The sequence below is a fragment of the Pelobates fuscus genome, chromosome 9 (assembly GCF_036172605.1).
Source record: "Pelobates fuscus isolate aPelFus1 chromosome 9, aPelFus1.pri, whole genome shotgun sequence".
Lineage (NCBI taxonomy): Eukaryota > Metazoa > Chordata > Amphibia > Anura > Pelobatidae > Pelobates > Pelobates fuscus.
In genome coordinates, this window is record NC_086325.1 from 73,121,414 (window position 1) to 73,409,771 (window position 288,358).

Below are 288,358 nucleotides of genomic sequence, written 5' to 3' on the forward strand. Positions count from 1 at the left end.
GCGGTGCCAACAGCCTATGAAAGCGGAAATAAATCGATTAAATTGCTCATCTAGGTCGGGGAGGCACTATGGATAGAAGGGCCCCGAGAAAACAAACTAAAAAGGCGGCTGAACCGGGAGTTACCTTGTCCGACATGTTCGCGGCCTCTCGCACGGCGCGATCGAGCGCTCAAGATGGCGGACGGGATGGCCGAGGTACTCCCCACTCTCCCTCAAGCCCAGCGAACAGCGGAGCCACGGGCTCTCCGGTCTCAGATGCCAGCCAGATCCTGGCTAAATTGGCAGAGGTCCGCACCTACCTGGCCACAGAGATCGCCCGCAACACCGCAGAAGTGAAGGCGGAAATCCAGGCCCTGGGGGTAAGGACGGCGGCGTTGGAGCAGCGGGTGGAGTCCACGGTCGTGGCCCACAATGAAGCAGCCGCCCAAATCAACCACCTTACCACTCAACTAACAACAGCGGAGTTGGCGATTGACGATCTGGGAAACAGGTCGAGGCGAAATAATGTTCGCCTCCGGGGCTTACCTGAACAGGAGGGGGAGGGGTCCCTGAGCGAAGCGGTCCTCTGGATTTTTAAACCTTTGCTCCCCGACATCCCCGACCACTTGTGGCATATAGAAAGGGCACACAGGGCACTCCGGGCGAGAAGGGCGGACGACCGACGGCCCAGGGATGTTATAATAAAATTCCTTTCCTTCCAAACAAAGGAGGCCCTGATGAGACGGGGCAGAGAGCGCCCGATCACCCACAACGGGGTCGAACTCGCTCTATATCAAGACTTGACCCCACTAACTTTGCAGAGAAGGCGAGAATGGCGCCCCATCACGGAGCTCCTGCAACATCATTCCATCAAATATGCATGGGGGCACCCTTTTCGGCTGATGGCCTTCAAAGAGGGCCGCACAAGGCTTCTTTTCCCGGACGGCGATCCGGTGCAATTCTTGAACGCGCTGGGGATTCAACCGCCCGCTGATTTTGCTGTATCGGTGGCCCAGGTGGAGGTCCTCCCTGCTCTCCCCCGCGAATGGTATGCTGCGGACGAATGAGGATGGCGATCCCCAGTTGCAGCCCCAGGTCGGGAGGCTGCTGTTCCGGTGGGTAAGGCCTCACGGGGGGGGTTAACGTTGTTTGGGAGGGGGATGCCGGTGCCTCGCTCCCGGGGTTTTTTCTGTTTTTTTTTCTGCCATTTTTGAGGCCCTGGCCATGGGGATCCGCTGTGAGGCCTCCATGAGATAGCGGGTTCCCCCCTCGTGGGTGGGCTCCCTCTTGTTTGGGGTGGGCTAGGGCTGCTCACTGTCCTTTGCCACGGAGTCACCCCTGTGCGGCTTCTCGGCGGCCCCCCTTCCCCGCAGAAGCACCTGGTTATGGGGTCTGGCGACAGGCGCTGCATATAGGCCGGTCGGGACCCATTATCCTCCAACATCATTTGTCTATCATTGTTACCGGTTCTCTTAGGTTTAGCGGGTCCCTTGAGACCGGGACTGGGGTAATGTGTGATATGCTTTTGTTATTTCAGGGGTTCGGGTCTGTGAGGGGCGGCGGGCGGCGGGCTCGATTATTCCATTACGCCCGGCATCTTTCTGCGGCGTGTATGTATAGTTATGTACCGGGGTGTTGTATTTTTTCCTTTTGTCCTTTTTTTTGTATTTTGTATTTTATTATTTCAATTTTCTGTGCCCCCTACCCGCAGCCCTACCTTGCGTTTTGGGGTCTTATGACGGGCGCCGTGTACCGGCCCCTTGCCCCCCAACCCCCATTTTTTCCACGAACCATCAGGCCCTTTGGGAGAGGGAGTTATTATGCATTTTTATGTACATGTATGCTCAGGTGGGGGCTCGGGTCCGGTGTGGGGCGGCGGGCGGCGGGCGGCGGTCTCTGTAACATACCCTTCACATGTATACAGTGGGTTTATATGTGCGAGACTGTGGGGTTTGATATTTCCTGCTTCTTGTCAGGCGGGGGGTAGTTGGCCTATGGGGATTGGGACCGGGAGCGGCAGGGGGTATAGTGTACGATGTGGGACACACTGTAGGCGCTTGTACTACATGGGGGATGTGTTCCCCCCACCGTTAGGCTCCTGTATAGTTGGCCGTGGGCGTGAGTTATGTACGCTCCACCAACCCCTGGCGGGCCGCATTCCGAATGGTCAGGTTCACACATAGATGGACACGATAGGTAGCTATCAGACTCCGTGGGGCTCCGAGTTAGCTTCATGCTTACAGTCCCCGTACTAAACGCCTTGAGACGCATATACCATTGCCCATGAATACACAGTGTGTATAGAGGTCCTCGTTCCCTGTATTGAGGCGAGCGAGGGGGATGTTTACTTCAGGGTGTGGTATACTGATATTACTGGGCGCCCTGCTTCCCACCAGCCCTTCTCTTGCACTCATTGATCATATGTGACCCCCCCAACCCTGGTTAATTCTGAGTTACGACCCTTATATGCAGTTTGCATTCAGTCTCCCGCCATTGGCCTCACGCAGTTGCCCGCCAGCGTGTTATGGGGGGGACAGGTTGCGAATTGCTCGTTGTTTCCACTGACGCCCGCTCCGACGCCTTCCTAAGGGGGTCCGCAGGCCAGGGCCCGAGCTATATGCAGCCCAATTGCTTCCCCTACCTTTGTACACTCTAGATGTTTATTTTTTATCTCTTTTATCTCCAATAAGGTTCAGTTTGGCACCCTTGGGGTGCTTCCAGTGGTTGGTCTATGTTCATGCCTCTCTGGAGCCCTTTCAGTGCTCTGGGGAAGCTTCGACATATACCCCAGTTAGTCCTGGCAATAGGTAAGACCAGGCGTTTATTTTCCTTCTCTTTTTTTTCACAATCTTTTCTTTCAATTTCTCTACTCTGCTCCCCTGTCTCTCCGTTCCCCCTCACCTTCCCATCTTCTCCCGCCTTATCCCCCTTGGGAGGGGAGGGCCTTGTGTCCACCTTGAGTAAGAGTCATAACTCTGGTTTGCTGAGGTTGGGCAGGGGCTTTAGGCCTGCGCAAGCGACGATGCCGTATTTGCGCCGCTCCCCGGGTGCTCAAGTTATCAGGACAAGCTTCACCTTTCACCCACTGCCATGCCGTTAAAAATATTATCCCTGAATGTTAAGGGCCTAAACGCCCCAAGCAAAAGACACCTTATGTTTAGGGAACTTAAACGCTTGAGTCCAGACATAGCGTTCCTACAGGAGACGCATATCTCCACGCATGCGAAGTTCACTTTGAAGGACCACACATTCAGAGTCGTACGTGAGGCTAGGGCTTTAAACAAAAGGAACGGCGTCGCTATACTCGTACACCATAGATGCCCTTTTCGGATTGGGAATGTGATAACAGACCCGGCGGGGCGCTATGTATTGATGTCGGGGAGTTTGTATTCCCATACGATCCACTTCCTTAATATTTACGCCCCTAATGTCCCGTCCGCTGAGTTCTGGGACCACATGACCCAAACAGTGAATGCTTTGCCACATGGCATGATTGTTGTAGGTGGGGATCTCAATGCTGCCCCATGCCCAGCCGTGGATCGGAGCCACGGTGGCGGGTTGCCGAGATCTCATGGACGGGGGAGCCAGGACAGGCTACTCCGCATGTTTATCCAGCATACAGGTCTCTTGGACATCTGGAGGGCTCACCATCCAGAGGACCGAGACTATACGTTTTACTCTGCACCCCATGGAACTTATTCCAGAATCGACATGTTTCTGGTAAACTCACAATCCGCGTCGAGGACCTCGACTTCCACGATCGGTTCTATAACTTGGTCGGATCACGCGGAAGTCACGTTGACTTTAGACAACTTGTGTACAGCGTCCCCGTGGTCCTGGAAATTGAATACCTCCCTGCTACAAGATCCGGTCGTGGTGGAGTCAGTCCGTCGGGAATTATCCGACTATTTCCTTCGAAACACGGCGCCCGATCTTAGCCCGGCCACAGTATGGGCCGCTCACAAGGCAGTTATACGTGGCATATTTATCCGTGAAGCCACCCTAAAAAAGAAACGCAAAACACGATTACTGTCGTCCCTCCTGGAGGCCCTAGGGAAAGCGGAAGAGAAACACAAGGCTGCTCCGTCCCCCACCACATTGGTGAACGTACAAACGCAACGCGCGTCGGTACGCGAGGCGCTCCTGGATGACACAGCTAGGGCCGTGGTGTGGTCCAAACGGACGTACTACGAAAAGTCCAACAAAATGGATACGCTGTTGGCTAGATCTCTCCGCCCGAGACAAGGCCACTCTCACATCACGAGAATTAAGAATGCCGAGGGCAACTATTGCACGGATCCCACCGAAATAGCGAAAGTTTTTACTGATTACTACACTAAATTATACAATCATTCCGGGAGGGGGGACAGCGATCACCTACAGTGTGAGATAGACAAAACGAGGGATTTTTTGGCTCCATTGTCTCTGCCGAAATTGAGCGGAGGGGACGCAGCCATCTTGGGAGCACATATCACGGCTGACGAAATAGACGCTGCGATCTCGACATTGAAAGGTAATAAGGCCCCGGGCCCGGACGGTTTCGAGGGTGGGTATTACAAGATCTTCCGCGAAGAACTCGCTCCACATCTGGAAGCGTTATTTAACGATCTTATGGAGGGGGGTACACCTGACAGGGACATGTCGCTGGCCGACGTGATTCTCTTGCCAAAACCGGGCAGGGACGATACGGTCCCTGAAAATTTTCGCCCGATATCGCTAATAAATCACGACTCCAAGATTTTTGCTAAAATTTTGGCGGCCCGCCTGAACCCCTTCTTATCGAGATTGATACACCCTGACCAGGTGGGTTTTATACCCGGCAGACAACTCTACGAGAATACCCGGCGCAATATTGACCTGATTTGGAGGCAGGCGACTAGGGGGATACCAACAATGATCCTGTCGCTTGACGCAGAAAAGGCTTTCGATAGGGTTAAGTGGCCCTATCTGTTCGAAGTTCTCCGACACTTTGGCCTACCTATTGCTTACACCACCGCTATCAGGGCAATGTATACGGATGTACGGGCGCGGGTTCGAATAGCGGGATCACGGGCTTTACCCTTTACCCTGGGCAACGGGACTAGACAGGGCTGCCCTTTGTCACCTCTGCTTTTCGCCTTGTCGCTTGAACCCCTGTTACAGAAAATACGCTGTACCCAGGAGATTCAGGGGATAACAGTGGGAGACCGGAGATATGTTGTGTCAGCATTCGCGGATGATATACTGCTGACTCTGACGGACCCGTTCAGGTCCATGGAGGCCCTGGCAACGGTACTGGAATCTTATGGCGACTTAGCTGGCTATAAGGTGAACCTTCCTAAATCGAGCGCGCTCCCTGTTTGTATGCGAGACTCTGACATCATTTGCGTTGGGTCCGCGCACAATATTCGCATTGCGAGACACCAAATAAAGTATTTGGGGGTCCTACTGACGGCGGACCCCACCCAGCTCTTCCAACAAAACTACTCCCCCTTGATTCGCACTCTGATTACGGATATGGAAAAATGGCAGGATAAACCGATCTCGTGGATCGGAAGGATCCACTCAGTCAAAATGAATGTGCTTCCCAGAATTTTATTCTTATTTCAAGCTCTCCCGGTTCGACTGACTAGGTCGGATCTGGGAACACTCCAGCAGGCGGTAGGGAAATTCATATGGCAGAATAAGAGACAAAGGGTCTCCCGCAATATCTTGTACAGGGCGAAATCGAGGGGGGGCCTGGGTTTACCCAATTTTTACTTCTATTATTTGGCAGCCCAGCTATCACAAATAGCGCATTGGCACTCTCCCCCGGACGAAAGGAGATGGGTGGATTTAGAGTCGTCCCTTATGGGACCTGACATCCCCCAGTTCGCCATGTGGGTCCCCCGGGACCACAGGCCGGCTGCACGTGTCGAATGTCCAGCCATAGCAAACTCGATCAAAATATGGGACGTAGCGTCAATCAAATATGGGCTATCCTCCAAACTGTCTCCGTTAACTCCTTATTTGAGGAACAAAACGTTCACACCGGGATTAGACGTAAAGGATTTCAAGGGCATAGAAAGCACGGGTGTCCAACGCTTATGCCACTTGTATGAAGGCGGCTCAATCCTTCAATTTGAAGAATTAAAAACTAGGGCTGCTCTACGCCCTTCGGATTTCTTTAGATATCTCCAGCTCAGAGATTACGCACAAGCCCCGGGGATTAGAACCAGCGCGACACAGCCGCTCACTTTTTTCGAAAATATGTGCCTTAATGAACAATTTCCAAGGGGCCTCATAACGGCTTTATATGCACACATCTCTAACTCCACCTCCGAATGGGGAGAGCTCACCTACACAGCTCAATGGGAAGCCGATCTAGGTGAGGAGCTGGAAGGGGTCGAATGGCAGGAGATATGGGAGGCTGCCGCGACCTCTTCCATATGTGTATCCATGCAGGAACAAGCGTATAAGACCATGTTCAGGTGGTACACCACCCCGGTGAAACTTTTTAGGATGCATAGAACGACTACTGACTTGTGCTGGAGAGGGTGCGGACATAAAGGGACTTATTTGCATATGTGGTGGGAATGTCCTGAGGCCCAAAAATACTGGAGACTAGTGTCGGACTTACTGAAGGATATCTTTGGTAGGGAGATTGGGCTGGACCCGTGGGTGTTCCTTCTGGCCAGAGCTCTAGAGGACTGGACCAGAACCGAACAGAAGCTGGTGCACAAGGTGAATCTCGCAGCAAGGAGGGCCCTAGCACAGGTATGGCTTCAACCTTCCACACCCCCGCTTTGCATAGTGATACAAAAAATTAAAGACACTTTCCTTATGGACAAACTCACAGCAAAGGTCAGAGGCACGACCTCAAAATTCGATAAGGTATGGGCGCCGTGGATAGATAGTGGCGTTGGAGACTAAAGACGCAGGGTTCGCACGCTCCCTACCTGGTACTCTCTGAAGATGAGCCCCTCCTTGACTTGTCCCCTTGCAAAGGTTAGCCGGGGTTTTTAATGAGAGGCATCAAGAATGAGGCTGGCCGGTTGGGGACTGCGCTAATCTTCACTAGATACTATCTCGAGAAGCCTCCTGTCAGTAGGTTGTCTTATAGGGCACTGAGGGGTGACACAAGTGAAATTCCCCCCCTCCCTCATCCCCCCCCATGACTCCTTTTTCTCTACCCTTATTCCAGTTCTTTTTCTTTCCTCTGAACCCCTCTTTCTTGCCTATATTTCTTATCTAACCCTTTTTCTCTCTTGGCTACTAATATTTTGAATGGCTCCATATTCCTGTCCGTTTTTACGTTGGCCATGCCTGCGCCCTGATGGGTGAGGGGCGCTAACGCCTGGAGGCCTCGATTGAACGTATGCTCTCACAATACTGGGTGCCCCCACCATGGGATTATGACTAGGTTCTTATTACACAAGTAAGCTATGTGAATATGTAGCCCTAGTTACGGACACAATGTATTTCAAGTGCTATGGCCGTTCTTTATTGTTTGGCTTCGATTTTATTATCTTACAAAATCGGTTGGACACCAAGCATCATTATGGACATTTCATGGACAGCACGCTTTAGATATCAGCAAAGGGGCCACGGCGATTGAACTCCTCATCTGCACGGTTCGAGACACATGTATTTGTTCATGACTCTGTCCATGTTGTTATACGTATGCCACGGTATTTTATGTCATTGGTGTTTAACCTTGTTATAAATAAAGAATTAAAAAAAAACAAAAAAAAAAAACAAAACAAAACAAAACTTCCCGGCCTTCAATCAGACAGTGGCCATGTTACTTCCTGGTTGTTAAGCTCAGTGGAGCTAAACTCAAGAGGTAGATAGTCAGGGCACCTGCCTCGCAAAGATTTCAGATTGAACTCTAATAATCTCTTGAGAAGTCTATGATTGGACAGCTTCAGAAAGTATATACAGTGGGACCTCGGTTTACAAACGCCTTGGTTAACAATTTCCGGTTTACAAATGAAAATCTATTGAAAATAATGCCTTGGTTTACAAAAAAGTTTCGCAATACAAAGCAAGTTTCCCCAGGATGCTTTGCGCCTGGGAGGTTTATAGCGCCGCCCCCATGCATGCTGGAGTCTGTGGGTAGCACGTGGCGTCAAGTGTGGAGTTGTTGAAGCGGCTTTTGCATCGAGTTTTGGAGCCATTCTGGAAATTGTTTGCAGTTGTTTTGGGACTTTTTGGTACATTTCTCAAGTGGTGGAAGGGTAGGGAGCTGAGCTTTGTCGTTTGCATGCCTTTTACTGTGTGTTCTGCATTGTGGGTTGGTTTCCATGCCAGCTCATTTTGACTTTTTGTTCTGACCTCCAGAATGCATTAATTGGTTTTCAATGCATTACTATGGGAAAACACTTTTCGGTTTTCAAATTTTTCTCAATAAGAAACGTCTCGGAGAACGCATTAAATTTGTATACCGAGGTACCACTGTATTAGGGAACAACATCAGGATGGTTTGTAGTAGCTGCACATCTGCAACTATTGCAATTCAGTACTTCCTATACTCCCAAAGCAAACATGCTAAACAAAGTACATGCATATTTTTTGGGGGGCATATATATTATTTATTATTATTATTTATATTGTCCCTTTATGCAGTCTCATACTCTTATAATAAAATCAAGGATTTTTTTTCCTTATTATTTTCTTTTCTTTTACATTCTGTTCACACTCATGTTCTCTCTCCTCATATCTTGTTTTCTTTGTAAGAGCAAAAGCAGAAAGCAATGACACTTGAACTAACACTATGCATTATATTTGTGTATTTCACATGATCTCAAACCATACATTTTGAAAAGAAAATGTAAACAAGAAAGGAAAGGGCTGTTGTTTTATATGTAAATATAGAGTTGATACCAGTTTAAATTATAGGTAAGCATATAACAACTATTGTACCAGTGTTCTCTTTACATTTGTTCTGCTACATGATACATATCTTTTTCCCTTTAGTCCTTACAATGCCTCATATTTTGCCAAAATGCACTATATATAGTCCCATTGCCTCCGTTGTCCTCAGGTATTCTCATGAGAGTGACACAGCAAGAGACAAACACACCGGGGGCCTAATACACATGCACAGCGAGAGCTGTGCCCACTCAAGCTTCCCCATAGGAAAACATTGCATTCAGTACTCAGGCAGTGCAGTGGAAGTGAGTGACTTTTGTGGCTGTCAGTATGATAACCACTAGAGGTGGATTTAACCTTACTATGTTAACAATGCCGTTTCTAAAAACCTGTAATGTTTTACATTGCAAGGTTAAAAGGACGGGCCACTGCTCCCAGACTACTTAATGGAGATGAAGTGGTCTGAGTGACTATGGTGTCCCTTTTTCTTAGTTTTGGACTCTTTGCTTAAAGGGACAGTATAGTCATAATAATCTCAATCTAAATGAGTTTGTTATGATGCCTTATAGTGCTAGTAGTCCACATGAAGAAGTCTTACCTTCAGGAATTAAACTGGTTTTTTTTTTTTAATGGTTTAACCCTGAAGTTGCCTGCAGCGCTGGTCTCGGCTCTCCCCCTTGTGGCATCCAACCTCTGATAATTCACTTACAATTAGCCCAGAGTGCCACCGGGCAGGGATGCCGGTGATTGGCACTCTCAGACAATCAGCGGCACCCCTGCCTGGCGGGACTCCGCACTTCCTGTATGTGAAATTTTAGAAGCTGGATGCCACCAGGGGAGGAGCTGAGACCGGCGCTGGTTTTAAACTTCGGGGTTAAACCATTCAAACATGGTTCAACCCATGAAGGTAAGAGTGCACCTGGGGGCCAACTTAACATAACAACCTCATTTACATAACGTTTTTTTTTAGTGCCTGGAGTGTTCCTTTAACTATCTGTGTTCATTGAGCTTAAACAGCAACTGGAAGGAATACCTATGACACTCATTTGTATATACAGAATGTCCTAAAAATGTAATTTTTATCATACAAGACAGTTTTCTATACCATATAGAATGGGAAGAAACATTTAAACTTTTCCAAGGTTGTTTTGTGGTTTAGTGAGGTGAAAAAAGTGTTTCCAGATGTTAAAATGCATTTAACCAGAGTGTTTTTTCACTTCGGTCTGCTCACTAAACGGCACGTTTGAGTGAACTGGCAGCGGACTTGAAAATGCCAGGCCAAAGTAGTGAAGTCAGAAGAAAAGGTCACCCATCTTGGCAGAGTAAGAGATTAAACGTCACTGTTTTCACACCGATTTTGCAAACTAGTTATCTAGTTGACACAAAGCAGGATTTAGCGAGTAGATTCCACTCTGTAGCTTTATAGTTAAACATCTGCTTTCACCTGAGCCACCCACTTTGCTGAAGAGCCCGAGGGGTTTGAACTGTCATGAATATAGTCATAACACAACTTTTCAGGAACTCTAAACTTATAGCCCCTCTGAGAGATCTTTGCAGAATGCCAGATAACTTTGTTTAAATACATTCTGTTCTATTATTCCTACATAGCCCCACGTGTGAATGAGGAAAGGACACTGTCAATCGAGTGGGCAGCTATAAACAAAAATTAAAACCGTTTAAGTTTATGTTTTGTCCATGTGGATCAGCACTTTTAGTTTTCTGTCATGTTCAGCAAAGAAAAGTAATTAATCTGTCAATTATTTCTTTGCTTAGTAGTTTTACAGGCATACAAATGTACATTTAAGAAGTGATTCTGTTCCTATGGCAACAAAGACAATAAACCTTTTGCTGCCCTTTGCCTACGTCTCATGACTACAGGTTAGACTTTATTCCCCCCTCTCTTGCCCCCCCTACAAAAATATTGAATATGATAAAACTGAAATGGCTCGACTTTTTTATGTTAAGTTTGGGCCTTAAACATAAGTTATATAAACTGAAGAGGGTGATTTTTTTTTCTAATAGTTATATTTAGCAGTGTGGACTGAAGATTAGAAATGCTGTTTTCTCCTGTGTTTTATTTTAAGGGATATAATTTATGTTTTTAGGCTTTTTACACTGTTTAAAGTGGTGTATTGTATTGCACATATCCTAATTTCATTGTATACTTTATTATACATTATGGCTGTTCCAGCGTTACAGGAATTTTTGTATCTGTGCTGTAAGTGCTGTGCTTTGTCTAGTCAGCGGAAAATTTCTACAAAACCAAAGCAAGCAAATTAATGCTGACAGTTTCAAATGTGGAAATTACTTTTTACGCAAAGGAAATTAATTCCCATAACGTCAACCCAGATGAGGGTTAAACCTAACTTTTTAAACCAAAATCACTTTTTTTTTTCTTTGCACTCATCTTGTGGGACAACTTTTTTTTGTTCCCACAAGATGAGTGCAAATTAGCTGCATTGGTTTTCCTGAACATTCAAAATGTCACCATGGTCTTCCCATGCCCCATAAATCAGCACATGCCCATTTTCAGTGACATCGGTTGGTGGATAGCTGCACAAAACCATACTAGACTCCCTGGCACCATGCATATAACATGATAATAATGTAAAAAAAAAAAAATATGAAGGCTTGCTACCAAGATTTATAGCTCAATTTACTAGAGCCCTTTGGGTTTTTTCATTGTGCCAAGACATTTAATAACAGTTGTAATTATTCTATGACATAAGTGAAGTGTTCATGAAAACCATAGAAACTGTTCAGCGCATAACAGAGACCCGGTGGATTTTCTTTCCCCAGAAAATAAAAAGGGGGATCCCCAAAAACACTGACAGGCCAAACAAGTGCCCCCCTCCTTTTCTCCACTCCATAGGGTTCAACCCTCCTTTCCCCATTAGTGTGGAACAAGTGGAAACATATTTTGGGGTTTACTCTTCTCATTCCCCTTCAGCTATTCAAAATAAATATTGCAAATCTACTATGGGTAACCCTTCAATTCATACAGAGTCATAACAACATGGACTTTTTTTTTTCTGAATAGATATTGCTCATGTCTGCTGCACTATTACAATCTGATTTACCCTGGGTTCCCTTTAAAAAAAAAATGTCAGTTTCTCTCCTGTGTTCTCTCTGTGTCTTGTAGTAACAGTTATCCTTAAAGGGACACTTTAGGGTCAGGAATACAAACATGCATTACTGATCCTATAGTGTTAAAACTATAGCCGGCCCTCTATTGCCTCCCTTAACCCCTTAAGGACAGACGACTGATATATTCCGTCATGATTCCCTTTTATTCCAGAAGTTGTGTCATTAAGGGGTTAATATGGTAAAAACGCACATTTATTCCAACACGGCGCAGGTCCGCCGGCAATTGCCCCACCCTCAATCCATCTCCTTAGCTGACATAATCAGAATTGATAATCTCAGCCAGTTCAATGCTTTTCTATAGGAGATATGGAGACGCTGAATGTGCAGCACTGACCCAGGAAGCACGTTTAGTTGCCGTCTCACTAGGGAGCCATGTATTTCTCTGAAAATCAATGTTTACAGCACGGAGCCTGCAGGGAAATACTATACTCACCAGAACAACTACATTAAGCTGTAGTTGTTCTGGTGACTATAGTGTCCCTTTAACGAATCTATACAAATATATTTCTCATTTGTGGTACTGTCATAGTCTAGCAATGTGTTTGTGCTTTGAATAAAATCTGGTTAGAGTAATGTGGAATATTGTGATTTATTTGGAGTTTGTCGAGTAAGGGTGTTTTTTGTTTTTCTTCCCCTCTCTACTTTTAGCGTGTAAAAAAGTATATAACATTTTCCATCTGGTGAAAAAAAATAGGCAAACAAATGTAATTCTTTTATATTTCTTCGTCATTTAATTGTAATGTTCCAACATGTTTCTCATCAACATCTCAATTCCAAAAGAAATATCCAAAGCAATAATTATACTACAAAATAGTTTTTATTCTACACATCAAAAGCAGAGACCAGAATTTTAATTCCAAATGCAGAACGTTCTTATTTACCTTAATTTTTTTATTTACTTATTTAAGTTTTTATTTAAAACACTGGCAGTTTGGTCACTTCTCAAAATCCAGGAAAATTACTGACCAGTCAGCATACAAATGGATAAAAGCAGGTCTGGATAATATGTTTGCTATTTACAATGTTGCCTCCAGTTCAATTAGACATACAGTATCATTTTAAAAAAAAGGACAACAAATGATATATTTGGCAGCAGAAAATTAATTTATGTATATAGATAACCAAATCATACAGCAGTATTTTAGGAAGCTTGAAAATAACACAGTTGAACCCAGGCTTTCAATTAAAGGTTACAGCAACACCAATTTCTGAACTTCACAGTAAATTATTGTATACCCCCCCCCCCCCCCCGCCCCCGCCCGTGCCAAAAAAAAACACTTCAAATATGGAATCCACCTTAGAGTACAAGTGGTTTGTGTTTACACACAACATTACAAAATCCTTATATATAATACTGTTATTACTTTTTCATTGATAAAAAAAAAATGAGTTGATGAATTTTACTTTGCTCTTTGAACAGTTTTTTTATTCCAAATTGCATCTCTGCAATACCTCAGAGTGAACTTGGCGCTCATGAAGAGAAGTAAAATTTGGTAAAACAAAAACAAAAAGTAACAACATTTAAAAAAAAAAAGGACAAAACTAGTATGGTTATGAGTTAAACAGCATCTTTGAAAATGTAAAGAGTCCTATGGGTAAATGGCACTCACAGCACAAGTCAATGATGGCTTTATATGGCAAAGTTCTACATGTGATGCAGTTACCATGGAAACAGATCAAATGTTCCTGTTGACATTTAAAACATTGCCTACATGTGCCCACTGTCACTAACTGGCACAGTGTGGTGACATTTTTCATGAAACCATCTACGCTGGTTTAAAAACCAGAAGGGCTGACCTGATTTTTATTTAGGATTATACCAATTTTAATCTAAGGGCACTGTCAGCATGATTTTTTAGATTAGTGTATACCGTGGGACTTCGTCACTAGCATACAGAAATAGAAGTCAATGTATAACTTGCCTCACGTGGAAATTAAAAAACAAATACATAAAAAATTTTTTTTTTTAAAAAGCATAGCAAAGCCTGACAAAATAGGCATTACACAAGGGATGGGTGGTTTATTCAAACAATAGCAAGCATAAATGCAAATTTCTAACTTAATCTGCGTGAATGCTCAGCAGACAAAAAAAAGATACACAGCAGGGTTGCCTTTAGTATTTGTGTATACAATTTTTCTTTGTGACAAGTGACAATACTCTGAATGTCCAACTCCAAAACAATGTGTCTAAATGTGCTTATATTAAAAATATATGGATAGAGAAATTTACCATTGATGAGCAAGTTAAATATCCTTTGTCTTAGAGAAGGTGACTCAGATATTCATGAGCAATATTTTTAGTCATATCTTGCCAAGTATACATGTTGAGCAAAGTTCAGAAGAACTTTTTACAAACCATCTTAAACCAATAAAATATGGTTTCTCTTGTGCAGTGTAATCATGAGCTTTCGTGATGTATTACCATAAACGGATTAATTCAGTTTACGGACACATGCAAAAATGATTCTGTATCAATCTGGAGATTGGGTGATTTTTGCCTCTGGGGAGGAATTTTCTGCTACGTCTAGCCATGTGTTATGCAAAATCTCTTTTGGGTTACATATGGTTTTATTATGCATGCTGTAAAGTTGCTATGACAAAGTGTTAGTGGCCCATTATTGTGAGTTCAGTTTCTCTTCTAACACAGGGGGTCATTTTCTGAGCAGAAAATGAAGAGGTATACAGCAAGGACAAGTTTAACTTTTTGGCTAGCTGTTCCACTCAGTAGTACGGACACCTTCAGTTCTAGCTTGATGTTATTGACCTGCTCATACTTAAAACAAAAACACCCAACGTCCCCTCTCCCCCCCACCCCAATAAGCAAGTTGTATATGAGTTTAATGTCTCCTCCCGTCCCCATCTCCCCCATAATAAGCAAATTGTTTATGAGTTAAAAAAAGTACACATATTTTATGGTTATATTTGAGAACCGGACAAAATATCTTAGTTGCAAATTCTTTATTATACCTAAAAAAAAAAAAAAAAAAAAATAACTTTATAGAATGTCAAGATGGAGACTCCAGTATTTACTGCTGAATGCGGCGTCTCTAATCGCAGCACACGCACTGTAGGGTCCTGATATGTTAGTATATATTTATGATTTTCCCCAACATTTTGAACCTGAACATGATTGAATCTGCAAGTAAGTTATAGCCTTAGAAATGGAAAATGTTCATCCATGCATTATGTAAATATCCAAAATTGGACATTCTTGGAGTTTTAGCTTACAAATAGAAAAAAATGCCCTAATATTATCTATTTATTTTTGGTGTGGCAATATTGCATTTAAAGTAATGTATACAATTTAAAGTATTTTTAATTAAGGCCCAATGCTCCCATCACAAAACCTTTCTATTTAGAAGTAAAATGATGGCCCCATATAGCCATATTTTGGTTCCCTACTGCGTGGTTTTAAATTATATTGAAGCAGAGACTAGTGGTTGGAATGTAGACTGCACTTTATTTTCTATTTTTTTAATAGTGTGCTGTGCATTAAGTAATGCATTGGGCCAGGTTCTATTATAAGTGTACATATTGCAGATTACTCCTATCAAATAAGGTAAAACTACATGCAACCACTGCTGGCTTTTTGTTTGTTTGTTTTAGGTAAGGTTTTAGTGAATTAAGCTTAGAAATATTTTAAGTGCAAGTCACAAAAAACTATTTCATTTTTGCAAGTGGAAAACACGTGGAAAACAATTGGGTTACATAGATTCATTGTTGTACAAATTATATTGCATTCAGCAATGCTGAATCCCGCCATCACACAATAAATGAAATTAAAAATATAAAAATTAAAGCAGTGCTACTATTTTAACATATATGACAGTTGAAGTTTAATAGGGATCTTTACTAAAGTGGGAATTCAAACAAAGTAAAATGTACAGCCGAAGCAACCAAGCTTGAAGCATAGCTGAGTCCAGAGTTGCATTTTTATTTTATTTTTTGCTTCCAGTTTTCACTATTATGACCTTAAACCTGGAATTCACTTTGGAAATAGCCCCACAAATTAATAATTTAAGGCCAAAATAACCAAACTGGAAGAATAGCGGACTTTGAACAATTTTCCAGGTCGGCTATTTTGGTCTTAAATTTGAAATCCACTTGGAATTCTCAACTATCCTCATTTAGCGAATAACCTTTTTTTGTGTGTATATCTATGTATGAAATACTAAATATACCAGAAATGTCAAAGTCTACAAGGACACAAACTGGATATCTGACGGACAACGTCCACTTTATAAATCACACATATTAAGGAGCTAGCATATATAACACAATTTATTGACAAAAATTAGTTTGGAAGGCACTTAATCTAATATGCAGCTCCATTTGTCTAGGACAGAAAGAAACTAAACAACACATATCAACGCCTTAAACAACATATACAATTAAGATAGACATTGGGATCATGTGGTTCTAAAGCTCACATTGAAGTAGTGCCCATAAAGAACCACTTTTATAGCTATGTAAGGAAATAATGCATGAGTTTGGAGAGGATGGGTATATAGTGCTGGAGATATGAATGTTCTAATATGAATAGGTCTTAAAAAAAAACCAGAAGTATAAAGGTAATATCTAATCCTGTACATAAGTGACAGTAAGGAATATATGAATTGAAATGCAAGTACATACCAGAATCCTCAAACAGTCACAGCACATTACTGGCAAATGTAAGATTTAGCATTAAGGCATTGGGGGGTGGGGGAAATAGGGTTATCAAGGTGCATTAAAAAAAAGCAGAGATCGTATATGTATATTTCAATTATATAATCCAGGTTCTGTATACGTGCAACTTTGATTTCACATTCATTTCCCAATGAAAACCTGTGCAGCGACATATGGAACTTATAAATCAGGGGTTCCCAAAAGGTAGATCCCCAGATGTTGTGGAACTACATCTCCCATGATGCTTTGCAATTCCTTTATAATGAGAAAGTCGTGGAAGCTGTAGTTTTAAACCATCTGGGCACTCCTGCTTTAAAAAATTCCATATTGATGTATTTTTATTTTTTATTTTTTGGGAGGGGGGGGAATACATTTAGGCAACCCCAATTATCACGGCTAAAGGTCACTAGGTATGTTGGCGTAAGGGACAAAATAGGGACTCGTTGCACAATCAACCCCATAGAGGGGTATTGATCATCTGCAGCATTGTCAGATATTGCAAGATAAAGCTAAAATGGCGAATTTCCTTCTTTATTACCCAAATATGTGTGTTTGGTTTCCATCTAGCAGCATAGATTATTCGTATATTGTGGCAAGGCACGCATGTATCATCTACTTTAACTCCTGCAGGAGCAATTATTATACTTTGGAGTTGTGGTATCGGATTCCTAAATACCTTATACCAACAGGGACTTATTACACACCAGGCATCTTCTACAGGCCCACTTTTATTAAATGAGAGGCTTATTCCATTGCGGAATTGGGCACTTTAAGACCAGATTTTTGAAAAGGCATAACCTGCCTTTGATCCTTTAGGGGTTAATATAAATTTACTGGGATTAGTTTTTAGAGCTTTTCTGTTATTTAGAAAAACATTTATTAAAACTTGAGGTTTAAGATCAGCAGATGATTTTATCTCTTCTTTAACAAGAGCATTAAAAAAAGGTTCTCGATCCCAAACATTTTGCGACGCAATATGAGCAACTCCCTTCTTTTCCCTTTCATTGTTTTACATATTTGATATATAATAGGGCATTTCAGAAGATGTGTGCCATAGATAGATGTTTAACAAGAACTCCACCTACACACAAAAAGGTACTCAGAACAGATAAATTCAATGTTTGTCGAAGTCGGGCTGCCCTTATAGATTGAGAAAAACAAAACAAAACACACAGTCTTGAAAGGTTTACGGTGTTACAAACTCTAGATACATTTGTTACACAAGTGGAATAATGAGTGTTCACAGCCTGGCATAAGTCCTCATTTTACCCATAAAGCTCAGCTGTGTTGAGTTCTCATTAACCTTATGACTGATACCAGCAGAGAAGAGTGTATGGGTGGCTCCTCTATTGTAAGGCAACATTATCAGCTATTGATTGTCATTGCTGTCATATAAAAATGAGCAGTTCTAACTGCTGAAACATTATTTTAATTTGTGCACCCCTTAAGCTGGTGCTCTTTACAATGATAAACAAGACTAGCACTTTCACCACCTAAAGGGCAAGTGGCCAACTGGTCCTTATCGTAGCGAAAGTCTTAAAAACAGGCTGAATAATTAATTGATCAATCAAACAATGTTAACACATTCCGAAGCAAGACATAATTCCTTGATGGACAGGATCTGGATTAATCGGTTATGTTGCTATAATCACAAAAACATTTAATGCTTTTTCACTTAGTAGCAGGATATTGATAAATTCCGTCAATGTGAACTTCTTTACCGTTAGATCACATCTTGTGTTTCACAGTCTTGCTGACCGGACAGGAATTATAATTTATCCCCGATCATACAATGTTCATCAAACAGCACTGGAACGCATTGGGATTTATTCAGTAAACCAGTAATTTTGTAGAATTCAGATCAGCTAGAAAAAGGGTTGGGTTAAGAGAATTTTTTTACTATATGCAATTCTCTGAATATCCTGCTTTACACTTCTTCATTTCATTAAACTGGATTATAAAGTGGTAGCGATTAATATCAGGGGCAAAAGGAGACTGCAATACCAGGGCTGTCACAATAGAACAATTGCTGAAAAAATATTTATTTCATATAAAAGGGACATTAGCAACATGAAGAAAACCATTTAATACTTATTTATGATGTGCTCCCAGACCAGACAGATCAGGTGTATGACAGATGTTAGGACTCCTGCTCCCAAAAAAAGCCATGGGTTTAGTGGACAGGATATATAAATTTGTTGGACTAGATGTTTTTAGTAAGCTTTCTGTCCCTTTAACAGGAGCCAAATAGGGAAAAATCAATCATTCAGTGAACGGATGCATCCTTCTGCAACACAGACATATGCAAGTTAGACAGACACTATAGCTATCTATATTTAGGTAACACACGTCTCAGGTAAAAGTGACCATATGGGGCATTCTGATAGAATCTGCTGCAGGGATTAATATAAACAAGAGGTAGACAAAATTCATTAGTTACTAACATACATGCAGAAAATAGGACATATCCCTTTTCAACAAGCTTTATAAAGTGGCCTAGCATCTGAATAAAATAAATCACCCACCCCCCAAAAAAACAAATACTATATATTCAGCTCTAGTATTTTACTGTAAATATATTAGTTACAAAATCTACCTTAAAGTGGCTTTGTTATCTGAAATTAATATTAGATAAACACATTTAAATTGAGCTTCTAAATAGAGTAATACTTTCATCACATTATTATAAATGTAGTTGCCACCATTTGATATGAACATTTCTGTCATCTTGGAATTACATAACAGAAATTATATTTAATGGATGTATACAAATAACACTGAGAGCATGTGTGTTTTCTAAGAATTAGCAGATGAGCTCCCAGAATTCCTCTGTACAGACACTTCTATGGTGTGCATGGTGATACCTCAAACAAAGTCCGGGTTAATTAAAATCCTTCAAGTTAGTTAGAATATTCACTATTTGAACGATTGCCAGGTTTAAACATCATCCAAACTTTGTAACTTAAAATGTAATAATCATTGATGGAAAAACTATTTCAGATGGCTTCCCCATTTAAATGTATTAGTTGAGGCATTTGCTAACTGATATACCTACCTGCAACTGCACTAGAAAACCTACCCTGAGTTATAATATGAGTGTCATATATACCCCAAAATATCAATCACTCCAAGTATGCAGTGTTTTTTTTGTATTCATTTTAAGTAGTTCGTTTTCAGTAAACTCTATGTTGCTTTATAACTACTGTAGTAGGGAGGGTGTGTTTTAAAAGGTGAGTGGGGTTATTAGGGATAAGTTACTTCAACGCTACTACTGCAGAGAGTTACAATTGTGTGTGGGTTTAAATAGGCGGACTTGTCATTGGTTTTTTGAATACAACAGATATTGCTCTCGTCATAAAAGATTGTTATAGTTTAGGTGGCAACACAACTTAATTTTCCTAAGCATTACCACCAAAAACAAAGAACTCATCTGTCTCTATTAATTAACTCTGATTCCCACTAACAGGGTATGCTTTAGAACAATCCCTTAATCACTGGGGTCCAGTTCTCATCATGTATATGTAGAGTGATACATTTACTTCCCAAGACTTTTATATTCCAGTTCTTTTATGTTTACTTGACATAACTAATTAGAAAATATATTTTGCTTATGCAAATACACGTAGATAGTTAAAGGGTATTTCCTTTTGTTGTTGAAGGACTTACGTGGTCAATAGATGACCCCATTTATAATATTGTTTGCGGATAAAGACAGCCTGAGTATTTACAGCCTTTAAGGCAGGTTACATCCCAATGCCCAACATTCCACGGCTGCCAATACATCACTGCTGCCACCAATGTTTAGGGGATATTTAACAAACATAGCAGTGGGATATAACTTCATAGTTTCTCAAGATCCTTTTAAGCTCCTACATGTTAACTTACCATGAAATGGATGCAGTGCATGGCTACTGAAATATATATATTTTGCAGCCCACTCTAGAACTGCAAATGCGTTCCTCCTAAACTATGTCTATTGGCTTTCTGTTTTTAGCCATGGGTGCAAATAAAAAATATTTAAATACTTTTTTACTCTTTCTTGCTCTGATGATAAAAATTACAAAATTAATGAACATAAGTCTGTGTCTTTACACACACACACAGAATTCACATTACATTCATTACAACTATTTGGCTCCGTTAAAATATATGGTTTGAACTGGAGTCCTTCTGTCTAATTGCCAAACAGATGTGATCTGCAAAAGTATAGCACAAAGAAAAAGCCCAACTCATTTTAGAACCACTATCTTCTTCAAACCATGTGTTGCTGACTCCAGCTGTATGTTATGCCCTTGTGAATCCAGCTAAACACTGGCATCCGTTACAGGGTTTCCAGGCAAGAGCTCTCCGTTCACTACGCTATCCTGGGTTTTTTCCTTGTCTGCCTCCAATTGCTGCGCCTTCCTCAGATCTCGCTCGTGGATCAAAGGAACAAACAAAAGAATGATAGCTCCAACAAGAGGAGGTACACCAGCCAGGTAAAATGCCAAATCATAACTTCCATTGTAATCTCGAAGGAGTCCTGTGTAAAAAGAAAGCATGTTTTTGAGAATGAAAAGCCCATGGTTTTAAAAATAGTCCCTACACAACAATAACCAAAATCATAGCAAATATATATAGAGAACTAGGATATTTTATTAGGCCCAAAACCCAACAGATAAAACAAAATATATGCAAATAGTGCTTATGGAAAAAATAAAATAAAAATCAAAACACTTTTAATACTTCCCCTTTAAAAACACTTTTATGCATTAAAGGAATACTATAGGGTCAGGAAAACAAACATGTATTCCATGATCCTATAGGGCTAAAACCAATTAGGTGGCTTGCCCCCCTCCCCTCCTCCTAACTCCCTTAAACGGTAGGAACAATTATTGTATTTCCAGCGCCGCGTGAAATCAGTATTAAATGATTTCGGACAATCCAATGCTTTCCCATTGGGAAAATATTGGATTGGATGAAATCGGAAAGGAGGCGGGGCCAAACGCGAGCTTGGCCAATCAGCAACTTTTCATAGAGTTGCATTGAATCAATGCATCTCTATGAGAATAGTTCAGCGTCTCCATGCAGAGCAAGTTAAGGAGTGGCCACTGGAGGTGTCCCTAGAAGGCATTGTACCCACTGTTTTTCTCTGAAAAGGCAGTGTTTACATGAAAATGACAGCATGGAAAGATTATACTCACCAGAACAAATACATTAAGCTGTAGTTGTTCTGGTGAGTATAGTGTCCCTTTATTAGAATCATATAGGGATGCTGCTTTGACAATTTGGTTATCATTCAACAATTGCAAACCATCTGCACGATATGTTCTTTGATTTTATTTTTACATGGGTACATTGTGGAAATTAAATGTTTCCTGTAAAGAAATTGCAAGACAAATAAGTATTGTTTTAAAATACATTTATTTTAATTCCTCACACAAACTTTGAACAATAGCACTTCACCTTTTCTGTTATTAGTTAAAAAAAAATTAAAAATTAAAATGAAAAGTACAAAGAATTAAGAGAAGTTTATTACTTAGAAAAAGTGAAAAAAAATAGCCACTAGAGGGACTAGAGTCGAAATGACCGCCCGTAGAGGGAAGAACCTCAGGAACATCCTTGTTCCAAGCCATTTTCACTCTCCCCCTATACGTACCTGGCTACACAACACTACGGTGGGATCATATCAATGTGGCCACTGTGTGGCTTGTAAATGTATTAAACGCGACTCCAAGATCATCCTCGATAGCACTGGAAAAAGATCTTTTAAGATCAAATCTTTTTTCAACTGCAACACCGCTGGTCTAGTATACCTCCTCACATGTACCTGTCATTTGCAATACGTGGGAAAAACTTTTAGACCCTTCAAGGAGGGTATCAAAGAGCATGTCAGATCACCTAAACTGCTCGTTGATACCCCCATAGGTCGTCATTTAAAAGAGGCTCATGCTGGTAATCCACAGGGGCTTCGGTTCTGTGGACTAGAATTGGTCCGAAAGGATAGACGCAGGGGCAACTATGACCGTTTTTTGAGACAACGGGAAAGTTTCTGGATTTTCCAACTTAAAACACTACACCCAAAAGGTCTCAATGAAGGTTTTTCCTTCGCCCCCTTTATCTAAATAACACCAATTCAATCCTGTCAGGTCATTCTTTTTGTAAATATTTTGTAAATGTTGTGTAAATACTTTGTATGTACATTTACAAGATGTATGGTCGGCACCTTTTTCACCTATTTAGGGTTATGTTTACTAACCTTTAATAATACTTGTCAACACACCATGTTACCCTAACAAATCCTCTGTTTTCCCTTAATGTTTGAAGCTAATTACTTCTTCTATTTTAACCTACAATGAACATTTATTTATCCTTTTATAAGTGTTCATTTACGCCTCTTTGTATACACATCTAGAACCTTTAGTTTGTTCCCAAATCATGGCACTTGTATGCCTATCATAGAAAAATCGTCCTATATAACAACTGGATCAATGTACTCTGGTTTATATACTGGAATTTTTCCAGCCCTCTTTTAAGTACTATTCCCGTTTATTCGCACATCCGGTTATTTTGAAAATACTGATGGACTACTAATATTCTTGGACGACCCTGATATCTCTATGGACTCACAACGAGTCTCATTATCGTTATCTCTGGGGACTTTTCGGACTATAACATTTAATCCCTTGCAGTCTTCTATGGTGCCCGGGTCATCTGATAGATCCACATCGGCACTTTGTTCCCGATTAGGGTTAACTGCAAATATGGACCCTGCATTAGGGGAGGGATTACTCCACCCCCTCCTGTCCACACGGATTCACCGATTGGACAGTGAGGATTACGTCACACTAGGGGGAAGTTCTAAAATCCATTTAAAAAGAGGCGCCATCCACTCTGCAAACGGCTCTTGACAAAGGCGATTTGTATCGCCGAAACGCGCGTTGAGCAGCTCACATAGAGCGGATTATTCTATTTTAAATTTTCTTGTTTGGACAATTCTGGGGTTTTGACATTCCTACGATCCTGGGCACTGCTAAAGACTGTTTATGTATATATGTATAAGATATGTACAAGATGCTAGGGACTCCTACCCCCAAATCACATTTAGCTGTTTAGGCATCTTGTTACATATTGCTACATATTTTATTACTATGCTTTTCTTTGTGATTTAGTATGGGTTTCCATATACCTTTTGCCTCAAGAATCAATATGTGCTTTATGCATGGGATATAAGCTTATGGCAATTAAGGGAATTTCTCCATTTCTTCTAAATTTGAAGTGCACTGTAATCTGCAGCCTCTAAGCTACCTCTAGGCTAATACCCTTTACACTTTTACCTGTTCTTTACCTAATAAGTGATATTCATCCAAGGTATATTTGAAGGCATACTAGGTACTATTGTGTTTGTATCTTGCATTTCTGGATGCATATACTGTATCCTCTATTATTTGATACAAAATAAAACCTGATGTTTTAGCAACTGTTGCTGCATACTTTGTACCCCCGGTCTTTTTGATACAACTACACTAGTGGAATATCTGGCACACCTTTGAAGCCACATTAATATCTCCACAGTTTATTTGTTCTTTATAGTAAAGCCTGGCGTAGCTATGACTCTACCCCACTAGGTCCTTATTTTTAATCTACACTTGTATATATATATTTTTTCTTTTCCTCAAGAGGGATCATTAAAGAGTTTTTTGTTTTTTGGCTACCTGCATGCAAGACTCCCCCTAGTGCAGTGATGGCGAACCTATGGCACGCGTGCCACAGGTGGCACGCCGGGCCCTTTCTGTGGGCACGCGGCCATAGGTTCGCCAATAATGCAGAGTAGGAGCCTGCCTGCCCGAAACGGCAGGCGCCTACTCTGCTTCCGGGTCGGGAGGCAGGGGAGGGATCTTTGCAGCAGCTCCCCTGTCCTCCCGCGAGCAAGCTGTGTGGAGCGTTGCCGCGCGTTACCATGGCAACGCTCCACACAGCATCGCGCGGGAGGACAGGGGAGCTGCTGCAAAGATCCCTCTCATTGCCTCCCGACCCGGAAGACTGCTTGCCACCACCGGACCACCAGGGATGGCTGTGTCCCCCCCCTTCCTTTATTAGAGGTAAGAAGGAGGAAGGGGGGGGGACTAATTTAATATACTTTTTTATTTTTTTTATTTTATTACTTAAATACCCCCCCATACAGCACCCCTACCCCCCACAGAGTACCCCTACCCCCCCCCACACACAGTACCCCTACCCCCCACAAACAGTACCCCTACCCCCCCATACAGCACCCCTACCCCCCCAGAGTACCCCTACCCCCCACACACACACAGTACCCCTACCCCCCACACAGTACCCCTACCCCCCATACAGCACCCCTACCCCCATACAGCACCCCTACCACCCCATACAGTACCCCTACCCCCCCACACACACAGTACCCCTACCCCCCACACAGTACCCCTACCCCCCCAAAGTACCCCTACCCCCCACACACACAGTACCCCTACCTCCTCCCCCCACACAGTACCCCTCCCCCCCACACAGTACCCCTCCCCCCCACACAGCACCCCTGCCCCCCACACAGCACCCCTCCACAGCACCCCTATCCCCCAGCATCCCTCCCCTCCCCCACACCCAGCATCCCACCCCTCCCCACACACAGCTTCCCTCCCCTCCCCTACACCCAGCATCGCTCCCCACCCCTACCTCCCATACACAGCACCCCTACCCCCCCACACACAGCAGCCCTACCCCGCACATAGCACCCCCACAACACACACAGCACCCCTACTCCCCACAGCACAGCACCCCTACCCCTGCACAGCAGCTGTACCCCCCACACAGCACAGCACCCCTGTCTCACTCATACACACAGTACCCCTCACACACACACACCACCCCTCTCACACACACACACACACACCACCCCTCACACACACCACCCCTCATACACACCCCTCACACACACACACATCACCCCTCATACATACACACACACACACACACACACACAGCACCCCTCACAGCACCCCTCACACACACACACACAGCACCCCTCACACACACACACACAGCACCCCTCACACACACACACACACAGCACCCCTCACACACACACACAGCACACACAGAAACCCTCAGACACACACAGCACCCCACACACAGCGCACACACACAGCACCCCTCAATGCCCCTTAAACTACACCCCTCAATGCAGTATGTGTGTGTATTCAGCAGTCTGTGTGTGTGTGCGTGTATTCCGCAGTCTGTGTGTGTGCGTGTATTCAGCAGTGTTTGTGTGTGTGCGTGTATTCAGCAGTCTGTGTGTGTGTGTATTCAGCAGTCTGTGTGTGTGTGTATTCAGCAGTCTGTGTGTGTGTGTATTCAGCAGTCTGTGTGTGTGTGTGTGTATTCAGCAGTCTGTGTGTGTGTGTGTGTATTCAGCAGTCTGTGTGTGTGTGTGTGTATTCAGCAGTCTGTGTGTGTGTGTATTCAGCAGTCTGTGTGTGTGTGTGTGTATTCAGCAGTCTGTGTGTGTGTGTGTGTGTATTCAGCAGTCTGTGTGTGTGTGTGTATTCAGCAGTCTGTGTGTGTGTGTGTGTATTCAGCAGTCTGTGTGTGTGTGTGTATTCAGCAGTCTGTGTGTGTGTGTGTGTATTCAGCAGTCTGTGTGTGTGTGTGTGTATTCAGCAGTCTGTGTGTGTGTGTGTGTATTCAGCAGTCTGTGTGTGTGTATTCAGCAGTCTGTGTGTGTGTGTGTGTGTATTCAGCAGTGTGTGTGTGTATTCAGCAGTCTGTGTGTGTGTGTATTCAGCAGTCTGTGTGTGTGTGTGTGTATTCAGCAGTCTGTGTGTGTGTGTATTCAGCAGTGTGTGTGTGTGTGTATTCAGCAGTCTGTGTGTGTGTGTATTCAGCAGTCTGTGTGTGTGTGTATTCAGCAGTCTGTGTGTGTGTGTATTCAGCAGTCTGTGTGTGTGTGTGTGTGTATTCAGCAGTCTGTGTGTGTGTACTCAGCGGACTGTATGTGTGTGTATTCAGCGGACTGTGTGTATGTATTCAGCAGTCTGTGTGTGTGTACTCAGCAGTCTGTGTGTGTGTACTCAGCAGTCTGTCTGTATGTGTATTCAGCAGACTGTCTGTATGTGTATTCAGCAGACTGTGTGTGTGTGTATTCAGCAGTCTCTGTATTCAGCAGTCTTGTGTGTGTATATTCAGCAGACTGTGCATTTGTTGGAGATACTAATAAATATAAGCTTAATTTGATCTATTTATATCATTATTTAAAATTTGTATTATTGAACTCTCTGCTGTTGTGTTCTTTTAAAACAAAAGTTGTTAATTAGTTCGGACAACAGTACGAGTTGTTTTTTCTAAACTTAAACCTCAGTATTGAGGTTTAATTGCCGTGTTGGCACTTTAAGGAAAAAAAAGTTGGCATGTATTGCGGTTTGGGCACTCGGGCTCAAAAAGGTTCGCCATCACTGCCCTAGTGGGTACCTGCAGTACAAGCCTTTTGTATAATATAAGGATATAAGGTCTATTTGGAGGGCAATTCGTTTTCGAGTTGCCAACCAGTAGCCCTATTTTTCTCTATATCGCCAGGGGTTATGCCCCATTGTATCCTATAACCACCACAACACTGGCGGATGGATTTAATCCATTTCCTTCCAGGGTTGCTCTTTAACTACCTCTATGCATAAGGACATCCAGCGTCACCTAAAACCTCATAGGAAAGCATTATACTATTTTTTTCCTATGGGGAAGTCAAAAAGCAAGTGCGGAAATTGCTGCCCATGCGCATTAGGTTCCCTCCTGCCGGCTGATGTTGGCAGAGGAGGGGCACAGGGAAATCAGCGCTGGAATCAGGCATGTGACAGAAGGGATTTTTTACTCCTTTTGCATAACTGGGTCTGGCTGCAAAGGAGGGGGGCACTATAGGGAGCTATAGTAAAGAGGAGCTTGAAATATTAAAGGATCACTATAGGGTCAGGAACACAAACATGTATTCCTGACCCTATAGTGCTAAAACCACCATCTAGCCCCCTTGGGCCCCTCATGCCTCCATAAATGTAGCAAAATCTGATTGTATTCAAGCCTGAAGCTGTAACTATGCATGCTGTTTGCCTCAGAAAAACAAGCAGTCTGCTGACATCATCAGAAGTGGTAGTCTGATCCAATCACAATGCTTCCGCATAGGATTGGCTGAGACTGACAAAGAGGCAGATCAGGGGCAGAGCCAGCAAGATTCAAACACAGCCCTGTCAATCAGCATCTCCTCATAGAGAGGAATTGAATCAATGACTCTCTATGAGGAAAGTTCAGTGTCTGCATGCAGAGGGAGGAGATACTGAATGTTTGGATGTATTTTAGGCAGCCATGACCCAGGACGGATCTCTAACAGCCATCTGAGGAGTGGCCAGTGAAGTTATCACTAGGCTGTAATGTAAACACTGCATTTTCTCTGAAAAGACAGTGTTTACAGCAAAAAGCCTGAAGGTAATGATTCTATTCACCAGAACAAATTCAATAAGCTGTAGTTGTTCTGGTGACTATAGTGTCCCTTTAATTAATTGCAAACCTATGACATAAGTGAATAATACAATTTTCAAGTCCAGCTCCCTCATGGCGTTCCTTACCTGCAATAGGAGGTCCAGCGGTCATTGGAATGGCCATGAGACCAAGGACATAACCAATCGCTTGAGAGGCCTGCATGGGTCCGACCAGCTCAAATGCAATGGGGCTCATCATGCTTATAAGAAAGCCGTCAGACAAGCCCAGGAAAAGGCACACCACAATGACGCTAGTAAACACTTTGCACAAAGGCAGCATCATGCTCAGGATTCCCAAGAGCAGGAAGGAGGCAACCTGAAATATACAATTGCAGCAGGACTAAGTAAACCATGCAATATAGACATTGTGATGTCATTTTATTTGATCGAAATCTCTGTACATATTAAAAAAAAAATATATTTATAGAAATTACCACTGTGCAACTGTTTGTATATGATAACCATTTTTTTTTACATTTTTTTTTAAGAACAGTGGTTTGGGTTTTGTGGATCATTTTTGAAGGTGTACTTTACATGTACTTTATTACAAATATACAAAAATAAATCCTGTGCTCAATCTCCCACTTACTTCTGGGACGGCAACTCTTTTCTTCGTTGTTTTCTTCGATGTACTTTATTACACCTTATGTTTTCCCCTGAGAATACGGCAATGTGAAACATTTTCTTGAGAGTTTTTTTTTTTGGTCTCATAAGAATAAACGTATATTAAAAGCAAATACATTTTATGGTTTGCAAAATATGAAATTATCTTTTAAAAAGGAAAAAGAAAGCTATGATTCTACCTCTAAAAACACAATATAGTTATAGTTCAAATATATAAAAGGTAATTGGCTGGCATTATTCACAAGACCAAGGGCAGCCAACCTTTAATGTTCCAGATGTTGTGGACAACATCTCTCATAAAGCTCTTATGGTCATAATGCTGGTAGAGCATCAGGGGAGATGTAGTTCTGAATGCTGCCTTCCCCTGGACTAGACATTAGTATTGCTTTAAAATCTCTGGCTGCGGAACGACTTTGCAAATGCCATGCCATACAAATTGAGGTCAGCAGGTAACGAGCCGCACTGGCCAAACACAACACAAAGTATTGAGCTGCCTGGCAGGAGAGGGTGTCAACGGCTGGAATTATTACCAGTGAAAAAGTGTGATATTAAACACTAATCCTGGTGGCTCTATACTTTAGTGCAGATGTTTCCCTCATGCACCTCACACCAAAAGAATTTTATAAAAAATCTACAAGCATTCCAAATAAAAGAAAAATATATATATATATTGTAAGGTGTATTTCCACTTCTAGAACATTAGAGTAGTAATAGACCATTTAAATCACCTCTCAACAGAGTTCATCTTGAACTTAAAGCAACACTCCAGGCACCATAACAACTTTATCTACATGAGCCAGGAGTACACCAGACGCACCCTTACCTCAAGTGATTAAACCAGCCTAGCAGGCATACCAGTCCAGAATATAGGGATTACCCAGTTGTGTGAAGGTGTTTTTTTTTTCTTCTTTTTCTAAAAGAAAAGTCGGACTAGGCGGAGTGCCAACCCAGCTCTGAAGGACATTGGAGCTGGAAACGGGCAAGTGACTAACCTTTTAGGAGTCAGGGGTGGGGCACGAGGGCTCCATAGTGTTCGGAATGAAGATTTGTATTCTTAACACTGAATCCCTTTAACATCTCACTAAGACTAAATCACTTGGCTTTAAACAATAACGATAACCCTTGTTGGTTTGAGTGATGCATGTCCCATAATTAACATTATGCATAATCCTAAACTCCCACCTCTCTCCAACCATGTGTCATACTGTACTTAAATACTCCATTTACATTAACTCTACCTTGTATCCATCTCTAAACCTCTTACAATTATGCCCAATTTACCCACAAACACCTCAAACTTCTTTTCTCTTCCATTATATTTTCAGCATAAGAAAGCCAATAAATGAATTAAAGGAACACTCCACTCACCATATCAACTTTATCTAAATAAGTTGGTATAGTGCCTGGAGGCCCTCAAGCGCACTCTTACCATAAAGTACCTTTACTCTTACCATAAAGTACCTTTTTTTTTTATTCAACAAGGAGATATTGATTGGCTTAAATCATCAGCTGACTGATCTAACCAATCAGCGGCACCTCCCTGCCTCAGATTCAGAGCTGTATGCCACTTGGGGGACCTGGAAACTGGCACAGGCGGCAACCTTATGGTGACCAGAGTGTCCCTTTAAGAGACATTCAGGGATTTTGCTTTTCATATTTACAGCTGGCCTTTGAGAACATTATGAAGACAATTATGTTTTAAATATTTTTATTGTTTCATAACATATGCGTGTATTTCGAATTGAGTCATAGTAAGGCAAGTGGATGCCCTCGCAGGGGCTTATGCAGTAACTTCCAATAAGGCAATTAGTAGCCTACGCAGAGGCTTAATTATCAGTAGAAGAGGAGAAATGCATAATACCGCCTGCGCAGAGGCGAATTCGGTGAATACATGGAATCGCATTTAAACAAACTTTGCAGGGTTAAACTTACACGCATTGCGGCGTGAGTTGCCAGGTGTAGGTTGGCACTATGACAAGTGTCATACGCATTTTCTAGCGATTAAGCAATAATTGTCTGTCTTAGAACTGCAAGTAAACAGATATAGTGCAAATACATGTCAACAGTAAACAAGAACGTGGTAGTTAAGATTCAGCACCCATACATATTTTAATGTAAGGATAGGTCTGAGGTACCCTCTCATTGCAGTACGTGGGTCTGTTTGTGTAGGTTTGTTATGTTAACCGGTTTATGTAATCTCATCGTAGTGGCTGGTGTGCGCATTGCTTTGCGCGTGTGTTGGTATGTGTAAGTGCTTTGCGTGATCCGGTTCGTAATGTTAATGTGTTTGTTCTGTTTCGGAAATGTCTATTGTGTTCGCCTCAGTGATACGTGAATATCTTGCAAAGATTTGAAGCAGAGAGGCTTAAAACTGTTAATGAAAAAGTGAAGACAGCAATAGAGGATATACAAAGCTGTAAAGATGATCCCTCTTTTGCTGCACAAGAACAGAAATTACAACAAAATCTGAACAAGTATCAAAACAATGTTAAAAGTCGTAAACACGGAAAATACGTGAGGGACAATGATGACTACAGGAAAGGCAATGTGTATAGACGTTTCAAAAAAACAATGAGGATGGACTCAGATCATTATGAGACGTCTGAATATGAAACGTCAGACACAGACAGTGAACAAACACCCACCACCAGTAATAATCGGAACCAACAGGGTAGCAAAGGAATACTAAAAAAGGGAGTGACTTTTTTAGGACAGTCCCCTCGAGAAGGGGAAACACAGAACTACAGACAAACCAGGAACAGAGGCAGGGCACGCAGGAGATACTGAATAAAGATATGCGAGTAGTTAATTTGTCAGATACCATACTTACTGACACGCAAATAGGTGTCTTGATGAAAGGATTATCCTTTGTTCCGATCCCTCCATTTAACCATTTTGAATGGATTAAAGATGTCAACCTGTTTGGCAGAAGACTGGCACTACATAAATTCTTTAAAATAAAAGATGAAAAAAAGGCCAAAGAATTGGGTTTCAACCTAAGAGAATACCAATGCCTACAGGAATTAGTTACCCTTTTAGAGGAGAACGATAATACGACAATAACTACTCCATATACAAACCTGCGACCTAAGAGCAAATTCACCCCCAACCTAAGAGAGTTTAAAAACATCGACATGTTTGTGGAATCTACCACCAACATGATAAAAATGATTAATACGGATATGCTTACTATGAAACCTAAGGGTAATTTGTCCAAAGCAGAATGGAAAGCACTCTGCAGCCTAAAGGAAAATGATGGGATCATCATCAAACCGGCGGACAAAGGTGGCAACATCGTGATAATGAACAGAGTACACTATATACAAACGATCTATGTATGGAAACGGTACATAGATGATATCTTAGTGATATGGACAGGCACCAGGGAAGTCTTCGAGGAGTTTGTAACATCCCTGAACGTGAATAATCTAAATTTGAAATTCACCATGGAATTTGGCAATCAAGCACTTAATTTCCTAGACTGCACCCTCACTATAACGAAAACCCTTGAGATTAAGACTACCCTCTTCCGTAAGCCCACGTCAACAAACAACATGTTGAGGTGGGAGAGTTACCACCCAGTCCCCCTCAAAAGGGGTATCCCAGTAGGGCAATATTTGAGGCTCAGAAGGAATTGCTCATCGACTGAGGATTTCAAGACAAAAGCAAAAGAACTAAGACAAAGGTTTAGAGAAAGAGGATACCCAATCAGATGCCTGAAACAAGCATACCAAAGGGCACTTGATAGTGACCGGGAGACCCGGTTACAAAACAGCAAACCAGACACGGACAAACAAATCAGATGTATAGCCAACTATGACGCAGGCTGGGAGGAAGCGAAAAGTATTCTAAATCGATTCTGGCCATTACTGACACAAGACCCTCACCTGAAGGATACCATTTCCTCTAGAGTATCGGTCACAGCCAGAAGAGGGAAGAATATAAAAGATATACTAGTACCCAGTCACCTATCTATGTCTAAGATTACATCAAAAAACTGGATTACGGTACAAGGTACATACCAGTGTGGGAGATGTGTAGCATGCATTTTTATTGCCAAAGGATCTAAGACAATTACAGACTCGGCAGATACCACTACATTCCCCATAAAGCAGTTTTTTAACTGCAATACATCTGGTATAGTATATCTATTAACGTGTAAGTGTGGTTTAAAGTATGTTGGAAAAACCATACGTCCTTTTAAAAAACGAATTATGGAACATGTCCATTCAGTTACATCACACAGAGACACACCAGTCGCAAGACACATTAGGTCCCAACATAGTGATACACCCCGCTGCATTAAATTTGCGGGCATTGAGAAGATCCAGATGGGCAAGAGAGGTGGAGACCTAGACCAGACCCTCAAAAGAAGGGAATGTTACTGGATCCACAAACTAGACACCCTATCGCCTAAAGGACTCAATGAAGGGTTTACATTCACCCCCTTCATTGGTTAAGGAATTCCATAATTGTAAATATGTAAATATGTATATATAAGAGACAGTCTACCTGGGACGCAATTTTCTAAACCTACACCAGAAATGTATTAAGGATATAAACATCTACATAGACTAACACTTAATGTGACACTTCGTCATGACACTGACTCTATGGTTTACCTACAAACGTTACATGCACTGTATAGCTTATAAAGACCAGACATAATAGAGGCAGTGTTTTACTCCATTTATTTGATAATGAAGGATTAAATGGGAGCATATAAGTAATAGTATATAGACTTAATGTTGGCTCCCAAAAAAATCCTTCCCTTTCTTCTTCTCCCCTTTTTGATTTTCTTCGGGGGTTAGGTTGTATCTCTTTGAATGGCTATAAACAATATCCTATTTTTTCAGGCTATAAGACGTACCAGTCTTTGCAAATAGTTTAACATAGGGCTGATACGACACCCTTTTCTCTCTAAAAAAGTACATTGTGGTACCCCAAGGTCTCGGCAAGGGATGTTGGACATAACCCGTCCTCTGACCATTATCGTTAACAAGCTCCAGTAATCATCATAGCGCATATCATCGGGATACGAGTATGCTCCATACACATACTCACTTGCAAAAACACGCCCCCGAAATGACGTGGAGGGGCGTTTCTAAGCGGCAGTATCCGCCCATTCTGGATTTTGGCGCGCGAGGCATGAACGAGAGGTATTCAGGGATTGGTTACCAATCCTAGGTAACATGATATAAAAGAAGAGCCAGTGCCAGTGTCACATTCACCTTTGAGAAAGGCGCTTGCATAGCGCCGAAACGTGCGTTAGGTTATGCTTTTAATTTAATTTATCACCAAACACTTTGTGTGTTCACTAGGTGGGGGGAGATCTTTGAGATATATAGGAGGTTCATATAGGAGCTTTGTTTTCTCTACAAATTGGAGTTTTTCTAAGTTTGAGCAGTCAGTACAGAATGTTACTCTTTATTTAGCTATTTCTGCAACAGTGTGTAACAGTATGAGAAGCAGTTAACCTGGTATTCAGCGTCAGGGACGGTTGCTTTAGAGACTAGGCTACAGAATTCTTTAAACAAGGTGTTCATATTGATAGATAGTACGACTTATAGACCCTGTATACCTGTCTCACAGCATCTACTGGCCAATTACAGTGTACTGCCGCATACCTACACTGCTCTGCCAATAGCATATTTAATAAGAGTATTTTCTGTTCTAAGCTTGTTTTAGATAGGATCTAAAGGGTCTGCCCGTACAGAACTGACATTTTTGTCAGGATCCAGTTGTCTTCACGACGGCAACACCAAATCCTATCACTCTAAGCGACTCACTAACAGTCTCATTAATAGGGGAATCGTAATAGACACTGGATTTAAGGCTTTATCTACAGACTTCTCGTAATTGTCTTATACTGATTGACATTACGTTTTAGACGGTCTCGATTAGCAAGTCCTTAGTGTTTAATTTCTTTTCCCTCTAAATAGAATGGTCTGGATACTACCTTGCTAAAGCCCATTACTTACAGATAGGTTTTCAGTACCTCTGGGACACAGTTGACAATTGGGTTTCAACGCTCAAGTGCCTCATTGTATGTATCCCTTTACCTATCGTATATACTTAGCAACGGCTCTATTCATAAGGGACACTGTCTATCTCCATTCTATATAGGATCTCTATACTATGATTATTTTACATCAGTTACCTCTTATGCAGATCATAGTTATACTCTAGGGATCCGAGGATGTTATTACGAACTATTTTATTATCCACTCCTATCTCATATTGATACAGGTTCATCTCCCCCTTTATTTATTAGATGTGCTAGTTAGTTATAAGTTTCCTTTATTTTTTGAGGGGAATTTATACCCTACAATAAAGGTGTTTTTTATTTTTCTGTCCATCAAGGGTAGACTCACAGAATCTTTATGGGTGTTCATGTGCTGATTTGGGCCTTGATCACCACCAGTCTACTTAGTTAATTAGTAGCCTACGCAGAGGCTTAATTATCAGTAGAAGAGGAGAAATGCATAATACCGCCTGCGCAGAGGCGAATTCGGTGAATACATGGAATCGCATTTAAACAAACTTTGCAGGGTTAAACTTACACGCATTGCGGCGTGAGTTGCCAGGTGTAGGTTGGCACTATGACAAGTGTCATACGCATTTTCTAGCGATTAAGCAATAATTGTCTGTCTTAGAACTGCAAGTAAACAGATATAGTGCAAATACATGTCAACAGTAAACAAGAACGTGGTAGTTAAGATTCAGCACCCATACATATTTTAATGTAAGGATAGGTCTGAGGTACCCTCTCATTGCAGTACGTGGGTCTGTTTGTGTAGGTTTGTTATGTTAACCGGTTTATGTAATCTCATCGTAGTGGCTGGTGTGCGCATTGCTTTGCGCGTGTGTTGGTATGTGTAAGTGCTTTGCGTGATCCGGTTCGTAATGTTAATGTGTTTGTTCTGTTTCGGAAATGTCTATTGTGTTCGCCTCAGTGATACGTGAATCTGGCCGCTGTGTAGGACGCCAAGGCTTGAGGTTGCTTACGCGTGAGCGTGTATTGCTGTTAGAAGTCGTGTATGCATATGATTGCCTGTGCAGGGGGCTATATGGTGTAGCTGTTGTGTTCGCAGTTCGTTATTTCGAATCCTATTCTCCGAACTGTTGTACGCGAGTAATAAATTCCTAATTATTTACACTGTTAATGTAGTGGTTGCTTAGCGGGTCAGTGCCTGCGCAGAGGTCTAGTCATGGTCTCTTGATCGAGTTTATAAGTTATGGCCTGCGCAGGGGTCCTATATTCCAATGAAGACAATTATGAACCAAATGGTGTACACAAGAAAAAAAGATGGACCCTCCTCCCCAAACAAAGTAATATTTTAAATTTAACATGCTTCTTAACAGAACAGCTTCCTTTACATTGGCTTTTCAACGCAGAGAAGGTCATTTCAATAATGGCATCATTAATAGTCAGAATCAGCTAATTATTCCTGTACCTCAAACTATTATAGATTTGTGGCGTAACATGTTGACATTACTGATGTTGCGTATTTCAAAGCCGCTAAGATCATATTGCAAGTGTATATATTCCACGTCCTGCTCGCAACACTTTTGCTTGAAGTCATGTAGACTAATGATTTATGGACGTTCATTAAAAGTTCAGAAAATGAACAGTTATTTTGGAGGAATCAAAAGACCAATAAAACACTGTACTGTCTATGCCCACATGTGATGATTTAATGCTCTTGCTATATAGGGTCTGGACAGAGAACCCACTACACGTCAGCAGTATAAAATTTCCTGTAACCTATACAAGCCTCTTATAAAAAACCTCAGCTACGGCTGGCCAAGAAACTTGCTAAATCTAGCACTTCATTTCCAAAATCCTGCAGGGACATTCTATATGTTGTAACCCTGGATGAAGAAATTAATGTTACCCTATAAATTACAATGAAGCAGCTGCGCCACATAAAAAGTGAAATATTCACAATATGCCTTGGATAACAGAAACTCACCCCCCCAAAAAACACAAAATAAAAAACTAAAGTTAAATTAAAAAAGAAAAATAATAAAAGTCAGAGGATATTTATCAAAATCGTTAGGGCTAAAAGAACAAACCTTTGTTTTTACTGATAAATCGCTCTAATGTGAACACAAACAATTTAGCATTTTCCGTTGCTAGATTTAATCTCTCTCTGACCGGGAGGATAGCAATACATGAATTAAGACAGGCGAGGGTTAAAAGGAGGAAAACCAGTCTGCAATGCCATATTATAAATGTAATACCATTTTTCCACATCAATATTGGTTTAAAAAATGTCTCTAAATATTTTCTCAAGTCTCACGTATATCACAAATTTTAACGTTTTCCTGCCAAGTAACTTTACATAACGAGATTTCAAGACTGTTCTTAACCTCTCTACTCCCTAGCAAAAAGCACGGAACCCAAGATTTGTGGTGTCTGAAAAGGTAATGGGTATAATTTATTCTAAACAGTGTACACCGAGCTAACTTATACAAAAAAACAATTACAAAATCATTTCTTAAATATATTTTATTTTTTTGTTCAGGTAAAAAAAAAAAAAAAAAAAAATATATATATATATATATAGCACAGAGGTAACGTCACTGCCTTAGACACAAGGCCACCTGACTAGTAGGTGTCCGTGGGCAAGACACCTAATGATATGTATCAGCCCACCTCAATAATATGAGAGCAATAGGAGCCCAAGAGAGTCATGCCAGCTCGGACGTTGCCTGAATTAACAAAGTTCATGTCAGATGCATGGGAACCAGGGAAATCTAATAAGTGGGCTACTGAAACAAGCCATTCCTGGAAACGAAGTGAGAACCTAGACTTGGCTTCACTACTACTACAACAACAGCAGACTCAATGAGAGTAGTTAAGTGAAATGTATGTGGGAACTATGGATGAATAAGAGACCTTCATATACATTAACACCAAAACACCCAGGTTACAAAATGTTAGAACGTTGTCAAAAGGAAGCTCGTGTCACAACTGGAATTCGATGGACTACACAAAACATAATACATGAACCATGAAGAGGAAGAAATTCTTATACCCACACCTATACTTACAGAGGGTTGCCAAACTGAATTTCTGCCCATAGATAGGATAACAGCAGATATAAGAAAAGATGATCATTATTACAAAAGATCACTGGAAAACTGCCACCAGACACTGTGCAAGCAGGTACTATTCACAATCCTGACCAACAAGCTCATATATGCCACACCATTAGTGGTCCTCCAACTGCTTGACTACAAATCCAGGTTGTCATGGAATCTACTCCTTTTCTGCCTCTGCTTTCTTTTGCTGTCTCAGGCATTCCCTTATCAATTTATCTGTAGGTGCCATCTTCATGACATACTTGTGGATGCTCTGTGTTTTATCCAGTACTGTGGCCTTGACATTCATCAGGCCCCGACCTCCTTCCATCTGGTGAACAGTCCCTGGGGGCTGGATTTTGGGTTGAATCCACCATTCATAGTGAATAGTTTCTGGGTCTTGACATCCATGGCGACTAGCTTTTCTTTTGGCCAGGTTTTTAAGCTGATTACCTCACAACTGGTAGGGCATATGTGTTAATGGTTTGGATCTTTTTCATGCCATTGAGTTGGGACTTCAGGACATGTGGGGGTACTTGGGGGTACTTGGATGTTACTATCCTCATTGCCTGTTCCTCATGATTGCCATGTGTTTGTAGTAAACCAGGGTGCGTGTAGCTGTTCTCTATGCATCCTATTTGACCTTCTGATATTCGAACTATTATATTCCCTCTTTTTGCTATCATCCGCGCACATTTATCTAGTCATTCCGATGTCCTTGCTGTAGATACTAGTTAGGTGGATCAGTGAGTCAATTTCCTGCTCACTCTTGGCATACGGCTTGTGGTCGTCCATGTAGAGGAGGTGGCTTGTGATAGTTCCACTCTTTAACCTGCATTTGTACCCTCTTCTTATTATGATCTGGTTAAGGGGGTTGAGGTCTATGAAGAACTGCATTGGGGATAGTGCATCACCTTGGTAAATGCTACATTTGATGGTCACTTGTGTTCTTGTCTTGGAATTGGCTTCTAGAATTGTTTTCTACTTGCCCATTGAGTTCTTGATGAAGGCTCTTAAGGTATTGCAGAGTTTCTATCGAGCCAAGTATTCCAGTATCCATGTGTGTGGCAATGTGTCACAGACTTTCTTGTAGTCAATCCAGGCTGTGCACAGATTGGTTACATAGTTACATAGTTACAATGCTGAAAAGAGACTTGTGTCCATCAAGTTCAGCCTTCCTCACATTTGTTTTTTGCTGTTGATCTAAAAGAAGGCAAAAAACCCAGTTTGAAGCACTTCCAATTTTGCAACAAGCTAGGAAAAAAAATTCCTTCTTGACCCCAGAATGGCAGTCAGATTTATCCTTGGATCAAGCCGCTATTACCCTACATTGAAAGATTATATCCTTGAATATTCTGTTTTTGCAAGTATGCATCTAGTAGCTGCTTGAACATCTGTATGGACTCTGATAAAACCACTTCTTCAGGCAGAGAATACCACATCCTTATTGTTCTTACAGTAAAAAAAAAAAAAAAAAAGTGGTTGGTGTTTTCATAATGATGAGCAGCAACGTTCAAGCCTCACTCCACATCACGGTGTAAAATGTGGATCCACAGCTACAGCTTCTAATTCTATGAGTAAGGAAAAATCAACCAGCAGTCGTATTTCCCTTGGCATTCTTACTATGGGTCTCAGGATCAGGCCAATGCTTGTCCACGCTAAATAATATACATTGGTTTTGCTACTACGATTCGCTCCGGCACCTCGTAGGGGGGTGAGTAGGGACATCAAAGCAATTTCCCACAATACTCAGAGCAACAGCCTCTGTAAACACACCTACAAGAGAGACTATCTAGGGTTTTTGTTCTATCCATGCAACATTGCATCCATAGTGTTTTGCACAGATACAGACCCAGGGTAACATTGCTTTACATGACATACACATGCCATGCTCTTCTTTAAATCTCTGCATGTCAACTAGCTTTTCATTTACTATATTTCCATATTTACATTTCTGTGTTAATGCGTTACTTGTTCCTGTCCCTATAAGTCATATGATCTGCACATTATTACAATTTATATAGTTTTAATATATTCCACAGAGCTTTACACATTTACATTTTCCTTTAAGATTACCCTTCCCTCTATCATCGTACTATTAATCTCTCAGCATACAGCTATATATATATAAAAATATCAATCTGTTCCCAGTGTCTTCAGGCCAGCATTAGGTCAAATTACAATTTTATAGTCATCAATTTATGCAATTCCGTCTTTTGGAAGCCAGGGGGATATCTTAGGAAGCCAGCGAATGGCCATGTTTCCTATTAGATACTCTTGGGGATCTTCAGTGGTCTTGCAGGATGGGTTGGGTGAGATCCACTGCACTCAGACAGGGGGTAAATCAAGAGACTGTAAGAGGGGGAGTTGAAGCCGTTTTCCAATTCATATTTCACTATAAGGGGCGAGCGGCGAGCGAGCCCCTATGTTTTATGTGCTAAAGCGGTCATCTAGTGGTTCTTCTTTTCTTGAAACAGTTCTGTGGTTTGTTCACTGAATTATACATGATGTTGCAGATTGTTTAGTTTCCCTGTATGCCCTTCTGTGGCGAATTCTACAGGGTACTCTATTTAGAGGAGCTACCACACATTCTGCGCTGAGTTTATTATGCCGTATGCATAATTTGTACAGCCATAGGGGTGCTTTGATCTAAGCTTTACCTGTGGTTATGTATATGCCCTGTTCATGGGCAATATTGGTTTTCCTCCTGTTGATTTAATAGGCCTCCTTTTACTGGATTCCCGGCTTTGGCTGTGCATTATTTGGTTACCTTGGGCCTTTTAAGTCATTTTAGTACTTGTTTTACTGGACACTTTGGCATTTTACCAGAGGAATATTATCGGATGCATTGTTAAAGTTTTATAGATTTGTTATATTGTGCAGTTAACAAAGTGTTGATCTTTGTAGAGGACCTAGCTACACATCCGACCCACTGTGGTTGAGGATTTCTAGCTGTTGAGGTTGGTTAAGTATGCTGGGTATCATATGAGGAGCTTTCCTATAGGTGTAGGTATGGGTTTGTTACTCTTCGTAAACCAGAATAAAATGATCAATAATCTTACCTATTACAGGGGTATCTACGCACAGATTGCTATTCAGTTACAAATTCAACCGATATTTCATTCCGCACTACAGTTAGTTTTGGGCATTGTCCTTATTCGTACCTGGCCAGGGAACTGGTCACCAGCTTTAGTGCTTCTTTTATCTCAAAGATCATGCACTCATTCAGCTCAGTAACTACACTAATGCTTCATTCGTCCTACCATTCCCTCCTACTCACGTAGCTAGACACAGGTTCGTCAGGAGTGGAGGGGTGATGGGGCATTAGTTTGACCATTCTTACACAGTGGTTAGGTACAATCAGTATGCCACACCTACATGCATTCCGATTTTCGCATTTTCTCCCATTTTGCTCTGATGCGTTGGTATTATATTTAGGTTTGCGATTGTTTTGACCTATTTCCTTTTTACTCTATTATTCCTATAAAGTAGTCCCTTTCAAGCATCTCTTCCAAATACAGGGATTTCACTTTTCTCAAGTTGTCCTTACGCACATGTAGTTCAGGTTTATTCAGTTGTGTCCAAACCCCCTAAGCTCTATCTCCTGCACTAATCCAGCCAGTAACAGAGTTGGCATAGTCTTTAGTTACATACTCCCTATATCTCTCTCCTTATAACTACAGTTATTCTAAGTAGCTAAGGCCAAGTTAACTCCCACTCAGTAACTATCACACATGCCATTATTCATACCAATACTAAATGTACACTTAGTAAACATTTCACCTATCCTTCAGATTAGAGGCACTCCTGTTCTTTCACACTTTACATCTTAGCAACTACTTGACTAGCTAAGTATAGCATTTCTGGGGAAACTGTATATTTAGTTTTGTCCTTTCTTTAACAGGCTCACCCGCATGTCGATTTCAAAATACCACAAGCAACTTTCCTCGTTTCTATGTATGTCATACTCAGCTATTGTCCCCGACCACAAATGTAAAGGCAGTTAAACCTGTAGTTGTGGGAGGGGTTTAAGCGGCCTATACGTATCTCTACCTGCATGGAAAGAGAGACGTCCTCGTAGGAGAGCGTTGATCATTCCCACCTCTCCAGTAACAAACCATTCATTATATACTAGACTTTTCGCTAGGTGAACCCTCTTTTTTACAGGCTCACCCGCGCGTCTGTTCCGGCACACCACAACCGACTTTCCTCATATCTATGCATGTCCACAACAACATAGACATACACTATAAACTGCAATGCCGTGTATGTAATTGCTGGTGCCCCTAAATTCAATGACTGCAGTGCCATTTTCAGGTAGCTGCTGGCATTAATTCAGTCTATATCCCAATAATGTGTCAGGAGAGTGGCTGAGGCTGAGACAGAGACCATCCAATCCTCCTCTCCTTGCAAGTCATAATCAGGAGAGGGGCTGAATTAAGTAGTGCAGACACATAGCAGTTGCCAACCAGGAACGTAACTGTCTAATTCTTCACCATTTTCATTATGTATCACATCTATGTTTGCGAATGTAAACCTTAAAACCTACCCATAAAAAAACATGCAAAATGTATTTTCAGATGTCCATTAAAATGACTTGCATCTTAAATCTAGCTCTACAGACTGTAAATATGTCTTCTCTCCCACTATATCCTTTTGCAGTGCATTCTCCTTGGCACTGCAGTGCTAGTGCGGCTCATATTATTATTATTATTATATTATTTATATAGCGCCAACAAATTCCGTAGCGCTGTACAATGGGTGGACTAACAGACACATAATTGAGATCAGACCACTGGACGTACAGGAACAGAGGGGGTTGAGGGCCCTGCTCGATGAGCTTACATGCTAGAGGGAGAGCAGTATCTTCCTCTCTCCGTGACACCAAGAATGGTGGAATGAAGTGGGGACTGGAGATTTGTTAGAGGAGAACAAGGTTACAAATGCAGGAATATTTTTCCAAGGATGTGTTTTTTTTTGTTTTGGTTTTTTAGATAATCTTTATTTAGTTTTTTTCAATGTCAATATAAATTTAAGCCAGGGATAGGCAACCTTCGGCACTGCAGATGTTTTGGACTACACCTCCCATGATGCTTTGCCAGCATTATGGCTGTAAGAGCCTTGTGGGAGATGTCGTCCACAACATCTGGAGGACCGAAAGTTGCCTACACCTAACTTAAGCAATAAATTAAGTTGTGTCACAGTTAAACAGTAGTGCTCGTGCACCAATAATTACAAAGTCATAGGATGGTCTAAGATGGCCATTTTTTATTCTTCTGATTTCCTCCATTTTAAAAATTAAATCAGTCTTGTGTATGTACACGGCTGGTAGGAAAGGGTTTTGTTTAAGTATTTGCAGATAAGTATTTTTTTGAGTATAAACAGTCTTTAAATGTTTTACATGTTTTTTTAACCTTTTAAAACTACAGCTGTTTTTATTTCATTTCATGAATCCTTTTAGATTGAATGTGTTAAACATGTGCATGTTGGGTTTTATCTTTATTCCAAGTTCCATCTCATTTCAGTATGCTAAATTAACATACTAGAATTTATACGCATGCACTGTCGCAAAACAAAAACCAAGTAGAAGAATAAAAAAATAATAATTTGGTGTACATATATAATAAAGGTTTTGTTTCTATGATGAAAGTTTAGAAAAATATATATAATAATAATAAAAAAAAAAACCAGCACATTATGCTATGTAAATACAAGTGGCACACAATGATCAGATGAGAATTTCCATATAACTAAGTATAATATCATAATCTGTTTAAATGATGCACTAGTAAAACCGAATCGCTTTTCCTCAAAAACATTTTTTTTTTAAATTGCATTAATATTTTATATTGTCATCTTATCCAGATGCTATTAAGACTGGGTTTCCATGTGCTGCTATTATTGAGGTGAGGAATACACCAAAAACAGTTTAATCTTGGAGGGTAATGGTATTTGGCTGGAAACGGTTGCCTATATGGGTATTTGGTGGACTATGACGGGGTATACTTTGCTGAACAAGTCTACAAGTGGCACATGGTTAGAAAAAGGTTAGAGTTGGAAACAAATCTAGGAGACAATCTTTTTCAAATATTAGAAGGTACTGTACCTGCAAGTAGACCTTCTTCAAACCTGGGATGCAGTCACCAATTTTGCCAGAAGCTAGACGCCCGATTCCAGATGCAGCTCCAATGCAGACCAAGAGAACCCAGTCCTGTGTATTTTCTTTGAACCTCTGGTTCACAAACTTCATCTGAGAAAGGGATCAGCAGATTATCAGAAAGTATACAGAAACACTAAACGGGCATGTTTGGCAAAATAAAAGGAAATTGCTCTGTAGTTCATTCTTTGTAAAGTACAAACAAAATACCAGACTACTGAAGGCCTACAATGAAATGTATTCAAGGCACTCAAGGAATTCCTATGATGTCACTCAATAAAAGCTTGAAGTATGACTTAAAATTCACCCTATAATTTTGGCTTTATACATACATGGATGCATTCAAATTCTATGAATGGCATAAACATACCAGGTGAACGTAAGGAACAAAGTATCCAAGGACTGTGGTTGCAATGCCACACACCCAAATTCTGTAGGTCTTCTTGCGAAATACTTGCATGTTAAAATACTTCCGTGTTTGCACCAGGCATTGATGCATCTTGATTCTCCCGGGAACATTTTCCTTCTCTTTGTTGTAATCAATGGGAGGGGGTAGGAGAGGCTTGAAGGTGAGAGAGAGGAATATCTGAATAAACATTAAAGCACTGAGCACTTGGAAGGTAGATGCCAGCCCAATAGCTTTTCCCAAGGTCATCAGTATAAAAGGAAGGCACATTGTGAACACACAGCCACCACCAGCCACGATGCCATTCGCAAGACCCAGGCGCTTCTTGAAGTAGTGACCAAGAATGACCAGAGAAGGCTGGAAAGCAAAGGAGCTCCCGCAGCCAAAGAGGATACCATAGGTGAAATAGCGTACACCTAAAGAGCTGGTGAGAAAGTAAAAGAAAAACCACATTTTAATTCAAGTATCACTTATTCCTAATGTATTTTTTTTTTTTAAAGCATACAAAGTATATCAGTTATAGTCTTCTATTCAAATATGCAACATAAATACAATCTATAAGTGAGATTAACATTAGAGTCTTTCGCCATTTCTAGGAATACTAGGATCTGTGCATCAAAATTCCATGGGGATTCCAAATTCCACAAAAATCTAGTGCGATGAATTAAACACACAGAGAGCGCTCTTTATAAATAATGTATATTTGTGTTTAATATGTACGTGCAAACTATTTATAGTCCTCTCAAGCGATTGAGAAAATATTTATGTTTGTTAAAATTCTTCTAAAACCTCAATTTGTTTACGTTACATGATGTGCATCATTTCGCACGCACCTCATCACAAATTTTTGAACTTATGCAAGAGATCTATTCATCTCTATTCTCTACAGTCAGTCTTTCTAATAGGAATGATCATGAAAACAAAGTGTGATGCAGGGTTGGGCAAGATTTGGGATCAGCTGAAGCTGCAGACAATGAGGTAGCCCAAAACACTTTGCCAATAAGCTGACTGAATCCTATTAAAACTGCAAAAATATCAACACAACAACAAAGTAGACAATACAATAAATGCCAAAGAGCAAAGGGTATGTAAATTATGGCTAAAGATAGTCAGTGCCTCAGTTTACAATAGAAATTAATAGGACATTAGGTAAATGAGCAACATAATCAAATGGAGGATAGTATTCACGAAAGAGCGTTACACCATGCCTCTCAACAGTCCCGCTTTTGATGGGACAGTCCAGGTTTTGGGGTCTTGTCCCGCTTTTAATTCCCTGATGTCCCCAAATGCGGGACACCGGGGAACTACCCTTGGTTACTAATGATGCGATTGCGCTGTGCAGCCTGTCAGTGGGAGTCACTAGCGATGCGGTTTGATTCACTGATCCCCCACAGGTCTTTCTGACTCCCTATCTCAATTCTCCAATGCATATTATTGTGAGGTATGATAAACCACTGGAGGTTGTAGAGCCAACTACAGCGTGGACACATAAATGTAATGCATAATAAACTAAAATGATATAACGCGAGAACTCAAAAATAAATTCACCAAAATCAAGTAGTACAAGCTCTTGAAGTATATTGGTGTCACGTATTCATCCACACATAAAAATGTGGTTAATGACATTTATCGCCCTGACAGGAAAAGTTGTGCCAAGCAGCAATCATGAACATGGAAACCTGGTAATTGCTTTTGGGGTCAAAGGCCGGTCATGGCCAATCAGATCCCAGGAGGGGTATTTAAACCCAATTCTCCTTTTGCTCATTGCCCTGTCGTGGTTTCATCCTCATGGTGATCCGAGAGTGCATTCCTGATCTTGATTTTCTGGTATTTGACTTTGGCTTCGTTTTGACTTCCCTGAATTCTGGTATCCTTGACTTTTGGCTTTCCCTCATCGTTGTGTCTGATTCTGTGTTCCTGACCTCGGCAAGTATTTTGACTATTCTAGGATACGTTAAGTCCAGCCATTCTAAGGTCCGGTTATACGTTATCCTTAGTCCTAAATGTGACACAGATCTACGTGCTGGATCAACGTGTAATCCTGACAATAGGCCAATGTGATTTTATAGTAAACAGGAATTTGCATATTTGCAAGGAGTACATAATCAAACTCAAATATGTGAGTAAGCCTGGATGCTTGATACAGTCGCGGAACTAATAGAAAGCCCGGGTGCAAGAATTATTTTAGGCTCTTCCTTTCCTATAGTAAGGGTGGCTAAAAGGTAGATCCGCATCTGTCGAACAACTCTCACAATAATTTGACAGTTGTGGCTCTACCATTGTGTCATCCTTGCAGGGTAGTTTTTAGCACTGAGCTGTGTTTGTGTGTTTAAACGTAACCATGTTTTTGTATGGAGTATGCTTGTGTGAATGTAGGGGTGTGTTTATCTGGGTGTGTGTACTACACATATATAGACACACACCAACACATACAGATACACAGACACACACTGACATACATACAAAACACACAAAGACACACATATGGAGAGAAAATGTATACTTTTAAAGCCCCCTTTTAGAGCACAGGAGTGTCGCTTCCCTGCGATCCAGTCTGCAGGCTGAGGCTGTTAGAGGTTAGGGACTGGCTCTCATGGTCAACGCTCTTTCCTCCTCTCTCCCACATGGCTCCATGTCTCTGTTTGATTGGAGGAAGGGACAGGCTCTTACTTCTTCCAGGCTTCACAAAGTAAAAGGGGACCGGTCGACCTGTGGAAGGGCCACAGTGCCCAACCGGGACCCTGCTGTCACATGTCCACCAGGTGGCCAATGCACTTAGGGATCCCCTTATTGTGCGGCCACTGCTCAGCCATGTACACTGTGCATCACATGTTGACATCTACCGTGTAGATCAATTTATCTGGCAAGATAGGGCCTTAAAATGTTTTGCACAGCCTCTCTCCTACCTGAATATTACATCAATAATTCTACAGAGTCCAGCACCAAGCACTCAAGATTATGCATTCATCACCATTAAATCTTGTAGAATGTATTTTACAAGGAATGCAATGAGGGGGCAATAAGTATACACTTGATGGTCAAGTTGATTCTTATCAGCCATCACAACTTAAGTTCCTCCTGAGTAATAACATTTGTCATTGTGGAAGTGTACCATGACGGGAACTGAAGAGGGCTTTCTTTAGGCCAGCTCTTATTAATGGGTAAAACAATAAATAAAAAATAAGTGCAGCAATTTATCTCAAGAGGTAAAAGTAGAGATTCTTCTGGCATCAAGCAAAATCTAACCATTTACAAAGACATTTTTTTTTTTTTTCTTTTAAACTGTTAAATGCAGAATTCTGTAAGACATAACTGTCAGGCTTTTCTGCCAAACATTTAGTTGACATTTTGGGACAGAACAGTTAAAAATTATGTAAAAAATATCGAATTCAGTGATTTAATGTAATTTATCAAGTTCATAATCTCCGATCCCCACCTGACCCCCCCCCCCTCCTATTATTAGTATGTTATTTATTTGTGCATTGTTTATTGGTGGGGGTGACTAGGGGATTTGGGACACCATTTTTGGGGGGGAGGGTGGGCATTGCCCCTCCCTTCAATATTGAATTGTAGCCCGCACCTACTACCTATGTCTGGAGGTTTGGGGGGACAGTAGGCCCTGTTCATTATTTTTACTGCTGTCCACAAGGGAAAGGGGACCTTCATCTAATAACTGGTGGTGGGGGCATTAATTCCCATGTCTCCTCATGTTTATTTTAATTATAGCCCCCACCCGCTGACCACAGAGACACTATGTTTCTCCTCCCCATTTTTTAATAAATACATGTACAGGGACGGACTTCCCATTAGGCAGAATAAGCATTCATACATATTATACATTACGCATTTTTTTTATATCTTATACAGTTTTACATGACATGTAAATCCGGCCCTGCACTTATAAGGGCAAAGGGGGAACCAGTATCTAGTCTCCCCTGTATATTACTAGCTGCCCAGTCGCTAGTCTTTTTTTACAGTAGCAGCCATGTAGTCTTTGCTGCCACCACTCACCATGCCGCTAAAGGTTTAAAACTTCCGTTACAGGATTTTATTAATTTTCTTTTTTTAATGACCAACAGTTTTTATTTAAAAAATAAATAAATAAAAAAAAGGCTGATAAATGTCCGAATCCAGTTCATATTTTCAGACTGTTTTTTGCCAATGGAATGGAATAGAATTCAGAGTGTTGCTAGCTGTTCCTTATAGCACTGTAAGGCGTGAGGAAATTCTAGTTCTAGAGTTTAAATCAGACGCACACAAACTGACCTCCGCTTTACTTCATGGAATAATGTACCCAGGTGAACAGCCTCAGGCAAGCAAAGAGGAGAAACAGTAGCATACATCACTGCATGGGAGAGAAGTTGTGTGTGATATTCTTACTTTGTGAATGAGCTGGAAAGCAATCCAATGAAAGCAACTGCTGCTCCCCCTGACGAGGTTTTCCTGCAGCCAAGCCTGTCTGTAAAGATGCTGACAACCGGAGAACAGAAGAAGATCATTCCCATGGCAAGAGATCCAACCCAGGCTGCAGAGAGAAGACATAACATTCACAAAATATATGAAGATAATATACATATATGACGCTACAATATAAACTTCTAATTAGAATACACTTGTCAAACAATAAAGAACTGGGATTAGAAGCATGTATGGGCAGGGAAAAAAATAAAAAAAACAAATACTGAACTCACAATCTTAACATCACAAGCCTAATTAAGTAAGAGACTAAGGTGTATAAAGTAGTAAAAATAGGACGTTTTGCTCAAACGCTCCACTGGAGATTAAATAAGGCACTTTATCAATTACGTCCAGGCACAAACAAACCATGATGGAGGTACATTCAGACTGGGTATGTATCATAAATATTTGGTCTACACATGCACAGCTTATCCAGACAGCAAACATTCATTATCAATAAATCAAGTGGTGTTGTGATGGATAAAGCGAGTAGAGATTATAGTATTGCAGTACTGTATAGTGAAATAATGTAAGTAGTTTACTCTTTAACCACTGGCTATAACCACTGGCTATAGATCTTTGTTTTATTTACGACAACAATTACCTGTTAGGGCAAAGGCCTAATTACCCCTATGGGCTAGTCACCATTGTAATTAAATACTGTGATTTATCTGAATGTGACCTGCAACACTAACAAACTTTCTCAACGAACCATCGGTATCACGTACTAGTGTGCAACTTACAAGCTGTAAATTTTCTCACGGATGGGGCAACTTGAGATGTAAGAGCTAGAATATTTGTGTCAGCTGGGCTGGTTAACCTAGAACCAATATATTTTTGTAATAATAAATTGTAATCAATACAATATTAAATATAATATTTCATATAAAACGTGCTCTTACCTTGTAGCCATTCATGTAACAAATTCATTACCTGTATCAGCCAGGTTCCAATTGAACTAATACAGTGTTAATAGTTATTTTTCATAATCACTAAACCTTGCCTATTATGGCTTAAAAGTAATTTTTATAACACTGTATTCTTTCTCATGAACACTGATGCTCCTAATATGCTGTATCTACCTGCTATTAACGGTATCCACCCACGAGTACTTAAGGAGCTAAGTGGGGAAATAAGTGAACCTCTGTATTTAATTTTTCAAGATTCTTTTGTTTCAGGTATTGTACCGGAGGATTGGAGGAAGGCAGATGTTGTTCCTATATTTAAAAAGGGTTCAAAATCCTTGCCTGGAAATTATAGACCTGTGAGCTTAAAGGGAATCTCCAGTGCCAGCATGCCGCGCATGCGCATTAGGTCTCCCCATAGGAAAGCATTGAAAACGAATTTCAATGCTTTCCTATGGGGATTTGAGCGTTGCTGGAGGTCCTCACACAGCGTGAGGACGTCCAGCGACGCTCTAGCACAAACTAACCTAATTGCATTCTACGAATAAGTAAGTAGAAATATAGATCCGGGTGTGATCTACTTGGACACCTGAACAGTGTTCAGGGTCCCGCCCACCCCTCCCCTCACCACCCCACCCCACTTTCCTTACTACATTTATAGTAATTCCCCTACTTTAACCCTTTGTGTCACTATACCCCACTCCCTCTAGCATGTAAGCTCATTGAGCAGGGCCCTCAACCCCCTCTGTTCCTGTACGTCCAGTGGTCTGATCTCAATTATGTGTCTGTTAGTCCACCCATTGTACAGCGCTACGGAATTTGTTGGCGCTACATAAATAATAAAATAATAATAATAATTTTGCCAAGGCATTTGATACGGTTCCTCACAATAGGTTAGTCTTCAAACTAAAAGAAATTGGTCTAGATGAATATTCTTGTTCTTGGGTAGAACATTGGCTTAAGGATAGAGTACAACGAGTTGTCATAAATGGTAAATTTTCAAGCTGGACAAAAGTGGTAAGTGGAGTCCCTCAGGGTTCTGTTTTGGGACCGCTTCTATTTAACATATTTATAAATGATCTTGAAATGGGCATTGAAAGCCATGTATCAGTGTTTGCAGATGACACAAAACTTTGTAAAGCAATAAAATGTGAGCAGGATATTGCCTTGCTGCAGAGGGATTTGGATAGATTGGGGGACTGGGCACTAAAATGGCAGATGAAATTTAACGTAGAAAAATGCAAAGTTATGCACTTCGGGGTTAAGCATGCATAAGCAATTTACACCCTAAATGGTAGTGAACTAGGGATAACCACACACGAGAAGGATTTGGGAATTGTTATAGACAACAAATTAGGTAGCAATATGTAATGTCAATCTCGAAATGAAAATATAATTTTGCCTCTTTATAAATCGCTGGTAAGACCACACCTTGAATATGCTGTGCAATTTTGGGCACCTGTTCTAAAGAAAGATATCATGGCACTAGAAAAAGTGCAGAGACGAGCTACAAAATTGCTAAAAGGAATGGAGCATTTTAGTTGTGAAGAAAGGTTAAAAAATGTATATCTCTTTAGTTTGGAATAACGGCGCTGAGAGGGTATATGATAACATTATACAAATATATTCGGGGCCAGTACAAACCATTATCTGGAAATCTATTCATAAACAGGGCTATACATGGGACACGAGGTCACACATTTAGGCTTGAAGAAAGGAGATTTCATCTAAGGCAAAGAAAAGTTTTTTTTTACAGTAAAAGCAATAAGGATATGGAATTCTTTGCCTGAAGAGGTGGTTTTGTCAGAGTCTATACAGATGTTTAAACTGCAATTGGATAAATACTTGCAAAAACATAACATACAGGGATATAATTTCTAATTAGTGGGGTAATAGCTGCTTGATCCAAGGAGACATCTGACTGCTATTTTGGGGTCAAGAAGGATTTTTATCCTAGTTTGTTGCAAAATTGGAAGCGCTTCAGACTGGGTTTTTTGCCTTCTTTTGGATCAACAGCAAAAGCTTATGTGAGGAAGGCTGAACTTGATGGACACAAGTCTCTTTTCAGCTATGTAACTATGTAACTATTCCTTCCCACATGGGATTTAAACGATTGCCAATCTCCTGTTTTTCTTCAAGTGTGTAGCTTTGCACATATTTTAGCACCAGCTGTCTGTGATAGGTTATCTGGTGATGTAGTATATATAGCCTCACATGAGATTGAGTCAACAAATTTAAAGGGACCCTATAGTCACCAAACCAATTTGTGTTAAATGAAGCAGGTTTTTATGTATTGATCATGCCCCATGCAGTCTCACTGCTCAATTCTCTGCCATTTACGAGTTAAATCACTTTTGTTTCTATTTACTCAGGCCGAGCAACACCTCCCCTGGCTGTGACTGACACAGTTTGCATGAAAAAAAAAAAATGGTTTCAATCAGATATAACTTACTAAAAAAAAAAAAAATATCTCCTGCTTTGTAAATGTAATTGTTATTACATACAGGAGAATCATGCATGGTCTAGCAAGCTATTAACAGAGCAGGATATTCTCAAATAAACTAAATTTGCCATAAATGAAGTGTACACATTAGATGACTCTTTACAGGAAGTGTTTAGGAAGGCTGTGTATGTCACATGCAGGGAGGTGTGGCTAGGGCAGAAAATTGAGCAGTGAGACTACAGAGCCATGATCTATACATGAAAACGGTGTCATTAAGCTAAAGTTGTTTTGGCGACTATAGTGTTCTTTTAGGTTCTGTTGCATGTTTTTTTTCGGGAGACCGTCTCCATGCCACATTACTACAATGGAGGGATAGCAGGGTGACTGAGCTCTGCTACTTACTATTATTCAGCAGTGTGTGGTGTCACTTCATTGTTGCAATAAGTTATCTTGTTGTGTCATGGCACCTGTGCAGTGAATTTACCATTACTTTCATAGAATCTGGTTGTCTAAAGATACTGCAATGGCTTATTCAAGCCCAGATGCTTGGAAAGGGTTAAGAGAACTAACCAATAATTCCATTGTTTGGAAACGACTCACAGGACTATAGGAATCAAAGCATTCCACAAACTTACTAGTGAGCCTGTGTTAATTGCAAGATCTGTCTGTTTCATTTCATATTATAGATGGAAATGTGATGTAAATATTCCTGGAAGAAAGCAAGTCAAATAAAAAGTTAGAAGTCTGGCTTATTCAGAATTATTTCACTAAAGCCTTGTAAATGAACCAATGGAAGAAACTAGAGTAACTGTGTTTATATCTGACTAAAGAAATCCTTATAAATATGGTAAGAAAAGTCACACTGTTTTTTTCACACATGCAACCATCTGATACACATTATCGAAACTGGGGGACTGGACTTACATTTTGAGGGATCTTTTTTCCGAGTCATTATATTCTGTTTATTTATTTGAATACATTTTATTTGTAACCACCTTCATTTTGGCGTCCTGAATGAAATTGGGGGTACCAGCTACAGAATCCTTGGAAGTTCCCATGTGAAGTCCTGTTTTCCACTGGTTTTCAAGCCTGAAGTTTGAGCCAGCTTTTAAGTGGCTCTGTATATGTGAGTGAGACCAGTAATAGCCACACACATATTTTGTTTAAACTATATCTATGTCTTTCTCTTCTGTTCTATATTTCAGATTGACTGACAGAGTTTGGGTAAAATCTATACTATTTTGAGTGCTCTCACCATTTCTGTATTTTATCGAAACTGGACCACAGTGCGCATCAACCTTTTCTTTGTGATACCACTGCCTTTAAAAATAAGGCCCACCAGCCACCCCACGAGCACTACTCTTCACATATGAAGGGACTACCTATAAGGCACGGAGCCTACAAGAATTGGAAACATACCTGCAAATGCTCAGCCTCATAGCCCCCCAGAACGGGGCAAGCGGGACTCTGCTCCACATAAACCCTGCAAACATAGCAGACTTTACCCCGAGAGCAGCCCGGAGTGCGATGCCGACCTGAGTGCCAATATGAAGACCGATCCAGAGACAACCTGTCCGCATAGAGGATTACATATCCCACCACCGTGCAGGACTGATTATTGTCTACCCTGATACCAGGGTTTTTTCTGATATCCTTTTTTTCTCATTTCTCTGCTTTCCTGTCCCTTTTTTATTTCTTGTTTGTGTTTGTTACTTATATAGCCATTACGGTTTAGCAATGTCTTGCAGTACAAGCCTCCATGTTACCACCAATTAGCCATCCCACCTCCATGGCCGAAATAGAGTACCAGTCCGCTCACCAGGCACCTCCAATTATTTTTAAATGGTTCGTACACCCCCCCCCCTCCCTACCGACTCCCCAAGGGAACCAATCTGCAAACCTCTATTCCAGTTGTTTGGTGGGGAGCAAATCCCTCAACAGACAGGGGACCCCTAAGCATTCCATATCCACCCAATACTTCTAGTCCACACAGGTGACCCACCAAAAATGCCCTACGGGAAAATAAATCACAGCTGTCAATATGTTACAACAGGCCCCAATGGAACATTAATCACACTTCACTCTAATGACCCAGTGATTTACCCCTTAACTAGCAACAAAATAGCCCTGGGTGACAGAATTTAGGACCCACTGTCTGACTATATACAGAATTTAACAAACAACAACCAATTTTAGAATTGTTTTCTCTTTTTTATTTTTATTTAAACAAAAGCGGCGTCTTGCCCAAAACACTAAACCACCTCTGGTAACCAATGTCACTGTTTAAATTGATGTTTCTGTTTATGCAGAACTGCCTTTCCATGTTTCTCTACTAAAAATGTGCAACATTCCTCACCTGCCATGTTCCTATTCCCAAATGTATAATGGTTATGGGCACGCACATGCTGTTGTGGCAGTGCAAGCCAATTTGTGATTTTTTGCACAACAAAATAAAGAATTTAAAAAAAATAAAAAATAAGGCCAATCAGATCAGGACTTATTATGACAGGAAACTACAAACATAAATAAATAAAACATTGTATCTTTTTTCTTTTAAAGAAACACAAGAAACAGGAGCTAAATTGACACAATTATTGATTAATTAAATGACACAATTATTGATTCACCACCACCACTACCACCCACTTCCTCATCCTTTCCCCACATCCGCCCCTCTCATAGAAAAAAAACACTAACATACAGCATCACCACTGTGGTAGCCTCCTCACTCACACACAAAGCTTTTATGACACGCAGCAACCAAAACGGTGTCAAAACAAGAGACATTAAAAGAAAGTATCAACCACAACTGTGACGTACAGGACATAACATTTAGTTTTAGCACTGGAGCAGTGATAGAGCACAGTTACTTCTTTGATACTTTTACTTTGACAGTTTTTAGAAAACCACAACTTACTGGCTCAGTGTGTTCCCTAACGTGTGTGAGTAGAATGATAAGATTTACATCTGGGATAACGACCATTTTCGAAACGCGCCTTTACTGAATGTGTTGTTCCTAGATAGTGCATTGTTATTGGAATTAACGCTTTTTGGGATAATAGCAGACACCAAACAGTATCACATCATAAAATAGATTTAAGCAAGTCCACAATAATTACAACATTCTATTTAAACCTTAAACTAAAGGCAGAGCAGTACACACAGTACAGGATGGTATTTCTAATCTTATAGTGTTCCTTGTAGTCATTAATAACCTTTTTGCTCCTGTCAACATTTGAAACGGTTTGTCTTAATTGCTGTTAAATCCACCTTTTTTTTTTTTTTTTTAAATATATTGCATTGCAAAATAGGTTGTCAATAATTAAAAGAAAAGCACAAAAAGGGTACATATGGTGTAAAAATCTCTCTCTCTATCACCAAGACTAGGGACAAATTATAGTTAATGGATGATAAGAGACAGCATATAAAATCCCATAGTAGTAAGAGTGAACACCACAATAGCCTGAAGCTCTGGGGAGTAAAGTCAAATTTGTATTCTAACACCCACCCAACAGATCATGGCAACAACCAGGAAAGAGAACATCACCATAGGGGACCCAGATATGCGACTCCCACGCCAGTCACAGAGCAAAACTAAAAGCACTGCCCTTCACCCCTCCCCCCCCACATACATGTAAGGGCTACACAAACCCCACTCACCACACCCTACCCTCCCCTCTCCCCCCACAGCTCCCAACGCAAACACACAAGCGCCCACTGAACACGTTAACCAACACAACCCCCTAAAGGCACCCACCTGCCAAACCGCAGGACCACATAACATGCGAGCACCTCTCGATCGGATAAACGGGGGACAAACTAAACTAACAGTATAAGCAGGTAGACGGGGGACCAACACCAACCAACCAGACACAAACGACAGCAGAGGATGCACACAACCTTCCTCCCCCCCTCCATCCCAGTCACACACAATATGTGACACACAACCATCGAGAGCTCATCCACATGACTCAAGATGAACAAACAACATAGTGGGACATCAGGCCTCCCAGTGGCAGTATGACAAATCCTGACACAAGCAACGGGAATGCTTGCAGCAACGATGTCTCACAGAACACTCCAGGTACCGAAGAGCACCTAACCCCACAAGCACCCTGGGTATACCACACTGTCTAAACCACTTGCAACCAAGTAAGATCCAGCACAACCGAGGATCCAACATCCGGTGCATGTTCCTATGATATCAATGTGACTTTATTTTCCCCAACGTGTACCCTCCCTCTCTCTCTTCTGTACCCCCTGTTAACGTAAATCCAAACAATGCAAATCTATAAATAAAGAATTTACTAAAAAAAAGACTACAAATTTAAATAAATCAAAAAGTTCATGTACATCAGGGCTAGAGTCCTGCAGGAAGGTGTTGGAACACCAGACGGCACCTACAACAGAATGCTCTCATCTGGGAAAAGTAGCATGATATACTGGCTCGGAGATCGCTCCAGTCAATTCACATTCTTTTCTTATATTTATGGTGCAGACTGAGTGTCCGGCACCAGTGAAAGCTAAAGGGATACTAAAGTCATCAGAGAAAAGGCAGTGTTTACATTTCTGCCTAGTAACACCTCTAGGGGATGTCACTTAGACAGCAACTAGAGGTGCTTCCTAGTCCAGTCATGCGCAATGTCCGACGTTTCCACGTTCTGCATGTTGACTCAATGCATCTCTAGGTGGAGATGCTGATCGTCCCAGCGTGGCGTTTTACCACACATGTGCACTAGCCTCCCAATGCTTTCCTATGGGAAAGCATTGTAATGGCTGATATCATCATGTCATGTTCCAGCCTCTCTCTCTCTGACTGTGCAGGTCAGCATCAGAGGAGCAGTGTAAGAATTGGCAATGGGAAACCCAGCAAATAATGCAGGTACAACTCTGTGCTATAGAGGGGTAGGTAGGATGGAGGGGGCTTAAAATTAAATATATAACATCTGTGAGTGGATGATAAGGTGGGGGCTGTTGGAAAAAGCAGATGATGTGTGGGTTTTAGGGGTGACAATGTGAGAACCCAGAAGTGGAATGAGAAGAGTCACATAAAAAAGAGGGGGTGCAGAGAGAAGGGGTGGAAAATACATTCACACATTACCTATTAATGTATATGCATTCAATTTGTGTGAGGTTCTTTATAACTCCACAGGACTACAACTCACACACTGCATCACTGCATAAATACAATCCCTCATTCCCACACACTGCTGCGCTGAATAAATCTACCTCTGCATTAAAACATTGCCTCACTGCATTAATTTACTTCCACAATAAACACCCCCCCACATTCTGACAAACATGCCGTCTCATTGCATAAAATCAACTTCACATTCACGTACAGCCACTCAAGTGTTGTATGTGTTTGGAGTGTTCCTTTAATTCCTACTCAGATTAGACTCTGGGCCTCTTCAAGGCCATTATATATGGTCCGAGAGCCCAGAATACAGTAAGTCCGTCTCTGGACAAGCCATATTCCCCCAAACAGCAAAATAAAGAAATATGTACTAAATTATAAAAAATAAATTAGCAAAGTTGCTGAAATTCAAATTCAACAAAGGCCATAAATAAGAAAATCCCATGTACAATGGCAATCAGTCAAAAGGTTTCAATATACAATATGTCCATTTCGAACAATGGCAGCTCCATTCCCCATAATGCCCAATATATCAGGAAATCAAGATATCAGTTTCCCAGGTCAATGATTTCGCCATTAACCTCTGCTGAATGTCTGGCACATGTGCAAGTGATGGTGATTTCTTTTATACATAACAAGACATATTTTTCTATTTCTCATATTCAAAGGTGTAGACATAGCCTTTGCAGATTACACATTTTATAAATATGCCGTATTGCTTGTTACATCTCCCTCTCCCCAAAAAGTTAATCATCCCACCCCAAAGCTAAAAGCATTTTTTTAGGTCGACATAAAGGATCACTTCATGAAAAAAAGTGGAAAAAATATTTGTCAAGGTGAACATTTTCAAATATTTATGTATCAGTCATGGAGCAAGGAGAGGCTGCCCTGTCAGTGAACCATTGCATTGGGGATCAGAATTAAATTGTAACACACAGGATGCTTTTTGATCTAATCATTCACACCAAGTCACAGGGTTTTTACTTATCATGATAAATAGGCTGAGAGGAAGTCTGTGACTGAGTTATGTTTTGTTGTAATTAAAAGTGATACTTAATCATGGAATGCCAAAAGTAAATGTGACCGTTCATTAGTTTGAGACTATAAAGCACAAGTGTGTTAAAACACTGTGATTGCTCCTAATGGGAGCAAAAGAACACTTGCTGGGCACGGTCAAATGTGATGATGTCCTAAGATACAGATTATTTTGTTCGTCCGACGAATTGGTTGGTAAGTAAGATGCGCTAGAGAGCATGCACTGGAGAGCAGGTTTATGTTAGGAGGAGAATTCCCCTCAACATAGACTGGTTCACTAGCGCAGGGAGTCCGTCAATTCTATGTTGCGGGAAACTCCCCAAGCATAGACCAGCTATCTAACATTGGGAATCCCTCGAATTCCCGCGGCTAAAGAGCTGGTCATAAATCCAAGAAGTCGTTGTACAGGTAAGTCGCAAAGTGAGGACTACCTGTACAGAAACAGAATGAGGATCCCAAATTTGGGTCCAGGTCTAGAAGTTAAACACCAGCGATAGCAAAATAGATATATTTTTATCAAAGGCCAAGGTAGTGAGAACGTGATTAACAAGATTATTATAACTGGCATATATTTTTTACAAGACATTATTAACAAACACATATCCGCTGTTGCATGATTAGAATAACTGGGTCAAACATACAGAACATAAAAAGTAACAATATGGCAAATATATGCACTATTCATCAAAAGAAAGGTAACAATGGGATTTCAAAGTCATGCCCCAGTGCATTTGGAAAGGTGGAAACACCACGGAGTCAATAATAGTTTATGGTAGAGGGGGTTGACTCCACAATAGATTGACTTGCACATAAAGTGTATAATTTGACAGGATTAATGCTTGAATTATTTCTCGGAGTCAGAGGCTAATGGTGGGGACTGAGAAGAGACAATCAATCTTTAAGACTGTATCAAGGGGCTTGTAAAAACTATGCAAGATGGGGATATTAACAGGTTTACATTTCTCAAATCACGTTTCCCATTATTTAATCCCTTCCGTTCCAGCTTTGGTTCTAGAGACATTCAATAGTCCTTTCCAGGAATAGTTACATCAGACAAATACGATAATCATGGGATATATCAAATGTTTTAAGCTATATTTATTTTATTCCTAGCGGGACAGGAACATGGGACTCTGCTGCCATCAGTCCAATAAAGTGCTAGATCTGTCAGAAACTTTGTTAACATTTTTCCTGAGTTTTACAAGGTGAAAATTGAAAACAAATTTTCCAAAGCATCAAAGCAAACTAACCCTTTGCTTTGATACAAAAGACCTCTAAGTGATTACATGCTCTGTTGATTTCACGAGCCGCAAATGTTTATTTTTTCTTAGCAACCGTGAAATTGCCCAGATTGAAGTCTTCTCTGTTGAAGTAAAGTGTTGATAACCTTCATATGGTTTCTATAGGACACTTTTAGTACATATAGTTCATTGCCCTTTTAACCCTTTGAATGTCAGAGCTGTACCCACTGCATTACGTAATTCTGAAACACGAAGGGTTAAACGGTCTTCCAGCTGATACTGCACTACGAAAAGATGAAGGAAGCAGAAGATTGTAAGTAGAGCGGTCTTAGGAAGGTCAAGAAGGGCCATTGCCCAAGTGTGTGCAAGGCAGATGGTCCTAAATAGGGCATCATTCATTATTATTTGCATTTATATAGAGCTAATATAATCAGCAGCACTTTATAATTATAGAATGAGGATATCTGACAATCAGTAAAGGCCCTGCTCAAATGAGTTTCCATCTATGAGGAAAGGGTAAAGAAACACAAAAAGAACAACAGCATGTCCAAGGGGAGGAGAGATTGATGGATACGATGCCTATATTTAAATCTGCTAGTAAAAGTTTAAAAGTTGTATGTGGAAGAACCAAACAGTGGAAGTAGGGAGAGTGAGCTAGACTATGGAAGCGGAGGAACTGAGAAGGGTAATTGTACACTCGTACAGCTGCATGAGAGACATATCACCCAGGAAGATAGTAGACTCTCCTAAAGAAGTGTTTGCAGTGACTTCTTTTTAGGACTAAAGGCTAGGGGAAAGTCTGATGGCATGGGGTAGGAGTTCCAAAGGAATAGGGCAGGTTTGAAATATTTCTGTATTTATTAATACTGCGTATTCTTTTTCCTTCTGTTTCCCTGCCCACACTACACATTCTGATTTGCCTTATCAAAAATGGTTTTAACATTTTGTTAATATATATATGATACCATGTGTTATAGACTTGTATGACTAATGAGATATCAAAATGCAATCTTTGGAAAGTTAGTACACCCTGGGAGGTCCCTCAGGGTGTACTATGATGGAGCAAAAAGCTACGATCAACCCCTAGCCGAAACCGGAAGTACACGTCACGCCGTACCGGAAGTGACACACCTAAAGTGGGAGGGCTTATTATGAATTGTCGGCGCGAAACATTTTGGAATAAAAGAGGAGACAGTAGGACACTATCTATATTCACCTGATGAAGGCGTCCAGCCGAAATGCGTTGTGTTTGATCTAGGAAGGTTCCTTGTATGCAGCTTGCTGTGTTTTTATATGTAAGAATTTTTATTGATTTCTGGAATAAATGTTTGAATTTTACTTCTAACCCCTGCTCATTAGTTCTCACTGTATGACCATTGGGGGAGAGCACAGAAGCTGAAGAAGTACATCTTTACATCCTACTTAAGCGTATTTACTGGAGTCATTTTTTCTATACAGGCTCATGAAAATGTGAGTAGGATGCAATTACCTTATTAATATTTTTAGTCACAGTGTGTACACTATACAGGCTATATTGCCCTATGTGAGCTATTTGGTCTTATAGAAATTCCCTCTGGACAAAGTCTACTTAAAGTGTATGTATAAATTCTAACTACTGCACTTTTTTGAACACTGTGCAGAATTCTCTTGTAACTATCTACAATACAGAGCGCTAGCCAGGGAGGTTTGTTAGCATCCCTGAGCTAATGGAAGTGGCAGCCATGCTCTATTTGACCGTGCCTGCCTCTCCACCCACATAGACAAGTCCCTTCAGGCCTCAGACAGACGCGTGGGCGGGCACGAGCCGGCACGTTTGCACCATTCACAGGCTTCTTTGATTGGTTATTTCACTTTTTGTCTCTTCTGGTCAAAAAACGTAGGGCTTGCTAAGCCTGTAGTTCATGAGATCGGCAATCTTTGCACGCTGTTTTGAAATATAACCCCAATAAACACATGAATGAAAAATTCAGTGAGTCTGCTTTATTTGTTTTTTTTTCCCTATTTGGGCAATGGAGTGTTCCTTTAGGGTCTTTTTGACATGTGTTGTGGTTCTGCAGCCTTGTTGACTATAGTTCTCCGGAGCACTTCTGTGAGTATGTTGTTACTTGTGTGTACTTTTTTTTTTTAAATCACACATTTGTAATTGTTGCATTACCATTGTAATGCATGGCATAATATGTTGGCCTGGGGAGAAAAAAATGAAACAACACTGAGAAGCAAGTCTAATTTTTTTTTTTTTTTTTTAAATACTGGTGTTTAATCCTATGACAACAGGTCGCTTGCTGGAAAGGTCATGCTATAACGATCTGTATCTAATCTCTTGCAGTGAAGAGGTTAAAACATGTAATCCCAGTCCAAACGGGCAATAACCACAAGTTTGTTCAAATATATGTATGGAGAGGTAGCATGTTACATAATTGTGTACACGGTTACATAAGATTTACACTGCAAGATCTACAGTGATGCCGGCTTAACCTATGGATACATTTGTGTAAATAGAAACTGTGACATGGGAACATTAAATATTATACACTTTTAGCAACATAAAAAAAATATATATAAATTAATACTAAACCAGGTGTAAATCTTGTATAACAACTTCCTCCCCTTTCTGCTTCCAATACATTTTAAATACCAAAGTATTATATTTTGCAGTATTTGGCAAGGTTGTGTTTCCTGGAAACCTTTGTGTAGAAGATGTCACAAACCTCTTCCATCTTGATTCATTTACCAAGAAGGAAGAAAAAGCTATAAGCTGAAGAGTTATTACTGGGTGCTTTTTCTGAAGATGTCAATGACATCAGGGTGCATCGACCTCTAAAATTGACTTTGAGGTCCTGCAATATAACATTTTACATTTCTGTTTTGTGCATCCAATGGCTGTCCACCTATTTCATATTTTGAGTTCTCCTACCATGGTGGTTATTCTTATATTAATAAAAGAGAGAGGATAATAAACATGTTTGGGATCAATATTTGGAGAGCTTTGAAAAAAATTAAAGTTTAATGTTTGAAAGCCACTTTGTACTCCAGGCAACACTCAAGTAAAAAGAGGACTTGACAAAGAAAGGTAAATTTGGGAAGGCATTAATGGGAAAGAAAGGATTGTGAGGAAAGGGAGAAGGAATTGGTGTGCCAAGAAATACTCCCAGATACTCTAAGCACCAAAACAACTTTAGCTTATTGAAGTGGTTTTAGTGTATAGATCATGCCCCGGCAGTGTCACTGAGCCACACACAGCCCACAAACACACTTCCTGAAGAAGACTAGATAGTTTTTGTTTTTTTTATCTTCCCTTATTGCACAGCATGTTTAATTTAGAATTTATTGTCACCTACTCTGTTAGTAGCCTGCCGGCTTATGATGATGACATTTTAATTAAAGAAGAAGGTAAGAACTATGCTATAAGATCTGATTAAAAATGAAACCGTTTCTTTCATGTTGGCTCTGTGAGTCACAGCCAGGGGAGGTTTGGCTAGGGCTGTAAATTATGCATACAATTTACATTAGGCAGCCCAGAGCAGAGGGGCTAAAAATAAGAAAATTAAAAAAAAAGGCTTGGGTTGATAAACACCCAAACTTTCCTAGTCGCCATGGTGACCTGGTGACTGAGATTTTTAAGAGCCCTGCAATAACCACTTCAGTGAGATAAAGTGGTTACAGTGTCTATGGTACTTTTAACCCCTTAAGGACCAAACTTCTGGAATAAAAGGGAATCATGACGTGTCAGACATGTCATGTGTCCTTAAGGGGTTAAAAAGTAATGGAGGACTGGTAAAGCTACAGACAATGAATAAAATCATTTATTCGGTTTTAACACTCTTATTTAGAGATTAGAGTGGTCCTACTGCAAGAATGGGGGAGTCCAATAACATATGAGAATGAGCCTCAGAAAAGGGAGTGGAAGGAATAGAGTGAGGAATAACAACAATAGTAGTGTCTAGGACTCAAAGGGAAGGATAGATTCTTGAAAAGCAAAGGACGTGTTTAATTATATAAAAACACAATTATTCTCTTTACGCTGTGAAATAATAAGTTCCCTTTCTGAAGGTAGGTTCTGAATTTACACCTAACCCATATTGTAACGCTCTGGTTCATAATTACCAGGCTATGTAAATATTTCACAAAGAGCCACAATGAAATTCAATTCTGCAAAGACGTATGTATCTGATATTCTTAGAAGAAGTTGGTTTAAAAAAAAAAAAAAGTGGGGGGCGGGGCCTGACGGCTAACTGAATGGACGCACATGGCAAGTGCTCCCGGGTCGCACAAGCCAAAACCGTGATTAAAAGCAGCCACACTACGGGAACCGAGACAAAGACCCACTGGCTACAACCAGGGGAAAGCAGAGATCCAAACGGTACCAAACTTGGTATGATACAACCCCGAACAACCTACCTGTGACCTATTGCGGCCTACGACTACAATAGGTGTTGGGGAGACGGCCGCTCTCCGGCGCTGATTGCTGATCACCGCAGCGGGTATTGGTAACCTCCCCCCCCCCCCCATTGGACCGGGGGGGGATATCCCGGTCTCAGGAGATACGCTACTATTACCCCTGATGCCTATTGAGCAACACCACGGAGCACGACCCGAGATGGCGGAGTGCCCAAACAAACCCACGTTAGAGGACCAACTGGCGACCACACAAGAGAAGCTGAACCTAATCTTTGATAGGTTCTGGGCACGACTGGCAGCGCGACAAACAGGCGCATCGAACCCAGAACTACACACGGCAAAATCAGCAAAACCTCTGACCAACCAACGTGGAACCACAAACCGCCCCAAGCCATCAAATGCCCAGACTAACCTGCGACACCACCGCAGGAGACCCCGAACCTGGAGACCACACAAGCCTGTTATCCCGCAGAAGCCCGATAAAATCAGCAGGAAGCACAGGGCAGAGAGAACCTATGGCGAGCACCGACACCTGGGGACTCAAGCAATCACAACCCCTCCAGGCAGCAAATCAATATGGCGGAGCACCATGAGGCACACAGCAGGGGTACAGCCTCACTCTTCACTACGACACAGAGCCTCACACGAAACCAGCCTAGGGCAGAGCGGTCGACAGCACAACCATAGACGGGGAATTGGATGAGCGGGCAAGAAGACCCGGACTGCCTGCTGGCCAGCTCCGGTGACGACACCGGCACAGACAACCCTTGAACCTTACACACATGGCGGACTCCTGTAAATGAGCTTACACTAACGGATACAGACTTTTGCTTGTTCATATTATCCCTAGCACTGCAACCATGCTTAGCCAGACACACTGTCTTAAGATACGATAGGGTGCATAGAATGTCCAACTTGAAGCAAACCCGTAGCCTGTTACTATATTCCATGCCTGTACACCTAGACGAGCTCACTCACTCAGTGCATGGGGCACCCATGTCCGTAAAGACAGCCTGATTATCAAACCATAGAGACTCTCCTACCTACTGACACCTTGCATTAGCTTATCATCACTCGTTTGTCATCATAATATTATAAATGTGTAATCCTTGCTATGACTAACGACAGTAACCTATAGCAACGCAGTAATCCATTATTTAAGTTCAGCATGTTTTTGTCTAGTTTAAACCTATACCTAAAAATGCGCACATAGCGCTGCCACTGTTTAGCACGTTGAAATGCACAAATACGCTGTTGTGGCGTTTGCCAATCTTTCTGTACCCACCTGCGCAATAAAAATAAAGAATTAAAAAAAAAAAAAAAAAAAAAAAAGTAAAAGCATTGAAAACATTAAATTATATAAAATATTTAAAAATATGAAAATAGAAAAACTAATTCACAATAGTGGAGGTTATGTTTGAATTGTACAAAAAAGACTCTAAATTAAAAGGTTGCATCACAGTCATATACCTAAACTAAAATATCATCTTCTTAAACAGTTAATGCACTATTACCATGTCTAATGTATTCGACACAGCACAGCTATGCACTCTACAAAGTTATAAAATACATTTTATTGTGTTCAATTTTTTTTTTAAATCAGAACACAGAACAAAACAACATCCCGTGGGTTAAATCCTGATGCCTAAAAGGACTCTTGTAATCCAATGCAATCAAACCGGCCATTGTACTTAACCACAAATCAGTGGCACATGAATCTCACATTGCATCACATTGGCGTATACATAACGTAAAGACCCAGTGCCCTATATTTCACATTTAAGCAGAGGTCAGCAGGTGACACGATAAGAGATCTATGCACAAGATTTAAAGGGCAATAAGCACTAAAACAACTTTAGCTTAATGAAGCAGTTTGGTGTATAGATCATGAGAATTGAGCAGTGAGGCTGCAAGGGCATGATATGTACACCAAAACTGCTTCATTTTTTAAACTGAAGTTATTTTAATGTCTAAAGTATCCTATTAACATGGGGGATATGATAGAAACAATTAAATACACAAAGGGAATCAACAAATTAAAGGAGACTATATGTAAAAGAAGAAAACCCACAACAAGAGGACATAGTCTTCAATTAGAGGGACAAAGGTTTAAAAATAATATCAGGAAGTATTACTTTACTGAGAGGGTAGTGGATGCATGGAATAGCCTTCCAGCTGAAGTGGTAGAGGTTAACACAGTAAAGGAGTAAAGGAGCATGCGTGTGATAGGCATAAGGCTATCTTAACTATAAGATAAGGCCAGGGACTAATGAAAGTATTGAGAAAAATGGGCAGACTAGATGGGCCGAATGGTTCAGTTTTACAAATAAAGTACAATTAATGTGGATCCATAGTCTCATGTTTATGCACATTATTTCTTGGTGTTTACAAAGTATGTCATGTTTTTTAATGAAACATTATATGAAATAATTAAACTACTAATATAAGCAACACATGGATATAACTATCTCGGTAGCAGTTGTGACTCTAACGTCACCATCTAACAATATCGTTGGCAATTTTCGCTTGTCAAGTTTACCATCAATAGGTGTCAACTTCATATCCAGGTTTAGATTGAAGAAACTGTAGGATAGAGAGAAAAGAATAAAAGTATAGAAGATAGATTTTCATGGGGGTTGTAAGTTGTGTTTCTAGCTGTATGATGCTGTGGGGAGGTAGGGAGGGGGCCCCAAACAATTTGCTAAAGTACTGTTTTCTCATGGTTCCCATACTTTTTGAAAAGTCTTCATTGTTCCCCTTGCTCTGGCTGTTAGGCTATCCATAAGGTGAGTTTCTCTGATTCTGTTTTGGACTGCCACCATATTCGGTACAGCCTGCTTAAGCACGCCACTGCTCTGTGTGCGGACAGAGTGATTTTATGCATGAGCTTCTGTTCGTGTCTGGTCCAGCCCTCCACTGACCTATTTAGTAAATTTACCCATGGGTCTGGATCTGGGGTTCTCTGAAACACTTGTATCAAGAGGTCCCTGACAAAGCTTCAGAATCCTTTTATGGGGGGGAGGAGGGGGGAGGGGGCAGGCAGTCCCACCACATATGTAAGTATGTGCCTCTCATTTTACATCCCCTCCAGCATTTATCAGATGGTACTTTGTGCATTCTGTATAATTTTACCGGTGTACTGTACCATCGGGACATTGTCTTAAAGTATTGTTACTGGAGTGTCACACAACTCCGTTGTTTAATTTCCACGAAGGTAACTACCTCCGTGCCCTGGAAATGGTGGCATATCCTTTGTAGGCCTGCCTTTTCTATATGCGCAAAATCCCAAGCTGCCATGCCTGGAGGGAATGCCCTATGTCATAGGAAAGGCATGAGTGGGGAGGGGAATGATACCAGTTTATATTTCTGTATTGATGCGTTCCATATCCTCAGGGAGTTAAGGATTGCAGGGCAAATTGGTCTGTCTGCTTTAGGCACCCACATTATAAATTGAGGGAGGTCCGCTCCCAGCATCAGTGATTCGATTTCTACCCACTTCCTTTCTTCCAGGGGGAATGCCACATAGCAATTTGTGTCAGAATATTAATTTTTATCGTATGAATCCAGCCTATTCACGATATGGGTTTGTCTGTCCACTTTTCTATGTCTCTTATGAGAGTTTGCATTAGGGGTGTGTAGTTCATATCATATAATTTATCTGGGTTTGTAGTTAATTTTATGGCAAGACAGGAGGCTTCATATTTGCTTTATCTTTCTTTACTGAACCTCCCAGCAGCAAAGGAACAGTTAACAGTAATATAAAAAGTTCAACCAATCAGATAGTATAACAGTATTATATGATGTCATCAAACTCCTCCCATATCCTCTTTCTTTGCTGCTTGCCTCCCAGGTGAGTCTACTCCAATTATATTGCTGTATCATTTAACCTTTAATACGATATTTCAATTAAAAAAATTTATTACAATGGTCATATACCTTTAACACTTTATTCACTTATCACTTTAACAACACTTTCTGTGGAAACATTTATGCTCTATTTATTTTAATTTCATTCTATTCAATCTTGGACTGCTTTGTCAATTTCCTATTAAACTTTATTTAGGTTTCCCCTTTAAATCGCAGGAGGTTTTTCCTCCTGCGACTCATTACTGCTTTTTACTATTCTCAGTTTCGCGCCCTCGCGTTACCCAGCCCGTTCGCATCAGCACTTAGCAAGTGCATTGTTTCCCGCCCTTTTGCTGGCGGCGGCCATTTTATTTGTGTTCCAGTCACCAGAGCAGCGATCAACTCGCCTGACTTCGGATCTGGTAAGTACTATTTTCCTCTTCTGTTTATAGCACCTTAAGTGCGAATACCTTAATTTATTTTAGTGATTTTTCCCCCCTTTTATTTCCTTCTCAGGATTTTTTCCCAACACCTGCTGTATTATCATTGTTGTTACTAAATAAAGGAAGGCTTTGTGGGTGACCCCCACCATTTTATTATCTGCCACTTCATTATATTGAGTGTCATTAATATCAATTCTTAAGGTGTTTTTAACACCAATATTACTGTTCAGGGTGACCCCCTTATACAAATGCACTATAATTAAAGTGATACAACACTTTAATATCAATTCTTAAGTTGTTTTCAACACCAATATTACTGTTCAGGGTGACCCCCTTATACAAATGCACTATAATTAAAATGATACAACACTTTAATATCAATTCTTAAGGTGTTTTTTTTTTTTGTAAAGTTACTTTTTATTGTGTTCAGTTGACAAAATAAAGGAACAAGCATATATATCAGACATTTTAGCGGTGGGACTCGCAGGTCTCCAAGTAAGTCACATCAACAATGGGGATGAAGGATACGCAGATCCATATCAGAAAGGCTTACGAGGGAATAGAGCGTGAGAATGTCCATTTTGCTTCAGTTGTTCCTGGTGTACTTAAGAACCAGTCAATTCTAATACATATACTGTAACAGTTAAGAACAACATAATTTTCAGTAAACTGCGGGACCCGTGGGTCCCCACGAGGATGGGTCAACATAGCTACAGCATGAGGATCTTGGCATTGGTAAAGATTATTTCAATAGCAAATTCAATATCCAAACATTAGTTTAAACGTGTATGCTTGTCGGTGTCAGCATAGGTAGTATGGTCAGCTTGGTGTCTAGTATGGCGTTGTCGCCAGTTGTGATAGTCAGTGTGTGTGGTGTCGTGTCTGAGGAGCGGTAAGTCTTGCGGGGCGTCGTCACCCTTCACTAGGTATTCCCCCTTCGTTCAAGTATCAGGGTAGGCAGACATCCTAGCCCTCACAAGTTGGGGGGGGGGGGGAAAGGGAAGGGGGGGGGGGTGGGTAGGTTTGGGTCTATCTCGGGCGTCTTGTCCTCTCCCTGATCTCTAGTGCACACCTGTGACAAACAGCTATATAGGTTTATGAGTAATCATTAGGCTGATGCTATACCTGGTGAGGCGGGATGTATGCTTCGCAGGCTAGTGGGGCCTGTCATTGTAAAGGTCTCAGGAGCAGGGATGGGATCGTGGGAGTGAGAGTGCGCCTGAATGGTGTTTGCTTGGTGGCTAGAGAGTTCGTCTCCCGATCTCCGCCCAGGGGCCCTGGTATGTTCCTGCTGTCAATGTTGGGGTTTTATTTAGTTACCCCTGTGAAATGTAAATTGGGTGTGAGCCCCCCTAGGCCCCCAGTGCGACTTCTGCAATAGGTTGCGGGGTTCTGGGTGCGACCCGGGGGGCTGTATCCGGCGATCCTGGGCGCCCCCACACCCCCACATCGGCAGATCGGTCCCCTAGCCAGGTGATAGTCAGGGCCTATGAGCAGTATAGGTACCATGGCGCCCATTGTTCTGCGTGTTTCTCCTGTCTCCCCATCAGGCAGGCTATTGTAGACTCAGCTCTGTGGATATCCTCTACCTTGAGTCTCCACTGTCCGATGGTCGGACGGGTCCGTGTTTTCCACAGCAGAGGTATCAGAGCCTTAGCTGCATTCAGCAGGTGTCTGAGGATCGACCTCTTATAAGTCGACAGTGAGCTTTCCGTGTGGTGTAATAGTGTTAGGCACGCCGTTAGGGTTGCGGGTTCTCCTAGAATTTCACATATCTCCATTTCGAGTTCGTTCCAGAACGGCCTTATCTCAGTGCAGTCCCACCAGATATGTTTTATGGTTCCCACTCCTGATTCGCATCTCCAGCAGGTGTCCGGTATGTTTGGATTAATTCGATGGAGGAGGGATGGCGTGCGGTACCAGTGGGATAGTAACTTATAGTTCATTTCTTGGTAGGCTGTGTTTGATGAGCTCTTGTGCTGCCGCAGTAAGATCTGTGCCCATTGTTCCTCCGTGAATGTAGTGTCCAGCAGGTCCTCCCATTGCCTTTTAAATAGATCGTTTGTGACTTTTCCTCCCGTTATCAGTTTTTGGTATATAACCGATACCGAGCCGTTCGATTCGGGCGTCAGGAGGCAGAGGTTTTCAAACCAGGTTAGGTCTCTGTGTAGTTTGATTCTGTTCAGGAGATTATGGTAGAAGTGCCTGAGTTGCGCATAATGGAATTGGTGTAATGGAGTGATGTCCCTTTCGGTCGATAGTTCTCGCATGGCTCGTAATCCAGAATCTGTTAGCGCCAGTTGCAGCGGGATGTAGCCTTCATGGGCCTCCAGTGGCCACGCTGATGGTGGGAGGTTATCTCCTATGTGTGAGTTATGGGTAATGGGTATCAGTGGGCTGGGGGAGGGGGAGATGTAGGGTGTCCTCCTCATTCTGTGCCATGGTTGAAGCATATGTGTGATGGGAGAGTCATCCTCCTTCGGTGTTGTGGCATCGCGTCCATCGTGCCAGATGTATTGAGGCAGCCGGTTGTGAGTGATGTCTTTACATAGTGTGGTCCATCGTTTCTGAGGGGTGGCTACATGGAGTTCCCTAATACGTTGCAGCACCGTAGCTTGGTGGTAGGTGTTGAAGTCGGGCAGGGCGAGTCCCCCCCATGCCTTGGGAAGGCTCAGTCTACTGTGAGCTATCCTGGCCCTATCCCCTTTCCATATGTATTTGAGTATCGCTGTTCGGAGCGTCTTAAAGAAGGTTTGGGGTATGGGGCATGGGAGCGTGTGGAAGACGTAGAGTATCCTGGGGAGGATATTCATCTTCACCACTGCGATTCGCCCCTGCCAGGAGATGTGGTTGTAATTCCATCTCCCAAGGTCCCTCAGCACTGCGGACAGAAGGGGTGTGTAGTTGCGTGCGTATAGATCTTTCGCTGCAGGGGTAACCTGGAGTCCCAGGTATTGCATACTCTCTGCGCACCAGTGGAACGGGAATTGTAGCTTTAGTCGCCCACATTCCTCCTCCGGCACCGTCACATTTAGGATCTCGCATTTGGGCATATTAAGTTTGAGCCCTGATATAGCCCCGTATGTCTGAAATTCCTCCAGAAGGTGAGGTATTGATTCAAGGGGTTCAGCCAGGAAAAACATCATGTCGTCTGCATACGCAGCGACCTTGTGTTCCTGCGTCCCACATCTAAGGCCAAGAATTCTGGTGTTTTTACGTATCTTGTCCAAGAGCGGTTCCAAGGTGAGTGCAAAGAGAAGCGGTGAGAGTGGGCAGCCTTGTCTGGTCCCGTTCCTTATGTGAAAGCTCTCCGTGAGTGCCCCATTCACTCGAACTTTAGCGTTCGGTTGGTGGTAGAGTGTCCCGATCCAGTGTCTCATTTGGTCACCAATGCCTGTTCTCCTTAGCGTCTCCATCATGAATCGCCAGTCCACTCTATCGAAAGCTTTCTCTGCATCCGTCGATAGCAGAAGTAGCTTCTTCCGATAGAGTTTCGCCGCATGTTGGACCACAAAGAGCCGGAGGGTGCTATCCCTGGCTTCTCGGCCCGGGATGAATCCCGTTTGGTCCGGGTGGACCAGTCGCGGCACGTACTGTCGTAGTCGAGAGGATAGGACTTTAGAGAAAAGCTTGATGTCAGCATTGATAAGCGAGATCGGGCGATAGTTGCCGACCTGTTCCGGGTTTTTACCCGGTTTCGGGATCACCGTTATCGTCGCCGCCAGGGACTCCTTGTGGAAGGATGCGCCCTCCCGGAGGCTGTTCAGTGCGTTGACCAGCTTCGGGACCAACTCCTCACCGAATTTCTTATAATACTCCACCGGAAAGCCATCCGGGCCCGGCGCTTTGCCATTCTTGGCCACCTTGAGGGCGAGTTTGACCTCTTCTTCGGTAATCGGTGCGTCGAGCGATTCAGCTTCCTCAGGGGTGAGTGCATCGGGGTTGAAGTCACTCAGGTATTCTATGGTGTTCCTTAGTTTGCTGGGAGCAGCGGGGCCCTGAGGTGAGTTGTCCAAGTTATAGAGGTTTGTATAGAAGATCTCAAATTCCTTTGCGATAGCCTCGGGGAATTGCGTCAGTACTCCTTGTCTGGTGCGCAGAGAGTGGACTTGGGCTCGATTTTGTGGGCCTCTTAGCATTTGGGCCAGCAGATTACCTCCTTTGTTTGCATGCCTGTAGAAGAAAACTTTGGATCGTTGTAACTGTCTCGTATATTTGCGTTCTAGGATGTCAGTTAGTTTTCTCCTATGTGTGACAAGGTCTTTATAAGTTTGATCCTGCGGGGGTCTTTTATGGCTTTGCTCTAAGGCCGCTATCTGTGCGGTAAGGTCGCGTATTTGCTGTCCTTCTTCCCTTTTCTTCCGTGCTGCTATTCGAATTAGGTGACCTCTGAGGACACTCTTGTGTGCTTCCCATATCGTCAGGTCTGTTAATTCCTCAGTCACGTTCTCCTCAAAGAATTGACGAATGTGCCCCGCAATTTGCAGTCTCGTCGGTTCGTCTAAGAGCAAGGCATCATTTAGTCTCCACGTCCTTTTTGTCGGGCGGTATAAGGGTGACTCCATCTCCACTTTTACTGCACTGTGATCTGACCATGGAGTAGTTTGGATAGCAGCTGACCTTAGGTAGGTCAGTCCTTCCTGTTGTACGCAGATATAGTCGATTCTGGAGTATCGACGGTGCAGCGTGGAGTAATAAGTGAAGTCCCTCTCCATTGGGTGTAGTGCTCGCCACGCATCCATGAGCCGTAGGTCTCTGAGGGCTTTCAGGATGGTCCTGATCGTCGAGCTAGGCACACTGCTCCGTCCCGTGGATGTGTCAATCAGGGGGTCCAGCGGGACATTGAAGTCCCCCCCCAGGATCAGGACCCCCTCTACAAATTTGGTTAGCTTCAAAAGTGTTCTGCGAATAAGGCTCGCCTGTCCTGCATTCGGAGCGTAGATGTTCGCGAGCGTGTATTTTTTCCCTGTTATCTCCCCTTTCACGAACAGAAATCTACCGTCGGCATCGGCTATCTGGTCGGAGACCGTGAATTGAAGATCGGCCGCGATCAGTATAGCAGTGCCTGCCTTTCTCGTGGAGGGGTGGTTGCTGTAAAAGTTGTTCGGGTAGTACCTGCTCCTGAGTAGGGGATTCGTCGTCGCTCTTAGGTGGGTTTCCTGCAAGAGCGCGATGGAGATGCGTTGGCTCCTGAGGGTCCTCAAGAGATGGGACCTCTTTTCCGGGGCATTGAGTCCCCTGCAGTTCTGCGTGAGAACGGTTAAGGGTGATGGGGAGTAGGCCATCGTGGGAGGGGGGGGTATCGACTACGATCCGCCAATGCACGGGCCAGGCGCCCAGCCCCGCCGGACCACCAGCCGCACAGGAAGACTGAGGAAGGAGGGGGGAGCGGTGTTCACGGGGGGGGGGGGGTAGCGGTCGCCTGGGGGCCCAGGAGGGGAGGGTGTGAGGCGAAGGTGTGTGTGTCGGTTTCCTACCAGAAACTACTATGCGTTCCGTGTGTTAGTATCCTAATGTGTGTTAATGAGTGAGGGTATTCACCCCAGAGTATCCCAACGTGTGGGGTTGATACTGCCTTTGTCAGGCAGAGTCCCTTGTAACTGGGTGGGCGGCCTACGCTGTACCTCTACACGGTGAGTACCGGAGCGGCAGCAAGCGCGGATCCCCCAGTAGTCTTGGTGTACTCGGGTCTAAGTCGGGTCGTGGCTCTCGCCTAGTGGCGACGGTCAGGTGTGTGTGTTCCGTATGGGTTGGGTCGGGTTCCTGTTCCGCTAAGCATGAGTCAGTAGGTGTGCACATAGCGATCGGGTCTGGTGCCTATGCGTACTCTCCAGTTGGGGTCTGAGATGTCCGTCAGGTGTGTCTCGCCCCAGTGTGGTCCCTCTGTCCCCTGTAGTCCGGGCTTTCGGCGTGATAGCTGGTAGGGTCATCCAGGCATACAGATAAAGTAGTGAGCTCGTCAGTCTGGGGCAGAGGGGTAGCGGGGGGAGCACGGTCTACCTTCTCACAATGCAACATAGTAAGCAACATAAATATGTGAACCAAGGTACATAAACATGAATAAGAACAACCCCCCCCCCCCAGCCCAGTCAAACAACCCCGATCACCCGTCAGGCGAAGAATCATGCGTATACAAAGGCAAATTATAATGATCAGTATTGTGAACCAGATAATTCAACATAATCGGTATGACAATTAATACAATTGTCCCCATTGTAGTGGAGCTCCGTCCCTCCCAGCATGTGCCCCCACCCAACAATGTCATGGTTCTTGTGCAATCCGTTGATACAGCCGTCAGTATGTGTGGCCCACCATAAATCTTCCGCTATACTTGTGTAACGCTGAAATAGATAGGGTCCCTGAAGAGCACCCCCCACTCAGCTCAGTGCTCCATCTCCATGCGGGAATCCCCAGTCCCCCCTCCCAAAGTATCCACATGGCATCATGTTGTTCCGTAGTGTGTGTGTGTCCATCAAAAGCTATGCCCCATGATGGAGAGAGTCCCCGGAAGGGATGAGTCACTATCACAAGTGTGAGGGTGGCAGTTGGCATACGACTCATTATGGGTGGCGGAGCGTGCTCATCCACGACTATACAGTGTGCGGTGTCATCGTTATCTTAGCTGCAACTATGGGTATGGTGCATGCTACTAGTGGGGGCCATACCTCGCGGTGGGCTAGGTCCCGGGAGGGACGGGTGTATGTCTATCGCAAAAAGTTATCAGTCAGTGTGCTGCCCAAGATGGGGGTGGTTGAAAGTACTTATCTGTTTCTGGGCGAGGGATGACACCTGGATCCCATAATCGGGTGCAGCATCAACACCGGACCATCGGGCAGGGGGGAGAGACACTCCTGTCCAGCTAGACCGCCCGGTTAGTCCTCAGCATGTGGGGCCGGGTTGCGCGGCCTGTGTGCTGGGGATCTGCGTGGTGAGTCCTCTCTGCGTCTCCTAGCGGCTCTCTGAGCGACGGGACCTGGTCGCTGTTCCAGGGGTCCCAGTATCCAGTCTGCAACTTCGGTCGGTGGTAGGCCTAGTCTCCTCAGGAACACGGGGACCTCGTCTGGCCACCTCACAGGTACCCATTCATTGTCATGGCGAGCTAGCAGGCTAAAGGGGAATCCCCATTTATAAGGTATATTTCTACTTCTGAGCAATTGTGTTACAGGTCGTAGAGCTCTGCGGGCTTCTAGTGTGAGTGGTGAGAGGTCCTGGTAAAGGGCGACTTCGGCTCCTTGAAATAGCCATGTCTGTCTGGATCTTGCTTTTGACATTATGAGATCTTTCACCTTAAATTCGTGTAGGCAGCAAATGATATCTCTGGGCGAGTTGTCTGCATTGCGGGGCCGGAGCGCTCTGTGTGCCCTGTCGAATTGGAAGGTCGGCGGGGAGTCAGGGCCCAAAATCTCCCTGAATAGGGCTGTGAGGGTAGCTTCCACGTTTTCTTTGTTGCGTGGTTCAGGGAGGTTGCGTATCCTGATGTTAGACCTGCGGCCCCTGTTGTCCAGGTCTTCCGCCTGTCTCCTAAGGTGTAATAGGATGGTACCTTGTCTGCTTATAGCCAGGTTGTTGGCTTCTATGCGGCCCGACATCGTTTGCTCCGCTGTTTCCAAGGCCTGTATACGGGTGCCCTGTGCTGCTAGTTCATTCCCCAGCGTTGCGACCTCTGCACGAATAGCCTCATGTAAGGTATCTGATGAGGCCTTTAGGTCTGCTTTAGTGACCATGCTGGCAGTCAGGGTAGTCAGGGCTCTTATGTCCGCCCTGATGTCTGCTAGCGAGAGGGTCTCACCCTCCGGCGGCGTGGTCGGCCCGTCGGCCATCTTGGGGCCCTGGTCAGCTTGGGACGGTCGCAACGGAGTGCGGAGGTATCCGTCCAGCGGTCCGCTCTGTGAAGCGGGTAACTGTCCCCTGGGTGTCTGAGGAGCGTCTGGGCGTTTGGTGCGCCCCATTTGGAGAGTCAGTGCTTCGGATTGTGCTCTTATTATCGCTGCGCGGGTCGGAGCTCCGAAATCAAGCGGCCGGCGCCATCAGCGTTCAAGCCACGCCCCTCTTAAGGTGTTTTTAACACCAATATTACTGTTCAGGGTGACCCCCTTATACAAATGCACTATAATTAAAGTGATACAACACTTTAATATAAATTCTTAAGGTGTTTTTAACACCAATATTACTGTTCAGGGTGACCCCCTTATACAAATGCACTATAATTAAAATGGTACAACTCTTTAATATCAATTCTTAAGGTGGTTTAACACCAATATTACTGTAAAGGGTGACCCCCTTATACAAATGCACTATAATTAAAGTGATACAACACTTTAATATCAATTCTTAAGGTGTTTTAACACCAATATTACTGTTAAGGGTGACCCCCTTATACAAATACACTATAATTAAGTGATACAACACTTTATTACTACTCAGTGGTGAACCCCACTGTCTATGGTTATAATTAAGTGGTTAACCCCACTGTTTACTATCATAGTGGTACAACCCACTTGTGTATATTTTAGTGGACAACCCCACTAAATATTGAGTGCCACCTACGTATTAAACTACACAAATATTTTGGGTGACCCCCATCTATACTCTGAAATAATTTTGGGTGAACCCCATTCAACTCCATTCTTTCAAATTAATATACTTAACTGTTTGGCAACCGCTCTAAGACATACCATGTCTGACAATAATGAGCCCACTATATCCCAGGTACTCAGAGCCTGGTTGGTTTCAACCATTGCAGATTCCATCCCCAAGGCATTAGCAGCCTTTCATGAGAAGACTTCGGCCGAAGTCACCCCTACTGCACGTCAACTCTCTGATTCCGAGGACTCTCAACCCTCGGATCAGGAGGTTACACGCAAACGCCCCTGGAAAGGGGAGAGTAGGTCTGCGGGCAAGGGCAAGGCTCCTGCCAAGTCCCAAAAATTGATTGCCACTCGCCCCGTTCAAGCTAACTTTAACCCCTTAGAGGGTCTACATCCCACACGTTAGACGGGGTTGACGATTATTTCCTTGGATATTCTGATGAGGACCCCTCGGCGAATGCGCTAGGGGATACCCCATCGGAATTTGTCAAGGAAACCTTTCTCACACAAAAAGATCTAGATGCTATACTACCTAATCAAAAGGACCCGATTCAGACATCCTTCTGGATGCTTCGGGTGTCCCTTTATTTGACCCCAGGGTCATCAGACACCCACGGTCGGCAGAATGGGCTCCACCAGAGCACATTTCCAACTTTTGTAACATGTGGTTATGCAAACCACTGGACAAAGAATTTAGGGCAAAACTCAGAGCCGAGTGCCCTCGACCGACCATTCCAAACAAGATAGCTCTCACGCCAGATTTGACCCAAACACAGTTAGAGAGTGGGCCCAGAGAGCCTTATGCTTACTAGGCAACGCTAATGTGGCCATGTCCACCGAGAGATGCTAGGCCGCACTGTACAAACAGGATGCAAAATTAGCCGATCTGAGCTCCCGAGAACTGGGACCAGAGGCAATGGATTACTGTTTGGGGACTCGTTTATGAAAGACCTTTCCAAACATGTAGCGGTGTTCACCACCCTAAATAAGGCCCAATCCTCCTTGCGCAGGGCTTTTCGTTCTCAGTCAGGCCGTTTTTCTGGGAGAGCTGGACGTTATAGAGGCCGAACGAACAGTAGAATCGCCTTCACAGGCTACAGGCCTCGCCCCTCTGAAAACTATTGGCAATCGGGACAACCCCGACCCTACCACAGGCAACTATTCACTAATAGAGGGTCTATCCGGGGATGTGGATCTGCCTCCCTACGCGGAAGAGCTGCTCCAGGTAATAAATCTCCCTTCTTACAATGTACCTATAGCAGGTCGATTAACCAGTTTTTCCAACAGTGGGAATTACTTTCTCAGGATCTATGGATCCTACACACAGTCCAAGGGTTCAAATAGATTTCCTTTCCACCCCTTCCAGGACACCCCACCTACACCACTACAGATGTCTGCAGCAGACAACCTGAAACTACAAACCGAACTGCGCAAGCTAGTAAAAAAAAGGGCCAACAGAGAAATCCCCTTTCCCGCATACTTTTCTAAGCAACATTTTTTTGGCTACAAAAAACTGGAGACCTACGCCCAATTATCAACTTAAAAAAACCTGAATCACTTTGTCAGGTATCGCCACTTCAAGATGGAGGGCATCCATCTACTCAGGGACCTCCTTTGCGTGGGAGATTGGTTCTCCAGCTTCGATCTCAAAGACGCATACCTCACAGTTCCTATTGCTCGCAACCATCGAGCTTTCCTTCAATTCCTCTGGCAAGAGGAAATCTGGCAATTCACATGCCTCCCGTTCGGACTATGCTCCGCACCATGATGTTTCACGAAACTGATGAAACCAGTGATGGCGCTACTCCGATCACAGGGGATTCGATCCATCATATATTTGGATGACATCCTGATAATGGCACAAGACATTCGCAAATTGTTATCAACCCATCAGATTCGCTTACGCGATCTGGCCCATACTATAGGCCTACTGTCCGCCTCTATCCAAGCCATTTACCCAGGACCTTTACACTACCGAGTCATGCAACGGCTCAAGACATACTACCTACACCGTTCCACCTCCTACGATCAGTACATCCAACTGACAGACGAAGTTCGTATAGAACTTCACTGGTGGCTTCACAATATGGAAGCCTGGAATGGCAAAGCCATCTTCGGATCACAACCAGATTTCATTCTGGAATCCGATGCCAGTCTCCTGGGATGGGGCGCCACATGCGCCCAAGGGTCCACAGGGGGACTTTGGTCCCCATCCGAACAAGCACTGCACATCAATTGTTTGGAATTGATTACAGGATCTTTCGCAATTCGCAGTTTCGCGAAAGACTGTTTCAACTGTTCACTAGTACTGCGCATGGACAACGTCTCTGCAGTGCGCGATGTGAATCGGTTAGGAGGCTCCCGATCCAAGCTACTATCCGATCTGACCAAAGATCTTTACCAATTCTGTCTAGAACGGAACTTATCTATCAGAGCGGAATATCTTCCGGGCACGGACAACCTAGTCGCGGATTGGTTCTCTCGCCATTGGAGGGATGTAAGCGACTGGCAATTAGACCCCCACGTGTTCCACCAAATTCATTGCCTTCGCGGGCCCCTTACACTGGACCTGTTTGCATCCCGTCTGAACCGCCAGACGGAAGCCTTAATCAGCTGGCTCCCAGACCCCAGTCATGGGCAGTCGACGCCTTTCTACATCCTTGGCCGGAGACAGGAGCCTATGCATTCCCACCTTTCTCCATGATCCAACGCACCCTCTACCGGGTCAAAGCCCTAATAGTGACGATAGTCATTGTCACTCCACTAAGGAGAACCCAGACTTGGTTTCCAACCCTGTTAGAATTATCAGTGAACTATCCAATTCTTCTACCTCGATCACCCGACATTCTCAGGAACCCAACAGGGCACTTTCACCCACTCGCCCTTCAGGACCGGCTCGGACCGGCTCCAGCTTGTAGCTTGGACCGTTTCAGGGGATCTTGGAACGTCTCAGGACTTTCGGAGACAACTCAGGCTCTCCTATGGGACTCCTGGGCCCCAGGCACTAGTCGAGCTTACATCGCTGCATGGAAGACATGGGTCAGCTGGTGTTTGGAAAGGGACACCGATCCCTTTTCAGCACCTCTGACGATCATCCTAAATTTTCTGTCTACCCTATTTGATCAAGGTAAATCCTATCGATCAATTAATGTCTATAGATCCACTATCTCTGCGGCTCATAATCCCATTGACAATGCGTCAATAGGGAAACATCCTTCAGTCTGTAGACTTTTACGAGGGATCAGGTTAGCCAGACCCCCTCTTCCTAAATACTCCTGTTTCTGGGATATCGCTCAAGTTTTTCCCTTTTAGAATCCTGGACCGCTAATGAAAATTTGTCGCTACGTCAACTTTCAGCCAAACTGGCCTTACTCCTATGCCTGGTATCCTTCCGTAGGGTCTCGGATATCCGAGCATTTGATCCCCACGCAGTAGTCTTCTCGCCTGAAGGCGTTAAGTTTCACATCACCAGACGAACAAAACTAATTCTTCCTCCGTATTCTACCTTACTTTCCTAATAGACAGTCACTCTGCGTGGCACTCTGCGTAAGGCATTATTTAGATGCCACCACCACTCTACGCCCCCCTACGGGACCCCTCTTCTTGTCTTATGTAAAACCACACAAACCGGTATCCGCACCCACTGTCGCACGGTGGATCAGATGGATACTAGCGCAAGCAGGCATTGACTCAAATTTTGGCGCATATTCAGTCAGAGGAGCAGCCGCATCCTCAGCCTTTCGCGCGGGGAGCTCCCTCTCAGACATTTTGTCATCTGCAGATTGGTCCAGAGAGTCCACATTCCGTACATTTTATTTCAAACCTATGACACATGCTGCATCTTCTATCATATAGGAGCATTAAAACAGCAAATATGAAGCCTCCTGTCTTGCCATAAAATTAGGGATTATTCTAGCTTTAGTGACTGAATAATCTAAATTTTATTAACGACAGGAGGCGAATATTTTCCCCCCCTTCTTTATTTTCACTTTCTAACACCCGCCCAGGTAAGTTACTATGCATTCCAGTCTACTGGTTACACACACTTTATACACCATCTGCCATAGGTTCACACCATAACACTTCTAATCTAGTGTTCGAAATATTCAATATTATATTCAAAGAGTAACTACAATTTGTTCTTAACATACATGCCATAAATTGCATTCACCTAGTATGAGAACCTATACTCTCACGTCTTTTCTCTATTCCCTTAGTGTGAAAAATACCAACCTTTGTATATACGGCTCCTTCAAGCACGCTGAAGATTCCACATGTTGACTACTTCAGGACTCCAACTTAGTCCGCAGTTCATCGTTACAGTTTACACGGTTGACACAGACATATCATCGACCACAGCAAGAAAGAGGATATGGGAGGAGTTTGATGACATCATATAATACTGTTATACTATCTGATTGGTTGAACTTTTTATATTACTGTTAACTGTTCCTTTGCTGCTGGGAGGTTCAGTAAAGAAAGATAAAGCAAATATTCGCCTCCTGTCGTTAATAAAATTTAGATTATTCAGTCACTAAAGCTAGAATAATCCCTAATTGAATCCCTTGCCTTGGGAGTTCTTGAGAGGAAAAAAAACAACAACTGAATTTTCCTTCAAATCCTTTAATAATTGGGGAGTGAAAACAATGGCTACTATAGCTGTTCAGTTTTCCTAATATCTAAACTGGAGTAAAGGTTAGAATTTTCTTCCATAACGATTTCTCAGTGTTATTTAAAGGACCACTCTAGGCACCCAGACCACTTCAGCTTAATTAAGTGGTCTGGGTGCCTGGTCCAGCTAGGGTTAACCCATTGTTTTATAAACATAGTTTCAAAGAAACTGCTATGTTTATAAATGGGTTAAGCCTTCCCCCAAATCCTCTAGTGGCTGTCTCATTGACAGCCGCTAGAGGCGCTTGCGTGATTCTCACTGTGAAAATCACAGTGAGAGCACGCAAGCGTCCATAGGAAAGCATTGTAAATGCTTTCCTATGCGACCGGCTGAATGCGCGCGCAGCTCTTGCCGCGCGTGCGCATTCAGCCAACGGGGCGGAACGGAGGAGGATCGGAGGCAGCTCCCCGCCCAGCGCTGGAAAAAGGTAAGTTTTACCTCTTTTCCCCTTTCCAGAGCCGGGCGGGAGGGGGACCCTGAGGGTGGGGGCACCCTCAGGGCACTATAGTGCCAGGAAAACGAGTGTTTTCCTGGCACTATAGTGGTCCTTTAACCCCTTAAGGACACATGACATGTGTGATATGCCATGATTCCCTTTTATTCCAGAAGTTTGGTCCTTAAGGGGTTAAAAACAAATTTGGTTTGTTTAGAAAATGCAAAAGTTACCATTTAAGAAGTACGGCTCCATAAGTTGTCAAAGAAAGACAATATCTCACATTGCACAGCAGCATTACAGGCCCACTTTAATTCTTTCACTCATAGTTCACAGACGGGAAGCTCTGAGCATCTGTGGAAAGTGTAGGGAATTCTCCACTGTTTTTGTTCTTTAGTCACTAAGAAAACAACAACAGCTGGATTTCTGTGTGCTAGTATTTTTCCTACATACCAAACAGTTTGATGAAAATTAAACATTTATGGTTAGTGAATAATGTTTCACAGCATAGCTTTTATTGTTATGGAAAATAGACCAATAGGTGGCATATTACTCTGTGGTTTTCCCATGTTGTCTCTATTACCATAACTCCTTTAAAAAGTATTTCTCTGACGTGTTTTATATATCAACTGTACACAAATGTATAATATGCTGGAGCCTTATACATAACTTTTATTACAGCTTTAACACATTGCACAGGTTTGCAACACTCTTCTATTTACACCAATTAACCAACTATAGTTTATTGTTTATGTTGTTGGCTTTGGGTGATTTTAAATCAAGCTAAACCGATTATTAAATACAAGAGGTTCTTTCAGCACCCCAAAAGCCAGGTTTGGTTAATTTGAGCTAGATGGTTTTGGTACTTCGTTTAGGTAATTTGTATATTGGGTAAAAAAAAACAAAAAAAACAACAACTGCTAATAATTGCTTTGTTGGGAAAGATTCCACCTTTTAGCATTAAAATGACTAGGGACATTTTCATTTACCTTTTTTATTTACCCTCAATGCAATATGGACTTGAAAACTGTGAGGAGCAATGCAACAGGCCACAGAGAATGGATGTACGTTCAGGGATTTTATCCAAAAATCAGGTGACCTATCCCAAGATATCAGGAATGTTTAACAGGCCCAATACGGGTGGAAGGGGGGGAGGGGGCTGACTCAACTTATTTCATTGCTAAAGTCCCTTGGTGCTGGGGCCGTCTGCCTCTCCTCATAGCCAGGGGGAACCTAATGCACATGCACAGGGAGCGTTGCACACAAGTTAGGCCTTCCCACATAGGAAAGCATGGAATCAATGCTTTCCTATGTGGATTTATAAGATGCTGGACTTCTTCATGCAAAGCGAGAGGACATCCAGAGTAGTTTCACAGAATCTGGTAGACATCCACTATAGACAGTCTTCTCTAAAACGGCAATGTTTTCAGCTGCAGTGTTAAGGGAATAGGGACACTGCACTGCGACCACTTTCATGACATGTAGCAGTCTGGGTGCTTACAGTGTCCCTTTAAGAGGATTTGCTGCATGTCACAGACCCTGCGCTCCCTGAGGAAACACCTTCAGCTATCTCACAAAGAGGGGACAATTCAAATCCTTCTTGCAAAAGAGACATTACATTTTATTGTTAGACCTAAGACAACATGTTTCTACAGAGTTAGCTACAGTAGTCTCTGGGAGGAATTATATGGAGTTACTGGAAGATTGAAAGCAGTTAAAGAGGACAGTGCAAATACAATGAGGAATCACATGCGGCATAACAAATAAGCCACCATTAAACCACACATCTCATTGAGGCTTATGCTCGGAAAAACAGAAACATGCACCACAATATCAAAATAAAGAGAATGTTAGATTCCTTTGAATCTGCTGAATTTTCCCTGTTCCTGAAATATCTTAGAGCATCGGTGCTCCCTCACACTTTCCTGTGGAGGAAGTCTTTCCATCATTTGACATCTTCAGGACTTGCAATTACTATAGATAGATAAGGAACATCCCACTGTCTTCTATTGCAGAGGAATGGAATCCTATACACATTTACTACTGTGAGAGAGGCTGCCTCTAGGGTTACTACTTCAGAGACACAGCAATATCACTATAGGAGATAATAATGTTACCCCGTGTGTGCCCTGGACTAGGAAGGCCTCGTACATGACGAGTGGTTCTTATAATATACTCTGATATCTATTCCTGTTTTTTTTTTTAAATCACACTATGCTCTTGTTTTGGATTTATTCTACTTCTTGCAACCCCCTCTCCCTGATCCACAGGTTAGTCTGCCATCTTTGCTGCAATATTGTTATGTATTTCGCACCGTCTAGCTTACAGACATCTGTCATCACCGGAAGCACATACCGGGCTGCTAACTTTCTGACTACAGTTAGAGGGACACTATAGTAACAAGAACTACAGCGTATTGTATTTGTTCTGTTGAGTATACTCCGTCCCTGTAGGCTTTTTGCAGTGAACATGGTCTTTTCAGAGAATAAGCAGTGTTTACATTACAGCCTAGGGACACCTCCAGTGGCCACTCCTCAGATGGCTACTAGAGGTGCTTGCTGGGTGAGTATTTCACAGAGTGACTGCCATTCAGTGTCTCCGCATGGAGACACTGAACTTTCCTGATGCGGATTGGCCAGGGGGTGTTTGGCTCCACCCCCTGGTCCACCTCCTTGGCTGAGATCATCAGAATTGACTAACTCAGCTAAACCAATGCTTTCCTATGGGGAAGCATTGGATTGACTGAGATAAATACTTCTGATTATGTCAGCCAAGGAGGCAGATCAGGGGCACAGCCAGCACCAGCAGACTGAAATAAAGGTAACATTTTACTATTTTAAGGGGGGCCAGATAGGTGTTCACTCTATAGGCTCAAGAATGCATATTTGTGTTCCTGACCCTATAGTGTTCCTTTAATATGTTTAAGAAGTTACAGTCTATTCCTTGTCTTATTATTAACATTCCCTTATAGTCATTGGATACACACTTCTGCATTATTTATTTATTTATTTTTTGCGTCATACCTGTTAAATACCTAAACTATTCATTATTACAGAACTTGATCACAATTTTGGCTGTACTCATAATTTGTTGCTGGCATTTCCTGTGTGGTTTTGTTCTACATTTTTACGAGGTCTGATCCTCTCAAACAATAATAATTATAATAATAAAAAAGGTACTTTATGAATAACACATAATAACATAATTATTTTATGCCAGTAGTTGTGCTCAAATCAAAATAATGTCTAGGAAAAACTGTAAAAAAAAAAAAAAAAAAAACTATACAAAAGACAAAAAAGCTATATATATATATATATATATATATATATATATTTTTTTTTTTTTTAAACAACCTAAATACTCTGTGTGTGCATACCCTAAATATAAGATTGCCCCTGGCAATGAAATGAAACATAGTTTAATTACTCTCCCAGAATGCCTAGCTGAATATGCAGATAAGCACAGACTGTATCACATTTCACATCACATTCCACATTTCTAAAATTACTCTTTAGAAATGGATAGACATTTTTTTTTTAAAATAAAACAAAAGCATAAGTTTTTGATGTAGAAGGACCAAGGGACAAAAAATATCCACGCACTAAGCAGTTTTGGGATTCATCAGCACGGTGCAGTTCTGGTCCAGTAGTTGCAGCTTTTCTGCGACATATAAAAGATAGTATGATCTATCAAAAAAAAAATCAAAAAAATAGTAGTAGTAGAAGAGGAAAATTACAATCTAACAATCTCATAGCAAAAATATCTAAATTACTATGGATGACATAACAGCATATATCGGTCTTTACAGGGTTCAGATAGTATACTGCAGGTTTGCCATCCTTCAGCAATTAACCACACTGTTAGATTGTGCAAGAGATTAAGAGAGCGTGGCATAACATGTTTTTTTTTGTTTTTTGTTTTTTTAAATAGATCGTGCATTCCAGTTTTGTTAAAGTATGCTGATCACGAGCAAAACGTAAAATCCATGAACAGAGAATTTAGCTCGGCTGTGGCATATTGTTTTCAGAACATATTTTCCTTTAGTTTCCAAAAAAATTTGAGGTCAACTTTTTCCTGCAAGGGCCAGGGAACAATATGTAAAGGGTCCTGGGCATCAGGATAATTGTGAGCATATGTGTGCTCACAGTAGGGTGTGAGTGGTACAGCTAACTGAATTGCTCAAAGAGCTCGAAAATGTACATATTTGTTTTTTCAAAAACCCAGAATTTCTTGAATCCAGTAAAGCAATAACTACATAATATTGTACCCTATCAAGGTTGTACATGGATAAACCAGTGCATGTGGGTTTGTATACAGATACCCTGGAGAAAGGCAGTCAATATGGTGCTGAAACATTGGGGGCAGGTTTTGACTCGTGCTCTGTACGGTTATATTTTAGATTATTATTTGTTAGGGCAGAAATTCTTCCCTGGGGATTATTCACGGCTGCAGACCATCCTTGGAACTCCAACCAGCACAAACACACCTACGAGCTCGGGAGAAATGACTGATACACGACACACGGTCTTAAATCATATCTCAAAATTCTTGGCTACAGTCATGGTTTATATAAAAAAAAAAAAACAGAAGATGATTACTTGGCACTACGTCATATTACACAGAAGCAGCAAATATTTATGAATATTGACAGAAAATTAGTTCATGGTCACAAGGTAGACAGGTCATGGCCAAAGCTAGGCTTCACTTGATAGGATGGCAGATCACTACTTTCTAAAGATAAAATTGTATCTCTGTTACTACCTCAAAGTATCTGCTGGGCATATATTTAAAGTATTTTGCGGAACATATACTAACCCTTTTAGAGAACATCTGTTCATAGATGCAATAGAACACTTGAATTACCAAATAAATCATACATAATATTTTATTCGGTCTTTATAAAAGATTATACCAGCTCTTAGCAATACACTAGAAGAATAGAATCAGATTTAAAATGGCTAATGTTTATGAAATGGTGGCTGATTATAAAATCATACCTAACATTTTTGGAGTGTGCATCCTTAATTATTTACACTATCAAGGTTACTTACCAAAGTGAGAATTCCAAGTGAATTTAAAATTTAAGGTGCAAATAAATCGACCAGGAAAGATTCTTTAAGTCAGCTATGCTTTTATTTCTGGTATTAAGTTTGACATTCATTTCGAATTCTCATTTTAGTCAATAAACCTGTAAGTGTAAAACAGGCAGTGGAAACCAAAAAAGGGGAATTACTGTGTACTCCCTGTGTAACAGCTGCATATCTGTGGTAACGTACTAGGACTAGGTGTCACAAGATCATGTTCCAACACACAGAATACAAACCTGTATTTTCTTTTAGAACCGACTATAGGAAGGGTTTGAAATGGCCAGTAGTAATAGATCACAGTATAATTGCATCTGTGTATTTTATACCATTCAAATCCAGAGTACTGTCAAACTCGAACAGGTTGCGACATGCAGAGAACTATGAAGAATTAGAAAAGGGAATGACACATCATTTAATTATCGGTATAAAATACCACAAAGATGTGACACCGCCATTAACAGAACAAATTTACTGAATACGCCCTGACATCAGACTTAATTTTTTGTTCAGGTACCCCCAAATTCACAGAGAAGGCATGTATCATCTTTAATACAGATCAGTTAACTAAAGCCTTATTTAATGCAGTCATCACGTCTGTAACTGTGACAAGGCTTATGAACTAAAGTGAATTTCATATGTAAGGTCAAAAAACACCAAACTGAAAAATGATCTAACTCTGTTATGTTTACAGTTTGTCTACTCTGGCCTTAATTTACAATTTTCACTTTTGTAAATAGTACTGGGTAGATGGAACAAACAAGAGGCCGTGCAAAAAGTTTCTGTGTGCACACCAATGTGCTACTGGTATTTATTTGAAGGACAGAATATCACAAATGTTTTGGGTATTCCTTTTCTCGATGCACCATGTCCCTGGCACCTGGCACACAGCAACTTTTTGCACAGCCTCTTGTTCGTTCTCTCTACCCTGTATGTTTCTACTGCATGAGCAGCAGTGTGGGGCTTTTTGCGGCATAAGTGAGTACAATATTTTTTTTCAAAGTGTTTTTGTATTTTTTCTGAACCCCTGTCCAGATCCTCATATCTTTTTCTTTTTGTGTGGCCACACTGATAGATATCTATCGTAAATAGTACTGTGTGTGTTGCAACCTTTCCACTAAGCAACACCAACAAATACAGTCTGTACCAGGTATTCTATGAATAAAAATCCACCTGCCAAGAGACAGAATTAAGAACAGCTTGTTTCAAGATATGTTTTGAAATTAATATAATACAGGACATGTAGGTAGCTATGTCTGGAGATATTATGTTTTAAAGAGTGTTATCACCCATTTTTAAAACCTATCACTCAGGGTAAAAATTGTGAAAATAAAAGTAACAGCTGTCTATTAATATTTCTAGCAGGTTTTCCCGAGGCATTGACCTCCTCCTGTGTGATATGGGCTGTGGATCATGGATATTTAATGTATACATTAACATTCTGGAAACCAGCATGGTCTTCAACCAATGTATGACGTCTGATTGCCCTCAACTGTTCACTGTGTTTAGCACACTTGATCTAAATGCACACTCACAAAGTAATTGTCTTAATTGCATAATGAATTGTTTTGTCACTAATTGCTTTGTTGTTCACATTTTTACACTGCCTATAAATTGTTTGGTAGCTGTGGTTTGAATTAGCTTGACAAAGACCCAATGTAGGGTCAAAATAAATGTGCTTATAGAGCACTGGCGTGCCTGGACCTTCTTTCTTCAAGCCCTATTATTAGCCCTTGGTCTGGTTGCCCCATTTCCCTGCTCATTTGAATTAAGTGCAGTTCCTTTTGTTTTGTATTCTCAGCCAGCCCCTGAACATCCAATAAAATCAATGGAAACTGGGCAGAGCATATATGAGAACACTCCTTGCAGTCTAAATAATTGCATAGCACAACCTGTTTGGACTGCTGGCACTAAGATACCATGTTTAGAACATTGCATAACATTGTTATATTACCAAAGTACAGCTACGAATGTATCTTTACTATAATTCAATTTTAATGATAAAGAGGTCACAGCCACTGCAATTTTGGGCATTTCAGTAGAAGCATTAAAAATTAATAAATGCATCTCATTGATGTGCTTTCCAATAAAGAAAAATAAATACTTAACTCAGAAATGATAAGGTACCACAGGCTTTCACGTTTCAAATAGGCCACAAATAGTGAAAACAATAAGTGATCTTGACAGCTTTTTATAAATCCCAGCAGCTAAAACACAGAACAGAATTTCTAGGTTGCATAACTTGTTCACTTAGCTTGTTCTGTGAGGACTTCTTTTACGTAACATTTAAAAAAAAGAAAAGATTAAAAAAAAGAAAAATTAAAATTTAGGTACAGCTTATTGTATCCCACTTGTGTATTGTTACATAGATGCATGGTGATATAGGTGTAAAAAGACTCAAGTCCATCATGCTCAGCCTTTTGAAAATTTCTGCTTCTGATGTTGATCCCAAAGAAGGCAAAAACTTCAACAGACTAAAACAATCTAAAGCAGTTTCCAATTTTGCACAAAATACGAAATATGTTTTTGACTTCAAAATGGCAGTCAGATTTATCTTTGAATCATTAGTATGATTGCCCGCACATATGAACGATCATATCTGGTTCTCCAACGTCGATCTGTATCCTATATGGATATTTCTGCTTAACAAGGGTTTATGGGAATATACACCATCCCATATTGCACGTATTTCCTGGTTGAAATCACAAGCATTGTTTCTATAATTTAGCAATTCACACCCCACATCCCTTATAAAACAAACTAACTGTGTTTAACTCTCTATAAATACTCTGCAACACAAGTTGTTTTATGTGACAGAACATGTTCCATACTTTCCCCATTAGATTCTCAGCGGAAAATTTGTTCGTTCTAAGGTCCCAAGTGTTTTGTGCACCCTAATACAGTAAGATACAACATAAATATGTGTCTTTAGAAAGGCAGAAGTGAAAAGAAACAACCACAAAAATACAACCGCGAAATACACGGTATTCTACAAACACTGCCACTGGTATTTAATCCAATATTATAAACACTATGGATTATAAAAAAAATAAATAAAAAAAACCACAAAACATGAAAAAATACAAAATGTTAAAATATATATACATTCTATCAATCAAATGCACCCATTTGGTTATTATAGTACTGTGTGAGGCTATAAAATGTTTGTTCTTTTTCAATGCGCCTTCCCTGTACCCGGATTTTCTTACCCCGCATTAAATATCAGCACCGTCCATTTGAGAGCTCGGTCTGTGTTCATTCTTAGAACATTGGCAACTCTGTGTGAGTGAAACAGGGATCAATTTAATCACCATATAACCTTGGTGTTACAAAACAGCAGTGTTACAGATGAGGCACAACGAAAAGCTCCTTTGCACGCATGCCGGGGACCCGGGCTTTTGTAGGGCTCCCCATGTCGTGAGAAAAACAACAACAACATCAAGTGATTTGTTCTGAAGAGGAAAATGCACATTAGAGCAATCAGACCACAGCCATTGTTAGTCGTGTTATGATGGAAAAATCCTCCCTACACAAGCACATTAGTCACACACAAGCTCCTTCGTTGCTAATTACCAGCCATAGCCCATACTTACTCTTTGGCTGTACAGCTACAGAAAATCTCATGCTGTCAATAGCAGTTTTTGCTATGTTTATTATTAAATCTCCAGAACACCATCTACCTTGTTACAACAAAAGCTAATTAGTCATAGGATGGAGAAGGGAAAAAAAGCAGTTAGCAAAGTGACAGGGAACGTTTTTTCCCAATAACACAGCTTCTCAAGGGGAATTATAAATAAAACTGCATGAAAAAAAGAAACAGACAGAACTTTGCTCCCAAACCTATTCATCCTGAATAAAACAGAAATAAAAAAAAGAAAACAAAAAGAATACCACAACAATGAGTAATTTTAAAGCTGTTTTCCTTCAATCCATGTATTCAGAATAATAAAATCCTTGAGGATTTAATTTTTGTGCCTTTAAAGGAACATTCCGAGGGGCAGGGGAGTGATGACGTGATCACGTGACCACGCACGTGGGTCGTGCCTCGTGGCTGATGTAGGACGCCGGAGAATTGTGGCCCCCGCTTCGACTCTGCTCGGACCCTATTCGGACCCTGTGTGGTCCCTACTTAAACTCTGTCCGAGAGATGAGAGAATTGCATGGAGCAGTATTGGATGAGCTGCCATTAGTAAGCTAGCATGTTACAACATAGACTACGATCAAATTAAAGGACCACTGTAGTGCCAGGAAAACATACTCGTTTTCCTGGCTCTATAGGGTCCTTGGGTCCCCCTCACCCTCGGGGGCACCACTCCCGCCGGCTCTAGGGTGAGGAAGGGGTTAATCCCTTACCTTTTTTCCAGCGCCGGGCTCCCTCAGCGCTGGGGAATCTCCTTTCTCCGTCATCGGCTGAGTGCACATGCGCGGCACGAGCCGCGCGCGTATTCAGTCAGTCCATGGGAAAGCATTCTCAATGCTTTCCTATGGACGCTGGCGTCTTCTCACTGTGAAAATCAATGAGACAGCCACTAGAGGCTGGATTAACACATTTGTTTAATCCTAGATGGACCTGGCACCCAGACCACTAAACTAAGCTGAAGTGGTCTGGGTGCCTATAGTGGTCCTTTAAGAGCTGCGATCAGCGGTATCACAGCAAGACCTCAGTAGTAGTACGGCTTTGTGTGCGGCCCAGACTGCGACATCTCTTCATTCAAATTTGTTTTAAATTATTCTAATCTTATATCATCTGTAAAAGTAGAGATTAATAGCAAAGAATCGTTTAGTCGCCAGGGGCCTTTACCCTTAAATGTATCAAACAGTTCCAAATGTTTATGAGACGCTCTTCTTTTTTTAAAAAAAACAACACAATAATCTTTTAGATTGCCACAAACAAATAGCTGTGAATATTTATTTAAACAAAATCCAACCCATTGCGGATTTAGCTGTAAAATTGCAGTTACTTTATACACGCTTAACCAAATTAAATGCAGAGAAAACTAAATAATTTCTCCACAAACTAAGTGTGAATCATAATAGTGGTAAGGCTACTAAATATTTGGCAGCGAGCCTTTGCAATAGTCTCATTTTAAAATTGCCCATATTAGAAACTATGGCCAAAAAAAAGATTAACCCCATCGAGATTAGCGAAGAATTTGCGAAATTTGATTCAAAACCTTATAATTTGCAATCTAATACAGATGCATTTAACTCTAGTGAAGCTGGGATTTTCAACTATTCGCCTCCCCCATATTACGCCAGCTCAAGCTAGTGATTTGCTCCAACCCATTTCCCTTGTAGAAGTGATGAGTGCTATTAAAGGGTTGCCTACGGGTAAATCACCAGGGGCAGATGGATCATACTAACTTCTATTATGAGAAATATGCAGCAGTATTAGCTCCTCACCTATTGAAAGTATATCATAAGGCGTCTAGTTCCTTCGGAGATGTTGTTATCTACAATAATTACTATTCCGAAACCTGATAAATCCCCATATATATGTAAAAACTACCGCCCCATATCATTACCTAATACAGATGCAAAATTGTACGCAAAGTTTTTGGCTAATAGAATTAGCACTATCCTGCCATTTCTCATTGGAGATGATCAAACAGGGCTTGTAAAAGGGTGACAGGGTATGGAGAATACCAGGAAGCTATTATTAATAACACCTCTGGAAGACCAGTGGAGGCAGCCTATTATTAGCTTTAAATGCAGAAAAAGCCTTTGTCCGCCTTAGCTGGCCCTTCTTGAGGCAGACATTGCATACCTATGAGTTTCCACCACAGGTCATAAACCAAATTGTTGCACTATATGCACATACTACAGTGCAGGTCATGCAGGCAGGATTTTTTTCTGTCCCCTTTGCCATTTCTAATGGTACACGGCAGGGCTGCCCACTATCTCCGTTCTAGCATTGGAACCTCTCCTTAGCACCATAAGAGAAAAATCTATTATTCAGGGTATAATACTTTGTGGAACTGAATATAAAATCAGAGCGTTTGCAGACGATATTCTACTTTTTATTTTTATTTTTATGCATCCTATAGAAATGAAAGGAGGAGAAACCTCTATCCTGGCGTGACCTTCTTCTCGTAGTTGAAGAATGTTACATTAGCTTTATGTGTGCACAACATATGGTCTTCATTCATACTACTCTCTTAATACTGCTAAGACTCAGGCTTTAAGTTTTGGACTCTATCTCGATGTTAAACAGACTTATAAGTAGCTTTTCCTTTGAGTGGAATAGGGATAACATTAAGTACTTAGGATTGTTGTTTACTAAAAAGGCACCAGATATATATACAGGAAACTATATTAGGGTTTGGAACGAATGTGCACAAACCATTGTCAGATGGGGTACTTTTTTATTTTTGACATGGACAGACAGAATAGTAGCAATTAAGATGTCCATACTTTCAAGGTTACAATACATTTTTCGCACACTTACTGTCCCACATTCCTTAAAGAAATGATTGGGTTTATCTGGGTGGGAGGTAGACCTCGGGTTTGAATGAAACTTTTACAGGCACCAATGGTTGAAGGAGGATTAGAAGTTCCAGATGTGCAAACTTATCACGCTTCTGTGTTAGCCTCAGTCCTGCCTCACTTTGTTGATCAAACTCCCCCCCCCCCCCAAGTGGGTAATTATGGAACAAAGATTAATACACCCATTTAAACTTTCTAACGTACTGTGGCTACCTAAATTATTTTGATCGCCTCTAGGGCCAGTTCCTGCTCAGGTGGCTTTAGCATTACAGGTATGGGATATACATAGAAATAAATTAAGTAATACTGCACATCTATCATTAGCGATATCTCTGCTGGCCCTTCGGTACTGAATTCCCACCTTTTATGCTAGGCCATGGCATGAGAGGGAACTTACACACCTCTATCATCTTTATTCGCAGGCACAGCTGATTGATTTTCCCTCTCTTATGGTAAATTATAGGGTATCTTTGACGTCACATAGGCAACTTAGATCTTTTTTGCAGTGTAATACTGTAAGAGACCCCTCTCAAGGACTAGATACACAAATGCTTACTGTGTGGGAAAAGATATGCATTAATAAGAAATTGCCCTTTTCCTGTAAATCTCCATGTGTTACAAACTGTTAGATTATTTGCCATTTTCCAAACCTTTACCTTTATTGTGGGTTTATTGTGTTATGAATACGTTTTTTATTCAAATTTGGTGTTAATCTCTATAATTTTTTTACCATACCCATCTGTACTGCAGGAGTACATAATGGAGATGGCACACAATATTTTTATTTATTTTCTTTTAGGAGTTTGGGGTTGTGGGGTGCATTCCTGCTACTGAATATTTATTGTAATAAGTAGTGAGGTAGCATAACTTTCTGATGAAGCCCTGAGTGGAGAAACGTGTAAAGTGTGGCCCCTAGTATTTTACTTTTTTTTTTTTTTACTTTGTTTTAAAGTTGTTTTACTAATAATAAAGGTAAATTTTACATTGATTAGAGTCACCTAGTTACTTATCTTTATCCTGCTTGCTGGGCACCTCCAACATCCCAAGGTGAGGATTATACCGCCTAAGCCTCATTATTCTAGAGCAAGTCCTGCTCTAGAAAGTGTAAGTACATTTCAAAAATTATATTTATATGTACTTAGTTCACCATTGGAGTAGTTTTTTGTCTTTTCTATTGCACAAGAAACATCCAACTGGAAGCACTCCCAAATCTGCACATATCCTTATATGAGGATTACACCATCTGTGTTTAACACAGCAGAGCTCTAATTTAGCTCTGAAAAACGTGAGTGAACTACCTATACAAAACTACAAAAACGTGCACCTTATTTATACTGTATTGCACTATTATTTGTTTTTGTTTCCCTTTTAAAGGGTTATTAACATTAAAATATCCCGAAGAGGTATATGCTTTACCAATATTGCACATTGCCTTTGGCGCTGTGTTATTTCTGTTTTCTTTGGTACAATATAGAAGGTTTTGGGAATTCCTGTGTGATCTACTACTGCCTATATTAGTTATCTATTATAGCGAGCGCCTATAGAACAAAACCTTTTTTCAGCATACAGGGTGTGACCTCACACACACAAGTGCTGCATGCACAGGTTGGCTGCAATGCTTCGCTTCACTTCTTCCTTGCTTTCTAAATTCGTATCGGGGAAACCCTGAAATAGTTGGACCTGCTTTTGTTTTGTCTTTTCTTTTTTTTCTTTTTTTAATGCATCATATAGAAATGAAAGCAGGAGGAACATCTATCCTGGCGTGACCTTCTTCTCGTAGTTGAAGAATGTTACATTAGCTTAATGTGTGCACAACAATGCTTTTATAAATTCTGAGGTATTATATTGGCTGTGGTTTAACAGCAGGTATCAAAATGTTGCATATTCTAGACTTGTATTTACAAGCCTTGAAATGGCAGACCTGCTGCTCATGTGTTTGTTGTGATGGATAACTGATGTGTCATATTGTGTGGATTAGCTGTACTATTTCTTCTAGAATCATTTTGAAGGCACCCCTCCTGTCTCCAATAGGCTTAGAGTCCCTTTTGCATTTTAAAGGGATACTATAGTGCCAGGAATACAAAGCTGTATTCCTGGCACTATTGCTCCCCCTCCACATTAAATACAATTTTAAACCCTCATTTACTTACCTTATCCCAGCACCAATGTCCCTCAGCGCATTAGACCTCCCTATAGGAAAGCATTGAGTCAATACTTTACTATGGGTGAAAAATATGACGCTGGATGTCCTCATGCAGAGCGTGAGGATGTCCAGCGTCAAATACTGGATCAAAGGTCCGTTTCGATCCAGGAAGTGCCTACAGTGGCTGTCTAGTTGACAGCTACTGGAAGCAGACGTAGAGCTGCAGTGTATACATTTCAGTTTCTCTGGATCTGCAATGTTTCACATTGCGGCACCGAGTGCAAAAGTTAAAGTGGTCTGGGTGCCTATAGTGTCCCTTTTACAACACCTTCACTACAACAACACTACACTGAATGTAATTTCATGCAAAACTGCAAGTTGTTTGAATTTGAGTCAATTGGTTGAATTTCCGAACTGAAAAGTACCTGAAATTGCCGAGTATATTAATTTCTTGTCATGATTCTGAAATGGCTTAAAAAGAAAAAAAAGAAATAAAGAAAGAAAGAAAAAGGATGATAGATATCTAGGGGCCAGTAACCAAATGTTAATTTGATCCACAGATTAAGTAAGCAATTGAGAGAAAAGGGGGTGGTAAAATTGATACTGCTCCTCCTGTTTTTTCCCCTCTGTTGGTTACTTTTTCTAATTTGAGCTGTGAGCTAAATAGAGAGAAAAATGCTACGAATAACATTATTATTATATTATGTATAGATTTTGCACTACATGGATTGACTCATTTTCGTGCCATTTTGGTTCGTTTGATTTGGTTCAGGTTTTTAATATTACATTTCTGATGAGCCGAATTGACATTTGTCAGAAATCTGGCCATCAGGAAAATGTTTCTGTTTTCAGGAAAACGGATTTGGCTAAGCCGAATTTTCTTGTTGTGTAAAGGTCTAAACAGCACTTCTAAAAACCTGCAACAATTAAGTATTCAACATTATTACAGTTTATCACCAATAATACAAATTGCAACTATGGCTGACACACTGAGCCTATTGCTAGCTCCCCATTTACAAAACGGAGGGAGAAATGTATGTATTTTGCTCCATGTGTTTTGTGATCGGGGAGCTAATGACAGGCTGAGAGCAACAGCGGCTACTAGTCCTTGGCTTTCTGATTCAAGCTTTAGCCTGCAACAGGAGTAGCTGGGCAGAGCAGCCATGCGCCCGATTCAAGACTTTTGGTTTACAGTTCATTAACAGTTTAATCTCTTGACGTTAGCTGGTGACCGGAGACACCCCTGCACCACAACTACTTAATTCCAAGGAAGTTGTTCTGGTGTCCCTTTAAACATTTTTTGAATTTTCCTTATTTAGAAAAACATGGCAGCTATAAACTCACTACACACATACATCAGATTCCTCCTGGCTATAAGTCCTGAAGAATTTGTATGGGATCTTTAATAGATTTTTACTTTTAGCCTGTACTAAGTGTCTAACCAAATAGTTTTATTTATGTCCTTAAGACTTACCTTTGAGACCGCTAAACTACATACTTCATAAGCCTTTGTTTGCCACACTGCTCCCTTTTCAATCAAAGAAAGGTCTAAGACTGGCTGATACATCTCTCATGCTTTCTGGTCCCTGGAGAAGATTGTGATTTTAAGCAAAAAGGTCCAAGAGTAAATATATCTAATGTCTATTTATTATACTTTTTAATGAATCTATAATGCATTAAATATGGGGCCCAATCAGCCTTAGAGTAAACATGTCCTTATTGCAAATATAGCTAGATATTTTAAAGATAAAACTGCGTTGGAATTTAATTTAATTGAAATGTCAACGCAATCCATAGGTTTACTTTAATACAAATTAGTCCCTACTCTGTATTATGGTAAATAAGGTTGACAAAAGTTGGCAAAAGGCGGAACTTCGCTGCCATCTTTTGTCCAATCCCAGCAGCCATCACAAATGACAGCTATGGGATTCAGGCTCAGTCTATGATGGGTCACATGCTCTCCTCCATAGACCAGTATTGTCTCACGCATGCGCAAGAGTAGAGCACTGACAAGGCTCCTGGCAACTAAAGCATCAGGTGCTAAAGAGGACAGCAAGACAAAGATAAAGTGTCAATGAGGGACAGCCTGAGGTAAGTAAAACTCAGCATCCCTGCCCCCTGTGGCCACTGAACCCATATAAAATCTGTCAGTTTTGGGGGTCTATTAAAAGACCCCAGAAAGTGACAGAGATCCGCCTTAAGCTTTAGTCCTGTGCTTCCACTGGCATTGAATGAACTAAGCCATTGCCGTTCTTTAGGATCAGTTTGAGATACAACGCTACACGCAAAGCATCAATCGATCACATCTTTCCAGCTGTTGTTCTACAATTCATGGGAATTTAGTCGTGAATCTGACATTGTTAGAAGTTGATATTTGACATTGAAGATTTAGGATAAAATCATCAGCCAAACATTATACTTGACTTGGCTATCTTGGCCTAAATTTTGCAAGGGGGTTCTCAACTAACCTCAGCTCACGCTTACTGAATAAACATGTAGTAAATAATTAGTCTGTAGAATATAAAGTATTATAGAAATGGTTGTGAAATGATGTCTTGGGGCGCTTGGCCCTATTCCCCATCATTTATTAAGCTAGTCACAAGAAAAAAACAGATCTTGGAACAAAAATTACCAATAAAAAAACTAAAACCAAACCACAAAAGAACTAAGGGCCTTCAAAAACATGTTTGCGGGAGGTCTAACCAATTATTTTAGAAGCATATTCTTTATTTTGTTGCACAACAAGAAGTGATTATACACCTTTTGGAGTGAATTGTGAATTGAGGCAAATTGAAGGCCAAATTGCAAAATTTGGGCAAAAATAGCAAAACTACAAAACCAATCTTTTCTTTAATCAAAACATGTCCTTAATCCTAACAACTGGGTTTATAAAGGAATAAATCGGAACATGAAGGCTTCTGGCTTTCATTATTGCAATGCATTGACCTATTAATAGACACTACTTAAGTAAATGCTTTCTAACATAATTAATTGGGGGAACAGAGTGCATTCAGAGACGTCAATTCCAAGCCCCTCTCTTCAAAACACAAAGTTTGCATGTTCCCTAGCAACATCACCAAAGACATAGACGCAATGTGGTCATTTATAGAAGTACAGAGAGAGTAAAATAGAAAAAGATTGGATTTACCCAGTAAGAAACACGTGCAGGGTGGAAAATAAGATTAATTCAGAAAATAGAGATTATATAAAACCAGTTTCCATGAAAAAAAGACAGCTTTACAGATAGTAAAGATTTGGAGAAAAATGAACAGCAAGATTTTCCAAGTAGCGTATTTAATTTTCCAATAACTCAACCAAGATAAATGAGCATTTAGACCACGTTATTAAACCCAGTGAGTGGCCACTTACCTCTCAGGGGAAAGCAAATAACTTGTTTTTTGTATTTAAGCCTTTTGTAAAATTAGAATATAAATTAATACATTGTGATGTTATCTTCCCTATCTGCTTTGTGAACAATGACTGGTTAAAGGACCACTATAGTGCCAGGAAAACAAACTCGTTTTCCTGGCACTATAGTGCCCTGAGGGTGCCCCCACCCTCAGGGTCCCCCTCCCGCCGGGCTGAAGTTGGAGGAAGGGGTTAAACACTTACCTTTCTCCAGCCCTGGGCTACCTCGGCACTGGGGACTCTCCTCCTCCTTTGGACGTCATCGGCTGAATGCACAGGCGCGGCAAGAGCCCCGCGCGCATTCAGTCAGTCCATAGGAAAGCATTACTCAATGCTTTCCTATGGATGGCAGTGTCTTCTCACTGTGAAAAAACACTGTTTAGTAGATATACCCCAAATGAAAACTTGCATGCATTTAATTATGCATTTTTTCATAGGAGTTATATCTAAAAACAGCATGTAAAACCTGCAGATCTCTTGTCTGCTTTGCAATCCCCCTCTTCCAACTCGGCCCAGACTTTCTGTGGCTGTCCAATCACAGGCTTCCCAATGCAGCTCAATGAGACGTGTATGCAAGGCAGGTGGTCAGAGCAATTGCTGCCTCTGAGCTAAACAACCAGGAAGTAACAGGACCTGTAGTCTGCTTGAAAGCCAAGGGGTGTAACCAGGTGTAACGGAGCAGCAGGAGTTAATCCAAGGGCTCTCCGCTGGTAATCAGGATTCAGCATACAGAAGGCAGGACACACAGCATAATTCCCATTCCCAAGGACTAGACGACACATAGCCTGGGAGTCAACTGAGGTTTATTGGCACAATCTCCTTTTATGACATTCTCCCATGCAAGGGAGGTACAGAGCATAATTATTACAGTACCCAATCCCCTGTATGTTACCTCCCACACATCCCCTCCCTTTAGATTAACAATTAACCTCATTAAAATATACAGACTTTCCCCCCCATTCTTGGATGTACCCCAAATATATCTGATCTGGGTGAGCAACATACTCAAAAATCACCCAGATCGGACCAGGGGTTCGGGAGTTATGGGACAGTAAAGATTTGACCGACCGCATGGGCAAAGTATCCTAAAAACAGTTCCATGAGTTTTGGCCTTGCGGTCGGTCTCTATCATTCACCCAAAAGTCCTATGCCATCCAGTACTAACTCTGCGTTCGGATGAATACCCTATTTTGGGTGATTCATCCTACCGAACGGCGGGCCATTCAGGAGTTTTAAACGACTCTTTCGGCAGTCCTGGAGGTCTTAGCGGTGCCTGGTTAGTCGAGCGTCCGATTTGAGTTCCAGACGCTCGACGACCAAACACCGCTGTTCGTGAGGCTAAGATGGCTGCCGCCATGTGTTCGGCATACGAACGGCGGCCACACACGAACCCTATTCACATCGCTTGCAACATTGTTGCCTTAAGCTAATGGGGGCACACAACCACATCAGGGTGGTCTCTACTTCAGTAGTTTCAATCGGTTCTCGAACAGAATGGTGATTACTGTTCGAGAACCGATTGCCTTGTTCACATACAGCAAAATAACGAATCATTCATGGTAAAAGTCCCGAATACCGTTCTTTTACATAGGAAAAAGTATTTTTACAGTCTTTTGTGGCTACTTCTGCTACACCAGGTTAATGTATAAAAGTGTCAATTTCTATTGAAATCTGCACTTATTATAAAATGTGAAAAAGCGGACACACTCTTCACACATACACAATCTAATGTTCCTGCAGCTGCTGCTAATCCATAGGAAAGATGTAGAGTGCAGGAAGTGGCTCCACCAATCAGAAGCCTTTCATTTTGTCCTTTGTAATCCAATTGCATCCCATATTATTATTTCTTTTATTGCCATTTATATAGCACCAACAGATTCCGTAGCGCTTTACATTATTATGAGAGGGGGATTTAATTATAAATAGGTCAATTACAAGAAAACTTACGGGAACAATAGGTTGAAGAGGACCCTGCTCAAATAAACTTACAGTCTATAGGAGGTGGGGTATAAAACATAAGGACAGGAAATAGCAATCAAATAAGGTGGGAGTGAAGCAGAGCTGGAGGAGAGAGTAAAGTGCTGCCATTTAGGAGAGGGCAAGAGACAGATATGTGAGTTAGAGAATACTCTGGGAGGCCATAAGGTTTCCTAAAAAGCGGTAGGCTTCCATAAGAAGGGAACCACCCGCGAGAAGTGCAAGCGTGAATTAACTCCTATAGGATACAGGAAGCCAATGTATGGAATGACAGAGGGGTAAGGTACTAGAGGACCAACTAGAGAGGAAAATCAGTTTGGCGTCAGCATTCATTACAGACTGTAGCGGAGCAATATGGCTTTTGGGAAGACCAATTAAAAGAGGGTTACAATAATCAATGCGGGTAATTTCAAGAGCATGGACAAGTTCCTTGGTAGCATCTTGCGTAAGAAAGGGGTGGATGCGGGCTATTTTTTTAAGATGGAATCTACATGATTTGGCAACATGAGGCTCAAAGGTGAGGCTAGAATCAAGTTTGATGCCAAAACAGCACCCTTGCAATGATAAACTGATGTGGATAACACTAACTTGAAGGGAAAGCGAAAGAGGAGGATCAGTATTAGGAGGAGGAAAGACAAGTAGCTCAGTTTTAGAGAGGTTAGAGTTTCAGAAAGCGGGAGGACATCCAGTCAGAAATGAAAGAGAGGCAAGCAGTGACACCGTGCAGGATGGCAGGGGGAGGAGAGATATAGCTGGGTGTCATCAGTGTACAGGTGGTAGTGGAATCCAAAAGAGGTAATAAGTTTGCCAAGAGAGGCAGTATAAAGAGAAAATAGAAGGGGACCAAGGACAGAGCCTTGGGGGACTCCATCCGAGACAGGACGAGGGGAGGAAGTATCATTAGAAAAGGAGACACTGAATGAGCGTTGGGAGAGATAAGAGGAAAACCACGAGAGGACAGAGTCACAGAGACCAAGTGATTGAAGAGTTTGAAGAAGAAGGGTATGATCAATGGTGTCAAAGGCCGCAGAGAGGTCAAGAAGAATTAGTATGGAGTAGTGGCCTTTGGATTTAGCTGCGATTAGGTCGTTAGTAACTTTGATAAGTAGCATACAAGCTGTCAGGTTAGTTTGAGGGGTGGCCACAGCAGGGCGAAGAAGAGAGTTAAAGGTGTCAAAGAGATGCCTGGGATTGTGGGAGCATTAACTAATAAAGGAGAGGAAAAGTATGACTGTTTGGCGAGGGCAAGGGCTGGGCAGTATGAACACAATATGAATCTATAATTGAGAAAGTCTGCCTGGGTGCAAGACTTCCTCCAGGAGCATTCAGCAGAACGGGAGCATCTTTGTAGGTAGCGTGTTGACTTAGTATGCCACGGTTGGGGGCGTGTCCTCCTCGAGGTGCATGTTTGGAGCGGGGCTGCAGCATGCAAGGCAGAGGTGAGGGTAGTGTTGTATGTGCAGATGGCCAGTGAGGGACAGGAGAGGGAAGGGATGGATAGCAGTTGTGAATCAATATCAGTTGACAGCTGCTGGAGGTCAATAGAATTAAGCTTCCTCTTGAGTTGAGGGGGGTTAGGCTGAGGTTGTTGGGTACATGCTGTACATGCAAAAGAGAAAATTAGGTAGAGGGTATTGCCAGCTACATAGGTGCAAGAATTAGCCCACTGTGATAGCCCAAGGGAGGAAATAATTGAAAGTAGTTTAGAGGCTGTTGATTTCAAAGGTGGGTTAATGGGAATATTGAAGCCCCTGAGAATTAGGCATGGAATATTAGAAGAGAGGAAGTAGGGTAGCCAGGCAGCAAAGTGGTCAAGGAAGTGAAGAGGGGAACCGGGGGGGGGGGGGGGGGGCGATAAATAATGGCAATGTTAGCAGAGAAGGGTTTGAAGAGGCGAATCGTATGAATTTCACATGATCGGAAAGAGGGGGAAGGGGGGGGGGGGGGTTGAGACACATATCAGATGTTCATAGGATATGAAGTACAGCCTTTGGTAGCAGGATAAGTGGAACTGCTGAATAAGCTAAGAGCAGCCATAATGCACAAGTCCTTGCAGGATGATGGGTAGTTTAAATGAACAATTTAAGAACCATCATTACTACAGAGTACTGTTTTGGTGCCAGAGTTGCCCAATGTAAGTACTTACATTTTTTGGGGGGGTATTATGGCCTTGCAGGGCTCAACCCATTGGTGTTAGTGATCAGCTGATGCTCTCAGTCAATGAGTTGGCAGTGCACGCTATAGCTTCGTTCCGGAGAGGTAAAGGAATCTCAGAGTATGTAGCCTGCCATGCAGAAAAAGGAGAGCAGGGATGGGTGCCCATTAAAACCCAGGTAAAAAGTCTAACCATTAGTAACTGGTTTGATGACTCTGAAGGGGTGTCGAAGTCCTTCAATACATTGCACTGTAGTGGATATGGTACTCATAATGTTCCTTTAAAGGCTTGTTTCTGATTTATAGATTATGGTCAGAGGACAAATTAAGCTTCCTTATCTAACAACTTGGTGAAAAGGGGCAGACTTACAGCTGCAGGGTGTTTTGGGAAATCAATGCAGTTGTGTACGAAGACATACAAAAAGCCAAGTACAGGAAGACCTTTTAAAACCATAGACAATGCAATGAGCATAAGTTGTTATGTTACCCCTTTAATTTTTCCATTTACTCTTCTTTTAAAAGTGATGTATTGCGAAACTGCCTTAAAATTGTAATAAGGCCGCACAGTTTGACTGCAACTATTTAAAGTATTGTTTGCCATACAGCACAGAAGCATCTTACAGGTTGGGGTTCCAGGCTAATGGGAGTAAAGCACAAACAAGGCTCTCTGTTGGCAGTAAGACCTACACAACATACACTTTATAGAGCACAGGGGAAAACAAGTATGATCGACTCAGCGTTAAATACATTATAAAATGTTCATTGTGTACGGCATGTAACTCAGTTTGCCTAATGGCAGCTGCTCTGAAAAACTGTCTGGAATCCTGTCTTACATACCGCAAGAGTCCACCCACATGTGTAGAAGAAAAATGATCATGCTCTCAAGCTCAGCAGGACAACTGTATTATCAGTGACCTTGCTACAGAGAAAACAAGATCGGATGCCAGGAGGAACAGCTTTGGGGCAGATGGTGATACATAGAAAAATAAGTGATGTTCCTCTCCAAGCATATGCAGAGTAACATATAGTATGCATGACTCAAAGCCATGATAGACAACATATTAAATGAACACTATAGGGTCAGGAACACAAACATGTTTTCCTGACCCTATAGTGTTAATCCCACCATTTAGGTGGCTTGCCCCCCCCCCCCCCCCCCCCGACCCCCCCCCTGTCCCCCGTCCCCAAGCCCCTCTAGATAAGGTGAAAACTCACCTTATTTCCATCGCTACACAGATCCACAAGTGCTGGCCCCGCCCCCGATCCACCTCCTTGATGACATAATCAGAATTTTTAGAAAATCCAATGCTTTCCCATAGGGATCAGCCTCCATAAGGAAAACATTGGATTGGCTAAAATCAGCAAGGACGGTGGATGGGGGGGCGGGGCCAAACGCCGTTTTGGCCAATCAGCACTTTTTCATAGAGATGCATTGAATCAATGCATCTCTTTGAGGAAAATTCAGCATCCCCATGCAGAGAGTTGAGATGCTGAACGGCAGTGCTGCCTACTGTGCAGCACTGAGCCAGGAAGCATCTCCAGTGGCCATCAGTGGAGTGGTCACTTGGAGGTGTCCCTAGGGGCAATGTAAACACTGCCTTTTCTCTGAAAAGGCAGTGTTTGCATGAAAATGACTGAAGGCAATGATTATACTCACCAGAACAACTACATTAAGCTGTAGTTGTTCTGGTGACTATAGTGTCCCTTTAATGACAAAAAACTAATAAAAACTCACATTAACTGAGTTTGTTTTTAATTGTAATCTGTTTAAAAAAAATATTAGACCAACACTACTCCCAATTCAGCCCATTCTGATCACATGCCTTACAATTCCAGATTCCCAAGAAGAAGGATGTGTGTCGAAAGTCAGTAATAGGGGCAAACTCATCCGAGGGCAGGTTTGCTCAAATTACTGGCAGGTCACCAGGCTGCCTGTCTATCATTCAGGCTGACCCACTGACCATGCAAGGAGAACCATTTTGGGCTCTCTGCAGAGTCCTAGCGCTCTGAACATCGCACAAGTGCATCTAATGATGTGGTTGCACTATGCTTGTTGGGCATAGGTCCCAGATGTCCTGCTAGGGTGGCAAGAGAGGACTCAAAAATTGGGGCTGTCCTGCCGAAATCTGGACAGGTGGGAGGCCTGTGATCTTCATTGCAACTGGTCAGGGTAGACTTATAGGTTCTGTGTTTATTAACTAACTTTTAAGCCTTGGACAAAACAAGCTGCACCCCCAGCTCAGAATAGTTAACACATTTTTCAACAGTTGCATCCTTTAGGACTGACACATCCAGTTCTTTACACTTTCTGCATCGGGACATTCCCATTTTTGACGCTACATTTTGCTGAAGCTGCAAGTTGCATCACGGAGTCTAACCGTCATATATTCCATTGTGTGTATGAGTTTGACTTACAATATCGGGAAGGATCTTGGTCCTTTTTAGTATATTGCTACACATATACAAGCAGCTGTGCAAGTCATAATGCCTTCTCTTCATACTGGCATGACTTGCAAGAAAAGTGTGGAAAATTGGGTAAAAATTAGAAAATGTACTAACTCTGAATAAAAAGTGTGTAAAGGTCAGGGGTGGTCTGTGTAAAAATTGATCCAAGATTTTCAATGCAGTATATAGATCATTTTTGTTAGTGGATATATCTGCAGTTAAAGCACCAGGAAGAGATTCTGAAATCAGGAACATTTCATTCTGAGCGGAACTGATCTTATCCAATAAACCTTCATAGGAACAGGAGATTTTAATGTAAATATTTTACCCCCCAGTCGCAACTCAAAACATCACACAGGATGACTAGAGCTGCTGATCCTATCAGGAAAATGGCAGGCCACACAATTCGCTTGGCTATCTCTCAAGGGAGAAGACTAAGAGATGTGGTGGGCTATCTTATAGTGGAAACATCAGAGAATCCCAGGGAAATATAGCAAGTTCCAAAAGTTCTAAATTTAACCTCTAAGATGTGGACTTGGTTGGAAGAAGAGGGGCAGAGCAGATGGGTGTAAACTCTTCAGATAACATGGCGCCCAGGACCTCCAAGCATCCCTGACAACTTCATTAAGATCAAATTGCTATAGTGCCCTGAGGGTTCCATTAAAAGGAGTGCGGTTTACTTAATTTGGTGTAACCTCCACCCAACATGTGCCCACACTGCAGTCATTAAATGGTCACTCAAAACGCTAAAACCACCACACCGTTTGTGAGAAATGGCAATGTTTACATATGTCAGAAAAAAATGCATCTCATGGTTGTCAATCAATCAATAAAATCACTTCCTCACTGAAGACTAAGTAATTGAAAGCTTTTATGTTCAGGGTCACCAACTACTTCTCACAGAGTAGCATTGGCTTAATCTGTTTGTTGGAGCACAGTGATTGCCATACATGAGTCCTAGGGCCATTGCTTGTCTATAAGAGTCATTGGAGTGGCATGAGGTTATCGGTCAGGATACTAATAGAATCGGAAGAGAGCATGCAATATCAAGGCCGAAATGACACTGGAAAAAGATTTTTTTAAATTTATTTTTTTATACATGACAGGGAAACACTCAAACGATATAAATAAATATATATTATGTATTTATAACTTTGCAGTGCTCCTTTAAAGGGACACTATAGTCACCAGAACAACTACAGCTTATTGAATTTGTTCTGGTGAGTAGAATCATTACCTTCAGGCTTTTTGCAATAAACACTGTCTTTTCAGTGTTTACATTACAGCCTAGTGATACCTTTGATGGCTGCTAGAAGTGCTTCCTGGGGACAGTGCTGCACACTGTGCAGTACAGCAATTTAGTGTTTCCACCCTATGTATTGATTCAATGCATCTCTATGTTTGGCTTGTGCTGGCTTTGCACCTGATCTGCCTCCTTGACAGTCTCAGCCAATCCTATGGGGAAGCATTGTGTTTGGCTCACAGAATCAATTCTGATGATGTCAGGCAAGCAGGCAGTTTAGGGTCAGAGGCAGCAGACAGGAATACAAGTAAGATTCTACTATGTTTAGGGAGGCAAGGGGGAGCCATGGGGGGCTAGATGGTGGTTTTAATAGTATAGGGTCAGGAATACATGTTTGTGTTTCCTGACCCTATAGTGTTCCTTTAACAAAGAGAGGTAAGCTGCTGCACACAGCCTAGTGATAAAGTATACTGTGCAGCAGTGTTTAGGGGACAAAAGCAGACACCTATACTCCAGAATGAGAGGCTCTTGATCTAACTAGGCTCATATGCATACAGAACTATCCATGCATTACTCGCCACAAACAACAACCAAGTTAGAAAGACACACTCATAGACACTAGCAGACAAACACACCTTAGCACACACACACAGTCACACCCTATTACATAGATGTATCATGGCACATGTGGATACACCGTAACAGTTACACAGACTCACACAAGCAGACACCCATTAACATACTAACTACCATATGTGGGGTCACTTAAATGATATGTACCACTATCGTCCCACCCAAAGGCATTATTTATGTAGAATATCTATGCGGGTGAATAAATATTGCAAATTGTATCCATTTAAAAAAGAAAACCCCAAAAGCATGAAGTTAAAAAAAAAAAAAAAAACACACTTGAAGAGAATATTAAACAACAGAACACAGAGATTTTGTTTACCAAAAATGCTTGTGAAACTCTACTGGTATACCATTCCCACTGAGAAACATTTTAAATCACAAAGCTTCAGTTTAGAAGGTTTTAACTCCACTTTCAGTTTACGGACCAATAAAAGTCACTCTTACTTAAAACCTCAGCATCTGTGTATATTTTACAGTAGGTTATAAAGGATGATTTTCAAAACGCAATATATTTCCTGGTTTATAATGCTGAAGGCAAGTGTCTAAAAGTCGTCAAGAGGACCATTAACATCGTAGCAACTTTAATATAAAGGACGGCTGGAAAATATCACAAATCCCAACATTTCACATCACTAGGACACATTTGTTTTATAGAGGCTGCTGCTTGAGAGTTTGATTCCCACCAAATGTATGTATGCACCGGTGCTGCCCAGAGATTGATGGATCCGGTCTTGCTCTATCAAGTACTTCTTTTAATGTGCAGATCTTATTTTGGAATCTTGTACTGCACGAATGGTGACATCACTCGGGCAAATATTCCAATAATGAGTTAGGAATAATACATGGATTAGCTTCATTGAGTCGAAGGCCCCTGAGCTCAGGCTGAACTGAGATATACATGTCCTGGTCTGCCCAAGTTTAGCGAGAGTTGCACTTCTGGGCTGAACCTGATAATTTTACATTGGTAGATAAAATAGCACTTGCCCAGGACTGTAAATCCCAATATTCTCAGGCAGCACTGATATATGAATGTCCTGCCCTTACCCTCTACACTATGCTACACACTATGCTACACATTAAAGGGACACTATAGTCACCCAGACCACTTCAGCTCAATGAAGTGGTCTGGGTGCCAGGTCTCTCAGGTTTTAACCCTTTAAGACCGGAGGGCATACTATTACGCTCTATTTTAAGTGGCTCTAAACGCCGCCAGGCATAATAGTACGCCCTCCGGTCTTTTGTTACTTACCCGGTCGCCGGCGATCGCGGTTGGGGGGACTCAGGGAGCCCCCCGCAGCACGTCCATCCTCCTTCAGCCCCCCCGGGCCATGTGAGAGTGGGGTCCTTGCAAGGACCTCACAATCACATGGCCGGGTTAGCTGCCTGCTGTTTTGCCAGCAGGGGGACTGCCTGTAATGACACGTAGTCCCCCTGCTGGCTGGAAATAAAATAAAATAAATTAATAAGTGTAAAAAAAATAAAATAATATACTTAGAACATATATATATATATACACACACACACACACACATACACTGTCTATGTGTATTTTACTATTAATATATATATATATATAATTATATATATTAATATCAAATTACACGTAGACTGATACTGATTAAATATATATATATAATTATTGTTATATATATATTTATATATAATATTTAAAAAAAATTATGTAAATACGTTAAAAAATAAAATTTAAAAAATAATTAAAAAATATAAAGATGTGTGTTATTTCGTTCGAACTGTATTGTGATATTAATATATATATATATATATATATATTTATATCAAAATACACGTAGAACGAAATATATATATCTATATACATAAATATATACGTATATATCACTATATATATACATATATATAAATAAAAATATTTAAAAAAATAAATATATATATACACACACACACACACACACATATATATATATATATATATACACACACACACATATATATATATATTATATATACACATATATTAATTCTACACATATATTTATGTAATATTTTTACATAATTAGGTATCTTAATTAATTACAATTAGCGGGACCTGCCTGACAACCCATGCCGAAAGTAAAGGGAATGTAATTTGCTAGCACTATATTTAACCCTATAACTTTCCAAGACACCATAAAACCTGTACATGGGGGGTACTGTTCTACTCGGAGGTCTTCGCTGAACACAAATATTAGTGTTTCAAAACAGTAAAATGTATTACAACGAGGATATCGCCAGTAAAAGTGCCATTTTTCACGCACAAACAGCACTTTCACGGACGATATTATTGCTGCAATACTTTTTTACTGTTTTGAAACACAAATATTTGTGTTCTGCGAAGTCTCCCGAGTACAACTGTACCACCATGTACAGGTTTTATGGTGTTTTCAAAAGTTACAGCGTCAAATATAAGGCTTGTGTTTCATTTTTTTCACATAAAAATTTGCCAGATTGGTTACGTTGCCTTTGAGGCCCTATGGTAGCCCAAGAATGAAAATTACCCCTATGATGGCATACCATTTGCAATAGTAGACAACCCAAGGTATTGCAAACGGGGTATGTCCAGTCTTTTTTAGTAGCCACTTAGTCACAAACACTGGCCAAAATTGGCGTTTTTTGCATTTTTCACACACAAACAAATACTAACGATAACTTTGGCCAGTGTTTGTGACCAAATGGCTACTAAAAAAGACTGGACATACCCCATTTGCAATACCTTGGGTTGTCTACTATTGCAAATGGTATGCCATTATGGATGTAAATTTTATTCCCGGGCTACTATACAGTCTCAAAGGCAACGTAACCAATCTGGCGAATTTCAATTTCAAATGTAACGTGCTATATTTGACCCTGTAACTTCCCAAAACACCATAAAACCTGTACATAGGGGGTACTGTTTTACACGTGAGACTTTGCTGAATACAAATATGTGTATTTTATTGCAGTAAAAGCAAACCGTATTATGACATTGACAGTTAAAATGTCATGTAGAACTAAATAAAATGAAAAAAATTCTTATTTTTTTCCATATTAAATTATGTTTCATAGCTAAATATTTGATATTAAATGAAAGCCCTGTTTCCCCTGAATAAAATGATATATAATAAGGGGGGGTGCATTTAATATGAAAGAGGTGAATTACGGTTGGACCGACATATAGCGCAAATGCCAGGTTTTGTTTAGTTCACAACTTAAGTCCTTAAGGGGTTAACCTTAAGATGCAAACATAGCAGTTTCAGTGGAGGCACCTTCAGGGCCAGGAAAACCGCTTTGTTTTCCTGACACTATAGTGATCCTTTAACTCCTACATTGCCCTAACATACTACATACAACACATTTGTAAACCACAAAATGTACTCTTATAAATACATATACTGTAAATGGGGGAACTAAACCTCCCTTTATGACAACGGCAATAAAGCCAGAGAACACATTTTTTTTTAAAAATCAAGAATTTAAAAGATAAATTGATAAATAGGATGGTGCTTCGAGTGTCCCTTTAATTAATCACTTCACAGATCCATAAATGTTCCTACGTATTTGATTAAAATAGTTGAGTTTTTACATCTCAGTTATTTGGCTGTAATACTATGCAGAAGCAAAAACATACAGCACAGCACATGCTGTTAGATGTAAAACATGTAAAACATATATTAGAACATGGTATTATTCATAACAAACAAATATGTTAGGCATGTGATTAAGCCAAACGGCTTTACAGTGGGAAAATGTAGATCACTGGAGGTCTAATTCTGAATTAAATGAAATTAATACAGATTTAGACTTCAGGTCAAGGGAATTATCACACCAAGTACCAAAAGCTACTAATAAAATCCAAACAATCTCTTTATTCATTCCATGTGGCTGGTGTATGGGGGTAAATGTGGATTTGTAAAAGTGGGTGATTTGAGTTTAAAGGGACATTACAGGCACCAAAACAACTTTAGCTTAATGAAGCAGTTGTTGTATATAGATTATGCCCCTGCAGTCTCACCGCTCAATTATCTGCCATTTAGGATTTAATTCAGTTTTGTTTCTGTTTATGCAACCATCGCCACACCTCCCCTGGTTGTGACACACACAATGGTTTAGTTTTCAATCAGATGCTAACTTGCTTTAGAAGTTTGTACCCTCTGCTTTGTAAATTAAATCACACATAAGAGGCTTCTGCAGGGTCTAGAATGCTATTAAACGAGCAGGAGACTAGACGTTTGGAAATAAATAGACTATGCAATAAAGGAAGTTTAAACATTAGATGACTCTTTACAGGAAGTGTTTAGGAAGGCTATGCTATTCACATGCAGAGATGTGTCACTAAGGTTCTGTAAACAATGTGATTTAACTCCTAAAAGGCAGATAACTGAGCAGTGAGACTTCAGGAGCATGACCTATACCCTAAAACTGCTTCATTAACCCCTTAAGGACACATGACATGTCATGATTACCTTTTATTCCAGAAGTTTGGTCCTTAAGGGGTTAAGCTAAAGTTGTTTTGGTGCCCATAGTGACCCTTTAATGTTAAACTAAATAAGTACATGCACCACACATCAATAAACAAGTTCTCAAGTTCATATAGCACTTAGTTGCCAACTGCCAACCCCCCATAAACACACACCTTAAACTAACTTTTTAATACTAGCTGCAGTATCCAGTTAGATGTTACTAGACAGGCTTTCATATTTATGGCCACTATAAGCGTACAGGGTCCACGGGAGCCTTTTTGTTTGCCAGGGTTCCTTTTTGGGTGAGGAGAAACGTTGAGCATTGATGGCTACATATATGTTACTTTGAAGGTACTAAACAGTAAGAACAGAAACAAGAGTAAGCGCTAAATAACCAATAGGCAGCAACCCTATAAGGAAACCCCTCAAACACCCTTAAAGAGATAACGAAAAATTGAAGTAAGGAGAAGGGCTGCACCAGAGAGAGTCAATATATAAACAATAAATAGTCCGAATAAAAAAAAAGAGTTTTATCTAAAAGTGGTCTTGTGGGAGATGCAGAATCTGTAGGTGTTTGGTCAGAAACGGATATCCTCGTTGTTCTCCTTCTTGTAAATTCACTCATATGTGGGAAATAGAGAAAATAGAGAACAAAAATAGTGCAATAAGTCTAATAAGGAAATAAAAAATCTTAAAAGCTGGTATAAAACTCACATGTGCAAGAGCTATAACTCGCTCTAGTGTAGAAGGCGTATAGCGGTACAATCCCCGCTTATGGGATATAGGGGAAGTTTCCTCCGTCAGTGGCGTATTCGAAGCTCAAATATAAAAAGAAGAAGACAACCAATAGTGCTCACTGGATAAAATACAAGAATTAAAATATGTATAAAATGGTACTCACAAGAGCGAAGCAGGCCAACTGCTCCTTGGAAATAGCGCTGGTGGTATTATCCCCACCTCGGATTACTTGGAGTCCAGGGTAATGCCAGGTAACAAACAATATTCAGTGTATTTAAAAAGATAGATGGCACCAATAAAAAGTGACCAAATGATCTTTAATATATTAAAATACACAGTAAAATATCCACAAAAGCATTTCGCCAATACGGCTTTATCAATATGGAAAAAGAACCTGATAACTGGCAGAGGAAAGTTTAAATAACAATTCAAATCATTAAAATTGCGGCCAAAATTAAGGATAGCCAATCAAAATTCCAGTAATATACAATCATAATATGACATATAATAATAGACTTATTATATTAAACATACATTACAATGAGCTTAATGAACCTTATTGAACATAAAAACTTTAAAAACGAGGGTTAGATTAGGTAAAATTTAATTTGATGATGCGGTCATGTGACCGGCAAACAAACGCAATGGGTTGTTTATTAACTGTTCAACTAAAAATGTTATCTATCTGCTTGAGTGCCCCTGTGGCCTCCAATATATTGGAATGACTACAAGGTGCCTAAAAACGCGATTAAGCGAACATTGCAGAAACATTAAAAATGGATACTTAAACCATTCAGTATCCAAACATTTTATTAAACATAATAGAGACCCAAGATTGTTGAAGTGTATTGGAATAAAAAAATGTACTATTCCATGGAGGGGTGGTAATATTAAAAACATTTTAGGTAAAACTGAAATGGAATGGGTGTACAAACTTCAAACTCTTACACCACATGGTTTAAATGTTGACTTTGATTTGTTTAATTTCTTGTAATTATATGCCTCTTATTCTGCTTTTTTGGCCTGCTTCGCTCTTGTGAGTACCATTTTATACATATTTTAATTCTTGTATTTTATCCAGTGAGCGCTATTGGCTGTCTCCTTCTTTTTATATTTGAGCTTCGAATACGCCACTGACGGAGGAAACTTCCCCTATATCCCATAAGCGGGGATTGTACCGCTATACGCCTTCTACACTAGAGCGAGTTATAGCTCTTGCACATGTGAGTTTTATACCAGCTTTTAAGATTTTTTATTTCCTTATTAGACTTATTGCACTATTTTTGTTCTCTATTTTCTCTATTTTCCACATATGAGTGAATTTACAAGAAGGAGAACAACGTGGATATCTGTTTCTGACCATACACCTACAGATTCTGCGTCTCCTACAAGACCACTTTTAGATAAGACTCTCTTTTTTTATTCGGACTATTTATTGTTTATATATTGACTCTCTCTGGCGCAGCCCTTCTCCTTACTTCATTTTTTCACTAAACAGTAAGAGGTGCAACTTGAAACTATCGGCTGTGTAGGCAGATCTCCCTCTGCAGGTCTGGGACTACAAGGTAGTGAATAGTCTAACGACAATGGTCTGGGAAGACTGACTCACATGGTACTAAAACAGTTCATTCCCTAAATGAAACTGTAAATTATGGCTGTACCTCTAGTTTTCACTGCAATCCATACATACATTTCCAATGCTCATTAAAATGAGTTTTAGAGATCACATTGTCTATCTAGAAGTAAACTAATTTTTGAAATTGATGTTATCCTCTACATGTCCCCAGTCGTCAAATGCTGTACTGCAGGTTAAAAGAAAAATATCTGAACAGCCCCAGCCTGTATAACTTCACAACATTTACAGACTTTTAGCTGTTTGCGATAAATAAATCTAACAAAAGCAATTGAAATAGCTCAACACAAAGAATGCTTTGAGAAGCCTTTGATTGGACTGTGCAACCTTTTAACCCTTTACCAACCCCCACCTAACACTATATCAATCCTAACCCTATGTTTACACCAAAGCCAACCATATACCTATCCTAACCTTACCCTTAACTCTATACTATCCCTAATCTTAAAACAGCATGAACCCAAAGCAACATATTAACTCTTACCTTATCCTAACCCTACAGCTAGCACTATCCTAACTAAAAATGGACCCAGCATACAGAAGTGAGCCCCAATTCAAAGTCAGCTATGCTTCTGGTTTGGCTACAATGGTCTAAACTTTGGAGCTCTCTTTGGTTCTTGCTAAGATGAGTTTTTCTTCAACAATTTTATGGGTGCTACGAGGCTTTACATCCTCTGGTCCTTATCTAGACATTCTAGAAGAATGCAAGTTGCAAATATGACTATTTTTTGGATTCCAAACTAAATATTTTATGGGTTAATGTAGGAGTAGATCATCTTCTCCAAAGATATTGGATTGTGATTATGATAGATTTGTTGTCTTAAGACTCTGCCTATTGATCATTTTTCTCCCAGACATTGTATGAGTTATTTAGGATATCCAAAGTGATTAAATACCATGGGGTTGCTGACCAGTACTTTCCTGTGTCTTGGCTGATAGGAGGAGGTCCAACAAATGAAACTATTAGTTTCCTTTTTAGGGATTTTGATCTTTGAGAAGTTGACATTGAATGTTCCTGCAGGGAAGTAACGTATACTGCACATTTTAGCAAATATACAAACTCTGCTTTATCTTTGCCTCCCATCATATGTGTTGCTTGGGCGTCTCTCGCAAGTCAATGGCTTTATTGGAAAATAACATTGTTTTCCTGTCACTATAGTTCCCCCCCCCATCACCCCTCCCCGACCCCCCACAAAGTGCAGAAGGGGTTCCACAGCAGATATCCCTCGGTGCTGGTTCTGGTCAGCCAGCAAGGGAGAACTAATGCAATAGCCACGCTCATATTAGTATTGTCCCCACAGTAAAGCATTGTATAATGCCTATGGGGTTTTACATGATGCTGGATGAAAAACCTGCACTGTTGCCATAGAGAACGTTACCGAGGTAATAGGGGGAATGAACCCAATTAACATCAACACTTGAAAAATAGAAAAAGTGAGGTTAGGTCTCCAAATGAAAATTAGATGGGACCATCTCACTGGAATTACCTCTATTGTTAAAATATCATAAATGGTAATAGACTTCATTGAAAACCAAATACACATAAACAAATCCACGTAAAAAAGGTGTAAACACAACCCACTGTGTATAAGCCAAAAAAAACAGAGCAATACACCTTTAAAATCCTGGGGTAGGAATACTCATATACATGTGTATATATGGAGATCAGTATCTGTAGTATACTAGTGGATTAAACCAGAATATATAGACAGATCTATCATATATATATATTTAAAGTCAGGCTCAAAATATAGGAGGAGCGTTCATCCCATTCTCTGTCTCAGGTATAAGTGACAAAGTGCCTTATAATAATTAGACGCTGGACATGCTGTGTCCAAGTGACAGGTCCCGTGGCCTATATAAATGGCTAATCTTGGCTGCATGCAGTAAAGTGGTCTAAAAAGACCTTGTTAGCAGAGTATAGCTGATATGAATAGGCCTAATGGTAAGGATAGTAGCGATGTCTTAAAGGATACATTGTAACGAGTATAAGAGAAACTTAGATACCAAAGGAAAAATAAACTTGTATAAATGGCCAAACAGTATGGCAGTGTTGAAATAGTTTCTAACTTGTGCACAGTGATTCTAAGCTCTCAGCCCCCCACATAGTATACTAACCAGCTTCCTGCAAAATGCAAATTAATGGTTATAGACACCTAACTGCTACCCCTGCTGCTTCAAGGCAGCCTATATCCACTATCCAGCTAACACTGCTGCTTCAAGGCAGCCTACCTAATAAGTCCCAAAGTACTGACTTGAACTTCGCATTAAGACACTAAAGAGTCATCGAAAACAAAGAAAGTCTACCCCAGGATAAAGTTAAAAAACATAATAGTGCATCGGCATAGAGCTCGACGCGCATTTCGGCGAGAATGTCCACCTTTCTCAAGAGCTTTATTCAAAACTGCAATAATTTACCTTTGCAGGGTTAAGGGACCTGGGACTATGCACCCAAACCACTTCAATGAGCTGAAGTGGTCCGGGTGCCTATAGTGTCCTCTTAAGAAAGCAAAGCATTCTGGAATAGATTGTACATAAAGTAAACACACAAATGTACTTGTAACACATTCTAAAGTATATGGATGTGCACATTTAACTATCACAGTGCCTTAAAAAAAAACAACAACTACAAAAAACTTAAACTACATAGGACATGGTCCTTTTAATATATTTAGGAAACATTTCCAGAAGGTAGCAATGTCTTTGACATGCTGGTGATCTTTGTACACAGAAGGCTATAAAAACAATCAAGAAGACACTCACCGCTGAAATAGATGAAGCAGCCGCTTAGGCGATAATCCCCCTTTACAGGAATGCAGGTTCTGTATGGCCAACCGCTAAACTCCCGAACGGAGTTCAAGGGAACGCGGTAACTCACGAACTTCCAAACAGCTGAACTCCTTCCACGGCTAGAATACACGAAATACAATTTCCCAGTAGCAATCCCCCCACAAACGAAACCAAGCTCCGTCTTGAGGGTAAAACCGGATTCTGTTTAATGGGGGCTACCTGACCGGTATTTATGCAGGTCTCCCACCTAGTGGACACTCCCCTAGGGGACCAGATGGAAGACTGTAACACATATTGGACAGTAGCCAATCGCAGTGGCTTAGGTATCAGCACTCCCCTTTACACACATAAATCCCTCCTCTCTATCCTGGAGATAATTGGGAAGAAACCTAATTATCTCCAGGGATAGAGGCAAATCGCCATTTTAAGTATAACAATAAAAATACAATAAAATACATAATTCTGAAAATACCGAATGTATGTGCTTCGTGTAACGTATCCCCAGATAGAGTGCATATTTTTACCGAATAGCGCTCAGATCCAATGTACACAGTTCAATCGCCATGGAGTCAAAGTCTTTCGGTATACGATTGACTCCATGGGATAGCTATCTGGGTTAAGTCCATGCGTACGTTACAAACTCCCGAATGGACCGGGGTTCGTAGGCTTGACGAAATAGAAGGGCGGGCGGTAGTACTCAGCGGTGTTCGGTAGATAAAGTGCCCGTTATTAGTTCCATAGAATCCTCGCCGAACACAGCTGATCTGTCGCGTGTCCCAAAAGGGCCGCCGCCTTGTGATCGGCATACGAACAACGACCCCCCATACAGATGGAATGGAGAGGTGTCTGCGCTTAACCACAACGTTCTAATTGGGGTCAAGAGGTTAACCAGCAGCACACTCCTCTCCTGGGTGGCCGTCCGTTCTGTAGTTTCTATTGGTGTGGTGGAATTTCAGTGAATGTAAATTTAGTCCACGTGGCATATGTGTATGCTGTGTCAGTTAGTTAGCTACACATAGCTAGGATACTGTCATCAATGTACTGAGCATGTGCAGGAATGCAGGAACTGAAATTGCACTTATTTCCTTTGTCTTGGATGAGCCATGTGGTCTGACCAGATGTACAAGTCTATATTCTGCTCATTGATTGTTAAAGGTATATGTGGGTGTAGCTATTAATGGGAGGAGTTATAGTGCTATATAAGGAATGTACACCATGTGTTGGGCTCTCAGATATTTTTGGAACAGGAGTTCATCTGAGGCCCGATCGGTATGTTAATAAAGACTTCTTACTTCCTGAAGACCTGCATCCATTTCTCTGTGTTTGGCTTCTGTTAGTTTACTGGGTAACATTGGTACTTAGGAAACACACGAACAGGGGCATACGGACAGGCAATTAGACGAAAGGGAGGCAAACAGACGAACCAGCAATCTTAGTCTGTACAGATGGATCTGTCACACAGACTGTAACAAAGAATTCCAAACAGAGATTATGAGTCCAACCGGGGGATTTTCAAGAGATTTATATCTCTTCAGAAGACTCTAAATAATGGAGATAATTGGACACTATTATCCATGAAAGCTACATTAGATTGATTGATTGATGTTTTGGTAGTAAAAATAAAGAGGTATGAAATTATTTTGTGAATGTCAAAGCTGGATCAAATGTTTGTAATTGGATCAGTTAATCGTCTCCAAATTTCAGATTTATATAATAATAGGTTTTTATTTTTGTCTGAGCACAAAGTAGGAATTCCTAACCTCAATGGAATTAAATATCTAAATGTAATGAATGCACATTTTTCCAGCAGTTATTTAAACAATACTAAAATCTGCATTTTCTCTTTAATTTTTGTATGTGCAATCAAAAAATACCCCTAATGCAACTGATTGCCATGACCCTGCCAGACACCATTTGTTTCAAATAGAGCCCCATTCTGATTTTTTTTCTGGGACAGATACATTTGAAGCCTGCAGAGAAATGACAAATGAGAGGATGATGGCCTGAATTGCTTTGTTGTCAAGGCAGTACAAATGTCTTGTGAAATGAGTGTTGATTGAGAAAAAAATATATGTTCAGTTCTAGCAAATGTTCTTTGGCACATTATTACTAATGCTTCTAGGAAGACCAACATGCCAATTTTTCTGTCTAGATCTTAAATCTGAAAGTGGCACTATCACCATTGGGGGACTTTGCATAGACCCCTGACTGTGACATCCACGCTGGTGGTCCGGAGGCCACCGGAAGGGGGGATAGGAGCAGGGAAAGGTTGGATTTACTTAACTGAACCTGCCCCTTACCGTTGCTGCCATCTTCCTCTGGCCGGTCCTCTTCTGTATGTGCGAGAGTACAGCACTGAGATTTATGAAGGATCCAGTGAGACCCTCCATAGACACCGCTAATATCTTTATAGCCGTCACTGGTGATGGCTGGGTGATTGACACTTCCTGCCCCTTACCGTTGCCTTCATCTTCCTCTGGTCGGTCCTCTTCTGCATGTGCGAGAGTACAGCCGTCATCTTCCTCTAGTCGGTCCTCTTCTGCATGTGCGAGAGTACAGCAATGAGGTCTATGGAGGATCCAGTGAGACCCTCCATAGACACAGCTAATATCTTTATAGCCCTCATTGGTGATGGCTGGGAGATTGACGCTTCTAGACACTTGGCAGAGCTATCGCCGTCTTGAAGTGTCAGACGTAGAAAACGTAGTGGACAGAATTTGGGCAGAAACCAGACTCCGCTTTAGGAACTTTGGGACTATGACTGACCACCCCTAGACTTAACAGATCTTCAGTCCCTTTTCCCATTTTCGGTTCCCGTTATGAGGTTTTCAATGTGTTTTTGTTTTTCTTACTCATTGTCACAACTGCCCTTTTGGATCCTCTCAGCCTATGGAATGGAACATACTTTTTGGGGTTACATGCAAAGTAACATTTTGGTTGTGGTGGTGGTGGTGGTGGTAGTGGGGAGTAGGCAAGGTAACTGTTCAATAATTCCTGTTATAGAATGGGTTTAAATTGGCATTTGCAATAAATGACTGAAAAAAGGGTGTATGTAAATACAAGACCACCCCACCCCACCCCACCCAATTTTATCTGTCAGATGTTCAGCTATGCAGCGTGTCAATCACTGGATGTGTTATGAATACCAGGCAAACCCATATCTCACACCCATATTCCATAACTTCCCGTGGAATCATGACATTATTAAAACAAAGTAAGCTATCAAACATGGGCTTTCCTTGTAGATAGTTGCAACTACTATGTGACAAAAGAGTAGAGAAGAATATCTTGGACATATCCTCTGGTTACTTATGCTTAAATAACGGGAAAAAAAGCATAATTATAATTTAATACTGTAATACTGTCCTCTTGAATAATGACGATAGTGAAATGAAATGTATTTTACGTTAAAGGTAGCATGTAGGACTGTAGAATTGTTATTTTACATAGATTTGTTAAAAAGAAGAGCCACATATATTTAGAAATGTCAGCATTAATGGTTTCTGCACTAGCAAATAAAGGTTAATCAGATAATGCCATACTGTAACGTAAAAAATTATTAACCTGAGAAACCAAGTCTTCGTTTAAATTTTGACCAGACACAAACTGTATGTCACCTCTGTCCCCATTCACCTGACCAAACTGTACTTCAGCTTGATCATTTTGTTCACTGCCAGACAGCACACAAACATGTTTTTTGTCCCAACCTCTGTGTGTATTGAAGGGTCTGAGGTCAAATATTGTACACAGAATAATGATGAAACAGGGTCAGCCTGTCTACACTATTTGTATCTGCTACTGAAAGCCTTATAACATTAAAAAACAACGTTAAATAACTGAGACCTCAATTTAATACTGTTGGTTTAGCTTTCCAAAATTATTTCATATTTTTGGATAAACTCGCAAAATGATTTAATATCATGAAAAACATTTTAATTCTGCAATATATATTTTTTTTTTATAGGATGCATTTTTTTTATATTAAATTATTTTTTTTTTTATATTTGGTAGTCAAACACACAAACGAGTAAAGGCGACAGAGTAAATAAACGTTCGGCACTGCAAAGATACAACATTTGATGTCATTATGTGGCCATTCCACGTGGGCAAAGCCATGTCATGAAGCCACTGGATATTATAATCTTGATGTCCAGAAAAAATATATTGCCATGCTTATATAGAGAATTGTCCCCACTTTATGATAAAGCAGGTAAAAACACTATGCTAAATGCAATGCGTGATTGAATGACTGAACCAACTTCACACCTTACTGGTAAATACATTAAAAAAATAAAATTAAAAAAACAATCATTACTGTACCTTGAGAGCTAGGTTAATGTAACGGAAGAACTCCTATAAATGTCAGGGTCACAAGGCTGAATCATCAAGAAATCAACTTAATCATTTTATGCCCAAAGATCTACCGTATTTTTCGCTCCATAAGACGCACTTTTTTTCCCCTCAAAAGTGAGGGGAAATGTCTGTGCATCTTATGGAGCGAATATGAAGTTTTACTTACCTGTCTTGTAGCGTTTCTCGGCAGCACAGGGCGCACCGCGGTACTGGAACTTGAATTTCATGTTCCGGTTTCCGGCGGGACTGAAAGGAAGTGCGCACTCAGCTCAGTGTGCGCACTTCCTTTCAGTCCCGCCGGAAACCGGAACATGAAATTCAAGTTCCAGTACCGCGGTGCGCCCTGTGCTGCCGAGAAACGCTACAAGACAGGTAAGTAATTATGGGACAAGGGGAGGGGGACAGTATGGGAGAGAAGAGAAGACTATGGGGAGGGGAGGGGAGGGGGGATGAAGACTATGGGGAGGGGAGGGGAGGGGGGATGAAGACTATGGGGAGGGGGGGTGAAGACTATGGGGAGGGGGGATGAAGACTATGGGGAGGGGAGGGGGAATGAAGATGGAGGGGAGGGGAGGGGGGATGAAGACGGAGGGGAGGGGGGGGTGAAGACGGAGGGGAGGGGAGGGGGTATGAAGACTATGGGGAGGGGAGGGGGGATGAAGACTATGGGGAGGGTAGGGGGGATGAAGACTATGGGGAGGGGAGGGGGATGAAGACTATGGGGAGGGGGGATGAAGACTATGGGGAGGGGGGATGAAGACTATGGGGAGGGGGTGGATGAAGACTATGGGGAGGGGGTGGATGAAGACTATGGGGAGGGGGTGGATGAAGACTATGGGGAGGGGGTGGATGAAGACTATGGGGAGGGGGTGGATGAAGACTATGGGGAGGGAGGTGGATGAAGACTATGGGGAGAGGGGGTGAAGACAGGGGACAGGGGAGAAAAAAAATATTCTGAACAAACTGTCCCTTAGTAAGAAACACTATGGGACAGTTTGTTCAGAATATATTGTTTTCTGGGTTTCTTCCTCTAAAAACTAGGTGCGTCTTATGGTGAGGTGCGTCTTATGACGCGAAAAATACGGTACTTAAAGATAAATTCGATCTAATTTAATTCTTTAAAAAGGTAAAAACTAACTAGAAAACCTCATTAAAACATTTTACCACTGAAGAAAACAGACTGAGTTCAGGCCTAGCAGGGTTTGCCCTGGCTTCATTGTATTTCAGCAGGATTGATAACAGGGTTTAAGAGATAAAATTACAGGATAGCAAGAAATTATTTTGCTTAAACCCTTCAATTAAGAAACTTTCCTCTTTAAAAAAAAAAAAAAAAAAAAAAAAAAAAGGAAATCTTGTCTGCAGACATGAGACCCATGAGTCTCCATGGATTTATTTAGAATACACGAGGAAATTGTAATGCACAGTGAAGCAGCTGTGATGCTTTATAAAGAGCACAGTGGTTAGAGCCGGGATAGCCTATAAATGTGTAATGATGTCTGAACTATATAGTCATATCGCTAGGGGATTTAGTCAGTCAAAAATCAATTAATTTAAGCACCATAACCACTATGGCACCACTAAACTAAAATGTCACCTGGAGGCAATCTTGAAAAATGTATACACAAGGGTTATTTTTTAAAGTGTTAATATAACACAAATATTAAAATTATAGGCCAAAAAAAACTGAATTGGAAAAATTCACTTGAGTTCACTTTGAATTCTTGCAAATTCCAACTTTAGTGAGTAGTAAACATTCCAGTAAATAGATAAAGGCCTTTAATTACCTGCACATCCATTCAAGAATAGACCATTCTTAAACCTTTTGAGCACTGTGGGCAAAGACTAGTGGTACCAGTATTGTGTGGTAGGCAAACAATTTATACAAATACATTACGACTTTATGAAGCAGAAAAATAATTGAAGGCCTCTCGTGTATTGTGCACTATTTGTGGCCAATAAACATTTCACGTTTCACTTAGTCCGACTCTCAGGATGGACAGAGAAAATATTAAAAGCCATACATTTCTACAGAGCACAGTGTCACAGAAATTTCTTGCTCAAACCACATAACTGAATGATTTACTGTGCACCACGTCAACAGGATAATACACGAAATCTCAGGAGGAGTACAAAATAGCTCAGATTCTCTGAAAAGTGCAGGTCAGACCCAAAAAGAATTACCAGGATTATAACCTGATCTGCAGCACATCCAACAAAAAGGACAACAATTCCTCACTTAGTCTAGAAAAGGACCAACAGTTATCTGTAACCTGAGCAAAAAAACGTTTAAAAATATGATATACCATTCGAAAACTACGAAGTTCTTTAAAACAACTTTTTCCGTATGAAAAAATCCAGGTAAACAGATTTATGATAATTTAATTTTGTAGGCAATTTTGACAGCTGTTTTCCTGAGATACGATTGCTACAAAAGTATCAGATTCATTTATAGGAAATATACAGTTTTCTTATTCATTTTCCTCCGCACAAAGTTTTTTTTTTTTTAAACCTATATATTTATTTTTGTAAGGCTAAATCCTCTTGCTGTTTTGCAAAGACACAAAGGAGTGTTTTTCCCCCCAGCATACGTGTATTTACCTTCCCACAGAAATATGCAAATCCATACATTTCCTGCCAGCACATGTGAATAGGAAAACATACAAATTCGATTGGAGCGCTCTGCGGGGGCAGGAAATAGGGTGCTGTTCTCCCATCGCTTCGCACCTCAACATATTTTAGCGGGTGCCCCTGCTGAGACTGAAAATGTGAGGTTTGTCTCCATCCTTATAGTGAAGGGCTTTGAACTATTTAAAACACACAGAGGAAAGTGCAAAAAAATATACACTAAGATCCAAGCAAAACAGGCTAAGAAAAAGTCCGTAGGAACGTGGATTTCTTTTTTTTTTTTTTTTGGTAAAGTGTGTGTTCGCTCGTGTTAGAAAACGGTTTTAGGGTTCACTCTGCTCATATGGAAGTAATTTGTATTTTATGAACATCTTGCTTTCTTGTAGAAGGAAACACACCATAAATCAGGATTTCCATTAATGGGATACATTTTTTACCAAGAACCACTGACATTACAACAAGAGGCACTAGCAGGGGAAAAATTCTGGGTCGTGGCCGTTCCCCAAGAATCCTGGGGCATATAAAAAGACCCTGTCCTTTATAGCTCATTAAGAGGTTCTCTTAACTGAAACATTACAACAACACAACAAGTCATTTGCACAAGTCAGGCTTGTCATAAATAAACAATAAATGGGCACAATATATACATATTTAGATATGCAAAACACAAACATACACAAATATATATAATTACATATTAAATAAATAATAAATAAATTGAATACATATAGAAATCTGTTTTTAAATAGTTATTTTTTTTTTTATCTCTATACGAACGTCAGATCTATTAATTTACCGCAAGTTAAACGTTTAACAATTGTTAATGAATAGATGCCATTGTTCATATTGCAACCTTCAAATGATGGTTAATGGTTAAAAATGGTTAAAAGAAAATGGTTGAAAATGAAAATCTTTAAGAAGATTTCTTTTTGTGCTGTGACAGCCACACAGAGGGATCCAAATCATACGCCCTCTGTCCTACCAAATCTATTTTCCTATTCCCTCTGTACATTTTCAGCAGCACTAGGAGGGGATGTTTAACAGTACGATGTGATTTGAAAAGTGTGAATATCGGATATTTCACAGCTTCCTTTGCAGTGCGACTTTGTATTCCAAAAAGTGTTTTATGTGAAAATTTGGGTACATGAATAAAACAGTGCGAGACTGACTTAAATCATATATTTAAATACATACACACACAAATCTATGTATACGTATATTAAATATACACAGTTTTTTCACAAAATGCACAATGATGTACTTGCGATAAATGCACATAAGTAATGCTCTGTAAACTGTGCACACTAGCTATTTAAACATTTTGACTTTTAAGTTTTATATTCCACTTATTTTTGGAAGAAAATGGAAAGGAAAAAAAGGATCTGTTTTTTTTTTCTAATTTATGAGTTGAGGAAAGGAATGATGAATGCAAATGCACATACCAAAATATGAACTTTATTGGTGAGTTTAGCAAGACTATGAAATAATAAAAGAAACACAGGATGTTATATAGCCAGCTACATGTTTTGCTTTTGGAAGAAATGGCTGCACAAATGCTTTCCAGTCCTAGCCAATTAATGTACCAAATAAACCCCGTCAGGACGAATGACATGTGTGGAATGTCACGAAAACACGGGACTTTCTTAGTCATGGTTAGGCAGCAATTAAACTCATTGTAAACATTTACAAGTTGTATTAACATAATGATTTAGTTTAAGCAAAGACGTCTGTGAGAATGAGTGAATCTTTTACTCATACGTTATGTTGCTGTTCTAAAAGAAGATATACCTCCACATGATAAAGGGATTTCCGATATGTCTTCAGAAAAGATAAATAAAAATGCTTTCCTACTGCAAAATGGCAGATATTAGTTATTACATTTATAAAGAATTATTTATAATTTGCTTTTCTAAAAAAAAAAAAGAGAAATTAATTAAGCCCTTATTGAAAGACATTCATTGAATTTGCTATCACCCACTCTGTGGGCCATGCTATATCTATCAAAGTGCCTGTAATGAATCCTGTCCTACTGAGGTTGGTGAAATCTCATTTCCTCAAGTCTGAATTAATACGGTGTGCACAGACATTTCAAGTCCTGCTCTACTAGCCAAATCCAAAAAGTGAAACACTACTGCAAAACTACTAATACTAAATGGACTGCTATGAATACAGTAGAAGGCTAATGAAAGTGGCAAAACAAAATGGGGTCACAATATGATTTATTATGAATTGGCACTCTAACCTAACTGTGATTTTAAAAAAAAAATTCAATATCCCTGCACATCTACACATATGAAGAAAAGGAGAAGAGATTTCCTTATAAATCTGTCAGCCTATATGGGAGGTATACAATGTCCACTGCTGCCCTTTAAGTACTTCTCTAAAGAGATCACTAAATGGTCAGTACTCAGGTCTATTGTTTGCTGCCATTCACAATAGCCATATATAGTACCCAAGCAGTTACGATAATCTGTGGATTTCAAAAATCACTGAGGATCCTTGCAAGCTGTGGGGTCCAAGGCTGAATTACAATTGCACATGAACTCATATGAAGCCATCATATGTCCAACAATATGCATTTTTGCTTGTAGTGTAATCATATGTAACATTACAATGTATTTCAGAACTAAGATTTTCTATTCGGCGTTGTTACCTGCTTTGGAGGCTGTGTACATCATTGGTGAGCAACTGCAAATGCCTTTTCCATAATTACTCCCATATCCTTCCCATTTAACAATATTCTGTAAGAAATTCCATCTCGGTATACATTGAAAGTTCACCATGTCTTTAACATTTCACCCCCTACTTGTCCGATTCCTAGTTTGTTCCTCCATAAGCAAGTGTCAGTCCAGTTGAGAATATATCATTTCCCCTTGTTAGCAAACACTGACAGGGTTATTCTCTGAAGTGAGAATTCAAAGTGAATTTAAAAATTTTAGCCAAAAGAACCGAAGTGGAAGCACAGATGACTGGGAGAATTTTTCAATTTCAGCTCTTTTGTCCGAAAATTTTAAATTCAATTAGAATTTCCACTTTGGTGGCATTATACTTGCCACTTATATAGAATTCGAGAAATTTCCATTGACAACTCCTTTAACTTTATCTTTAAACCAGTTTTCAATCCAAATAAAAGCATTTCCCCTTAAACTCTCTATTTAACAGTGTACGTTAATGCTAGCAAAATATACACAAATCACATTTACAATATCTAAATAGACATTGCATTGTAATTTACATGGGAAAAGTGCAATATATCTATCAAAGGAAAAGTGATCAGCAGGTTCGATTCGAAAGTATTTCTACGCACTTTTTACATCTTGCCATGTCTTAAAACAACACAGAGCTCATTAAGACATTAATCATAAAGGAAAATAGATTTCCACTGGTAAAAGTTGGCTAGAAAATTATGATGGCTCTTACATGTTTTTTTTTTCTGATAAATGACAAATCATGCCTGAATTTAAATAAATTATTTGTATACAAAATAGCACAATGATATACATGAAAATATATATTTCAAGAAGAATGGGGGATGTCCATTATGAATTGTATTGCTGCAAGTGCTTTAACTAAGCAATTTATTGGGTGTTATTTCCAAAATCATTTTGTGGGCTCCTATTCGTGCATTACCTCTGCCTTCTTCATTTTTGATTGGCTTACTCACTGTATCCTCAACTATCAACCTGGCCAACTACATTTAAAGTTAAAAACCAGATGGAGTCAAAGCGCTTAAGAATATCTGCAGTGCTGCTGCACTACCCCCAAGTGACACAAATTAGCAATAGATACTAGAAAGTTGGAGTGCGCTAGCAACTGCACTGGAGTCAGGATCTTCTCTGAGTACTCTGAAATACAGTACAGTATATAGTGCAGACTATCTGTATATACAGGGTATGCAAGATTGCATTACATTTAAAGTTATCTACAACCCACAGAAGACCGTACGTTTGAGGTCATTTTTGCTGCCGTGTGGTGGGGCACAATTGTAGCAAAAAGCAAGCAGATTTACATATAAACACACACATAGTGTTATTAAAAACAAGGAATAACACAGATAAACATTTTACAGATTTAAATTGAATAATTAAAACATATTAGAACCATTCATCTAAAAATATATTTACTATATTTAACATTTTTGTGGTTGTGCCCATTAATGGACTCATGAGCTCAGCTCATAAAAACCTCATAGCTTGTGAGAGACCCCAATGCGGTTTCAAACCGTTGGCTAAGCTGGTCCCATAAATAGGGTTTTGTAAAATTCCAACATAATAAATATTAAAAAAATAGCATCTCAGGGTTGTTCGGAAGCCAACACAATCTTTGCAATTAAATACGGAAGAATATAGCTATAGTGTGGGCTCTGCAACATGTTTTGTTACACACTTCTTCTCGTAAAATGTGCTTTTTTCCCCCACATATACCAAAATATATACCCATGCTGGTTTCTATTATCAGGGGTAGGTTACAAAACATAGATAAACAAATTCGGTCAAGCAGAGTTTTAAAAATGATCTTTTTCAATGTTGGACATCTGCCGCTAGGCATTACACAGTTAACACTAGGCAGCAGGAAGTCAAGATGTCAATGTAGGGTGCTGCAAAATAATCACTAGAGAAGCAATTTTGTTTCAAAGGTCTGAAAGTGATTTGTCATTGGAAGATTTTCAAAGGCTCTGTCTGATTAATTTTTTAAACAGAGGCTAATGGATTTCTTAAACAGTATAAAGTAACCCAATACTAGGAATCTCATATATTGAACACTAAATGGCTAAATACCACTCAACAATTTAAATCTCGCAAGAATCTATTATACAGCAGAAAGATAAAAAGCAATGGGACAGTCAGACAGTTATTGAGCTTATGGTAGTAGTAGTGGAGATCAGGATCACCAGCCAATACAAGTAAATTCAGCCGATGATGTAACACATGGAATGTTAGAGTGAATGTAATTTCTAGACTTGGTACCAAGTAACAAATAATACAGCACGACCATTGACATGAAGTCTAAATTATCAATAGTGCAGGGTAATTAAAATATGTATGTGTCATTCTTTGCCATGAAACCATTTAGATATATTTATGTCAGAATGATGAAATACACAGATCATAACATCCTAAATTATAAACTCTTTCTACATTTGCAGCAACATCTCCGAGGCCCTTATAGGCTGATCTGGTTTGGAACACTGGGCCAATAACTTCAGGGTTTTATATGCAGTCTTACACATGGCCAATAGGGGGCAGGGTGTCTGGAATAACATTAGGACAATTGTTTAGCCAGCAGTTTCAAGAAGACTGGATTCTCCCTATACTCCTTTTATGGGATTTAAAAGTAATCAATTTTAGTAAGTGCTAATGTGGTTTGGACACTGCTTGTTGGAATAGTTGTGCTATATCTGCTTTTGAGCAACTATGTTACCAACTTTATGTTATGTGCAAAAAAGAGGCATTCATGAATAGCATTTGATTTTCGGCTTTAAAAAAAAAAAAAGTGAAATAAAGTACTTTTGTATATTTTAAAACATAACAGAGGCCGATATCGATGGGATTGCCTTATTTCTGCACCCAGCCCACTCAGAAATCATTGTATTACTTTGTATTCATTGTATAATAATCATTGTATATTAAGCAATATTACATATTTAAATCAACTTATTTATTTTTATGGTAAAATGTATAATGCATACAAATGGATTTAAATGCAAAACCAAAAAAAAGCTTCTTACAAAGAGACACTAGTTACCAGAACAACTACAGCTTATCGTAGCTGCTCTTGTGAGTATATTCAGTACTTTTCTGAGAAAAGGCAGTGTTTACATTACAGCCTAGGAACACCTCTACTGGCCACTAGAGGTGCTTCCTGGGTCAGTGTGCAGCATTGCTATTCAGTGTCTCCACAGTCTGCATGAAGACGCTGAACTTTTCCCATAGAGATGCATTAATTCGATACATTTCTATGAGAAGATGCTGATTGGTTGAAGTGGAGTTTGGCTCCGCCTCCAACCCACATCCTTGGTTGAGATAATCAGAATTGACCATCTCAGCCAATCCAATGCTTTCCTATGGGGGCAGGGCCAGACGCAAGGAGCTTGCAACATTTGAAAAGGGTGAGTAAATCCCCTTTGTAAGCCAATGTAAGGGGGGATCGACCACCTAAACGGTGGCTTTAGATCTACAGTGTCAGGAATACACGTGTGTTCCTGACACTATAGTGCCCCTTTATGTTATTAATTATACATTATTTTTTTTAAGGATTCTAGCAGATAGTTTCTTTACAAAAAGTGATGCTGCAGAGCCTGCAAAATCTTTTTTACCCAGCACTACTTTTTTTGTAAAATAAATTCCTAAAAATACAGGGACAATGCATATTAATCCAGGTAAGTTATATTAGCTTTAATTTTAATGAAGGTGGTCTAGATACCTGTAGGGATCTTTAAACATCCTTACTTTAAATGTACATGAATAGTAAACTTTATTTAATATATATATATATACACACACACATACACACACAACACACAGAGGGCTGGCCTGACCCTGCCTGCTACCCCCCCCCCCCCCAAAAAACAAACAAAAACAAAAACAAACATATATGCTTCTGCAATGGTAGTGTCTCTATGTGGGTGTGCTGGGAGTGAAGTGTGTGCCTGTATGTGTACTGGGGTTGTAGTGTGCGTCTGTGTGTGTGCTAGGGATGTAGCTTGTGTCTGTGTGTGCACTGCAGCCAATACACTTACCTATACACTGTGTCTGTGTATATGCATGTGTGTCAGTGTTTGTATCGGTGTGTCTGTACACCTGTATGTGTGTCAGTGATTGTATCAGTTTATCTACGTATCTGCATGTGTGGCAGTGTTTGTGTCTGTGTGTCTGTATATCTGCATGCGTATTAGTGTTTCTGTGCAACTTGTGCAACTATGCAACTATGTGCAGATACACAGACATACACACACACACACTGTGACACATGCAAATACACAGACATACAGATACACACACTACACACATACAGTATACACAAACTGCACAGATACACACTACACACACATATACACACACTAATACACACCACATACAAACAGATACCCACACACATACACAGATACATACACAAATACACAAATTACACACATACAGATACACACACACACTACACATACAAACACACACATACAAAACAGATACACATTAAAAAGATTAAGCCACCCAGAAGGTTCTTATGAGGTTCTGCTACCCCCATCCGGTCACCCGATGGAACTTCACAAAAGTTCCCAACCCGTGCGGTGCTGCTGCACCGCCGCCATGGGTTAGGAACTCCTGTTTTAGATTATGACAGGGGTGGCCGCCCCTGTTAGAGTGCCGCCTGGAGCCATGGTCCCACTGTGGTCTATATACATACATATACACACACACATATACATACACACATATATATATGTATATATGTATATATACATACACACACACTGAACAAAATTAAAGACGCAACACTTGTTTTTGCGGGGTAAAAAAAAAACAGTCAGTATCTGGTGTGACCACCATTTGCCTCACGCAGTGCAACACATCTCCTTTGCATAAAGTTGATCAGGTTGTGGATTGTGGCCTGTGGAATGTTGGTCCACTCCTCTTCAATGGCTGTACGAAGTTGCTGGATATTGGCAGAACCTGGAACACACTGTCGTATACGTCAAACCAGATCATCCCAAACATGCTCAATGGGTGACATGTCCCGTGAGTATGCTGGCCATGCAAGAACTGTGATGTTTTCAGCTTCCAGGAACTGTGTACAGATCCTTGCAACATGGGGCCGTGCATATTCATGCTGCAACATGAGGTGAAGGTCATAGATAAATGGGCCTCAGGATCTCGTCGCGGTATCTCTGTGCATTCAAAATGCCATCAATAAAATGCACCTGTGTCCATAACATATGCCTGCCCATGCAATAACCCCACCACCACCATGGGCACGACGCCATACATGCCATCTGCCCAGTACAGTAAAAAACAGGATTTATCCATGAAGGGAACACCTTTTCAATGTGCCAGGCACCATCGAATGTGAGCATTTGCCCACTCAAATCAGTTACGACGACATACTGCAGTCAGGTCGAGACCCCGATGAGGACGACGAGCATGCAGATGAGCTTCCCTGAGACGGTTTCTGACAGTTTGTGCAGAAATTCTTTGGTTATGCAAACAGATTGTTGCAGTAGCTGTCCGGGTGACTGGTCTTGGACGATCTTGGAGGTGAAGATGCTGGATGTGGAGGTCCTGGGCTGCTGTGGTTACACGTGGTCTGCGGTTGTGAGGCTGGTTGGATGTACTGCTAAATTCTCTGAAGCGCCTTTGGAGACTACTTATGGTAGAGAAATGAATATTCACGGGCAACAGCTCTGGTGGACATTCCTGCAGTCAGCATGCCAATTGCACGCTCCTCAAAACTTGTGACATCTGTGGCATTGTTCTGCGTGTTAAAACTGTACATTTTAGAGTGGCCTTTTATTGTGGCCAGCTGAAGGCACACCTTTGCAATATTCATGCTGTTTAATCAGCATCTTGATATGCCACACCTGTGAGGTGGATGGATTATCTTGGCAAAGGAGCTGACTAACACAGATTTAGACAGATTTGTGAACAATATTTGAGAGCAATAGGCCTTTTGTGTACACAGAAAAAAAGTCTTAGATCTTTGAGTTCAGCTCATGAAAAATGGGGGCAAAAACAAAAGTGTTGCGTTTATAGTTTTGTTCAGTGTATATATATATAAATAAAACCAAGAGGGCTGCACTCACCCCAACATGCATACATTATAGGGTGCTGCTGGGGCAAAAATATACAAAATACACAAACCAGCACTCACTTATTCACTAAACAATGATTTTAGAGTAGGACATGCCAAGAATGGGGTACATTGAAGTTGTGTCAGGCTTATGCAATATATGATCATATAATGTAAATAAACCCCCATTATTTTTACCTAGGTGAGGTGTTTTTAAATAAAACTATCACAATCTCTAAGATTTTAAATCATTGTTTAGTGAATAAGCGAGTGCGCTGGATTGTGTAATATTATATATATATATATATATATATATATATATATATATATATATATACACATACAAAAAGATTCCGATTTTCATTTAGAAAAAAAAAGTACTGACAAGTGTTTTCTAAACTATATAGATGTTTTTTTTCTGAATGAAAATCTGGAAGGGGTTACAGCCCACATGAAAATCTCTAAATAAATTGTGAAATCCAATGCAAAAGAAATAGAAGAAACATTGAGTTCTGTTCTGGATATGTGTGGGATTTCAACTCTCCGGAGATTTTGATTCTTGTATTGTTATGAGCATTCTATAACTGACAGGAAATTCTTTATTAAATGTAACAGTGAGAGAGTACACAGAGTACCACTGACAACAAACCGGAGAACAGTATAGCATCTACCAACCCAAGGCTATAAGGAATCTATTCACCCAGGGCTGGAGTTACGAGAAAACCAACAACAAGCTTATCGCTTATTTAAACATTCATTTTTAAAAATATGATTTTAGAAAGCAATTCTCTTCTGCAGAAACACATTACTGAGGTCCCTACAGACATTTCATTGTTATAGCTGGACGGACCTGGCCACAGAACATACGAAGCAATTGTACACCGTTTTCCTTCCAGGGTCTGTCCTAATTCCCACAAGTATTTATCAAACGTATGACACTGGTTAACATGTAGGAGACTTATTTTTGCCAACACACATCAAACTGCCATCTGTTTATGTCAAGAACACAACTAAGAGCAAAAAGTTCTCCAATAACATAAATTCCCAAAGTGTCAATAAAATAAGGGTGGAACATTAGATAATCTATGTGGTTTTCCAAACCACCGGGGACTAATAAATGTGCTGACCACAGACCCTACAGGATGCTAACTCGATAATATAAAATTATATAGGATGAGTCATCATTTGTTTTAAGATTTAGAAGGAAGGGCTCCTCACAAAGCCAGTTCTTTAGAAATATTACTAGCTAAGACTTCACATCGGACAGAACTAGCGTTAACATTTCTGTAAAACCTAAAGTAAGTCCCTTTTCCCAAAGTCAGTCCTCAAGAGCAGGTCTGTTATATCACCTCAACAGGTACACAGTTTAATCTTACATCATCACATGTAGCAGAGAAGAAAGACCCATTCTTCAATAGGCACAATTATCCATGTCTCACCAGTGAGACAGATTGGGAAAATAAATCTTGAGTAATTATGTTTATTATACAAAACACATTGATTGCAGTGCATGGAGTCTTTCACAATCCTGTGTGAGTCTATGTGCCAATATTTTGTTTTAGAGCAAAAGAATGTAATATTTTTATATTGAAAACAATAAAATGAGAAGAATGTTTTTAATGGATTGGCAAACGTATGAGCATCTGATTTGGGGCATTGTATCTATATTCTTACAAGTCACTAATTGGGACCATACATTTATACTGTTAGTCCATGGGATTCATACATTTTGTATTCTATTACAGCACACAGGTTTATTTTTGAAGCCTGTTGGATCAATGTGGTAAAACCTAGAACTCAATTTGTAGAGGGAGCGGTTCCAAGCTATGTTCATTTGCAGAGACCAAAAAAGGGAAAATGTATTTTGGCTGAATGGTAGACATACATACATAAGCAATGCCATAAGAAAAGTTACACTTGAAAAATGTGGGGGATTTGATATATTTTTTTATATATTGGGGGGGGTCAGGGAGGGTATAGTAGACTTTCAACGGGGTGATGGGTTTCAGGTCTGTCTTCTGGTCGCCGTTACCAAGTCCTGTATGTCGCCCATCTGGGTTTTGGCCTGGTTATGCATGAACTGTCATGTAGTCGGTGTGGTGAGCGGGAAGCGAGTTGCTTGGTCCTCTTGAGGAGCCTGCAGTAGTGTGTTCGCTGTGATTGATACCATGCTTGGGCCCAGGTCGTGTTGAACCGAACGAGGCATGGTGTTGGGAAAGTGGTCAGGCCGGTTGGCAGCGTGTCTGGTGTGTCCAGTGAATGTGAATGTGTCCGGTGTCTATCTACCGAGAGGGACAATGCGGTGTTGTAGCTCCTGCCCACGAACAAATGGTGGACTGGAAAGAGTGCCCTCAGTGTTTGCCTGAAGGAGCTTGGAGGGATATTAGGCGCATATCCAGTCGTGTAGGCGTATCCGTGTGTACCAATATTGCCCGCTATCGTAACGTTTCATCCTTGTGGATCCATGAGCGTGCGGTCGATGGATAATGGGCATGTTTTGCGGACCACTATGGATAAGCCGTTTTGTTTCCCAGTAGGGGAGCTGGCAAATAAGTTTTCCCGGTACTGCCGGCTCAAGAGGGGGAACTGTTTATTTGGAGTGAAATGCGTTTCCTGCAGTAGGAATATATCTGCTTTTGATCTGTTCGCCCAGCGCATGAGTTGATGCCTTTTGAAAGGGTTGTTGAGTCCCTTGCAGTTTATAGATAGGCATGTCAGGGAGGCAGACATGATGGTGTTTCGTGTGGGTTGAGTTGCGTGGTGGTATGAGTCTTCGTGTAGTGTATAGGTTGTGGGGGGGGAGAAGGCGGGGCGAGGAGGTTAAAGAAAAAAGGGAGGGAGAGGAAGAGAAGGAGAAGAGGGGGTAGTCAATGGAAAAGTTGTTAGGGGTATGGGGAAGAGGTGAGACATGGGGAAGTGGGACTCCTGGTCTTACAATCTGATAGCCAGGAGCTGTGTGGGCAGAGGATATGGGGGTGACGTGACGGGTGGGTGCTCACTTGTGAGGGATGCGGTCCTTTCACCCAGAGGAGGTGGGCCGTCAGTGGGGCCGATCGGAGGAGTGTGTGGCGTGGCCAGGCCTGGGCTCACAGATACGTTTAATGGGGTACGTCATCCCGGAGTTCTTCCCCCATTCTAAGTCCCCTGTAATACAGAGGCAGAAAAGGCTGCGCCAATAAGGTAAAGTCTTGTTAGTGTAACAGGATAAAACAGGGTTCGATCCTCAGGAGTAAGTGGTCAAAAATTAAAATAAAAGTCTCACTATATAACAGGATAAAATGCGGGTGTGATCCTCAGGAGTTGATTCGTACGGATGGTTAAGATATCCGTATTTGTGGTGAGACAAAGTGAGATAAAAAACAACCAATGGTACAATACGCCAAAATCCAGGAATAGGTATTATGGCAAAAGCAGGTAATACATTCACAATTTATAGAGCTATAACCAGCTCTGGAGTGGAGGGCGTACAGTTGTATAATCCCCACTTTAAAGGATGTACAGGAAGGGTGTTGTCAGTACAGTCTGGGTATCCACGGCTCCGTAAAGTGGTAAGAAAACAACAACAATAGTGCTCTCAATATGATAAAAAATGAGATATAAATAATTAAAATTATACTCACAAATATAGAGCAGCATAGAACTGCTCTATTGGTAAGGCATTGGTGGAATGATCCCCACCTAGGATTTCTTTGAGTACAGGAACAAATAAAATAAAATTGCCAGGAAGGGTAAAAATAGGTCAAATAAAAAATGTATATAAAATACAATAAAAAGAAAATTGGTACAACTTAGGTAACCATAAAATGGTTTTAATTTATGTATTTTAGCAATAAAAGTTTTTTGGTCACCTAAGTTGTACCAATTTTACTCTTCCTGGCAATTTTATTTTAGGGGCACTGTCAAGGGAGATAATGGGTTCAAAGGGGTACTTCATCCTGGGGTTTTATCTCTATTCTTAGTCCCCTGTTAATCTGGCCATGCAGGCCGCGGTGAGTTTGAGCTGCTGTTCGCTATTGCTCTAGGGGTTGTCCATTAGTGCTAGTCTTAGCAACCCCTTGAAGTTTGGAGCTGGAAGGGTAAGTTTTGTGAAGGTTTGTATGTGGTTTTATAAGTAGGTTGTTCTGGGAGGGGTCATGGGTGTGTACCACCTTCTTTGAGTGTTTGTCCCCTTTCACCTGTGCAGTGTATCACCAAGGGTTGTCCCAGGATGAGTTAAAATCATCTCTGCGTGTACCAATAACATGAACAAAAGTTATGGGATAACTATTTACCACGTCGGTCTATGACCACCCAGAAAACAAAAAGGTTCTCCTGGTATATTTTTCTGTTTTTTGACTTTGGCTATTATTATTGACTTTCCCTACTTCTGGTATACGGACCCTTGGCTAGTTTATTCGTATTGTCTCATTCTGTATCCGCGACCTTGGCTTGTTCTTTGACCATTCTCTTTTACGTTAAGTCCGGCCATTCTAAAGTCCAGTATACGTTGGTTGTGTTTATATAGTTCTGCATGTTGGGTCACTCAGTAATCGTGACAGGTAGTGATTGGGCCGTGGGAGGTGAGGAGCCTACAGGACAGTTACCCTGATTACCTGTGTTCACGCTATTAACCATCACTCTTTAAGAATAGCCTTCCAGCTGAAATGGTAGAAGTTAACACAGTGAGGGAGCTTAAGCATGCGTGGGATAGGCATAAGGCTATCCTAGACTTAAGATAAGGCCAGGGACTAATTAAAAGTATTTTTGAAATATTGGGCAGACTAGATGGGCAGAATGGTTCTTATCTGCCGTCACATTCTATGTTTCTTGGCAAACGTTTTACCTCTTTTGGATTCCACTACCACCTGTACGCTGATGACACCCAGATATATCTCTCCTCCCCGGACCTCTTCCCTGCCGTCCTGCAACGTGTCACTGCTTGCCTTTCTTCCATCTCTGACTGGATGTCCTCCTGCATTCTGAAACTCAATCTCTCTAAAACTGAGCTCCTTGTCTTTCCTCCTGCTAATACTGATTCTATCATAGAATGTATTTTTCCCTTTTTTAAGACACTGGGCACAGTTTTTTGCACTCACTTATTTTTGTTTCACGTTTCGTGTCTAGTCTAACATATACAATAAAGATATTGATTACTAAACACTTTGAACTCAATATGTGGGTAAAACCTTGTGTGGTTGTTTGAGATAAGATATCTGCGTAATTTTGCACCCGGATTCATATTCTCAACATATCCATTCAAGGTATTCTCTTTTTTTCTTCTAATACTGATCTTCCTCTCCCTTCAAGTTAGTGGTATTCACATAAGTCCATCCTTGCAAGCACGCGATCTTGGCATCATACTTGACTCTAGCCTAACCTTTGAGCCTCACATCCAGTATGTTGCCAAATCCTGTAGATTCCATTTAAAAAACATAGCCAGCATCCGCCCCTTTCTTACGCAAGATGGTACCAAGGAGCTTGTCCATGCTCTAGTAATTTCCCACATGGATTATTGTAACCCTCTCCTAATTGGTCTTTCCAAAAGCTGTATTGCCCATCTCTAGTCTAATGAATGCTGCCGCCAGACTGATTTTCCTCTCTAGTCTGTCCTCTCACAACTCACCCCTCTGTCAGTCCTTACATTGGCTTCCTGTATCTTATAGGAGTCAATTCAAAGTGCTAACTTATACCTATAAAGCACTGAACAATTCTGACCCCCCCCCCTTATATCTCTTCACAGATCCATAGCTATGCCCCTTCTCTGTCTCTCCACTCTGCCCTTGACCTTAACGTGTCTGCTGCTTGCACCTGTATGACCAACTCACGCTTGCAGGACTTATCGCGGGCAACTCCCTTCCTATGGAATAGCCTGCCTACTGCCATCAGATACTCCCCTAGTCTGCAATCGTTTAAGACGTTCCTTAAAATCCATCTCTTTGGGAAAACTTATGGCCTCCCAGAGTAACCTTACAGATCTGTCTCTTGCGCTCTCCTAAAGGGCAGCACTCTACTCTCTCCTCCAGCTCTGCTTCACTCCCACCTTATTTGATTGCTATTTTCTGTCCTAATGTGTTTTATACCCCACCTCCTATAGACTGTAAGCTCGTTAGAGCAGGGTCCTCTTCAACCTATCGTTCCTGTAAGTTTTCTTGTAATTGTCCTATTTATAGTTACATCCCCCCCTCTCATAATATTGTAAAGCGCTACGAAATCTGTTGGCGCTATATAAATGGCGATAATAATAATAATAATAATACCATAGGACATGTTTTATCTAGATAAAAAAACAAAACAAGTTTTTTTAAAGCCTATCGATACAGTAACACCAAATTCATCAGACTTCTCTAATAGGAAATCAACACAAGTGTCAGGAATTGATCCCTGTGACGAACTGAACGTCGTCACGGAGCTTGGAGGGGCCTGCTGGCCAGCCTCTTACCAAAAGATTATAGACCCTTTAAAGCTATGTGAACAGTCTTGGTCGGTTGGATTTTATATATTTGGTTTGGGAACCGAACAGCCGCACGAACCGGAGACCACCCTGGAGCTTGTTAAGCCTAATTGCTACTTTGTAGCAATTTCGACCGCAGTGTTGTATGTGTTCGTCTGGGTGGCCGCAATTCCTATGGACGACCACGAGGTGGCGGCCATCTTGTTCGCATGAAAGCAGGCAGCGTTGTTTTGGCATGAATCTCATGGAACTAAAAACGGACACAGAAACTCCCGAACACCATTGGACACCAGCATCGCCTGCGTTCGGTTCTACAACACTTAGAAAGGCGCTGTTCGGTGGAAACGTTCCCACGAACAAGGGGATCAAGCTTCAGGGTAAGACTATTGACTCTGGTAGTTTGTTCGTTTTTCAAATTATGACTTCAAGGAAATTCCTGAACCCCTGAACTGAGCTGGGTGATTTTTGGATATGTTGGTCACCCAGATCAGGGCTATCAGAGGATGTAACGTTTGTGGGGATTTTGTGTGTTTTAAGGTATATTGGGGGTTTTCTAAAAAGGTATGTTTTTTTGTGCCTGGAGATAATTGATTTTAATACAGTGCTTGACTCATTTATCTCCCAGACATAGGGGAGGGATTGACCTATTTTGTATGGGAGTGTCCTGGACCTGAGAGCCAATGTAATTGTGTATATGTTGACTGTAGTCTACTCCCAGGTCCAGGGGGGCAGTGCCCCTTGTATGGGGACCTGCATATAAGGCCAGTTGTGGATGCCATTAAACAGATTTGTTTTACTCTTCATGAAGTCTAAGTCCCCCGTAAAACTTTGGGGGATTGGAGAGCTATATTCACTCTGAGGATTTATATAATCACTATACTCCCCTGGATTATAATCATTAGCTCTTGTAAGAGCTATCCTGCTTTGCTCTCTGGACTAGGAGAGGTCTATCCACTGGAAGCTGGATCCCGGTCTTGGGTCCAGGGAGGGTGGAGGACAGCAAGATTCCAACCAAGCTGAGGCAGTTTGTGGGGTTTATGGTGGTTATGGTGTTCCAGTGAAGTGCTTTTGGTGCCTGCAAATACTAGGAAGCAGCGATTGAAGTAGGCACCCGGTCTGGGTTTGAGGCTGTCCGTTACAATCCCCATCACGCACTTTTTTTTTTTTGTCAATCAAATTTTTATTGAGATATATTGAATTGTTACATGCATAAACATAGTACAATTTGTAAAGAAAGTATTGTGCATAAAGGCAGTTTCTTTGTACATATTAAATTGTTGCTTGTTTGTTCTTGTTCAGGTTAATCCTCTTAGCTACGTATCATCTCTTATACTAGGTGGTACAGTGGGTAGTGTATGTTTTCCATACCTAAGAAAGTCACCGGGGTTAGATCGGGTGTCTGGTGTGTTTTCCCGACGAGTGTGAGAACCCCTGTGAAAGATTGAAATTGTGAGCCTCTGGGGTTGTTGAGGCATGAATACCCCTGTGTATTGGGATGACAGGGCATCCGTTTTAAAGTTAATGTATGTAACTGTGTGTTTCCCATCTTTCCTCTCCCCCCCCCCCCCCAACACCCTCCTCTTCAGTCGTTATTGTCGAGGCCGTACAGGCGGAGTTGTACGATTAAGCAACAATGTGTGGTGAGCCGTTCGTCTCTTTTTTTACGTTGCCTCGTGGATTCTACGTTATACTTGTAGTTTGGGTTAAAAGCCTCAGTGATTAACCACGGTGCGAGTCGTGCGGGTTTGAGAACCCACCATTTCTGCAACTAAGCACCCACTGTGAGCATCCCTCCCTTGTCTGTTTGATATCCTATGGGACCCCGTTGGATAGCGGGTGTGCCTTTCATGGGCTGTGTGTACTCCTTCGTTGGCCCGTGGTCCCCTGGCCCTGTCTCCCACCACCCCTTGGCTTAGTACCCTTTGTGGTGTAGCTCCTTGCGATGTGAATGTCGGAGGTTGTACGGTCACTGGTTACCCATCTCAGTGCTGGGCGTTGGAGTTTGTTGTGCCAGTGGTGTCGAGTGTTGTACGGGGCTGGGATGGTCCATGGTTTGTGTGCAACACTTTGTTCCTGAGCAGGGGAGACCAGCATTCCTCTGATTTTACACCCTGGGTCTTATGCCTTGTCAGTCTGTAGTCATGGGAGGGAGTTCAGCTGTCTTGGGTTAAGGTGTGTCGGTGTTATGTCCATCAGCGGTCTAGGGGGGGTGGGGTCAGGGATTATTATGTTTGCAGGGAATTGTCCTCTTGTGCGTGTGTGTCCAGTCTGTGTTAGTCCCCGGCCCCCGTCCACCCCGGAGCACGTGCAGTCCCCCTCCCCCGCAGCTCTCTTGGCCACATATTCCATCCATGGGTACCAGGTCAGCGCACACTTGTCCGCACGTCCCTGCAAGGAGGCCGTCATCATTTCCATGTTGTAGATGTCTTCCACCCTAGCGATCCACTGCTCCAGAGAGGGTACTGTTGTGGTTTTCCAGTGTGTGGGGATAAGTGTCTTAGCCGCCGTGAGAAGGTGTATGGTGAGTCCTTTTTTGTATGCCTTCAATGGCGTATGCGTATGGTTGAGCAACATCGTCAGGGGTTGCAGCGGGAGTTCGGTGCCTGTGATTTCTTCTATTGTGCGGTTCATCATTCGCCAGTATGGGACTATGAGGGGGCATGTCCACCAGATGTGGTAGGCTGTACCCCTTTCGGTTCCGCATCTCCAGCATTCGCCGGAAATCGTGTCATGGATATGTCTTAGGATGTCCGGGGTCCTATACCAGTGCGTCAGGATTTTGTAATTGTATTCCTGGTATTTTGAGCTTCTAGTTCCCTTGTGTGTCAGTTGGAAGATTTTGTTCCAATCTGTGTCTGTGAGCTCAGTCCCCGTTTCCCTTTCCCACCGCCCCGTGAAGCCCAAAGCGCCCTTATCTCCACTATTCATTAGTGCGGTATACATAGTTGATACGCCGTGTGAGAGGTGTTGCCTGGCCGTGCATAGTTGTTCCAGATACAGGAGGGGGCGGTGGACATGATCCTTCCCCTTGATAGCGTTGTAGTACATTTTGAGCTGGTGGTAGTGGAATTCGTCCAGTCAGGTTGGTCTGCGATCCTGCAACAGGTCTGTCAAGGGTTTAAGGTTCCAGCCGCTGCACCATTGGTGTAGGTAGACCCAATCTGTCGCCTGGAAGTCTTTAAGGGCAGCAGAATTTAGTCCGCCAGCTAACTTAGGGTTGTTGGTTACGGGTGTGAGCGGGTTGGGAGCTGTGGTGAGCTGCTTGGCGTATCTTATCCCGCACCAGAGCCTAAGGGTGGCGTCTATCATCGGGTTGCCTGTGCTTATTTCTGAGCGTAGCCTCTCCCACCCACAGCAGGGCAGGGATCTTCCCCTGTGCTTGTTGAAGCTCCATGTCCACCCATTGCTTAGCGTTTGGGTTGGCGTGCCAGTCGACCAGTCGATGTAGGTGGGTCACCTGGTAATACATGAGTGCGGATGGAAGTCCCATACCTCCGTCACTCTTCGGTCATTCCAAGATCGTTCTCCGGACCCGGGTAGGCCTTTTGTTCCAAACAAACTGTCTAACATTGGTCGTTAGCGTCTGGAAGAAGACTTGGGGGATGGTGGAAGGCAGCGTCTGAAATAAGTATAGGATGCGCAGCATAATATTCATTTTTATAGCGCTTATGCGGCCAAACCACGATATGTACTTGGACGTCCATTGTTTTAAATCCTGTTGTAGCGTTACGAGGAGAGGAGCGAAATTCAGTTGGTAGATCTGCGAGAGATCTTTCGGCAACCAGACGCCGAGGTATCGAAGCTTTGTTGTGCAGATTTTGAACGGGAAGTGTGCTTCGATGTGTCGTGTTAGGACCGTGTCCTGTACCAGCGGCATCGCCTCTGACTTCTCTAAGTTAAGTTTCAAGTTAGAGACTTTGTTGTATTGTTTGAACGCCTCTAGCAGGTTCGGGGTCAAGATTCAGGGCTTCAGAAGAAGAGCATATCATCCGCATATGCCGCAACTCGATGTTCCGCCCCGCCCACGCGGGTCCCCATGATGCCCCCGTCCCGTCTGACCGCCTCCAGAAAGGGTTCGAGAGTGAGGGCAAACAGGAGGGGTGACAGGGGGCAGCCCTGGCGGGTGCCATTGTGGATGCTGAACGGTTTTGTCAATGCTCCGTTGACCCGAATGCGTGCCGTTGGGGTGGTGTACAGAGCGGCCACCCATGTTCACATGTGGGTGCCGAAACCCATGTGGCGTAACGTCTCCGAGAAGAAGGTCCAGTCCACCTGGTCAAACGCTTTTTCGGCGTCTGTCGACAGGAGCACAACCTCCCGTTTACCAGTCTTGGCCGTGTGGATTACGTTGAGGGCTCTGATGGTGTTGTCCCTGGCCTCCCTTCAGGGTATGAAACCGACTTGGTCAGGGTGTACCAAGTCAGGTAGAGCATGGGTGAGCCGCAGCACCATTGCCTTAGCGAATATCTTCAGGTCCGCATTCAGTAATGAAATTGGGCGGTAGCTGGCACAGTTTGTGAGATCTTTACCCTCTTTTGGGAGGACAGTGACTATGGCACTCAAGGTGTCACCCGTTAGGATTGAGTTGAGGCCCGTTAGGAGTCTCGGCAATAGGATGTCCTTGAAGGTGCGGTGGTACGATAGTGGTAGCCCATCCGGGCCTGGTGCCCGATGTGGCTTTGAGACTTTCATGGCACCGGTCAGTTCTTCAATCGTCAGAGGTTGGTCTAGTTCCGCTACCTGTTCCGGAGTGAGTTTTCTGGCCACATGGCTTTCAAGGTATGTCAGGACTCGGTCCCTGTGGCGCTGCACCACAGGGCCCTCCCGAGCTCGAGCCTGTGCGTATAGTGCCACGTAGTATTCTTGGAAAGTCTCGAGGATGCCCTCTGGCAGGCACGTGACTTCCCCCTCCCGTGCGTGAATTTTGTGGATGTGCTATGCCCTCCGTTTGTCTAGTAACATCCTTACCAGCCGCCTGCCGCTCTTATTGGAGTGTTCGTAGAAGAATCTGGCTGATTTTCTAGCCGTGTGTAGTTGTCCCTGCGATAGTATGTCTCGGAGTTCCCTACGAGCCACTGTGAGGTGTAGATATGTGCCTTCATCTAGCGTGTGTTTATGTTCGTGTTCCAGTTCAGCTATGCGCTTCGTTAGGGTGGTAAGGTGTGTGGTGCGGTCTTTTTTGCGCCTAGTACTCTCTGCGATGAGGCGGCCTCGGATGACGCATTTATGCGCTTCCCAGAGCACCAGTGGTGGCACCTCAGAGTTCTCGTTGTCAGCGAAATATTGGGTTAGGGTTTCAGCTACCGTGGTCTTGAGTGCGAGGTCATCAAGAAGGGATTCATTAAGTTTCCACTGTCTTTCTCTGGGTTTAAACAGTGGGGATCTTGTGTGAGCCACCACGGGTGCATGGTCAGAGTATTCCATCGGTTCGATGTCAGCGTTGTGCAACAGGTTCAGATATTCTTGCGCTAGAAATATGTAGTCGATGCGGCTGTAATGTGAGTTGACCGCCGAGTAGTGGGTGTAGTCTCGGCCGTCTGGATGGCTCACCCTCCAGCAGTCCACCAGCCCCTGCTCAGGGCCCTCAGAGTTGTGCGTATGCAGTGCGCGGGCACCGCGCTTACACCTCTGGAGGTGTCCAGACGGGGGTCGAGCGGCACGTTCAGGTCCCCGCCATCACCAAGAGACCTTCCCTAAAGCCTTCCAACTTGGCCAGGGTCCAGTTGATGAAGATATGTTGTCTTCTGTTGGGGCTATAGAGGTTTGCGAAGGTATATGTATGGTCTGCTATGGAGCCTTTAATAAAAAGGTAGCCTCCGTTGGGGTCTGCCAGTGTCGCCTCGCATTGGAATGGCACCGTGTGTGCAAACAATATTGCCACCCCTGCCTTCTTGGCATCCGGGTGATTTGCGTAGTACCCTGCTGGAAAACGACGATTCTCTAGTTTGGGTGCATCGTTGCCTCTAAGGTGCGTCTCCTGCAAGAACGCAACCGACGCCCTCGCGGCCCACAGCTTGTTGAGCAGGCGTGTGCGCTTCTCCGGCACATTGAGACCTTGGACATTATTCGACCAGAGTGTTAGCCGGGCCGGCGTGAAGCCCCCCTTGGCTGCAGTCGCTGCCCGCCCAGGGGAAGGCATGGGGGAAGAAAAGGGCACAGTGGGTGCAGTCTGGAGTCAGGGATGTGTCTAGTGCGGTTGTCTCCGTCTAGTTGTTTGGGTGTTGGGTTTCGGAGAGAGTGTGGTGTGACTATGTCCCGGTACCAGGTGTGGTCGTCGCAGGGGTAGGGATGTTCCTCTGTCTTGCAACCCCGGTAGTATATACAAGTAGGGTCTGTCACAGTGAGGTTCAGTGTAGCCACCGAGGGAGATGAGTTCGTTTGTTTGGAGTTGTGTCCTGCCTGCGGTCCCCTAGTATGACACCCAACCTGCGAGTGCTGTACTCAATATTGTTTGGTAGCTGATCCGAGCTATGGGGGCTGTATTCATATCTGACCCGCTGTCCATGCCTGCTATCCCTGTCTATATGTGGGAATTATCAGATGCTGCTTGTTCGCTATGTGTCAATCCGAGTCCACCCCTCCCCCCTCGGCTCGTCCCGACTTGCTCCCGCTCATCAGGTCGCAGCTTTCTTGCCGCCTGTTAGCATAGGTGTCCGCCCCCGCCCTGCAGCCCCCTGGACCCGTCTGCTCCTCACTAAGCAATGCCCGCGGGGGTTCCCTCCAGACCAAGGTCTGAAGGGAGGCCTTACAGGGTTGTCGGTACCTTAGGGCGATGCAATTAACTTTGTGGCGCCAGGAGTCTTCACCATGCGCCTCAACCACCGGGGACCCCCCCCCCGCCCCTTGGGTCCGCCATTTCTGCCCTGCGTGATGTAGGTAGCGAATGTGTGTGTAGTAGTAACTAGCTGTGCTGCCAGTCCGTTGAACAATTTTGAAAAAACGTACAACAATAAACTTAACTTTCAGCCATCCGCAACAGCCCTTGCGTTCCCGCCTCACCCGGCTCTCTCTCTCAGCCGTCCAGCTCGGGCCGCCGCGGACACCCAGGTCTACCCCCGCCCCATCCCCCCTCAATGCCCCGTGCGCCCGTGCAACACGTATGACAATGGGCCAGTATTCGATCTTGTTATTGGCCCCTCAAACAGTCAAAGGCTCGTAGCCGCGGCCATTTTGTGTTCCGGGCCCCCTGACGGGCATGTCCCGGCCCTCTGAATGTGTCCCATGTGCCTCGTTCCCCACCCCACCTCAGGGAGCCCCAGAGCCATCGGTCGACCCCCAGGGGTCCACTCCGTTGGCTGATCCCCTTCACCCATTTGTGTCCCACCCAACTTGTGAGGGTCCCCTGGGTACTTCTCCCTTTAACTGTTCTTGCATGAGGCGGGTTATTGGCCTCAGGGCCCGTCGGGCGTCGAGGGTGATAATGGACAGGTCCTGGAAGAGGGAGACCTGAGCATCTATGTAGGTTACATGTGGCCACGACCTGGCGGATCTCATGAGGGCCTCCTTCAGCTGTAACGACACCCAGTGAGCAGACGATGTCTCTGGGTTGACCATCTCTCCTGGGGGCCCTCATGGCCCGGTGTGCTCTCTCTATGCCAAATTCCTGTGGAGCCGAGTCCCCCAGGAGGTGCGTTAATAGGCCCGTGAGGATCTCCTGCAGAGCCTCCCCCTCCGCCTCCGGTAGGCCCCGGATTCTGATGTTGTTCCGGCGGCCCCTGTTATCCAGTTCTTCGATCTGCCGGCGGAGGTCCAGGAGAATATTGCCCTGCCTTGTGGACCAGATCCGTGGCCTGCTGATGCTGTGCGGCCTGCAGATGAGTTTCTTCTAGGGTATCTACCCTCTGCTCCAATGAGGTAAGGTCGCTGCGAACTGCTGCTATTTCTTCTCTGATGATTGAGTGCAGCTCAGCCACCATTTCGGTTTTGTCTCTGCGGGTTAGCATGCTTGTGGAGATCGCCGCTATGTCCGCCGATATCTGGGACAGAGTGCCTACTGCGGGTGAGTCCTGTACTGATCCCATCACGCTGGAGCCCGGGGAGGAGGGTGTCTGCATGTCTGTGTCCCTGGAGCCACGGAGGCCGGGCGGCACCAACACCGCCTGTTTTTCCCCCATTTGCGCGTTTATGTTGGTATATTATAGCTAGTTTACTGGGCTTAGCAGGTTGGGGCCTAGGAGCTCGAGTTAGGTGCGTCTTACTCCATCGGTAGTCAGGCCACGCCCCCCCATCACCCACTTTTTAATTCATAATATAGATCAGGCGTGACTAGTTGTGTACACATCAGAGAAGAATTAAGACCCCCAAAGGGCCCTAGGCAGGTCACCAGTTTGTCCACCCCCATCCTTTACATAGGGGTGGTAAATAGGGCCAAACAAATTCATGACTCATGGTCCCCTGCCTGACCACAGGGCCCTAAGCAGCCACCTAAGATCACCATATGGTTAAACTTACTCCGGTACACATATGCACAAGTTAAACTTCTTTATACACATATGAGATGGGAGGCAGTCTTATAGCTGCAATGAAAATCATTGTAGTTACAAGTCACTTGATACAAAACTGCTATGGTGTTCAGATTGACCCTTAGATATATCTCTTTCCATTGAAATGCATAAAGTTTATGATATTCCTGCTCAGAGTAATGTTTATTTTTGAGAATAAGACATGTTTTCAAATCCTGGTTCTTCCTGAGGGATATCTCACAACAGTCCTTATTTGTGACCCAAGTTCTGTACTGTGCTGTGCTGTACTGGGATATTCCTACTGGTGTCCCAGCTCGTTAGAAATTACTATGAAACAGAAAAAGTCTACGCACGGAAGACGTTCAAACACCTGCAAGAACGTTGTAATGTTCTTCGACACGCACAAGAGCTTTTAAATCCATCTGTGTTTCTGTAGATCTGGCTGTCATATTGCATGTGAATTGAAGCCATGCCTCTTAAATCCCAGTTTGTCTAGTGTGTGAAGCTCAAATGCTCAAAGGAATATGAAAAACACAGCATTGAAGAACAGTAGAGGACAAAAACATTGTGGCATGGCATGGAAAAAGCATATTACTGCCTAAAGGATTGAATATACATTTTATTTATGCCAGATGCAGTAAGCCATAACATATGAGATTTAATTTTTTTTTTTAAATTATGCATAATGCCATCAGAAATCATATATTTATTGTTAGTTTCCCCACCCCCCTAATTTAAAATTGAAATTGACAGTTACATCTTTCAGACGCCAAAGCTCAATGTCTTGCCTTTGTGGAAAATGTTACCGAGAGGGGGTGGTTTCAAACCGATTATTATTGTATTCCTGCAACTATAATCCTAAAACCTAGTCTAAAATCGCACTCTTAGCTACAAATACACTCAAGTAACAGTTCAGAGCAGAATATAAATATTAAACTTAAAATGACAATGGTCACCTCAAAACTTTTTTTTTTTTTTAATATAATCTTTTCATCAAGTTTTGAAAGTAAATATATTTCAGTTAAAAAAAAATGTAAAAAAAGAATTTAGAGAAACAGATCCACCATACCTTCAGTAGATGACGGGATCCTTCAGATAGTTGGTCTCTATGGCTCTTCCCAGGGCTTCACTCCCTGCATAGAAACAGGGAAAACAATAGAGACTAACTCTCAGTTTTCAAACACTGTCTCATCCAAGGTGCATGCACATGGCTGCAGGATTCTGTTATATACTAAAGGGAACATTGAGTTTTTCCTCATTTATTTTTAGATATGCTTTATTTAAAAAAATCTATCTCCTTTCAAAACGTGATGAAATTATTATTATATTTAAAATATAGTTTTGAGGTGATTGTTGTCCTTTAACCTAAAAAGTAGCTGGCAGTACAAAACATAAAATTACATGTAGAAATCCACACCGGTGTATTTAACTTTATCCAGGTACTGAGCACCACCATCTTGGTTTCTATTCAGTCACTGTTATAAGTTTTTTTGCAAAAAAGTAATGCTCAAATAAATCTGCTCACTGGATTGAACTTGAGTGCCTGGACCATCATTACTTTTTTGCAAATCACATTGTGAGGATTGGCCAACCTCAGACCCGGTGGCACCCTGGGATCCAGGAGAGTGCGGTATCCATATTGCTAAATATACTGTTATAAGTTTTGGCCTTTGCGTCTGACTGTCAGCTTAGAGGGAAGCCATTTTGCTAAGCACTTAATATAGAAGTATTGTAATTGCTAGATTGTACATTCACAGGCAGGGAGGGTCCTCAATATCTATTGTACCAGTATGTGTATAGTCTCTGTCACAGCCCCCAGCTCGTGGCTGCACGTGACTGCACGTGATTGCACCCAATCAGTGCGACCACGCTGACAGGTTGGAGGAATTACCTGTTCAGCAACGAGCCAGGAGCCAACTGGGGCATCCATCCCCTCCACACACGGGATCCAAAATGGCACCGACCACGAGGTCGCGACGTCAATGCACATGCACATGCATCTGGGGTCAGAGGCCAAGCTCTGACCAATCACAGCCCAAGGAGGGATATTAAACCCCTGAATTTCCCGAGTTCATTGCCCGGTCGTAGTTTCAGTTGGTGGTGTCCAGGAGTGCATTTTCTTGTCCTTGTTATTCCTGGTATTTGACTTTGGCTATTCCTGACTGTTCTGATCTCTGGTTTCCTTGTCTTGGCTTTCTTGTCGATCTTGTGTATTTCTGGCTTTAATTGACCTCGGCTTTCCCTTGACCATTCTCTGCCTTTCAACGTATTAATCCAGCCATTCTAAGTACCGGTTTACGTTCTGTCTGTTTTCTGTTATATGTAGATGTTATATAATTTTGCGTGCTGGATCACATTAGTATTCTCGACAGTCTTACAGTTTTAGAAAGTATGTTGGCATTGTATAAATAATAATAGAGAAAGATAGATGGAGCCTAAAGTTATTAAACTTGCAGAGATATCATAAAGTTGGTGAAACTATCCACTGACCTAAGAAAATTCTAAAGTATCTTGTTCAGAATTTACATTCCAATATATATTTCCGTAGCCTGCTTTAGCAATTATCTGGTGTTTTTTTTTTTTTTTTTTTTATAACGTCGCACAGTAAGCTCTGTGAATGCTGTCTTGTGTTAATTTGCATATGCTGCATGGCATGCTGGGGAAGCTGTGGAAACTATCTTACTGCACAGAAGTATATTTGTGAAACCAGTCTGCTTAACAGGTTCCTTGCTACTATTTTATCAGTCTGTGCTTGTTTACATATACAGCACAGTGTTCTGGGAGATTAGCAAAAACGATCTTTTAGAACTGCGGCGGCTGAGGCAGTTTAAGTCAAAATTGGCTTAGGGTGTGTTTATATTGCACAACAATATAATTGAGAATTTGTTTAGGTCAGTGGGGAGTTTATTTCACTTTTTATTTCATCACAATTTTAATAACCTTTAATTAGGTATTTAACAACTTCCTGCATAATTATATATAGAACATGAAGGTAAGAATAGAGGGTGTATATTCACTCCATTATACATGCAAATACAAAGGGAAAGCCTGTTACGATGAAGAAGCTTACTGGAATTGCCAAAAATTTATTTTACAGATGTAAAAGACTAAGAAAATGATCTACACAGTCTCCTCTTAGCAAGGCTATAATCTGCTAGCTAGCACTTAAAGGACCACTCTAGTTTTCCTGGCACTAGAGTGCCCTGAGGGTGCCCCCACCCTCAGGGTCCCCCTCCCGCCCGGCTCTGGAAAGGGGAAAAGGGGTAAAACTTACCTTTTTCCAGCGCTGGGCGGGGAGATCTCTGCCTCCTCACGGCAAGAGCTGCGCGCGCATTCAGCCGGTCGCATAGGAAAGCATTTACAATGCTTTCCTATGGACGCTTGCATGCTCTCACTGTGATTTTCACAGTAAGAATCACGCAAGCGCCTCTAGCGGCTGTCAATGAGACAGCCACTAGAGGATTTGGGGGAAGGCTTAACCCATTAATAAACATAGCAGTTATAAAAAAATGGGTTAACCCTAGCTGGACCAGGCACCCAGACCACTTCATTAAGCTGAAGTGGTCTGGGTGCCTAGAGTGGTCCTTTAACTGGAGTGTGTTCACGAAAGAGGGGCAGACATGGCTTAAAGACAAACTTCTTTTCAGTGTGCAAGCTTTTCATATTGATAAAGACTTTTACAAGGCACTTTTGGTGTATATTTAGATTTAAATGCTGGGAACAAAAATACTGTAATAAATTGAAAAGGAGTGGGGAAGAAAATCCCACCAGAAAACAAAACAAGCTTTTGTGATAAACTCCTGTTAAGCTTATATTGCACTGGAACTCCTTTTTTCCCTTTGGCTTTATAGTAAGGCTCAATTAAATCATTTTTATTTTCAGAAGCAAGATTAAATTTCAGATGGGAGCTGTCACAGTTTATCCTACACCAAGAAGGAGAAGACTTCAGACTTAAGTTTATTTACACTTGTTCAGTCTTAATAGCATGAGAACGCCAAAGTGTACAAGTATGTAAGCACAGACACTTCTTGTGAAAAAGGAAAGTTCTTTCCATGCTGGGTATCTATCAACCCTGCCAGTTTTGTTTTTTGTTTTTTTAAGTCGGTAGTACAGCATGCTACAAAACACTGCAAGCTACTTACAGGACCATTCAGTCACTAAAGCCACTACATGTCAGTAAAGTGGTTATGTTGCCTGGAGTCTATCGGCGCCTTTTTAACTTTAAGTGTTAAATGTTTTTGAGTGAAGACCTTCAGGCCTCAATCCAGCTTCTTTTCCTCTGGTTGCTCACAAGCATTTACTTGAGCAGCAGTGACAGGTTCCAAGAATCAGTAATAGTTCAGAAAAATGCATACAATTCTGAAGCTTTACTTGCCGTGAGCGGCCACCATTATTCGCTATAGATTACTACATTATGCATTGCTTGCCCATATAGGCCTAAAATTTTAAATCTTCGTTAGATTCCAAACAATTTGCACTTGAAAGATAATCCTGCATGTGTTGTGACTCCGTAATGTCAGTGCTCTCCACTGGAATCAAAAACATAACTGGAAACATATTAGCCATGTTTTCTGGCAGATTGTGGCCAGAATATGGTCAGGTTCCACGTATCTAGACATTTCATATCAGTTGTCACTTGTGAGAGGTGATTGGAAAAGCAGCTACTATTGTTCTGCAGACAGGGTGTCAGATAATTATATATATATATATATATATATATATATATATATTTTTTTTTTTAAACACTATAGTTAAGATCTTACACCCACTATACTGATATAATTTATCACAGATTGAACCAATAGCAATACAGCAAGAAGGTGAGCTCACCATCAACCAGACATAGAGCGTTCATAAATGTTTAATTTAAAAAAAATGGTAAAAACACAGGAAACACAATTATGTAGGTATATAAATAAAAAAAGAATACATCATAAAATTTAAATAAAAAAGGTAAAACTTAGAGAGTCCTTTGGATTCGTAAATTGTACGGGAGCAAGGCTCAGATGCTGGTGTCGAAAGAGAAGCTACAATCAGGGTTCTTTTGACAGACTTGCACTCCATTCCCAACTCCAACAAAAGAACAAAGAAGGTGTGACGGACCGTCTGGCACACCGACCGGGTACCTCAGTCAATCGCTGCTTCCTAGTACTTGCAAGCACCATAGGCACTGCACTGGAACACCATAACCACCGTAAACCCAACAAACTGTTGCAGCTTGGTTGGGGGTCTTGCTGTCCTCCACTCACCCTGTACCCAAGAGCAGGATCCAGCTTCCAGTGGGTAGACCTCTCCTAGTCTAGAGAGCGAAGCAGGCTTCTCTTATAAGAGCAAGTGTTGTGATCCAAGGGAGTATAGTGATTATAGCAATCTCCAGAGTGTGAATATAGCTTTCCAATCCCCCAAACATGAGCCTAGACTTCATGAAGGGTAAATTAATCTCAGTTTAATGGTATCCATAACTGGCCTATTATGACAGTCCCCATGCAAGGGGCACTCCCCCCTTGGACCTGAGAGTAAACCACAGTAGAAATAAATATACAATCACATTGGCTCTTAGGTCCAAGACACTCCCATACATAAATCAGATAATCCCTCCTATGTGGCTGGGAGATAATTGGATCAGGAACTGTACTAATCTAATCCAATAATCTCCAAGCACAGAAAAAAAAAAAAAAAAAAAACAACAAACATACATTTTCCCAAACACCCCAAAAGTACCCCAAAACACACAAACCCCCCACAAATGTTACATTCTTGATAGCCCTGATCTGGGTAACCAACATATCAAAACATCACCCACATCAGTTCAGGGGTACAGGAATTTCCTGGAAGTGTTAATTTTGACCGCCTGCATTGTCCCATGCCCAAAACTGTTCCATAGAATCGTGGCTAAGTACCGCTGGGGGACCAACAGGGAACCGCAAAGTTTTCATGCCGAAAATAGTTCCAGGGCATTCGCTGCTAAGTCCCCCTGAAGTCTATTCGTGGTTTTGGCCCATGTGATCGGCCGCCAGTATGCTAGCGCTTGGTTCTATGGAAAGTGCCGAACCAGGTAAGCTAGGGGGAATAAAATATGGGTCTTTAGATTCACTGACCTGGCCCATAGTCCTGAGGTAAAATGTTGCTGTGATAGTTTGATCTTCAGTAAATCTACCAGTTATTCTACCTTGAGTTACAAACTGAGCCTCGTCACATGTTCTTGGAGGGGCCTGCAGGCTGGCCAGCAGGCCCCTCCAAGAACATGTGACGAGGCTCAGTTTGTAACTCAAGGTAGAATAACTGGTAGATTTACTGAAGATCAAACTATCACAGCAACATTTTGACCGGAAATAGACAGATGTGCTGGCCTGAGGGAGTGTTGTCAGCAAAGAGGCCTGTTTGCCCAGCTCTCATCCTGCAAGACCTTGCAGATAGCGCTGCTGAAACTCTCTCTACATGATTCTAGTGTTGTGCACAGAGTAAGCTCCTCTAATGGTACGTTAATGCTGTCCTGACAGAATCCAGTTCCCTGGTGTCCCTAGGTGCAAGACACTAAAGAACTAAATAAGGACAGTGGAAAAAGACACCAGAATTGGGGCCTGTGACAAGCCTCCTGAAAACCAAGTATGCCTAGAGGTCAATAATACCTCTAACCAAAATGCAGACGCCTTGAACTCCCAGAATGCATGGGGTCTGCATGAGAGGTGTCTACCCATCATCTACCTGTGTGAACCTTTGTTTAACCAGGTACTTGACAAGGAATTTATTTTGTTGGTTTCCAGTTGTCCATCATTTTATTTATGCGTGTTAAATAAAAGAGGAGGAAGATTTAAAGGTGTCTTTGTCAGAGATAATCACTTCTCACGCCTTCACACGCTATCGTGCAAGTGGACATGTTAATATGACCAAGAGCAAACACCCTACTTTATTAACATTACCATAAAAAGAGCAGACAACACACAGGGTACAGTTTAAGAACTTATGTTAGTCCAGGGTGCACTTCAAGCTCTCTGAACCAGAAGAAAACAGATATTTTTACCCTTTTATCTATGCACCTCCAGAATATCCCAATTTCTGAGTAAAAAGCCCTCTGTGGGAATTTTGCTTCTCCAAACTACAGTGAGTTAGATGCTGACAGTTTAATTTACTCACTGCTTCCCAGACAGAGCTTGGCAACATGCATGAATGACCCAGTTTTGCACACTGTGCTGATCCTGCAATCTCTTCTCTCTGTGCACTTGTTGCTCATTTATTTATGAATTAAGTATCCTAAAACTCTGCCTTTCCCTCCATCATACATAACATTCCAAAGAGCAATCATACATGCAATATATATATATATATATATATATATACACACACACACATACACTAGAAAAAGATAGATAATGCACTCCCCCTCCTCCCCCCCCCCCCCCACCCAAGAAAACCCCCAGAAGATACAACACAATTTTTGCCAAGGGTTGTCACAAGGTAGATCCCCCAGCTGTAAAAGTACTCTCACATGATTGGCAAAATATCTAGTTCCACATCAACTGGAGACTTCTAGTTTGGTCGCCCTTGCATACCACCACTTAGAAGAATTAATTTAGGACAGGGGGAGGGCCTGCCCAAAATGGACCATTAGTTTTGATTAAGGTTTAGATTTCTATTTTGGAAAAAAATTTGAAATTCACCTTGAGTGCTTGATAATTTACATTATTCGGAATAAACCTGTTTAAATCTATTTCGGACATGAGCATGTATCATGTATGGTCAACTTTACAGGGTAACTTACACGTGCTCAGGTTTCTTGAGATTTATTAATACGTTTGCAACCTATTAGGAATTTTCCCAGCAGGGATTAAATATGACAAGAAGCTCACTTTCTTTAATTATCGAGGACAGGTTGTATTTAATCGCAGATGATGGATAACCCCTCAATGAAGAATCTGGTTGGTTTAGCAGGTTTCCTCTCAAAAGACATCACTCTGCATCCACTCCCCAGTCTTCAAGGGCTCTTCTACCACTCCATGATATATGAATATTAATACAATATGGACGGGGTCCAGGAATAATGGTGTGGAAGCCACAGAGGTTTTTTATTTCTTTCAATGTTCCCCTGGCAACCAGATTGACAACATTTCACAAAAGCTTTCAAGGTATGCATAACTTTGCGAACATGAAAATGTTACAGTTTCGTTCACAAAATTTTTCGGGGCAACAGTAAACAAAAGAAAATGTTTGAGATGTCAATTATTAAATTAGAGAGACAAAGAACATGTTCTTAATAAAATGAACATCTATTTTTTTTTTTTTTTTTTTAACAAATAGAACATCCAGAGTTTACAATTCAGCCAAGTTATTTTTTATTTTTTTTTAATGACATTTTTCGCACAGTGAACAGAAAACTGCAATTTTACTGTAAACCCCTCAGGGCTGATATATGCGAGTTGTCGAGTTGTCATGGTAACTATCATCCAGTTTTGGAAATTTAAAAACAAAAACAAAACACAAAGTTATCACATTTTTAGCCCCTTGTACCTCCCCACCAAGAGGAAGCAATAGACCACGATCAGAGACTTGGTCAGCTTTACTTTTCCCAGAATGCAATGATCACAATGGATAAATTGAACTCTACTTGTCCACAAGGGCAGCTCTAGACTGCGAGGACTTAGGCAAAACTCAAAAATAAGGGCCCCCACTAACACCATTAGTGTGTGTTTATAAGGAGCTGTAGGTATATTGAATGACAAGCTTTCAGCGTTGGATACAGAGAGGTAGTCTCTGAATATATCTCCAGAGGCTTGCATTGTCACGGCTCCCTATGGCAAAGTATGTGACCTCTGTAGTTTTAAGAAATAAATAAAAATTAAAAAATTAAAGCTTAAAGGACCACTATAGTGCCAGGAAAACAAACTAGTTTTCCTGGCACTATAGTGCCATGAGGGTGCCCCCACCCTCATGGCCCCCCTCCCACCAGGCTAAGGTTGGAGGTGCAGCCTGCTTGGAGGAGCCTCGCACCTGGACAGAGGACCAGACATGTCAGTCTGCCCTATGGTGATCTAGGCGGCCGCAAGGTCCCAACCAGCGTAAGACCTTAGGCGGCCACCTAAATCGCCTAATTTGAGAGCCACCTCTGCTTGTCCATTCTGCCTTGAACTAAATCTCTTTAACATGGAAAAATTAGAGGGAAACCCTGTGCAAATGAATGGGTAGCTCTGCTTCCTTTATTTTTGTCAGTGAAAATAAATTGCGTAATTTTTACAGAACATTCAGTTGCATCAATCCAATTCTTCAGCTTCACAGGTTACAGCATTTGAATTAGGGCCCAATCAGCCATTAATCCTCTATTTAAGTATAACTGCAGCTAGAAAAGGGATATTACAGCACCTCCAAGACAACTGTAAAATGTGTCCCTCCAATATGTATCACTCTGCACATATATTGATTGACTAAGCATGATAGGAACAGCAGTTATATGCACTCAGAATCCAAAGCAATGTACAGTAGGAATAGATTGTAGAGGAATGAACAGGTCATATCATATACATAACATATCTCCAGAATTCGATAACTGTTGTAGTTTGGGTCCAAAGCCTGTTTTTTTTCCTCTGAGATAATGGAATAGGCCATCATTATGAGTTGATTTGTATTACTATTTAGTAGTGGCTGTGTACAATTGAGGTTCAGATTTATAAGATCCTATGAATGCCCCTGTACAGTTGTCGTTATTTGGCCACACTCCCAGGGACAGGTGAACAATACAGGGCCTATACAGAGCTTAACCATACACCAAGTGAAGTTATTTCATAATATTACACTAGCGGCTCTCAGAGCTCGTGTGTGGCAACCTTGGGTTGAGACAATGGGTGATTTAAGTATTTTATGGTCCTACTGCTCTCTGTACCTACCCCATGGAGAATTTAAAGGACCACTATAGGCACCCAGACCACTTCAGCTTAATGAAATGGTCTGGGTGCAAGGTCCATCTAGGTTTAACCCTGCCTGCTGTAAACATAGCAGTTTCAAAGAAACTGCTATGTTTTCATATGGGTTAATCCAGCCTCTAGTGGCTGTCTCATTGACAGCCGCTAAAGGCGCTTCCACGCTTCTCACTGTGATTTTCACAGTGAGAAAACGCCAGCGTCCATAGAAAATGCTTTCCTATGGACTGACTGAATGCGCGTGCGGCTCTTGCCGTGCATGCGCATTCAGCTGATGACGACCAAAGGAGTAGGAGAGTCCCCAGCGCCGAGGGAGCCGGCGCTGGAGAAAGGTAAGTGTTTAACCCCTTCCTCCAACCTTAGCCTGGCGGGAGGGGGCCATGAGGGTGGGGGCACCCTCAGGGCACTATTGTGCCAGGAAAACGAGTTTGTTTTCCTGGCACTATATTGGTCCTTTAAGCTTTAATTTTTTTTTGTTTCTTTCTTAAAACTACAGAGGTCACATACTTTGGGGGTAAAAAAATTACATGAAATTTGCATTTCTTTCTCGCATACTTGAGGTGGCACTATATATATATATATATATATATATTTATATATATTTATATCTTCTATGCTTAATCTTTTGTCAGGTTTTGTTTAGAAGTAGGGCTTTGACTGGGCTATGAAATACATACGTGTATTAATAGTAAAAGCATTTTAAAAGTTGTTGGCAAGAATTGGGGGGGTGGGGGAACAAGCCTTTGTGTTTTCTTGTAGAAAAACCCATCTCTGTCCACCAATCTAATTCTGACGAGTTAAGGACACTATAAATATAAAAACTTCAAAAGGTTACGAAGTTTATTAAAATATAACTATGCCTACTTTATTTTGGGATGTTATTGTCTAAGTAAGACCAAGATTAGGAATTTCTCTGATATAAGATTTGCTCTATAGAATCAAAAATGTATTTTCCTAAAATAATTATGTCAGAAGATGAAAGAAAGTAAAACAGGAAAGAACTATGTGACCATGGTATAAAAAATAATGCTCTTGCCAGCACAAATAGGAACCATATCTATGCAGCAATCAAATACTGTATTATTTAAAGTTTCTTTGAAGTAAAGAGGATGAGGGAGGAACACGGAGTAAAACCGAAGAAGACTTTCCCAAATGTAGGCATTAGTATATTGTATATTTCTTCCGGATGTTTTGGATTGTGCTTTAAGATAAGGAAAAAATAAATGTATAGCATGTCAAAACGACTAAAAATATCATAAAGATATCAAACACGATGGCTAGGGGGACTGAAAACATGGTGTAATTCCTACCAAGACAAATTATGCACCGTGTACAATGTGATAGTGACACTATGCAATATTCTGAAACATGCAATGCACTTATCATAAAATGATGCTCAATGACTTAAACTAGGGGAGTCCAAATGGTATGCACCCTCCTGATCTAGAACTACAGTACTCATGATGTTTGGCAAGCCTTAAAGGGTGTATCCAAGCACCATGACCACTTCGGGATTGAAACACTGCAATACAGAGTTAAACCCCTTTGCTGTCAGAAGAGGTGTAACTCCAGCAGTGTCATTTAGGCTTCCTTAACCAGCCAAAGAACAAGAATGTCAGCTCTGTGTGAATTGGACGTCTAACATTCGCATGCTGGGGACAAGGAGAGAGGCTGCCCATGCCCTCCGCCTACATCTCTCCACCTCCAGAGAAGAAGAGTGACGTCAGCGGAGGAGAATGGGGCTGAGGTGAGAACTTTACCTCAATGCTGAAATGGAGGTAAGTTTTAGCTTCAGAGTTTTTCATTTTATTTGGGAAGAAGAAACCAGGATAGGAAAGGTTATTAAAACACTTTTTTAGTTGCAGTAACCCTTTAATGTTACAACATTGACAACAGCTAGATGAGTTAATTAAAACAACATATTAATGCACGTTACTATTTTTGAAAAGTGTTATGGGTATTGATTCCTTAGACATGTAAGGACCACATGGCGGTCTATGCTGCCATGCAGTGCAGGGCTTTAACATAGACTGTCATGCAGTAAAAGTTTAAATCCCTGCTAGTACAAAGGAGCCCCGGGTATCAAGAGTGGTCCCAGAAAATGTTTATTCCTCCCCTCCCCCCATTTTTAATATATTTTATTCCTATTGCATTATGTATACATATAGGGTATCAAAAGAATACATATAGGGTATTAAAAAGAGTATGTATGGTTGCACTTAAACAGAAAAGGGAGAAATTGTGGTGGAATGAATCCATTGCAAAAGTACCAAAAAGGCTGTAAGACACCGTCTCAGCACGTAGAAGTGTCCTTTTGGATTCATATTTCAGATTGTCTAAAGCCAAAGCATCTTAAAGGTACACTGTAACCATATCATCTTATTGAATAGGTTAAAGTGCTTGCAGTCCCCTGGAACTGTCCCTCCATATAGTGTTAAGCTGTTTTTAAAAACAATTTAAAACAGCTCAGCCCTATTAGAAGTATGACCCCCCAAATAAAAGCCAAATTAGCCCACGGGGAATGGGCTGCTGGGGACTCTTGATTAATATTGGCATCAACACTGAAAGATGTGTCAGAAGACAGCTGAAGCGGTTATAGTGCCTTTAGCAGATATGTGTGTATATATATATATATATATATATATATATATATATATTATTTTTATTTTTTTTATTATTATTATCATCATCATCTAGCATCTTAGATTATTTTTTTTTTTATATATATTTTGCAGGTTTTGCATTTGACTTTGATGCAGCAAGCTACTGAGTGTTACTCCTTACCTTTTTCATAAACTCCTTTTACTGTACATTTTCCAATACAAGTTTCTTTTTCTATACAACTAGTACATTCTTTTTCAAATCTTCAGAGTTCATTCAATAAGTTATATTTATTTGTATAGTGTTTTGTATTAAGTATACACTTTTTATGACATTGTGTAAATTAGTTGCATTATAAGTATTTTTAAAATAAATTCTTTATTTAGGTACACGTAAAACAACAAGTGTAAGTAGAGTCTAGCCCTCTCTGTGCAAAAGAAAAAAGTACAAGTTTTGTTATTAAGGTAAAAAAAATATACAAAATTAGCGGAACAAAATTAATGAACATGTATATCTTGTCCTAAGAGATATCTATAGAAGTATTTCGGACTGTCAGCATTTTCTGTTGCTGGTAGTATTGATTCTTTTGCCAGTTCTTTTAAGCGGTTACATTATATATACACATACAGTACAGTGTCTTTTCCTTGAAGGTTACAACCGCATTTGAGTTTCAGCACCTCTCCTGAAAGGAGTATGTAATTACGAATTGTATTTACCAGTGTGTATATACATGACAAAGACTCTGTATGGGATGAAACTTTTCCAGGTTACCACATGGCAGCAAGATGTGTGGTAAAATCCTTATTCCACTTTCATGTTAGTGGGCCATACAGGAGATGAAGTGGGCCAGTTGACTGTCTGCAGCACAATAAAGTACAAAAACCATAGCCGCCGGAGGGATGCTACTTTAAGCCACTAAAGATGGGTCACGGAGGAAACAGCAGGGTTCTTTTTCCCAAGATAACCGTGATATGGGAAAAATCATTAAAAGGGACTTAGGAAGAAGTCACAAAAAGATATGGTCCAAGGAATGCGCATACATGAATGGAAAAACGGTGCTACACTGGCGTGGAATCTTGATGAATAATGGTGTCCATACTCTGAAGCATCAAAGGCAAAACGGGTAAATCAGATGGCAATTGCCCAGGACAACCAAACAATCTACCAAGGCAACCTTCAGACCCTGGGACATGGTGCAATTCCCTTAATCATTTTGTGTTGAGTCATGAAGCTCATCATATCACGCTCTAGAACTCCCCACTTGTCAACCAAAGAGTCACACATCTGGATGGAGATCCCATGTATCAAGTGATACATAGAGTGTTTGAGAAAGTCGGACATAGAGTTGTCCACACAATTTAGGCTACAATCAGAGTTAAATCAGAGTTGAAACCATACGGATATCATGCATACTGCTATCATTAACTGTCTAAGAGAGGATAATATTGTGACAATCCTAATATGGTCAACTCCACTTTGAAAGATGGGAATATCCTAAAGAGGCAGCAAAATATATTGTATCTCAGTTATCTTGTAAATAGTGTTCGAAATAGGTGTAAAGACAGCATAAAGTGATGTGTGCTTTATAAAAACTGAAAAACCTGATGTGTTTAACCAAGAATAGACTTGTCAAGTTTATACATTGAATTCCTGACAAGTTCGATGTTAAAGTGATTTCAGAAATAGTTATATTTTCCAGTTTTAATATTTTGGACAGAAATATAAAATTAACCTCAAATTCTGCAATTCAGACTAATGGTTTAGCCCTATAAGGTTCTAATGGTAGAAAGCACAGGGTGAGTTGATTACACTAAATAAATAAAATACAAACACAACAATATGAAAAGTTCCATAAGTTCAAACAACATGATTACTTAAATTAAGCAAACAATATTACTATCTCCGGTGATTGCAGTAAATTAGACTCGCTGTCTGTGCACTACCTTCAACTCATGCTACCAGATTTTCTACTTAGATTACTTCACTTTCTTATAAGTAATTCCATTCTGTTTGTTTCATAGGCACTTCTGCTCAGTAAGGACGAACTGAATAACATTTTCAGCCTCGGGATTGCTGATGTAAAGTAAAACCTACATAATTCTGAACTAGGAAGATGACAAGCAAGACATTCTTCGAAAGTGAGCAATGTGCATAGGAGAGATAGGAAATATAAGGTTAAATGCACAGGATATCACAATTCCTTTCAAGAACAGACAAACCCACAGGCAACTGAAAACAGACTTCAGGTTCAAACAGAGGCCCGGAAAACCCTGCACTCAGAAACTGAAAAAACAAATACAGAACAATACAGTAAACCTTATGCTATCTTTATGGGTGGCAGGAGATGGCTTTATTTTGTGCTCAAATCAACATCTAAATATATCCAGTTGTAACTGGCAGCATGGAGTTATGGATAAGTGCAAGTAGACTGTGAATTTGCATGGAGATTCTAAAGACAAGTACCCGTGGTAGAACAGGGTTTGGTGCATTACCAACTGCAGTTGGGGTGGCCATAAGCATCATGTAAGCTGAAGTTCTACTTTAGCTAAGTTAATGTGAGACTTGTCAGGACATTTTCCTATAATCCTCTTGTACCAGAGACCGATGTTGTTTACACATCCACTCCAAGAAGAACATGTCTGTCCAAAACATGATAAATCCAAATTCTAATAAACTGACTTAGGAGATGCTGTCTTCATCTCCAAATAATCTAAAAGAATACCATTAAACCATTATATACCAATTAAAAAATAGGTTGAACAGTGCAACATGACCTTGGGCTTGATAGAGACCCTGCAAAGGGTTGAGACATTGTTCAGTGGCTTTGTAAAGAACTATAAAAATATATTTGAATGACAGAGCCATTTCTACAGTATGTCAAAAGAGGATAATGACCAAACAGTTAAAAACCTCATGTGATCTTTTGCCAAGATTTCAAAACTAACCCTGTAAATAATTATCGTTGTTAAGATTTGCTCTGTAAAAGAGTAAACAATGTATTTTTTTTCCAACTAAATTTACAGACCATGTAAAACTGGCTTGCTATCTCCCTATGTTCATAGACCGTCGGCAGAGGACTACATACTCATCAACTTGGAGAGTAATCTATATCACACAGCTCTTATCATTGATAAGCCAATATTCACAGCACAAAGATCTGGCATCCATCTCCCTCAGTAGGCCTGGACTTGAGATTGCTTGATCAGCCACAATGGTCATGAGCTGAAGGCCAGTGGGGGATGTTGGAGAATCTTTCCAACTGGCTCAGAGAATCCAGGAATTATAGTCAATTGCACTTCCCTATTTTCCCTGCTGACCCCCATGACTTATGTGTAGGAACCCTTCAAAAGGCATATAATAACTCAGTTCTGGCTCGAAGAGTTAAGTATGCTAATTCAGGATTGTATTGCCATTCTAAAATAAATAAAATACAAAAATAACCTTTTAATTAGCCATCATTATTGCTGCACTGTATGACAACATCAGGTAAGGAGAATAGAGCTACGTGCAACAAGTATACACCCAGGCAAAAAAGGTGGAGGTGACTACAAGTCTGGGACACAATGTTTTTTAAAAGGATAAAGTGGATCACATTTTTGTTTATTATTATGAAAATAAATAAAAGGTGTAAACAAGGAGGGTACATGACTGCACCTCACAAGACATGACTATGCCATCTGTAGTCGGTTTAGACAGGCTGATGTCAGTAATGCAGAGGTGACCAGAATTTGGAGCCCCAGCTGTTGCAGCACACGTTTGTCAATCAAAAGGTAGCTGGCAAAGCTTCATGGGAGTTGCAGTGCTACAAAACCTGGCTATCTACTTTTGCCCAGCTCTGAAACAAATCTGCATAAAATATACGGAATCCTGGGCGTTAATTAAATCCAAAATGTAAAACGTATTCTTTCGAAGTCAAAGCAAAAATAATTATCCAGTATTAAAATAAATAGGCAGCCAACTCCTATCCAGCTGTAGTTTCGTCAAAAATGGTGTCGCTAGTCTGTTACTGTCTATTTTACATCAACTCATATTTGACTCGACCTGCAGTTAGTTATCCAATTTGTAATGTTCTTGGTAAAGCCATACAAAAAAAATTTTGATTTATTTTTTTTTTTAATCTAGATTTGTAACTTAATACTTTCTCAGCTGAAGGGAGCAGTTGCATAATATTCTCAAGCTTTATATTGCTCCAGCAAAATCGGGAACTGTAACGCCTCTTCACTCGGCCATTAGTCATGCAACGCAGGTCAAATTTCAGTTGTCTAATTGGATCATGATGGCAGTACCCTGTTCTCCTTTTATACATTAGTGATGGGGTACTTAATCAATAGCAGATCTATTTTCCCTATATGGATATCATTTTTGCTTCCAGTTTGGCTATCAGAAAAAGTAATGCGAGAATGTTTGTTTGTATAATATGAAACAATTTTCCCCCCATTTGTCAGTTTAACAAACAAGAAATATACACTCAAATGCTGGACAGCTTCCTAAATCAACTGTCTGTTTGAAGATTTATTTTATTGCATTAAATGCTTTAAAAAAAAAAAAAAAAAAAAAAAAAAAAAGGAAGGAAGGAAGAAAAAAAAAAAGTATTTTTTTGGTACCTTTTCAGCAATGATTGACAACATACATTTTGTAAACTAAATCTGGTTTAATTTGATTGGTCTTCGAATTATTTAATTTAAGAGATAAGCGTATTAGAGGTGACAATATTTGGCTGGATTAAGCTAAGGAAGGTCTTTTGTGTTTATAATTTTTTGTATTATATGTTTGTAGTGAATATTTGGCAAATCAATCTTATGTATGGTAATACTACTGTTTAGAAACCGGTTTATAATCTCAACAACAAAAATATAGAATTTAAAAGAAAAGGGAAAAAAAGACCTCTCATTGTTGGACCAGAATTATGATTACACTTAATAGGCTTACTATTGAGCCAACAGAGTTCAACAGTTGATGTGGCATTGTTACTCGTGGGCTCTCTGGATTTTGAAGAGTCTTATGCATGTGCAAGGAGATACCACGTTTATGGATTCGGTATCCTGCAAGGAGATCCCTGTTACCAATCAGCCATCTGTCACAAAATGTCACTCAAGTCATTTTGCCAAACTTTTAATACATACTTTAACAACAAATAGATCCACATTTCACTATATGTGATCTTTTGATTGCATTGGGATTTCAATGAAATTTCATGAGACTTTGTGGAGTTGTCATATAAAGATTTTAACTTCATGAAAAACTGAAAGAGAGTATAGTGTTTTAAGTTTGGAAGCTCAATTTAGTAATCGTGTTCTCTAAAAGGACGTACCAAAAACCTCAAATAACTTTCGCACTAGAATTACAGTAGCGATAATTAAAGGAACACAAACATGTATTCCTGATCCTATAGTGTTAAAACCACAATCTAGCCCCTCCCGGCCCGCAATATATCAAAATCTTTATATAACCTTTGTTCTGCTTCTGCTGACTCTGCCCCTGATCTGCCTACTTGGCTGACATAATCAGAAGTGGTGTTCTGCTCCAATTATAATGCTTTCCCATAGGAATGTATTAGATTGGCTGAGCTTGTCAAGGAGGCAGATCAGGGACAGAGCAAGCACAAGTCAAACACAGCCCTGACCAATCAGCATCTCCTCATAGAGATACTTTGTATCAATGCATCCCTATGAGGAAAGTTCAGTGTATCCATGCTGAGGGTGGAAACACTGAATGGCAGTGCTGCACTCTAGTAGCCATCGGAGGAGTGGTCAGTGGAGTTATCCCTAGACTGTAATGTAAACACTGCATTTTACGTGTTTACGGCAAAAAAGCCTGAAAGGAATGAATGTACACACCAGAACGCAATAAGCTATAGTTGTTCTGGTGGCTATAGTGTCCCTTTAATTTTTTATTTCTTAAATAAGAAAATTAAAGTAATGTGCTATATATTGGAAAAAAAATTCAACTTTAAACACACAATTCCAACCAAATCACAGAACAGGAAGGTTTTTTTAATCTCTTGTATAAAGTTATCACAGATCACCTTAGATATGGCTGTCTTTTACCCAAACTTTCAAGCAGAGCCGTTAATTATGTTCAGCCAGACGTTCATATTGAATAGGACTAGATCGAAAGCCCACAAAAGCTTCAAAAACATGATTAAAAAAAGTTAGTCATGCTAAGCATCTATAGAAGAATTCTTAAGTTTCACTTTAAAAAAAAATGGCAAATAGATTTGGTTACCTGTAAATTACAAGCTTCCTTGGTACCAATTTCTTAATTTTCCAAACTGTGTCTGTGTTGGAACACTTTGTCCTGACATCTGATCCCTATACTGCCAAGTTAATTGAACCTCTTGAATTCCTCTTTACCTTCAGAGCCACCCCCTTGGAAAATCCAAATATAAGTTCAATTACACAGAACATTTGAACAGAGACCATAACTAATAGTGTTAAAAAAGGAATGACGATAAAGAAAGGAAATGTATGTGCAGCATTCAACGAACCAATACAACTCACACAATGAGAGGATTTACAATGGTGTTTTGTACAGAAAAGTTGTGCAAAGACGCAAGGAGTTGAATAACCACCAAAAGGTGGTTATTCAAGAAATATATGTATTGTTCAAGGCAAACGTTTATAGAAAGATTCCTGGTATTATTCAAACGGATTGGCACATCCATCCAGCCCACTCCAAAACAGTGTTTTCACTCAATTCTTTTTCAGTATAAGCTTTTGCAAATCCCAGGCATTTCTGGAATCCCTGTGCTGTTTTTCCATTTTATAACACACAGCTTAGAGATTGCAAAATAAAATTCGAAGTGACCCCCATTTTAGATAATGCTTTAAAGTATAATTCATATGTTCTAAGTGGTCATGATCTTCAGTGATCTAAGTGGTCATGGTCCCTGCAGTTTGCATCTGCAGCTTTACTTCTCAAATGTTGCATAAGGAAATTAACCCTTCACCGGTGGAGTTGTAACTCTGGCAGAGTCACGGGGGCCTCATGGGCCAGCCCAGAACAAGAGTCCACAGCAGACATTAAATGGTGACATGCCCCCTCTGTGCTGTTTATGTCCTCTCCTCAACCAGTACTCCTGGATATCACTTCCTTCTGACGAAGATGAGTGATGTCAGCAGAGGATAATTGTGCAGCACTAAGGGGACACTGCAGGCACCCAGACCACTTCAGCTCATTGAGGTGGTCTGGGTGCACTGTCCCTTTTGTACTTAGTGCTCCAATGTAAAACATTACAGTTCAAGAGAACTGCAATGTCTACATTGCAGCACTAAGCCTGCCCTCACTGGCTAATAGACAGCCACTAGAGGGTTTCCGGAATCCAAAACTGACTTTTGGTCCATTATCTGATGCTTGACATCCACATGGACCTCCAGCAGCAGATTTTCCCCAATAGGAAAGCATTAATTAATGCTTTCCAATGGGGAGGTCTAATGTACGCACTGCCGCATTAGGCTATGGGGAGGTCTAATGTAATGCGCATAAGGTCTCCCACCGCTGGCTGACGTCGGCGGGGGAGGAGAGTGTGCGGAGCCTGACCCAGCACCGAGGTACATCGGTGCTCAATTTAAGTAAGTGGCAGAAGGGATTTTACCCCTTCACACCCGCAGGGAGGGGCTATAATCCCTATAGTACCAGGATAACAGCTTTGTTTTCTTGGTACTATAGGATCCCTTTAAGAACTTGGCCTCTGCTCTGGAATAGAGGTTAGTTTTAGCTCTCTTTTTGGATGATGGGTGGAGGGTTGGGGTATAATGAAAACAGTGTTTTCTTAACTTTTCTTAAAGGGACACTATAGTCACCTGAACAACTTTAGCTTAATGAAGCAGTTTTGGTGTATAGAACATGCCCCTGCATCCTCACTGCTCAATCCTCTGCCATTTAGGAGTTAAATCCCTTTGTTTATGAACCCTAGTCACACCTCCCTGCATGTGACTTGCACAGCCTTTCATAAACACTTCCTGTAAAGAGAGCCCTATTTGGGCTTTTATTGCAAGTTCTGTTTAATTAAGATTTTCTTATCCCCTGCTTGTTAATAGCTTGCTAGACCCTCCCCTGTATGTGATTAAAGTTCAATTTAGAGATTGAGATACACTTATTTAAGGTAAATTACATCTGTTTGAAAGTGAAACCAGTTTTTTTTTTCATGCAGGCTCTGTCAATCATAGCCAGGGGAGGTGTGGCTAGGGCTGCATAAACAGAAACAAAGTGATTTAACTCATAAATGACAGTGAATTGAGCAGTGAAATTGCAGGGGAATGATCTATACACTAAAACTGCTTTTTTTTTAGCTAAAGTAATTTAGGCGACTATAGTGTTCCTTTAACTCTAATGTCAAGAGCAGATTTTGTGCCACACTGCTAGGTATCTATACTCCCTTCACCAGGTATGTACACAGAGAGCTCTGGCACACAAAACAATGTTTCTATTTCAGCTTTATTGGAATACATTAACAATGTTTCGGTTAATAATAGCCTTTAACAAGCATCGCAATAAACACATTTACACCCCCAACGATTAGACAAAATGTAAAGCACTTACACGATTATTGTCAGCACGGCAGCTGCTTGAACTTCCGGGTGGAAATGCAAGCAAATTGTGAGTGTGCCACTTCATAGGGAGGAGGCATGCATTGGGGAACCTTCGGTCTCCTAGTTTATACAGTCCGGGATCATTAAACAAATTAACATGGCTACCTATGGTTGGTACATACAGGTGTGGACGTAGACCTTTGTCTTTAACATAAGTATTTAGCTAAAAGTAAAACGTTCACACCTAGTGTTACCAAGCAGGAATGTAACCTACATGATTTATATTAATTGTAACTCCACTCCTGCCAACTACCTCCTCACCTGTACCTAGTCCCTTAAGACATTAAATCTAAAACCAGGGATCACATTAGCTGCATATGGCCCTATTTAGAGACTTTGACCTTTTTTGGAATGTAATGACCTCTCATTTCAAGTTTATTGGGCTCGAATTAATTTTAAAACCCCCAAGAGGAGGAGACATGGTCAAGTAGGCCATCTACTTGCAGACTAGAAAATCTAATGGTTTAAATTATGAAAATGATGTTCCGTACTTTGCAAATTAAGGGTGGTGGATGTGTTTTCTACAGTCAGTTATGAATGTTCACCATTATCCTTGTATCGATTCTTTTGGGATTAGAAATATTGATTTTGGCACTGAACCCGAAGGTTGTACCTATAGTACAATTGGCATATTTCATTGTATTTGGTCTCTTTGTCCCGTGGTTTTGAGCCAAGTTGTTGATTGTAAATTATTGATCACACAACTGCAGTGCGATATGTGATCAATCATTTCACTTTTGGTAGTGGTTAAGTCTGCGGATATGTTATCTTTTACATGTATATTCATAGTCTTCAGTCTTTTATTAGATTTTAATTACCAATATGGATACCGCACTCTCCTTGATCCCAGGGTGCAACGGGGCCTGAGTTTGGCCAATTCTCACAATGTGATTTTCAAAAAAGTGATGATGGTCCAGGCACTCAAGTGCAATCCAGTGGGCAGATTTATTGGAGCAAAGTAGAAACAGCATTTCAGCCCACAACAGGACCTTTGACAAAACTTTATTAGATTTTAAACAGTACAATAAGAACAGGAGGTACTAATTCCAAGGAGTGTGATACGTGCAATGTGCTACATTTTGTCCCTAAATCACGCAATTTGAACGTGTCATTTTAATTATGTTTTGAAAAAAGCAATACTATTATCTTCATTTATTCTTGGCCAATGTTTGTTGATACATCGAAACCTGGCATTCAGTATTTGTGTAGTGATCTCTGCTAGTGAGTTTCGAGTGAATAGTGCACTTTCCATTGTGTCTTGCAGGGAGGGCAGTGGTTGCTGGTTTGCTTACGAAATTAACGTCCAAATTGAATCACAGAACTTTTCCTTTTATTCTAGTATTGGAGGCTTGGTTATTCATAAATCTCTAACTAGAAAAGGTTTAAGGGATATTTAGTGTAGCCTTAGCCACTATTGCACTCATTCGATTTGTTGAATCAGCAGAGAGCAGCCATGTTTTCTTCTACGGAGCCACTTACTGTGCCCATGTCTTCACTATGATGTATAATGAATTCTTCAACAGTGTGTGCTGTAGTTTAACTTGGTTAAGTTCAAGGAAGACCTGGACATGCTTTTCTTATGTCTTACTGTCCCAGTGCACAGATTCTGTACATGGATAGAGAGATTGGGTTAAATTACACTACACTCCAAATTGTAACTAACAACTAATGAAAACCCTAGTGGGAACATTCAGCGTAAAATATCCACCTATGACTATACTAGAGTTGGATACATTTTCAAGTTGGACAAAGGTAGAACCAAAGAGAAGATATAACAAACCAATTAAGAGAAATGATAGTTCAACCTTATACCAAAAATAGGAAAGAGATTCCCCTTAAGAATTGTCTTAGAGACACAGCGCACCTTTTTAAGTTATAGTTTATTTTTCTTTTGTTATTTAATTTTTTTGCAACTTTATTTTTACTTGTTTCGTTTATATACAACTTTCAAGTTAAGCAATTTTTTGAATAAATATTGCCATTTAAATTTTGATTTACTACAATTCTAAATTTAGCCCTAGTAACATGCAGAACGTGCTTGTCTCAAGGAAGGAAGGAAGGACAGACAGACAGACAGACAGACAGACACACACACACACACAAACTACATCCCGCCCATTAAAAAGCAGATACAGGCTACAGGCAAACTACAGTCCGCCAACTGAATAGCACATCCATGCTACAGAGTCCAACAACTGGATCATCAATTGAATAGAAACAGGATTATGCTAAACCAGATGAGGGCATTAATTTATTTACCCAGCTTCCATAGCTGTATTGGGCCTTTTTGTCTCTCAGTACAATGTGCCAGGGCAGGTTGTCTATCCCCAAGTTTCCTTTGTGTATGCTATTTTTTGTTTAATAATTTTGTAAATGTTCACCCTTTTCTTTATAAAAAAAAAAAAAAAGTACCAGAGTAATTAATCTGTCCCAGAGTTTCCCATTGAATATGGTATTTTTGTTTTATATCTTGTTAACCTTAAGCATTTTCTTTATAAGCTTCCAGAGCAATCAATCTGTCCTTGAGTTTTCCATTCAATAAATTGTATTGCTTTTAGATTTTGTTACCACTAAGCCTTTCTTTAAGGTGAAGGTCTACCATGTTTTTTTTTTATAAGCTGTAGTATTGCTGCAAAATGATTAGCTGAATGACTAATTATTTTCTTAAAGAAGCATTTTTTCACACTGCATATATGATTTGTATGCAGAGCATATGCCTGAAAAAATAAAACTCAAATAATTTATCTTTAATAGACATTTAAATGGGTCTAAAGTCACCACTAATGATGAAATATAGGACATAAAATGTTGTTTGAAATACATTAACAATTGGCAACAGGCAAGGCTTTTAATGAGGTGGATTAGGACTCCATATTTTAGACACTGCAGAATATGGATCTGGGCTCTACTTTTCTGTTAGGGATACACTTACTTTACTCAAACCCAAGGTAGGATTACTAGCACTCTGACTCTGGAGGTTTTAATCTGGAATGGCACTAGGCAGGGCTGCCCACCTTCCCCCCTTTGTTTTTCCTCTCTCCCTGGAGCCAATTCTGACAGTAACAGATGATAATGCCGGCATTTCAGGTTTCACAGAGGTGGGTCGCATGCACAAGATGCATTTTGGCTGTAGATTCACAGATGAACATAATGATACCTCAGATGAATGGTGGCAGTGCCAGGGGGAGGTTGGCTCGTAGATGCACCTGATGTGGCATCATCCAGTGATTAAAAACATATCGGCAACTGGCTGCCTCGCTTAGGAGTATCATCTGTTATAAGTGGTTATGTATGACAATTGTCTATCTGATTTAACGCCTTACTTACTATTCTGTACAATGTGAATAAATAACCACTTATAACAGATGATACTCCTAAGCGAGGCAGCCAGTTGCCGATATGTTCTTAATCACTGGATGATTGACAAAACAAAAACATATGGGCACCTGACACATTTCCAGTTGACTAAGAATCTGTCTTTAACTCCAAATACGATCAACCCCTTTCAAAGCACGAGAAATGCTTGAAGAGACAGTTGCTTAAGGCTGCTAGGATGCTTATCTTTGCCTGTTTTCTTACCAAAAGCTCTCTTGGGGCAAAAATACTGGTACTTCACTAGTACAGTGAGCATCGGAGTCTTTCTGTTAATTGTTTGCCTTTTTAACTTGATCGGTTTGCTTAATGTAATTTGTTTGTAACATATTTTGTATTAGAATGCACTGTGACTATTTTTGTTCATAATAAATATTTCTTTATTAAATTCTGCTTTTGTCTGGTATAAAAATTACATCACTGAAGGAACTGCTATTTTTTCCAGCTTTTGATGTGTGGATTTTCATCTAGTTTGGTTGGGGTAATCTAGGACTCCCCAGTTGTAAATTGTCCTTGTGGTGGAATATGTATACTAGAATCATAGATGGTAATAAAAAGGATTGCAATAATTATTTTGGGTCTGGAGCAGACAAATCGTGATTTTTGAAAACTTTTTCAACCACTGAAGAAAGTCACATGCATGTCTGGAGAAGCCCAGATTGTGACACACCACAAAGAGATAACAAACAATACTTAAAGGGACACTATATACACTAATTGAAGTGATCTGGGTACAGTGTGCCTAACGCCCTTAGCCCTGCAATATAAAACACTGCAGTTTTAGAGAAACCAGACAACCACAAGAGGCACTTCCGGGATTTTATCGGAGTATAGGTCGCCTAACTGACGCTGAATGTCCTCAGGCTCTGAATGAGGATATCCAGCATCAGTGAAAGCCCCATAGAAAAGCATTGATTCAATACTTTCCTATGGAGAGGGCCTAATACACTCCCAGCACTTGCTGCACATTAGCCGTTCCGTCGGATGAAGTTAAAGGGAGATCGGTGCTAGAATCAGGTAAATAAATTATAAATAATTTATTTTAACCCTTAATTGGCCAATGAGGGGAGGCAGAGGGATCTATAGTGTTAGGAATATAGATTTGTATTCCTACCACTATAGAATCCCTTTAACGTAGTAAGTTATAATATAAACATTTTCTTTGATGAGATGCTACAGGACAAACACCACAATGGTTCTAGCACAAAGATTAGCTAGAACTAGAAGAAAATACAAGGAAAAAATAATATACATATTGTAATCTGAAAAATAACCAAAAACAAGATACTATTATGGAATCACTCACATTTTTAAGAGCCGTATCATACTGTATATATTACATCCAAAGGTGCCTTGCCATGCTTCAATACGCCCTCTGATAAGAAGCAGGAGACTCAAATATCCATGTGCCAAACTATTATTTTGTTCAATCATAAAATATATTTAGAACAGTGACCAACTGTAATAAGGGTAACAAGAAAAAGATCTCACCCCTGGCAAACCCACTGTAACCTTAAATAAAACATGCCAACATGTTTCAACGTAGCAGTCTTCATCACTGTGTCATGCACTGTGAATATCCTAAAGTTTAGCTTTTGTGATTTCCAAACCCAATTATGACATGTAGAGATCAACCCTATACAGTTTTCTTGATATATAAACACAAGTATCAGTACAGTTAAAATATCCATATAACTTTGTTAAAATTACACCATACCTAACTGTGCTGTAAAAGCACATCAGAGCATTATTACTAATAATTGGATTTGTACAATTTCTGAGTTCTGTCAAAACAGTTTGCATTCAACTTTCCACATTACTCTCTCTGTAAAACGAATGAAGATCATAATTATCTATGATGTTTTTTTTTTGTTAAAGTTAAATGTATTTACATTGAAACAAAGCTTTAATATAGTGTAATTTATTTTTTCCATGTTACAATTTAGATAAATATCTATATTTTTCTACAATGATATAAATTGATTTATTTTCCCTGGTAAAAAAAAAAAAATAAAATAAAAAATTGTCAGTCACTTAATATACTTAGAATGCAAAATGTAACCAGTCTTGGAAAAGGATATTCCAAGAATTTGTATGCACTTCACAGCTATGGAATAAAGAGCATACCTCCCAGTATGAATACGTGAAATACATTTATGTAATAATATGGTGATATACAACAGCCAGAAAAGAGACAAGTAAGTTGAAAGGCAACTCTATGTTTTCCAACCAAGGCTGCCCATGCAAAGCACAGCTGACGTGCCCTAGCATAGGCAAAAATGTCCAGCATTGAATGAACACAAGTCATATGACGTATTGCTTTCTAGTGGGGCTTTCTTTAATGTCCTACCACTGAAGATGGCAAGAGGTCCCAAGCTGCCTACAGAGGAAGTAATTGATCCGCTATAAGCCCATTCTACTCATTCAATGTCTTCAAAAAACTGAAAATTTCAGCTACACAAAAAATCTCAGAGGAAGTTTTAATGGGTCATACTTTCCCTACAGGCAGGGCCAGATTAAGAGACCAGTGGGCCTGGTGCTGACAATTATGATGGGCCTAATTACAGAATCTTATCAATCAAAAACACTAAAACAGTCATACCTACCAAGTGTCATGTATCTGATGGAGATGGTGTTGGAGGGAAACTCAAAGGATGCAGCTATAAGAAAACACATACCCTATGCTAATCTCTCTCTAATTTATGCTTTTATCTTTCAAGTAAATCCATACCCCCTAACAGCAGTGTCCAGTGAAGCAGGAAGTCAATGGGCGGGGTAAAAGGGTGAGCCACTGATGCGAATCACTTGACCAGAACTGCCAAAAGTGGCAACATGCCCAAAAAAGGGAGCATGTCTGTCCAAAGAATTGGAAGGCCAGCCTGGCATCAGTGTCCCTATGTATCACAGTGTCAGTGTCCCCATGTCTCCCAGTGTCTGTGTCCTCCATGTCTCAGGGTTTCCCGTGTCACTAGGATACCTGGGGACACAGACACCTGGGGACACTGGGAGAAATGGGGACACAGACAATAGGGACACAGAGAAATGGGGACAGACACATTTGAGGACACTAGGGACACAGGAACACACACTGGGAGACTAGGAGACATGGGGACACAGACACTAGGGACAGTGGCTGAGAGGCATGGGGACACTGGGAGACATGGGGCACTTGTGGACATAGACATGGGGACACGGGGACACTGGTTGGAAGCCATGGGGACCTTGAGAGACTTGGGGAAACAGACACTGGGAGACTGTGGGACACTGGGAGCCATAGGGAGACACTGACACTAGGGACACTGGCTGGGAGACATGGAGACACGGTGTCCCTAGTGTCTCCGTGTCCCAATGTATATCCCAATGTCCCTATGTCTCACAGCGTTCCAGTGTGTCTCAGCATCCCCATGTTTCAGTGTCCCTATGTTTCCCTTTTTTTTTTTTTAAGATTTGAACCTGTCAGTTATCACAGAATGAAGGAGAAACTGAATCAGTTTGTTTGTTTCTCCTTATGTAATGCAATGTGTAACTGTAATTAGCCCATTATGTAAATTGTTTTAAATAAAAGGAAACTGAATATCACATTCACAAAAATTATATTGCTTAAAGGACCACTATAGTGCACGGAAAACAAACTTGTTTTCCTGGCACTATAGGGTCTTTGGGTCCCCACCCCCGCTGGGCTGAAGGGGGAGGAAGGGGTTAATCACTTACCCTTCTCTAGTGCCGGGCTCCCTTGGCGCTGAGGAAATCTCCCTCTTCCGACGTCAGGGCTGAATGCGCATGCACAGCAAGAGCCACGCACGCATTCAATCAGTCCATTGGAAAGCATTTCTCAATGACTTCCTATGTAAGTAAGCGTCTGCTCACTGTGATTTTCACAGTGAGAAGCGCGGAAGCGCCTCTAGCGCCTGTCAATGAGACAGCCACTAGAGGCTGGATTAACCCTATTGTAAACCCTATTGAAACTGCTATGTTTACAGCTGCAGGGATAACCCTAGATGGACCTGGAACCCAGACCACTTCATTGAGCTGAAGTGGTCTGGGTGCCTATAGTGGTCTATAGTGGTAATTTTCCTTATGTTCTTATTCAACAATGTAATTTAAAATAATGGCTCCCTGTTACATTTCTACTTGAACAAAGTCTACTTGAACAAAGAAAACAGGACAGATCATTCAAGGGCATTAAAAGGACTTCAACTGATCTGGACTTCAACCACGTTATATAAAAGGTGGGTGACATCAACCATAAGCCTAATAAACCGCAATGTTTTAGTAGCATATTGGTCCATGTCCCTGATGTATTACTGCCCTCTATGGAAAATACAAGCGGAATCAATATAATAAGATTTCAATCTATTCATGTATTGTATTGAGAGCACGAGGAAAAGAATAGAATTTAATACTATAGACCACTCCATATTACAATATCTATAACTCATTTTCATTCAGCTGAATGTGGCTTCATTTAAGGACAGAAAGAAAGACATTACCAACAATATTAAAGGGATGCTATAGTCATCAAAACAACTTTAGATTAATGAAGCAGTTTTTGTGTATAGAATAGATCATGCCCCTGCAGTCTCACGCTCAATTTTCTGCCATTTAGGAATTAAATCACTTTTGTTTCTGTTTATGCAGCCTTGGCAACACCTTCCTTGACTGTGACTGACACAGCCTGCATGAAAACAAAATTGTTTCATTTTCAATCAGATGTAACAAAGTTGTTTTTTTTTTACTCCTGCTCTGTAAATTGAGCTTTGATTACATACAGGGGGCTCCTGAAGAGTCTAGCAGACTATTAACAGGGCAGGAGATAAGAGATTCTAAATTAAACAGAATTTGCAGTAAAAAAAGTGTAAACATAACTCTTTACAAGAAGTGTTTAGTAAGGCGGTGTAAGTCACATGCAGGGAGGTGTGACCAGGGCTGCATAAACAAAGTGATTTAACTCCTACTGCAGAGGCATGATCTATACATAAAAAGTGCTTCATTAAGCTAAAGTTGTTTTGATGACTATAGAGTGCCTTTAACCCCTTAAGGACACATGACGGATCTATTCCGTCATGATTCCTTTTTATTTCAGAAGTTGTGTCCTTAACCCCTTAAGGACACATGACGTGTGACATGTCATGATTCCCTTTTATTCCAGAAGTTTGGTCCTTAAGGGGTTAAGTTAAGCTAGGGCAGGCAAAGCACCATCTTGCTGAAGTTCTACAAGACCTGCAGAACGTCTGTTTTGCCTCCCTTATCATAGAGCAAAGTTAGGCAACCTTTGGCACCCCAGATTTTGTGAACTACATCTTCTCTGATGACTAACTAGCATTATGGCTGTAAGAGTATTATGGGAAATGTAGTCCACGATATCTGGAGTGCCAAAGGTTACCTACCCCTGTCACAGAGTAAGGGTAAACAATAAATCCTCTATAGGGTGGCAGATAAATTATAGGAAATTAGTCAAATAGATGTAAGGCCCCCTTGATGAAATCCCTTGTACATTAAACAGGCCAGTTACATTGCAGTCTTACTATGGCAGGAACTACTTTTTATCACTAGTGTCAAAGTGAGTTAAAGTGCCTTCTCTATCAAATCCAACTGTGGGTATAATATAACATACGACAGATACATTTTTTTTTTCCCACTGAGGACATAATGAAAACAAAAAAGGTCTTATTTGCTTGCGCTTGCAATTGTCCATCCACAATGCACATCGCTCCTTCACTATGTGGTTCCTGAACAGATCAGATATGACAAATTTTATTTGCAACATTGATAATGATATTTGGCTCAGTGCTGCACAATGCGAAAAATGGAACAAGCTTTTTGACAGGTGAAGTACGCAAGTGTTTTCTAGAAAGGCCTCACAGAACCCTATAAATAATGTAACAATCAAAATGTAATTTCTACTGGCCTCATTTTCTTGACTGTTCCTGTAAACGATGTACCAGTAGAACGCTGAACTTTATTTTATTTCAACTCTCACCTTTTTAGAGAATGGCAAAAATTGATCATTCATACAGTTAATAAATTTGTTGTAGCAACTGTTCTTTGTAGCTACTCTGCTTGTTAAACCGGATTACAATTGTCACATTCCACGGCAGGACAGGGTTTCTTTTGTGTTTTAGAGCAGAATACCTAATGTTTTTTTAATCTTCCCTGTGCTACAACGTAACTAAGCTTATTTAGCAGGACCTGTGTACAGTACACAGATTAGCATAATAGCTTTTTATAGAGCAACTACCAAAGTGCCTCTTTATTTTTGGAAGCTCAGAGGCATTGCTCTGTCGGGGGCCAGAACTTCGGCGTCCATTGTTTAAAATGCAGCTTGGGAAATAAACGCCTGTAAACTAAAAACACAAGGATTAGCAGTTGGCTTCAGATCAAGAACATTATTACGGTTTAGCTCCCTCTTGCAAGCATCCAGATATATAGTCTGGAGTTGTGTTATGTTATGCAATGACTCAGCCACTTCATAACAAACACGCATAACGATAATTCCTGGCGCTCCAATGCAAAATGCTTCCGGCTTTCACCCAATTACAATGATTGACTCAGCTGTCCTTATTTAACCCATCAAGGCCCAAGATGGCCATCTGAATCTCATGTGCTGTAAATGTTATGGCAAGACAGGAGGCTTCATATTTGCTTTACTTTCTTTACGGAATCCTCCCAGCAGCAAATAAACAGTTAAACAATTGAAAACAAAATCAACCAATCAGAAGACATCCATACAGTAATATGTGGCTATGAGACTCCTCCCAACTCCTCTCAACTCCTCTCTTTCTTTGCTGCTTGACTCCCAGGTGAGTCTATTCTAATTACATTGGCCTTAGAGCTGTATATTTACCTCTGTTTTTTACCATACCATTGTTTTAATTGTATTTTTTGGTCTTAATTATTGCTATTACATCTTTATTTATACTTCATTCTATAGATTCTCCCCTCAGGGCCGACCTCTTGTCTGCCCACAGGGTTTTTTCTTTCACTCCCACTTGCTCTTAAGTCATTTTATCCTGTTACCCTCTTCTCCAATTATTCCCTTTCAGTTTAGGGTTTTTTGCTGACCTAATCGCGGCTCTTCCCGACGCTCTACTAGACGGGCCTCACTGCTGCGAGTATTGTGCAGCCTATCTGGCCATTTTTCCCGCCTTTTGCCTGTGACGCGGGTGGCCGCCGCCGCCTCCTAGAGCTGGCGGCCATTTCGTTTTTTTCGGCAGTTTATTTTCATCAAGTCACCAAGTTCCAAGGTAAGTTTTCTTGTGAAATTATATATATTTTTGTACTACTCTTCCATAATCATATCTTTCAAAATAAATTTTAAATAGTTTATACCCATTTATCTATTCATCTAAAGTGGAATAATGTTTTTGTCTTCATATAAATAAATCCAAACATTAATCTGCCTAAAGGGTTTATTGTAACAGGTGACCCCTGTGTGCTATAGTGGTAATTTTCTCCACTACTTAGCTACCCACTGCGCGCGTGTATATATCTAATTTATTTTTTAATAACGTGGGTGACTCCTATTTACTACTGCATCTTTGGGTAACCCCCATATGCTTTACTTGGGTGACCCCCCCAAGATTTTAATGGGTAGCCCCCTTTATTGTAACAGGTGACCCCTGTTTGCTATAATGGTAATTTTTGCCACTTCTTAGCTACCCACTGCGCTATATTATATATATATATATATATATATATATATATATACACATATACATATACACACACACACACACACATACATACATACAACAAATGGGTGACCCCCATTTACTGCTGCATCTTTGGGTAACCCCCAGGATTTACTTCAAAGGGTGACCCCCTTTTAACATTGGGTAACCCCCTTTCATATCTGACGGAGGTTTCACATAATGGATCTGACCATGAAGGGCCTCCGCACAAACAACCCTGGATCAGTGCCTCAGACGGTAAAGGCAAGGCACCAGGCTAAATATCAGAGGTTGTCACACACCCACACTCCAATGTCAAGGAGTCTTTTGTTAATCAGCCTCTGAATTACCAAGCCTCTAACACAATTAATCCCTCCAAGACCCAGGATCAGTCTACCTTACTAGATGCTAGTGGCCAACCCTTATTCAATCCAAAGATCATTAAACATCCCCACTCGACTGAGTGGATCCCATCCTACACACAACACAGAAAGGGCAAATATACCGAGGGGCGAAATTCATAGAAGGCACCTTGAGTTTAATATACCGTGTGGACAACCAAACCCTGTCACCCACTTCATGCGAAGGCATAGAGCCACGTTGCTCATCAGCCTGCAGCTTGTACCTAGAAGCAGCCGTCACCAAGGCAGCATGCACCAGATCCCAGGACCTTCGCATAGAGACCAGGTGCTCATCCAATAGTGGGATAGAGGTAGTCAAGAATACAGAAGGTAGGATAGTAGGATGAAGACCAGTATTTACATAAAATGGACTAAAACCAGACAAGTCATCTGTAGCATTGTTCCTGGCGAATTCCACCCAGGGTAAAAGATCTGACCAATTATCTCGAGCACCATTGACAAAACATCTGATGTATACTTCTAAGAATTGGTTTGCTCGTTCTGCAGCCCTGTTTGTTTGAGGATGGTATAAGGAAGAAAAAGATAATTCTATACCCAATTCTTTACACAATGATATCCAGAACCTAGATACAAATTGCGTACCTCTGTCCGATACTATACTGTGAGGAATACCATGTAACCTGAACACCTCCTTGGTAAACATGCGAACAAGATCTTGCGTGGTTGGCAACCTGAGTGGAATAAAGGGAGTCATTTTGGAGAACTGGTCAACGACCATTAGAATAGTGTTAAATCCCTTGGGACACTGGTAGATCAACTATAAAAGTCATTGAATCAATGCTTTTCTATGGGGAAAATCTGACGCTGGAGGTCCTAATACAGAGCGTGAGGACGTCCAGCGTCAGATAATGGACCAAAAGTTTGTTACGATTACGGAAGCGCCCCCAGTGACGGTCTGGTAGACAGCCACTGTGGGCAGACTTAGTGCTGCAATGTAAACATTGCAGCACTAGGTGCAAAAGGGACACAGGACGTAAATCACCCTCTTTTTTGGATACAAAGAAAAACCCTGCTACCGCTGGAGAAGAGGATCTATATATATGGCCCTTGGCCAAAGCTGTATTCAGCCATGATTTTACTCTCCAGTAGAAACAGGGACTAGACCCTACCTTTGGAGGGCATAGTGCCTGGCAATAGATCTATAGAGCAATCATAAGATCAATGCGGAGGTAGTACGTCTGCATGTACTTTATTGAACACCTCCTTTACATCCATGTATTGGAGGGGAACTTCAGTAGAAAGTGGAGAAGCAGTAGGCCCATTGATGGTGCCCTATAGTTTGGATACAGGCAAAAGGCATCTGTTACTACACTTATCACCCCAAGACAATATCTCCCCTTTTCTCCACTCAATACGGGAATAGTGTTTGACCAGCAATAGGAACCCAAGTATAATCGCACATGATGGTGAGGAAATAACCTGGAAGGTTATAAGCTCCTTGTGTAAAGCCCCTACTGACAAGGATATTGCGAAGGTCTCGTGAGTTATGAGCTTTTTTTTTTAAGAGGTCTACCATCTATGGCCTCAAGAAAACAGAAAGGAGAAGTCTTTTAAGAGGCATAACCGGAACATGTGCATAACACCTAAGTCTCTCCGCCTTTTTGCCGCAGTACATACAAAGACCCTTACTTCTCTTAAACTGTCTCTCTGCTTCAGACAATCTCATAACCCCCAATTGCATGGGTTCAGGTTCTGCAGTTACCACAGGATGCTTTTGGAAAACAGGATGCAAGAAGTGCGACATTACGTTTAGATTTATTTAGAATTCTCTCCCTTAGTCGGTTGTCAATATGAATCATATATGTGATGTAATCGCTTAGTTTGTCTGGCAAGTCCCTGGCAGCAACCTCATCTAAAAATGGTATCGGACAGGCCTTCAGCGAAAGCGGAGACAAGGCCACTGTTTGTCCAATCCACCTCTGAGGCAAGGGTACAAAACTCAATGGCATAATCAGCAACAGAGCGATTGGCGTGTTTTATGTGCATGAGTGCGTTGGCAGCATTCTTTTCCTTACCGAACAGCTCAAACATTAGTTTGAACTCCACTAGGAATTCTGCATAATTATAAGCGATGAATCTATTGCTCTTCCATAAAGGATGTGCCCAGATTAATGCCTTCCCTATCAATTGATTCATCAAATAACCAATATTGGATCTATCTGAAGGAAAGGAGCCGGGGGAGGCTTCAAAGTGGTACTCTATTTGGTTAAGAAAACCACGGCATTCTTAAGCATCACCACCGAAATGAGGAGGTGGTGAGAGGGAGCCTTTTAGACTATGGATACAACAGCGACAGGTGGGGCTGGAGATCGTTGATCCTCCGGTTGGAGGTGAGCAGTGCAGGCCAACAAGGTCTGAAAGGCCTGTGCGATATGATCGATACGGTGATCATTTTCCTCCAGCCTTCTTTCACAAGCAAACATGTGTTGAATTAACTCTGCAGGGTCCATGTCCCTGTCGTAATGACAGGATGGTGCTGTGGCCCAACATGCAGAATTAAGTGATAAACGTATTACCAGGCCTTAGAATGGTCGGATTTAACGTAGACAGAATAGTCAGAAACAAGCATAAATCAGGGAAACAGACAGGAGCATAAACGAGAAGACGAAGCCAAAGGGTCAGGGAGACCAGAAAAACGGATAGTCAGAACAAGCCAAGATCAAAAACCAGGATAACAATATACCAAACGCACTCTCGGATAACCAAAGTAGTGGAAACCCACGACAGGGTACTGAACACTAGCAGGTTTGTGTTTAAATAACCTCCAAAGCCTGCTCATTGGTTAAAATGGGACATATGACCCCAAACCGTGCGTGTGCATTGAAAACGCGATGCCGCATCCATGTTTACGTCACTTATGACGTTTTGGGGGGCAGAGCCATTTAGTAGCATGGGACTAAAGTGGCCGCCATGGATTAGGTGTGTAACCTCTCCCAGGTCAGGTGCAGCCACACTGCACCGATCGGGCACTGTGTGAGCTCATCGATCAAGTGCAGCCCCATGGCGCCGACCGGGCACCGTGACACAGATGTTTAGACAGGAGTTGAGATGGTCACAATTTCAGTGCTTGCCGTAGATGCTATTTTCAGTAGATGTGCCACACGTTGGATGAACAGTGGGTAGATGAGGGTCATTAGCTAAGGTAGGACAATAAAGACGGGCTTGACGTTGGCCCGGTGATTGACAAAAAGTTTGAACTTCAACAAAAAAACAACAAAAATAAAAAAACGAAACAAAAAACACTTCATAGTGTTAAGAATACATACAAGTATTCCAAAAGTTATAGTGTTCTTCTAACGGTTTAAGTTACCATCCTCAACGGTAAAGGTTTTACTTGCCTTTAGCCTTCACCGCATTAGTATTGCTTCCTTGTCTGAGATAATCAAAGCTACGATCTCAGGGTTTGATCTATAACCAAGCTTGGCTATTATAGCAGAGGAAGTGCCTCTAGTGGTGATCTTCCTAGAGATGTCCTAACCCTGCAATGTAAACACTGTTTCCTACAAATTTACAACGCAGGGTTAAAAACTGCAGGGGCACTGCATCCAGCCCACTTTGTTGAGATGAAGCAGTCTGAGTGCTTTTAGTGTCCTTTTAAGAAATGCAAACCTGACAATGCATTCTTGAAGCTCTATGATGCAGGAAGAGAAAAAATAAACCACATCTCTGCCAATAAGAAGGACACAAGGAAAGTCTTTAGGGATCGATTCTCATGAACGGATGTAACAGTGTCTTTTAATCAATACATTCCTTGAAGTTTATCCTTCCTGCAGGAGAACTTCTCATACGCACATTTATGAACAGCAAGTCACTTTATGCATCTTTAAATTACGACACGAAAAATTATGTACGATTAATTTGTTGTAAGTTGCACACGTGGGCTAAACGGATTAAGTAAGATTTAACGTTATGCAGTCTGTGCAAAGAGCATTTTTTGTTAGGTTTAATGAATATACAGTAACCACAAATGCAAAACGATGAATAAACAAATGGTATATATCTGTACCATGTGGAGTACAGAGTATTCCGTCTTATAAATGGATTAAACAGTGTTGGATGTACACAATGGGTCGTTGTAATATCAAAATTAATATTAATAATGAAGGTCAAAAAAGCCAAACCAGAAGTATTCACTAGTTCAGCTATGATTTGAGTTTGCTGTAAATTTTAAATTTATTTTGAATACACTCTAAATACCTGACAATTTGCCCTTTTGTATATAACCCTAGTCCAAGTCCAAGGTGAAATTGTGGCCACGTGTTTTGGCCAGAGGGTTGTGATATATTAGACATGGGAAATTATTACCAAATGAAAGATTCGCTCATTGTGAATGCTATAATGAAGTAGTTATAACTGTAAAAACTGGGTTGGTTAGGTGACTCTGCAGGCGCTGCAAAAGAAGGAAGAGGCAGAAAGACTTTTCTACAAGGTGTTCAAAATGATTTTAAGATCTATGGTTAGGTCTGGGTACGGCAGCCTTGTTAAGGGGGGCAACATTGGCCTCACAGGTAGTAACTGCTGTAATGCACGAACCCAGGGGTGGGCAATAGGGATCGACCGATATTGATTTTTTTAAAGCCGATACCGATAATCGTAACTTTCAGGCTGATAGCCAATAACTTACCGTTATTCTATACATTTACCATTTTATATATTTTTTTACTATTACACAAATCTATTGTTAACTGAACATGTTTATTTTATTTATTTTGCAAATCTTTTTTTTTTATTAAGCTAAATGTACAAAATATATATGTCAGTGTGATTTTTTTATGTTTTCAAGAATAGATGTGTGTGTAGTGGATGCAGTGAGAGTATTTGATTAGTGAATCCAGTGTGTGTTTGTGTAGTGAATGCAGTGGATGCAGTGGATGTTTGTGTAATGGATGCAGAATGTGCATTTGTGTAGTGTGTATAGTGAATGCAGTGTGTGTATATAATGGATGCAGAGTGTGTATATAATGAAGCAGAGTGTGCATATAATGAAGCAGAGTGTGCATATAATGAAGCAGAGTGTGCATATAATGAAGCAGAGTGTGTATATAATGAAGCAGAGTGTGTATATAATGAAGCAGAGTGTGCATATAATGAAGCAGAGTGTGTATATAATGAAGCAGAGTGTGTATATAATGAAGCAGAGTGTGCATACAATGAAGCAGAGTGTGCATATAATGAAGCAGAGTGTGCATATAATGAAGCAGAGTGTGCATATAATGAAGCAGAGTGTGCATATAATGAAGCAGAGTGTGCATATAATGAAGCAGAGTGTGCATATAATGAAGCAGAGTGTGCATATAATGAAGCAGAGTGTGCATATAATGAAGCAGAGTGTGTATATAATGAAGCAGAGTGTGTATATAATGAAGCAGAGTGTGCATATAATGAAGCAGAGTGTGCATATAATGAAGCAGAGTGTGCATATAATGAAGCAGAGTGTGTATATAATGAAGCAGAGTGTGTATATAATGAAGCAGAGTGTGTATATAATGAAGCAGAGTGTGTATATAATGAAGCAGAGTGTGTATATAATGAAGCAGAGTGGGTGTTTGTGCAATGAGTGTGTGCATATAATGAATGCAGTGTGTGTAGTGTGTGTTTGTAATGAATGCAGAGTGTGTGTTTGTGTAGGTATGTTAAGTGTGTAAAATGGGGGGGTCATTTTTATTTTTGTAACTTTTTTTTTAATAATGTTTTAGTTCACGGTCCCTGCTTCTTACTTGGCCAGGGAGGGGAGATATGGCATTCCCTGGGGGTAAGGCACACTCTTACTTACCTTCCCAGCAGCTCCCTTCAGCTCCCCTGTCTAAATCTCGCACCTGTGTGCCACGAGGAGCTGTGTGCCATGGTAACCCGTGGCAACGCTCTGATGGCCGCGGGACTCGCGAGATTTAGACAGGGAAGCTGAAGGGAGCTGCTGGGAAGGTAAGTAAGAGTGTGCTGAGGCACCCAGGAACGCCAGGCTTGTCATGGGCCAGGTCCTGGTATTTATTATCGGCAATATCACCACACTCGAGGTGTCTTTGCATGGCACTCAAGGCTGCTAGAGCCAAATAGGCTCCGGCCTATCAGGAGTCCCAGTGAAACTTCACATATCTGCTAAATGAAAAGGTGGTGAAGGACTATCCTAAAATTATGCATTGCAGCACGTAGAGGAAGTGATCTCAGATCACTTCTTCACAGCACTTGTGAATGGGAATCCACACTGGAGTAGAGCAGCCCACAGCTGCTATTGCAGCTCCTCTCCTTGACCTGTACATGGTCACCCACACTGCTAGATATACACAGAGCTGCAGAATAAGCCTCCCCCTCATACAAATAATACGAACAGCCCACACACAAACACAAGCACAATCTGCACAAACATAACACCACTAACAATCCACATACATGCACACAACCCCACATACACACACACACACTACCAAACACACAATGTGACATATCCATCCACACACAATTCCACAAGCAGCCCCCATTCATAGGTATAATACACAATACCACAAACTACTCATGAACATATACAATATAATAGCTCATATACGCACAAAAAAAAAAAAGATACAAAAGCAACTGCAGAATAAATAACACAAGCAGTGTACGGCAACATACACACCTCAATATTTTTTATTATATTATATTATAATGATCCTTGGCACTCACCCCTTTAGTGGATAAAGATAAATTTGCCTCGGTGCTTCCATAGGCGTAATATATATTCAAAAATTAGGAAATAGGATCACTCAGAGGTCTTGTAATCTTTAAATAGTGGTTTTATTGCAATTTACATGCGTTAGTCCCGATCGACGTTTCGACCCATACAAGGGTCTTTTTCAAGATGAAAAAGACCCTTGTATGGGTCGAAACGTTGATCAGGACTATTGCATGTAAATTGCAATAAAACCACTATTTGAAGATTACAAGACCTCTGAGTGATCCTATTTCCTAATTTTTGAATATATATATATTATATATATATATATATTTTTTTTATTATTATTATTTAAAGGACAGGCACATCACAATCCTATTTCGGCACAGTGCTGCTAAAAGCTTGCCTACCCCAGCACTGACCTATGAAAGTTTTACAAGCTCCACATGCCTTTGGAACCTACAATACCCCCTATCCTAATCTCAAAAGTGTGTTTAAAAAAAAACAAAAAAACACCCACACTTTGGAAAAACTCATGGAGCCAATAAAAATGACACAGGGTGAGTCACTAAATTGAGAATTAAAAATTTCCTTTAAGGCCGAGACAACTGGGACCCCGGCCTACTATCCACCACACTATGCTACTGAAATACTACCTCAGTTAAACACATTGTTACTTCCTGTTATGTAACCAATTTATTTTCTTGTTCTACACAAAAACGCTGACAGACAGCGACTACGCCACAAGTGCAAATAAGACATACTAAGTATACTGCCAGTCTCTGTACCAACTGCTCACTTTTGAACCATGCACTGGCTTTTGCACAAGCCTAAATTCAGAAAATATGTCATATCCTCTGTCAACGCAAAAATAGGGAATCATTAAAAAAAAAAAAAAAAAGAAAAAATTCCCTTCAGGCTTTTTGCTGTAAACACTGCCTTTTCAGAGAAAATGCAGGGTTTACATTACAGCCCAGTGATAACTCCACTGGCCACTCCTTAGATGGTCACTAGAGGTGCTTCATTGGGTAGTGCTGCAGTGTGCAGCACTGCCATTCAGTGTCTAAACTAGAGGTAGGCAACCTTCCGCACTCCAGATGTTGTGGACTAAATCCCCCATAATGCCCTTACACCCATAAGGGAGGTGTAGTCCAAAACATCTGGAGTGCCAAAGGTTGCCTATGTCTGGTCTACACCCTCTGCATGCAGACACTGAACTTTGTTCATAGAGATGCATTGATTCCATTCAGCTCTATGATGAGATGCTGATTGGCCAGCGCTATGTTTGGCTTCTGTTGCCTCTGCCCCTGATCTGCCTCCTTGACAGTCTCAGCCAATCCTATGGGGAAGCATTGTGATTGATTCACAGAATCATTTCTGATGTCAGCCAAGCAGGCAGATCAGGGACAGGGACAGCAGACTTGCATGCAAGTAAGATTTTACTATACTTAGGGAGACAATGGGGGGATGTTTTCAACACTATAGGATCAGGAATACATGTTTGTGTTCCTGACCCTATAGTGTACCTTTAAGGTCAAAATAGCCAAACTGGAAATCATATTTAATTCAGTTTTGATTCCAGTTTGGCTAGTTTGGCCTTAGATTTGAAATCCACTTTTAAATTTAACTTTAGTGAATAAGATGGAAAAAGTAGTAAACCGCTTGCTTGGCCACAGGAAACACAAAAACACGGATTACATCTATGACCCCTTTCTGTGTACAGAAGGAAACGGTGTAATTCATTAAAGTGGCCACAGTCACATTGTGAAAGTCACTTTAATAAAAGCAGTCTGTTCTTTAACTTCTGAAAACGTGAGCCTTGTGGCCAGATCAGCCTTACCAAGAGGTAGAAATTTATTCCATCAAAGTTCATGCACATAAAAATGTCAAGGCACTGCAGGCTGCTTTTGAAGTGACTAAATCTTAGAAACCAAGAAAGTCTGCCTGGATAAGTTTTATTTTTTTAAGTAGGTCTGCAAAAGTCTGCAGGACCAAAAACATGGCAATATAGTTTTTAGCACAATATTCAAATATTTTCTGCTTAATTTTCAGTAAACTCCAAAGCGAACAGCATTGTTGAGATCTCTGTGGCCAGAGAGTATTTAAACCCTGGAACCTTAAAAAGAAGAAAAAAAATATATATAAAAATAAATAAAACAAAAGGGCTTTTCTGTGACAACCATGCCAAAAAAATGTTAGAAAATTAAATATTACCAACAGTGGGTGGTTATAATAAGTCGACCTCCCCTCAACCCTTCCATCCTATTATTTCAAAAAGTAACAATGACAAGCCAAAATGAAATGGGTCTTTAATACACACTGTTTAACACATAATCCTCTCGGTCTCTGGAGCAGAAATAAATCACATTTCAGTCTTTTTTTTTTCTCTCCAAAGTATGAATTTCCCATGATATTGCGTAGGATTTGATTTCGAAGACTTCATGGCTCCCTTTTAATATCCAGATTATTTATTGCCCCTAAGATGAATGCAGCTTTTAATTTCAGGGAAAAAAAATAGCAATTTTACCCTAACAAGACCACACAGAATTCATTGTTTGGTGCCCTATGGAAACCCTTATGGCGTCGAAGGCACCAGCATTATCCGAGAAAGCCGCGCGTTAAGAACAGCTGTGTCTAATTGGTGTACTCCATGTGCTATGGACTAGATGATACATTGTACACCTGTACTGCGTGAGGTGTTTTAGAAAGTTGTAAACTATATATAATTTACGCTCAAAAGTCTGAAAAGAAAATCAGTCATATTTATTAGAATGGCCTGCCCTAACACTGGCATAAAATCTCTTCTCATGGAAGTCAGTGGGAGGGGGTTCTGGAAGAAGTAATCATAAACAATGTGAAGCATGCCTGCCAACCATCCCGATTTAGGTGGGACAGTTCTGACTATTGGGTTCAGTCCATATGTCCACTTTTGCAGACACCAAAAAGTATAGCGCAAAAATTAGAGCGCACACGCATCATTAGGCGCTCTCGCTCTGCACTGAAAGCAGTAGGACCCTGCAGAGAGCACTCAAAAAAAAACTCTCAGTGGGCTGGCCTACTTGATTGGTAGAATGCCTGGCCTGCATTCATGTCAGGCACACCTGTGGCATTTGCAGGCAGACCCAACCCATTGGGCGGAGTAAGTGCCATGATTGAGTCGCTGGTCTGCCTCCTTTGACATCTCCCACCACCAATGTAAAAATATATTAAAGTTAGTAATCAAGTGTTTAGGTCTTTTATGGTCAAAATAAATAAATTTATAAATATTCTACTTCTGAGCCATCCCTCTCCAACTTTTCTTCCAGTGTAAGGCATACATTTTAGAAAGTGTTGAAATCTTTCCTGTTTCTGTGGGTTTTTTTTTTTTTTTGTAAGGTTGTAAGGCACTACTTTTCCAACTTGATTAGACAACAAACTCTACAAGAAAAAAAAAAAAGTAATGTGATTGATCAAGATCTAAATGCTTCGGACCCCATCATTCCTCAGCTTTAAAGTAACACTATAGTGCCCTCTGCCTTTTGCTATAGGTCCATCCTCCCAGTGAATAAAGGGTTAAAATCCCTTTTGACACTTACCTTTTTCCAGCACAGAGGTCTCGCGGACTCCTACTCTCACAATCTATTTATCTTCTATTATGAAAAGGCCGACTAGTTCATACACGTCTAGAGTCCAAGTTCTGCACATACTTGGATGAATTATAAATGGTGTATTTATGAAGCTATTGGCTGAACTACATTTAAAAAAAAAACGTTGCTGTATTTCCTAATACCATGTAAAACGGAGTTTGGGGGGGGTGACAGGAAGGAAATCACACACCTATACAGTAACCAGCAGGAAGGAAATATGTTAGAATAGGTTAGATGGGACATACAAGACAGGGATAATACGCATTCATTTTTAAATACTGTGCACAATTTTGTACTACATATATTGTTTTGATGTTGACATCTTTGGAAAAAAAAAAACCAAAAAAAAAAACCCAAAACAAAAAGACTTTTTTATTACTACTGTACTTTTCAATCCTACCACTCTATCAGTCAGTTCAGTCAAGAAGGCTTGCTCTGCATATCTGTTACCAGGAAAAACCATCCTCTGGGCATGCCTCCTGCTTGATTTCAGCCTAAGGCAAAGAAATGTCTGCAAGGGGAAGTAGGGATGAGGGGCAGACTGTGTCAGAGCAGCACCAGCAACAGCAGAGAGAGGAGAGAAACAGCCAGAATGATTTAATGCAGCAGCTTTGGACAGGGAATCTGAGAATGAAGAGAGAGAATAGATAAGATTTATTTCCACAAAGCCAAAATAAAGTGTTGGGGGACTTTTAACCTGTTATGGGAAGCAAGTCTGTGTTTCCCAAACAGGAGTATGCAATCAAACTGTGTATTACAGCAAGTGTAACACCCAGTGAAACACGATTTGTACTCTCAGGAGACAGGGGTAATGGAAATAAATTTACATTTCAGCTTTTAACAGTATTAAGGGAAGAAACACTTAATTGTATAACATGATTTAAGCCAGATGTTTAGAGAACAGCAAATAACAGCAAACTTTTATCGGTCATGAAAGGTTCAGTTTAATTGGACACTATAACTCACGATTAACATCGGAGCAATTCTAGGGGAATAGACAGAAAACCAGAGAACTCACCACAGCAATCAATAGAAAAATATCACCCATGTCTATGAAGCACTTTGTCAAAGTCAATAGCGACCATAAATAGGTCAAAACCGAAAACCACCAATTTTAATTGTGTGGAATTCTAAGTAGATTTCACATTTTAAGGTAAAAACAGACAAAATGTAATAATTCTAGAAAAATCAGCCAGGTTTTTAAAGTCAGCTTAAATTTGTAATTCCCTTTGAATTCCTAAAAATTCAAACTTTAGTGAATAATTTATATTTGCCAACATTTCGCCCTGTCACACGTTCATATGTTTATTATATGACAAAACAACAGGTGATAAATCGCGCCAAACAGAACTGCTCCACTCGGGAGCTGACGTCAGCGAGGGAGGAGAGGTCACCAGCGCCGAGGGAGTAAAGGTAAGTGAGTGAAGGGGTTTTAACTCCTTCAGCCCACCGGGAGGGGGACCATGAGGGTGGGGGGGTCCTAAGGATGCTATAGTGTCATGAAAACAAGTTTCTTTTCCTGACACTATGGTGATCCTTTAAAATAAAACAGAAATATAACAAAAATAGTGTAATATGTCTCAATAGTTTTACAGACAGTATATAGGTGGCACACTCACACTTTTATGAGCTACTAAGAGCTCTGCTGTTTAGCGCTTTGACGGTACAATCCCCATCTTGGGATATATGTAGATCCCCAATTTAATGTGTCCAGTACGACTCCAGCATATAAAATAAAGCAGAAAGGGTCTAATACTGCAATATGTTAAATTATATAATGTGCACAGAAGCAAAGTATCCTACTTACACTTTGGAGAGCAATAAATTTGCTCTGGTGGTATAATCCCCACCCGAGGTTCTGCAGGAACTAAGATAGTTGTTCATATATATTAAATTTATAATAAATAAATAGTAGTTAAAAGTAAGATTACAAGTAAATAAAATACAAGAATAAAATATATAAATAACTTCTCTAAGATCACACTTTCCGCGTTTCTCCCAGCAGAGCTTCCTGCTTCTGAGGATTTGGGAGGTTTGGGAATCCTTGTAGATTAACTGCTGCCTGTTCACATTATAGCGAGCCCCTACACCTGCCTTTTTTTCTGTATATTTTTATTATACAAATATAGCCTTTCTACAAGTCCAGATTCTATAATTTGTATAATTATTCTGGAAGAAACATTTACCGAACAATTTATGTTATACCCTCATCAGTGAGACACCACACCAAAAATTCAATAAAAAGTAAGCAAATACTCAATGCCTATCACGATAAGTCAAAAACACAGAACATTTTAACAGATTCTGGCAGTCAGAGCTTTTAGCTTTTTTTCTGATTACCGGTATATGTTATAGGAAGTCCTAAATAATAAATTACATTTATTTAGGACTTTTATTGTATTTTTTACCCTTCGTAATATTTAAAATAAAGGGAGGAAAACAAAGAAAAAGTGCCGTTTGTATTCTATGGTTCTGGATTTGGAATCTTGGTTTTGCAGCTTACAAGGTCGTGACTGGAGGGATGTAATTGAGCCCTGAAGCAGCTGGATATTCTGTCAATAAAACCCTAAGGACATGAGTGTTTGAGTTAAATCAAAATCTTATGGTACCAAAAAGAGTCCAGTGACACCAGATTTGTTTCCCTTTCCTGTATACTGAAACAAGAATCATCCTCCAGCTTTAGAAACTTGTGATCACATTCTAAGCACTCTACTACAGTATGCCACAGAAACAATCTCTTGCTCCCTAATATATATATATATATATATATATATATATATATATATATATATATATATATATATATATATATATATATATATATATATATATATTACAGCTAAACAAAACAAACAAAAAGAAAAATAAATAAAACACACCACCACCAACCACATTTCTTTATATGAAGACTATTTTCGTGATCAGACTCTCAGGGCTATTCACTAAAGTGGGAATTCAAAGTGAACTTCAAAAGGCCAGAGGAGCTAAACTTAAAAAAAAAAAAAAAAAAAAAAAAAAAAGCTGACTCGGATTTTTTTTTTCCTTTTCAGGTACTTTGCCCCTAAAATTTGGAATTCACTTTAGTGAATAACCCTGTATCTCTCAAGGAAAAAGACATGTCTTGTGCATAAATTAAGAACCAACTGGATGATAATAGTCACATATTTCCTACCAATTCTTTTTTTTTTTTTTTTTATATATTATAGATTTTGCTTCAGATTATTATTACTTTTTTTTATCTAAAACTGGCAATAATATTGTGTCTAAGTTACTACAGAAAATATTTAAAAGGAACACACAAAACACCGTAACCACTACATGCCACTGTGGAGGGTAGGGTGCCAGGAGTGCCCTAGCTACCCTACACTGTGTAGTCAAACCGTTTAAAAGGGTTGCTCAAGCACCATAAACACATTAACTATTTGACATGGCTATAGTGCTTGGAGTCTTTATGTGAAACATTTGAGTATAAAATATTGCACTCACAGAGATTTTATATTGCTGCTGAAGATGCAAACCCTCCTCTGGTAGCTTCATTAGTACAAAAATTCCGGGCTGGCTAATGTCAATTCTGTGCATATTTCTATTCCAACAGTACTCAGCTGACACTCTTAACCAATGAATGATTGGTGCAATCTACATCTGGATTTTTGATGCATAATGGCTTGGCAGCAGAGCTGGGGTCAAAGCAAAATGCTGTACATACAAACTCCAATCACCAATACCACTTTAATTCAAAAGTGGTCATGGTACTCTGAGTAACCCTTTAAAGGGATTCTCCAGTGCCAGAAAAATAAACCTGTTTTTCTGGCACTAGAGTACCCCCCTGAAGGGGTTAAAACCCCTTCAGACACTTACCTGAATCCAGCGCCGATGTCCCTCGGCACTGGGTCAGGCTCCGCCCATGCTCCTCCCCCGCCGATGTCCGATGGTGGAAAAGACCAAATGCACATGCGCACCAAATTCAGACTTCACATTCATATAGATCCTCTCCAAGAGGGTCCTTTCAATAGGAAAATCATTAAATAGATAACATGGAAATGGAACTTCCGCACTGCCTGAGTGACAGCAGACGGGCTTTGGTTTTGGGTGCCGGGAAAGGCCTGTTTTTTGTCAAACAGCTCAAAACGTGTTTGACAAACGCAGGACGGATTGCAATCAAAGATTCCTTGCACCATACCCACTACAACAAGTTGCAGATATAATGCTAAGAGTGTCCCTTTAATCTTACAATTTAAAAGGGTAATGGATCTACAGGTAATTAATTCTCCAAGATTTCAAATGCAGTGACTAAGCAAAGGATGACATGGAAATCCACGTGGGCAAAGGCTTTTGTTTTAATTCTTTGAGGATTGCCTGTTTTTCTTCAGCTGTCACCTTATAATCGAATAAGTCTTTCGCTTCATTGGTCAAAATGGGGAGTTTAACAGCAGTTAAGTAGCAGAGGGTGTGGGATCAGAGACAGGAATCTGTAGAGCATGTGTTATGTTAAGGAAAGGGATTATAAAGGGCCTTATTTTGACAAAGTCCAAAGGAATATTATTTAATTTACTGGAAGAGCCACAACCTCCTTTTAAGGAATATTAATTTGGTTACGATAATGATAGCTTTGTAAAAAAATAAATGTTTTTTTTATGATTATAACAAAACAAGAAATAAAAAAATGTTTAAAAAAAGTGTCGGATGACATAAGAGATTTTACCGTACAAATGGATAGGACTTAATGTAATGTCTAAGTACGGTATGTTGTTTTTCTACCCATCTGTATATCTATGAAATAGATATCCACATATTATAGGAAAATAATGTCATCAAGGGGTTCTGTTGACATCATAAAAAAACAAACCACAAGACTAACTGAATTATTTACTAAAGTGAGAATTTAAGTTGAAGGTCAAAATAGCTTAACTGGAATAATTCTCTAAGTCAGCGATGCTTTCAGATCAGCTTAAAAGAATACTATAGGGTCGGGAACACAATGTGTATTCCTGACCCTATAGTGTTAAAACCACCATCAACCCTCCCCTGGCCTTCCTTTGCCTCCCTAAATAAAGTATAACTTTACCTTTACTCCAGTCTGCTGGTGCTGGCTCTTACCCTGATCTGCCTGTTGACATCATTAGACGTTGTGTTCTGAGCCAATCAGAATGATTTCACAGAGGAAAGCATTGGATTGGCCGAGGCTGTCAAGGAAGCAGATCGGGGCAAAGCCAGCACAAGCCAAACACAGCCCTGGCCAATCAGCATCTTCTCATAGAAATGTATTGAATCAGTGCAGCTTATTGAGGAAATTTCAGTGTATCCATACAGAGGGTGGAGCACTACCCCAAGAAGCACCTCTAGTAGTCATCTGAGGAGTTTTGGACTACACCTTTTTGGACTACACCTCCCTTACGGGTGTAAGGGCCTTATGGAGGATTTAGTCCACAACATCTGGAGTGCTGAAGGTTGCCTACCCCTAGTCTAGACACTGAATTGCAGTGCTGCACACTGCGCAGCACTGCCCTAGGAAGCACCTCTAGTAGCCATCTAAGGAGTGGCAGTGAAGTTATCACTAGGCTGTAATATAAACACTGCATTTTCTCTGAAAAGACAGAGTTTACTGAAAAAAAGCATGAAGAGAATGATTCTAGTCACCAGAACAAACACAATAAGTTGTAGTTGTTCTGGTGACTATAGTGTCTCTTTAAATTTGAAATTATCTTTGAATTCTTACTTTAGTTAATAACCCTGTAAAAAGTTGAATGGTTTAGAAGAATTTTCAGAAACCTGAGATTTTCCTCTCAAACAGGCCTCACCCTTATTTTTAGTATTGTTCCAATAGAGCTAGTGTAGCGAAGAGGTTAAGGTCTAATTGATAGCATAGGGGTTGATTGAAGGTTTTACATAGATGCCCCAGTGCCACCTGAGACTAGCAAAAGGTACAGTCCCAGGAGGCAACTTGGGAGTAAAACTCCCACATGCATGCATGATGTCACCATCCGCAATGTACGAGATTCTGCAATATGATCTGCATGTCAAAATTTATTACTTTTATTTTATATATAAAAATACATAATTCTCTATTATAATTACTCATTTTACTTGGGGAGAAAGGAATGATTTTAAAAGAAGAAATATTACGTTTCCAAAACCCAAGTCTTAGTCTAGGAATAGAAGCATCAGCATAATCAGATCAAAAGCCACCTAAATTACGCTTACAAAATATGTCCGTTCTAAAATAAGAATAATAGAAAGTAATAAATAAATCAAGCAATCACATGTGGAGGGGAGCAAAGTATGGGTTTTAAAGGTTTAGATATTCCATGGTCAGTGAGTACAGCTGTAGACAGTCTGCTAAAGATTACTTCCTGTTTAAGTTTTAACCATTGCACTTCAGGTCAGGTTGTAGAAAGAAAGGGAAAACATATTTGTCATTCTTGTTCAATAAAGAAAAGTATTTAAGGTTTTGGAATCTTTCCACAAAATACAAGACAAGGACTGCCTGCAGCCAAAATAACTTTTCTCCACCTGTTATTAGACTCTTTGAATATTCATCATCAGTCAAATATTATTTCATCTTTACCGACATAACATGTTCTCTTCTGATATACATTAAATTAAATTGGGGGTAATAAGATTTTTACATTTTTATTTTTTTTTCATAGAAGCACAGTATGTAAAATAGGGAGATAAAATGACACATGCTATATTGCATCATGTAAAGGATAGAAAGTCATCAACCAATTGCATCCAAAAACCAGATTGTCAATAGTCACTGGTGGCTGGCTAAACAGAAGCTGTAAGCATTGCTCTACATTCTGATCAGCTGAGAGGGGGCATTCAGTGAAAGGTACACATAGCTTTCACTCTGGCAGACAACTGGTCATGACTGCAAAACGGAGGCTGCAGACGATATGCATACCGTGATCTAAGACAGTGGTTTACAAACGCAGTGATTTGTAGGAAGAAAACAAACAAACAAACAAACAGATACACAGCCTGTAACTTCCTGAATATAAAAAGTTTACAAGGTCTGTCCGGGAATGTATCCAGTTATGCAATATGAAAAAATTAAGATATTTATTGAAGAAGATACACTGTACATAGGACAATGACGCCTCAGTCCCCGTCAAAGTAGGCACCTTGGGACCTCACACAGTTCTCCCAGCATCTCTTACATTGTTCAAAACAGTCTGCAAAATCCTTTGTTGGAATAGCTGTCTGCTGCCCTGTTGTATTTACCTGAATCTCATAGACGGCCTGAAATCTCATCCCTTTCAACAGGTTATTTTAGTTTTGTAAAAAGCAAAGTGTCGCACAAATCTTTTAACAGATTCCCGACCATCCTGGAAGCATTTGTGCCACACTTTTATTTGCACTGCACATCGACCCAAAAAAAGCCTTCTGAATCATCTGAATAGTTTCCGAGGATAAATGATTCAGGCTTAACACAAAGTTTGATGCAGATTCGTTGCTTTACTCGCCGAGTCATTTTGAATGTGACGGCCACACAGTACTAACGCTAAATAAATGGCGTCTAGCGCCCCTACCAACTAGTATAGTGATGTCGTCCTGTTCTAGACCACTCTCCTTGGCTGCCAGGTTGCATCGATTTTGTGCAAACTGTTCTCGTTATATTAACAATTGCAGGTCTTTTCCCGGACATACCACCTATACCATTTAACCCCTTAAGGTTAAATGTGTCCTTAAGGGGTTAAAAGGGCATTTTAAACTCATCCTATACATTTTTGCTGGTCATTGGTGTCCACAGCATAGGAAAGGAAGAGGCAAGTGCGCCCTGCGGAAATTTGCATTTCCTTTGATTTAGATTGGGTCTTATGAAGGTCTAGACATTTTACAACATGCTATTTAGTTGTTACCTTATTAATTTTCCTTTCAAGTTTTGTTTTAAATAAAATATATGAGTTGGTTACCTCATGTTGCTAACTGCAATCTTACTATGTACCGCAAACACCATAATAAAAATTGTGTGAAGTTAAATGGAGGCTACGAATTTCATGGTGTACACACATTATACCTTTGATCCCTCTCAGCCCCGGAAATTTTTCTGTGTACACTCATGCTGATGATCAAGGGTTTATGTGAGAAGAGCACACTCCAGGTAAAAATGAGAGACTCCTGGTTGGTGAACCTCTTACTGATGAAAGAAGGGTCTGTCTGCAACGGATACATAAAAAAATTAAAACTTAATTTTTCTGATTTAAAATTTTTGTTTGCATATTTTTCATGCAATATCTATTTAATAAAAATAGAAAATTAAGGATATTTAGATGTAGAAACAACGGTTTGTCCTAAACAGCCCAAAATACCAGCACTAGGACTAGAAACGGGTTAATCTCGGGTTAAGTTATTGTAGACCAAAAAATTAAGAAACCTTAGTTGAATGTGGTCTCAAATTTGTTTGCATATTTATTTCAATGTATATACAACATGAACAACAATAAAATAAAATAAAATAAAAAAGGGGTTATTTTTTTCACTCTTTAATTTTAAGTCTATTAAAGTAAAACATTCAGAATCACTTTAAAATAATGTAAAATGAGTCATTTCACAATATCCAGTGAAGAAATATTATGCTCTGAGCCATGTTGGTAGGCGTGCCCAGTCTTGCTTCTCTACATCTTAATCAATTTCATTCTAATCTGTAACACGCTGACCTAAATCGCCAACACTAGTTTTTTAGCATACATAAAAAATACAATAAAATAAAAAATAAAGTGGGGGGGAGGGAGGGGAACAACACATTCACTAACTTAAAAAAATAAAATATATATATATATATATATATATATATATATATATATATATATATATATATATATATATATATATATATATATATATATATATATATATATGATTCCAATAAACAAAAACCTGCAAATATACCATCTTGTGATGTGCACAAAATACCAGGTATTTAAGCAATTGATAGGTTGTTGGTTCACGCCTAGCGTGCTTTTCCAAATCTTGGCTGTACCTAAGAGACTGGCGGCTGGCCTAGTCCAACGGGTAGAGCCAGAAACAGATCACTTGTGTAAAAACAGTCCAGGCACTTCTCAAAAAAGTAAAAAAAGTGTATCATCTTATACCTTTGCCCAAAAAGCCTTAGTGCCTGCTAACTAGGCGTTAGTCCCTCTGACCTGAACTCAACCCACAGCTTTTTATGTTCAAATGAACATCAGCCAGCGAGTGGAAATACAAGCCTACGGATCTCCAAGTGACAGAGTCTGGACTACTGCTAATAAAGTAGACATACCGTAATTATTAACCATTGGAATAAAGAGGATCCAGTCACTTCAAGTTTCTTCAAATGTATTTCTTTGGACAAGTGAGACACTGCAACGTTTCCGCCCCTGAAAGGGTCTTTGTCAAGCTTGACAAAGACCATTTCAGGGGTCAAAACATTGTGGTGTCTCACTTGTCCAAATAAATACATCTGAAGATACTTGAAGTGACTAGATCCTCTCTCTACCACTGATATCTACTCCCTCGGGCTGGGGCTGGCCCTTGGTCCAGTTTAGCACCCGGATCTTCAGGTGATTGGAGTGTGTTTTTTTTTCTTTTCTCTTTTTGCAAATAATTATTAAAGGAGCACTATAGGGTCAGGAACACAAACATGTAATCCTGACTCTATAATGTTAAAACTACCATCTAGTGCCCCCCCCCCGTGCCTCCCAAAATATAGTAAAATCTTACTTGTATTCAAGTCTGGAGCTGTTTACTTTGTCCCGGTTTCCAGTTGACCGGCCCACTGCCTGCTGACATCAGCAGAAGTGGTAGCCTGATTCAATCACAATGCTTCCCCATAGGATTGGCTGAGACTGTCAAGGAGGCAGATCAGGGGCAGAGCCAGCACAATTCAAACACAGCCCTGGCCAATCAGCATCTCCTCATAGAGATAAATCGCATTAATGAATCTCAATGAGGAAAGTTCAGTGTCAGTTCAGAGTTCAAAATGCATGTAGAGGGAGGAGGCAATGAATGTCTGGATGCATTTTGGGTAGCCATGACCCAGGAAGGATCTCTAACAGCTATCTGAGGAGTGGCCAGTGAAGTTATTACTAGGCTTTAATGTAAACACTGCATTTTCTCTGAAAAGACCGTGTTTACAGCAAAAATCCAGAAGGTAATGATTCTACTCACCAGAACAAATTCAATAAGCTGTAGTTGTTCTGGTGACTATAGTGTCCCTTTAACCCCTTAAGGACCAAACTTCTGGAATAAAAGGGAATCATGACATGTCACACATGGCATGTGTCCTTAAGGGGTTAACCATGGCAGTCTCCTGCATTAAGATAAAGGATGACTATAGAGCTTGAAGTGAACCATTATTTCAGGATTACAATTGTAATTGCATTATTTCAGGAAGGACAGCTGTATGTCTCTTCAAGCTCTCACCGTCACTATTTCCCCATGTGATGGTGAAGAGTGCCTCTATCAGACCATGCAAATGGCTACTGTGGGTTTTCCAGGTCTCCACAAACAGAATTTTCTCACATAGGTATCGCCATAAATTGGAGACATGTGAAAATTACACACAATGTAGTCATTCAAGAAGCATGCTACTAGACCAGGGGTAGGCAACCTTTTAGCAGCACTGTGCCGATATAGGATTGTGATGTCCCGTAGCGTGCCGGTCCTATTTTTTTATAAATCGAGGTGTGTATGCTGCCGTATTCTGCTTGTGTTATTTTTACTGTAATTGCTTTGTATCGTTGTATTTGTACGTATATATGCAGGGCTGTCTTTAATAATGACTGGACCCTGGGCAAAGCATTTGCTTAGGGCCCCCTGGACCCTGTCCCCCCTTCCCAGGCATGCAATCACGTCCTCCACCTCAACACAGTGGCGGACCTAAAGTAGAGAGGTGCAAGAATTCTTGGTCGGTCTCCCTGTTGCACGGGTGATTAAAAGATAGATCCCCATCTGTCGTGCAACTCCAGAAATGCATTGACAGCTGGAGCTCTACCATTTACTCATGTTTGCAGGTCTGTATTTAGCACTAAGCAGTTTTTGTGTGTTTTTGTGGAATATGTTTGTATGTGGTGTTGGCGTGATTGCAAGCACACACACACACACACAGATATACTGACACACACAGAGACATACTGACATACACACAGACATGCTGTCATACAAACATACTGACACACACACACAGATATACTGACACACACAGACATGCTGACATACAAACATACTGACACACACACAGATATACTGACACAGATATACTGACACACACACAGACATACTGACACACACAAAGACATACTGACACATACTGACACACAGACATGCTGACACACAAAGACATCCTGACACACAAACATACTGACACACACAGATATGACACACACACAAACATACTGACACACATACACTGACAGACATACTGACACAGACATACACTTTAAAACTCACCCTCCAGTTTCCTACCTTTCCTGCTGGTGGCAGAAGGCGTTGGGAGTTGGGGTCTAGAGCTCTTGGCCAGCCCCCCTACAATCTGCCTACTCTTCTTTCCTGCGCGCTCCTCTCTTTGTGGGAGGAAGTGATGCGTAGCCGTCACTTCCTCCCAGCCTGCTGCCGAAAAGCAAGGGGCCCGCTCACGCTGTTAAAGCACCTCATCGTGTGACCGGGTCCCTGCTGACAGAAGCCCAGCCCAGTCCTTTGTGCATGGGCCACCCGGTGGGCCTCCTTAGTGTGCAGATTACCAGCCAGAGGGTTAGAAATAGTTGAGGCCAGCAGGCCTCACGGTGCAGCTGCCCAGTTTGCCCCGCGTTAAAGAAGGCCCTGCGTATATGAGCTATTATATTGTTTATGTTAATGAGTAGTTTATGGTATTGTGTATGATACATATGAATGTAAGCTGTGTATGGGTGCTGCTTGTGGAATTGTGTGTGTGTGGATGGATATGTCAAAGTGTGTGTTTGGTAGTGTGTGGGGGCTGTTTGGGGTATTGCATGTGGGGTTGTGTGCATGTATGTGGATTGTTAGTGGTGTTTCGTTTGTGCGGATTGTGTGTATGTTTGTGTGTGGGCTGTCCGTAATATTTGCATGAGGGGAGGGTTATTCTGCATTTCTGTGTATATCTAGCAGTGTGGGTGACTTCCCTGGGTTCCAGTGGGGACTAGTCCGGCCAGGTACATGTCAAGGACAGGAGCTGCAACAGCAACTGCGAGCTGCTCTACTACAGTGTGGCTTCCTATTCACAAGTGCTGGGAGGAAGTGATCTGAGATCACTACCTCTATGTGCTGCAATGCATAAATTGAGGATTGTCCTTCACCACCTTTTCGGATTAGCAGATATCTAAAGTTTTACTTGGACTCCTGATAGGCCAGAGCCAGTTTGACTCTAGCAGCCTTGAGTGCCGTGCAAAGACACCTCGAGTGCCGTGCATGGCACTAGTGCCGTAGGTTGCCTACCCCTGTACTAGACCATCATGGTAAAGGGTAGCTGATGAGGAGATGGACATACAAGATCCATGAAGTGTGGTAAGGGAAAGGAGTTGACATGGACACTTACCACACTTAATGGATCTTGTATCTCCATCTCCTCATCAGCTAACCTTTACCATGATGGTCTAGTAGCATGCATTTTAGACTTTGTTGTGTCTCTCATATCTTTGATAAGAAGAGACAAGATAAGAAACAAGAGAAATGAGAGACACACCAAAGTTAAAACCACACAATCAAATTGTCATTTCTGTATCCTATTCCTGTAAACCTAAACCACTGCTCTTGATCTGGCGATGATAGGATAAGTTAGGGTTTGAGTTTCTCTCTAGCTACATTTTTAGAAAAAAAAATGCTCTTTGGCAAGTAGATGGGCAAAATCTAGAAGAAAAAAAAAAAAAACAACATTGATCGTGGCAGTTAAAATATTAACTGCTGCCTCCTACCAAACTAGGAAATACAGGAGAATGGAAGAAATGTAGAAGATAACAAATTACTGTTCTTTGCCTTTCCAACAACCTAGTTTGTATATGTGGCTAAACATATGCAATAATGTTTTAGATTAACCTGGCAGCCAGATATCGCCACGTTATGGACCGAGTCTCAGTGAGGGATCTCTACACCACCACTACTGTAGATTAAAACTTGAATCCTAAAAAAAAACGAAAAGAAAGGGGGAAGAAAGGAAGGGAAAAAAAAAAGGAGCGAGAGGAAAAATACATGTGCCATGCTGTGACCTGCGTGTCACCACTGTATGATTGACCGAACACCACTTCCTAATGTGATTGTTAATGTTTCATACTGTCGGGACCTGCGTGTCCCAACAGAAGTTTACTCAAAGATATGTGACAAATTGAACAATCGAAAACTTCAATAAAAACATATTTACAAAAAAAAAAAAAAAACTTGAATCCTGACACTTCTACAAAAAAAAAAAAAAAACATCTTACATACACCATGCTCAGACCTTTCATCCACAGTGATGACCAGACCACTTCTATATACATTAAGATTCAAGCTTGGAAACTCATACACTTAAAAGTAACGCTTAACTAGCAATATTCACTCAATTATACGCTTGAATTTAAAAAAAAAAAATAAAAAATATGCAATTGTCACGAGTTCAAAGTGAATGTAAAATTTAGGGCCAATGTAGCCAAACTAGAAAAAATATCCAAGTAAAGTGCTTCTGCTTCCATTTATACACGGGGTTAAGATATACAGATTAAGTGGCTGCAGGGTCATGATCTATACACCAAAACGGTTTCATTAAGCTAAAGTTGCTTTGGTGCCTATAGTGTGCCTTTAAACAAGGGTATATGTAAACAGAGTATTAAAAAGTGTGGGAAGTGACAGTTCCCTTTTAAACCAACATTTAACAAATAAATAAAAAGTTAAATGTGGCAGTTTTGCCCACTATAATAATAAACAAAACAAAGTCAAAGCTGCATGATACAGTTTACAGATCTATGGAATAACAAAATGTTTTCACAGTATGTCATGATTTTTAAATCCAGTTTTTCTCCTGACCTAAACTGCCACAAGCAATTATACTCAATGTACATACAGTTGCATTTTCTGCATATCTTTATCAAGCTGTGACCGGGACAGGTTGATTTTCAGACACTCTCCTACATAATGTAACATTCCATACCTCATACGTAGCAGTCTGCAAAGAATTCTGTGTATGTAGGGGCATTCTTTTTTATGTGTTTACCAGTAACCCCAAAAGAACATAATGAATGTTCTAGTAAATTCTGGAACAAATAAATAACACAATAAAAATTCTAATGTTTTTATGTTCAATAGGGTTACATTTCATGGACTGTAGAATCTCCTTGAGTTTCCCCAGACTACCGATTTGCAGGGTACATTTTTGATGTTTAGGTCTGTTGTCCCATCTGAATATGAAACCTCTTTTACAAATCTTCGAGCCAGTAGAGAATGGGCAAAATAGAGTGGTACTTTCCTTGGGTCGAAGTGTAGTTTATCACCACATCCAGGATAGGAAAGTCATCCCTACACCTGAATACTTCCTACACTACATCGAATTGTAGATTTTAGACAACTTCAATCAAACAAAATACAATTTTGAACGGGACATCATTCTAGTGTTTAATTTTTAATTTTCTGTATTGTTTGACCCATATTAAACATTGTAAAAAAAATAAAATAAAACAAGTTTAAAAAAGTCGTAGTTTAGACACCATTGCTTTCCAATGCAGACTGTTTTCACTTTGCTTTTGTGTACTGAGGGAGATGGTTCCTGATTTAGCTGGGTTTGAACCAAGGATGCAGATATTGTTCCATTCCACAATGTTGTGAATCTTCTATTCTGATCTTTGTAGGTCTGTCGGTCTAATCTTGCTTTGGGTAAAACGGATTTGGTTTCAGAAAATCTCTTCAATGTGCATTGTACTGCCCAATTAGAAATATTCAACTTAGCTTCAATTTGTTGCTGGGAAAGTTTTTCAGCACTCAGAACATCTTGTGCTCAGACTGTTTTAGTAAGCTTCACTGACACATTTACAAAAAGGCATTTCAACAAACGCCCTTCTTCAAAGGCTCTAACAGGAGCACTAGTAGAAGCACTAATAAGGCCACACTAGTAGAATATCAGGGGTGAACCATTACAAGACAAATGTAACGGACATGTGCCAAGAGTTTACATTTTGAATGAAATTTAGTATTCATACAATTGCCAATATCACAAAAGATGAAAAAAATAAAAAATTATAATATATATATAAAATAAATATATAATATATATAAAAAAAATATACAATTTATATATAAAATGAATTTGGCCCAGTGTTCGTCTTGAAGATTTTATTATTTTTTGATGCGCTAAATGATCACATAAAACAACTTGGTGAGGACTAGTGTTCGTGTAATAAGTGACAAAAAGGAATAATGAATTAATAGCAAACACTTAAAAAATGTTTGTCCCCAAGATACAAAATATCCCTTTGACACATCCCCCCTTTTTTTTCTACGAAGAAACTGCAGCCATTAGACACACATATTTTTTTTTTTTTTTTTTAAACTGCACACATTTCTTAACACATGTATGTTATTACAGTTACCTCTGTTAAATACAAGTATAGCAACAGGGTTTCAAGGGAGACTCCAATCACCATAATCACTGTAAATGTTATGGTACCACGAGTGACCTGGTGAGGTCCCATGGTGAGCAGTCATTTAGTTTTAGCTTGATTTGAGAACTTACTTGGGTTCTGCTGGGCATCCCTGCTTCCAGTCTTATGCAGGATTGCCCTGTATTGGTCATGAATTATTCTCCAAAAACATCCGACAGGCAAGGGCCAGGTAAGATGTCAAATCATAATAAAAATTAATTTGACTACTAGTTGGGACAGTGTCAGGGCAAATGTGGAAACACTACAGCCAGCTGTAGTGGTAAAGTTGGTTGGAGTGTTCTAAAAGAACGGTTTCATAAATATATCGAGAGCTTTAATGCTAGTTTTTAAACATATCAAGAGAGTCTCAAAATTAATAATTCCATTGAAGGTGATTTAAATCAAGTCAATTTAAATCATGAGTCTGTAAGACTAAAGGGAAACTATATTGCCAGGAAAACAAACGGGTTTTCCTGGCACTATAGCGCCACCCTCCGTGGTGCAGATGGAGTTAAAAAACCCACAAAAAAAAACCCACAACCTTCTGTCACTTACCTGGGTCCAGCACCAATGTCCCTCGGCTTTGGCTCAGGTCCGCCTTGTCTCCACCAATGACAAGGTCAGTCGCAGGGGGAGACCAAATGCGCATGCGCAGCAATGGTCACGCACGCATTAGAATTTGTCCATAGGAAAGCATTATTCAATGCTTTCCTATGAGAATTCCAGTGACTCTGAAAGTCCTCATGCATAGCCAAAGTCGCCTAACCACCCCGAAGTCCATCTAGTGGCTGTCTGGTAGACAGCCAATAGAGGAGGAGTTAACCATAGCAGATAATTAGTTGCTCAGGGTTAAGGGTGCTGGGACACTGCACCCAGACCACTTTAATGGGCTGAAGTGGTCTGGGTGCCTATAGTGTCCCTTTAAATCGTGATTTTTAAACTTAGTGACTCATTCTTGCTGGTTTTAAAATGTGCAGTCAGATATAGATTTCATAGTCAGAATAGTAACTTTTCATATAAGCTTAACAGTTATATCAGAATGGATTGTGTTATATACCATTAGAAATACATAGATAATGATAAAATCATTGCAAGGTGAGTTATCTACAGTTGAATAGGTTTGGAGAAGTACTTTAATTAAAGGTGTTCATTTGTGTGTACAAAGATTTGCAGAACAATAGGATTAAGTTGTTTTTTTTTTCTGAACTTCGTAAGTTCAATTAACTTGAGTTAATGGAATTAATTTACCAAAAATGTAGCTTTAGGCTACATAACGAATCCCTGTTTCATGCTGAATAACCTTTAGACTATGGTGTATCTTAAATTAGAAACCAAACTGTTTCTTTAAAATTATGTATGTATTAAAGGCATAAACAATAAAAAAGTTTTTTTTATTGAGATAAAATTGCAGGCAAGAACTTTGTATTTTATAAATAAATGTTATATTTTTTAGGATTTGTTTTTCTGGCACTGGAGAGTCCGTTTAAATGACAAAGGAATGTGTTATTCTTATAAATGCCCACTATTCCAGGATTGCAGAAAAACCATACAAACCCGTGTTTCAGACCCCATCAGTGATACTATCACACTAGAACTTTGATGAGTAACCCAAGCACTGCAGATTTGTGAACTACAACTCCTTTGATGCTTAGCCATTAAAAGGATTAGCCTGCTGCTGGCAGCATTGTAAGAAAGGTTTGGATAGTTACAATTTCAACGTTATCCTCTGTTGGGAGACCGGACTGCCATTTAAATAGAACTGAAGCATCCTTAAGGGCTGCCTCTTGATAATGCAAGATGAAATGAGCCTGCTTATTTGGACAGGAATAACCACAACCACAAACCCCAACAACTAGCAAACACACAATTACCACTGTCAGCGCAACATCTGCTATTATCACGGTTAGGAGATGGATTCAAGCTAAACACACAACATATAATAATGAAGACAGGAGATAAGAAATGCAAACCACATGAACTCAAAAACAATAAAAATACATGAAGTTTTTTTAACTAAAGTGCGAATTTTCATAAATTTCAAAATTTAAAAGGTACACGATAGCCACCAGAAGCACTAAAGCATGAGAGTACAGCACTGAGGCCAATGGAGGATCCCGTGCGATCTTTCATTTAAAAAAAAATCAAACTATTCCCTGCAGCCGTCACAGCTGTAGCTTCACCCAGTATCTAGAAGGGTCAGGTGGAGGAGATATACAGAAATAAAGTAGTCCCCTACTTTGCCTCAGTATATATCGACTGAGTTGGAATTTCAGAGAAAAAAAAGTCAGCATTTACATTTCTTCTCGGCAGCCACTAGGGGCACTTCTGCACACTGACCATGCCTCATCGATTTTATGGCAGTGGAAGAAGTAAACAAACAAAACAAAAAAAAAACTTTTATTAATTTTTATTGCAAACCGGGGGGGGGAGGGGGGTTCTATATAAACTTGGGACAGGGGCTCTATAGAGGTAGGTATACAGGTTTGTATTCCTAACACTACTGTATTCCTTTAAGACAGATTAAAGAAGCAACGATATGAAAAGACTGACTCGGGTCTGACAGATCTAAGGTCTCAGTAGACGTGATAAATGCTAGAAGTTATTGTACAATGTCCATCTAGGAGAATGAGATCTGTTCTCGGCAACTAACAGAACACTATTTTTTTCCCTCTTTTGTTGATGTTTGAGTTTTGTTTTCTTTTACACTAACTTCAGGATGAGCATCTGTTGATTGATTTAAATTTCTTTTTTTTTTTTAAATGTAAATGCTTTATTTAGAAAATCGTATTTACTACATTTAAATCAACATTGCAGCAGTCATTGGAATCACTATATTTGGAAAATACACAAAAATAAAAAAACATTCAAAAGCAGACATAAATAAGCAGCCTGTTTTGTATAAAACTACTTGTTAAACACTACTACTACTACTACTAACTTAAGCAGTAAATTGACTTGTGGGTATGCAGCGTGAAGCCTGTATAGAAGGAGGATAGATTACAAATCAATGCAGCTCAATGTAAAGGTTGGGAAGCAAGGATTTATTTTAATTTAAAAAAACGTCAAGCTCATGTGGCTGTGGGAAAAACAACAAATGATACACAAAGGCAGTATTCTAAAGTGTAACGCCCAGAATACTGGTTATACACATATTACATATACAATCCTGTACTATGGATCTAATTATATCTTTCTGTTCTGCATCACTATAAACTATTAGGCTACTCTGGGAAGCCATGTAGCTTTTCGTTAAGACTACATGTTAGGCAGGGCCGGATTAACATAGGGTCTGATGGAGCTGCATCTCCAGGCCCAGGCCCATGGAATAGGCCCATAAACAAAAAAAAACAACAACACTACTCTTAGGTTTGCCACCTGACTGGTATTTTAAGTCACAGCCGGTATTTGAGGATGCCTGGCCGTGATGGTATTGCAGTAATACCAGCAATAAAAATGCAAATATTTTTTTCAGTATAAACGGAGATTACTCCGCAATACCAGCACCGGCCAGTAGGGGTCACTGTGTATGGAGAGAGGCAGGGATAGGAAGTTACAGCATTATCCCTCCCTGCCTCTCTCAACTCACTGATACGCAGGGGAGCAGCTACACAGCACAGAGAGTTCAGACAGCAGTTCCAATCCTGCAGAGACAGACTACAGCTCAGGGAAGTGAAGGATGAGGGGAAAGGCATGTCTCCCACTGTCCCCAGTGTCTTAGTTTCCCCACATGTCTGTATCCCCATGTATGTACACACAAGTGCCCCCATGTCTCCCAGTGTCCCCATGTCTCCCAGTGTCCCCTAGTATCCTAGTAACACGGGACACACTGAGACATGGGGACACTGGGAGAAATGGGGACACAGACACTGGGAGACTAGGGGACTGGCCTTCCAATTCTTTGGACACACATACACCCTTTTTGGGCATGTTCGCTCATTTTGGCACTTCTGGTTACGTGATTCGCATCAGTGGCCCACTCTTTTACCCCGCCTATTGACTTCCTGCTTCACTGGACACTGCTGTTAGGGGGTATGCATTTACTTGAAAGATGAAAGCATACATTAGATAAATAGATTAGCATAGAGTATGTGTTTTCTTACAGCTGCATCCTTTGAGTTTCCCTCCAACACCAACTCCATCAGATACATGACGCTTGGGAGGTATGACTGTTTTAGTGTTTTTGGTCGATAAGATTCTGTAATTAGGCCCATCATAATTGTCAGCACCAGGCCCAATGGGCTCTTAATCTGGTCCTGATGTTAGGTAGACTGCCACTCTCACATGTTACGAATAAAGTCACATATGCTGTATGGATTACCACATGTGTAAAATGTTTTTAAATGTAAACACAAAAACAGACAGCCTTATGGACGGTCATCTAAAAAAGCAAAATGCCTGCTCCAGTAATAAATAAATACATTCACTATATATTTCCACTTACATTGTAGACTCTTTAGTCTTAAAAAAGTAAATTTATGCAATGCAAGATCTGGTACTTTCAAGTTATAATAATATAATAAACTACAAGTCAGCATATCAAGTTGAGAGAGCCTTAATGACGCACCAATTACTGTGATAATTCATTATAACAGCCAATTATCCTATGTTACAAGCAAGCACCTAATAGAGGTAAAAAAAAAAAAAGGAAGAAAAAAAAAAAGGAAAAAAAAAAAGGACAAGTATGTTAGAAATGTTATTGAATTAGAAATATACACTTGTTGCCATATGATTGATACATTGCAATAATATGTATCTGTTACCAAAGTTGCTCAGAATTAGAAATATATGTAATTTGTTCATTGTTATAAAACAGCAATTTTCACAATATAACCCCCCCCCCCCCCCCCCCCCAAAGCCATCAGAATACAATAAAGAAGACACTGGAATATTCATATTTTCCTAAATATCCTAAATTGAAAAGTTAAAATGACAGCATCTGCTGCCAAATTAAAGAGATCATTCATGAAATACTGAATTGGCAACCAAACTGTGAGGTGTAGACCTAACACTATACGGGAGAGAGAGTAGAAAGACGTTTTGTTTTGGTAGTATATCGTAAATGTTACCATTTAGATGTCAACTTCCAAACTCCATCATTCTCCATTTGACCAATAAACCCAACGCATTCATAATCTGATCTCTCAATTATCTTCACAAACTAAATAGTTTGGGGCAGAAATGCCTTTGCCATGTGTTCTTGGAGGGGCCTGCTTGCCAGCCTCCTGCCAAAAGACTATGGGCCCTTTAAAACAGACTTTGTTTGTGGGATTTTATATTTGGGTCAGGAACCGAACAGGCACACGAACCAGAGACCACCCGGGAGCTTGTTAAGCGTAATTGACCGTTTGTAACACTTTCCACCGCAGTGTTCTAAGTGCTCGTCTGGGTGGCCGCTATTTGCATGAACGACCACGAGGTGGCGGCCATCTTGTTCCCACGAATGCAGGCAGCGGTGTTTGATCATCGGGTTCATGGAACTGTTTTCGGACACAGACTTCCGAACACTGCTGGACTTCCAGGAAGGAAGTGCACTGTTCGGTGGAACCGTTCCCACGAACAAGGTGAACAAGCTCCAGGGTAAGAACATTAACTATGCTCGGTAGTTTGTTCGGTTTTTAAATTACCGAACTAGACCGACTGCAAGCCCTGGTTTTCTGGAACTGTTTTGGGCATGGAACCATGCGTGCAGTCGGTCAAATTATGACTTCCAGGAAATTCCTGAACCGATGTAGGGGATTTTTGGATACGTTGGTGACGCAGATCGGGGCTATAAGGGATGTAACTTTTGTGGGGATTTTGTGTGTTTAAATGTATATTTGGGATTTTGTAAAAATGTGTTTTTTGTGTCTGAAGATAGTCGAGTTTAATACAGTGCTGACTCAATTATCTCCCAGGCACTGGGGAAGGATTGACCTATTTTATATGGGAGTGTCCTGGACCTGAGAGCCAATGTAATCATGTGTATATTTTTACTATAGTCTACTTTCAGGTCCAGTGGGGAGTGCACCCTGCATGAGGACCTCCATATAAGGCCAGTTGTGGCTTCCAATAAAGAGTTCCAGTTTACCCTCATCTTGTGCTTGTGGTGGAAAGCTATAACAGCTATAATCCCTGCTCTTGGGATTGCTATAATCACTAGCTCTTGTAAGAGCTACACTGCTATACTCTCTTGAAGGTCTTCTCACTGGGAGCTGGATCCAGGAGTTTCGTTCAGGTTGAGAAGGAATAGAGGGGCTAAGGGGCTACAGTGCTTATGGTATGCAGTGCGGAGCTTATGGTACTCGGCGACAGGTAGGAAGCAGCGATTGGCGGTTGCACCCAGTCCGTCCGTCACATAGTTAATGTGAGGGAATATACAAAAAAAAAAAGAAATGCTGATCAGGCATCCATCTCTTGTAATCTATTTCTGAAAATTGGTTCTATATGCATTTTAGAGATCTACATAAAATAATCAAAATAACGTATATTTAGGCTTCTTGACTTCAGAGCATTCTCAAGTTCTAAATTAATGTTTCACAGAGCTGATTGTACCATAGCATTAGTCACATCATTGCTTTAAGTTGGCTGAGAATTACAAGAAATGTAGTTTAAACGATTTAAAATAATTTAAAGCTAGCAATTTGCACAAAGGACAAAAAAAGGAGATGTAGAGACAAACAGGTCTATTTACAAATTACCTGATTCCTGCCTTTAAAGCAGAGATGCCCAAAAAGATAGATCACCAGATGTTTTTAAAAAAACCTAAAATTAAAAAACAAAAAAACACTGCAACTCCCTTGATGCTTTGTTGTTCTAAAGCCCTGCAAAGCATCATGGGAGTTGCAGTTCTACAACATCTGGAGTTCTACCTTTTGGAAATCTCTGCTCTAGGGTAGGAGCACAATTAGGAATATGTATGCTTGGGGTAATGTTACAAGGTAAAGGGCTGTTTGGGGGTTACATTATGGTTTTCAGGGGAGGGCTGGCAAGTGGGTCAGGGTGGAATTTGACCCCCTAAGCCACTAGTAAAAAAAGTTTGTGGGCTGATGCCTCAGCACAATACTAAATCTATTATCTAACTATATTCTTTTATTATTCAAATTCAGCTACTGCAGTATTAGTAGAAAAAAAATAATAAGCAGAATTAAAAAATAAAAAAGCTGTGGTGTATGATACAGCTCAAATAGCCAAATTTACCTTTTTTTGAATACCTGAATGGAATTCATATTGAAAGCTTTTAGTTGAAACTAGTGATTGTAAACAACCATATGCCATTCGGCTGCCGTTAGCAATAAGTGAACAGGACCTCAAAGTGTTTAAATATCACATTGTAACATAAAAAGTTTACATGTATTCTGTTTTTTTATTGAAGCACAAACTGCAGTTTTAAGCAAATGAAATTTCTGGATAGGCTGGTAATCACCAAATGTCTCTGCAGATTATAGACACTATACGTAGGTATACACAGTGGCTTCAAGCACATGAATATTGAGAAGAAGCTCACATTTCACCTAATACTATAGCATCATGCGTTGGGGGTGCCCTTTGCACCGTGCATTCTTAACTAATAGAAAAAAAAACATCTGCCTGTTGGATGGCAGATGGCATCACGTCACATCAATAAATAAATATTTTTACTTAATGGTGTGTTCACCGCAGAGGACATTGAGCATGTTATCTATCTGAAAAAGCCCTTTGAGGCCCATTTTGCGCATGTTCCATGCAAAGCTTTCTGTTCCTTCCTCCCCTGGCACTCAGAGAGTTAAACAACATCTTGTAGTTAGTGAAGGGATCATTGTATCAGGGTAATGCCAGTGTGTAATCCTATGTTTCAGATATACCTGATCTCTGTATTAAAAGCAGGTGGGAGACAAACGTCACTGGCATCTGTGTATAATAGACATTTGCATTCCAAGATATTTATCTTTATAGCACACACACAAAAAATAAAATGTACGTGCTAATGTAATTTTATTAGGAGGGGGAAAAAGTAAACTAGCAAGCACAAAGGGCCTCTCGTTCACATATGACAACCTTTGAAAATAGGGGGCAAGAAAGATGGATTGGTACATTTCTGCTCCATGTAGAATTCAAAACACATTTCAAAGTAAAATTTTAAGAAGTAGTTTATCTTGATATGTTAACATTCACAAAGTACAAAGAGTACTTCACGGTTTATGTATCTTTATATGTATTACATGAATATAAACCGAAAAACAACTAGGAGGGCCCCGATAGATAGATAGTATATATATATATATATATATATATATATATATATATATATATATATATATATATATATATATATATATATACATACATACACACACACACACACACACACACACTTTGAGCATTATATTTGTTATACCAGCACAACTAAAGCAGGTGCCTGCTCCTTAAAGATGGCCATTTTGCATAACAGATACATTTGTACTAGATGTATTTGAAAAGGTTAAATGGGTGTTACTGTGTCCTTTGTATGGTTGAAAAAGTATTCAAACAAAATGTTTTTAAAAAGTTTCCAATTCTATATTTTGTATTACTGGGTATTAGAAGTACATTACTAGTATCGGCCCACATGAGAGCTAAAGTGTAACACCCAACCACCCATACTGGTTATACACATATTACATATACCATCCTGTACTATGGATCTAATTATATCTTTCTGTTCTGCATCACTATAAACTATTAGGCTACTGTGGGAAGCCATGTAGCTTTTCATTAAGACTACATGTTTGGTAGACTGCCACTCTCACATGTTATGAATAAAGTCAAGTATGCTGTATGGATTATCACATTTGTGAAAAGTGTTTAAACAGATCAAAGACAACAGTGTTTCCGTGTCAATTTTCAAGAGCAATGTAAACACAAAAATAGACAGCTTTATGGACGGCCATCTACAAAAGCAAAATGCCAGTTCCAGTAATAAATAAATAAATACACACACACACACACACACAAAATAATTCACTTACATCGTAGACTCTTTAGTCTAAAAAAAAAAAGTAACTTAATTTATGCAATGCAAGATCTGGTACTTTCAAGTTATAATAATATAATAAACTACAAGTCAGCATATCAAATTGAGAGAGCCTTGATGACGAGCCAATTACTGTGATAATTCATTATAACAGCCAATTATCCTATGTTACAAGCAAGCACCTAATAGAGGTTAAAAAAAAAAAAAAAAAAAAAAAAAGAGGACTACAAGTATGTTAGAAATGTAATGTAAACACAAAAACAGACAGCCTTATGGATGGTCATCTACAAAAGCAAAATGCCTGCTCCCGTAATAAATAAACTACACACACACACACACACACACACACACACACACACATTTATTTTTCTCCCCCCCCCCCAAGTAAGTGGGTTAATCTCATAAGAGCAGACATTAGGCTGTTAGAGTAGGACCTGCCAAAGATGGGGTACATTGACGTTGTGGCAGGCTTATGCAATGTAACTAAACCCCCCTTATTTTTGCCTAGTTTAGGTGTTTTTTTAAAAACTAATACAATCTGTAAACATTGAAGTTCCTGTTTAGTGGATAGATGAGTGCGCTGGATCATATATATATATATATATAGCTTTTTTTTTATTAATAAGAGGACCGTATATATCAAACACATTCATTTGGAAGGGTCAACACAAACATATGTTTTAATTGTATCGTTAAAAATGCGGTTATAAAATAAGATGGACACTTGTGCTTATATGCAGTGAAATATTCCATGTGAACTGTTTAATATAAAGGAAAGTCGAGCAAAGATCCATTGAACATTTTGGGTTTCTTTCACGGTAGCTATTGCTTAGAACGGGGTTAGAATATTATAATGCTACAGGTTAAGGTAGTGGTTTTGAATCAGGCAAGACTCTCGTTAGGATTAGCCATAACTTACCAAACCTCAATAAGAGGCAGACTAAAATGGAAGCAACAAAACCCCCAAGATTCAAGACGTATTTTGTGTTTATGAATTTAGACAGAAAAGAATACAGCCTGGCTTCTAGCAGAATGGAAAATCATTGATTTTCTTCCTAAACTCATATCCATGATACGCAATTTAATAGAGGAGGCTGAGACATGCATTTTTATTTTAATATATTTTTTTTATATTAGCAGTATCAAAGAGCCATTGTGCCCTGGCGTAATCTAATAAGTGATAAAAGTCTATTAGCATGAGTAGTTATCTCAGCTACCACAAAGTAATTTTAGAGAAAAACACGCCATTATATACCTTTACAGCTAAATTATTGGAAAGAAGATCCGTCTCGTTTAAACTTTACGGCTCATTAAATTAACCTTCAGAAAAGAGAAGGGATTTTGCATTTCCAAGCTTTAAAAAAAAAAATCAAAAAATTGTTTTGAGGATATATAATAATTAGTAAAGGACTATTTTAGTTTTAGTAGAAAAGTACCTTAGTTTTTTTGTTTGTTTTTTAAACGTGCAGCTCCCAGTAAGGGAAGCGTTGAAAAAAGGTAATATTTAAATGTAAAACTTGCAGCAAGAGAATCGTCGTCCTTAAAAATGGGACGTGCATCTACATTTAGGCACCATTTCAACACCAAAGAGGTGAGCAATAAATGCCTCGGATTTACAGAGAGTTCAAGAGCAAAGTGACAAAGGAAGGGGCGTGTGTGTGTCTCTTATAGGGCTGCCAAATCGCCATATTGATGCGGCATGATTATCCATTCTGCAAGCCATGTAGGAAAGGGATTGAAATTGTTGCCCAACAGTATTAGGGTTTATTCACCAAAATGTGAATTACATTAATTCAAAGTAAATTTCAAATTTTGAAAATTTTTTCAAATATCTTCAAGTATCTCGAGAATTCAATTCAGCCAATTTGGACACTTTCTGATACACTTTAGTGAAATAACTCACATGGGGAATTTACTCACCGGAGTTCTTTTTGGATTCTGCCTGTGATTATATGATTAACTGTTCGGAAACACTTTCAAGCCATTCCCTGCCTACAGCCTGTATCTGCTAGCTGCTTCCAAATGCTCAGCTTTTGGCAGTAAGGAAACAATCCAGGGGAGAAGTCGCATGAGCCTAAAGAGGGGCAGATAATCAACTCCCCCAAATTATAGCATAGTACGCTATACTAGAACACAAGAGAGGGAACGAAACAGTGTGTGTGCCCCACTGACAGATAAATATATCCCGTTCCTTTATATATGTCTAAGCCACTGGTGCAGATGCTAAACAAAACATTATTAACGTGCATTTTCGGTTATATATTAAATACTAAAATTGGTATTTTTACAATGGGTTTCCCCATTAAACACTATGTACAGCATACTTAGTTAGTCCAATCTAGACCATTGCACTGACCAAACTAGAAGGTAAACCTAAAAAGGCACATGGGTATGTCAATGGTAGCACAGGGTTCATTAGGATGGATTAAAAGAGGGGGGTGATAATTTTCTGAGCCGCCATTATCTGTTGGGAACTAAAATATTAAGCCATAATGCAAGGTTGTTGGTTTTTTTTTGTTTGTTTTTTAGTATAGTATGATTAGGAAATTCAGAAATGACAGTAGTTAATTTGGTTGTCAGAATAAAAGCAAGTGGTAAGGTGCTAAGTACATACACCTAACTTGTGACAGCATGACTATTAGGCTGAGAATCATGTCTGATGGGAATATCATAGGGATTAGGGCATATCCCACTTCCACAGATTGGCAGGTGTGTGCCCTCATGCCCGCAAGTATGGCTGGCTCTGTGCCGTCTGTCTCTAGGATAGGAGTATAATGTTTAATCCAGTAAATTACAATTGAGCTAAAAGGTATGGTCTTTGTCTGTTGGTAATGAAGACTATATACACAGTCAGAACATGAGTATTAAAATGTTAGGCATAGAATAGTCTCTAACCTACACAGACATATACAAAACCTATTTTATTTAGCTTTAAAGTCCTGGGGGTCAATAACCTATAAGGCATGCATGCCTACTGTACCTTTTGTTCTAATGTCTACGTATACACCTCATAGTCTACTGTCCTTCAGTTCTATTGTAAGGACACCATGCCCACTTTGGGAATATACACATAAACAGATAATGTGCAATGTATTAATAGAAGCTATAGTGGCTGTGGTTCGCGTGTTTTATTTACTATACTGATACTATAATGTGACTGATGTCTGCATCCCCAGGTGTGAGGACTTGTTTATAATACAGAGATTCCAGACATTAGAGAGAGAGACAGGTATAAGTGCAGACAGACTATTACTGTGCTGTGTCTCCTGCCTGCCCGTGTATTAGGAAGTGAGATGTGTCCATAGGACAGTATCAGGAGGAGATGTCTGTTTTTGGAAGGGATGAGGAGGTGTTGGTGATAGGAGATGTCTGTGTATTAGCACAGGGGGAGGTGTGTCCAAAATATCTGCGCATTTAGTGAGAGCTGAGCCTGGATGGAACGTTGTGGAGATGTGAGTGTGTCTGCTGGCTACAAAGTTGCAGTGGGGCAGATTGGGGAGAGGGAGCCTGGCAATGCCTGCATCCCTGTGCCTGGGGTAGGGTGGCTGCAGTGTGCATGTGAGAAGCTGGAAGTACTGGCTGGGACAGTGCAGAGCGGTAAGTACTCTGACTGCTGCACATGTCAGCCTGTCCCAGACATAAAGAGACACGTGGGTGGCTGTCCCAGGCAGGGCCAGCTTTTACCTGTCTTGAAGTCCATAGGCTCGTCCTTGGTGACCCCCATCTCCTCCTGGAGGATCACGTACAGGATCCCAAATGAGTTCTGGATGCCGAAGATGGAGCCGCTGCACCAGGTGGCCGCCAGCACCACCACCCAGCCAAAGCCTCCCTCGGGCGGCCGAGCCCTGACCTCCTCCTCTGGGCTTTCCGCTCCGTGCGCCTCCGTGGGCGCTGCCACCCCTTCCGGGGTCCCACCGAGCAGGCTGTCCCGCATCCCCTGCTCTTCCCCCGGCGGCAGGTTCTCGTCCTCCTCCGCTTCTTCTTCCATCGCTTAGCTCTCCTCCTCCCCGCTGATCCCGCCCTCCAAAACTCCCCCTGGCCCTCTAATCCTGCCCATGGCCCTCCTCTGGGATCCGCCCTCCCCGGGCTACCTGCGGCTGGGGGGGCAGAGCCGGACAAGCAGCCACCAGCAGCTGGCTCTCTGTGTGATAAATTACCTAGCCCAGCACCCACATAGCACTCTGTTTTATATGACAACTTACCTGGCACTCTGTGTGATATAACAACTTACCTTGCCCAGCACCCACCTGGCACTCTGTGTGATATAACAACTTACCTTGCCCAGCACCCACCTGGCACTCTGTGTGATATAACAACTTACCTAGCCCAGCACCCACCTGGCACTCTGTGTGATATAACAACTTACCTAGCCCAGCACCCACCTGGCACTTTGTGTGATATAACAACTTACCTTGCCCAGCACCCACCTGGTACTCTGTGTTATATAACAACTTATAATAGGCTAGGCAAAGCACCAACATGGCTCTCTCTGTGAAAGAGATTCAATGACTATATCTCAGTTCATGGTAAGGGCTGTCTCTTCGTTTTGTGTATATTGTATTGCTTGTTGTGTTTCCCCCCCCCCCCCCCCCCCCCCCCCCCCAAATTGTACGGCCCAGCAGACTATGGCACTTTTTAAATGCCAGTAATGAAAATAATATAATGGCCCAGCACCCATGTGACACTGTGAGATATAACAACTTATAATATGCCTGGCCCACATGGCACTCCGTGTATTATAATAGGCTCTACCCTACACAGCACTATACACTCATCAGACCACCTGCCTAATATTGTGTAGGCCTCACTCATGCTGCCAAAACAACACTGATGAGCCCTGTGTTATCTGGCACCAATACATTAGAAGTAAATTCTTTAAGTCCTGCAAGTTGTGAGGTGGAACCTCCATGAATCAGATTTGTATTTCCAGCAAAACCCACAGATGTTGAAATCTGGGGAATTTGGAGGCTGAGGCAACACCTCAAACCATTCCTGATGCACGTGGTGAGCGAAGGCTAGCCGGTCTTGGGCGCCCATGGCCCTGGCACTGGTTCACCGGTTGGTCTTTCTTGCACCACTTTTTGTAGGTACTAACCACTGCACCGGTCACCTAGCCATCATTCTTTGGCCCATGTCAAAGTCACTTAGATCTTTGTGCTTGCCCTACCTTGTCGTTTGCTTTTAGTTAGTAGATTTTTTTTATTTTATTTTTTTAAATGAAAAAAAAAAAAGACTGAGCAGGAAAGAGGAAGAGAAAAGAATAAAAGAAAAGATAATTCCGATGTGACAGTGCTGCTTTAACAGGCTATTATAGTATAATAATACTCCAAGTACTCAGACTGAAACCTTACATCACACTGTGTGTGCACATTTGTACCAATCATGTTCAAATGCTCCCTGTATGACACGTAGCACTGCACTAGGTATAACATCGATTTTTCAATGTGCTATTGCTAAAGAAGGTCTACAATTCAACATGCTAAAGTTATATTCACACTGATATAGATCAGGGGTGGCCAAAGGTAGACTCGCAGCTTTTGAAGAGCTACAACTGTTGTAATGCTTAGCCAGTCCTAGACCTGGCAGCAGATCCTCGTAATATTTTAGTTCTCCCAACAGTTACTAATGAATTGTTTCAGTGCGATGAAATACTAATGGACTACATCTCTTCATTGCTTGGCAAGTGTGTAAAGTGTGTGTTAGTGCACTGGCTGGTATCAAGCACTTCTAATGAATAATCCTGGCACCGCGAAATGGTAATTTGTTGCACCTACTCTAAACTTGGCAAGTTCTGAACCAAGTCTCTGAATGACTGTCACTCCAGCTGCATTCAGCACTCAATCATTGTCTCCTGACACTAAGAAACTCATGAGCACTCTGACTGGCACCAAGAATGGCAAACGCACTGCATTGCAGATGATTCCATAATGTTATCTATACCATGAATCCAGTAGATGGGCTGCACATGACTGAATTCTTACTAAATCAGGTTAACAATAGAAGTGGACCATGTTATTTATTTATTTATTTGGGTTGACAATGGAATTGACACTGTGCTCTAGAGAGACAGTGAACTATTGATCTTTTGTACCCACCCATCAAAAGATGTCTCTGTGAGCAGCAGACTTCACATTGCATGCCATGCAGGAGACACGTGGGAGATGTAAGGAGGTACGGCTGCAGCCTGCTTTCATTAATAACATTTCACTGTCCGACATGTAGTATAATATCTGTATAGTTGTATACACTAACATGTGTTTTTGCAGAATGGTTCATTTTTGCAATGGATTGTATATCCCCCATAGCAAGGCATGTTTGTCTGCCTGTCTAGCACATGCTGCACAGACCCAGACTGCACACGTGGGAAGAAGGGGAGGTGCTGTTATTGTGTGTGGATCAACTATAAGACAGCAATACTGAGCAGGAACACTGCCTCCACAGCATGCACACTCAGTATACAATAACAAGGCTGGACAAGAACAGGCTGTAGATACATGGGTTAACCCTTCATCTGGCAGTCCTACACTTACTAACCAGATTCTGTGAATGGAATTTAAGGATGTTTTGCTTTGAGGGCTGAGCAATACCGGACGTTATAAAGGTATTTAAATAGACTATTCTGTCTGAATATAGGAGTCGTTCTTTCACCCATTTAAGCTAGCACTGTCTGTTATACTTTCCAGTGGGAACACTTTTCTATATGCTGAAGAAGGGCCATGTGTCGGGTTGAATTCATAAACTGCAGGTATTAAATACATTTATTTATCAGGGCATTATTCCAAAGGAAATGCCATGTTAAAGGATCACTATAGGGTCAGGAACACAAACATGTATTCCTGACCCTATAGTGTTAAAACCACCATCTAGCCCCCTGGGCCCCGTATGCCTCCATAAATATAGTCAAAATCTTACTGTATTCAAGCCTGAAGCTGTAACTCTGCATGCTGTTTTCCTCAGAAAAACAAGCAGCCTGCTAACATCATCAGAAGTAGTAATCTGATCCAATCACAGTGCTTCCCCATATGATTGGCTGAGACTGACAAAGAGGCATGGTTCAAACACAGCCCTGGCCAATCAGCATCTCATCATAGAGATGAATTGACTCAATGAATCTCCATGAGGAAAGTTCAGTGTCTGCATGCAGAGGGAGGAGACACTGAATGTTTGGATGCATTTTAGGCAGCCATGACCCAGGAAGGATCTCTAACCGCCATCTAAGGAGTGGCCAGTGAAGTTTTCACTAGGCTGTAATTGTAAACACTGCATTTTCTCTGAAAAGACAGTGTTTACAGCAAAAACCATGAAGGTAATGATTCTACACACCAGAACAAATTCAATAAACTGTAGTTGTTCTGGTGACTATAGTGTCCCTTTAAGTTTTATTACAGTCTGTCATACTTCAGAAGGATATTGATACCTTAGAGAGAGTTCAGAGAAGGGATACTAAACTGGTTCATGGATTGCAGGATAAAACTTACCAGGAAAGGTTAAAGGATCTTAACATGTATAGCTTGGAGGAAAGACGAGACAGGGGGGATATGATAGAAACATTTAAATACATAAAGGGAATCAACACAGTAAAGGAGGAGACTATATTGAAAAGAAGAAAATCTACCACAGCAAGAGGACATAGTCTTAAATTAGAGGGACAAAGGTTTAAAAATAATATCAGGAAGTATTACTTTACTGAGAGGGTAGTGGATGCATGGAATAGCCTTCCGGCTGAAGTGGTAGAGGTTAACACAGTAAAGGAGTTTAAGCATGCGTGGGATAGGCATAAGGCTATCATAACTAAAAGATAAGGCCAGGGACTAATGGAAGTATTTAGAAAATTGGGCAGACTAGATGGGCCGAATGGTTATTATCTGCCGTCACATTCTATGTTTCATACAAGTGCAACAGGCTCATCAGCAGCTATGCTAGGCAGAACTCCTTATGTTTGCTGCTGCAGAAAGTACTGCTAGGGAATTCAATATGGGCAGTAAAGCCTTGAGTTTATTTTGCGGAATTTGAGGGCAAATAATGAATATTCTATGATGTTCACAGGATCAGGGCACAAGAGAACAAACCTAGGATGGCAGCATGGCTCAAAGTCCTAAATTTGGTCTTCAGTCCACCATGTCGGTTTGGATAACTGGTGTCCCGCACAGGACCCGCTTTAGGCGCCCTGTGCAAAACATCTTCGCAGCACCCCCCTCTCCCCTGTCATCCACGTATAGTGTGTGTATAGAAGTGTAGTGATTGTATAGGGGATCTATTAAATTAATAATGATAAAAATAAATATTCATTCCACACACAGAGTTACAGGCAGACAATTACAAACACACAGGTACAGATGGACAGTCACATACATACAGCCACACATAGTGTCACACACACACCGTTACATGCAGACAGCCACACACACACAGGCACACAGAGGCAGACAGCCACACACACACAAGCAGACCGCCAAACACACACAGACAGCCACACACACACAGGCAGGCAGACTGCCACAGACAACCACACACACACACAGGCAGACTGCCACACACACACAAGCAGACAGCCACACACACACAAGCAGACAGCCACACACGCGAACAGGCAGACAGCCACACACGCGAACAGGCAGACAGCCACACACACACAGATGCAGACAGTCACTCACACACACACAGGCAGAAAGCCACACACACACACACACAGAGGCAGACAGTCACACACACACACACAGGCAGACAGCCACACACACACACACAGGCAGACAGCCACACACAAAGAGGCAGACAGTCACAAACAGTTACCTCTGTTCATTATGGAGGTGGAAGTAGTGCAGCTCCTGGAGTCTGGTTGTTTTGGAAGCAGGGTCTCCTTCCTGCTTCCCATGCAGCAATTACCCGGCACTTCTAGCCCTGCCCCCACCTTCATTTAGCTAAGCCCCGCCCCCACAGCAATGGTTTTGTTTTGTTTTTATCCCGGGTGGAGAATAATGAAATCCTCCACCTGGGTAGCCGGCAATGTGTGAGCTGTGTCGGCCACATGGCGCCCTGTGCTGCTGCACAGCTCGCACACACCTAAGGCAGGCCCTGGTCCCGCATCCTGTACCCAAGAAGCACAACATGTATGCATCATTCATTATACCCGCTTGCGTTGTTTTGAGAGCACTGGGATCATATAGAAATCCGTCCAGGGAGGCAACCACTAAACCAAGCTGGAATGCCATGCTTCTTTGGTGGTCTCACCCCCCTTTTTTTAGGTGGGACTGTCAATGTTGGGCATCACCAGTGATGCAGAAGTGGTCCTGGCACACATCCACCTCCTGTCCCAAGCTCATACCCCCCACTGTTAGGAGGTATTTGGCAAGACAGAGGCCTGAAATTGTGACTGTTTTGCAAACTCAGGACATTTGAAGGGTTATAATATCAGACCAGGTGGATCTGATAATCGTACACATAAATATTGGTGAAGGAATTACTACAAACTATATATCATTTATGGCTTCTCCTGGCACTGCCGATCTATCTAAACAAACTTTTCCATAGCTCCTAGCTAGACATAAGACTGGCTCAGCATCATGGCAAACATAGCTCACAAAACATCTGGTGTGCCAAGTTTAGCCATTAATATTATAAATATAGTCAGCAAGTCGTTTGCCAGGAAGTAAACAAAATAAAGCACAAGGATGCACACAAGCACAGCTTATAATAAACTATCAAGGTGTTAATTCTTGACATGCGCACAGTCGGATTTTCCGGCATATTCCTCTAGAACAGTGATGGCGAACCTATGGCACATGTACCACAGGTGGCACGCCGGGCCCTCTCTGTGGGCACGTGGCCATAGCTCGCCATCAATGCAGAGTAGGCACCTGCCTGCCAAAACGTCAGGCGATTAGTCTGCTTCCGTGTCGGGAGGACAGGGGGAGGGCTCTAGGAAGCAGCTCTCCTGTCCTCCCGCGAGCAATCTGTGTGGAGTGTTGCCGCGCGTTACCATGGCAATGCTCCACACAGCATCGCGCGGGCGGGAGGACAGGAGAGCTGCAGGATCTGTCCCTCTTACCACCACTGGACCACCAGGGATTTATGTGTCCCCCCCTCCTTCACAAAAGGTAAGCAGAAGGGAGGGGGGGATACAGATTGTAATAATATATTTGCAGCACTCCCCCCTGCACTGCTTTGCTCGGGGGCCCATAATGTTGTTAAGGTGACACTGGTGGGTGGGTTGCTGTCACAGCACTGCTCCCTCCATTGATGCCGCCGGGCAGGGCCGGATTAACATAGGGGCTGATGGAGCTGCAGCTACACACTACTCTTAGGTTTGCCACCTGACTGGTATTTTACTGGCACAGCCAATATTTGAGGCTGCCGTGCCGTGCCGGTATTGCAGTAATACCAGCAATACAAATGCAGGTATTTTTCTCAAAATAATTAGATTACTCTGCAATACCATCACCAGCCAGTAGGGGTCACTGTGTGTGGAGAGAGGCAGGGATAGGAAGTTACAGCATTTTCCTGCCTCTCTCTACTACTTACTGATCCATAGGGGAGCAGCAACACAGCACAGAGTCCAGACAGCAGCTCTACAGCTCTACAGCTCAGGTAAGTGAGGGATGGGGGAAAGGCAGCAGGGACACATGGGGACACTGAGACACTAGGGGACACATGGGGACACTGAGACACTAAGGGACACTGAGACACTAGGAGACAACGACACTAGGGGACACATAGGGACACATGGGAACACTAGGACACATGGGGACACAGACACTGGGAGACCTGGAAACACTGAGACACTTGGGACACTGGAAAACATGGGGATGCTGAGACATATGGGGATGCTGTGAGACATTGGGAGACACTGAGACATTGGGACACGAAGACACTGTGTCCCCATTTCTCCCAGTGTCCCCCATCCAGTCTCGCTAGTGTCTCAGTGTCCCCAAGTCTCCCAGTGTCTAAGTCCCATGTCTCTCAGTGTGCCTAGTGTCCCCATGTGTCTCAGTGTCCCTATATGTCCCAGTGTCCCCATGTCTATGTCCACAACTGTCCCCATGTCTCCCAGCCAGTGTCCCCTAGTCTCCCAGTGTCCCCATGTCTCTGTGTCCCTAGTGTCTTAGTGTCCCCAAATGTTTCAGTGTCCCCATGTCTCTCAGTGTGCCTAGTGTCCCCATGTGTCCCAGTGTCCCTATATGTCCCAGTGTCCTCATATCTATGTCCACAACTATCCCTATGTCCCCAAGTGTCTGTTTCCCAGCCTGTGTCCCCAGTGTCTCCCAGTGTCCCCTAGTCTCCCAGTGTCTGTGTTCCCATGTCTCTGTGTCCCTGGTGTCTTAGTGTTCCGAAATGTTTCAGTGTCCCCATGTCTCCCAGTGTCTGTATCTCTAGTGTCCCCATTTCTCTCAGTTTCCCTAAATGTCTCATTGTCCCCATGTCTCCCAGTGTCACCATGTCTCTGTGTCCCCGGGTCTCTCTGTGTCCCTGGGTCTCTCAGTGTCCCCATGTCTCTCAGTGTCCCCGGGTCTCTCTGTGTCCCCATGTCTCACTGTGTCCCCATGTCTCACTGTATCCCTAGTATCCTAGTGACATGGGAACACACTGAGGCATTGGCACACTGGGAGAAATGGAGACACTGAGACACTGGGAGACTAGGGGACTGGGCGGCATGGGGACACTGACACTGTGATACATAGGGGCACTGAGACACTGGGTGACTTGCGAGACTGAGACACTGGGAGCAATCCATCTATACAGCAGAATCAAACTGTGAGTAGTTTGTTGGTGATTTTACAGAATTTTCTCTGATGTCACTCCTTGTGATTACACAAATGATTAAGGCTGGTATTTTATTCCAAGAAAGGTGGCAACCCTAACTACTCTTCACATACTCTTGCTTAAAGGCGCACTATAGGGTCAGGAACACAATCATGTATTTCTGACCCTATTATGTTAAAACCACCTGGCCCCTTCTTGCCTCCCTAAGTATAGTAAAATATAACTTGTATTCAAGTCTGCAGCTGCTGGCTCTGCCTCTGAACTGACTGCCTGCTGACATCATCAGAAGTGGTGGTCTGAGCAAATTACAATACTTCCCCAAAGGATTGGCTGAGACTGTCAACTAGGCAGATCAGGGGCAGAGCCAGCACAAGTCCAACATAGCCCTGGCCAATCAGCATCTCCTCATAAAGATAAATTGAATCAATGCATCTCTATGAGGAAAGTTCATTGTCTGCATGCAGAGGGTGGAGACACTGAATGGTAGTGCTGCACACTAGGCAGTACTGCCCCAGGACGCACCTCTAGCAGCCATCTAAGGAGTGGCCAGTTGAGTTATTTTCTCTGAAAAGACAGTGTTTACTGCAAAAGGCCTGCATGGAATGATTCTACTTACCAGAACAAATACAATAAGCTGTAGTTGTTCTGGTGACTATAGTGTCCCTTTAAGTTTGGAATCTTAAGAGGGATTTATGTGAACAAAACTTGTGTGGACTGGCTGACAATAAAATTAGTTTAGGTAATGCAGACGTTGGTCTCTCTAACACTGTGGCATATCCCCTTTCTTCTACACTCACTACATACACCTTTTCTCTGTCTCAGACTATATACCAGGAACTTCTGCCTGCTAATAAGAAGGTAAGGAGACAAGTGGACCAGCGAGGGCTAGGGGACAGTCCTTAGAAAGCATGCAGTGAGAGCATCATTAGACGCAGTTATGTCAAACTCAGGTTGATGCCTGCTTAGTATGCCTTTAGTTGGACAGCCTGCAAGATTGGCGCACAGCCTGACATGCATTCATGCTGGCCTTCCAATTCTTTGGACAGACATGCCCCCTTTTTGGGCATGTTCTCCCCTTTTGGCAGTCTGGTCACGTAATTCGCACCAGGGGCCCAACCCTTTTACCCCACCCTTTGACTTCCTGCTTCACTGGACACTGCTGTTAGGGGTTATGGATTTACTTGAAAGATGAAAGCATAAATTAGAGAGAGATTAGCATAGAGTATGTGTTTTCTTATAGCTGCATCCTATGAGGTTCCCTCCAACACCATCTCCATTAGATACATGACGCTTGGGAGGTATGACTGTTTTAGTGTTTTTTGGTCGATAAGATTCTGTAATTAGGCCAATCATAATTGTCAGCACCAGGCCCAATGTGCTCTTAATCCGGCCCTGCCGCCGGGAGACAGGAAATGATGTCAATCAGGCGCCGCCACCTGATTGGCATAATTTCCTGTTTTGCCGGCAGCATCAGCGGAGGGAGCAGTGCTGGAACAGCACGTGAGTCAGTGCTCCCTCGCGCCCACACCCCCTTACATCAGCGGGAAGGAGGTAGGGAACCTGGGAGGACTTCAAACTCCCACCCGCACCAAAAAAAAAAAAACATTATTTATGTGCTGGTAGGGAGAGGGGGATATACTGGGGGAGGGGGACATGATGGGGTAGTAAGGGGAAGATTCCTAGGGGAGAGAAGAGGAAAATCTGGGGGTGAGAAGAGGAGATGCTGCGGGGAGAGAAGAGGAGATGCTGTGGGGAGAGGAGGAGGAGATGTTGGGGGAGAAGAGGAGGAGGAGATGCTGGGGGAGAATAGGAGGAGGAGATGCTGGGGGAGTAGAGGAGGAGGAGGAGATGCTGGGGGAGGAGAGGAGTTGGAGAAGATGCTGGGGGAGAGGAGGAGGAGATGCTGGGGGAGGAGAGGAGGAGGAGAAGATGCTGGGGGGAGAGGAGGAGGAGATGCTGGGGGGAGAGGAGGAGGAGGAGATGCTGGGGGGAGAGGAGGAGGAGGAGATGCTGGGGGAGAAGGGGAGAGGGGAGAGGAAGAGGAGAATCATGAGGAGGAGATTCTGAGGGAGAGCAGGAGATGCTGGGGGGAGAAGGGGAGAGGAGGAGATGCTGTGGGGGAGGGAAATATGCTGTGGGTAGAGAAGGGAAGATGCTGGGGGGAAAGAAGAGGAGAATTAGTTCAGACAACTGAACGAATTGTTTTTTCTAAACTTAAACTTCGGTATTCAGGTTTAATTGCCGTGTTGGCACTTTGAGGGAAAAAAAGTTGGCATGTTTTGCGGTTTGGGCCCTCGGGCTCAAAAAGGTTCGCCATCACTGCTCTAGAATGTAAGATCATTGAGCAGGGCCCTTCACCACCTCTGTTCCTGTACGTCCAGTTGTCTGGTTACAATTACATGTCTGTCAGTCCACCTATTGTACAGCGCTATGGAATCTGATGGCGCTATATAAATAATAAAATAATAATAGTAATATGCGCTAAACTCCATTAAGACATAGACACAGGTTATACTTTTGGAAATATTAGTCCACAGCTTTATTAATTATGAATTAATTAATTAAGGAATAACAAATAGTGTCATTGCCAACAAATATTATTAAAGCCAACATCCCCCCATATACATAACATACCCCTGGCAATAACCCCACATTAATAACAATAAATAACAATATAATTAACATATTAACACAGAAACTGTCCGTCCAATATGATCACATTTCCACAAGTTCAATTGAAGGAATGTACTAAGACACCACTACACCCCCAGGTTCAGAGCCACTGATGGGCTCGAACCTACCAACCAAGTGTAACACTGCCTAATCCACACTAAACCTCAGGATGACCACTTCCTCCTCCATCTACCCCCAATTTAACCTGGCCATTCCCTGCCACAGCTCAGGACCTGACACCTAGAGCTCCTGCGCACCCACCACCACACCTAAACAAGGCTTGTTTAAGGCCCAAAATAAATCTGTCACACCCCACATCCGAAAGATGTACACTATCCCTCCTAAAGCACCCAGGAAGCATGCCTTCCGATTCCCCGTGCCTGACGGCCACTCCATCTATACGCCTAATAAAGACCGCCATCACTTTATTGATTTGTCCCCAACACCGAGCCACTGCGGCCGGGTCCTTGGCATGTCGCCAGTGAAACCGAGGAACCATCTCGGACCACACCACCACCACACCTGGAGCAAGCTCTCGTAGCCGGCCCACATCCCTCTTCATCCATCTGACCAATTCCTTTTTTGGGACCATGCCCAGATCATTACCTCCAGCGTGGAATAACAGTACATCCAGAACGGTGCTCCTTGCCACCCTCTGGAAAATTTCCCCACTAATGCCTTGCCAACCAAAACCCCGAAAAACAAACCACTCGAGTGTCACCAACTCCAGAGGAAAGCCCAGCTGCACTCCTTGTTGCCGAACTGCGCCTCTCTTCTGCGTCTAGTAGATGTAAGAGTGGCCCGCCAACCAGGCCAACCAACCTAAAATGAAAACAGAATTAGTGACAAGGCATAACACCAAACCTTACCCCACCAATCCACGCCCATTAAACCAGGTGTGCGGGCCGTAAGTAGGACTTAAACCGTACCGACTCCCACCTATCTATGCGCTCTACCAGTTCCTCATCTAGACCCACGTGGGACACCCCCGTCGCCACCCCTATCCGAAGGAATGGGTCCCAAACTGCATGGGATCCAAACCCAGCTCCGTCAAGCCCATCAGCATAAAACCCGAAAGAATTGGAACCACGACAATAACTCAGGACGTCCGGGCAAAACTCCACATAGTGCGATGCAAATGAAACCGGGCAGACTCCTCAAAAGGAGAGAACACACCGCTGGCAGCATTCCCACTAAGCGCTGCACTACTTCAAAAAATATCGGTTTTCTAGTATCCACTGATTTCTTACCTTTCCTAAAGCCCCGTAAGGCTTGACGAATGAGAAAATGTTTTGTAACATCCTCCCAACCATTCAACTTGGAACAGAAATGCCAATGACGCCATATTCCTGTCGATCACAGACGGAGACAAACGCTGTGCAAACAAACGGCATAGGAACCACAGTAAAGTACCTAACGGACCGAACTGGGCTACCCCTGTGTGACCGACCGCCTCATCTCAGGCATCCCAAACCTTTACATAAGCAGCCCACGTGTCAGGCGCCAAAGAATTCCTTATGAATCCTCCAAGCATGAGGTTCCGAGCCACCACATCTCCTCCGGACAAGTCTGTCCTTCCTTTCTCGCCCCCGGAGCCACCATCCGAAACCGTTCCTACTGTGAACGAGACAATTAATTAGCCACTACGTTTAACAAATCAGACATGTGACGTGCCCGAAAAACAATATTAAAAGACATACAAAACAACACAAATTGCCGTAATAAGTGTACCACCGGGACCGAAGATGTGGACAAGCCACCGACATATTGTCCATAAAAAAGATAACTTTCCTGTCTCGCAGCACCTCCTCCCACAAAGCCACCACCGAAGGGGACAACTCAAGAAACGCCAAATTACGGATAAGAGGATTTGCTTTCCAGGCCTCAGGCCACTGCGCACCACACCACCTGCCCAGCAAATATGCCGCAACACCTATGTCCCCCAAAGCATCCGTGAACAACTCAATATCCTCTGAAAAAGCTGCCGCTTCACGAAAGAAGACCCGTCTGTTGAAATCACATAAAAACGATTCCCAGATCCGCCTTCATGACCCTCTGATCCTTACAAAGTGACGCAGAGATCGGACCCTACAAGTTGCCCTTGCCAGAAAAAGGCTAAAAACGCTCCCTATAGGAATTACCCTACACGCAAAATTCAGACTGCCTATCAAAGACTGCTGCCCTCTCAATGTAACCTTTCTGGACCCTCTAACATCCTCCTCTTCGAAACTGTGTACATACCAGCTGACAAGCTTGGTAATCGAGGTCTCCCATTCGTGGCTGCATCCCACTGTGTGGCCCCCCTCACTTCTAGGATTGGGGTAGGTTTCTAGTGCTCGGGTCCACACTGTGGCCCACATATGCATGTACTAGGCATGTGCATGGGGAAAAATTTTAGTTCGGTTCGGCATTCCGAAATTCGGGACTTTCGCAATTCGGGACTTCAACACTTCGACACTTCGGAAATTCGGCAACTTCGGCACTTCGACACTCGGAACTTCTGCATTTTGGAATTTCGGGAGTTCGGCACATCTCTTGCAGCCGCTTAGTTGATAACTCCCTAATTCCCACGGTATTAGGGAGTTATCTACCAAAAGGCTGAAAGACCTAAATTGGTCTTTCAGACAAATTTACTAATACTAAGTAAAAATTACTTAGTATTACAAAATTTTGCCCCTACTCGCTATACCGCGAGTAGGGACATGTCTAGTAAACAGTGAGCAGCCTGTGGCCCTAAATACTAATAAGGGGGGACCTAATGTCCTCCCCCTGGCCCCCACCCCTGAGCGGCGGGTGGGGGCCCTAAATTGGAATAAGGGGGGGACCTAATGTCCTCCCCCCTGGCCCCCACCCCTGAGCGGTGGGTGGGGGCCCTAATTACTAATAAGGCGGGGGACCTAAAATCCTCCCCCCTGGCCCCCACCCATGAGCGGTGGGTGGGGACCCTAAATACTAATAAGGGGGGGGACCTAACCCCTAGTCACCCTCTCTCCCACCCCAAAAAAGGGGGGGGGACTTTTTTTTTCTTTTAAAGTGGCTGCTCACTGTTTAATAGGCATGCCCCTACTCGCAGTATAGCGAGTAGGGGCATCATTTACTAATACTAAGTAATTTTTACTTAGTATTAGTAAATTTGGAGTCATCTACTTATTCATTCCTGTCATTCATACTTGATTGTTGTAAGTGTTGCAAATGCTTACAGCTGAATCCTGGCTATGTTTGTATACTTTTTATTTAAAATTGTATACAGTGTAAACTTCTTCATTCTTTCACTGGGTAAGTATATTAGTTCTTAGGCAATACTGTGCTTCGGAACTTCGGCAATTCGACACTTAGGAAATTCGGTAATTTCAGAATTTCGGGACTTCAACCATTCGGCAATTCATCTATTCGGACACTCGGTCCCGAAATTCGTCTGAATCCACATTCAGACCGAAACGAATTGCACATGTCTAGCATGTATGTACCTATCTCATAATCAGTTACTGTCTCACATTTTGTCGTAGGTTGATGTTACGTGTCCTCTCCTACCTTTCGCATTTATTCTGCTGTGAATCTCCGTTACCGATTGTACCCAGCACAGCACAGCACCCTTTTGTTTTTCTCCTTTAGATGTTAGTACTGGCCTGTAGGGACGTAGGACGGCCACATAGGTTATTGTGGCGAAACCAGTCTCGCCACTGTGAACTGGAGAAGCCTGGTTGCCCGCCTGCTGCCTTTGGATTATGGACCGGCAGCTAAAGGGTTAATTTTACTGTGCAGAAGGATTTATTTCTCCCTTTCTGCACAGCCGTTCGGTAGATTCTATCTACCGAACAAACAGCTTCTTTTCAACCTCCCCAGAGCCGTGGGAAGCCGGCCGGCGCTGTTAATGGGCCACCCAGAAGCTGGAGTGCGCCCTCCATTTACCTCCCTGAAGCCGCGGTTAACCGCGGCTTAACAAGCGTGTGCCGGCAATTGACCACCCAGTAGCTGCGGTTAACCGCAGCTTAATTGATTGTTACTGGGTGGTCGCGGTTACACTTAGCCGCCACACGATGGCGGTGTTCTGGAGCTCCCCGGGCAGCCAGCGCTTTTCTGCCCGGCTTTCATGCGCCAAACCCGGACACTTTTACGTGCAGGCACCGCTGAACCTCCAGCCCCTGGTTCTAATTCGTACGGATTGAGCGAATGCATGTAAAATCGGTATTTTATGTTGGAAGAATGTTTTAACCCAGATAGCCATGCCATGGAGCCTGTTCGTGTAATTAAAGACTTTGGCTCCATGGCAATTAAACTGTATTCGTGTGGTCTGAGTGCCATTCACCTAATAATGTGCACTCAGACCTGAGCTATCTGGGGATATGTTAAATGTGTATATTTACTGTACCATTTGTCCTATTGTATATTTTAAAGTAATATACTGTCTTTGTGTCACCACGTGCATAATGGAGTCTTGCCTCTGTCCTGGGAGATAATTTAATTACTTCTTGATTATCTCCAGGACGGAGGGGAGGAAGCTAGGATGCATTGTGGGAAAGTATTGTGGCTGTATGTACTAAAATGATACATGTCTGTCTGTTGTTTCAGTCTCCCATTTGGTCCCCTAGGGGAGTGTCCACCAGGTGGGAGACCTGCATAAATACTGGGCAGGTAGCCCTCAGTAAATCAGATTCTGCTTGACCCTCAAAACGAAGTGTCGTCTCGTTATTGGGGGAATTGGATTGTATGCTGACTGCCAGGAGTGTAAGCGGATTGTATGCTTTTCCTGTTCGGCTATTCCAGGGTTCGTGTTTTTCCAGTTCGGGAGTTGGAAGATTCGTACAGTTTGGAGTTCGGGAGATTGGTGATTGCAGTAGCTGCTGGTATGTCTGAAAGGGGATTATCGCCTAAACGGTTTTTATCCTCTTGTGAGTGAAACGGTCCGCAACAGTTATGTTTCTGGCTCTCTGCCGTAAGCTAGTGGTCCCGCGAGGCCAACGCCCATCCTCATGCTCGGAGGTACCCCTCATACCTGGAGAACAATGCCATCGGCCAAACGCATAGTTATTCACCTCGCATTGTTGCATAGGGAGGGCCTCACCTGTCACTCCCATGCTACCTTATGCTTTAGTAGTTACCGAGAGGCCATCACCGCACCACTCGCATTTCGGTGGCCTCTACCTCCCCTTGGGCCAACTCATACTTAGAGCCTTTCAAGCCGCTTGGCACTTAGCAGGGCCTCACTGGTCATGTTGTGCTAGTATAATTTTTTCGCTACTTGGCATTTGTTTGCCGGCCAGTACTTGGTTGCATTATTTTTGCTGCCTGTGATGCTTATGTATATGTATTTCAGTATGTCTCAGATTCCGGATACTTTGGAAGAACTATTCCTTCCTTGCACCGCAGCTAGGTCTGGCGCCCCTGCCTTGGGTATGGAGGCGGCTAGTCCAGCTTCCCTGAGGTTGTGGACTGTCCCGCGTCTCTCGACTGAGCTCCGCAGATGGGGGATCCTATTCCCGGCTAGAAAGGCGGAACTCTTCAGGCTTCTGAACATGGATACCAACATCTTGGGGGCTGGGGAAGGGCCTGTCGGTTCCCAGTATCCATACGTTCATGCCATGCTCACATCACTGATGTCTTCTGATGAACTTGTCAGTGACCGATTGGAGAAGTTTGAAGCGGTCTGTTCCTCTGGGGTGCCTGCGGGGCCTGCTGCTCCGGTGGGTGAGGGACCATTAGCCTCACCAGGTAACCGCCTTATGTCTTCTCAGGCCCCTGGTAACATTAACCCTTCACATTTGGTCCCCCCTGCTCTAAAAAAGGACATCCTGGAGGGCAGGGATGTCAACCTGGTCTCGCTCCTGATTGCCTCCCAGAATGTCATAGAGAATAGGACTTACGCGTATGGGGATATATCGGTGGTGCTGAGGGCTAGGGACCCTAGGCTCAACAAAAAACTGTCCATACCTGAATTTGTCCTGGGGTTCGGGATCTACAGAGACGTGTACTGCTCGTTTTTTTCCAGGAAAAAGGGAGGAGTTGGATGTCTACTTGCACAAGCTCGTGGACCTGGGGCACAAGTATGGTGGTTCAGCCTTGTATGACTAGCACTGTTCCTTCTCCGCGAAGATGGCTGCAGCTCTAGCTCAGTATAACTCCAGTGTAAACTGGAGCAGGTTGGACACTGAGCTATTCTGCAGGCATTTCGAGGGCTTCAGGTCCCTGGCTTGTGCGCTTTGTGCCTCCATGGCTCACTCCACCAACCTATGCCATAATTCGGCTGAAGCTGAGCATGGCCCCGTTGTCCCTAGCTCAGCGAGGTCTACCAAGGGTTTGACAGATAAACTGGGCAGGGACATCGTGTTTTTGGGCAAGTTCCAAGTATGTAATAATTTTAATGCAGGGAATTGTAGGTTTAGTTCCTGTCGTTTCCTGCACGTGTGTGCTCACTGTTTCCGGGTCCATGCCAGGACCATGTACCCCAATAAACTGTTTCCCAAACCATATCTCACTTGCATCAATGTCCCATTATTTGCTGATTTTCTCTGTCAGCACTCCTCACGACATTTGGTTGATTTCACCACCGGGTTGTCCATGGGGTTTCACATCGGCATCATCCACATGCCCGCCAGTACGCTGGAATGCGGTAATTTGCGCACAGCGATGGCATGCCAGAAGTTGGTGAATGATTTGATCAAATGTGAGGTGGAACAGGGTTTTGTGTTAGGGCCTTTTAGTTCCCCCCTTTTTCTTCATGGAGGACAAACCCCATTGGGATTATCACGGGTAAGATGTCGCTTAAACACAGACTGATCGTTGACTTGTCAGCACCTCATTCCTTCACAGTCCTCAGTCTCAATTCACTCATTCCATCCCACGAATTCTCACTTCAATACTCCACGATTGACGATGCCATCGGGGCCATCTTGGCTGCTGGGACAGGGGCTTGTGAATGCATTAAAATTGCTCCCCATTCACCCCTCACTATGGCATCTGCACGGAATTAAGAGCAACTTGAAGAGCAGCCCCAAAATATTTGATCTCTTTGCTGAAACTTTGTGTTGGTTGCTGCTTAATGTGTGCAGATGTCCTACTGTAATTCACTATTTGGATGACTTTCTCACCATAGAAAACAACTAACTGCGTTCACGTGTGTTGGCTCTCTTTGAATCCTTAGGAATTCTGGTCTCGCATGCGGGCAAGTCATCCCCAAAACAAGATTGAGCACACCCTAGCGAACATTGAATTGTGCTTACAACTGGGCTCTTGCAACCAGAGGGAACTTTAGTCCCTGCTGGGGTCGCTCAATTTTGCCATGAGGATCATTCCCCAGGGTAGATCTTTCATTTCACGGTTGCTTGCTTTATTTCCGCACCTCCACTCTGACAACTCTTGCACCACGATAGACACGCACACGGCGGCCGATTTACGCATGTGGCACACTTTCCTCACTTCTTGGAATGGGACTTCGGCAACTTCGGAACTTCAGCACTTCGACACTTCGGAACTTCGGAATTTCAGGACTTCGGCACTTCGGGACTTCTATTGCAGCCTCTTAGTAGATAACTCCCTAATTCCCTTGTGGCTGCTCACTGTTTAAAAAAAAAAAAAAATAGTGGCTAGTGGGGGCCCTAAAGTAAAATGATGGGGGGGACCTGTTGTCCTCCCCCCAGCCCCCACCCCTGAGCGGTGGGTGGGGGCCCTAAATACTGATAAGGGGGGGATCTAATGTCCTCCCCCCCTGGCCCCCACCCCTGAGCGGTGAGTGGGAGCCCTAAATACTAATAATGTGGGGACCTAATGTCCTCCCCCTGGCCCCCACCCCTGAGCGGTGGGTGGGGGCCCTAAATACTAATAAGGGAGGGGACCTATTGTCCTCCCCCCCCACCCCCACACCTGAGCGACGGGTGGGGGCCCTAAAAAAAGTGTGTCCCCCAGGTGACTAGGGGTCCCCAAACCCCTAGTCACCCTCCCCCCCCCAAAAAAAATTGCTCTAAAAATAATGAGGGGGGGACCTTTAACGAATTACCTGTAAAAAAAAAAAAAAATACTATTCGACGTTTTCTTTCTTCTAAAATCTTCTTTTTTCAGCCCCCAAAAAAGGCCAAATAAAAAACCATAACAACACAATAAAAAAAAAACGAGCGCAAAAAAAAAAAATCCATCTTCACCCGGCGAGGGCTCTGCGCAGACTGAGCTCTGCAGGGCGGGGCAAGGTTTATAAAGCCTTGCCCCGCCCTGCAATTAGGCTCAGAGCACTCTGATTGGTGGGTTTAAGCCATCCAATCAGAGTGCTCTGACAGGTAAATGAAGAGACGGACAGGTAAGTCTCTACATTTACCTGTCACAGCACTCTGATTGCTTGGTTTGAAATCCACCAATCAGAGTGCTCTGTGTCATTTTACACAGCGTGGGAAAGTTAGTTTGACATTTTCCCACGCTGTGTAATTTGACTCATAACACTCTGATTGGTGTATTAAGTAACCAATCAGAGAGTTATGAGCTAAATTACACAGCGTGGGAAAAGTCCAAATAATAAAAAGTAATATACGGTCACGGTATAGCGAGTAGGGGCATAATTTACTAATACTAAGTAATCTTTACTTAGTATTAATAAATTTGGCTTAAAGACCTTTTTTTTTTTTAGTAGATAGCTCCCTAATACCGTATTCATTCCTGTCATTACATTGACAGGCTAAGTAACTTACATTTTATATGAATGTATGTTACTTGATTGTTGTACTTGATTGTTTGAAGTGTTGCAAATGCTTACAGCTGAATCCTAGCTTTGTATACTTTTTATTTAAAATTGTGTACAATGTAACATTCTTCTTCTTTCACTGGGTAAGTATATTAGTACTTAGGCAATACTGTACTTCGGCACTTTGACACTTCGGAACTTCGGGACCTTGGCAATTCGGACATTCAGAAGTACCCGAATGTCCGAATTGCCCGGAATTCGTCCGAATTCATATTCGGACCAAAACGAATTGCACATATCTAGTTTTAAAATGATAACAGTTTTTTGGTCACTACATTTTTATACCAATTCTCTTTTTATTGTATTTTATTTGCGCTTTTTTACTCTCCTGGCATTTTTTCTATTTTATCCTGTATCCTATACTAAAGAAATCCGAGGTTAATAGAATTAATAGAGCAGTACCTTGTGCTCTATACTTGTAAGTACATTTTACATATTTTATTATTATTCCTTTATATACTGAGAGCACTATTGCTGTTTTTATAAATATCCTGGAGCACTGCAAAACCAGACTGGATTGACGTACGTACCTCTCTACTATATCCTAGCGGGGATCATACCGCTGCACACCCTTTACCCCAAAGCTGGCGAGAGCTCTTCTAAATGTGAGTGTATTACCTTCATTTTTTTTTTTTTTTACTTTATACTGGATCCTGACGATATTACACCATCGGCTATTTTGTCGTTTTCCCTTTCTCTCCACATATACGGATATTTTAACCATCCGGACGGATCAACTCCTGAGGACTACCTACTACCCCCCTATCCTGGTATATAGAGATACTTTTTATGCGACTTTTATTTACCATTTTATACTCCTGAGGATTACCCCCTTTTTTATCCTATTTTATTGTTCACTTGGGACTTTTTCACTCCTTACTGTTCTATTTTATATAGGCCTATCTGTTGTATCTTCATTTAGACCATTTGGTCTGGTTGTTTGTTATTATAGATTACTGTTATTAGCCTTGGGCGCAGCCCCTACCCCCTTTGTATCTCTTTATTACAGGCCTACTGCGACAACTGGTGTCACTATTGTGATCCTTGTCTGCAGGTGGCACGGTCCTCTAGGGTAAACAACAGGCACAGTCCTTTTATTTGCATACAATCCAGGCACTTTATTTGTAAGTCCACACAGGAGACAGTAGCAAATGAAAACATAAATATAACACAAATCCCTATAAACAAAAACCTAGCTCGTCTGAGCACTTACTAATATCAGGTTCCCTATCTCTCAGGGGTTAAACTAGAACAAAACAATATTGGTTTCACCAACCTAGTGTCTTTGGCAGCTCTCTGCACTTAAGTGATTAGTCAGCCTGTTGCTTTCCTTTCTCCACTCCCAGTGCTCCAAGCCAGCCTTAACTGCTTTCCTTTTGCACTCCCAGTGTTCAGTCTCCTTGACTCTCTCACTGGAGAGAACAGCCTCTCTCCTACCTGCGTCCAGGGAGGAAGCCAGCAATCCCCCCTTTACCTGCCTAGCAGGGAGGGGTTTATTCCCACTGCAACAGCTGATTAACTGCAGCTGAGCAGTGGGTTGGAGACAGTTCCCAAAAACTCTGGCCTGGACCTTATTTCTCCCAGTTGTGTATAAACTGAGGAGTGGAGCATTGGCCCACCCTGCTCTCCAAATGCTCCACCCCAGGGGCCCATAACTAAACGTTGGTTTGTGTTGCCTACAACACAAACTACACATACTCCCCCTGGGGTTAAATGTTATAGGCCTATCTGCCTTCACTTTATCACACTATCTCTAGTTATATTATATAAGTATCATGTGTTATCTTACCATCACGGCAAATATTGCCCTGATCACAAATTATATATATTTCCATGTTTAATGAAGGCAGGTTAAGTATATCCACGTGGGCTCGATTGGAGGTTACATTGATTACTCGAAGACCACCTGCCTACAAGTAAAATATGTGTCACGTCACCTTCTGAAAAACTGCACCGAAAATAGTGCAATTCTCTCAATGGGAGTCATTTAACGTGGCTAAAACCACCAAGTGTCTCAAATGGCAGTCTTCCTGGCAACCACTAGAGGCATATTAACGCTGCAATGAAAACATTACCTTTCCTGCAAAACAGCAATGTTTTCAGCTGCAGGGTTAAACGGACAGGGACATTGAGATGAAGTGGTCTGGCTGCCTATATAGTTCTTTTAAGACCAGTCTTTATTAGTGACTTGATACAAAATCAGTCTTGTGACTCTCATTTGCTGCACATGTGCTTTATATCTAGACAAAGAGCAAGGGAACCACGTGTAGGAGGGTTTCCCTCTTGTTACCTGTCACTCAGTTCTCAGGATATGCTCCCAAATACTGTCGGACCTAGTGAGAGGAGGACTATATATAACATTTTAATAAATGTCTGCTATCAGAATGTAATGATTAAATCTTATGTGCTTTCATTTAATATAAATTTGTTTGTACAGTGAAATGTAAACTGTAAAATTATTTGCATCCTTAGTCACATACAACACATATCACCTTTTTGACCATACGTGGACCACATTCCTGAGGTTTTAGCAAATTCTTTAAGAGTAAGAACATTCTATATGGTGAGAGTTTTGGTACTGGCTGAAATTCAATATCACAGATAAGCACATTTTATTTATATGTTTGTCTAATGTATATAAAAAAATAATTCTTAGAATATGATTTTTTCCCCCCCCTTTTTAGATTCCTGGAAAACTTCCTTATACGCTAGGGTAAAGCAAGACATCATCGTCTTTGTGTAGATACTGGAGAGAGATTGCCCCTAACTATTTATTTTGCACCCCCTTCCCACAATTTATTGTCAAACTAAAACTTGCATTATTTTCTGTGAACGGCAGGCTGACAGAGATTTTTGAGAGTTGCAAAGCTAAATGGCTGCAGGTCATGAACAAGATGTTGCTTATTAAGCAGTGTAAGATAATGCTGAAATTCACTTATTCACTTAGTATATCTCCAATTGTATTACTTTCCTAAGGGGTCTACATTAAGAAGTGTACAAGGTATTTTTTGTTCTTCCATATGGCTGTGGCAAGTCTGATTACCTGCATCACTCCAGGCTTTAGCGGTGCCTCAAATTTCAACAGGAAATACCACAGGAACTGTTGTCCCTCTCTGGGGTAATAAGCTCTGATTATTTAGTGGTGGTGGTGGTGGGGGGGGGGGGTGGTAATTGTGAAATGAAAAAATGAAATATAAAACATTTGATGGCCTCATTCATTTGCATGAGGTTTTATGCATTTAAGACTGTATATACAAGCTCCTTATTTTGCATAGTTTCTTTGCGTACACAAATTTAAAATATATTATGCGAGGCCAGATTGGGGCAAAAATTCGCCCTGGACATTATATAATAAAAGTGGCTCAATGGGAGAATGCAAGGCCAGAGAGGAGGAACGTTGTGTCATCACCAATGACATGCAGCCCCAACCCCCCAAACAGAGCGTGCTAACTCAAAGGTTTTTACAAAGTATCCCAAGTACAGAGCTATCGCATGGTAAAAAGCCCTGTGTTTGTTTTGTCAGTGCAAATTAATTTAATGACATTCATTCACTATGTTTTGCTTTTTCGTCAGCACTGACCCAGGAAGCACCTCCAGTGGCCATCTAAGGAGTGACCAATTAGAGGTGTCTATCATAGGCGTGCGCACGGAGTGTGCCGGGTATGCCTGGGCACACCCTAATCCCCGCAGCCTGCCTATGGATTGAGACCGACAGGGGAGATCTCAGGATCTCCCCTGTCGGCTCATGCAGAGCCGGCACTATCCGAGCACCGGCTCTGCTCTAAGCCTCCATGGGCCGGTGGGGAGATCAAAGATCTCTTTCACCGACCCACATGCAGTGAGGGAGGCAAGAGAGGACCCGGGGAGCTCTAGCCAGCAGCTCCGCCGGGTTACTCTCGCGAGATCTGAGCGTTGCCCATAGGCTAGAGTTCAGCAGCAACAAGGATCCCTCCTCCCTACATAAGGTAAGAAGGGAGGGGGGATATTTATTAACTAATCTGCCCCCACCTCCACCCCCACAAATCACCCAAACATACAGCACCCACACAAACAGCACCCTCACACACACAGCACCTTCACACAGCACACTAACAGAACCCTAACAAACACACACAGCACACTACCAGTACCCTCACAAACAGCACTCTCACACACAGTACACTAACAGCACCCTCAGACACAGTACACTAACAGCACCCTCACAAGCAAACACACAAACACCCTCACCCACATAGCACACTACCAGCACAAACACACATACTGCAGTGTATGTATGTGTGTGTATATATATATATATATGTGTATATATATATATATATATATATACACATACATACATACATACATACATATACACGCGGCTTGTGCTTTAGGGTGCACGCCTATGGTGTCCGTAGAGGCAATGTAAACACTGCCTTTTCTATGAAAAGGCAGTGTTTACATGAAAAAAGCCTGAAGGGAACTATTATACTCACCACAACAACTACATTAAGCTGTAGTAGTTCTGGTGACTATAGTGTCCCTTTAAAGTTTTCAAACAAATCAAATGCTAGGGAATAGAGGAAAACGTTCCTTTTTAGTAACTTAGTAAAGTAACTTAGCAATCCCAGATATGTAACACAGCCCACTCCCATTGTGGATAGATTCCTCCTTAATGTGGTATTTCCCTCCATGTCCTGCTGGTCACAAACATGTTTCTCAGCAGCAGGACAGCCTTTTTCTATATGAATTCATACAATAGCCTCTGGTTCCTTCCTATGCAAAAATATATACATTATACACACTTTTCCGATCATAGTTGGTTTTGGGAGGATGCCAAAGGTGTTGTGCTCCACTATATTACTGACAACACGTATAGCTGGCACAACTTCCCAAAAAATAACTAAAAATATATCTTTTATATTTTTGACTACTTGTCCGATGTAAGTAGTCAAACTTTTTTAGAGCAGTTTAAATCTTACCTGAGGTCCGCTAGACGCTACTCCCTGCCTTCACTACATTTCCCGGGCCAGCTGGAAGCTCTCTACCATTGTTAAGTCTGGCGGTGCAGAGATTAGAACATTGGCTGAGAGTGATCAGCTGATGCTTTCAGCCAATGAGCTCAGGTAAGCTAACAGAAGCTCGTAAGCAGGCCTTTGTTTCTCCTTGTAGCTGAGTGGAGGCAGGAGTGGTGCTAGGCTTGACTATTTACAATGGGGATGACGACAGGTCCTCCTTGGAGTATTCTGGAACTAAGACTCTGCTTGTAACAAGCTCACAACCGTTCATGACCTCTTTGTTTCTATCTAATTTAACCTTAGGGCAATTACCGGAACTTTGCTATCTATTTAGTTGCTGCTTCCATTTCTGCTCTAACACATGGCATCTCTACTTCAGCCATACCCTACGCTGGGTGAAAAACATGGTGGCAGTGTTGGGATCTTTCTCTCCCTTGTCCCTAATAGTACCTGCCCCTACTCTCACTTCTCTCCTTCTCCTATTTTGAAGTTTACTACAGTTGCACTGGCAGTCATACATCACCTTTTTGAACCAACCTCCAAATTCCGTGACAACTTGGCTGCCTAGCTAGCTCACTTTCTCTCTCCAATGTACCATTGCTAATACTTGGAGACTTCAATATATTTATTGACTACCCTATCTTCCCCTGCTGCCTCTCAACCTCTTTCACTCACATCCACCCTATTCAACGTAACGGGCACTCTACTGTACTGGTATTTTCCTAACTTTGCTTTATATCAGATTTCACCTGTTGCCCTTTTCCCATTTGAGACGACAACCTTCTCTCCTGTAATTTTAATGTATTGGTTAAACTCACTTCTCCTCCTTCTCGTCCATGCATATGCAGAAATCAATAAAAGCAACCATGCTCCAAAGTAAAAAGCTAGTCTTCTTTATTCTCCCACGTATAGGTATTAAACTTCATTCAGAAAACGCGGCATGCGAAATAACAAAGTAACAGATATCAGCAGTCTACACATTTTGTACCCATGTACTTTTACTAAGACTCCACTAGTGTTCTGTATGCGTGTACTTTTACTAGAATCCACTAATGTTCCATACCCTTGTACTTTTAGTAGACACCACTAGTGTTCCGTATGCTTGTACGTATACTAGACACCACTAGTGTTCCTTATGCTTGTACTTTTACTAGACTCCACTAGTGTTCTGTGTGACGGACCGCCTGGCAACCCCACCGGGTGCCTCCATCAATCGCTGCTTCCTAGTACATGCGAACACCATAAGCACTGCACAGGAACACCATGACCACTGCAAACCACACAGGCTTGTTTGGCATCTCGCTATCCTCCACCCACCCTGGACCCAAGACCAGGATCCAGCTTTCACTGGATACGCCTCTCCTAGTCCAGAGAGCAAAGGCTTATAGTCTTTTGGTAAGAGGCTGGCCAGCAGGCCCCTCCAAGCACACGTGTTGAGGCTCAGTTTGTCACATTCCATATGCTTGTACTTTTATTCAGAGCCGGATTAAGAGCACACTGGGCCTGGTGCTGACAATTATGATGGGCCTAATTACGGAATATTATCGACCAAAAACATTAAAACAATCATACCTTCCAAGCGTCATGTATCTGATGGAGATGGTGCTGGAGGGAAACTCAAAGGATGCAGCTATGAGAAAACACACACTCTATGCTAATCTCTCTCTAATTTATATCTTTCATCTTTCAATTAAATCCATAACCCTTAACAGCAGTGTCCAGTGAAGCAGGCAGTCAATGGGCGGGGTAAAAGGGTGGCCACTGGTGCGAATCACGTGACCAGACCTGCCAAAAGGGGAGAACATGCCCAAAAAGGGGGCATGTCTGTCCAAAGAATTTGAAGGACAGCCTGGCATGAATACATGTCAGGCTACCCGCCAATCATGCAGGCTGTCCAACTAAGGGCATACTATGCAGGCAGCACCCTGAGCTTAACATAAATGCGTCTAATGATGCGCTCACTCATTGCTTTCTAAGGACTGTCCCCTAGCACTCGCTGGTCCACTTGTCTCCTTACCTTCTTACTAGCAGGCAGAAGTTCCTGGTATATAGTGAGACAGATAAAAGGTGTATGTAGTGAGTGTAGATGAATGGGGACATGCCACAGTGTTAGAGAGACCAACGTCTGCATTACCTAAACTAATTTTATTGTCAGCCAGTCCACACAAGTTTTGTTCCCATACATCGCTCTTAAGCTTCCAAACTTAAAGGGACACTATAGTCACCAGAACAACTACAGCTTATTGTATTTGTTCTGGTTAGTAGAATCATTCCATTCAGGCCTTTTGCAGTAAACACTGTCTTTTCAGAGAAAATAACTCCACTGGCCCCTCCTTAGATGGCTGCTAGAGGTGCTTCCTGGGGCAGTGCTGCCTAGTGTGCAGCACTGCCATTCAGTGTCTCCACCCTCGGCATGCAGACACTGAACTTTCCTCATAGAGATGCATTGATTCAATTTATCTTTATGTGGAGATGCTGATTGGCCAGGGCTATGACTTGTGCTGGCTCTGCCCCTGATCTGCCTAGTTGACAGTCTCAGACAATCCTATGGGGAAGTATTGTAATTTGCTCAGACCACCACTTCTGATGATGTCAGCAGACAGTCAGTTCAGAGGCAGAGCCAGCAGCTGCAGACTTGAATGCAAGTTATATTTTACTATACTTAGGGAGGCAAGAAGGGGGCAGGGTGGTGGTTTTAACATAATAGGGTCAGAAATACATGATTGTGTTCCTGACCCTATAGTGCTACTTTAAGCAAGAGTATGTGAAGAGTAGTTAAGGTCACCTTTCTTGGAACAAAATACCAGCCTTAATCCTTTGTATAATCACAAGGAGTGACATCAGAGAAAATTCAGTAAAATCACCAACAAACTACACACAGTTTGATTCTGCTGTATAGATGGATTGCTCCCAGTGTCTCAGTCTCGCAAGTCACCCAGTGTCTCAGTGTCCCTATGTATCACAGTGTCAGTTTCCCCATGTCGCCCAGTCCCCTAGTCTCCCAGTGTCTCAGTGTCCCCATTTCTCCCTGTGTCTCAGTGTGTCCCCATGTCACTAGGACACTGAGAGACATGGGGACACTGAGACCTGGGGACACTGAGAGACCCGGGGACACTGGGAGACATGGGGACACAGACATTTAGGGAAACTGGGAGAAATGGGGACACAGACACTAGGGACACAGACACTGGGAGACATGGGGACATTGAAACATTTGGGGACACTAAGACACTAGGGACACAGAGACATGGGAACACAGACACTGGGAGACTAGGGGACACTGGCTGGGAGACAGACACTTGGGGACACTGGGAGACATGGGGACAGTTGTGGACATAGACATGGTGACACTAGGCACACATAGACATGGGACACAGACACTGGGAGACTTGGGGACACTGAGACACTAGCGACACTGGATGGGGGACACTGGGAGAAACAGCGTCCCCATGTGTCTCAGTGTCCCCAAGTGTCTCATTGTTCCCAGGTCTCCCAGTGTCTGTGTCCCCATGTGTCTCAGTGTCCCCATATGTTCCCTAGTGTCTCAGTGTCCACATGTGTCCCCTAGTGTCTCAGTGTCCCAATGTGTCCCTGCTGCCTTTCCCCCCCCATCCCTCACATATCTGAGCTATAGAGCTGCTGTCTGGACTCTGTGCTGTGTTGCTGGACCCCACGGATCAGTGAGTAGTACAGAGAGGCAGGGATATGCATAGACATAAAATACTAGACGCCGCATTGACTGCTACTTCCTATTGGCGCTGATGAGCCGCGGGGCCGCCATCTTGGATCAGTCACAGTGTGATCTGCAGCATAGACATATATAGAATATATATGTCTATGATCTGCAGAGCAAGGTCCTCAAAGTAAACATGGTTAGTCTTAAAATCCACCTGGAGGGTGTATAGATCCAGTAGCATGATGTTTAATCCTGGGATATTAAATAAAATTAACTGACATTTGCTGCTTTAAGACCTCTGTGGTTATTTACGTTATCGACTAAGTTTACTCAATACATTGAAATTATTTGAATTTCCAGATTGAAACCATGCGTTGCATTTGGATTCAGGTTTGCTAAAATTATAAGTTTAGTGAACTAACCCCACAATCTATCATCTTAATATACATGTTTTAAAGTGGGACTGGATCTTTGCCTGATTTGTAATGTATTTACTTTTCACCTATTTTAACTAATATGGATTTTGGAACTGTGCAAAATAAAATGTAGATATTTACAACTCTTTATCATTGTGAGCTCTGTCTTTTGCACTTTGAAGTCCGCATGGAGATAGCATAAAGAGAATAGGAGAAATCACATCACTATTTACTAAAGTGAGATTTGTCACCAAGTCAAAGTAAATTAAAAAAAATTAGGGACAGAAGTCCTAATATAATAGACATATAATACCACACCGGGTGACCGTCCCAAAATGGCGCCCGCATTTCATGGCCCCCCGAGGTCAATGTGGCGTCTAGGTATTATATGTCTATGGGGATATGCTGTAACTTCCTATCCCTGCCTCTCTCCACACACAGTGACCCCTACTGGCCGGTGCTGGTATTGCAGAGTAATCTCCACTTATTCTGAGAAAAATACCTGCATTTGTATTGCCAGTATTACTGCAATACCTGCATGGCCAGGCAGTCTCAAATACCGGCTGTGCCAGTAAAATACCATTCAGGTAGCAAACCTAAGAGTAGTGTGTGTGTAAAAAAAATAAAATGTAAAAAAAAAAAAAATTTTTTTTTTTTTTTTTTCAATGGGCCTATTCCATGGGCCTGGGCCTGGAGCTGCAGCTCCATCAGCCCCTATGTTAATCCGGCCCTGCTTTTATTAGACTCCACTAGTGTTCCGTAACCTTGTACTTTTACCAGACTCCACTAGTGTTCCGTATGCTTGTACTTTTACTTGACTCCACTAGTGTTCTGTATGCCTTTGTTAAATGGATTTTTATTTAGTTTGCAGTATGATAGCAGGCATAGAGCGAGATCAGAAAATTGGTGCAACAGTGCCTACGCAGTGGCTTAGTATTGCAAATAATGATAAATGCATATGTGCCTACGCAGAGGCCAAATACGGTTTTATAATACAATATTGGTCATCAGTACGTGCTAAGCATAAAGGGTCTGAGCCGCTGATCTCCGTTGCTTATTGCCTAGTGATGTTATTTTTAATCATATGCAATGCAAAATACAGGCATCGGACAAGTTAGCGTGTGAAGCACTTGGTCGCCTGCGCTGGAGCATATACATCGTATCGTGTAAATAAAATGGGAGCAATATGTTAAGCAAGCATGTGTGTGCTTTGCAGACTGACAGACTAATTGCCGGGGAAAGGAAGAGCATGGTTCAGCATGTCTGGATAAGTGTATATGTACACCTATTTCCTATGTTAAGGTCATTCAAGTGTGCTAAACCTAGTGAGCATAGTGTGTTCAAAACGTTCAGCGTATGCGCGGCAACAAATGGTCCGAGCGTGAATAAGAAATCTACAAATCAGCGGTCAGTGGCTACGCGGCAATAGTGTCTGGTAGCAATGCGTGCAAAGAACACCAACGTTAACTGTGTATTATGGTAAGTATCCAATGACCTGCATGTGGCGCCCCACGCGGATAGATGACCTTAACTATTTAAATTAGCCTGTGAATAGTGCGTTGTACTGAGACCACATTAGGGGTCATAAGAATAACGTCAATGCGGGTGATGAAACTTAACAATTAGGTGCCTATGTAGCTCAGGCAGTGGCCGAAGCAGGCCTTCGCAATGGTTAAGCTTTATACAGTTTGTAAAAAACAAAGAAAAGAAAAGGTTACCTGCGCTCTCTCCTTAATCCCTATGTATATTTAGACAAATGGAGGTCATTTAGTTGCTCCAATGGCCATTGGAGGGAATGCCCGCCTGCCAACATCAAGGCAGACCCCCCTAAGCGGGTCCTTACACTGACCCTTCAGCCTGCTTCCTTGAGCTTCTGGCAAATATATCTCTAATGAGACAGAGAGGGGTGTTTTTATATACACCCCTATATACTTATTAACCCTTAATAGGGAACACATGGGATGGGCGGCAGCATTGTAACCAGGCTGTGTGATACAAAATAAATACAAATACAAAAAGAGAAGTCCTGCGCTCACTCCCATCACTAATGGGCCGGCAGCAAGGACCACAGTACACATCAGCCCCAATATATAGTAAAAACCAAAGAAAAGAAAAAGTTACCTGCGCTCCCTTAATCCCTATGTATATTTAGACAAATGGAGGTTAGTCTCATTTATTAGAATGCTCTGTCTCATTAGACATATCTTTGCCAGAAGCTCAAGGAAGCAGGCTGAAGGGTCAGTGTTAGGACCTGCTTAGGGGAGTCTGCCTTGACGTTGGCAGGCGGGCATTCCCTCCAATGGCCATTGGAGCAACTAAATGACCTCTATTTGTCTAAATATACATAGGGATTAAGGAGTGAGCGCAGGTAACTTTTTCTTTTCTTTGGTTTTTACTATATATTGGGGCTGATGTGTACTGTGGTCCTTGCTGTCGGACCATTAGTGATGGGAGTGAGCGCAGGACTTCTCTTTTTGTATTTGTATTTACTTTATATCACACAGCCTGGTTACAATGCTGCCGCCCATCCCATGTGTTCCCTATTAAGGGTTAATAAGTATATAGGGGTGTATAAAAAAATACCCCTCTCTGTCTCATTAGAGATATATTTGCCAGAAGCTCAAGGAAGCAGTCTGTAGGGTCAGTGTTAGGACTCCTTTATACAGTTTGTAGTTTAGTAAGCTATAATAAATTACATTAAACGAAAGCTCCTGGGGCAATGTAAAACAAGAAATAATAAACGTGTTCGTTTTGAAACGGCATTATCAAAAAAAGCAAACAATCACCCCCCTCCCCCCTAAATATTCATTATACAAAGCAGAGTATAATTGTGGAACTTCTTAAACGTTCAGATATGCAAGTGAGCTAGAATATATGATTAGTCCCATAAATGTTTGCATTGCAAAGAAATCTCAAGAACTCAAATAATTGGTTTCTGACTTAAGTCCAGATCAGTCCACCGGACTCCCCACCAAAAGTCCATGAACTGGCAGTCTCCTGCACCTCCCCAGCACCACAGTCCCTGCTATGAAGCGTTTGGTCCCACATGACTCACCCAGCGCCGATCTCACACTTAAGACTGCGGCACTTATCCCTCAGTCACCGGTATACCGGGGGTGTTCCGTATGCTTGTACTTTTACTAGACTCCACTAGTGTTCTATATGCTTGTACTTTTACTAGACTCCACTAGTGGAGTCTAGTTAAAGTATAATGGTACGAAACGCGTAGACTGACGCTATCTTTTACTTTGCTACTGCCCATTAGGCATGTTTATGAATTAATTCTAATTATTTTGATTATTCATTTGTGCAGCAAGGGATCAGGGTGACTGCAGTGAATAAGGTATGAGCTGCCTTTGGATTTTTGTGCATAAATTACTTCAGTGTTTGTAGAAAATCGATTATACTTTGTGACTGATCTTGTTACAGACCAATACAACACACTCTACTCTGTGCTAGACACTCTGGCTATTCCTAAACTGCACGAAACCACAAACTGTCTAAGCAAACGTGTTACTTGCACTTGTCATCCACTACAAATGTGTTCTCCAATCATACAATTTTGCCCTTCACTTAGCCAAATAAACACCTCTCTTCTATATATACTGTTTCCTCCACCTCTGGATGACTTTTCTCTTCTTTCAACTCTTGTCTCTATCTATCTACACCAGCCCCCTTATAGCCTTGTGAACTACTTCTTTAAGCAAAAGACATTCAGGGTTATTTATAAACATGGGAATTCAAAGTTATCATCAAATTTAAGGTAAAAACAGCCAAACTGGAAAAAAAATATCTAAATCAGCTATGCTTTCCGTTCATCTACTCTGGGCTAAAATTTGAAATTCATTTTGAATTCTCACTTTAGTGAATAACCATAATACATGCCAACACATGCTTGCAATATTCTGCCACCACCCCTGGTCACCCCCACTGAGATCCCTCTGCTTCTTTCCTTTATCCCCTGAGGAGAAATTGTGTTCTTTGGCTCTTTGCTGTCTTCTTCAAGCCTCACTAGCTGCCGCTCAACCCTGGGACCCTTCACATCTAATAACATCCCTGTCTTCCACACTCACTCCTGCTCTTACTCACATCTTTAATCTATCCCTTTTTACCAGTTCATTCCTATCGTTTTTCAAACTTGCAAAAGTCACTCCTTTGACACTAATTCTCCGGCAAACTACCACCCCATATCATTGCTTCCACTAACATCAAAACTCCTGGAAAAACTAGTCAACAACTACCTAATTCACTTTCTGTCCTCCATCCCCAGTACTTGACTGAAACTGCCCTCACCAAAGTTACTAATGACCTTCTTTCTGCTAAATGACATCTCAGCTGCCTTCAACACAGCTGGCCACCACATCTTCCTCTCAAATCTCATGGTCTCTGTGATACTGCCCCTTCTTGAGGCAGTTAGTAATTATTTTCAATTAATTTTGTGGCTGAACCATGTTGTGTAGGGTAGCCATCTTTTGCACTGTTTGGTCGAAAGCACGACATATAGGCGAAAAACAATGCACTGAAGTACTTGTCCACTAGTTCTCAATTATTTGCACTGTGTTTGGAAACTGTGCTTGAAACCAAATAGGAGTTAAATGTCTAGGCAGCCGTTTAGAATGCCCCAGCCCGGGGGCTCAATCTCTGGTTGACCAGCAGGAGGGGAGCACACCGCACAGTGCTCTCTCCTTCAAGTCACTTATTGTAGTGTGGCGGTGAATCGCAGTAGAACATCTTTTGTATCCTCTACCCAGTCTGACAGAAAGCTGCTCACTGAGAGCAACCAGCACTTCCTGTCAGACAGGGAAAACAGAAGATCCTCCATCGCAGTCTGCTCAGATTTGCTACATGAAGGTAAATATGTGGAGAATAGACCACAAAGGGACACACAGTAGGGGTGGAAAGAAACAAAGAGACACACAGAGGGCTGGGAGGACAAAGAGACACACAGAGGGTCTGGGAGGGCAAAGGGAGAGAGCTGGGGATGACAAAGAGACACACAGAGGGGCTTGAGAGACACAAATATTTACAGTGTGTGTATGAATGCAGCGTGTGTGTATGAGTGCAGCGTGTGTGTATGAGTGCAGCGTGTGTATGAGTGCAGTGTGTGTATGAGTGCAGCGTGTGTGTATGAGTGCAGCGTGTGTGTATGAATGCAGCGTGTGTGTATGAATGCAGTGTGTGTGTATGCAGCGTGTGTATGAATGCAGTGTGTGTATGAATGCAGCGTGTGTATGAATGCAGCGTGTGTGTATGAGTGCAGTGTGTGTGTGTATGTATGAGTGCAGTGTGTGTATGTGTGCAGTGTGTGTGTGTGCATGTGTGTATGTGTGTATGAGTATGTGTGCAGTGTGTGTATGTGTGTATGTGTGTGTGTGTGTGTGTTGCAGAGCCTTGGTGGGGAGTGGGCAATTATTTTATTTTTTTATTATTTTAATATTTTTTTATGATTCATTTGTATTATTTTATTTTATTTAATTATTATTATTTTTTATTTTAATATTTATTTTTTATTATTTTATTTGTAATATTTATTATTTTATTTTTTTTCGTCCCCCCTCCCTGCTTTATACATAGCAGGGAGGGGGGCTCCTTCCCTGGTGGTCTAGTGGCATTGGTAGTTCAGTGGGGGGGAGGAGGGGGCTGTCAGAGAGTTTACTTACCTCTCCTGCAGCTCCTGTCAGCTTCCTCCTCCTCTGCGCCGGTCCGGTCAGCTCCTCTATCAGCTCACACTGTAAGTCTCGCGAGAGCCGTGGCTCTCGCGAGACTTACACTGGGAGCTGACCGAGGTGCTGAACGGACGGCGCGGAGGAGGAGGAAGCTGACAGGAGCTGCAGGAGAGGTAAGTAAACTCTCTGACAGCCCCCACAGCCCCCGGTCTGTATTATGGCAATGTAAATTGCCATAATACAGGCTATTGACTCGAGTATAAGCCGAGTTGGGGTTTTTCAGCACAAAAAATGTGCTGAAAAACTCGGCTTATACTCGAGTATATACGGTATGTAAAATGGGTAGAGTCTTGATAAAAAAAATAGTCCCACCTGTAATTGTTGCTTTTGAAGCTCAGGAGGTGCCTGTGCTTTAAAACGTATGTGCAAGCGTACATTGCAGGCAGGGCCAGATTAAGAGCCCAGTGGACCTGGTGCTGACAATTATGATAGGCCTAATTACAGTATCATATCGACCAAAAACAGTAAAACACTCCCAAGCGTCATGTATCTGATGGAGATGGTGCTGGAGAGAAAGAAAACAGCAGCTATAAGAAAACACATACCCTAGGCCAGTGATGGCGAACCTTTTTGAGCCCGAGTGCCCAAACCGCAATACATGTCAACTTTTTTTTCCTCAAAGTGCCAACATGGCAATTAAACCTGAATACTGAGATTTAAGTTCAGAAAAAACAACTCGTACAGTTGTCCGAACTAGTTAACATGTTTTGTTTTAGAAGACACAACAGAGAGTTCAATTTTACAAATTTTAAATAATGATATTAATAGATAAAATGAAGCATATATTTATTAGTATCTCCAACAAATGCAATGCATACACACACCTGAACACATTTACACACCGACTGCTTAATACATCCATACACAGACTGCTAAATACACACACAGTCCGTTAAATACAAACATACACACAGTCTGCTGAATACACACACACACACTGCTGAATACACACACATATACTGCATTAAGGGGTGCAGTATATGTGTTTGTGTGTGAGAGGGGGTAGCGGTGCTGTGTGGGGTGGGGGGTAGGGGTGCTGTGTATGTGTGGGGGTAGGGGTGCTGTGTGTGGGCGGTAGGGGTGCTGTGTGTGTGGGGGGTAGGGGTGCTGTGTGTGTGTGTGGTGGAAGGGGTGCGCTGTGTGTGTGGGGGAAGGGGTGCGGTGTGTAGGGGGGTAGGGGTGCGGTGTGTGTGTGTGGGGGTAGGGGTGCGGTGTGTGTTTGGGGCTAGAGGTGCGGTGTGTGTGTCCGGGGGTAGGGGTGCGTGTGTGTGTGTGTGGGGGAGTAGGGTAGGGGTGCTGTGTGTTTGGGGGGTAGGGGTGCTGTGTGTTTGGGGGGGGTAGGGGTGCTGTGTGTGTGTGTGGGGGGGGGTAGGGGTGCTGTGTGTGGGGGTAGGGGTGCTGTGTGTGTGGGGGGGGTGGGGGTAGGGGTGCTGTGTGTGGGGGTAGGGATGCTGTATTGGGGGTAGGGGTGCTGTGTGGGGGGGTAGGGGTGCTGTGTGGGTGGTAGGGGGTTGGGGTGCTCTGTTGGGGGGGTGGGTAGCGGTGTTCTGTTGGGGGGGCAGGGGTGTTCTGTGGGGGGTAGGGGTGCTGTGTGTGGGGGAGTAGGGGTGCTCTGTGGGGGGGTAGGGATGTTCTGTTGGGGGTAGGGATGTTCTGTTGGGGGTAGGGGTGCTGTGTGTGGGGGGTAGGGGTGCTCTGTGGGGGGGTGGATAGGGGTGTTCTGTTGGGGGATGCTCTGTTGGGGGGGTAGGGTTGTTCTGTTGGGGAGTAGGGGTGCTCTGTTGAGGGGTAGGGGTGTTCTGTTGAGTGGGTAGGTAGGGGTGCTCTGTTGGGGGGGTTTAAGATACATTAAAAACATTATTTATTTATTTTTTAAAGCATACTGAATCCCCCCCCCCCTTCATCTTACCTTTGGTGAAGGGGAGGGGGGGGGGGACACAGCCATCCCTGGTGGTCCGGTGGTGGTTAGTATCTAGGACAGGAGCCTGCAGCTCTCCTGTCCTCCCGCGCGATGCTGTGTGGAGCGTTGCCATGGTAACGCGCGGCAACGCTCCACACAGCTCGCGGGAGGACAGGAGAGCTGCTTCCTCGATCCCTCCCCCCTGCTTCTGGTCCTGCCGACACGGAAGCAGAGTAGGCACCTGCCGTCTCGGGCAGGCAGGTGCCTACTCTGCAGTGATGCCGAACCTACGGCCGCGTGCCGACAGAGAGGGCCCGGCGTGCCACCTGTGGCACGCGTGCCATAGGTTCGCCATCACTGCCCTAGGCTAATCTCTCACTAATTTATGTTTTCATCTTTCAAGTAAATCCATAACCCTAACAGCAGTGTCCAGTGAAGCAGGAAGTCAATGGGCACGGAGAAGGGTGTGCCACTGACACAAATCACATAACCTGCCAAAAGGGGCGAACATGCCCAAAAAGAGGACATGTCTGCCCAAAGAATTAGAAGGCCAGCCTGGCATGAATGCATGTCAGGCTGAATGCCAATCATGCAGCTGGCCAACTAAGGGCATACTATGCAGACAGCACCCTGAGCTTGGCATAAATGCATCTAATGATGCGCTCGCTCAACGCTTTCTAAGGACTGTCCCCTAGCACTCGCTGGTCCACTTGTCTCCTTACCTTCTTACTAGTAGGCAGAAGCTCCTGGTATATAGTCTGGGACAGAGAAAAGCTGTATGTAGTGAGTGTAGAAGAAAGGGAACATGCCACAGTGTTAGAGAGACCAAAGCCAGTATTACCTTAAAGGATCACTATAGGGTCAGGAACACAAACATGAATTCATGACCCTATAGTGTTAACACCACCATCTAGCCCCTCTGGGCCCCTCATGCCTCCATAAATATAGCAAAATCTTACTGTATTCAAGCCTGAAGCTGTAACTGTGCACGCTGTTAGACTCAGAAAAACAAGCAGTCTGCTGACATCATTAGAAGTGGTGGCCTGATCCAATCACAGTGCTTCCTCATAGGATTGGCTGAGACTGACAAAGAGGCAGATCAGAGGCAGAGCCAGCATGATTCAAACACAGCCCTGGCCAATCAGCATCTCCTCATAGAGATGAATTGAATCAATGAATCTCTATGAGGAAAGTTCAGTGTCTGCATGCAGAGGGAGGAGACACTGAATGTTTGGATGCATTTTAGGCAGCCATGACACAGGAAGGATCTCTAACAGCCATCTGAGGAGTGGCCAGTAAAGTTATCACTAGGCTGTAATGTAAACACTGCATTTTCTCTGAAAAGACAGTGTTTACAGCAAAAAGCCTGACGGTAATGATTCTAGTCACCAGAACAAATTCAATAAGCTGTAGTTGTTCTGGTGACTACAGTGTCCCTTTAACTATATTCATTGTCAGCCAGTCCACACAAGTTTTGTTCCCATACATCCCTCTTAAGTTTCCATACTTAAGTAAAAGGGTTACATCACAAAAGGTAAATCACAAGGAGTGACATAAGAGAAAATGCTGTAAAATCACCCAAAAACTACTTAGTTTGATTCTGCTGTATAGATGGATTCCTCCCAGTGCCCCCATGTCTCCCAATGCCCCCATGTGTCGATTACTCCAGGTCTCAGAGTTCCTATGTATCAGTGTCTCAGTGCCCCATGTCTCCCAGTGTCCCCTAGTGTCGTGTCCCCAGTTCTCCCAGTGATCCTATGTATCACAGTGTCTCAATGCCCCATGTCTCCCTGTGTCCCCAAGTATCCCAGGGTCCCCATGTCACTAAGACACTAGGAAGACGGGGAGACGGGGAGACCTGGGGACACGGGGAGACCTAGGGACAAGGAGACACCAGTGACACTGGGAGACTAGGGGACACTGGCTGGGACACTGGGAAAATAGGGGACACTTGAATTCATGGGGACACAGACACCAGGGACACAGACACTAGAGAGGCTGGGGGACATGGGGACATTGAGACATGGGGGCACTGAGACACCAGGGCCACAGACACTAGGGACACTAGCTTGGAGACACTAGCTTGGAGACATGGGGACATTGAGACACTTGAGGCACTGGGAGACATGGAGGCACTAGGAGACATGGGGACAGTGAGGCACTGGCAGATTGGGGCACTGGGAGACTAGGGGGCACTAAGACACCATGGACACTGGCTGGGAGACATGGGGACACTGAGAGACATGGGGACACTGTGTCCCCATGTGTCTGTGTCATAATGTCTCCCAATGTCCCTTAGTGTCTCAGTGTATGTCTCCTTGCAGCCTTGCAGCCTTTCCCCCCATCCCTTACTTCCATGAGCTGTAGGCTGTCTCTGTAGGGTGGGAGTTGCTGTCTAGACTCTCTGTAGCTGCACCCCTGCAGATCAGTGAGTATAGATAGGCAGGGAGGGATATGCTGGAACTTCCTATCCCTGCCTGTCTCCACACACAGCGACCCCTACTGGCCAGTGCTGGTATTGCATAGTAATCTCTTGTTTATACTGAGAAAAATACCAGCATTTGTATTGCCAGTATCACTGCAATATTGGCACCAGCCAGACAGCCTCAAATACTGGCTGTGCCAATAAAATAAAAGCCAGGTGGAATCCCTAAGAGTAGTGTGTGAAAAAAAATGTAAAAAAAATCTTTTTTTTTTTTTTAAATCAATGGGCCTATTCCATGGGCCTATTCCATGGGCCTGGGCCTGGAGCTGCAGCTCCATAAGCCCCTATGTTAATCCAGCCCTGATTGCAGGCACCAAATAGTTGTGTGCATGAGGCCTGACCACTCACTCTAATCTGATGCTCCACAGTCTATAACCGCAGTGCTGCTCTCCAGGCTGTCACACAGAGATGGACTGTGAAGGAGCTGTGGGTGTATCAGAATGGAGTAAGTGGTTAGGCTTCACGTGGGCATGTGATTCTAAATCATGCGCGGAATGTAAATATTTTGTTACATGCTATAGGTGGTTCTATCACCTACTGTTTCAAGGAGTGAATAGCTGTGTGGATCTGTACATATTAGAGGGACTGGTTGACATATCTTGATTATGAATCTGTGTGGAATATATAGTCATCAAACAACCAAGGAAGAATAGTCAGAACTCCTGTATAACACACATCCTGGAGAGCAGACATATAAAACTTTGCCATGCTATAAATGCCTCTGAATCACAACCCCCATGATTTTGTGGTCATCAGGCCATCAACATCTGGGGTTGGGTGAGGCAAAGTTTGTGATCCCTGCTGTAGAGACATGGACCAACATATACAAACACATACAATCCTACAGCAAAAATGCACAAATGCACACATATGTCGAAAAATAGAGATATTATTGAAGAGCATATACACGCACACCCAGACATTCACACAGTCATGCTGAGAAAAGAACAGATAGATTTGTAAAAAACACTTTCTCTTTCTTTTAATCTGCCATCCTTGCTCTACAAATGCATTACTGGTAGAACAGGGAGCCTGACCAGAGTGTTTAATGGTGAGTCTCAAGCAAAGAGCATTCCCTTCCCTACCACATAGGCATGCAGAGCATCCCCCTTTTGCTTGAGAACTGGACACTATAGACATATCACATCTACACCCCGTATGCCACTGTCCTCCTCATAGAGCAGCCTCAAGAACTCGTACAGTAAAAGGACCTTGCAATTGGCTGATGGCTTTTCCCAGCATAATATATATATATAGAGAGAGAGATGTAGACACAACTACGTGACTGCTACTTGTTACTGACCATCTAAAACTCTGAAGGGAAATCAATGCATGTCATATAGTTAATACCAGGTTTGTAACATTTGATTTCCCCAAACAGCCCATGAGTGGGCTATGTGCCCTAGTCCTTTGCATTGTGGGCAATTCAGCACGGATATAGATTATTAATTCCAAATCATCAGATAATATGCATTTTTTTAGTTAAATTTCAGAATTGCCCATATCTTGTGGTAGCATCTTCTGAGCTAATTTATTTATGTTAAAACTTAAATAAAGGAATAAGTCCTGCACATATTGCCCACATCCAAAAACAAGACCCAATTTTGTTTGAAGTGGTTGCCATTCGCATACAAGCTTCTCCACAAGACAAATTTATAAATTATTTAATGGTAACTACAATTAATCTTAATAATAGCTTGGTTTGATTAAAATAGTATTCATCTTCAGATATCTTCAGATATCTTAGCAGACCGATTGATGCCACACGTATTTATCAGCATAATTACTGTTACTATTAGATGGAGAGCAAATATGAAAACCCAAAGGTTATATAACAACTGAAAATACAAATTCTCGTGATGGGATGGAAATGATGCAAAAACATTTTGCACATAATTGAGTTTATTCACTAAACATTGGAATGCAATGAATAGAAATCTAAATTGCAAAATTAGACAAAAAGTGCTCATTTAAAAAATTGTCCAATTTAGCTGTAGTCACAGCTTGACTACTTTAGCCAAATGTTGAACTCACTGAAGCTTTTATGTATGGGCAGAAATTCTAAGCAAGTACTAGTGGGTTTTTTTTTGTGATAATATGCATCAATATTTGCATTCTATTTCTACGATATGTGGAATCCTGGCTTCAAAGGATGTTTTGTGAGTTACCAATCACCAGAGAGACCTTTCCTATGTCAGAGGGGTAAGTATGTGCAGTGTTTGTTTATCTGTACTATCCGGGTATAAGACGGTGTTGGTCCTATGTACTTGTATTATTATTATTGGTATTTATGTAGCGCTTTACAATTTTGAGGGAAAGATTTTTTTTTTGGTCAATCTTTATTTTATTGTAAGTTTTCAAGAACAAACGAGACACAAAGAAAGGTTCAAGGGGTGCGTTATACATAAACATTGAAAACATAATCAAGGATACACTCTGGTCTCACGTTATGGTTCTTTTTCAGTGTACGATACAAATGTGTGGGGTTGCCCCCATTGCCGCTTAATCGTCTTTGCAGTTAATGGAGTTAGGCCTTAGTTCACAGGGTAAATATGTATCACGGGCATGTCAGTATAATCGTGTGATCAGACCGTATTGTCAAGTGTTAGTATCAACTTATGACCGTGGAGTATAGCATTAGTTGTTCCTTGTATTACCCAATCATTTGGTTACCCAACAGTCATCCCTATTCTTCCCTCTTTGGACCTCCGTCAATGTTAATTTCCTGTGTCAGAGAGGGAAAGATGCCAGATCTTGAGGGAAAGATTTAACAATAAATGAGACCCTGCTCAAACGAGCTTACAGTCTAGAGCTAGGATTCCCAAAATTTTAAGGTTCAAGGAACCCTTAAAATGTAAATATTTTTCCAAGGTGTCCCAAGTCAAAAATATATTTAGGTTGTATATATGTACAGCGCAGCAGCAAATACTGGGCCCCTGTTCGGCAGAAATGCTTGACGTTCAAGCACAGATCCAGAACCTAATCTTGGGAGGGGCACTGGTAGATTATTTAAAGAAACAATCCAGGCACAATGACCACTACAGCACTTTGTAGTGCTTATGGTGCTGGTAGTGCCGTAGTGCCCTCCCAGAGTAAGTATTAAAACTGTTTAAGAACAGTTTGACAACTTACCTGGGATCTGCCGGGATAGGGACTGTAGAAGGGGATAAGGGCAGTAGTGTGTGTGAGGTGTGCAATATGTGTGTGAGTGGTGGAGTGTGTGTGTGTGTGTGTGAGGGATGCAGTGTGAATGTGTGAGGGGTGTAGTGTGTGTGTGCGGGGTGCAGTCTGTGTATATGGGGCAGCTTGCGCGTGAGGGGTACAGTGTGTGTGCGGGGGCTGGTTGTACGAGAGGTACATTGTGTGTGGGGGCAGGTTGTGTGAGGGGTACAGTTTGTGGAGGGGAAGTGCTTGTGTGTATGGGGGGCAGTGTGTGTATGGAGGGTAATTGTGTGTATGGGGGTAATTGTGTGAATGGGGAGCGGTGTGTGTGTATGGGGTAATTGTGTGTATAGGGGAAATTGTGTGTGTGTGTGTGTGTGTTTATGGGGGCAGTGTGTGTGTATGGGGCAGTTTGTGTGGGGGCAGTGTGTGTATGGAGGGCGTTATTTTGTGGTGTGAGATCTGTGGGGGTGTGGAGGGCAAATTCATGAATATAAATAGATAGATAATAGATAATTTTCATACCCCCCCTCCCTGCTTACCTTTGCCTGGGATGGGGGACAATGGTGGTCCCAGTGGTGAGAGTGAACTCTAGCAGCTCAGGAGCTGCTAGAGCTCACTCTAGCGAGATTCGGAGTGTTGCCGTGGTAATGCTCCAAACCCGCGAGAGGAAAACATGGTGGAGCTGCAGGTTAGAGCTCCCCCGGGTCCTCTCTGCCTCCCCTGCCGGCTGCCAGCAGTACACTGCGAGTGGGCCGGAGAGGGAGATCTCTGATCTCCCCTCTGGTCCTGCAGAGCCAGCAGGGGAGATCATAGCACCGGGAAAATATCTTGCGGCTTCCCTGTGTGAACCACTGCTCTAGAGGGAAGCTACATGCCCGGAGGCAGCCTGGGACCCCGCTAGAGACACAATTCCGTGTGAGACAGGTAGCTCACACCCGAGTAAGTCTTAACCGACCCACCATCACCACCCCCTAGTCCAGACACACGACCTAAGTCGACTTTAACGAACCCCCCCCCTGGTGGAGGGGTGAGGGGGACGTCCCTGGCTGGACCGTACCGCAGAGGCGACACCGCCCTGCGAGGAACCGGTGGGGGAGCAGAGGCGGGGGCCGATGCAGGTGCGGCACACCCGGGGCACGACCCCCCTCCTGGATAGCAACAGGGGAGTTAATTCAACACTAACACCAGAAGGTTTGCCCTGTAACAGCCTGGGACCCCGCTAGAGATAGAGACAGGTAACTCACACCCGAGCAAATCTTAATCGGCCCACCATCACTACCCCCTAGCCCAGACACACGTCCTGAGACGACTTTAGCGAACCCCCCCTAGCGGAGGGGCGAGGGGGGCGTCCCTGGCGGGAGGGGGGGGGGATGGGGGGAGGGAAGCTACATGCCCGGAGGCAGCCTGGGACCCCGCTAGAGACACAATTCCGTGTGAGACAGGTAGCTCACACCCGAGTAAGTCTTAACCGACCCACCATCACCACCCCCTAGTCCAGACACACGACCTAAGTCGACTTTAACGAACCCCCCCCCTGGTGGAGGGGTGAGGGGGACGTCCCTGGCTGGACCGTACCGCAGAGGCGACACCGCCCTGCGAGGAACCGGTGGGGGAGCAGAGGCGGGGGCCGATGCAGGTGCGGCACACCCGGGGCACGACCCCCCTCCTGGATAGCAACAGGGGAGTTAATTCAACACTAACACCAGAAGGTTCGCCCTGTAACAGCCTGGGACCCCGCTAGAGATAGAGACAGGTAACTCACACCCGAGCAAATCTTAATCGGCCCACCATCACTACCCCCTAGCCCAGACACACGTCCTGAGACGACTTTAGCGAACCCCCCCTAGCGGAGGGGCGAGGGGGGCGTCCCTGGCTGGACCGCGCCGCGGAGGTGATACCGCCCTGCAAGGAACCGGTGGGGGAGCAGAGGCGGGGGCCGATGCTGGTGCGGTTCACCCGGGGCACGACCCCCCTTCTCGATAGCAACAGGGGAGTTAACTCAACACCAAAACCAGAGGGCGGAGGACGAGTACAGGGCCTACCTCGAACTAGGGATGGGTGCGAGACGCTAAAGAATGCTAACTTGGAATCTGAACCCACCCCCGACAACCGCTAAAATCACGAACGGGGTACCCCCTCCCACCCACACCATGAGAGTCGCATACTGTCCTAACCTCCTCACAAAACAAGGGAACAGAATAGGACTTACACCCGTAGAGTTGCATGGGAAAACCGAATCCAATCCTGAGGAATGGGGAAACGGGACTTTTTCTTAGGTAGATAAACTGTTCAATATATGCTTGTCTAATAAGTTCATTTAAACTGTTATAATTGCTTAATATGTTACTTCAACTATTATTGTTTGTTGATGCTCACTGATCTACCCACCGGGCCACACGCCACACCAATACCAAACGCCCAAAGAAACAAACCCTACCCACTGAGGGCCTCAGGCCAATGCGAGTTTAGGACGAGGATGAATCTAACATTCACTCACCCACCACACACATTTGAAGCCGTAGGGGGGCTGGAGGTTCCAGGTGAGACCCGACACACGATTGCCAGGGGTGTGAGGGCACGGGAGGCCACACAACCCCGGGATTCCCGGGCGGGACTCACACGGAGACCCTCGACCTCCTCCGTTTTCCCCAATAGGAAGAGAGCGCCCACAGACAGGTGGACGGGACTTGGTGGACCACTGGTGGACCCCACCACTCCTTGTCCCCCGACGCTCGACCCTTAAACAGCCACCATCGAGTGGCTGCTTGGTTCACTGTACATAGTTTCCCCGCCTAGATCCCCTTTCCCTTCCCGCCCCATACCTGTCCTCCCCCCCCCCCATCCCCCTCCCCCTTCCCCTCCTCAACCGGACGACCCGACTGACCCACTACACACACTGACCGGACCCGACACAGACAAGTACACACATCCCACGATGACCGACAGACCACTACTGCCGTGCGACCTCACTGTCCTCTCCATAAACGCCAAAGGGCTTAACAAACCGGAGAAGAGGTCTGGGGCACTGCGGGACTTTCACTCGCAGAAAGCATCTGTAGTAATGATACAGGAGACCCACTTTAGAGATGGGGACAGGCCCAAGCTGACTAACCATCACTTCCCAACAGGATACTACAGTGACTTCCACGAAGGAAAATCCAGGGGGGTGGCGATACTATTTAATAAGAAAATACCGTTTGTGGAGAAGGCAAACATGACCAACAGGGAAGGGAGATTCCTTTTTGTAAAAGGCACAATATCCGACCACCTCTACACCTTTGCCACTTTGTACGCACCAAACTACAAACACCACCACTACCTTAAAAGCACTCTGCGGAAGCTTCACGCTTTCACAGAGGGGGTCCTCATAATAGGGGGCGACTTAAACGTTGCCATAGACCCAACCTGGGACAGCTCCACGGGCACCTCCCACCTCCCCAGACAACACCTTAGAGCAATAACCTCCCTACTGAATAGACACAGACTAATTGACTGCTGGAGGGCACACCACCCGGACGAACGGGACTATACATTCTACTCCCACCCCCACCGGACATACACTCGCATAGACTACTTTCTCACCACACACTACCACCTCTCCTTAATACGAGACGCAAAGATTGGAGTAGCGACCTGGTCAGACCACGCTCCAGTCCTTATCACCCTCCGATCCCCGCTCCTTAGACCCGCAATGACCAAATGGAGACTGAACGAATACCTGCTATCACGCCAAGACATGACCACGCACTTTGACAGAGTTTTGACCGAATACTTTCAGGACAACGCACCAGAGGACACCTCACCGACAATTAGATGGGAAGCACACAAAAGCGTCATACGGGGACACTTCATACAAAAGGGCGCAGAACTCAAGAAACAACGGGAAGCCCGAATCACGGAACTCATAACAGACATACATCAACACGACACGCTCCACAAACAAAACCAATCCCCGGCCCTTCACACACAACTCCTACAACTGCGACGAGACCTGACCTCCCTGATCCAGTCCAAACACCATAGAGAAGCCCTCAGACATAGAGCCTTTTTCTCCCTACACGGCAATAAGAGCGGCAAGCTCTTAGCCAGGATGCTGGCGAAACGACGCCAAATGACATACATCAATAAAATACGAGACAAACAGGGAGTGACGCGCCGCCTACCATCCGAAATCATGCAAACGATAAAGACTTACTACTCAGAACTCTACTCGCTTCCCCGACCGAAGTCGGAGACGGCGGCCGCCCACCTAAAAGACTCCATCCGACAATATCTGACGACCCATAAACTACCCGTACTAGACCAACAGGTGGCCGACCAGCTCGATGAACCCTTCTCAATTGAGGAGCTATCGAGGGCGATTAAAGGAACTAAACCTGGCAAGAGTCCGGGCCCCGACGGCCTGCCTCTTTGCTACTACAAGCACTTCGCAGACAAATTATACCAACCTATGCTGGCCTCCTTTAACTCGATTAGAGAAGGTCACCATTTCCCCAAACAGGCGTTGACAGCGCACATTACTATCATTCCAAAGGAGGGCAAGGACGCGGAGCACTGCGGGAACTACAGGCCCATCTCCCTCATCAACTGTGACATTAAATTGATGGCGAAGATGCTTGCCGGTCGCCTGCAGCCACACATTCCCACACTAGTGCACCCCGACCAAGTCGGTTTTGTCACAGACCGTGAAGCGCGAGACAATACCATCCGAACCCTTGCCCTTATGCACAACAAGACCTGCGACGCCGGAGGCCTTCTCCTTCTGTCCACGGACGCGGAGAAGGCCTTCGATAGAGTGGGATGGGAGTACCTATTCCAGATCCTGGGCCAAATAGGTCTGGGACCCCACATGCAGGACTGGATCACAGCCATGTATGATGGGCCCACGGCTCAGGTCATAGTAAACGGGGCACTGACGGAAGAATTCCCGATACACAACGGCACCCGTCAGGGTTGCCCACTTTCCCCACTGCTCTTCGTCCTTGCCCTGGAACCCTTTATGATAGCCATCAGAGAACACCACGACATAACGGGCATACGCACAAGAGACACACATCACAAAGTGGCCGCATACGCGGATGATCTCCTCTTTTACGTTACGAAACCGGAGATATCTCTCCCCAACATTCTGCAATCCTTCAAGACACTCGGACACATCTCCAACCTCAGAATAAATTACTCCAAATCCCACATACTGAATGTAGACTTACCTGACAACAGAATTACCCCCATCCGCTCCAGCTTCCCATTCCAATGGGCAGAACACAAAATACGTTACCTAGGCACATGGCTAACTAGACAGAAAGAAGACATATACAGAGAAAACTTCCCCCCTATACTGAACACTTTCAAAAGGGAACTAGCCGAATGGTCTCACCCACATATATCGTGGCTGGGAAGGGTTCAGGTAATTAAAATGAACCTTCTCCCACGATTACTCTACCTATTCCAGACACTCCCCATAACAATCCCTAAAAGATTCTTCACTGCCTTACGCACACTGACTAGCGTGTACATATGGAACGGGAAAAGACCACGTCTCAAGTACCAGACCCTCACTCTACCCAAGGAGAGGGGGGGGCTGGCCATCCCCGACTTCTACCTATATTACACGGCTGGCCACCTACGGAGGGTCCTAGACTGGACCAAGACCAACGTCCACAAACAGTGGAAAACGGTGGAAGAGACTGAGACAGCGGGGCCGGTGTCGACCCTACCATGGTGCTCCGGAGGGGGCCTGGGTCGGGGATGCTCCTCTCTGGCGCAACATACCCTACGGGTATGGCACAGAGCGTCCCGGGTACATGGCCTCACCCGACACCCCTCACCCTTGCTACCACTTATCCATGACCGAGACTTTCCACCCGGGCTGGACCCAAAGGCCTTTAGAGACCTCATACATAACCCAATCCCCAGACTACACCACATACACACACATAACGGACGGAAAACACTCACACAACTGGCGGAACGCACACACCCCACATTCATGCAAACTTTTAAATACAAACAACTTTCGAATTACATTAACTCACTGCCCGGAGGACAGAACCACGCTAGGGAACCGACCACCTTCGAGGACTACTGTATCCAACCTGACCCCCTTCCCCACAGCATATCAATCCTGTACTCACTGCTACAGAGGGAGACCCCCACAGAGACTCCAGCCTTTAAGGGAACATGGGAAACGATCCTGGGGAGGACATTTACAGAGACAGAATGGGACAAAATTTGCTATCTAACACACCACTGCTCCACCTTTTCGAAGACGCAAGAGACGGCATTTAAACTATTGAGCCATTGGTACCGCACACCACACAGATTACATGCCATAGACCCCTCACACTCCGACCTGTGTTGGAGATGTGGAGAGGCTACAGGCACCACACTACATCTATGGTGGGACTGCCGTAAGATAACACCATTCTGGAAGTCTATTCACGATATCTTGTCAAGGTTGTCAGATGCACCACCTCCGCTGGACCCAGCGGCGATGCTGTTACACCACACGACAACACCCAGATCTAGGTATAAAAAATCCCTGACAATTAGGATCCTCAACGTAGCAAAGCAGATCATCCCTCAATACTGGAGACAGGACAGACCCCCACCCCTAAAAGCCTGGTTCAACCAAATGGAGGACCTCAGGGCTATAGAAGAACTCCACTCAGGAGCCACCAATACCACTGGGAAATATATGGAGACCTGGACGCACTGGATAGTAACCACTATACAGACAGACTTCACCACTCATCTGGAGACGGGAGACTCACACGACGGGACGGACTGACTCTACCACCCCACCCACCCAACCTACCACGGAGCCTCATACCCCTCCCACCCTCAGAATCCCCCCCCATCCCCTGCTTCCCCCCCCCCCTCTAACAATTCCCACATCCTCCATTAAGGCCGTAGGCAAATGCCCCGACAACACAGAGACACGTATGATCACTGTATGACGGCTCAGGCAGCCACGCAGACACACAAAGCTCACCTACAGTGACTGAGAGATGTTTTGAACATTTGGTTACCTAACCCCCTTACCCTATGAACCGCAGATACATTCGTTTTGTATTTAAACACTATGACAACTACTAGGGTTAACCTAATATGCAGTTAAACCCAGAGGGACGCACGAATGTTTTACCAAAAACTTAACCAAGGTTCACTTTTGATAGGACCTGCGTGTCCACCACTGTCGGGGGCCTGCGTGCTCCACTTCCAACCTATATCTTATAGCACACGTTGTGCTTTGTTGGCTTATCTCAAAGAGACCTGCGAGTCTCGATTTATATATTGTTTACAACGCTTGAGACCTGCGAGTCTCACATTGAATATATGAAAATGACAATAAAAATATATTTACAAAAAAAAAAAAAAAAAAAACCTCACTACCATAAAAAAAAAAACTAACTCATCAAACAGCAATAGGCAACTTATTATAGCCTATTGGTACTTGGGACTATGGGATAAATATACAAAATCTGGAATGCGGAACTATGATTGATGCTTATCAGCAAAAAATGAGTAACCAGTTACTCATAGTTATATTCAACGATGGTATTTAACAGTCACATTGGATTCTTCAATGTGGAATGTACAATGCTGAAAGTAGAAAATATGCAGCTGATGATGTCACAGCTAAGCAACCAGGAAACAACACGATCAGTTGTCTGATGACATCCAGGGTGTGTAGCAAGGTTAAAGCGGCACTGTCATGCCAAATCCCGTTTTTTTTTAACCCCCCTCCCGCCTCCACTACATCCAATTGACTCCTTAGTCACCCCTAAATGCCCCTAAGCCCCCCATATTACCTATGTATTAATCTTTATTTTCTGCCCTGATCTTTATTCAGGGCGCCGCCATCTTTGTGTGGGTAGGTGAAGTCCCTGTGGGACACGTCATCTGCCCACACTAGATAGCACTGAGATTCCCACACATGCCCAGTTAAACACTTGGACATGCGAACGGGAATTTCATCTATTCATTCATTCATCAGACAGACGAATGAATGAATAGAAAAATCAGACGAACAAACAAACACCAAATATCAGTGTTAGTTTGTTTGTTAAGTTTATTACAAGGAGGGAGCTACCAGCTCGCAGCTCCCTCCTTGTAATATGTAAAGATAGAAGCGGCAGGGAGCAGTGCTCCCCGCCACTTCATAAGCCCTCCATGTCCTCCCACACTCTATGGGGGTCAATATGACCCCCATATTAGCATAAAGGAGATCAAAATCTCCCGAATGCCTCTACTCGCTATACCGCGAGTATGGGCATGTCTACTAAACAGTGAGCAACCTGTGACTGCTCACTGTAAAAAAAATCCCTACTGTCCGGCCCCCACCCCTGCGCGGTGGGTGGGGGCCCTAAATAACAATAAGGGGGGGCGGACCTATTGTCCTCCCCCGGCCCCCACCCCTGTGCGGCGGGTGGGGAAATCCATCCAATCACAGTTCTCTATGTTATTTTACACAGCGTGGGAAAATTCCAAATAACTTTCCCACGCTGTGTAAAATGACACAGAGCACTGTGATTGGATGGATTTCAAGCCATCCAATCACAGTGCTCTGTGTCATTTTACACAGCGTGGGAAAGTTCTTTGGAATTTTCCCACGCTGTGTAAAATGACAAAGAGCACTCTGATTGGCTTAAAGCCACCAATCAGAGTGTTCTTAGCCTAATTGCAGGGCAGGGCAAGGCTTTATAAGCCTTCCCCCGCCCTGCAGAGCTCAGTCTGCGCAGAGCCCTCCATGGGTGAAAATGGATAATTTTTTTGGCGCTCGGGTTTTTTCTTTTTCATCTGTTTTTTTTATTTTAAGTTCAACGGGTATAATGGATTTTTATTTGGCCTTTTTGGGGGCTGAAAAATGAAGATTTTAGTAAAAAGAAAATGTCAACTGGTAAGTTTAATTTTACTTTACAGGGTAGTAATTTTATTCCCCCCTCACTATTTTTTAGGGTGAGGTGGGTAGGTAGGGGCCTTTTTATATGTGTGGGGGGTGGGTGACTAGGGGCTTGGGGATCCCTAGTCACCTTTGATGGGGGGGGGGAATTTGACTTAGGGCCCCCACCCGCCGCCCAGGGGTGGGGGCCGGAGAGGGGGAACTAAGTAGGTGTCCCCCCCTCATTATCATTATGGTCCCCACCCACCGCCCAGGGGTGGGGGCCGGAGAGGGGGCAGACAGTAGGTCCCCTCCCTCATTATCATTATGGCCCCCACCCGCCACCCAGGGGTGGGGGCCGGGTGGGGGGAGGACAGTAGGTCCCCCTCCTCATTATCATTATGGCCCCCACCCGCCGCCCAAGGGTGGGGGCCGGCGGGGACAATAGGTCTCCCGCCTTATTTTACTTTAGGGCCCCCACCCGTCGTTTAGGGGTGGGGGCCAATAGTTTTGTTTTTTTACAGTGAGCAGCCACAGGCTGCTCACTGTTTACTAGACATGCCCCTACTCGCGGTATTGCGAGTAGGGGCTGAATTTACTAATACTAAGTAATCTTTACTTAGTATTAGTAAACGTGGCTGAAAGACCAATTTAGGTATTTCAGCCTTTTGGTAGATAGCTCCCTAATACCGTGGGAATTAGGGAGTTATCTACTAAGCAGCTGCAAGATGCAGCCACAGCACGAATAGCATCGGAGTTTCATTCATTCGAATGAACTTCCGACACGAATAAAGTGCCGAATTGCATTCTAAAACAAACAAACATAATGTTCTCATTCAGTTAGAAAGCAATTCGGCAGTTTCGGCTAAAATGACAGGAAGCATCGTGAGAACAGGGAGGAAAGGTAAGAATTATGGGAAAATCTGACCAGCGGAAATGAAGCACACTTTGCTCCTCCGCTGGTCAGAGCTGGTCAAGCGAAGGAAACCTCCATAAGGCAAAGAGTACCTACTTTGTCTTATGATTTTAAAGAAAACTATAGCAGACAGGAAGAAATGGAGAACAGATCCTGAGAGAGGGGGGGGAAGAGGAAGAGATTGAGGAAAGGTAAGTTCGGCATGACACTGCCGCTTTAAAGGCAAAGCATAGTCACCAAAACAACTTTAGCTTAATGGTGCGCTTCCCAAATTAGGGGCACCCTGGTGAACCCCCTGATAGCTCAATCAAGAGTTTTCCATGTTCGAGAGCCTGAGGTGACCCACCACGGCATGCGGGTGATTGAGCAGGGGAGAGGTGGCTGTTCTTCTCGCCCGTACTTCGGCGGCTTAGGAACAATAGGGGTGAATGGAGGCAGCCCGGCTGCAAAGGACACAGGCAGTGAGGCCACACGAGCAGCTCACAGATGCAGAGGCCTGCACAATGGCGGACGTCACTTGCGCTCCCAAGCGCTGTTAAGAGAGGCCTCATACTCTGACAAGGCTGGATGACATATTCAATGCCTTTTGGATGGGATTGGCAAGCAGAGACCAGCAGGCTACTGCACACAAACCAGATTAGTACTCACCCATCGTGATGCCCGCACGCTCCCGCCATGGACGCACAGTTCCCCAAAGGAAGAGAGCTCGAAGATGGTGCAGACGAAGGCGACTTCTCCCACCTGCATGCAAACCCACTCGACACATGAATCGGAAGGCATTTATGCTCCACCACAAGACACCACCAATCCCATCTACGTCCATCTTCCAACAAAAGCCCGCAATAAAGCTACTGAGATGCCTACATCCCTCAGCATGCCGGATCCTGATAACACAGAGGATAATCCAGCAGGCCTCACTAGGTCCATCATATACTTGTCAAGCTAACTCAAGTGGGTGGCAGAGCCGACACTGGGACTCTTACACCTGGACTCAATGGACTCATAGGCTGACCTTTGTGAAGAGCTGAGACAATATTATCTCTGGCAAAGATAGTTCCTCATGATACTAGTAGATACATCAAGTTGTGGGGAAAGCAAATATCTGTTTATGTTTTTGTATATTGACACTCGCACCTAGATAGCCAGGGTCCTCTTAGTGGGTATTTCACAGCTCAGCCTGATGAGCAGACGATATTTGTATAGCTAGATTGATAACCAGTTTCTGCTCAATATGCTTTCCTTGTTTACTCCTGTGTAATTGAGGGGAACTGATTCTCTTAGCTCAGTATACTCATACATTCTAATATGCAAATAGAGAATATATTTGTATCTGATACCACCCTTGCCTATATCCTTTTTAGGTTTATATTTGTGCGTTTGTTCAGCTTATAAGGTGTCCGTGAGGCACACTTTTTTAAGGGTGTTTTTTCTTATTACACGTGTGTTGTATAGTGACTCTTTTTTTCTGTACACTCATACATGCTAAGCCTGTTCAAGTTATTGAAGCTTACTCAAACATCAACAAACAAACCAAATGGAGATCTAACTTACTCAAACATACCTAGCCTGAATACCTCAATGCAAAATTGTGCAGTTTTATCATATGCTATGTCAATTCTTGTACTACATATGCTTGCTAATACTGTCAGGGCACAGCAAGTTCAATTGTTATCTGTAATCCCATGCACAACAAAAATCAAGAATAAGAAAAAATAAGAAAAATGACCACTGAACATAGAGTTCCCCGACAAATAGTTCCATAGTGTATTTTCTTAAAGTAACAGTATACCACATCTCCCAAATTATTTTCAAACTCCCTCCTTTAACCCCTTAGTGACTGCAGATGTACAGGGTACCCTGTACGTCCGTGGCCAAAATGAGCGCTGGGAGCTATCGTGATTGCTTCCAGCCGCTCTAAGGGTATTACACGATGCCTGATTATCGAAGCATCGTTGAATACAACCGCTCACTGCCGGGCACCCGAGTGATCGGTCCCCCTGGAGCGATCACTTCCGGGTTGCCGCACGTGGCGCCCGGCAGTGTAGTGCAGAGCATCGGAAGTCTTCAGACAGGCTTCCGATGCTCTGCCTGTACTGAATGCCTTGAGGGATCGAGGCACTCAGTAAATGTAAAATAAAATAATAATAATTCAAATTTAAAAAAATAACCCCCTACCCTTCCTCCCTCTCCCTCCCTCTCCCTCCCCATGTACTTACCGATCGCCGCCGTTCCCCCAACGGTTATCATTCTTCTTCTGAGGAGCCCAGACAGTCCCCCCTCTGCAATTTAGGACCCCCAGAGGCCATGTGACTGCTCTAAAAGAGCGGTCACATGGCCACAATAGGTGTCCACAGTGCTGCCAGCAGGGGGACTGCCTGAACTGACAAATTATATCTGTATATATTATCTTATATATACCGTCATACTAAGTGTATTTTTTTATTAATATATACATATATTAATATAAAAATACACTTAGTTTTTGGAGGGGCCTCTGGATTTTGCAGGGGCCTGCTTGGCAGCCTCCTAACCTGTGACTATGGCCCCTGGCTAAAATACTTTAATAGACCTGGCTAAAATATTTTAAACAGGCTCTGTTCGTGCAATTGGCACTATATGGTTAATTTACGGAACAACCACACGAACCAGAGACCACCCTGGAGCTTGTTAACACCTATTAACAACTTGGAACGTTTCTCACCGCAGTGTTCTAATTGTTCGTCTGGGTGGCCGCAATTCCGATGGACAACCACGAGGTGGCGGCCATCTTGTTCGCATGAACGCAGGCAGCGGTATTTGGGCATGTATCTCATGGAACTGAAATCGGATACAGAAATTCTCGAACACCGCTGGAGTTCCATCATTGCCTGCGTTTGATTCTATTCAACTTAGAAGGGCACTATTTGGTGAGATAATTTGTCTGGATGAAGAGAACAAGCTCTAGGGTAAGACTATTGACTCTGTTCGGTAATTTGTTCATTTTCAAACAACCGAAATAGACCGACCGCAAGCCCTGATTCTCAGGAACTGTTTTGGGCATGGGACCATGCCTGGGGTCGGTCAAATAAATGACTTCCATAGAATTCCTGAACCCCTGAATTGATGTGGGTGATTTTTGGATATGTTGGTCACCCAGATCAGGCTATCAGGGGATATAACATTTGTGGGGATATTATGTGTTTTGGGGTACTTTTGGGACTTAATAGAAATGTGTGTTTTTTCTGCATGGAGATAATTGGGTTAATACAGTATCTGACTCAAATATCTTCCAGGCAGAGTGGAGGGATTGTATGCTATGTGTGGGAGTGTCGTGCATTGGAATACTGTTCTTATTGGTCTGTGAATATTGTAACTCCGTTCCCCACAAGGTCCATGTGGGCGTACCCCTTGCATGGGGACTGTCATAAAAGGCCAAGTGTGGCATCATTAAAATCAGTTCCTCTTCACCCTCAACACAGCCTCGGAACAGCTATACAGGCTATAACCACTAGCTCTTATAAGAGCTAAAAAACTATACTCTCTTGGAGGAAAGGCCTTCCCACTGGGAGCTGGATCCAGGAGTTTGGTCCAGGGTGGGAAGGGACGGCGAGACCCCAGCCAAGCTACGGCGGCTTAGGGGGCTAGGGTGCTGATGGTGTCTGGTGTGGTGCTTATGGTCCTCAGCATCAGCTAGGAAGCATCGATTGGCGGAGGCATCCAATCAGGGTGCCAGGTGGTCCGTCACAATAAATATATATATATATATTGTATATATATCATTATAAAAATTAAATAATAATTAAAAATAAATTAAAAACTGTAAAAATAATTTTACATTAAAAAAAAAATATATATATATATATATATAATGTAATTATATTCTAACTGTATTTTGATATTAATATATATATATATATATATATATATATATATATACATATATAATTTAATTCTATGTATATCTCCTTAACGACCGTGGGGACCGTAGACATACCTAGTATGTCCGCAGAAAATAGGAGCCCTGGACTTACCTGGACCGGCGATCCGTGACGATCACGGTCAGTGGGGACTGCCGGAGACTTCAGCAGTCTTCCTGCAGCAGCTCCAGCCACCCCGGCTCTCCAGGGTCATGTGATCACCATGATAACATCGCTGCAATATGACTCTAGGAGCTGCCAGCAGGGGGACTGTCTGAGCTGTCAGGCAGTCCCCCAGGCTGCTAAAAAGTAAAAAAATTAGGGGCGTGGCCGGACGTCGAATGGAGCAGGCAGCACACTGAAAGAGCTCCGCAGCCCAGGGCTCTTAAACGCGGCTAAAACCAATTTCTTTTTGGCTACTTCCCGATCGACCAACACGAACCTACGATGTCTCAACACCGCACTAAAAAAGGCGCAGACACTAAAGACAAAGCAGCCTTCTTTGCGGCCAGACCACCGCACCCAAAGCAGGCCGATGTACAGGCCCAAGATGGCGCCGAGCCTGATCCCCATGCGGACCTTACCGGCGCACAAGAAGCTGACACTGACACCCCGCTGACCCAGAACCTGCTGCAAAAGATGTTAGACGCGGCAGTCTTGCGGATGCAAGCGTCGTTCACAATGGCTCTCGCGACCATCAGAAACGACATTACTGACCTGAACGCACGAGCCTCCCAACTAGAGGAGAAGATGGAAGAAAATCTTACGGCCCACTCAGCCCTTGAAGACCGAATGGACGAGATGGAGAAGAGGCTGTCTCTACACGATGCTAAAATCACGGACGCAGAGGATAGGTCCCGCCGCAATAATATCAGGCTCAGAGGAGTCCCAGAGGACGTGGAAGCTCAGGACTTAACGGCCTACACCATGGAGCTGTTCCGAGCGGTCTTACCGGACATACCTGCTGACATGCTGTTATTGGACCGCATTCACAGACTCCCCAGGCCGCAACACCTGCCACCATCCACGCCTCGGGACGTGCTCATGAGGCTCCATTACTACCATACCAAGGAACAAATCCTCAGAGCCCACAGAGCAAAAAAGGACCTACCTGACAAATTTAAATCCATCCTTCTATTCACAGACCTGTCGGCGGAAACACTCCGACGGCGAAGATCCTTCAAACCAGTCGCAGAAGCTCTCAGACAACATCGTATCCCTACAGATGGGGCTACCCAGCGAAACTCCTGATAACCAAAGGAGGGAAGCTTCTCACAGCCGCCTCGCCGAGAGATGGCCTAGAGCTCCTGCACAAATGGGACATAGCTCCGAACCTACCAACAGCAGGCCCAAGCAAGACACCAGGCGCCGACGGACGCCCACAGAGACAGCGGCGTGCTACATCGAAAGAAGGCGACCACTAAACTCACCCGAAACAGCAAGTGTTTAAATATGTTTGGCAATGTTTTACTTAATGTCTGTTTACGTCTTAGCCTAACTTCATCCCCGTGGGGTTGACACGTTTAAGGCAACCTCTAAATGTATGATATAGTACTAAACAAAAAAACAAAAAACACAAACAAAAAAAAAGTACGTTTCAGTTGTTAAAACAAAGAAAAAAAAATATAACAATTATAATAATTACCAATTAAAACATAGAAAGGACTAAATAATAATAAAAAAAAAAATATTAAAGAAAATACAGTGGCAAGATAACCGATCCTCCGGATCAGCCACGTTTAAACTCCAAGTTGCATTCGTTCCGAGGTTAGACCCAGAGATGCCATAAGAAGTTGCGGTACTATACATGGACCGCTTAACGGCTTAACGAGGCACAGTAGCACCCCAAGGTTAAACGCTCCCATTTCAACTACACACGTGAACTCCTGCCGCACCTGTCCCCACATATAAATGTACTGAACTGCAATGTGTATATACAGGTTGTGACAACGAGCATGGACAGATATGTAATGGACTTACCCAGTCCACAATCTCCAGAACAGTACATGCAATGTCTAAACTGTAATCAGTATACAAGCTTGTTCCCCCTGTACCAGCCAGTCATGTCTGGGACACATATAGGCACACTCGGACAGGACACTAATAGTCCTACATCACGCCTAACAGAGACAACATGGGAATACCAACCAGTGCCCTCTTGGGCACACGAGCACCAGCCGCCTCCACCACAAAGTTAATAGCGGTACCCCACCCCTCACGATACGAATGTCCAACATGGCATCTTGTCGCATGACCCGGAGAGCATGCACCAACAGTGACTCCCTAAAGTAGAAATAACTTACCATTGCCTAATGATACACCCACGATAGCTATAGACAGACTGACCCAGCACTCAGCCGCAAATTTTCCCCCACGGTGGCGCCCAAAGATAAGGCGCGAACCGAGCGCAAGCACACACTTGCTGGTACAACACACCTACAGGGATCGGCCTCAATCCAGTGGGCCCTAGATTGCTGTCAGCTGGATCCGACCCGACCGCACTACCCCCACTTACGAAGTGCCACCCCGGCACATACCCTTGAAAGTACCTAACGTACTGTTTTTTTTTCTCTCTTCCTCAGTTCACTGTTTATCTGTTTGCCCCCTGTTTTTGTACATATACACAATACCCTCTTAGTTTCACCCTTTGGCACCGAGACACAAACTAAACTAGACAAAGTTCTTACTTAAGTGGGACTCCCTGAGACTCCACAGGTCGACTCTAGCCCATCTGACTTGCCGTGGCCACCGAGCCTTAAGATACTGAGCCCACTTACCAGACTAACCCACCAACTACTCACGTAACATCACCCCGACTTCCAAGTCATAAGTTAAAAAAAATAAAATAAAAATAAACACAAAAAAAAAAATATATATATATAAAAAAAAAAACCCGATAAAAATAACAAGGAAAAAAAAATAATAATAAACAAAATAATAAAAAAAAAAGGGACAGACAATAATAATTTTTTGATAATTTTTCCCACAACAGAACCTCCACCCCCTACACCAAACCCGACGTCCCTCCCCTAGCAACGACGATGAAAATATATACACACAACGTTCGGGGCCTGAATACGCCCCATAAGAGATACGCTCTCCTCAAGGAGGTCCGCAATTCATACGCAGACATTATATGCCTGCAAGAAACCCATTTCAAACATGGCTCTACACCCATACTAGGGCTCAAACACTTCCCCCACCAATATCATGCCACATCTCCATCCAAGAGCAAAGGAGTATCGATCATGATAAGCAACACCCTGGCCTTCGACCAAATAACAACCCAGCTAGACCCGCAGGGAAGATACATTATTCTCATCTGTACATTAAACAACAACACATACACAATAGTTAACTCTTACTTCCCAAACGAGAACCAGCCAAGCTACATGGCCTCACTATTAGACAAAATCGAACAAATTCAGGTGGGCACCCTGATCCTTTGTGGGGATTTTAACCATGTCCTCGACCCAGTCACAGACTCCACAGCCGTACACACTCACAAGAGGAATAAGGCCCTACACAAACAATGCTCCTCTCTGAACAAAACGCTAGCATCATATAGGCTTTACGACGCGTGGAGGACCCTTCACCCAACAGACAGGGAATACACCCATCACTCGCAGGTGCACAACACTTATTCCCGTATAGACGGCTATCTAATGCACAGCGCACATCTCCAGATCATTACTTGCGAGATAGGCCAATCTGCACTCTCAGACCACAACCCAGTATCTCTCACTCTAGCCGATTCCTACCAATACAAACACCGAAGCCCCTGGAGACTAAATGAGCACCTACTCAATGATTTAGACTTCACCGACAAGATTCGTGAGGAAATAAAACAATACTTTCGAACTAATAGCAGCGAAGAGATCAACCCCGCCACACTATGGCTGGCGCACAAACCAGTCATACGTGGGCTTCTGCTCAGTCGAGCGTCCTATATCAAGAAGTCAACACATACAGCTCTACTAAACCTTCTCAAACGTATCCAAGACCTCCACAGAGAAAACCAGACAAACCCCTCCAAAGACCTTCAACAACAATTACAAACAGCGCAAGACGAAGTTAAATCAATCCACCTAAAAAAAGCCAGCGTTGCCTTGAAAAAGCTCAAAGCAACTTCTTACTCCATGGGGAACAAAGCAACAAAAGTACTGGCACAAAGGCTCCGAGCGAAACAGGCACAGGAATGCATTCCATATATAAACTCACACACCGGGTGCAAGATAATGCAACCCGCACAAATCTGCAACGAATTCGCACACTACTACTCCACCTTGTACAACCTAAAAGACCAAAGCACCCAGACTCAACCCACACCCACATCTATCCGCAACTATTTAGCAAAGATTGCCCTCCCCAAGCTCCCGCCACAACACACTACAAGCTTATCCGCACCGATTACCACAAACGAGGTGCTCGACCAAATAGACAAAATGCCGAAGAACAAGGCCCCAGGCCCGGACGGATATACCAACGCTTACTACGCCACCTTCAAGACTGAAATTGCCCTAAGCCTTACTCGTTTCTTTAACGAAGCCACCCGACTGGGTACCTTCCCCGCCGAGTTCTTATCGGCACATATCATCACTATTCCTAAACCAGGGAAACCTCCGACCACATGCCAAAACTTCAGACCAATATCCCTCCTAAACGCAGACGCAAAACTCTACGCCAAAATCTACGCAGAGCGACTCAAGAACATACTGCCAACACTGGTGCACACAGACCAGGTGGGATTTGTGGCAGGCAGACAGGGACCAGACAACACCAGGAAAGTACTGGACCTATACAAAATACTGAAGAATACCAAACAACCAAGTGTTATGCTATCCCTAGACGCCGAGAAGGCGTTCGACCGCCTGAACTGGCAATTCCTTCAAGAAACCTTGTGGGCTTACGGCTTCCCAGCCCCCTTCCTCTCTGCAGTGCGAGCCCTGTACAGTGTCCCCACAGCAACAGTACTCACCTCGGGATTTAGTTCAGAAGCCTTCCCAATCACGAACGGAACCCGTCAAGGGTGCCCACTCTCCCCCCTCCTTTATGTGTTAGCCTTGGAGCCTCTGGCAATAGCAATTCGGACCAACGATTCCATCCACGGGGTACCAGTCGGCCAAGAAGACTACAAACTAAGCTTATTTGCCGATGACATACTCCTCACACTCACGCAACCACTCATAACACTCCCTTCCTTACACAAAGTATTACAAGCATACAGCCAACAGTCCTACTATAAGCTTAACATCGCCAAAACACAGGTGATGTTCCTCAACACGCCAAAACACATGGAAGCAATCCTGAAGTCCAGCCATAGTTTCGACTGGAGAGAAGATTTCCTGGTGTACCTCGGTGTCAAGATAACTCACAAAGAAAATGAGCTATTCCACGTCAACTACACAAAACTGCTAAAAGACGTAGATACCCAACTGCAAGCATGGAAGAACCTATACCTGTCATGGGTTGGAAGAATAGCGGCGCTGAAAATGACAATTCTCCCCAAAATCCTCTACCTCTTCCGTACACTACAAATCAAAATCCCACGAAGCTACAGGCAATCCTTCTCAGATTTAGCTGGGGCGGCAAACACCCTCGAGTCCCCAAAGCGTTGCTGCTGAGAAGTGTGAAACATGGTGGAATGGGCTTCCCCAACGTCAAAGCGTATTACCAGTCTGTCATTCTTACGAATGTGATCAGTGCCCACTCGACCACATACACCCCACAATGGGTAGCAATAGAGAGTACCTGCTGCGGGAATCAGGACTTATCAACACTACTCTGGATACCCCAACACCTGAGAAGGAAGCCCATGAACATGTTGGGCACCACCGAGTGCCTCCTTAAAACCTGGGACACCCACAGGGATCTACTGTGCTCAGCACACCCGTGGGCCCTAGCGGCTCCGATCCGAACCCTACACCACTGCAACGGCACATTCCCGCATCAGAAATGGGAAGAAAAAGGAATCACACATGTATACCAGCTGTGCACCAAGAACGGTCTCAAAACTTTCCCAGACCTACAAAAAGAATTTGTCTTACCTCCGAATTACACGTTCGCATACTTACAACTCAAAGCGCTCATAGTAGACAACAAGTTTACGGATTTGAAAAACTCACTGCAAGCATCCATTACAAAATTTGAAGCACAATGTCTTTCACTGGCCCCCCCGAAGAAGTCGGTCTCCACCTGCTATACCTGCCTTGCTAAACCGGACAACAACGCCAAATGGAAATTCATGCAGGATTGGCAGACAGACCTCCAAGTCACAATATCCCCAAAGGACTGGGAAAAAATCTTTGCCTCTCACGAAGGGCTGACAACGAGTACAGCACACCTCGAAGCATCTAGGAAAATTCTATACAGGTGGTACATGGTACCGACCCGACTACACACCATATTCCCCACCTCGTCGGACTTATGCTGGCGCTGCCACACCACCAAAGGGACTCTGATACACATGTGGTGGACATGCGACAGAATACAAGGCCTATGGAAACGTACAGTCCTACTTATCAGAAAAGTCACAAATTTCCGTCTAGCACTTGACCCTAAAACTATACTACTCCGACTGTTACCAGACGAAGCACCGAAACTGATCAAGAAAATGATGTACCTCATTCTCGGCACAGTATACATATTAATAGCTAGGAAATGGAAGACGACAGACTTGCCCTCCGACCGAGACATTGAAATAGAAGTGACATCTGTGCTGGAGTACGAACTTACCATGTGGAACCAAGCGAAAATAGGGAAACTAAGCCCCCACACCGCCATGATGTGGCGAACCTATACCCAACAACTCACACGCACCAACACAGGCCTTCCTAGGCCCACAAGCGAGCTCACCTGAGCCGCAAAAGGGAAAACACCCCACAAACCAGCACCGACCTCCCAACACACCTTACCAGATTAACCCAAACCATAGAAGTCAGGACCTTAGGACCCACCTACAGCCGCAACCCGGTACCAAAGCCAAATCTCCCCCCACCTCCCTCCCAACCTCCACACCAGTTCACTAAAGCCCCCCCACCCCTCATGTTCCCCCCCTTCCTTGAAGTCACAACATATGATAGCGTTATCACCCTGACCAACGATGGCACCCCCCCCCCGGTAATAGGGGACCTTGAACCATATCGACCCCACAGGGTTAGTGATGCTACCTTTACACGTAGAAACGAGCGGACGCCCCCCCCATGCACGCCATCCACAGCAACACCGCAATGACAACATAGAACAATAAGTGTAAAGGCAGTAGATGTGTACAAGATGTGTTAACCCCCCCCTTTTTCCTTCTGTAATTCATTTGCCATGCAATGTATATCGACGATTGTATGACCACATTATGTTCAAATGAAACTCCCCTTTCTCTTCTGTACCCCATTTTTCTTGTCTTTATGAAAATAAAAAATTTCAAATTGGAAAAGAAAAAAAAAGAAAAAAAAATTAAATAAATAAATAAAGATGTTACACATATAATATATATATATATATATATATATATATAGTAAAATAATTAAAGAATGTTATAATATATTATACATATATAATGCATGTATATGATTTCATTATAAGTGTACTTTGAGATATAAACACATATATCTAAAAATACACTTAGAATGTATGCATTATATATGTATAATATATCATACAATGCTATAATATATATATATAATGCTATAATATATATAATATATTATACATATACAGGAAATATGTGTTAAATATGTGTGTGTTAATATATATATATATACACATACGAATTATATACACACGTATTATATGTATATGTGTATATATATATATATATATATACAGTTTGTAGATTTAGCACTCCAGCTTCCCAGTCTTATAGCCCGGTGCTTGACTGCACTGTATACACCAAAAAGATAAAGGTAGATAGAGATAGAGAGAGAGAGAGAGAGAGAGATCTTTTTTATATATATATAAAAAACAAATACAAATGCTAACTTTGGCCAGCGTTTGTGACTACAAAAGACTGGACATACCCCCATTTTGAATACCCTGGGTTGTCTACATTTGAAAATGGTATGCCATGGTGGGGTTATTTCACATTCCTGGTTTACCATATGGTCTCAAAAGGCAACACAGACCCAGCAAACCAATCTGGCAAACTGAATTGGGCAAGCCCTATATTGACCCTGTAACTTTCAAAAACACCATAAAACCTGTACATGGGGGGTATTGTTATACTCGTGACACTTCGCTGAACACAAATATGAGTGTTATAAAATAGGTAAAACTTATCATGACAATGAAATCACCAGTAAAAGTGCAGTTTTTGTGTAAAAAACATATACCCTAGGGTGTCTACTTTTCAAAAATATATGGTTTGATGGGGGTAAATTACATTGGCCTGCTTCAAAAATGTCCCACATAGGACATGGGTACATTTCTTCATCATATCTTATAAAGAATTTTTATAGTAAATTATATGATATGATGAAAATAATGGTGTCTTTAGAAAGACCATTTAATGGCGAGAACAACGGTATATAATATGTGTGGGTACAGTAAATGAGTAAGAGGAAAATTACAGCTAAACACAAACACCGCAGAAATGTAAAAACGGCCCTGAAACTCGCCCTTTAGTCTCTGAGTCTAAATTGTGCGTTATTGTTGACTATGTTTCTCTTTAAGTAACAAGTAACTATAGCTCTGAGTGATCTTGATGTTTCAATTACATATGATCTTGGCTCAGAACCAACAGATGATATCTTTGCAGGCTGCCAACATACTGATGTCTCCATACGCACTGCATTCTCATTTTGGAAGCGTGTTAGTGACATAGCAACAGATCATAACACATTTTCTAAATTTTACCAGGCCACTCATCTAGTACGTATATTAGATTAGATAAGCTATAAACGGAAACCTTGGCAAGAATTAGAGCATTCTATTTTAAAACCAACATATATGCTCCCATGATCTGAAGAACCAATAAAACAATCTGGTTACAAAATAAAATCCAATTATTAGAAAGACACCACATATTTGAAACAAATGAATTAAAACTGGTCAAGAATATAGGCAGTACTTTCAGGACATTATTGGTGAGGACAGGTTTGTAAAATTAGGGAGTTTTATTAATTTGGTCATGGGAAAAATTTTACCATGAGATTGCTGTTGCCAAAGACATGAAGAGATACAACAAACTGGTTAACTAAATTACAATTACAACATTTAATTTTAGACTTACAGAACAAATATCAGTTACCTTCAGATAGCACCAAATCTGAAAATGTATGTGAACAAGAAGCTCCAATTAAACACTCTCTGCTTCTTTGTTACAAAATGTTAAATCTGGAAAAAGAACTTGTTAAGCCATATTTAATTAGTATGTGGGAAAAGGACCTAGAAATAGAGCTGTCTAGTGAAAATTGCATACAATGCTTTATCTTTGCTAAAAGTTGCTCTGAATTGAGTAGATACCAAGAAACAGCGTATAAGATTTTAACAAGATTTTACAGAGCACCAAGAGATGTGATTAGATATTCATTGGTACAGTCTGATTGATGCTGGAGGTGAGAATTAGAAAAAGGAGACATGTTCCATATTTGGTTGAGCTGCTCAAAAATGAGAAAGTTTTAGAGTATGATCTAATCAAGTTACTATCCAAATGGATAAAACAATAAAGATATTAACACCAGAGTTGGTCCTAATATTACACTCCTCAGGGCCAAGCGATGCACTGAAAAGCACACTAAATATAAGATTAATTAATGTTGCAAAGGAGTTGATTCCAATTAATTGATTAAAGTCCACTCCTTGCCGTTGATAAAATAAGAAATATCGAATTTTTAATACATAATAATAAAGATACAGCCAGTATTAACAGAGAAAGATCGGCTGGATGGGAAGAATTCTGTAATAACAATAATTGTTTGACCCTGTTTGAATTAAACTTGAGAACCGATTTAGATATTGCTTTAAGCGGCAGTTCGTTATCATAATAAATGGATTTAAAGAATAAAAGTGGTAAAGGATAAAAGTATTACACTACAAGTTATAGTTAACACAAATTATGTGAGGGAGGTGCACTGGGTTTTTTTTTTTTAGGATTTATGGCAATTGAATTTTATTATGATTTATAATTACTTTAATGTATTGTTATTTGCTTTGAAAAAAATAAAACATATGAATGGTAAAAAATATTCTAAAACGTTCTGCATGCTCTGTATTTTCCTCAGTCTCCGGTGTGCATTCTTTGGGGTCTGCGGCTTTATTGCAGCAGCCACCACACCACCAAATATGGTGGATATGGTTTTGCCATCAAGTCAACTCTGTACATCCTCTGCACTAGGGATATTAAAGTGATGACACTTTATAACCTTGTTAAGGTCACAGGGAAGCAAACATACCCTCAGAGGGCCATTCTTCTTTTCTGTAGCAATGAGGCGGTTCACCAAGTCAGTGGGAGTGTGTACTTAAAGGGACACTATAGTGCCAGGAAAACAAACTCGTTTTCCTGGCACTATAGCTCCCCCCTCTGTCAAGGTCCAACCCGTGGTACAGAAGGGGTTAATAACATCGGCGCTGGCTCAGCCCCACCCATGCTCCTCTCCCACCGACATCTGCCGGCGGGGCAGACCTATTGCACATGCGCGGCACTGGCCACTCTCGCATTAGGATTTCCCCATAGGAAAGCATTATTCACTGCTTTCCTATGGGGATTCCGGTGATGCTGGAAGTCCTCTTGCATAGCATGAGGACGTCCAGCGTCATTTAGGCGACCAAAAGTCTGGTAGACAGCCACTAGAGGAGGATTTAACCCTAGCAGGTAATTATTGAAGTTTATAAAAATGCAACAATTACCACTCTAGGGTTAAGGGTGATGGGAGTGTGCACCCAAACCACATCAATGAGCTAAAGTGGTCTGTGTACCTACAGTGTCCCTTTAAGCAATAATCAGATCAATTTCTAACTGCATGAGAGTCTCTTTAAGTTTTTCCAGTATTGCAAATAGTATTGTCCTGCAGCCATGTATGACTGGAGCAATACTTGGATCCAAGTGGATGTGGTAAGTTCCTTTAAATTGCCCAATTCCCTGAAATGCATCAGGGTAACAGTTTAGCAGATCATCTTTAGTTGGGGATAGTTTGTGTAGATACCATGTGGACTTTGAGAAGCAAATCCCATTTCTGACTAGCTGGATTCCCCAATAATGGAAGTGTGGTGTTTTGTGGAATAAAGAATTCTAGCTCTGCTGGGTGTGTGGGAGTGGCTGCAGTGAAATACACCATACCTCCTGGGCGGATCCTGGATTCTCCGTAAGAACCTAACGTTGTGTTATTATTTCTGTTGCATAATTGTCCAGGAATATTTTGTTAGAGAGTGAGAGGTAACACATTTGCCTCAGCAGTTTCTAACTCAAAGGTATTGGATGTGCCCTTGATTTGCACCTCAGAGAACCATGCAGAGTGGTTTAGCTCTTCCCACAGTTAGAAACCGTATCTCTCAGTATTGCTCCAATAGATAAAGTCTCTGCTGTTTTCCTTTTTTCACACTCCTGGCCCCGTTATTTATAGCATTGTACAAAGTGACTCATTTTGTTACAAATGCTGGCCATCTTTGAGGTGGGTGTACCCTGCCACACATTCTGTTGTTGCTCTGCTCTTGTAGCATAGTGAGGTTTGTTCTTGGTGCCTCTAGTAGACTCTCCCAGTTTAGTGAGTGCAGGTTTGTACTCTAATACATGAATAGTTTGATAAGAGTTTGCTGGCATTTTTGCAGCCATCACTTGAATCGGGGCTACTGGCTTCAGCAGCAGACATATCTCTTCTACCTTTTGTAGCATGATGTCAGTCTCTTTGAGCAAACGTTCTTTAAGTCTGGTATCAGTAACAATGAAAACTAATTTGTCTCTTAACATGTCCTCACGTATGGCACCAAATTCACAATCTCTGGCTTTCAGTCTAGGTTCTGTCATATACCTTTCAATACCTTGCCTCTCCAGATGTGGATGAGCCTAAAACTGATGTCTCTCAACCACAACATTTTTCTTTGGATTGCCTGAACAATTTCCACATTGAATCCAATGTTCTTTCAGCAGGCAGGGCAGATTCAAGTGTGTTGTAAACAGTGGCGGCTCTAGACTTGGCGAGGCCTTAGGCGAAATTCATACATGAGGCCCCCACTAACACCATTATTGGAAAAAAATTGCAGTTGACGTGTGTGTATAAGAAGCTGTAGATATATTGAAGGGGAAGCTTGCAGTACTGGATATAGAGAACTAGTCTTTGTATACATTGTTGCATTGTTTACCTGTGTGTGCCTGAGAGTGTGTGTCTGGCAGTGAGTATCTTTGTATATGTATGTATGTTTCCCTGAGCATGTGTATGTTTGTGTACTGCCTGTGGCCTTTGGCATTAAGTTCATGGCGACGCTATGTTTTATGACAGTGTGTAGAATGATTGCCTTTAGGGGTTACAGGGTGAGTAAAGGAGTAACTGTGGCAGGGTGAGTGTAAAAGAGCAGGAGGGTGCCAGAGTGCGCAGAGTGGTGCCCGTGTGTTTAGAGGGAGCGATAGTGTGTATGGAGGTAGGTGACAGAGTGTGTGGAGAGAGGTGACAGAGTGTGTGGGGAAAATGACATAGTGTAGGGAGGTGGCATAGTGTGAGGGGGTGGCATAGTGTGAGGGGGTGACAGAGTAAGAAGGGGATGACATTAGTGTGAGAGGGTTACATTCGTGTAAGGGGGGAAACCTAGTGTGAGGGTGAAACCTAGTGTGAGGGGGAAACCTAGTGTGAGGGGGGAACCTAGTGTGAGGGGGAAACCTAGTGTGAGGGGGAAACCTAGTGGGAGGGGGAAACCTAGTGGGAGGGGGGCTGACATAGCGTTAGAGGGGGTGACATAGCGTTAGAGGGGGTGACATAGCGTTAGAGGGGGTGACAGTGTTAGAGGGGGTGACAGTGTTAGAGGGGGTGACAGGGTGAGAGGGGGTGACAGGGTGAGAGGGGGTGAGAGGGGGTGACAGGGTGAGAGGGGGTGACAGGGTGAGAGGGGGGTGACGGTGTGAGGTGGGGTGACGGTGTGTGGGGAGTGACAGGGTAAGGTGACAGAGTAAGGTGGGTGACAGTGTGGGGGGTCACAGGGTGGGTGACAGAGTAAGAGGTGGGGTGACAGGTGAGGTGGCAGAGTGAGAGGGGGTGACAGGTGGGGTGGCAGGGTGAGTGACAGGGTCAGATGTGGGGTGAGAGAGGGTGACAGTGTGAGATGGGGTGACGGTGTGTGGGGAGTGACAGGGTAAGGTGACAGAGTAAGGTGGGTGACATAGTGTGGGGGGTCACAGGGTGGGTGACAGAGTAAGAGGTGGGGTGACAGGTAAGGGGGCAGAGTGAGAGGGGGTGACAGGTGAGGTGGCAGGGTGAGAGGGGGTGACAGGTGGGGAGGCAGGGTGAGTGACAGGGTCAGATGTGGGGTGAGAGGGGAGGCAGGGTGAGGGGGGTGACAGGTGGGGTGGCAGGGCGACAGGTGGGGTGGCAGGGTGAGTGACAGGGTCAGATGTGGGGTGAGAGGGGAGGCAGGGTGAGGGGGGTGACAGGTGGGGTGGCAGGGCGACAGGTGGGGTGGCAGGGTGAGTGACAGGGTCAGATGTGGGGTGAGAGAGGGTGACAGTGTGAGGTGGGGTGACGGTGTGTGGGGAGTGACAGGGTAAGGTGACAGAGTAAGGTGGGTGACATAGTGTGGGGGGTCACAGGGTGGGTGACAGAGTAAGAGGTGGGGTGACAGGTGGGGTGGCAGGGTGAGAGGGGGTAACAGGGTGAGAGGGGGCGACAGTATTAGGGGGTGACAGGTGGGGTGGCAGGGTGACAGGGTCAGATGTGGGGTGAGAGGGGAGGAAGGGTGAGGGGGG

At 42.2% G+C, this 288,358-nt stretch overlaps 1 protein-coding gene across 1 annotated transcript; it reads right to left on the reverse strand.

Moving 5' to 3' along the window:
* Nucleotides 1–15,182: 15,182 nt before the first annotated feature.
* On the reverse strand, nt 15,183–219,258 carry SLC16A2 (solute carrier family 16 member 2). The gene is made up of 6 exons (XM_063432076.1): nt 218,948–219,258; nt 48,800–48,944; nt 44,384–44,843; nt 43,963–44,106; nt 28,230–28,458; nt 15,183–21,148 (listed from the first exon to the last, which is right to left on the reverse strand). Exons 1-6 carry the CDS (start codon nt 219,249–219,251, stop codon nt 20,931–20,933), a joined length of 1,500 nt encoding a protein of 499 aa, XP_063288146.1. The 5' UTR covers nt 219,252–219,258; the 3' UTR covers nt 15,183–20,930.
* Between the last annotated feature and the right edge of the window lie 69,100 nt (nt 219,259–288,358).

What these genes read in the sequence shown, in the direction of transcription:
- SLC16A2 (XM_063432076.1), bottom strand. Translation starts at nt 219,251, where the DNA reads ATGGAAGAAGAAGCGGAGGAGGACGAGAACCTGCCGCCGGGGGAAGAG. An exon ending in CTTTCCAGCTCATTCACAAA is followed by an intron (nt 44,844 to 48,799) that starts GTAAGAATATCA and finishes CTTTCTCACCAG; the next exon opens with CTCTTTAGGTGTACGCTATT. An exon ending in CGCTGGACCTCCTATTGCAG is followed by an intron (nt 21,149 to 28,229) that starts GTAAGGAACGCC and finishes CTTTTTACACAG; the next exon opens with GACTCCTTCGAGATTACAAT.